The following is a 256,940-nucleotide window of genomic DNA, read 5'->3' on the forward strand; positions in this document are numbered from 1 at the left end:
CGGGTTAGTGGCTGATTCTAAAAATGACGAAAATGTCATTGAATATAATTTCTGGCCGGGCGCGGTGGCTCAAGCCTGTAATCCCAGCACTTTGGGAGGCCGAGACGGGCGGATCACGAGGTCAGGAGATCGAGACCATCCTGGCTAACATGGTGAAACCCCATCTCTACTAAAAATACGAAAAACTAGCCAGGGGAAGTGGCGGGCGCCTGTAGTCCCAGCTACTCCGGAGGCTGAGGCAGGAGAATGGCGTAAACCCGGGAGGCGGAACTTGCAGTGAGCTGAGATCCGGCCACTGCACTCCAGCCCGGGAGACAGAGCGAGACTCCATCTCAAAAAAAAAAAAAAGAATATAATTTCTGATTCATGATCAAGGTCTTTATGTTAAAGGAAAGGAGCTTTCTTAGAAGAACTGGATCTAATCAATATATGTTTGATCTTCAAATATTTGACTTCCAAACAAAATTTTTACGGCCAAAATAAAATGAAAGAAATGATACTGACAAGGTCCCTTGCCATGCCCTTGTGAAAGCACCCACAGAAAGAATAAGTACAAAAGGTAACCAAGGCCCTCTCCTCTATCCAAAGAAATGTATCCATGGGGTTCTGACAGCCAAGCTTCCCTCCCCTGTCCAAACCTCAACATCATCAGGTCGGAGGAGCCCCGTGGCAGTCGGAAGCCCTGTCCCGCTGTTCCTCAGAAGCGGCCTGCTTTTTTGCGTCCCCGTCCATGTCTGCGATGAATAATCCATGGAGATCCATGTGCATATCGACATCAACGGAGGCACGGGCCAATTCTGTAAAGCTTTTGGCATCCAGAATGAGCAGAAAAGGTGGCTTCTGGGGATCCGTAGAGACAATGGCTGATAGGATTACTCCTTTGGGGAAACAGAAAGAAACACTTTGTAAAAGTGCAGCCTTTAGTCGGAGGGATGAATTTCTCAGCATGTCTCTCCGCCCTCTTTAGACATATGTATCTAACCAAAACAGTAGGGAAGTGAATTTGAGACACTGTAACAGAAGGGAAAGGCCTGGGAACTAGGAATCAGAAAATCTGGCTGTAGGCCGGGCGCGATGGCTCACGCCTGTAATCCCAGCACTTTGGGAGCAGAGATGGGCAGATCACTTCCGATTAGGAGTTCGAGACCAGCCTGGCCAACATGGTAAAACCCCATCTCTACTAAAAATACAAAAATTAGCTGGGTGTGGTGGTGGGTGCTTGTAATCTCAGCTACTCAGGAGACTGAAGCAAGAGAATCACTTGAACCTGGGAGTGGAGTTTGCAGTGAGCCGAGATCGCACCATTGCACTCCAGCCTGGGTGACGGAGTGAAACACCATCTCAAAACAAACAAACAAAGAAACCAGAAAACCTGGTTCTAGCCCTGGCTGGGCCAGTCCCTTGACCTCTCAGAGCCTCAGTCTCTTCATTAGTAGAGATGGGATAATCTCACCTACACTCATAGGGTTGCTGAGAGTATCTCCTGCATGATGGATTTTGAAAGCACACTGTAAATTATTGCAGGCATTGAAGAATGGCATTCGGTTTTTTGTTTGTTTTGCTTTTTTGAGATGGGTTCTTACTCTGTTGCCCAGACTAGAGTGCAGTGGCGTGATCACAGCTCACGGCAATCTCGATCTCTTGGGCTCAAGCTATCCTCCCACCTCAGCCCTCTAAGTAGCTGGGACTACAGGCACATTACATGACATCTGGCTTATTTTTGTGCTTTTTGTCAGATGTGGTGTCCCTATATTGCCCATGCTGGTCTTGAACTCCTGGGCTCAAGCGATCTGCCCACCTTGACCTCCCAAGTGCTGGGATTACAGGCAGGAACCACCACACCTGGCTCGAAGAATGGCATTTCAATGGGCCTAATTCATCTCTTGTACACGTAGCAATGCTAGTAAACTCATCCTTCCCCTCTGTAACATGGAAACACTCTCAATACTCACTCTCAAGGGGTAGAGAGTTAAACGAAATAATGCATATCAACTTCCTGCAAATACTCTCAATACCCCCAGAGGGTCCCAGGTTAAAGAGCAGTTGAGCATCGTTGAAGTCAGATTGGCCTGGATTTAAATCTCACCTCTGAATGTATGGGGTGTGTGACCTTGGGCAACAAGGTCATTCTCTGAGCATCCCATTGGTAAAATGAAGACAATGATACTCCCTCCTCACAGAGAATGTAAAGAAAGTGTCCACACTGCTGAGTGGGAGAACGGCCTGAGCAGGAGGCAATGCCAGTGGTCCCCTGCCTCGGAGATGACAGTGACACAGGGTTGCTGGCCTGACGTGCCATGCCATGATCAGTAGGAAGACAAGACCCAGGTGGAAAACCACTCCCTTGTCACCTGAGGGAAGAAGCTGGCAGGCTCAAGTGGGGCAGCTTGCCCTCCTTGCAGGTGTGGCAGCCCCATTGCCAGCGTGGCCAGGTGACATCCCCACCTATGGTTCTAGTTACCCTCCTTAGCCTCCTCAGGGCTGTGGGCAGGGCATTTCTGAAGCATTTCTGAGAATGAAAGAGGGGAAGGATCATTCAGTCAAGTGGAAACCTAGAAAATAGAGGTGGGCCACAAATACACATTTCCAGGGGCGCCGTGAAACATTTACGTGCTTATGCATTGTTAAAATTTTGGATCCAGGCCAGGTGCAGTGGCTGACACCTGTAATCCCAGCACTTTGGGAGGCCAACATGGGAGGATCGCTTGAGCCCAGGAGATAGAGACCAGCCTGGGAAACACAGTGAGACCCTTTCTCTACAACAAATGCAAAGAATGAGCTAGGTATGGTGGCATGCCCATGTAGCTCCAGCTACTTGGTAGGCTGAGGCAGGAGGATCACTTGAACCCAGGAGTTTGAGGCTGTAGTGAGCTACAATCATGCCACTACACTCCAGCCTGGGCAACAGAGCAAGACTTCTTTTCTTAAAAACATTTCTTTTGGATCCAGCCACTGTAATCAATTTTAAAACCAAGATTCTGCATTCTGAGAGAGCTTAGTGTCACTGACTGGAAAGGAGATGGACTTTGTGCAGTAAAAAACTTAAACTTGTCTAAAGAGGAGGCTGGCTTTTGTCTTCAGTTTCTGGGAGGTCACCTCTATACCGGTGGAATGTCCTGCTTGATACAAGTATCTTTGTATACGTGGGGGCCTTGGGCCACACCAGGCAGTCTACCCTTACAGTGGAATTTATGGTGGGGCCTTGGGCCACGTGGTATGAGCTTGATCTCCAGGAGGACTGAAGACTAAATAAAGGTCAGACACACAGGCGGGCAACCATGTTTACATGACTGAGCCCCAGTATAAACTCTCCATACCGAGTCTCAGGGGAGCTTCCTGGCTGGCAACAGTATTCTGTGAGCATTGTCACACAGCATTGTCAGGAGAAGTCAGTGCTATCTGTGACTCTTCTGGGAGAGTGCAGCTGGAAGCTCCTGCGGGTCCCTGCTGGGCTCTGTCTTGTGCACCTCTTCCCTTTGCTAATTTTAGTCTGTATCTGTTCACTGCTGCAAACCAGAACTGTGAGCATAAGCGCTTGCAGTGAGGTTGGTGATTCTAATGAATTATTGAAACCGAAGGGTATCTTGGGGACCCTCAAACTTTGCAGTTGGTATAAGAAGTAAAGGTAGCCTTGGGGACTCCCTAACCTTTTAGCTTTGACCCAGACAGATGTAGACTTCAAAGCACCAGTCCACCCCCTTTATGAGCTGGGGGGTCAGCTGCCCCTAGATGGTGTCTCTGTGGGAGGGGGATCATCAGCAGCATGCAGCAACTAGGCTTGGCTTCTTAGAGTCTTACCGTCATCCTCATCCTTGGCACCTGGTGCGGGCACAAACAGAGGTTCCGCTGGCCAGCAGTCGTCCTCTCTCCATTTCAAGGATGACTTTGTGAGAATGTCATATTTTATTATCTGTACGTCCAACGAGGAGAAACACAGAAATGAAGCCCATCGGATATAGACTTTTGACATAATCCCCCAATGACAGCTGCCTCTGGTGAGCACAGCCAAGAAAGGACAGGAGCTAACTGTCCTCCCCGAGGTTTTTGTTGTTGTTGTTGTTGTTGTTGTTGTTGTTGTTTTGATGGAGTTTCACTCTTGTCACCCAGGCTGGAGTGCAATGGTGTGATCTTGTCTCACTGCAAGCTCCACCTCCTGGGTTCACGCAATTCTCCTGCCTCAGCCTCTCGAGTACCTGGGATTACAGGCATGTACCACCACGCCTGGCAAATTTTTTGTATTTTTAGTAGAGATGGGGTTTCACCATGGCCAGGTTGGTCTTGAACTCCTGACCTCAGGTGATCTGCCTACCTCGGCCTCCCAGAATGCTGGGATTACAGGCATGAGCCACTGCACCCAGCCTCCTCCCCCAGTTTTAAACATGGGTCCTCTGGCCACCATGTAGCTGATACTGCACAAGGAATTCTTTTAAAAATTAAAATATTTTAAAATTTATTATTATTTTTTAATATAGAGACAGGGTCTTGCTATTGTTGACCAAGCTGGTCTCGAACTCCTGGCCTCAAGCAATCCTCAGCCTCCCAAAGTGCTAGGATTACAGGTGTGAGGCACCACACCCCTTCTGAAAATTAAAATATTGGCTATATCTTATATTTGGCATTGTACTGCAATTTTATATGAGTTAAATAAATGAATACCTTCAATGCAAACATTTAAAGTATAATACAACCCCTTTGTTGCTTTAAGAGTGCAATTCCCTGAATCTCTCTTAATCTCCCAACAGACCTATTTCCCTCTAGGTTTGGTATTAGTGGAGAGTGACTTGGGGTATGGAGGGGTGGAGGCTTAATATTTGGCTGTGGACATTTCTGCTCTGTTTGTAATAAAAAAAAGATTTTCCATTTTATTATGAAAAATGAAGATGTTTAAAAAAAGTGATCCCTGCACAGCACTTAGCACAGTGACCAGCACACAGTAAGTGTTTCACAAATGGTAGCTTAAGAAGCACAATGGGGCCGGGCGCGGTGGCTCAAGCCTGTAATCCCAGCACTTTGGGAGGCCGAGATGGGTGGATCACAAGGTCAGGAGATCAAGACCATCCTAGCTAACACGGTGAAACCCCGTCTCTACTAAAAAATACAAAACACTAGCCGGGCGACATGGCGGGCGCCTGTAGTTCCAGCTACTCGGGAGGCTGAGGCAGGAGAATGGCGTAAACTCGGGAGGCGGAGCTTGCAGTGAGCTGAGATCCGGCCACTGCACTCCAGCCTGGGTGGCAGAGTGAGACTCCGTCTCAAAAAAAAAAAAAAAAAAGAAGCCCAATGGGCCAAGCATCATGGCTCATGGCTGTAATCCAGCACTTTTGGTGGCTGAGGCAGGAGGATCCCTCAAACCTAGGAGCTCAAGACCAGCGTGGACAACACAATGAGACCCTGTCTCTTTCTGTATATTTTTTTAAACAGAAAAAACAAATCAAAACCAAAAAAGAAGCAAAATAAATCCTCTAAGTTTCAGCTACACCCTCTCTGCTGGAGAGGGTGAGTTCCTTAGGTCAGGGATTGGGCATCCCCCTGCTGACTTCCTTACCCTCAGTGCCTACCACATTGTAGCCCATAGTTGGTGCTCAATAAATATGTATTGAATAAAGAAATCAGTGAATAAACTCCAGCCATAACCTCTTACCTGAACCTTAGCCCATAACTCCCTCTCCCAGCTGTCCATCCTTACTTCAAATTAATTTTATCCTATACTTACCTCCTTCTGACCTCCTCTTTTCTAATCAATGTCTCAGAACCTTAGAATTCAGCTTTGCATATAGACACAATCACTGTAGGAAAAGCCTGTGAATACACAGAGACCAGTACCTTGGTTGGGATTGGACTCCATTGAACTCCTGCAGCAAAGACATATCGGTATTGCTTTCCATTGTGAGCATAATTGACCCGTGGAAGCTCTAAGCCTACAAGGAAATTAGAAGGCGGATGAAGCCCCCATCACTGGGGGCTGGGAGCATCCACCCTTCCTGTCAGACTGGGTAGCCTTTCCTCAGAATTCGTTCCCACACCAAGATCCCTGAGCTTGATTTAGAGCCTGGATTGGATCAAAGGTGGTCAAAGGCAGGGGACGGAGCCTCTGATAATTACCCCAGCTCTATCAGAAAGGCCTGGAGCAACGTACCACAGACCTAGGTTTTAAGTGTATAAACATCTTTAATTATCCAAGATAGAAATCAAAGAGAATTGCATGATTAAAATCAGAGGCTACTGCAATTTCTTAAAGCTCTTTTCAAAAAAGTGCTGATGTGTGTATGTGTGCATGCATGTGCATATGTGTGATGAGAAATGGGAAGCTGGCTGGGCGCAGTGGCTCATGCCTATAATCGCAGCACTTTGGGAGGCTGAGGCGGGCAGATCATTTGAGGTCAGGAGTTTGAGACCAGCCTGGCCAACATGGCAAAACCCTGCGTCTACTAAAAGTACAAAGAAAATTAGCCAGGCATGGTGATGCATGCCTGTAATTCCAGCAACTCGGGAGGCTGAGGCAGGAGAATCACGTGAACCCAGGAGGCAGAGGTTGCAGTGAGCCGAAATCACGCCACTACACTCCAGCCTGGGCCACAGAGTGAGACTCTGTCCAAAAAAAAAAAACAAAAACAGAAAGAAAGAAAAAAGAAAAGAAAGAAAAAGAAAGAAAGAAAAAGAAAAAAAAAGAGAAATAGGAAGCTGTGCCAGGCATGGTGGCTCGTGCCTGTAATTCCAGCTCTTTGGGAAGCTGAGATGGGAGGATCACTTGACGCCAGGAGTTCAAGACCAACCTGCTCAACATGGCAAGAACCCTATCTCTAAAATTAAAAACTAAAAACTAAAACAGAACGGGAAGCTGTGGAAAAGGGTGTCAATGGAGAATAGTTAATTAAATCTGGTGAATTATATAATAACATTATGGAAAAATAACGTTTAATAATGATTTTAATAACATGGGCAAGTGTCCATACCATAAGGTTAAGTAAAAGCTGATTATAGAATTACTATATCTCCACTAGGTTACAAATGAAGAGAAAAAGTTTGGAAGCATTGCTGGGGTTGTAACTGCCTTATAGTTTACATTTTCTATGATAGAATCTAAGTTTCTCATTATGTGAAATTTTCATCATGTTGTTTTTACATAATCAAAAATCTTATTTTTTTCTCTGTGTGTGTGTATGTATGTGTGTGTGTATATATATATATATATATATATATGGTTTTTTTTGTCGTTGTTTTTTGAGATGGAGTCTTGCTCTGTCGCCTGGACTGGAGTGCAGTGGCGCCATCTCAGCTCACTGCAACCGCCGCCTCCTGGGTTCAAGCGATTCTCCTACCTCAGCCTCCTGAGTAGCTAGGACTACAGGTGCCCACCACCACATCCGGCAAATTTTTTTTTTTTTTTTTTTTTGTATTTTTAGTAGAGACAGGGTTTCACTGTGTGAGCCAGGATGGTCTCGATCTCCTGACCTCATGATCCGCCTGCCTCGGCCTCCCAAAGTGCTGGGATTATAGACGTGAACCACCGCGCTTGGCCATAAATGTGTATATATGTATATATGCCTATTGCATCAAATTGAATTTCTAAGTCTGAATACTGAAATGCATGTTCAACTCTTAGGAAATATTCCTGGTGGTTGCCACCAGCTGCTGGTGAAGATATAATGTCCAAGAGAAGAGGAAGCAGAGATACATCCATGGATAAATGCTGATTAGGTTCAGTGGGGCAGGAAGGGGAATGAATTATTGAGGTGGGAAGGACATGTCCAATCCCACATATGAGAAAGCGTGAAACTTCCAAGGGGACAGGCCCAGATGAAGGTGAGGCAGACGGAACACTCCCATACTTAAATAAGAAGAAGTTGTCTGCCCTTGACCTCAAAGTAGGCCTGAGATTTCCAAGATGTTCCTGGGCCCCTCTCAAACCAGCGATTCTCCTGCCTCAGCCTCCCAAGTAGCTAGGACTACAGGTGTGCCCCACTACCCCCAGCTAATTTTTGTATTTTTTTAAAAATAGAGATGGGGTTTTGCCATGTTATCCAGGCTGGTCTCAAACTCCTGACCTCAGGTGCTCCACCCGCCTCAGCTTCCCAAAGTGCTGGGATTACAGGAATGAGTAATGCCTGTAATTGCCATTGCACCTGGCCAGTAGTTACATGAAATTAAGGCTCGGCCTCCCAAAGTGCTGGGATTATAGGCGTGAGCCACCGTGCCCGGTCCTTAACAGCCATGTCCTTTGAAGAATCTTCACGATGTGGGAAAATACTCAGGTTACATTCATTAAGTGCAAGAGGCAGCTTCAGAACATTCTACATGATATGGAATGTATTTTGCAAAAGTACAAATACAGAGGCAATGGGCTTTGGGATAAGAAAAGGCTGGGGTCACAACCTGGCTCTGCTGCCTGCCTTTTGGCAAATTTTGCGTTTGTCTGAACCTGCTTCTTAGGGCTGTTCTAATATTGCTGCCATTGGCCGGACTCTCCCTATAGGCCAGACCCCACACTAAGGCCTTGATGTGCATGAACAAATCTAATGTCAACAATAACAGAATGACACTGCTGGGATGAAATGAGAGCAGTCTGAGAACTCGCCAGAAGGGAACCAGCCTATGTCACATAATCCACGCATGATGGGAGGACTGGATGCGTATCCCAAAGGGCTGTCACAGGTGCAGGGATTATGGGTAGTTTATTTATTGTTACACTTTTTAGTGTGCACAGTATTGCAACAATAAATAAGCATGGGCTTCTCAGGAAAGAAAAAAAATGTGATGTGGTGGGTGAGCAGGGATGGGGGTTGATGCCTTCAGACCTGGCATCACCTATTAATTCATTTCTAAAGACTCCAAGGGTATGAGTTCCCTCACAGAACTCATTATGGGATGTATGGGATGCCTTTTACAGAAGTGGATTATTAGGTCAAATCCAAGGGTCATCCTAAAAGAGTCCCCAAGTCTATGTGCTCTTCCGGATACTCAAACTTCCTGGCATGGGGCAGCTGATGGAACAAGGCTCCCAGTCTTTTTTTTTTTTTTTTAGGCAAAGTCTCTGTTGCCCAGGCTGGAGTGCAGTGGCGAAATCTCAGCTTACTGCTCTGCCTTCAGGGTTCAAGCAATTCTCCTGCCTCAGCCTCCCGAGTAGCTGGGATTATGGATTACAGGCATGCACCACCATGCCAGCTAATTTTTGTATTTTCGGTAGAGATGTGGTTTCGCCAACTTGGCCAGGCTGGTCTCAAACTCCTGGCCTCAAGTGATCTGGCCACCTTGGCCTCCCAAAGTGCTGGGATTACAGGCGCGAGCTACCGCACCCAGCCAATGCGCTCAGTTTAAATGCACACCGCGCCACTCTCTAGCTGAGTCTCCTTGGACAAGTCCATTCATTCTGTACTTTGACGTATTGAACACAGACCTCTGTATGCCAGCCTTTGTGTCATGTGCTGCTGATACCCTGTGAGCACAGCAACACAATCCTCACCTCATGGGTTTATATTCTGGGGCAGTGGTTCTCCATCATGGCAATGGTGCCCCCATGGGATGCTGCAATGTCTGGAGACATGTTTGGCTGCTCCAATTCAGGATAGGGGTCTTCCGGGCTTCCAGTGGGTGGAAGTCAGGAATGTTGCTAAACATCTTACAATTCCCTGGACAGCACCCACTGCAGAGAATGACTCAGCCCCAGATGGCGACGGTGCCCAGACTGAGGAGCCCTGCTCCATGGGTGTGACTCCTATTCTAGAGGGTCTGCGTTCTGGGTGTAGCTCAAGGTCTCTCAGGCGTAGTTTTCTCCTTCATATTATGGAGCTGATAACAGCTATTTTGCAGGATATTGTGGATGTTGAGAGGTAGAAATGGAAAGGTATTATGCCTGTTCAATAAGCCTGTGTTCAGTAAGGGACAGCGTTTGCAGAAGTTATCTGGCCCAAGAACCACCCACTGCCTTCCTATTTTTATTTTTATTTTTTTGAGACAGTGTCTTGCTCTGCTGCCCAGGCTGGAGTGCAATAGCACAATCTCAGCTTACTGCAATCTCTGCCTCCTGAACTCAAGCGATTCTCATGCCTCAGCCTCTTGAGTAGCTGGGACCACAGGCATGTGCCACCATACCCAGCTCATTTTTGTATTTTTAGTAGAGATGGGGTTTCACCATGTTGCTCAGGCTGGTCTCGAACTCCTGGCCTCAAGTGATCTGCCTGCCTCAGCTTCCCAAAGTGCTGAGACTACAGGTATGAGCCACCATGGCTGGCCTTACCCATTGCCTTCCTAGGAAGCATTGAAGATAAAGGAAAGAGAAATGTCCCCAGATGCTTCTCATCGGGGCATTCCAAGAGCCTTTCCTTTTTGGCCCTTGTACGTGCACAGGAGGGAAGTATTATGTAAAGAGGCCTCTGGGGTCCCCATGAAAATCTGCCCCTTTCCTAATCTCAGGACAAGAGGATGCATTTTACCTTCATAAAGAAATTCCGGCTGGCAGTAGACTTGGCCATCTTCTTCCTTCAGGGCCGTGGCTGTTGTAGATGCCACTTTGATTAAATTTGAGCCCACTTCTGCATTCTGAAAAAATTCAGTTTTGAAAGAATAAAATAAAAACGTGTAATCCAGAGCAAACATTTGCTTTAGTGTATATATTTTAAAAAATGCTTGAATATATGTCATCTTGGTTTAGCCTCACATTAATCATAGGAAGCAGCTCTTTTCCTGTTGTTATTCTTAGTCTCGGTTTAAAAAATGAGGATTGGCCATTTAAGGTGACTCCTCCAAGGTCACATACCTAGTAGGTGATGGGACTCTTTTCTCTTACTCTGAGCCTGCCTTATCCCTCACAGGGAAAATTAATGTGCTTCTAAGAGTAAGTTCTCACTGTTAAAGTACTAGATGATTCACCTATATAAAGCTGCAGCAGTCATTAAAAGGATGCTTCTAAAGACTTTACAACAACATGGGAAAGCTTATCACACAACACTGAGTAAAAGCAGCATCAGGACAAATTGCATATGCAGTCTGAGCTCAACCGCATTAAAAAAGTTACATTGAGAAGAGGCAGAGAAATAAGTATGTGTGTGTGTGTCTGTGTGTGTGTGAGTATAATATTTTTTTTTGAGATGGAGTCTTGCTCTGTTGCCCAGACTGGAGTCTGGAGTGCAGTGGTATGATCTCGGCTCACTGCAACCTCTGCCTCCTGGGTTCAAGCAATTCGCCTGCCTCAGCCTCCCAAGTAGCTGGGATTACAGGCGCATGCCACCATGCCTGGCTAATTTTTTGTATTTTTTAGTGGAGATGGGGTTTCATCATGTTGGCCAGGCTGGTCTCAAACTCCTGACCTCCAGTGATCCACCCCCCCTCAGCCTCCCAAAGTGCTGGGATTTCAGGCGTGAGCCACCATGCCTGGCCTGAAATATACCAAATATTAAAAATACAACAGATGATGGGATTATGGGGGACTTCAGTTCCTTTTTTGTATGCCTCTCTGTATTTTCAGTATTTTCTCCTAGGAAAAGTTACCACTGCAGAAATGAAAACAAACATGCAATAAAAATTATTCGGTGGGAAAACAGCCTTCAAGGACATTTCTTGGTCTCAATTTATAGTCAGATGTTGCTGTGTTCAGTATCTTGCTGTCATCAGTATAAGCGAGGAGAGGGATTTAGCATGATTAAATATTTATCGAGCATGTACTACTCCCTGTTTCCCTCATGTACTAACCGTGGACCTTGAGCAAGTCACGTGGCCTCTCTATAGTTCTGTTTCCTTATGTGTATATTAATAGCATATGCATCTTTTGAGTTATTGTGCAGATTAAATGACATCATCTGTACCAATGATTCACAAGAGTGCCTGCTTAACAGTAAGTGCTAGGTAAATGTCAGCTGCTTCTGTCGATGACATTGTTGTTGTTATAGTGTTATTACTGTCATTACCATACTACTACTACTATCACTTATTATATTGCTGCCACCACTACTGGAGGTGAGTACAGGTTAGGCTCTAGAAGATATTGAGGAACGAGACAACGGAAGATTATTGTTATGGCTGACTTCTCATTTAAACTTTTCTCTACTTTCTGCATTTTCCAAGATCTCTTCTATTTTATTTTGGGACAGGGTCTTGCTCTGTCACCCAGGCTGAGTACAGTAGTGTGATTATAGCTCACTGTAGCCTTAAACTCCCAGGCTCAAGTGATCCTTCCATCTCAGCCTCCTGAGTAGCTGGGGGACTACAGGCATGTGTCACCATCCTTGGTTAATTGTTGTGTTTTTTATAGAGACAGGGTCTCACTATGTTGCCCAACTTGGTCTGGAACTCCTAGGCTCAAGTGATCCTCCTCTCTTGATCTCCCAAAGTGCTGGGATGACAGGCATGAGCCAGTACACCTGGCTCAAAATGGCTTTTATAATTAAAACCAACCTATTTTAGGGATAGCAGCATTTGTGTTGGAGAGCATGAGAAGTTTACTGCAACTTAGCAGCTGAACCGCAAGGGTCCTCAGAAATTAGTTTAATTCAGTCTCGATTTGTAGAAGTAACTGAGGCCTGGAGAAGGAAAGGGACTGGTCCAAAGTCACAGGGAGAGAAGCAGAGCCTATGCCTGGGGCCTTTGCATTGATTCTTTGGCCCAGAAGCAAGAGCATTGCTGGTAGAGGGTGAAGGTAGTGCAAAGGCCCTGAGGCTGGCTCTTCCCCATCCCCGAAGGTCTAGGAAGAAACACCCCTTCCCTAACAACTCCATTGGAATCTGCAGTGTCTCCAAGGCACTGGCCCTAAGCTGTAATTATCTCCTTTATGAAACTCTTTTCCTTCTTTTAGCTTGTCTGCCCCATGAAGCCAGGGACCAGATTTTGCTCAGTGCCTGGCACCTAGTGCCCAGAAAGTAATTGCTGAATTAATGAGTGAATGCACAACTCAGTCAGCTTTTCTTTGGGCTGTCAAGGGGCAAGACGTGTTTTGCAGGGTGACTGTAAGCATCAAATGAGAAGAAATGCAGAGACAAAGGAGCCCAGCACCTGGCCCATTGGTGGCATCTTAGAAACATTTGGCTGAGCGCAGTGGCTCATGCCTGTAATCCTAGCACTTTGGGAGGCTGAGGTGGGTGGATCACCTGAGGTCAGGAGTTCGAGACCACCCTGGCTAACATGGTGAAACCCCGTCTCTACTAAAAATATAAAAATTTTCTGGGCGTGGTGGCACGTGCCTGTAGTCCCACCTACTCGGGAGACTGAGGCAGGAGAATCACTTGAACTTGGGAGGCCAAGGTTGCAGTGAGCCAAGATCGCGTCACTGCACTCCAGCCTGGGCGAGAGAGCGAGACTCTGTCTCAAAAAAAAAAAAAAAAAAAAAAAAAAAAAAAAAATTCAGTGCCTCTACCTGCATGGCTCTGCAAGCTGGTGGGAGGCCCTTTCTGGTACCTTGCTAAGCCTGTGACGGCAACAGGCCTCTGGGCACGTTCCAGCCTTGATTCTTAGGGAGTTGGTCTGCACAGACATCTTATAACTCCAGCCCCAAACTGGTCGGACTGGTTAAGGAATAAACCGTGAATTTTTCCATCCACAGCAATAACAAACATGACTTGGCTGCTTTCGGTGGCCAGCATGCTCGGTTTTAGGAAGACATCACTTTCCAGCCAGAATTCAGCACCATCTTGCAAGCTTGCACTGAGATCCCTACACTTAAGGGAAATCCCACGAGAAGCAGTCATCACCATCATCCCCTAGAATGCTGTCTGCCCTATGAAATTCAACGCTGTGGTTTTCCATGCAGATTCGAGCAGACCTCTTTTCCTCAGAGCCAGCTTCCTCATCTGTGTAAAATCGGGGTAGTGGTTCATATTTTAGAGTGGTGCTGGGTATAAGTGAGGTGGCTTCCACCTGCATCTGAGCATGATGTTAGGATTAAATTAAATAATGGTTGTGAAAAACAGGCTGGTTCAGGGCCAGACACGTCGTGCAGCCAGAAGGACATACATTCCAGTTGCAGCTCAAATCCCAGGGACAATTCTACAAAGTTGGGCGAGTTACTTTCTCATCTGTAGATGTGGGGGATCATAAATAACTTAGAACGTTGTGATGCAGATTAGCAAAGCATTTAACAGCCCCTAAATTTCGCAGGAGCCAGGAGGAGCGTACAAGTGGAGGCCCGCCAACCTTCTGTCTAAATACACCAAGCAAATTAAGTCAAACACCATCTCTCTCCTTGTCTTGACACACAGCCCTTCATGATGGTGTGGAGCTGGCTGTCCCAAATGGCAACCACTAGCCATATGTAGCGATTTAAATTTAATTTAATTTTACTTTTTTTTTCTGAGACTGAGTCTCGCTCTGTCGTCCAGGCTGGAGTACGGTGGCACGATCTCGGCTCACTGCAACCTCTGCCTCCTGGGTTCAAGCAATTCCCCTGCCTCAGCCTCCTGAGTAGCTGCGATTACAGGCATGCACTATAATGCCTGGCTAATTTTTGTATTTTTAGTAGAGATAGGGTTTCATCATGTTGGCCAAGCTGGTCTTGAACTCCTGACCTTAAGTGATCCACCACCTGGCTTAGCCTCCCAAAGTGCTGGGATTACAGGCATGAACCACTGCACCAAGCCTTAAATTTAATTTTAAAATAAGCTTAAGTAAAATTAAAAATTCAATTCCTTAGCTGCGCCAGCCACATTTCAAGTGTACAATAACAACTCGTGGTTAGTAGCTACTGTGCTGGACAGATAGAATGTTCCAGCAATGCACCGTGCTGGTCTGAAAGGATGACTGTGAATTGAGAACCCAGGACTCCTTAGAGTTCTGAGCTGGAATGAGGCAGTCTCTGGCCCCTGGCTCCTTCCTGCCTTATCCCAGGCTCCATCCCTCACTGCATGGGTACCCTAGCCAGCACAACCAAGGCAACAGTCAGCCCTGGCCACCTCGTGGGCCTGCGGCAGGAACAGCAGAGTGGCACAGTCTGCCCTTCGGAAGACGGGTATTGGAAGCAAGGCTAGGACCTTCAGGGGCTTCTGGCATCCCAGGTGTCCAGAGTATGGTTGGGGTGGGGGTGGAGGCACCCCTCTGGGTAGGCAGAATGGTTTGGCCCTGTGAACTCACCCTGTGGAGTAGGGGTCCTGCTGGAGAAAGAAAGGCTGGCCCACAGACCTCCTAAGTGCCAAACCCAGAGCAGGGGCCCCTCTTGCCAGGATCTAGGAGCAGAAAAGGCATTGAACACAGAGCCTGGCACCTAGTGAGTCCTCCATGAATGGTAGCTTCTCTTATTTGAGTGTCTGCATTTGTGCATTTGGAGACAGAAATCAAACCCACTGATCCAGTCGTCAAAGCTACCCCTTCCAGGTCCAAAGTGTTTCCTCCTGTGAATACCCCTTAGGCGTGGGTGCACACGAACCTAGGGCCTCACACAGTGCTCTTCAGGACCAGGGCAGGGCCAAGGTCCAGACGACCCGCCCTGCCCACACCCCTCCCAGCCACTCCCCGTCACTGCTGAGCCCTGCCTCAGGCACCCCCACACCTCCCTGTGTAAACAGGCCCACGGTGCCCACAGGCCCTGCCAGCCCCACCTTCCTTTGACCCCAGCTGGCCCCAAAGCAAGAGAATCTGGGACATTCAAGACCTCCTGGCCTTTTAAATAGAATTTGCTATTGCCTGTTCTATGTGGGAACTACTTTTCACTTGGGACGGGTTCCAAAGGCTAAAGGAAGATGCTGTGCCCTTTTGGAGACCTTGTATGGTTTGGAGACCATGTATTCATCATTCATTCATTCATTTCAAGTATTGAAGAGCATCCTCTGAATGCAGCGGATGAGCTGCTGATGAGACAGAGTCCCTGTCCTCCCAGAACTTAGGCTTGAACAGGAAGAGGGAAATGAACAAGTTACTTACACTTGAGATAAATGTTGACAAAGAGCTACAAGGCGCAGTTAGAGGATACGGACTCACCTGCCGGGTCATGCTGCCGAGCCCTGACCTTGGAGGTTCTCTCCCATGGCTGCATGGCAGAACCGGGGATTTCTGAGACCACACCCGGGCCTGGGCTTCCTTGGTCTGGGCCAAAGCCAAGGCCCAGACATGGGGGTCTCAGGGCTCTCCAGGGGATCTCAATGTGCAGCCAGCCAGGGGGAGAAGGAGTGTCAGCCCAGGAGGACAGAGTTGCAGACAGAGAGGACAGCAATGTCCTGCAAAGACCTCAGGCCCAGAGGGCATCTGCGTAAAGGCAGCACCTTCCTGAAGTTGCTTCTTCAATAAACCTTTGGATGGAATGGAGCCAGAGCCGCTGGATCAGAGCATGTAAGGCTCGGTCCACCTGCTTGACTTTCTGATTTCAATATGCAGGCGGAGCCACTTGAAAGTGCAGTAAGAAGACATATTTAAGGGACAATAAGTAGCAATTAAAAAGCGTGGCAGGAGCTACCCATCCCGGGGCTTGCTTTCCTTTGCTAGTTTCAAAGCAGCAGATGGTTCACACGACAGCTTTTTTTTTTTTTTTTTTTTTTTTTTTTTTTTTTTTTTTTTGAGATGGAGTCTCACTCTGTCACCCTGGCTGGAGTGCAGTGGTGGGATCTCAGCTCAATGCAGCCTCCACCTCCTGGATTCAAGTGATTCTCCTGCCTCAGCCTCCCGAGTAGCTAAGATTATAGGCAGGGGCCACCACCCCTGGCTAATTTTTGCATTTTTAGCAGAGACAGGGTTTCATCTTGTTGGCCAGGCTGGTGTTAAACTCCTGACCTCAGGTGATCACCTGCCTGGGCCTCCCAAAGTGTTGGGATTACAGGCATGAGCCACTGTGCCTGACCACATGATGGCTTTTAAAGATACGCAAGCTAACATTCTTAGCTTGGTTCCAAGGAAGCAAAGCACTCTCGAATGTGATAAAAGGTTATAAAATCTTGCAGGGTGTGGCAGTGGGAGGGAGCGTGTTCCTCTCTGTGTACCATCCCTGGGCTGAGGTCAGCCTTGACACTTACTACCTTTGTGCCTTGTTATCCCTCAGTACTTCCTGGAACCAGGAGACAGTCTGAGGGGCTGCATTGTGGTGCTTCGGGGAGCAAGCGGTGCAGGGGTCCAGGGCTCGTGTGCTGATTTCATGGGACATGGCTGTTCATCCAATAGCCCTGAGTCACATGGGGGAGAAAATCAATGCCATTTTCTCTTCCAGTCATTCTGACTAGGTCAAGGAGAGTCTCAGTGAGGTGCCACGATGTCTTTAATGCCTAATACTTTTAAAACTTTGCTTTTTCACAGAGAGATCAGGTCTTGGCAAGCCACAGCCCTCTGGCTGGAGCTCAAGACCTCTGCTTTATTTCCATTATTTTATTCTCATGCTTGTCTTCTCTGTGCAGCAAGCATTGCCAGCTTTCTACTGGGTAGTGATGTGTTTCTTTTCAAATGAGTTAAGTAGAGAGTGAATTGATTGAAATGAAAAAAAAATGGATTTTTAAATGTTAAGTAGAGGTGATATAAAATATGACAAAAACCATGGCAGAGATACACAAATGGCTATGGGTGGGAAAACGCTGGAGAGATGGGGGAGGACCCCAGCTCTGGAGTCAGACAAACCTACGTTCAAACGCCAGCTCCCCTGCCTGCTGGCTGGGAGGGTGGCTGAATTCCTGCACTGAGAAACTGGGTCGTAAGGGTGGGAGAAGGCTCCCTGGATACTGTAGGACCATCTGCCAGGCCTGCAGAGCCCCAAGTGTGCACCATCTGAGGCTCTTTCCTAGGAGTTAGAGCTACTGGGGAGAATAGCAGAGTTCCTACTCCTTTGTAGTTACAAACAGGGGTTTAGGGCTGGCCACGGTGGCTCATGCCTGTAATCCCAGCACTTTGGAAGACCGAGGTGGGTGGATCACTTGATGTCAGGAGTTCAAGACCAGCCTGGCCAACATGGTGAAACCTCATCTCTACTAAAAATACAAACAAACAAAAAATTAGCTGGGTGTGCTGGCACGTGCCTGTAATCCCAGCTTCTTGGGAAACTGAGACAGGAGAATCACTTGAACCTGGGAGGCAGAGGTTGCGGTGAGCCAAGATTAAACAACTGCACTCCAGCTTGGGTGACAGAGCAAGACTCCATCTCAAAAAAGAAAAGGGGGTTTAGAGACAGGGGGCGGCAGGTTCCAGTCTTGGCTCTGCCACTCTGGGCTGTGTGACCTTGCCCACATTTCTTAACTTCTCTGAGCCTCAGTTTGTCCGTCGCCAAAATGAGGCTTCTACAGGAACGTTTCCCACAGGTTGTTTTGATCATAAGTGAGGTAAGAAAAACAAAATGCTTAGCAAAGTACCTGGCACGTAATGTGTATTTAGTCAATGTAAGCCATCAACATTTAATTGAATTGAATTTGGTTTCATTTAAATTAATTAAGTCGTGAAGTCAGTGAGTTCTGGAGCCAGAAGCCTTTGTAAGTCTGTAAGTCAAGCCCAGAGCCTTGGCCACATCACCCTAATTGGGGATAATGTCTGGCCTGGTGGTCATTCTTAGCACAAGAACGGAGCTTTTCAACATCAGGGAATTGTGTAAGCAAATGGTGATGAATCCCTGCCATGAACAATTAGGCAAATGTTTAGAATGATGTTTCAAAGAATATTTCATGTCATGGAGAGATGTTTACATACATAAATAGATAGAAAAGCAGTCTGGGCCGGGCGCGGTGGCTCACGCCTGTAATCCCAGCACTTTGGGAGGCCGAGGCAGGCGGATCATGAGGTCAGGAGCATCCTGTCTAACACGATGAATTCCCCCATCTCTACTAAAAATACAAAAAATTAGCCAGGCGTGGTGGCGGGTGCCTGTAGTCCCAGCTACTCGGGAGGCTGAGGCCAGAGAATGGCGTGAACTCAGGAGGCAGAGCTTGCAGTGAGCCGAGACTGTGCCACTGCACTCCAGCCTGGGCAACAGAGTGAGACTCCATCTCAAAAAAAAAAAAAAGAAAGAAAGAAAGAAAGAAAGAAAAGCAGTCCGTAAGATAGTATGTACCTATTCAGCAATAAAAAGAAATGAAGTACTAGATGGGCGCAGTGGCTCACACCTGTAATCCCAGCACTTTGGGAGACGGAGGCAGGCAGATTGCCTGAGCTCAGGAATTCAAGACCAGCCTGGGCAACATGGTGAAGCTTTATCTCTACTAAAAATACAAAAACGTAGTCAAGCATGGTGGCAGCCACCTGTAATCCCAGCTACTTGGGAGGCTGAGGCACAAGAATTGCTTGAACCTCGGTGGCAGAGGTTGCAGTGAGCCGAGATTACACCACTGCACTCCAACCTGGGTGGCAGAGTGAGACTCTGTCTCAAAACAAACAAGCAAAAACCACAACAACAACAAAAAGAAATGAAACACTGATATGGACTCCAACACAGGTGAGCCTTGACAACGCTGTGCTATGTGAAAGAAGTCAGACACAAAAGACCATGTATTCTAAGACTCCATTTATACGTGATGTCTAGAAAGGGCAAGTCCGCAGAGACAGAGAGGAGATGACAGGTTGCCTGGGATGGGGAGGGGAGGACTAGGAGGTGATGGCTAACGGGTATGGGGTGTGTTTTGGAGGTGATGAAAATGTTCTAAAATTTATTGTGGTGGTGGATGCACAACTCTGAAAATATACCAAAAGCCGTCAAACAGTTTAAATGGGCAAGTTAGGCCGGGCACGGTGGCTCACGACTGTAATCTTAGCACTTTGGGAGGCCAAGGTGGGTGGATCACCTGAGGTCAGGAGTTCGAACCCAACCTGACCAACATGGTGAAACTCCGTCTCTTCTAAAAATACAAAAATAGCTGGGCGTGGTGGCAGGCACCTATGTAATCCCAGCTACTTGGGAGGCTGAGGCAGGAGAATCGCTTGAACCCCGAAGGTGGAGGTTTCAGTGAGCTTAGATCATGCCAGTGCACTGCAGCCTGGGCTACAGAGTGAGACTCTGTCTCAAAAAAATAAATAAATAAATAAATAAATAAATAAATAAATAAATAAATAAAAGGACAAATAGTATGCTGTGTCAATTACATCTCAATAAAGCTGTTAAAAATTATGTACAATACGATTAAAAGGAAGAGTCATACACACACACACGCACACACAGAGACAGAGAGAGAGAGACTGGGAGACAAACATACATATCCACAATGATCATCTCAGGTAGCGGGTTTACAGGGATTTTTTTTTCCTTTTTACTTATCTATATTTTTTAAAGTTTTTATTATGAATTGGTACTACTTTGGAAAAAACAAGGAAACCTTTTTTTTTTCTTTTTCAAGAACAGTTCATTTTCGATTTCAATGTCAATCAAATAAGGGCCAAAGTAACTTCCCACCTGGGCCCACATCTCTCTAGAAAGAAAAGGGACCTCCTTGGAAGCCATTACCTTGTCCGCGTGGAGGGGCACGGCAAACCTCCTGAGGGTGGGGACCGAGGTGAGCCTGCTGTTCTCCTTAAAGTCCTGGTTCAGGTTGGCCAGGTAGAAGAGCTGGTAGAGGCTGTTGTCCTCGTAGGCAATAACGTCAAACACGATGCAGCCGTCCTCTTCATAGGCGTTGACGTGATGGAAGACCACCATGGCGTCTGTGTAAAACTTGGTCTGCACAGGCTGCCTGGTCCTTTGGTCGATGATGTGGATATAAGTCTGAAAAAGGACGCACACCAAGGGCTCAGCTCACCCTCTCTCAGTCTGGCACTGTGGCACCTGGGGACTGAACAAAACCCAGCTCCACCAGGCGCTAGGCTCAGGACTGTGTCCCCATTCTGCGTTCTGTGTCTACTCCACAACACCAGACAGGCAAAAGTGCCCCCCAAAATGAGAGCTGTTGATTGTATTTCCATGAGTGTATCTTTCACATGGAGAGGAGGGACGCTTTGCTGCCAGAGTCTTTGCAGTCACTAGGAGGACAGTGTTTGGAGAGACTCTCCAGCATGCATGGTCCCCTTGTTCCATTGTGCTGACATCCCAGCTCCCTGGCAATGACCAAGTTGGGGAGAATCTGCCAGGTGCCAGGTCCCATCTAAGACTGGAACCTTGGCAGGGTACAGTGGCTCATGCTGTAATCCCAGCACTTTGGGAGGCTGTGCGGGCAGATCACTTGAGGCCAGGAGTTCGAGACTAGCCTGGCCAACATGGCAAAACCCCATCTCTGCTAAAAACACAAAAAATTAGCCAGGCACGATGGCGCATGCCTGTAATCCCAGCTACTCAGGAGGCGGAGGCAGGAGAATCGCTAGAACCCAGGAAGTGGAGGGTGCAGTGAGCCAAGAATGTGCCATTGCACTCCAGCCTAGGCGACAAGAGCAGAACTCCGTCTCAAAAAAAAAATTCGCCAGACATTGTGGCACGTGCCTATAATCCTAACTACTCAGGAGGCTGAGAGAAGAGAAAAGCTTGAACCAGGAGGCGGAGGTTGCAGTGAACTGATACCGCACCATTGCACTCCAGCCTGGGTGACAGAGTGAGACTCTACCTCAAAAAAAAAAAAAAAAGAAAAAAGAAAAGAAAAACTAAAAGTGCATGTGAAGGCAGAGAAGGTGGAGTAACACTGTGCCAGTAGGTAGTGGTGGCTCCCTTCAGACATGGGGGTGGACGGGAGGCGGGGTAGGGGGAAGTGAGTTAGGGAGTATTTTATACATGGCTTTCTATACTTGTATATTGTTCGAATAGGCAACACAGAACTACTGGATATTTTACAAAAGTGAAGTGACAACAGCAAAAAAAAAAAAAAAAAAAAAAAAGAAAAGAAAAAGAAAAAAAAGAAAAAAGGCCAGGTGCAATGGCTCACACATGTAATCCCAGCACTTTGGGAGGGGAAGGGAGGAGGATCACTTGAGCCCAGAGTTTGAGGCTAACCTGGGCAACATAACAAGACCCCAATCTCTACAAATCAATGAAAAATTAGCCAGGCATAGAGACATGTGCCTCTGGTTCCAGCTACTTGGGGGGGACTGAGGTGGGAGGATTGCTTGAGCCTGGGAGGTTGAGGCTGCAGTGAGCTGTGATCGTACCACTGCACTACAGCCTGGGTGACAGAGCAAGACTCTGTCTCAAAAACAACAACCCCCCCCCTAAAAATACCTAACAAATAAATAAATACTGGTAATACATACATACACACATGCATATATACATATATTCATACACATGCACATACATGCACATATACATGTACACATATACATGCATACGTTGCATATACAAGCATGCAATACATGCATACATACTTTGAGCACTCAGGTGTACCTGAATGGAAGGAGAGGTTTCTATTGAACCGTCTGGTGGAACATACTGTCATTACAATGTCTAAACCTCTGGCAGCTACCACCCTAACGCTACAGTGGGGTGGAGGCTGGGAGGAGCCCAGTTCTCCATCAGGACTCATCACCGCATCAATGACTCATCACCGTGGGGGTACAAAGGCCTGGGGGTCATTCTGAAGGACCATCCAGCTTCAGAACTCGCTGGAAGGTGGGTAGACGCCTCTGGTAGCCTCCTCCCTTTTCCATGCCACTTCCTTCCCTTAACCTTCACCCTTCTGCAGACCGGCCTCCCTCCACGGGCAGCCAGCACCCACTGGGCTAGAGTCCAGCCAGACCTCACCTTCTCCTCCCTGTGGAAAGCCAGGCAGGAGGCCCAGCTCATTCTCCGGATGTATGCGGTTGCCATCTTGAGAATATCCAACCTGAAAGGCTGCTCAAGGAAGATGACATAGTTCTCGGTGACTCCAAAGCTGTGGTAGTAGCTTGGGGAGAGCAGGGAGCGGGACGGGATGGAGCAGAACACCTCCGTGTGCTTCCAGGGACTCTTCCCTTGCTTCTTGCCCTCTAGCAAGACAAAAAGCAAGCCTCAGGAATTGTGCAGGATATGGCTGGCCCCCTAAGACCACACCACCATCACCTACAAACTGACTTGATTGCTGAAAAGAACCTTTACATTAAATAGCAACATGTAGACAGATAGTGAGGTTGTTGCTGCAGCTGCTGCAGAGGACAAGGCTGAGACCTTCCACTCAGCACCCACCCCATATACAATCTGAAAACCACCGAACCAAGAGGGAGCCCTCCAGGTCAGGGGTCTTCAACTATAGCTTGGGGGCTAAATCCTGCCTCCAGCTGTTTGTTTTAGATAGAGTATCCCTCTGTTGCCCAGACTGGAGTGCAGTGGCACAATCTCAGCTCAATTCAATCTCTGCCTCCCAGGTTCAAGTGATTCTCCTGCCTCAGCCTCCCGAATAGCTGGTATTGCAGGCTCACGCCACCACGCTTGGCTAATTTTGCATTTTTAGTAGAGACAGGGTTTCGCCATGTTGGCCAGGCTGGTCTGGAACTCCTGACCTCAGGTGATCTGCCCGCCTTGGGGATTAGTGCTGGGATTACATGTGTGAGCCACTGCGCCCAGCCATGATTAGGGGTTTTATATAAATGCAGATAGTCAAGCTAGGCTGTAGGATGGCCATTTTATAGATGAGAAACTTAGGCTTAGTGGAATGGGCTATCATTATGGTCAGAGTCACAGGGTTAAGCCAAGAAAACACAGCTCCCTTCGCCTTCCTCTTCTTTTATCAGGGATTATGACTCTCATAGAGTGAAGGTAGAGAACAGAATAAAATAAAGCAGTCATCCATGTGCCTCACCCTGCACCCAAACACCGAAGGTGCTCAATACATGTTCAGTTTTCTTATTCCTCTGCAAGCATGAGTCACTCGCTGGTCAAAAGGCCTCCCCACCCAGGCCTGCGGCTGGCTTATAATGAGTTACCTGCAAACTTCCCCACCTCTCTTGTGGCCACCTGTACACCCTGTAAACAGCTGGCTGGTGGGAGGGATGCTGTGGGGTTGTGGGATAGTTATTTTCTTTATAAAACAAATGGAACACAGTGCAAACTGAAACAAAAAGCACTGTGGCCTGGGAGGAGCGGGTTGCGGCATGAGTCCCAGCGCCACCGCCAGCATGGAGCAGGTGCTCAGAGGATCTCTGCTTGCAGGATGTCAGTGGCTCCTGGGAGCTATGTGACTGGGGTGTGTCACCTGATCCCCTGAGCCTCACAGTCCTTCTCTGTAATACAAGGTGGCAAATGCAAATGCCTAGACAATCCCCAGGTATGGCATTCTAGGATTCTGAGCTTGACCCCTGTATCCCTTTACCGGCCTAATTAATGAGAGTTCTATTTAACAAGTACACTCCATGTACCTTTTGACCTCAGAGGCTCACCTCTCCAGGCAGAGCCTGGTAATTTGCTCAGGGGGCTCTACAAGACTATGGGGGATGGGGGAGCAGCAAGGATCACAGGCAGAAACTAGTTTTTCCTAAACTAGAAGGTCAGAGGAAGCACTGTTGTAGTTCTGCACTGTCTCCTGAGTCCTGTCAGCTGTCTTCACAGGCCTAAGTCTCCTGGGTGTGGTTCCCAGGAGGGTCCTGGACAAACATGGGCTAAGAACCTCCGCCTCCTCCCCCTTAGGATCATGCAATCACAGTCAGTCTGGGCTTTGCTCCAAGGTCCCAGCCCCACATGGAAGAGGTCCAGAAGGCCTGGAGAATAGGACAGAGATCTGGAGTGGATCCCAGCAGGGCTGAGCTCCCTAAACAGCCCTGGAACCCTGGCTGCAGGGGCTGGGAATGAAAATAGGTAGCATAACCTTACCATAGAAAGGTTTATCAGGAGACTGAAAAACTGAATGGATGGACGGATGAATCGATAAGTGGGTAGGTGGGTGCATGAATGGGTGGATAGTAGATAGATGGATGGATGGTGGGTGGATGGATAGATGGTGGATGGAAGGATGGTGAGTGAATAGATGGGTAGATGCAGATGGTAGATGGATGTTGGGTGGGTGGATGGATGGATGGTGGATGGATAGATGGATGGATGGTGGGTAGATGGATGAATGATGGATGGATGGGCAGGTGGGTGGCTAAATGGATGGATGGTGGGTAAGTGGATGGGTCGATGGATGGGAGAAAGGGTAGATGGATGAATGGATTCATGGTGGGTGGGTGAATGGGTGGGTAAATGGATGGTGGATGGATAGTGGGTGGATGGATGGATGGGTAGATGGTGTGTGGGTGGATGGATGAATGGATGGATGGTGAATAGGTGGGTGGATGGATGGATGATGGATGGAAGGGTGGGTGGGTGGGTAGCTCAATGGATGGATGGATGATGGGTAAGTAGATGGGATGGATGGGAGAATGGGTAGATGGATAAATGGATTCATGATGGGTGGGCAGTTGGGTGGGTAGATGGATGGTGGATGGATGGTGGGTGGATGGATGGATGGGTGGTGGATAGGTGGATGGATGGTGGGTGGCTGGCTAGATAAGTGGTGGATGGGTGGGGTGGACGGATGGTGGATGCGTGATGGATAGGTGGATGAATGGTGGGTAGATGGGTGGATGGATAGTGAGTAGATGAATGAACGATGGATAGATGGATGGTGAGTAGATGCATGAATGGATGGATGGTAGATGAATGAATGATTAGATGGTAAGTAGACGATGGATGAATGGATGGATGGTAGATGGGTGGATAAACTAATAAAATAATAACCTGGAGCCTAAACAAAAGGAAATTAAAATAGTAAAGGGATTTCTTTCTTCCAAGAGGAATCCCAGCAACTCCTCTTTTCTTCTAAAGGAAAGTACTGAGATCATGGTTATCTGAATAATCCATGGGAGAAAGTACCACACTGAGTCTTGTGTCATCAACGAAAAATGGAACTCTTCAGAAGGAGCCACCCTTGGCTGTTTGTGTTTTATTCGATTCCCCAGAGTGGCCTACCTGGTACTGTGGCAGGGATCTTAAAAATCACATATTTTGTCTTCCCCTTTTCCACAATGGATGTGCCCATGTTGAGAACATTTCCAGCCTCATCATAATGGGGATGTGACGTTGCCAGATTTACCGTCACGTATTTACGATAATCAACCTGCAAGATATGACACCTCCTGTTTTTTTTTTAAGTATTTATGATAATCAATCTGCAAGATATGACACCAACTGGTTTTTCAAAGGAGAAAGGTTGAAATCCTGTGAAAACGTGACTGATTCTAGCTTCAGAGAGATGAGGGATATTTTTGCACATCTGAAAACGATACAGAATTTGCTTTTAAAGACTTTCACTCTCGTGACCTGATACGACTTCACATGGGGATTTGAGGGGCTCAGACAGCTAACAGGTTGCAGGGGAGTTAGGGAGCTGGTATGCTTCTGGGGCTATCATTCCAATCCTGCTGCTTGACCTTGCTGGAATCCTCAACATGGAAACAAGATTCCTCACTGCAGAAAGATCTGAGCAATGACCTGGGCAGAGAGGTAGCCTTCGAGCTAATCTTGGCCACAGCTCTGACATTCTGGCTTAAATTCTGCCGTTTTGCATTGCATAGAAGCATAAATCTCTAGGCCTCTCTTAGAGGATTATTCTGGGAATGGAAAGGTTACAAAAACACTTGGTCAAAGTGAAGCTCGATGAACGAGCTGAATAATCACCTTCACTCTGCAATCCACAGCTGCAGAATGATGGAATGGCTGCAGACCAACCGTCTGCCCTTCCTTCCCTAGAAAAACACAACCTCCAGCCCAGAGTCAGATAACTCCATTCTCTTCCAGCATTTCCTCTCTGTAGCCTTGTGGAAAGTGTCATCAGTTGGAGTGATGCCATCTAGCTTAAAAGCAGCTGGACATAATTTCACAGCTAAGAAAAGCTTCATCTCTTTAACAGATCGTTAAAACGTATTGCGGAGACATCGGACTTTTGAACAGCCAGTTGGAGAAAATTGAAAGTGGGTCTATTGATTTTCACCGAAATGTTGACTTGATTCTTCCCAGGAAACGTATGTGCTTGGGCACTTATTTTTGTGCCCTAGCTTTTTGCCTAATGCCTCCCTCTTCAGGTCAATAGAAGGTAGGATTTCGCTGAGAATCGCAGGTGTTTCAACAGAGTCGTTCATTCAAATTCTCACTGAACTCCCTCAGTACCAAGAATTATGAACACAGTTATGGGTTGAATTGTGTCTTGCAAAAAGACAGCTTGAAGTCCTCACCCCAGGTATCTGCGAATGTGACCTTACTTGGAAATAAGGTCTTTATAGATGTCATTAAGTTAAGATGAGGTCATACTGCAGTGGGGTAGGCCCTAAAGCAATGACTTGCGTCTCTGTAAAAGGCAGAACATGGTTGGGCACGGTGGCTCACACCTGTAATCCCAGCACTTTGGGAGGCCAAGGCGGGCTGATCATGAGGTAAGGAGATCAAGACTATCCTGGCTAACACGGTGAAACCCCGTGTCTACCAAAAATCCAAAAAATTAGCTGACTGTGGTGGTGGGTGCCTGTAGTCCCAGCTACTCAGGAGGCTGAGGCAGGAGAATCACTTGAACCTGGGAGAAGGAGGTTGCAGTGAGCTGAGATCACGCCATTGCACTCCAGCCTGGGCGACAGAGTGAGACACTGTCCCCCCACCAAAAAAAAAAAAAAAAAAAGAAAAGGCAGAACATTTGGACACATAGACCTGTAAGGAGAGGCAGTGTGAAGACTGAGGCAGAGGCTGGAGGGATGCATCTACAAGCTGAGGAACACCAGGGGTTGCTGGCAACCACGAGAAACCAGGAAGGGGCCAGGGAGAATCCTCCTCTACAGCCTTCAGAGAGAGCATGGCCCTGCTGACATCTTGGTTTCAGACTTGTAGCCTTCAGAATTGTGGCACAGCAAATTTCTGTTTTTTTTTTTTTGGTTGTTGTTGTTTGTTTGCTTTTGTTTTTGTTTTGGGACATCTCACTCTGTCATGCAGGCTGGAGTGCAGTGGTGCAATCTGGGCTCACTGCAACCTCTGCCTCCCGAGTTCAAGCGATTCTCCTGCCTCAGCCTCAGAGTAGCTGGGATTGCAGGCACATGCCACCATGCCTGGCTAATTTTTGTATTTTTGGTAGAGATGGAGTTTCACCATGTTGGCCAGGCTGGTCTTGAACTCCTGACCTCAGGTGATCCGCCCATTTTGGCCTCCCAAAGTACTGGGATTACAGGCGTAGGTCACCATGCCCGGCCAATCTCTGTTGTTTAAAGCAAACTTTTTTGTAGGACTTGGTTACAGCAGCCCCAGGGAACTGAAACAGACACAAAGATAAAAACAACACAGTCCCTGCCTAGCATCTAGCACTAAGTGTGGCACTAGGGCATGGGATCCAACGGTGTTAGAGGAGGGACCCGTCTGGTGAGCTCCTTGCAGGCTGAGCAACCTCACCCCGGCAGTCCCCGACCCTCCCTTTCTTGACTCAGGAAGTGATGCTGGGTTACTTATGTGTTGATACCTTCTCCAGGGTTTCCAGAGTCTGTGGGTTGATTTTCCTGATGTAATTGGTCTCTGAGGTCGCATAGAAGTCTTCTCCGCACTTCATGATGTTGATCAGGCAGTTGTCTGTGAAATCGGGGATGGTGTGAGACAAGTAGGTGAAAGCTCTGGGGAGAAAAGCAAATCAAACAGAGTCAGTGGCTGTGTCCACCCAGCCAGAGAAGTCTGTCCTTGATGGCTTTAGTTTTCCTAAAACGTAAAAATGCTTTACTTCAACTAAGAAAGAGAAAGCAACTGGGTTCCAATGGGTCACCTGAGGAATCCTAAGAACTCAGATATCAAGTTCCCCAAAGATACCCCCAGGTTGAGTCAGCTAAGAAGTGAGTCAGCCAGAATGCCATGGTCACCCGCTGATCCCTCTTGGGCTCCCTGAATCCCAAAGGTCTCCGATATCAGAGCCAGCAAGACATACTGTTCCAAAGTATGTCAAGAAGCTCTACGGAAATCATACATGAACCCATAACGGCTCCCAAAGCCTAACAAGGCAGCTGATATTGGCTTTGCCAGGAACGTGAGTCCACCCTGGTTATCTCGAATTTATCCAGGAAATTAGTTTTTAATTTAAAAAGGAAAACAAACTAATTATGAGTTAAGAACACATAGCTCATTTGCTCAGAAGGTACACTCAAAGCAAGAAGAAAGAAAAACCAGAGGGGTTTATTGGTGGTGAAATTGGCAAATCCTGGATCGGTTTACTGGGGAGTGCTCCTCCTACTGGCAAATACTGGAACAACAAGGAGGATTGGTTCTAGGACCTCCAGGTCCTGGTTTTAAATTAGTGATTGTGGTATCTCCCCTACCAGGTAAGTATGGTTGTTTGAAATTCGTTTGCTCCTTCCTCCTCCTTTCCCACTGACTCCTGCCCCACACCTCCTATTTGAAAATGTGAATTCAGTGCTTGCTCTGAGCCAGCCCTAGAGCTGGATACTGGAATGGGAGAGATGGCTTCAGTTCTCTAAAAAGCAGAAGCAATCTTCCATCTCTGGGCCAGTCTACCCTTCAACGCTTTCGTAACTCTTCTATGTCTAGAGAGTTTCAGAAAGAAGATACTGATGGCAGGCCAGATTCGCTCGGGCTGGAGTACAGTGGCTGGATCTCAGCTCACTGCAAGCTCCGCCTCCCGGGTTTACGCCATTCTCCTGCCTCAGCCTCCCAAGTAGCTGGGACTACAGGCCCGCCACCTCGCCCGGCTAGTTTTTTTTTTTTTTGTATTTTTTAGCAGAGACAGGGTTTCACAATGTTAGCCAGGATGGTCTCGATCTCCTGACCTCGTGATCCGCCCGTCTCGGCCTCCCAAAGTGCTGGGATTACAGGCTTGAGCCACACCACGCCTGGCCAAATATGTAACACATTCTTACGGATCCTAACCCAGATTATTTAAAATGTATGCAGTGGCCAGGTACAGTGGCTCATGCCTGTAATCCCAGCACTTTGGGAGGCCAAGGTGGGTGGATCACCTAAGACCAGGAGTTCAAGAGCAGCCTGATCAACATGGTGAAACCCCATCTCTACTGAAAATATAAAAATTAGCTGGGCGTGGTGGTGGGTGCCTATAATCCCAGCTATTTGGAAGGCTGAGGCAGGAGAATCGCTTGAACCTGGGGGGGCGGAGGTGATGGTGAACTGAGATTGCACCATTGCACTCCAGCTTGGACAACAAGAGTGAAACTCCGTCTTAAATAAATAAATAAATGAATAAAATGAAATGAAATAAAATATATACAGCAAAAAATCTCTCCCTCTCCTCATCACCCATCTGCCCCACGTCCCCTACGCATCCTTTTGTAGTTTCTTTATGCATGTACAAGCAAAATTTAATCTAGCTTTCTTCCTGCTTTTTCACACAAAGTACATCTTATAACAGGCTCTTTCTACACCTTCCTTTTTTTTTTTTTTTCACTTAGTCTATCTCAGAAATGTTTCTGCAGAGCACAAAGAGAACATTCCCATTCCTTTTTACTTCTACATGGCATTTTCTTGTACAGTTTTACTGTTATGGATTTAACCACTCCTCTTTTAATGAACATTTGGGTTGTTTTCAGCTACTTGTTATAACAAATGATGCAGCCATAAATGACAAATACCTGCTGCATGTGTCATTTTGTATGCAAGCAATAGATCTCTAGGCTGAAGGGAATGTGCCTTTGTAATTGACAGATGATTACAAATTCCTTTCCCACCAGCCATGTGGGAGGGCTTCTAATAATCTGTCAAATGCTCTTAGCCTCTCTGGCAGTCAGTGATCAACAACTGTGTAGCACCTCTGGTTAAAGGGCAGTCATGTGGAGTTTTCATGCACCCTAACAAGAATTGTTAGAGGAGGAAATGCTGGTTGTTTCAGCCATCAAGGAGAGCAAAAGGCATGAAATTTGCTCAGATTTAAAACAGGCAGTTACTTGGAAAATATGTTTTTGCAGGGGTCCGGATAGGCCATTGTTCCAAATTCAGACACCACAATCCTGTTTGCCTCAATATTGGCATTGTAGGTATCGCTTCTCAGGTATTTGCTCCTGTAATAGATTTCACCTGCAAGAGAAGAACCAGAATATTCTCAGGCTGACAGCTTTACAGGGCTTTGAAATCAATGTCAGTTAGGGGTTTTATTGGGGGAAGGAGGTGGTTATTTCACCAGGACAAGCTCACTTAGTACACAGGGCTGATACAATTAGCATTTGAAATATAATTTTTAAAATTTAATTATTATTATTATTATTTGAGTTTTGCTCTTGTCGTCCAGGCTGGAGTACAATAGTGCAATCTCGGCACACTGCAACCTCCACCTCCCAGGTTCAAGTGATTCTCCTGACTCAGCCTCCCAAGTAGTTGGGATTACAGGCACGTGCCACCACACCCAGTAAATGTTTGTATTTTTAGTAGAGATGGGGTTTCACCATGTTGGCCAGGTTAGTCTCGAACTCGTGACCTCAGGTGATCCGCCCACCTCAGCCTCCCAAAGTGCTGAGATTACAAGCATGAGCCACCGTGCCCGGCCTGGAATATAATTTTAGACACACATTTTCTCACTCCTGACTCAGAACAGTATGGCCAGATAGGTAAATGTTACGGTTTCGATGTTTTGTTCCTTCCAAATCTCATGTTGAAGCCTCTGATGTTGGAGGTGGGCCTAGGAGGAGGTGTTTGGGTGATGGGGTGGGTCCCTCATGAATGGCTTAGTGTTGTCGTGGTGATGAGTGAGTTCTCACTCTATTAGTTCATGGAAGATCTGGTTGTTTAAAAGATCCCTCCCTCCTCTCTCTTTCTCTTTCACCATGTGACTTGCCTGCTCCCCCTTTGCCTTCCACCATGAACCAAAGCTTCTTGAGACCCTTGCCGGAAGCCAAACAGAGGCTGGTGCCTTGCTTCCTGTACAACCTGCAGAACTGCGAGCCAAATAAACCTCTTTCCTTTATAAATTACCCAGTCTCAGGTATTCCTTTATAGCAATGCAAAATGTGCTAATGCAAAATATGCCTGTTCTTAGTTCCATTTTCCATAGGAGAGAACTGAGGCTCGGAAACATTCTATCGCCTTGCCCAGGGTCACCCGTCAGAGAGTGCTGACCAGGAATCATTCATCCCTTCCACCCTGTTTGTGTCCCTCCAGGGAAGGGGCAGAGCTGGAGGACTAATCTAGAAGGCTGCGTATGTGGGGTGGGTTTCCCCAAGGCCCCGTTCAGTCCTGGGAGCCCTGCCTCCAGAAGCCTAGTTTATCACTTCAGTCTGTCTGGAGTAACGTTTGATAGTGAGGGCAACCAGGAGGTGACCTAATGCCCAATCCTGCATACCAGTAGAGGGTCAGACCTGTGTTCACTGTGTAATTTATCCAGATTCTTCCGAGAGTCTAACTCATGGCATAAATCTCTTGACCAGTCCATTGAGACCAATCTGAAAATATACCAGATGGTTCTAGACCTGTGTTAGTTTTCTGTTGCTACCGTAATGACTTACCCCTCACTTGGTGGCTTTAGACAACACATATTCGTTATCTCAGAGTTTGGAAGAAAGTCTGAAATGAGAATTACAGAGCTAAAATCAAGATGTCCACAGGGCTAGTTCCTTCTGGAGGCTCCAGGAGAGGTCTGTTCCACGCTTTTTCTAGCTTTGAGAAGCTGCTGCCTTCCCTGGCTCATGGCTGCATCACTGTGACCCCTGTCCCCTGTCCCAGTATCACATCTCCTCTGAGGCTGACCCTCCTGCTTCTCTCTTGGGATTACATTGGGTCCATCCCTAATGTCAGATCACCTCCCCCATCTCAAGATGCTTCACCTAATCACATCTGCAAAGTATCTCTCTCTCTCTTTTTTTTTTGAGATGGAGTCTCACTTTGTTACCCAGGCTGGAGTGCAATGGTGGAATCTCGGCTCACTGCAAGCTCAGCCTCTCTGATTCAACTGATTCTCCTGCCTCAGCCTCCCCGATTTGCTGGTGTTATAGGCATGTGCCACAATGCCTAGCTAATTCAAAAAATATTTTTAGTAGAGACAGGGTTTTGCCATGTTGGTCAGGCTGGTCTCGAACTCCTGACCTCAGGTGACCCACCTGCCTTGGCCTCCCAAAGTGCTGGGATTACAGGCATTTGCCTGGCCTGCAAAGTTTCTTTTGCTATGTAAAATAACACATCTAGGCCGGGTGCGGTGGCTCACGCCTGTAATCCCACCACTGTAGGAGGCCGAGGCAGGTGGATCACTTGAGGTCAGGGGCTTGAGACCAGCCTGGCCAACATGGTGAAACCCTATCTCTACTATAAATGCAAAAATTAGCTGGCATGGTGGCGCACCCTTGTAATCCCAGCTACTCAGGAGGCTGAGGTGGGAGAATTGCCTGAACCCAAGAGGCAGCGGCTGCAGTGAGCGGAGATCGCACCACTGCACTACAGCCTGGATGACACAGAGAAACCCCATCTCAAAAACAACAACAACAACAAACCCACATCCATGGATTCCTCCTGGGGCAGGGGTGAGACGAGGTCCTTCCCAGCTGGGAATAAGTCAGGAGAAGTTTCAGGGAGGAGGTGGTGCATGAAATAGCTCTTAAAGGATGCGTAGAATTTGACTGCAATATGCTGGGGAGAGAGGGCAGAGCTGTCCGGTTCACCCACTAAGAGGTCCGTAAGCAAAGGCCCAGAGTTGGGAAAATGCAGATTCCTTCTTGCAGGCACTGAGTCCAGCTGGGCTGTAACATTAGAGAGGGATTTGGAGGACAGGAGTGAAATGAAATTGGGAAATGGGTTGGGGGGTCCTACTGGGTTTGCAGGCCTGATAACTTGTTCTTTTTTTCTTTTTTGAGATGAGTCACTCTGTTGCCCAGGCTGGAGTACAGTGGTACGATCTTGGCTCACTGTAACCTCCACCTCTCAGGTTCGAGCGATTCTGCTGCCTGAGCCTCCCGAGTAGCTGGGACTACAGGCACGTGCCACCATGCCCAACTAATTTTTATATTTTTAGTAGAGACGGGGGTTTCACCCTGTTGGCCGGGCTGGTCTCGAACTCCTGAGCTCAGGTGAACTGCCCGCCTCGGCCTCCCAAAGTGCTGGGATTACAGGCATGAACCACCGCACCAGCCCTGAGAACTTTTTTGGTGGGCAATTTGAAACCTCAGGGTGGGGTCCAAAGGAGGCAGTGTTTTATTGTCTTTTGCTGTTAATTAGCAAATGACATTATGATTTTTTTCCTTTTACAGAACACATTTCTTTCTCGTGGTATAATATGTGCTTCCAATGTTGGTACAATTATAACACACGGAAAAGCCAAGCCTGGGACATAGTGACATTGCATTCCAATAAGCAAAAAGTTGACCTCAGAAATGTGCATCATATATTGACTGCCACAGGATGGGTTTAGAGGAAACAACATGTTTCCAAGAAATTCTCGCCCAGTGCCTTTTGTTATTTTAGGAAAAGGAAGCTAGTACTAAGAGCCACCATTGGTCGAACACCGGTATGCTAAACACTGCTGGGCACTTTATGTGTGTTATCCGGTTTCATACTCAACACTGGAAGCAAGTAGAATACTCCAACTAGAAATGCATTTGCTGGGAAAAAAAAAAAAATCGACCATTCGCAGTGCCTCATGCCTGTAATCCTAGCAATTTGGGAGGTAGAGACAGGTGGATCACTTGAAGTCAGGAGTTCAAGACCAGCCTGGCCAACATGGGGAAACTCCATCTCTGCTGAAAATACAAAAAAAATTAGCTAGGGCAGTGGACACCTGTGGTCCCAGCTACTCAGGAGGCTGAGGCAGGACAATGGCTTGAACCTGGGAGACGGAGTTTGCAGTGAGCCAAGATCATGCCACTGAACTCCAGCCTGGGCAACAGGGTGAGACTCAGTCTCAAAGATAAATAAATAAATAAATAAAGGCATGGTGGTTCAGCCTTTACTTATTTATTTAATAAATCCTGTAATCCCAGCACTCTGGGAGTCTGAGGCAGGCAGATCACAAGGTCAGGAGTTCGCGACCAGCCTGGCCCATATGGTGAAACCCTGTCTCTACTAAAAATACAAAAATTAGCCGGGCATGGTGGCGGGCACCTGTAGTCCCAGCTACAAGCTACTTGGGAGGCTGAGGCAGGAGAATCGCTCAAACCCAGGAGGCAGAGGTTGCAATGAGCTGAGATCACGCCACTGCACTCCAGCCTGGGCGACAGTGAGATTCCATCTCAAAAAATAAAAAATAAAAATAAAATTAAATAAATAAATAACATAAAGTCATTTGTTAATTAGCAGCAAAATAAAGCAAGATCTAAACAGTGCTTACAGGTTCCAACTTTTTAACCAAATGAAGTACAAAGGGCTTGGGTACTCACAGCCCTGCAGACTCATTTCCCAGCTAATAAAATTGAGGCACAGAGAGGTTAAGCAGCTTGTCTTAAGCCACACAGCTAGCGAATGGTAATCTGGATTCGAAGGCCAGAAATGAGCGTCTAAAGCTGGCCCTCTTAACCAAGATCCTAACACAGCAAGAACAATCAGTTTGACTATTCTGTCGGCACCTTGCAGTTGAAATCACTCCTACAGAAATGTGCAGCTTGATGAGGTCCAGCCTGCTGCTGTTTCACAAAAGGGACCTACCCACCCAAACTACATCCTGATCAAGAAACAGGACCCAGGGCCAGGTGCAGTGGCTCATGCCTGTAATCCCAGCAGTCTGAGAGGCCCGGGGGGAGGATCACTTGAGCCCAGGAGTTCAAGACTAACTTGGGCAGCATGGCGAGACCCTATCTCTACAAACAATACAAAAATCAGCGGGGCGTGGTAGTCCCAGCTGCTCAGGAGGCTGGGGCGGGAGGATCACTTAGCCTGGGAGGTCAAGGCTACAGTAAGCCAAGATTGCACCACTGTACTTCAGCCTGGGCAACAGGGCAAGACCCTGCCTCAAGAAAAGAAACAGGACCACAGCAGGCCCCTGAGCGCTAGCCTCGTATATCCACCTGGTCACTAACCTCTTCCCTCTGCAGGGTAACTGCTATCTTGGCTTTAAAGAGTTTCAATTTGTTTTATTCTAGGGGTTGTGTTTCCATGTCCGTTGCCAAAGGATTTTTTTTTTTTTTTTTTTGAGGCGGAGTCTCGCTCTGTCGCCCGGACTGGAGTGCAGTGTCCGGATCTCAGCTCACTGCAAGCTCCGCCTCCCGGGTTTACGCCATTCTCCTGCCTCAGCCTCCCGAGTAGCTGGGACTACAGGCGCCCGCCACCTCGCCCGGCTAGTTTTTGTATTTTTAGTAGAGACGGGGTTTCACCATGTTAGCCAGGATGGTCTCGATCTCCTGACCTCGTGATCCGCCCGTCTCGGCCTCCCAAAGTGCTGGGATTACAGGCTTGAGCCACCGCGCCTGGCGCCAAAGGATTTGAGTGTACATTCCAGTGGCAATGACTCCCACCTGTGCACTTGGATGGACACAGTGACAATAATAGTAACACTAATTATAAGAAAGTTGAGGGGAGGCATGGTGGCTCAGGCCTGTTGTCCTGGCACATAAGAAGGTGAGGCTAGGTGTTTGAGACCAGCCTGGGCAATGTAGGAAGCCCTCATCTATTAAAAAAAAAATGCTGGGTGTGGTGGCCCATGCCTGTAATCCCAGCACTTTGGGAGGCCAAGACGGGCGGATTACCTGAGGTCAGGGGTTCAAGACCAGCCTGGTCAACATAGCAAAACCCTGTCTCTACTAAAAATACAAAAACAAGAAAAAATTAGCTGGACGGGGTGGCACACACCTGTAGTCCCAGCTACTTGGGAGGCTGAGACAGGAGAATTGCTTGAACCCTGGAGGCAGTGGTTGTAGTGAGCCAAGATTGCACCACTGCACTACTGCCGGGGTGACAGAGGGAGACTCCATCTCAAAGAAGGAAAAAAAATACAATAAAATAAATTGAGGGACATCATGAAAGACCTGCTAGTTCCTCCTCCAGTCTTCAGGAGGTTATTTGTGTTCCTAAGAGACAGACAATCATCTACCCTTTACGCAGACATCTTTCCAGGGGTGGTTACTGTGTGAATAATTGTTACTGAGATACTTCTTTCTTCTTTCTTTGTGAGACAGGGTCTTGCTCTGTCACCAGGCTAAGTGCAGTGGTGCAATTACAGATAACTGTAGCCTCAATCTCCCAGGCTCGAGTGAGCCTTCCACCTCAGTTTCCCAGGTAACTGGGACTGCAGGCATGTGCTTCCATGCCTGGCTAATTTTTTGTTTTTTGTAGAGATGGGATCTTGCTATATTGCCCAGGCTGGTCTTGAACTCCTGGACTCAAGTGATCCTCCCGCCTTGGCATCCCGAAGTGCTGGGATTACAAGTGTAAGGCACCGTGCCCAGCCTCACTGAGATATTTCTGTAGGGGGAGATTTATTCCTGGGCAGCAGAAAGAAATATGGAGGAACAGTTAGGAGCTTGAGCTTTGTGGCTGACCAAACCCTGAGTTCATGCTTTCAGCCATTACTTATTAAGTGCCCTGATGGGCCAAGAGTGAAAACATAACAATGAGCAGAACGGCCAGGATTCCTGCTGCTGAGGAGGCTCAATCTCCACATGGATATGAATCCTGGCTTCATCATGTACCAACCATGCACTTGACCTTGGTCAGAGTCAAGAATCTGTCCCCTGCACTGTGACATGAGGATTGTGACACATTCCTTGCAGAGTCATGTGACATTTGAGGCTTGCAAAGCACTGTGCACAGGGTAGGTGCTCAAGAAAAGCTGTGTAGAGTATTGAGATGCAGTAGACAGAGTGATCAAGGCTTCGGCTCTACATTTCATCTCATCCAGGTTGGGTGACCTTGGACAGGTCTCTTAATCTCATTGAGCCACAGTCCCCTTGACTGGAAGTTGGGAATCACGTAGTCCTCCCCTTCTAGGTGGGCAGTTTTTCATTTTTATTTTTTATTTTTGAGATGACATCTTGCTCCGTCACCCAGGCTAGAGTGCAGTAGTGCGATCTTGGCTCACTGCAACCTCTACCTCCTGGGTTCAAGCAATTCTCCTGCCTCAGTATCCTGAGTAGCTGGGATTACAGGTGCCTGCTACCATGCCTGCCTAATATTTGTATGTTTAGTAGAGAGGGAGTTCCACCATGTTGGGCAGGAGGGTCTTGAACTCCTGACCTCAAATGGTGAGGTGGGCAGTTTTAAATGAGATGAGGTGATGTAAGGTGTTCTGCGCATTGACTCACAGCATGCACTTGGTAAACAAAGGCTGTTGAAACTGCATTGTCCAAGAAAATCCGGGTGGCAGGCGGACTCACCTGCAGGTGAGCAAGGCCACACATACTCACTGGTCCTCAGCTACGTGCTGCACGGAGACAGAGGCCCACTTAAGGCCACCCTGATCTCCCCCTTGAGCCAGCCTGCCTTTCACTGGTTACTCTTGCTGGGAGTCACCACCCACAAGGCATTGGCTAAGGTGCTTGACCCAAAATGTTGAATTCTGTTCACTTGAAATATTGACTGGGTGCTGTGGCTCATGCCTATAACCCCAGCACTTTGGGAGGCCGAGGCAGGTGAATCACCTAAGGTCAGTTCAAGACCAGACTGACCAACATGGTGAAACCCCGTCTCTACTGAAAATATAAAAATTAGCTAGGCATGGTGGTGAGCGTCTGCAATCCCAGCCACTTGGGAGGCTGAGGCAGGAGAACTGAGCCTGGGAGGTAGAGGATGCAGTGAGCTGAGATCACACCACTGCAATCCAGCCTGGGTGACAGAGTGAGACTTCATCTCAAAAAAAATAGAAAGAAAGAAGGAAGGAAGGAGGGAGGGAAGGAGGGAAGGAAAGAGAAAGAAGAAAGAAGAAAGAAAAGAAAAGAGAACACCCAGGCTGGTTGGTGGACAGGCTGCCCATTTCCTATAAACAGCCAGCCCCAGAGCATGGAGTGCCTGGTGACCACAGGAAAATGTGTGTCTGGAATTACTCAAGGCTGACCCTGGACTTTGAGGTTGAGATTAAAGAAGGAGCCTGCATGCATTCCCTAGCAGCCTGCTTTCGGGAGAGCCCAATTAGCCACATTCCTTCTGAAGGGACATACGCAAACAGACGTGTTCCTGCCTGGGATCTTCTAGAACTAGGTCAAGTTTGATATTTTGGGGAAGAAGGGAAGATATATATATACATACACACACACACACACATGCACACACACGTGTGTGTGTGTGTATATAAAAGCAAACTTTCCAATGTTCCAATCCTGCTGGGACAATTACTTTGCCCATTAATTGTATTGGAAAATTAACAAATATCATAAATGAGGGAGACTTGAAATCACTCTATGCCTGCTTTATAAATCTCTATGCCTGCTTTATAAAAATTTTTTCTTTGAAATAATTTTAGATGTACAGAAAGGAGTGTTCTTGTACCCTTCACCCAGCTTCTCCCTCTGTACTCTGCTTTTTTGGTTCACATCTTTGATATTTTTGAAATGTTTTTATTTTTATTTATTTACTTTTTTTGAGACGGAGTCTCGCTCTGTCACCCAGGCTGGAGTGCTGTGGCCGGATCTCAGCTCACTGCAAGCTCCGCCTCCCGGGTTTATGCCCTTCTCCTGTCTCAGCCTCCCGGGTAGCTGGGACTACAGGTGCCGCCACGTTGCCCGGCTAGTTTTTTGTAGTTTTTAGTAGAGACGGGATTTCACTGTTAGCCAGGCTGGTCTCGAACTCCTGACCTCAGGTGACCCACCTGCCTTGGCTTCCCAAAGTGCTGGGATTACAGGCTTGAGCCACCGTGCCCGGCCGAAATGTTTTTATTTAAAATTTTTTTTTAGATAAGTTCTCACTCTGTCACCCAGGATGGAGTGCAGTGGTGTGATCTCAGCTCACTGCAGCCTCTGCCTCCAAGGCTCAAATGATCCTCCTGCCTCAGACTTCTGAGATGCTGGGACTATAGGTGTGCACCGCCATGCCTGGCCAATTTTTTGATTTTTAGGTAGAGACCAGGTCTCACTATGTTACCCCGGCTTGTCTTGAACTCCTCTGCTCAAGGGATCCTCCCACCTCAGCCTCCCAAAGTGCTGGGATTATAGGCGTGAACCACAACCTCTGGTTCCCTCTTTGTTTGTTTGTTTTTTTTTTTAGAGCATTCACTTCTGGTGGCCTCTGCTGAAGGCCACAAGCTATTTTCTGTCTTTTTGTTTCTTGCTCCAAAGTCTTTTCTCTAAGTTAGATGTTTGGTCTTAAGCACCTAACCCGCATCTACACTGGAATCACCTGGGTGCTTTAAAAAAATTACCAAAGGCTGTTCACTAGCCCATGGTTCTTTTGATTATGAGTATTAATAACATGGTCTCGGTTAGGCCTGGGCAGCCAGGCTGGAGGCCCATTGTAGAGGGATTGTCAAACCTCAGCGGGCTCGGGGTCACCTGGGAAGAGTGTTACAAACACCAACACTGTCTCTATCTTTTAGGACTATGACGCACTCAAGCCCTGTGCAGCTTTCAGGGTTCAAAGCTTTACTGAACGGCCGGGTGCGGTGGTTCACACTTGTCATCCCGGCACTTCCGAAGGCCCAGGCGAGTGGATCACCTGAGGTCAGGAGTTCGAGACCGACCTGGAGAACATGGCAAGACCCTATCTCTACTAAAAACACAAAAATTAGCCAGGCATGGTGGCTCATGCCTGTAATCCCAGCTACTCGGGAGGCTGAGGCATGAGAATCACTTGAACCTAGGAGGCAGAGGCTGCAGTGAGCTGAGATCGTGCCACTGCACTCCAGCCTAGGCAACAGAGTGAGACTCCATCTAAAAAAAAAAAAAAAAAAAAAAAAAAACGAAAGCAAAAACAAAAAGCTTCATTGAGAAAGGAGGCACACAAACCAACTTTTGAGAGTTATTGGCTTTGTGTTTTCAGCATATCAGGGACCCCAACTTCCCCATGTGTTCTCTTCTGAATCCGCTAGAATGGAACTGAACATTTCTGGTGTATCTTCCCACTGTTAGACCATGGGGTGCCACGGACAGTCCTAGAGGAGAGGATAGATGAGGCCAGGCTGTGCCACACCAGCATTGGCAAGCTGGCAGCACTGAGAGGATTGGGCTGGAGAGACGGGGAGGCAGGAGCTGGTGGGAAGGGGGAACAGGGCTGAATTGCACAATGGTTAGGACTTGGGATTCTGAAGCTAGAGAGTATTGCGTTTATATCTGGTCTTTACCAACTCTTAGCTGTGTGCTTCTGGGTAAGTGACTTGGCCTCTCTGGGACTTAGTTCCTCATCTCTAAAATTGTGGTAGTCCCCAGGCTTTGCTCCTCAGGAGTGATAGGGAGGGCTGAGTTGTGGATGGGCATGAAACACTTGCGGCAGGGCCCAGCAAACCCTCTTTGTAGTAAATATTGAAGAGTTTTATTGGGAAAGTATTGCCTCTGTCTGCAAAAACAACGACTGCCTCGCTGTACCATCTCAGCTCCATATACAGTTTCTAAGTGCCCCTCTGGGCCAGGCCCCATGCTAGATGATGAAGATACAACAATTCAGGCAGGCTCCCCAGACTCTGGGCCTTCCCACCCTATGCCAGAGACTGGCAAAATGATGCCTGCCAAGCAGAACGGGGCATGAACCCTCAGACGCCAGCTTAGGTCTAAGAGAAAGGTGGAGGGAAAGCAAATCATTGGACGTAATTCCTGGGTTTCCCAGCTAATTCCAGATTATTAATAAAACTGACTCGGCCTGGTGCAGTGGTGACTCACGCCTGTAATCCCAGCACTTTGGGAGGCCCAGGCTGGTGAATCACCTGAGGTTAGGAGTTCGAGACCAGCCTGGCCAACATGATGAAACCCTGTCTCTAGTGAAAATACAAAAAAACCTAGCCGGGGCCTGATGCAGTGGCTCATGCCTGTAATCCCAGCACTTTGGGAGGCCAAAGCGGGCAGATCACGAGGTCAGGAGATCGAGACGATCCTGGCTAATGCGGTGAAAACCCATCTCTACTAAAAATCAAAAAAACTAGCTGGGTGTGGTGGTGGGTGCCTGTAGTCCCAGCTACTCCGGAGGCTGAGGCAGGAGAATGGCGTGAACCCGGGAGGTGGAGCTTGCAGTGAGCTGAGATTGTGCCACTGCACTCCAGCCTGGGTGACAGAGCAAGACTCTGTCTCAAAAAAAAAAAAAAAGAAAGAAAGAAAGAAAGAAAGAAAGAGACCATGGAGGAGCTGGCAGCCTGGAGAAGCAATGCCTCATGGAAGGAAAGCCACTGGTGCTTTGTTTTTTGAGACGGAGTCTCACTGTGTCACCCAGGCCGGAGTGCAGTGGCATGAACTCAGCTCATCACAGCCTCTGCCTCCCGAGTTCAAACAACTATCCTGTCTCAGCCTCCCGAGCAGCTGGGATTACAGGTGCCTGCCACCACATCTGGCTAATTTATATATTTTAGTAGAGATAAGGTTTCACCATGTTGGCCAGGCTGGTCTTGAACTCCTGACTTCAGGTGATCTGCCCACCTCGGCCTCCCAAAGTGCTGGGATTCCAGGCATGAGCCACCGCGTCCGGGCACCACTGGTGCATTTACCTTCTGTGTTCCTCATCCAGAACAGTATTTATTTCCAAGAATCATTGGGAACTTCTGTTTAGAAAAGAAACGAATCGTTAAGGTTTAGTGCTGTCAGCAAAATATGGAACCACCCATTCTGTAGCTGAGTCACAGTAAAATCTGCAAGGTATTGCAAACTCGGAGCGCGCGCGCCTTTCATCCATGGTGTCTCTATTCATGTGTAAATGTTAGAGCAACTCACTGGCATAGAATACGCATTCAAAAAATAATTGCTGACTAGCTCAAAATAAATTAATAGTTATATAATTTTTTTTTTTTTTTTTTTTTTTTTGAGAGGAAGCCTCACTCTTGTTGCCCAGGCTGGAGTGCAATGGCACGATCTCAGCTCACTGCACCCTCTGCCTCCCAAGTTCAAGTGATTCTCCTGTCTCAGCCTCCTGAGTAGCTGGGATTACAGGCACTCACCACCACACTCAGCTAATTTTTTGTATTTTTAGTAGAGACGGGGTTTCACCATGTTGGCCAGGCTGGTCTCGAACTCCTGACCTCAGGTGATCCACCCGCCTTGGCCTCCCAAAGTGCTGGGAGTACAGGTGTGAGCCATCGTGCCTGGCCAATAGCTATATGAAATTAAGAGCAAATGCTTATTGAGCAGGTACTATGTGGGAGACATAACACAGAGCTCTTTACACATTCATTTAGATCTCATAGCAACTCTATGAGGAATACTACCAATATGTCCATTTTACAGAGGAGGAGACTGAGACACAGACAGGGTCATTACCTTGGCCAAAGTGATACAGTTTAGATGCATGTTAGCTAGGATGGTGGAGCTGGGATTCAAACCCAGAGATGGTGATGGTGGGTTTTATTTTTATGTTTAATTGATTATTCTTTTTTTATAAATTAAAATAGAAATGGGATCGGACGGGTGCAGTGGCTCATGCCTGTAACTCCAGCACTTTGGGAGGCCAAGGTGGGCGGATCACCTGAGGTTGGAAGTTCGAGAACAGCCTGACCAACATGGAGAAACCCTGTCTCTACTAAAAATACAAAATTAGCTGGGTGTGGTCCATTTCCTGTAATCCCAGCTACTTGGGAGGCTTAGGCAGGAGAATTGCTTGAATCCAGGAGGTGGAGGCTGTGGTGAGCAGAGATTGCACCATTGCACACCAGCCTGGGCAACAAGAGCAAAACTCTTGTCTCAAAAACATAAATAAAAATAAAAATAAAAAATAAAATAAAATAGAAATGGGGTCTCACTAAGTTGCACAGATTGGTCTGGAACTCCTGGGGTCAAGCGACACTCCTGCCTCTGCCTCTCAAGGTGTTGGTATTACAGGCATAAGCCACTGTGCCTGGTCAATGGTGGTTTTTAATCTATTAAGCATCTACCAGGTGTCAGGCCCTTGCTAGAACGTCCAGTACTTCCAATGATCCCAACAGTTCTCCGAGGAAGGATGAACAAGCTCATTTTACTGATGAAGAAACTGAGGCTGAGAGACTTAACATGATCACAGTTTGCCCATATTAGAACACAGAAATTAAAGAAAAATTTTGCAAAGTCTGGAGTGTTTGGACACAAATCTGTCCACTGTGTGACCCAGAGCCCTCTAAATCCATCCTGGACCTCTGTAAGAACTCAGTTGATGATTTTATGGCATAAACTGGCTCAGTGGTCAACAGCAAAGAATTTACATTCCACCTCATGAGCCAGACACGTGAACTCAGAATTTGCCGTATGTGATGCCTGTATTTAGCCATTTCCCTTCCCACTCAGGGAGACCCCTCGGCTTGTTGTATAAGTGGTCTGGCTCTCTCTTGCTTAATGGGCAATATATGAAGCTTTGCTCTTTCCAGCTCTGTACTCTTCTTCTTCTTCTTTTTTTTTTTTTTTTTTTTTTGAGACAAAGTCTGACCCTGTCTCCCAGGCTGGAGTGCAGTGGCACAATTTCAGCTCACTGCAACCTCTGCTCGCTAGTAGCTGGGATTACAAGCGATTCTCGTGCCTCAGCCTCCCTAGTAGCTGGGATTACAGATGTGTGCCACTATGACCAGCTAATTTTTGTATTTTTAGTACAGATGGCATTTCGCTATGTTGGCCAGGTTGGTCTCAAACTCCTGACCTTGAGTGATCTGCCTGCCTCAGCCTCCCAAAGTGCTGGAATTATAGGCATGAGCCACCGCGCCGGGCCACCAGCTCTGTCCATTTCCTGTTTCAACTTTAGGCATGTCTGATTCCTGTACTCTTCCACCTGCTCTTGCCTACCTGATTGAGGATGTATATTATTTTGCAAGATTAACTATTTGAAAGAGAACCTTGGCCTCCTTTTTAGGAAAGTCTGTGCTTGTGGTTGGCTGAATAATGTACCCCTCACAAAGATCTCCACATCCAAATCCCTAGAACCAGTTGAATATGTGACTTGATGTAGCAAAATCGACTTTGTAGATGTGATTAAGGATTTTGAGATGGGAGATTATCCAGAGATTATCTGAGTGGATTCAATGTAATCACAAGGGTCCTTATAAGAGGGAGGAAGGAAAGTCAGTCAGAGGAGGAGGTGTGAGGATGGAAAGAGTCAGAGAAATTGCAAGACAAGATGCTCTGCTGCTACTTGAAAGATAGAGATGGAGGCCGGGCGCAGTGGCTCATGCCTGTAATCCCAGAACTTTGGGAGGCCGAGGTGGGCAGATCATCTGATGTCAGGAGTTCAAGACCAGCCTGGCCAACATGGCGAAATCCCGTCTCTACTAAAAATACAAAAATTAGCTGGGTGTGGTGGCACATGCCTGTAATCCCAGCTATTCAGGAGGCTGAGGCAGGAGAATCACTTGAACCCAGGAGACGGAGGTTGCAGTGAGTCGAGATTGTACCATTGCACTTTAGCTTGGGCAGCAAGAGCAAAACACCATCTCAGGAAAAAAAAAAAAAAAAAAAAAAGACAGAGATGGAGCCACAAGCCAAGGAATGCAGCTTCTAGAAGATAGAAAAGGGAAGAACATGGATTTTTTTCCTAGAGCCTCCAGGACTGAATGTGGCCCTGTGAACACCTTGATTTCAGTTCAGTGAGACCCGATTTAGACTTCTGACCTCCAATCCCTAAAAGAATAAATGTGTGCTGTTTTAAGGCACTGTATTTGGGGTCCTTTGCTGCAGCAGTGGCAGCACACTCCTGGGTGTTCTCACCGTCTCTGATGGTGAAGCTGTGAAGCAGGGCAAGGCCGTCGAACCAATGGTTGTATCTGGACTCCCCCACCGTGTGCATCCCAGGCCCGTTGCGGAGCAGGGTTCCCTGCAGCCATGCTGGAATCTTGCCTGTGAAAAGAGAGAATGTTTAGTTTCCTGTTTCCACCTGCAAACCAAAATACTGGAAGAAATGTTCAAGGAAAGGAATTGGAGACTTGTAGTCCCAGTACCACTCCTTGCATCTGTTCGTTTACTCTACAGTCATTTCCAGAAAATGTATAATATGTTGGGCGGATGGAGACAATGTCCCTGTCCTCAAATTGCCCACTGACCATTAAGGAGACAGATGAATAAACAGACACCCAAGATCCACTGTGGTCGAGGCAATGCTGGTTGTGCGTTGGCTCACACCTGTAATCCCTGCACCTTGGGAGGCTGAGATAGGAGTATCACTTGAAGCCAGGAGCTCAAGACTAGCCTGTGCAACAAAGTGAGACACTGTCTCTACAAAAAATAAAAAATATAGCTCAGAGTCGGGTGCGGTGGCTCACGCCTGTAATCCCAGCACTTTGGGAGGCCTAGGTGGGTAGATCACCTGAGGTCAGGAGTTCAAGATCAGCCTGGCTAACATGGTGAAACCCCATTTCTACTAAAACCACAAAAAGTTAGCCAGGTGTGGTGGCAGGCGCCTGTAATCCCAGCTACTCGGCAGGCTGAGGCAGGAGAATCGCTTGAACCCGGGAGGTGGAGGTTGCAGTAAGCTGAGATTGTGCCATTGCACTCCAGCCTGGACAACAAGAGTGAAACTCTGCCTCAAAAAATAATAAAGAATAAATGTGTGCTGTTTTATTTATTTATTTATTTATTATTTTATTATTTTTTTTTTTGAGACGGAGTCTCGCTCTGTCGCCCAGGCTGGAGTGCAGTGGCCGGCTCTCAGCTCACTGCAAGCTCTGCCTCCTGGGTTCACGCCATTCTCCTGTCTCAGCCTCCCGAGTAGCTGGGACTACAGGCGCCCGCCTCGTCGCCCGGCTAGTTTTTTGTATTTTTTAGTAGAGACGGGGTTTCACCGTATTAGCCAGGATGGTCTCGATCTCCTGACCTCATGATCCGCCCGTCTCGGCCTCCCAAAGTGCTGGGATTACAGGCTTGAGCCACCGCACCCGGCCTTGTGTGCTGTTTTAAGGCACACATTTATTTAGGGTAAAAACAGGCTAGGCGCGGTGGCTCACGTGTATAATCCCAGCACTTTGGGAGGCCGAGGTGGGTGGATCACCTGAGGTCAGGAGTTCAAGACCAGCCTGGCCAACATGATGAAATCCCACCTCTACTAAAAATACAAAAAATTAGCTGGGCATCATGGTGGGTGCCTATAATCCTAGCTACTCAGGAGGCTGAAGCAGGAGAATCACTTGAACCCGGGAGGCAGAGGTTGCAGTGAGCTGAGATTGTGCCACTGCACTCCAACCTGGGCAACAAGAGCGAAACTCTATTTTTTTTATTTTTATTTTTATTTATCAAAAAAAAAAAAAAAAAAAGCCCCCCTCCCCACACCAAAAAAAAAAAAACCAAAAAACAAGAAAAACCATAACTCATTGTGGTGGCATATGCCTGTAGTCCCAGCTGCTTGGGAGGTTGAGTGGGAGGATCGCTTGAGCCTGGGAGCTCGAGGCTGCAGTGATCACACCACTCCACTCCAGCCTGGACAACAGAGCAAGACCTTGTGTCCAAAAATTAAAAAAAAAAAAAAAAAAAAAAAAAAAAAAGGGGCAATGCTATAGACATAGCAAAAGGTTCTGTGTGAAACAGAATCCCACCCTGGGGTGGGCTAAGAGCAGGAGGGTGTGGTCGGCTTCCTGGAGGAGGCAACCTGGCTAAGTCTTGAGGAAGAGTAGGTATTTGCCTCACAAAGGCAAAAGGAAAGAACATTCTAGAGCTGTACTGTCCAATATGATATCTATTAGCACTTGAAATGTGGTTGGTCTGAAATGACATGTGCTATAAGAATGAAATATACACCAGATTTCAAAGACTTAGTACGAACAAAAGTGAACCATCTCATTAGCAATTTTTAAAATATTGATTTCATGTTGAACTGATAATATCTTGGATTTGTTGTGTTAAATAAAATATACCATTGAAATAATTTCACCTGTTTCTTTTGACTTTTTCCAATGTTTCTACTAGAAAATTTTAAAGTGCAGGTGTGGCGTAGGTTCTCTTTCTAGGGTACAGCCCTGCTGTAGAGACAGGGTGCTGCAGCTGAAGCTGTTGGTACCTACACCCAAGTCTCCTCAGAGTTCCTCTCTTCCTGCAGGCGGCTTTCTGCAAATGACTGCAGCTCCCTGCCTGAGTTCTTGGTTCTGACTGCGGGTGGGCCAGTCTTTGCCTACAGGCAGGAAGAGCGGGAAGCACCTCGGAGAGGTAATGCCCTGGAAGCTGCTCTCACCCAGTGATGGATGCAGAATTCGGGGACAAATCCCACCGTTGCCTTGCCCTCAGTTGGGAACATGAGAGGCGTGTTTTACACCACGCCCAGGGGATTTAGCGCCAATGGCCTCAGCAGCCAATGGCTCAACAATGCCCCATTTATTGGTTTCCTTCTCTCTTTTTCCCTGAGTTCCTCCTGATGTTTCTTGGGATCACGTGCCAAATAAACCACTTAGTCTTGAATTCTTGCCTCTGGAGGAACCCAGAACAAGAAGATCAAAACTAGGAGGCCGGGCACTGTGAGGCATGCCTGTAATCCCAGTACTTTGGGGGCACTGTGAGGCATGCCTGTAATCCCAGTACTTTGGGAGGTGAGGCTGAGGTCTGGAACCCCGCCTACACCAAAAATACAAAAATTAGCCAGGTGTGATGACAGGTGCCTGTAATCCCAACCACTCTGGAGGCTGAGGCAGGAGAATTGCTGAAACCCGGAAGTGGAAGGTTGCAGTGAGTTGAGATCAAGCCACTGCACTCCAGCCTGGGTGACAGAGCAAACCTCCGTCTCATAAATAAACGAATGAATGGATGAATGATCAAGACCAGGAGACAGGCAAGCTGTTTAGTAAGACTGGACCATCATTTTCAAGCAAGAAAATTGTGAGCAATGAAACTGCAGAAATAACAGGGTCCAGAGGACGAAGGTCAGCAGGATCACGCTAAGGGTCCTGGTCTAATCCTCAGAAGAATGGGGCACATTTGATGGTTATAATAGGGAAGGACAGGACCAGATTTTTTCTGTAATTAAAAAAAATTGAGATAAAACTCATCATTTTAAAGTGTACAGCTCAGGGAGTTCTAGTGAATTCACAATGTTGTGCAACCATCACCTAATTCCAGGACATTCCATCACTCCAAAAAGACATCCCCCTTATGCATTAGCTATACCTCTTCTGCCCTTACCCCCAGCCCCTGGCAGGCACCCATCTATTTCCCTATGGATTTGCCTGTTCTGGATTCCATATAGATCAGCAGTCCCCAGACTTTTTGGCCCCAGGGACTGGTTTTGTGGAAGGTAATTTTTCCATGGACGGTGGGGTTGGGGGGTCAATTCTCATAGGAGCGCACAACCTAGATCCCTCACATGCGCGTTCACAACCGGGTTCACGCTCACAGTAGGGTTATATTTAAAACAACATTTCAAATAAAATACATTGAAAGTAATGGCAAAAACCGTGATTATTTGTGCATCAACCAAATAGTAGAGACAGGGTTTTACCATACCAGGTTGGCCAGGTTGGGGTGCCTGTTTTTTATTTATTTATGTATTTTTTTGAGACAGGGTCTCACTCTGTTGCCAAGACCAGAGTGCTGTGGCACTATCTCAGCTCATTGCAACCTCTGCCTCTGGGGTTCAAGCAATTCTGCCTCAGCCTCCTGAGTAGCTGGGACTACAGGTGCGTGCCACCATGCCTCGCTAATTTGTGTGTTTTTAGTAGAGAGGAGTTTCGCCATATTAGCCAGGCTGGTCTCAAACTCCTGGTTTCAAGTGATCCACCCTCCTTGGCCTCCCAAAGTACTGGGACTACAGGCATGAGCCACTGAGCCTGGCCTTGGGTGTCCTTTTAAAACATATAAAATGTACAGATGAAAGTCAGACTGAGAAAAATAAATTTAACGGTATACATTTGCTTTTGCAAAAAGTATTTACAAATATAGTAAAGTTATTTATCGATTCATCTACCTATGTTTTAAAAAGTTAAAGGAAATATACCCAAATATTAATAGTGTTTAAGAGATTTGGAAATACAACTGATTTTATTTCCTTCCATGTTTTCAATTGCACTCCTATTTATATATAATATACATACAGCTATATATGTATATACAGATTGATAGCTATAGATTGTGCCTTACCTTTGTAAACAGGAAAAAATATACATAAAAGCTGTTTCTTTTCTTTCAAAAGACTCCCAAGGCAATTGCTCAGTTGAAAAGCTTCAATCTGGTGTTCTCACAAAAATCACTCACAGTTGTCCTCTCCTTATGAGCAACTGAAGTCCATCTAGCAGATGAAAATGTCTGCGGGCCTGAGCTGACTCAGCTGTTCTTAAAACTGAGCGAGGCCGGGCGCGGTGGCTCAAGCCTGTAATCCCAGCACTTTGGGAGGCAGAGACGGGCGGATCACGAGGTCAGGAGATCCAGACCATCCTCGCTAACACGGTGAAACCCCATCTCTACTAAAAATTACAAAAAAAACCTAGCCGGGCGAGGTGGCGGGCGCCTGTAGTCTCAGCTACTCAGGAGGCTGAGGCAGGAGAATGGCGTGAACCCGGGAGGCGGAGCTTGCAGTGAGCTGAGATCCGGCCACTGCACTCCAGCCTGGGCGACAGAGCGAGACTCCGTCTCAAAAAAAAAAAAAAAAAAAAAACTGAGCGAGTACCACTCTGGGGACCTGGGAGTCCAGAACCAGGAACTGCCCTTTAGAGAACAAACAAGATGGTTCGAGGAGGAAAAAGCAAGAGATACAAAAGATGAAGTGAGACACAGGCCCTCTAAAGGATAGAAAGTCCTACTCCTATAGGCTCTACAGGTGCTGACACCTGTGAGTTCTGACAGAAAATCACATCAGACTGCAATCCCCTGCAAGTGTGCGTGGTGGATGTGCACGCGTGGGAGCTCATGCACGCCCCTCTAAGCATTTTGAAACTAATTTAGAATGCATACATTTGCACAAATACATCATGCATCTGAGACAGGCAGCAGTTTGCAGATTAATCCCGTTGTATATGCACCCACTGGGGCATTCCAAAGCTTTTTTCCTGGAAACAGTGAGACTGACTCTCCTCCCTTTGGAAACGGAGTTATAATGTGTAAAAGCACACCATTTTCACAGAAAATGTATCCCCTCTCTGTACGGTTTTCTGGACTTTCCAAAAGTAATTTACAATTAGTATTACTTATATAATCAGGAAAAAAAGTGTCCATCTAAACATAAGGAAGAAGCCAGGTGCAGTGGCTCACCCCTGTAATCCTAGCACTTTCGGAGGCGGAGGGAGGCGGATCACTTGAGGTTAGGAGTTCGAGACCAGCCTGGCCAACATGCTGAAACCCCGTCTCTACTAAAAATACACAGATTAGCCGGGCTTCGTGGTGGGCGCTTGTGATCTTAGCTACTTGGGAGGCTGAAGTGGGAGGATGGTTTGAACTCGGGAGGCAGAGGTTGCAGTGGGCCAAGACCACCCCACTGGACTCCAGCCTGGGTGACAGAGCGAGACTCTGCCTCAAAAAAATAATAAATAAAATAAAATAAACAGAAGAAAGAGCCCAGTGTTTATCAGAATGCTCACCTGTCACTTTGGCCCTCACAGGCTCCAGCTGTTCTTTCCTATTCCTGCCAAATATTATATCCATCGTTCAGGGTGCCGAGGGAGACTGATTTTAACAGCAAACAGATCCTCCTCTGTGTTCAAAGGAGCTGCTGCTCCCTCCTCCTGCGTTTCCTTCCTGCTCTCCTGCTCCTTCCCTCCTTCACATCTCTGTCTCTCCTGATGCCATTTCTGCCTTTGTTTTTTCCTTTTTGGCTGGCTGTGACTTCTCCCTCTCCGAGACCCCAGGATCTCTTTACATTCACAGGAGAAGCTGCGCTGGCGTTATTTATAAGATGTTTGGTTAAAGGTTAATTTCCAAGCCATGTGTCATAGCTAATCTTTAATCCTCTTATTGTACCCTCAGCTTTCCCTCTCCAGTTTCGCTTTTGGCTTAACCAAAAAAAAAACGCTTGCTTTGGGCTAGGTTCTAAAAAGCAGAGAGAATTCAGTGCCTCCTGTTATGTTGCCCGACGTAATCCAAGAGCTGGAGATGTTTATGATCACAACAAGAAGAGAGGCAGTCGAGGCCATCAGAGATGCTGGGAATTAGGAGAGCCTTGAGGTGAGCTCCGTGATCATGCGAATGTCTGGTGCACAGCAGGGAACCCCTTCAGCAGGGACAGGTAAGGTTTTATGTTTTGTTTTGTTTTTAGTAAAGGCCCTGATGCTCCCCTCTAATAATCATACATAAAGAGCAACTTAATTATTTTCTTTTTGGAAGAAGGAGACAAAATGTTTCATGTACCCATTTAAAAAATAATGAACGGGAACCAAAAACTTTTCTCAGAAACTATAAAGAATAGTAAAAAAGACGGGCCAGGAGTGGTGGCTCATGCCTGTAATCCCAGCACTTTGGGAGGCCATGGTGGTTGGATCACTTGAGGTCAGGAGTTCGAGACCAGCCTGGCCAACATGGCGAAATCCTGTCTCTACTAAAAATACAAAAATTATCCTGGCACGGTGGTGGACGCCTGCAATCCCAGATGTTCAGGAGGCTGAGGCAGGAGAATCACTTGAACCCATGAGGCAGACATTGCAGTAAGCTGAGATGGCACCACTGCACTCCAGCCGGGCCAGAGTGAGACTCTGTCTCAAAAAATAAATAAGTAAACAGAATCGTAAAAAAGAAACTTCATTTCAACTTCCTGGTCTATCAAGAGGGCAAAACGATGCCTGAATTTGCTCTGAGCTTCCCTATTATTCGTGTATCTTGACGTGTTGCCATTGCCTGAAATTCATATTCAGCTTGCTGTATGCACTGATTGAAGTTAATGAACTCATCTGAACGTATTTTGCTTAAAGAAAGAACCAGTCATTTGCTCTGTGGGTAGAGTAAGAAAAGGCGGTGGCATTGGCCTTTATGCAAGCCAGCTGAGAATAATGATGTCTGGTCTGGGCTGAGACCACATGCCAGCACCTTGAGCCATTCATTCCGGACAGCTGTGTGTTCTGGCTGTGCTTCCGCCCTGGCACACATTGGAATCACCTGGTTGGCAGCACTAACTGTACCGGTGCTGGGCCTTACTCCAGACCCACTGACGCACAATCTCTGAAGGTGGATCTCAGCCATCAGTTTTTTTATATTGGCTGGGCATAGTGACTCACACCTGTAATCCTAGCCCTTTTGGAGGCCAAGGCGGGAGGATCACTTGAGCCCAGGAATTTAAGACCAGCCTAGGCAACATAATGAGGCTCTGTCTCTACCAAAAAAAAAAAAAAAATTAGCTGGGCATGGTGGCGCACGCACGCCTGTAGTCCCAACTACTTGGGAGGCTGAGGTGGAAGGATCACTTGAATCTGGGAGTTTGAGGCTGCAGTGAACTGTGATAGCACTGAACTCCAGCCCGGGCAACAAAGCAAGCCCTTATCTCAAAAATAAAAAATAGGGAGGTCGAGGCGGGTGGATCACGAGGTCAGGAAATCGAGACCATCCTGGCTAACACCGTAAAACCCCGTCTCTACTAAAAATATAAAAAATTAGCCAGGCTTGGTGGCCGGCACCTGTAGTCCCAGCTACTCGGGAGGCTGAGGCGGGAGAATGGCGTGAACCCAGGAGGCAGAGCTTGCAGTGAGCCGAGATCTCGCCACTGCACTCCAGCCTGGGTGACAGAGCGAGACTCCGTCTCAATAAATAAATAAATAAATAAATAAATAAATAATAAAAAGTGCCTACATGTGTGCAGCAGGTGTTGAGAAGACCTGACCCTGAGGAAAGATGCTACATGCCTGAGTTGAAACTAAATTCAAATTACAGCTCATTGGCTGGGCATGGTGGCTCATGCCTGTAATCCCAGCACTTTGGGAGGCCAAGGTGGGCAGATCACCTGAGGTCAGGAGTTCAAGACTAGCCTGGTCAACATGGTGAAACCTCGTTTCTACTAAAAACACAATACAAAAATTAGCCGGGCATGGTGATGAGTACCTGTAATTCCAGCTACTCGGGAGGCTGAAGCAGGAGAATCGCTTGAACCTAGGAGGTGGAGGCTGCAGTGAACCAAGATGGTGCCATTGTACTCCAGCCTGGGTGACAGAGTGAGACTCCATCTCAAAAAACAAAATTACAGCTCATCCTTTTTTCTTTTTTTTTCTTTTTTTTTTTTTTTGAGATGGAGTCTCACTCTTGTCGCCCAGGCTGGAGTGCAGTGGCGTGATCTTGGCTCACTGCAGCCTCTGCCTTCCGGGTTCAAGCGATTCTTCTGCCTTATCCTCCTGAGTAGCTGGGGTTACAGGTGCCCGCCACCACCCCCAGCTAATTTTTGTATTTTTAGTAGAGATGGGGTTTCACCGTATTGGCCAGGCTGGTCTGAAACCCCTGACCTCAAGTGATCTGCCCCGCTTGTCCTCCCAAAGTGCTGGGGTTACAGGCATGAGCCACTGCGCCTGGCCAGCTCGTCCATTTTCTGTGTGCCTGGGCCATTCTATCCTCTTTGAGCCTCTCTTTTTTCAACTGTAAAGTGAGGCATAATGGTATTAGCACCTCAAGCCTACTGTAAAGGGTCTAACGAAAGCACTTTGTCTCAGACAGTTACCAATCAATGCCTTTACCTTTTCCTCCCATTGTCTTACAGGGCATTTCCCTTTGATCCACCTTTCCAGTAAGACCTCCAATAACTTGCCAGTTTATCCTACTGTGTGGTCTAAACATGTGTATCCATGTCAGAGTTCTTTATTCCTAGCTTGTGAAAGCTGCGTTCTTGTGAGGATTACATGGGAATTTCTGGTATACACTAAAGTCTCAGGGAAAAAAACGACACCACCAGGGTGCAAGAAAGTGCTCAGGGCTTAGAGGTCAGAAGACCTGGGTATGGACCTCAGCTCTGAGATTCAGCAACTCTGCAGCTATTGTCACATGACCTCTCTGAACTTCACTTGATTCAGCAAAATGGGGATGGCAGTATTTATGTCACAGGGCTTGTTGGAAGGGTTACAATAAAACCATATGAGTGAAAACTTGCCAGGTGCGGTGGCTCAAGTCTGTAATCCCAGCACTTTGGGAGGCTGAGGCGGGCAGATCACTTGAGGTCAGGAGTTTGAGACCAGCCTGGCAAATGTGGTAAAACCCCCGTCTCTACTAAAAATACAAAAATTAGCCTGGTATGGTGGTGTGCACCTGTAATCCCAGCCACTCGGAGGCTGAGGCAGGAGAATCGCTTGAACCCAGCAGGTGAAGGTTGCAGTGAGCTGAGATCCCACCACTGCACTCCAGCCTGGGCAACAGAGCAAGAATCTGTCTCAAAAAAAAAAAAAAAATTATATGAGTCAAAACGTGACTGTGCTCTCCCTTCTTGTCAATCTTTGCATATTCAGAAAAGCAACTGAGCAGTTTACCTGCACCGGTTCACACTGGCCTTACACAGTCCTATGAGATGTGTGTTCCTACAACAATTCTCAAGGTCAGAGAGCACAGGGAAGATAACTTGCTCGCCCTCAATCTCACAGTGAGGAGCGAGTCAAATTAGGAAGCACAGCCAGGCAGCCCGACTTCAAAGTACTTACCCTGACAATTCTACACAGCTCCAATGCACGATGGCTGTTTGCTGGATTTTTACTGAATGAAGTAATGGGTGGATGTCCCCTGAGAGGGCCAGTCTTGGGTCTTGAGTTGGTGTCACTGCATTCTTATATAAGAGCATGGGAAGCTCTTTCATCCGGGTCCCAACTGCACCCAAGGGACAGATAATGAGATAAGGGTTTTTTAAAATACGAATGGAGTCTGCCCACGGTGGCTTATGACTGTAATCCCAGCACTTTGGGAGGCTGAGGCTGGTGGATCACTTGAGGTCAGAAATCTGAGACCAGCCTGGGCAACATGGCGAGACCTTGCCTCTATAAAAAATAGAAAAATTAGCTGGTCGTGGTGGTGGTGGCAAACACCTGTGGTCCCAGCTATTTGGGAGGCTGAAGTGGGAGGATCACCTGAGTCTGGTGAGTTTGAGCTTGCAGTGAGCCATGATTGCACCACTGCACTCCAGTCTGGACGACAGAGACCCTGTCTCAAAAACAAGCAAAGAAACAAAAAACCACAAAAAAACCTAACGGTGGTAATAAATTAAACATAACAACAGATATCTGTATAAGTTTCCTAGGGCTGCCGTAACAAATGCCACAGACTGGATGACTTAAACAACAGAATTTTTTTTTTCTCACAGTTCTAGGGGCTAGAAGTCTGAGATTAAGGTATCAGGTTTTGATTGGGCATGGTGGCTCACACCGGTAATCCCAGCACTTTGGGAGGCCTAGACAGGCGGATCGCCCGAGGTCAGGAGTTCAAGACCAGCCTGGCCAACATGGTGAAATCCCATCTTTACTAAACATACAAAATTAGCCAGGCATGGTGGCACATGCCAGTAATCTCAGCTACTGGGTAGGCTGAGGCAGGAGAATTACTTGAAGTGGCAAGGCAGAGGTTGCAGTGAGCTGAGATCCCACCACTCCAGCCAGGAGTGTTCGAGACTGCAGTGAGCTATGTGTGACTGCACCACTGCACTCCAGCCTGGGCAATGGAGTAAGAATCTGTCTCAAAACAACAAAAACAAACAAACGGAAAAAAAAAAGGTATCAGGTTCTTTGGAAGATCAAGGTAGCGGGTTTGATTTCTTGCTGTGTCTTCATATAATCTTTCTCTGTGTGCACACATCCTTGCTGTCTCTTGGCGTGTCTAAATTTCCTCTTCTTTTATTTTTAAATTTTATTTATTTATTTAAGAGACAGGGTGTCACTCTGTTCCCCAGGCTGGAGTTCTGTGGTGCAATCATAGCTCACTGCGGTCTAACACTGGGGCTCAAGCGATCCTCCTGCCTCAGCCTCCTGAGTAGCTAGGACTGCAGGCACAAGCCACTGTAACCAATCAAATTTCCTCTTCTTATAAGGAGACCAGTTAAATTGGATCGGGGCCAACCTAATGGCCTCATTTTAATTTAATCATCTTTTTAACGACTCCATTCCCAAATACAGTCACATTCTGCCATATGGAGTGTTAGGGCTTCAACTTATGAATTTTACAGAACACAATTCAGCCCGTAACAATATCATTAAGTCACAATGAGTAAGGGAAGACACTTTGGCTGCAGGTAACAGAACATCTGCTGAAACTCCCTTTTAACGACCCTGTCTCCAAATACAGTCACATTTTGCCATATGGGGTGTTAGGGCTTCAATGCATGAATTTTACAGAACACAATTCAACCCGTAACAATATCATTAAGTCACAATGAGTAAGGGAAGACACTTTGGCTGTAGGTAACAGAACTTCTGCTGAAACTCTAAAGATGCTCATTTATTGCAGACATCAAGCCCTCAAGAGGTGGCGTGCTGGGTGACTCAGAAGCTCGCCTGGTAAGGGCTTCCACACTTCCAGACTCAGAAGGTTAGCTTCTCAACCTTGGCTTGTTCAGTTCTGGTTATGAATGATTGCCATCACCCTGGAAATTATGGCCTCACATAGAGATACGCAAAAGCAGGAAGATAAGGTAGGGACAGAGGAGGCGTTTTCTTTGTAGACCTCTCATTTTATGCTGGAGGGAAACTTTTCCCAGAATCCTCTGAGCAGATTTTCTCTTGTGCCTCATTGGCTGAATCAAACTGTGTCACATGACCACCCCAACCAATCCCCGGCCAAGAGGAACAGGAGCTCATTAATTGCCTTGGACGAAGCTTAATTTAATTTCCTCTGATGAACTTTAATTGCCTCCAATGAACTTTAATTTCCTCTGAGTCACCCCTGGAGTGGCATCATTGCCACCTGCATCTTGTCAAAATTCCATTAGCAAGGAAAAAGGAGGGAATGGCCTGGGGTAGGCAACTGACAGTGTCTGCTGCAGGCAGTGCATGCAACACTTGTTTTTTTGAGACAGGGTCTCACTCTATCACCCACCCAGGCTGGAGTGCAATGATGCAATCTCAACTCACTGCAGCCTCAACCTCCTACGTTCAAGTGATCCTCCTACCTCAGCCTCTTGAGTAACTGGGACAATAGGCCTGTGCCACCACTCTGGACTAATTTTTTTGTATTTTGTAGAGATGGTGTTTTGCCATATTGCCCAGGCAATTGGGCAAATGGTCCCAAACCCCTGAGCTCAAGTGATCCACTTGCCTTGGCCTCCCAAAGTGTTGAGATTACAGGCATGAGCCACTGAGCCTGGCCCATTCAACACATATTGATTGAGCACCTAGTATGTGCTGGAAATGTAGCACTGAGCAAAACAAATCTGTGCCTTTTTGGACCTGACACCTCCCACACGCCAAGCTGTGAGGGAATGGAGGTGATTAATGAGACCTAGTCTCTGCCTTTTTTGGCTCCCATGATGCTCTTTTTGTTTGGAGGCTGAGGCTGGATATATATTTCCCAAAGGGAAAGGGGTTTCATAGTGGTTTGCAGGGCTGCCTCCATGTTGAAAACCCATTGACATGAAGCAGCAGCTGCTCTGCCCCTCAAAAGCTTTGGCATTGCTCTGAATCCATGGAGGCCTGACCCTTGTGTTCTGTTGTTTTCACTAATATGGGGAGAATGGGATGAGGGGTTGGTTCCAGTAGGAGCTGTCTTGTGGCCTGCTCTCCTCCAGCCTCTGATCTGAATGCTTGCATGTGCTAGGTACTGTGCTAAGTGTTCTAGTAGCAGTCTTTCTTTTAATCCCTCCACATCCCTAGAAGGATGTCACTAGCATCTTATTTTTATAGTCTCAAAGATGTGGAGTAACTTGACGTAGGTCAACAGCTGATCAGTACATGTTCTTCCCCACAAAACTGTAATGCTTCCCACCTTTCAGAGCTGCTGGCTGTGGAAGACCTAGGAGAGCAAAGGTGAGTGTTTCATAGACAATTTCTATAATGCATTCACTGCCTTAAAACGTGACTGAAAACTGGCCAGTGCATAAGAGAACAGGGGCAATGGCAATGTAGAGGGAAATGGCACATCTTATTTAAGAGTTTTGGTTATTTATTGCTGTGTAACATCCCACTCCAAAATGTAGTGGCTTAAAACAGCAATCATTCCTACGCTCTCTAAGTTCTGCAGGTTGAGTGGGCTCAGCTGGGCGGTTCTTCTGCTTTCATTGCTCAGGGTTCCTTATATGGTTGCTGGAAGTTGACTAGGATGTTAGAGGGGCTGGGCCTTGGCCTCGCTTTCTCTCTGTGAGATCTTTCCAGCACAGTAACCAAACTTTTTATAATACATAACATCAAAAGTTTCCCAAAGGTGAATGACACAAAAGAGAGGAAGCAGAAGTTGCCAATACCTTTTAAGACTACACCAGAACTGACATAGTTTAGCTTCCACTACCTTCTATTGGTTAGAGCCAATCGCAGGGCCGGCAAAAATTCCATGAGGAGGAACCACTCAAGGCTGTGACTATAGGGTCTGGGCTATGTGGTCCCTTTGAGGCCATCTTTGGAAACTAGCTACCCCGACAATCACATTTGCATTTGGGTTTCAGTTCTTCCATTTACAAATTAAATGTCTGAACCACGTACTTAAATCTCAGACCCTCAGTTTCCTGATCTCTAAAAGGGAAATTATAACATCTGCCTCATTGAGTGGCTACAAAGTTTAAATTAAACAATGTAAAACTGTGTATGTCACAAAGTGCTTAAAATACAGTAGACATTCAGAGCATTCTTTCTCCCTTTCTTGAGAAAGACAGAAAAACTGGAATGGCCTGTCAATATAATACTCAAACATATTAATTTTGAGTTACTTGCATGCAGTTGAAAAGTAGACACCAGTACTTAGGAATGTTGGAATTTAAGTCTCCTTTAGCCTGGCTGTGAAGTCATGTACACACACAGTAAGTAATAATTAGTTGCCTAGACTAGCTGCTCAACAAGAGACACAGATAGGAAGTATCATAGGAGTTCTGAGGAAGGAAAGCTTGGTGATGCTGGGGAGGATTAGGAAAGAAGGCTTCCTGGAGGAGGGGGTACACAGCTGAGCCCTTGAGAGTGGGAAGTATTTGAATGGGGATGGAGGAGGGTGTGGCCTTTCCAGGCAGGAGGACCATTGGCCATTTATTGAGAGCTTTGTATATGATAGACCCTCTTCTAACTCTTTTACACATATGAATCCGTGTCCTTCTCACAATAATCCTGAGTTTAGGTGATTTTGCCCCATTTTAAAAATAAGGAAAGTGAGGCACAGAGAAGCTAAGAAACTTGCTCAGTATCCCTGAGCTGGGCTTTGAATCACGGTAGCCTGGCTCTAGAATCTGTATTTGCAGCCATGTTCATCTCCACTACCTGGAGCTGGTAGGTGGTTTAAGGATTGCACTGTGCAGCATTTCTAAGAATATGACCTTTATACTAGAGGCAATAGCATCCTAGGAGAAGATGTTCAATGAAGCTATTCATGTGACAGTTTAGCTGTGCTGTTCAACACAGTAGCTGCTAAGCAATTAACAATTGCTAAGTTAATTGCAATGAAGTTAAATGAAAAAGTGAGTTCCTCATTCACAGTAGCCACATTTCAAGGGCTCTGTGACCCTGTATGGTTGGTGGCTGTTATATTGGACAGTGCCGTCACAGAACATTTCCATAATCACAGAAAGTTCTTTTGGCAGTGCTGAGTTACCAGAACTGTTAAGATGGCATTTATAGGTGACCAAGGGAGGCCGAGGCAGTTATGGCTGGATGGAAAGCCAGTTGAGAGGGTGCAATGTCAGGGAAGCCCATGGCTGACAATGGTAAAAATGTAAATTAGTCCATGCATCTTCGTTCATCTGTTCTGCAAGTATGGAACACAGCATGCTTGGCAACAGAGGAAGGTATGGGACATCGTACAAGGCTGGAGGAGCATAGTGGAGAGTGGACATCACAGAAAGACTAATGTTTGCTCCAAGACCTGAAGGATTGCTAGGCATTGGCCATGTGGAGAAGACAAGAAGAGCGTTCCTACTAGCAGAAACTGCTTGTGCCCAGACTCAAGATATCACACGGGGTGGCCACTACACAAATTGCTCTGGATTGTGGGAGGGAGAGCTGTGCGTTGTGTAGGGCTATGGTGGGAGAGAAGCAAGACAGGTGAGAGCAGAAGAGAGAGGGAGGGAGGGAATAGGAAAATATCCAACAGATTGGTGGGAGTGGAGGTGCGAGTTGCTGAGAGGAAACTGGGAAGAAAATTGGAGCATAGAGGGAGAAAGTCTGCACTGCACAGAGGCTTTGGGAAGAAACACAGAGCAAGGTCTACATTGCAAGGAGGTCTGCATTGCATGGAGGCCTTTACCAACAGACCCCTCCTGGCATTGGTGTCGGGTTGGAGATCTCCTGGCTTCCTCACAAGGCACACCTGTTTGCACAAGTTGACAGTGCTGCTTCTGTAGCAATCCAGAGATGGCAGAATTGGGTTTGCTTTGGGAGGGTAGAAGGCTGGGTGGTGAATCACACACAGTCAGCCCTTGGGAGGCTCTAAATTACTCTCAGAGGAGGTAGAATGCTTTCACCTCCTCCTTTTGGGGAGAAGAAGAACATGAACTTCGGGGCTGGAGAAGGAAGGGAGTTCACATAGAGTGTGCCCCCTTCTCTGCATTTTGCACCCATCGAATCTTCTAATCCTTGCACAGGCACTGTTTGGCAGGAGCTATTATTATCCCCATCTTATGGATGAAGCAGCAGAAGCTTGGTGAGGTGAGAGATCGTGCGATATGTGGCGAGGGTGGGAGATTTGACCATGGGATCCTCTTCCTTGAGTGATTTTGGGAAGGGGCAGGGAAGAGGTGTCTCTCCTTCCCTGAGGCCACTTGTCCCACCCATAGGATGGGTGGAGCCTATAGAACAGTCATAAGGTTAAGAAATAAAAGCTGAGTTCAAAAAGTTTTCATGCTATTAAAAACACAACAGCCTTATTTTGCAATTATATATCTCCGGTTACAAAATGATTACCTAACATTAGTTAATATTAACCTTTTGGAGATAATAGTATCATATTTAAATTGCTTTGCAATTATTCAATTAAGTTCGCTTCTAAATGGTGCCTCTAATTAGCCAGGGTGATAAGTTGACCAGATAACACTGAGATCTTTGAAATCTTAGGTAGCAGAGTGCAGAGTGACAGCCAAAGTCCCCACAAAGGTGGCAGCTGCTGTCCCCACAAAGGGAAAACAGCATGGGGAACCAGACAGCCTCCGTCAGGCTCCTGGAGGCAAAACTTCATTGGGTGCAGTGGCTCACGCCTGTAATCCCAGCACTTTGGGAGGGTGAGACAGGCAGATCACCTGAGGTCAGGAGTTCGAGACCAGCCTGGAGAACATGGTGAAACCCTGTATCTACTAAAAATACAAAAATTAGCTGGGTGTAGTGGCGGGCACCTGTAATCCCAGCTACTTGGGAGGCTGAGGCAGGATAACTGCTTGAACCTGAGAGGCAGAGGTTGTAGTGAGCCAAGATCTTGCCATTGCACTCCAGCCTGGGCAACAAGAGCAAAACTCCATCTCCAACAACAATAACAACAAACAACAACAACGACAACAACAAAAAACCTTCACCACCTAACAAAAGACCACAAATTATGCCATCAATATTTAAGTAGATTCATTAATTGTGCAATTCTACAGAGCAGTTAAGACTAGTGTCATGTGGAGTATTAGAGACAGAAAACTGGAGAATCGTATCTCCTGACCTCAGTGAGTTCAAAGTCTAACAAGGAAGATGAGAAGGCAAATAACAATTATAAGTGCTATAACTTATATAGCACTAATATCCCATGCGTAGGAGGAAGAATTGATAAGATTGAAATATAGAAGGCATTGCTGATAAATAAATACATAAAAATAAATTATTCTGATGTGTGAGCTGGAAAACCAAATTTCCACCATGTATGTAATTAGGGTTCAATCAAGGATGCTTGACAAAAATTCAATTTAAAAAATAACTATTGAGGCTGGGTGCAGTGACTCACAGCTTTAATCCCAGCACTCTGTGAGGCTGAGGCAAGAGGATTGCTTGAGCCCAGGAGTTCAAGATCAGCCTGAGCAATATAGCAAGATCTCCATTTCTACAAAAACTTTAAAAAAAAAATTGGCTGGGGCTGGCTGGGCGTGGTGGCTCACACCTGTAATCCCAGCACTTTGGGAGGCCGAGGCAGGCAGATCATGAGGTCGGGAGATCAAGAACATCCTGGCTAACATGGTGAAACTCTATCTCTACTAAAACTACAAAAAATTAGCCAGGTGTGGTGGCGGGCACCTGTAGTACCAGCTACTTAGGAGACTGAGGCAGGAGAATGGCATGAACCCAGGAGGTGGAGCTTGCAGTGAGCCGAGCTCTCACCACTGCACCCCAGCCTGGGTGACAGAGTGAGACTCCGTTTCAAAAAAAAAAGAAAAAAAAATTAGCTGGGACTGGTGTGGTGGCTCACGCCTGTAGTACCAGCACTTTGGGAGGCAGAAGTGGATAGATCACTTGAGGCCAGGAGTTTGAGACCAGCCTGGCCAACATGGTGAAACCCCGCCTCTTTAAAAAATGCAAAAATTAACCAGGCATGGTGGTATGCACCTATAGTCCCAGCTACTTGGGAGGCTGAGTCAGAGAATTGCTTGAACCTGAGAGGTGGAGGATGCAGTGAGACAAGATCATGCCATTGCACTCCAGCCTGGGCAACAGAGTGAGATGGTCTCAAAAAAAAAAAAAAAATTAGCTGGGTATGGTGACACATGCCTGTAGTCGCTGCTACTTGGGAGGCGGAGGTGGGAGGATTGTTTGAGCCCAGGAGTTTGAGGCTGCAGTGAGCTATGATCACACCACTGCACTCCACGTTTGCTCTGGGCAACAGAGCAAAACCCTGTCTCAAAACGAAACAAAACAGAAAACCAAACTATCAGGTCCTGATATTTCTACCTCCTAAATAATCTTTCAGATTGGTCCGCTCTCCTCCAGCCACCAGCCACTGTCATTATTTTTAACCTCTGGGAACAGGTCTGTGAGGCCTCCCTACCTCCAGTCCCCTCCAGTCCACCTTTGCTGCTGCTACTAGGTGACCTGGCTAAAATTGGAACCTGATGATGTCATGTTCCTGTTGAAATCCAGATTAGCATAGTGCCTTTCACAGAATAGATGTTTAACAAATATTTATGGAATGAATAAGTGAGCAAAGGCATGGCATGTGGCCTCATTGTGCTGCGCAGGCATGGCATTCGTGTGCTAGGGCTGCCATCACAAAGTACTGCTGGGTCCTGGGTCCTCTGAGGTTTCGAGGGGAGGATCCTTCCTTGCCTCTTCCAGTTTCTTGTGGCTGCCACTCTTGACTTGGAGCCATGTCCCTTGCTTATCACTCCAACCTTTGTCTCCATCTTCACATAACATCCCCCGCTGCCCCCTGTTCTCTGTGTCGATTTCCCTCTTCCTGTAAGGACACCAGACAGTGCCTTAGGGCCCACCCTAATGCACTCATCTTAACTTTGTTGTTTCTGCAAAGACCCTATTTCCAAATGAAGTCACATTCGAAGGTGCCAGGGATTAGGACTTTAATGTGTCTTTTTGAGATTAATGTTAAACCAATTGTCATCAAGCAACATACTTTTAAAATGGGAACAGAAAAGGCTAGAGGTGAATTTATTTTTACAGCCAAGTTCTTATCGTTTCTCTTGTACTCTATATGACTTGCTTTTTTTTTTTTTTTTTTTTTTTGAGGCGGAGTCTCGCTCTGTCGCCGGGGCTGGAGTACTGTAGCCGGATCTCGGCTCACTGCAAGCTCCGCCTCCCGGGTTCACGCCATTCTCCTGCCTCAGCCTCCCGAGTAGCTGGGACTACAGGCGCCTGCCACCTCGCCCGGCTAGTTTTTGCATTTTTTAGTAGAGACGGGGTTTCACCGTGTTCACCAGGATGGTCTCGATCTCCTGACCTCGTGATCCGCCCGTCTCGGCCTCCCAAAGTGCTGGGATTACAGGCTTGAGCCACCGCGCCCGGCCTGACTTGCTTTTTTTTTTTTAAAGCTTGCTGTCACCTTTAAATGGTACTAAAATGGAAGTACATTAAACTGCTATTAGGGCACAGAAGACGTGGTAATTAACTACAGTAGGACACGAGAAACCTTCAGAGAATGGGTTGGGCTGCGGGCGGTGGCTCACGATTGTAATCCCAACACCTTGGGAGGCTGAGGCAGGCGGATCGCTTGAGGTCAGGAGTTCAAGACCAGCCTGGCCAACATGGCAAAAGCTCATCTTTACTACAAATACAAAAATTAGCTGGGTATGGTGTCGCAGGCCTGTAATCCCAGCTACTCCGGAGGCTGAGGCAGGAGAATCACTTGAATCCGAAAGGCGGTGGCTGCAGTGGGCCAAGATTGTGCCGTTGCACTCCAGCCTGGGTGACAGAGCAAGACTGTCTCAAAAAAAAAAAAAAAGAGAGAAGAGACTGACAATTGAGCAATTCTAGAAAAAGGGCGGAAGTGTATAAGCAAGTGTACAAAAGAAAGCACTCCCAATACGGGGAACAGCATGTGTGAGAGTGTGGTGGTGTGACCAGGCACAGAGGGCCGCTCGGTGGAAAATACCTGGGGTGGTTGTAGCTTCTGTTGGTTCTGGGGCACTGAAATAAAGCTTTGGATGGCAGGGTGCGGTGGCTCACACCTGTAATCCCAGCACTTTGGGAGGCCGAGGCAGGCAGATCACTTGAGGCTGGGAGTTTGAGACCAGCCTGGCCAACATGGTGAAACCCCATCTCTATTAAAAATACAAAAATTAGCTGGGCTTCGTGGCCCACACTTGTAATCCTACCTACTCAAGGGGCTGAGGCATGAGAATCACTTGAACCCAGGAGGCGGAGGTTGCAGTGAGCCAAGATCACGCCACTGCACTCCAGCCTGGGCAATAGAGCGAGACTCCGTCTCAAAATATATATGTATATATATATATATATAGGGTTTTGGCATTCTGGACCTCTCCCTGAGACAATCATTCTACCTGCTCTCCCCCAAACTCCAACCTCTACCTCTGCCCCATTCTGTATGGCTAATCCTGCAAGATCCAGGTAACAGCCACCCTGTGAAAGCAAGCAACTAACATACATGAAATAACTTAACTGTACATCTTAAAATAAAAGGGTGTAATTGGATTGTTTCTAATTCACATGATAAATGCTTGGGATGGATACACCATTCTCTGTGATGTGCTTATTTCACATTACATGCCCTATCAAAACATCTCATGTACCCCAGAAATATACACACCTACTATGTACCCACAAAAATTAAAAATTAAAATAAATGAAGAAATATACGTGAGCTAACCTGTAGGGTTCATCTACACACGTTTTGAAAAATCAAAAGAAGGGCCAGGTGTGGTGCCTCACCCCTGGAATCCCAGTGCTGGGAGGATCGCTTGAGCCCAGGAGTTTGAAACCAGCCCAGGCAACACAGTGAGACTCCCGTCTCTAAAAAATAAATTTTTTGAAATTAGCTCTGCGTGGTGGCACATGCCTGTAGTCCCAGCTACTCAGGAGGCTGAGGCAGGAGGGTCACTTGAGTCCAGGAGTTTGAGACTGCAGTGTGCTGTCATCATGCCACTGCCCTCCAGCTTGGGTGTGAGTGTGAGACCCCATCTCTACAAAAATAAAAACAAAATAACGTTTAAAAGTAATAAAAATAAATCAATAAATAATCAAGAGTTCATCATTTCAACGACTGGGGTTGTTATCAGTTGCTCAAAGATGGTCTCCAGGTACAGAATTGAAGCCATCAGGACAGCAGCCAGGACCCCAGGACCCCACTTGGCTGTGCGAGGGTACGTCCTGGGATTTCATCTACCAGTCTTAGTCTTCAGGAGGGATCGGTCACATGAGCAATGTAAAGATAATTACTTTGGTTTAAATAGGACATTGAGTCTACAACAAGAATCATGAAGACATTCACCCCTGTGGTCCAGCTGCCCTCGTCCTGGAAATATGTCCGTCTAGGCCTGGGTTCCCCCAGAAGTAGAATTCAATCACAAGAAGTTTATTCGGGAGGTTGTAATGGTTAATTTTACGTGTCAACTTGACTGGGCTAAGGGATTCTCTGGAGAGCTGGTAAAACAGTATGTCTGGATGTGTCTGTGAGGAAGTTCCAGAAAAGATTGGCTTTTGGATCAGTGGACTGAGAAAGGCAGACCCACCCGCCCCAGTGTGGGTGGGTATCATGGAGGACCTGAGTAGAACAAAAAATGAGCTGGGACATCTGTTTCTCCTGCCTTTGGACATCAGAGCTCCTGGTTCCGGGGCCTTGAGACTTGGAGGGGGAGTTAGATCAGTGGCTTTTTCGGTTCTCCAGGTTGCAGACAGGAGATTGTTGGATCATAATCACGTGAGCCAATTCCCATCAAAAATCTCCTCATCTATCTATCTATCTATCTATCTATCTATCTATCTATCTATCTATCAATCATCTACTTTTTAAATTGCTTTTTGTTGTTTATTGTTTTAATTTTTTCTTTTATTACTATATATCTATCTTTTTTCTTTTGGTTGTTGTTATTATTGTTGTTTTTAATTAATTAATTTTTTGAGACAGAGTCTCATCTGTCACTCAGGCTGGAGTGCAATGGTGCGATCTTGGCTCACTGCAGTGAAGGGATGGGCTGCCCCTCCACACCTGTGGGCGTTTCTTATCTGGTGGAACGAGAGACTTGAGAAAAGAAATGAGACACAGAAACGAAGTATAGAGAAAGAAAAAGTTGGCCCAGGGGACCAGCGCTCAGCATGCAGAGGACCCACGCCCTACCGGTCTCTGAGTTCCCTCAGTATTTATTGATCATTATCTTTACCATCTTAGAAAAAGGGAACTGGCAGGATAATAGGATCATCATAGGGAGAAGGTCAGCAGTAAGACATGTGAGTAAAGATCTCTGTGACATAAGTTTAAGGAAAAGTGCTGTGCCTTGATATGCATATGCAAACATCTCCATAAACCTTTTTAGTGCATAAAGAGAAGCATTGCGCTAGCAAGTCCCACCTTTCGCCCTAAGGCGGTTTTCTTCTTTCTCAGTAAACAGAACATACAATCGGGTTTTACACCAAAACACCGAGATGTTCCATTGCCCAGGGACGGGCAGGAGACAGATGCTTTTCTCTATCTCAACTGCCAAAAGGCCTTCTTTCCTCTTATACTACTCCTCCTCAGCACAGACCCTTCACGGGTGTCAGGCTGCAGGACGATCAGGTCTTTCCCTTCCCACGAGGCCATATTTCAGACTATCACATGGGGAGAAACCTTGGACAATACCTAGCTTTCCTAGGCAGAGGTCCCTCCGACGTTTGGCAGTGTACCTGTCCCTGGGTGCTTGAGATTAAGGGAATGGTGATGACTTTTCACAAGCATACTGCCTTCAGGCACTTGTTTAACAAAGCACACCCTGCACAGCCCAAAATCTGTTAAACCTTGAGTCACCCACAGCACATGTCTCTTGCAAGGACAAGGTTGGGAGTAGGGTCACAGATTAACAGTGAAAGAGATCAAATGAAAAAAACTAAAAGGCAGAAATGAAGTCCACAGGCAAACAGCCCAGGCGGCACCCTGAGCCTAGTTAAAGATCGACCCCGGACCTAACCGATTAGGTTATCTATAGACTCCAGACATTGTAAGGACAAACGTTGTGAAAGTCTCTGTCCTGCTCTAATTACCGGTGTCTGCCACATATCTTAGTCCTGGGCCCAGTACAAACACAATCCTCTATTTTGCCCCAACTTCCTGAGCCCAACACAAACACATCCCCCCCCCCACACACATCTCAGAAACACCACCTAGAGAGTCCCTGATAAGGTCACAACCATTTGTAGTTTTACTAAATGCGTGGGAACAAATAGAAAACTGTTAATTGTATAACTTAAAATATTAACCAATTACCAGTTGTGATGCTGCAACCAAAAGAATTCCTTTGTACTTCTGTAACCTTACATATCCTGTATGCATCGGGCTATAAAAAGCGGGCACATGCATCATTCGGGGCCCTCTTGTATGTTGTAGAACGGAGGGACCAAGTTCGAACTTGCATTAAAGATCCTTGCCGCTTGGCTTTGACTCTGGACTCTGGTGGTCTTCTTCGGGGAACAAACGGTCTGGGCATAACACTGGGATTACAGGGGCGCACAGCCACACCCAACTAATTTTTTTATTTTTAGTAGAGAAAGGATTTCGCTCTGTAGACCAGGATGGTCTTGAACTCCTGGTCTCAAGTGATCCACCTGACTCGGCCTCCCAAAGTACTGGGGTTACAGGTGTGAGCCACTGTGCCTGGCCCGGTTATTTTTTTTTTCTCCCTCCCCTCCCCTCGCCTCCCCTCTCCTCCCCTCCCCTCCCTTCCCTTCCCTTCCCTTCCCTTCCCTTCCCTTCCCTTCCCTTCCCTTCCTTTCCTATTATAGTATCCATCTATCTGTTCATCTATGTGTCTGTCTGCGTATCTATGCATCTATCTATCTAGCTGTGTCTATTGATCTATCTGTCTCCTGTTGATCCTGTCTCTCTGGAGAAACCTAAGATTTGAACCTAGGAAATAATAGCAGGAGAATGGAGACGTAAGACAAGGGAGGAGAGAAGATGTTAACAATACATTCTCAAGCCTATCACCATCATGAGCAACTGAAACTCAGTCTGGCTGGGGGTCTCCTGGAGCCGGTGGGAACACACTTCAGAGTTATCTTCAGGAGTCGGGGTATTGATTCACCAATTCTGCTCAGTCAAGGTTGAGAGTTTCTCCTGAGAGGTGCTAAATTCCAGGCACTTCCATCCTGTCCCACATATGCAGAGGGAGGCAGAGCCACAGGTGCCTGCATGGCAGGTTTGTGGGTTAGGCAGGTTTGTGGGTTAGGGTGAGCACTGACAGTGTCTGCTACAGTCCTCAAAAGATGCCTCAGCCCAGGCTAAAGCATGCGTGCAAGAAGATGTTCAAAGTTGTGTTGACTAGAATAGCAAAACCAAACAAATGAGAAACAGATGACTAAAACCCACACGTGTCCAGCAAGATGGGAATGATTTAGCAATGTCCAGTCAGTAAAAGGAGGCTCTGCCACCACCGTGTCAATTTCAAAGCCCATTAGCAACATGGAAAAGCCTTCCTGTCTAATGCTAAGCAGGAAATGCTTATGAACTAATCACAGACACTACAGTTGTGCCTGGGAAAACACCTGTCTTCAAGGGAACAAGGTGTACGAAGGAACCCTGAAGAAATAAAAATGTGTTGGGGTAATGGAACCATGAGAATTCTTCTGTGATGTCCTCTTTATGATCTAAGGGAGAACCAAGATTAAATATGATTGATAAGGCTGCCAATTCCTACAGAGAAATATACTCCCCTTCTCCTGCCAGGGCTTCCCGGATTCCCTCCCAGATAGACTCCTTGAGGCCGTGCATGATGGCTCACACCTGTAATCCCAGCACTTTGGGAGATGGAGGCGGGCAGATCATTTGAGGCCGGGAGTTCAAGACCGGCCTAGTTAACGTGGTGAAACTCCATCTCTACTAAAAATACGAAAATTAGCCGGACGTGGTGGCGTGTGCCTATAATCCCAGCTACTCAGGAGGTTAAGGCAGGATAATTGCTTGAACCCAGGAGACGGAGGCTGTAATGAGCCAAGTCGGTGACACTGCAATCCAGCCTGGGTGACAGAGTGAGACTCTGTCTCAAAAAGAAAGAAACAAAACCCCAAAACATATACATAACATAACATATACATAATACATATACATATACATATACATATACATACACATATACATAACATATACATACACATAACATATACATATACATAAACATAATACATATACATATACATAACATATACATATACATAAACATAAACATTACATATACATATACATAACATACACATAAACATAATGCATATACATAACATATACATATACATAAACATAACACATATACATATACATAAACATAACATATACATATACATATATATAATACATATACATATACATAACATATACATATACATAATACATATACATAACATATACATATACATATACATATACATAACACAAACATATACATATACATATACATATACATATACATAACACAAACATACATATACATATACATAACACAAACATATACATATACATATACATAACACAAACATATACATAAACATAATACATATACATATACATAACATATACATATACATAATACATATACATAACATATACATATACATATACATATACATATACATATACATAACACAAACATATACATATACATATACATAACACAAACATACATATACATAACACAAACATATACATAAACATAATACATATACATATACATAACATATACATATACATAAACACAATACATATACATATACATAACATATACATATACATATACCTATACATGTACATATACATAAACAACACATATACATATACATATCATATACATATACATAAACATAATACATATACATATACATAACATATACATATACATAAACATAACACATATACATATACATATACATAACATACACATAAACATAATGCATATACATAACATATACATATACATAAACATAACACATATACATATACATATACATATACATAACACAAACATACATATACATATACATAACACAAACATATACATATACATATACATAACACAAACATATACATAAACATAATACATATACATATACATAACATATACATATACATAATACATAACATATACATATACATATACATATACATACATATACATATACATAACACAAACATATACATATACATATACATAACACAAACATACATATACATAACACAAACATATACATATACATATACATAACACAAACATACATATACATAACACAAACATATACATAAACATAATACATATACATATACATAACATATACATATACATAAACACAATACATATACATATACATAACATATACATATACATATACCTATACATGTACATATACATAAACAACACATATACATATACATAACACAAACATATACATAAACATAATACATATACATATACATAACATATACATATACATAAACATAATACATATACATATACATAACATATACATAAACATAAGACATATACATAATACCTATACATATACATATACATAAACATAATACATATACATATACATAAACATAATACATATACATATACATATACATAATACATATACATATACATAAACATAATACATATACATATACATAATACATATAAATAAACATTACATATACATATACATAAACATATACATAAACATAATAACATATACATATACATAACATAAACATATACATAAACATATGCTTGCTCTTAATCTTGCTCTCAGTTGGCTTCTGAGGGACCCAAAGTAAGATGGGACTCTTCCCCAGATGGGAATGTCTGGGCCGCAAGGCATAACTATCTTTATGGTTCTTTTTATGGACTCAATGCCTTATTTTTATTTTTTTATTTTTTGACCCGGAGTTTCGCTCTTGTTGCCCAGGCTGGAGTGCAATGGTACGATTTTGGCTTACTGCAACCTCCGCCTCCCAGTTCAAGCAATTCTCCTGCCTCAGCCTTCCGAGTAGCTGGGATTACAGGCGTCCGCCACCATGCCTGGCTAATTTTGTGTTTTTAGTAGAGATGGGGTTTCTCCACCTTGGTCAGGCTGAGTCTCAAACTCCTCACCTCAGGTGATCCGCCCGCCTCGGCCTCCCAAAGTGCTGGGATTACAGGCATAAGCCACCGTGCCCGGCCTCAATGCCTTATTTAAACCAAACTTGCTGTCTTTCTGTTTTCATGTTGTTGATCCCACTTGGAGGCTCAGGCAGCTGGATCAGATCATTGGAAATATGCTCACAGGGTCCAGCCATGTCCTGACTACTTTCAGTGGAGCTTCATGCACACAGAGGTTAAGGGACATTGGGAGCTGACATCAACAAGAACACTTGCCCGGGAGCCTGCAGTTTATCAGAATGTAAAGAATGTGAACATGGAATTTAGCCTGCAGATTTGCATTTGTTATCAAATGTCCCCAAGCAAGTTCCATTAGGAACATAAATTAAGCCTTTACCCTTTACATTATCACTGCGTGTGACTTTCCACATAGTTTTCGAAGGAAAGTTATTAGAAGGTTGACCTCTAGAGATAACAGGCCTGTTCTGCTCAGCCTGTGTTCCAGCCTGACTCAGCAACGATCCTGCATCCTATCCCGGGCTCTAGCCCTTCCCCATTATCTGTCTGGCAGATCACTCCAGAAGGATTGCGTGGTTTCTAGGAAAATGACAGAGGCAACAGGGTAATCTCCAGGGACCTGGGAGATAGCGCCAGGTTGGCAAATGTTTCTTGAGTCTTATTATGAGCCAGACGTGGGATAGACAGAGATTAAGAGATGTCCCTTCTCTAAGAAATTCACAGAGTAAAACAACCCAAATGTCTATCAACTGATGATAGATAAAATGTGGTTTATCCATAGGATGGGATATAATTCAGCCATAAAAAGGAGTGAAGTACATGCTACAACGTGGATGAAACTTGAAAACATGATGCTAAGTAGCCAAACACAGAAGTCCACATATTGTATGACTCCATTTAGGTGAAACGTCCAGAATAGGCAAATCCATAGAGTCAGAAAATAGATTAGAGATACAAAAATTAGCCAGGCGTGCTGGCATGCACCTGTAATCTCAGCTACTTGGGAGGCTGAGGCTTGAGAATCACTTGAATCCAGGAAGTGGAGGTTGCAGTGAACCGAGATCGAGCCACTGCACTCCAGCCTGGATGACAGAGCAAGACTCTGCCTCAAAAAAAAAAAAAAAAAAAAGATCAGAGGTTAGAAGTAGTCAGGGGATAGAGGAGGGACAATGGGGAGAAAGAAATAGTGACTTATGTCAGAGCCAGTTAACAACTTAAACCCAAATATTAGACAACTGCGTTCTCTAACGTCTCTGGCTGGAGGAATGCTAGACCTGACACCTTTTCTGAACACTGCAGGGTCTCACCACTTTGCAAGGCTCCCTCTGTAACCTCAGATCACTAATTTCTTATGCAGACCACATCATCCAACTCTGGGCTTTTTTTTTTTTTCTTTTTTCTTTTTTTTGACAGAGTGTCATTCTGTCACCCAGGTTGGAGTTCAGTGGCATTATCTCGGCTCACTGCAACCTCTACCTCCCAGGTTCAAGCGATTCTTCTTCCTCAGCCTTCCTAGTAGCTGGGATCACAGGCACATGCAACCATGCCTAGTTAATTTTTTGTATTTTCAGTAGAGATGGGGTTTCGCCATGTTGGCCAGGCTGGTCTTGAACTCCAGACCTCAGGGTGATCCACCCGCCTTGGCCTCCCAGAGTGTTGGGATTATAGGTGTGACTTATCTCGCCCAGCTCTTGTATGTGTTTTTTGTTTGTTTGTTTGTTTGTGGCTGTTTTTTGTTTTTGTTTTTGTTTTGTTTTTTTGAGATGGAGTTTCACTCTTGTTGCCCAGGCTGGAGTGCAATGGCGTGATCTCAGCTCACTGTAACCTCTGCCTCCCAGGTTCAAACAATTCTCCTGCCTCAGCTGCCCAAGCAGCTGGCATTACAGGTATGCACAACCATGCCCAACTAATTTTTTGTGTTTTGAGTAGAGACCAGTTTTCACCATGTTGGCCAGGCTGGTTTTGAACTCCTGAGCTTAAGTGATCCACCCGCCTGGGCCTCCCAAAGTGCTGGGATCGCAGGTGTGAGCCACTGCGCCCAGCCTCTTGAATGATTTTTATGAGCTACATTATACACATACAAATAAATTTTAGATATGTTTTCATGCAAATGGGATTGAACTATATGCAATATCTCATACTTTGCTTTTAATATTAACAAAAATCTCTCCAGGTGCAGTGGCTCACGCCTGTAATCCTAGCACTTTGGGAGGCCGAGGTGGGTGGATTGCCTTAGTTCAGGAGTTCAAGGCCATCCTGGGCAACTTGGTGAAACCCCATCCCTACTAAAATACAAAAAATTAGCAGGGCGTGGTGGTGCGCATCTGTCGTCCCAGCTACCCGGGAGGCTGAGGCACGAGAATTGCTTGAACCCAGGAGGCAGAGGTTGCAGTGAGCCGAGATGGCGCTATTGTACTCCAGCCCGGGCAACAGAGCAAGATCTCTGTCTCAAAACAAAGAAACAAAAATCTTAGGGGTCCTTCCAAATTTGTAGAGGAAGAATTTGTTCATTTTGAAAGTGGTTATATATGATAGACCATGTTTTGTGAACCCATTTCCTATCAATGGACATCTAGATTGTTTCCAATTTTTCCTTTTTAATAAATTCTGTCAAGAATAACCTTATTCATATGACATTTCACACATGTATGAATTTACCTGTTGGTATAATTCCTAGATGGGCAACTGCTACATTATAGAGTTTGTGCTTTTAAATTTTTTGTAGATATTATCACATTGCCCACAATAGAGATTGTACCAATTTACCATCAGCAAGCGGAGACAAAGCCTGTTTCCCCACATTTGGGGAGATGTGTTTGGAAATACTGTCGGAGGCCAGACCATACTAAGCCTTGTATACAAAGTTAAGAAATTTGAACTTGATCCATGGAAACCCACGGGAGGGTGTAAGTAGTGGCTAAGGATGGTCAGTTCTGAGCTTTGAGTGAAAGCTGATTTTCGTGATGACATCCAATAAATTTTTAGGGGATTTTTATTCTCTGGAAGGCATGCATGATGAATAGTGTAATGAATCAGGGAGGGGACCAGATATCCATTAGGGTTTCAGCCATGCTGGGGAGAGAATGGGGATCATTTGGGCACAGCTGCCAGTCGGCACAATGGGCTTGAATATAAAAGCAACTTGGTTTCTTTACCATCTTCCTGCCTTCCTGCCATTCTCTAACCTTCCTGCCATTTTTCTTTTATCACACGCTTCCCACATGCTGATGGCTTTGCACGAAACATACAGCTTTCAGGGTAATGACATAAAACCAACAGCAAGGACTTTTTATCCACCGCTAACAGTTGACTGAAAGATAAGCAGACAGGTGATATAGCAACTTTATCTTTCCCGAGAAGACCATTTGACAAATTAATAGGCATTGGAGCAGGCATTGAACAAAGAGCTGGGTGACGCAAAAATGCAGACACTGTCAAGCTGAGCCTTTTGTTTCTTCAACAAAAGGTAGCTGCCATTATTTGATGCACAGACAGAAGGGAAGATGGATGATGGGTGGATGTGAGGGCACCCGCATATGAAAGTCCCAAGAGTGAGCTCCATCCAGAGGCCCCAGCAGTGGTTCAAGCATGAGTGCAGTGGGCTTGGTACTCCTGGTGCTTGCTTGGAGGCTTAGGGCCACCACTGCTAAGCTGGAGGAGGGCAGCTTTTGCTCTAAGAGCCAGGTGGCCTTCAGAGATGCTTGCTATGAATTTGTGCCAATTGAACGCACCTTCCGTGATGCCCAGAGCTGGTGCGAGGGGCAAGGAGGCCATTTGGTCTTCATTCAGGATGAAGACACCCAGCGGTTTCTGCAGAAGCACATCTCCCAGGACAGGGAATGGTGGATTGGACTCATGTGGAACTTGGCACGGAATGGAACCATGGAAGGTAGGTGCCGTGATCGCTGTGTTTTATGAGAAACTTGTGCTTGCAATTCTTGCCATCACTTTTCACCCAAAGCGACATGGAACAAATTAATGTGTCCTAATTCTTATGGTATGGATACCCTTCCCTTTGGTTGTATTGTGGATTAAATAAAACAATTCATGTCTAATGCCACCTAGCACAGAATCTGGCACATCACTGACACTCTAGAAATGCTCACTTCTTTGCCTGTTCCTAATAAAAATACTCTGACCGCTTTGGTTCTTGCTAGAGTAGTGCCAGGCACTCTCCTGAGTGCTTCATGGTCACTATCATGTTGAATTCTTACAATAACAATGAGAAAAATGATTATGTCTCCTTTTTTTTTTTTGACAGAGTCTCTCTGTCTCCCAGGGTGGAGTGCAGTGGCGCAATCTCGGCTCACTGCAGCCTCCGCCTCCCAGGTTCAAGTGATTCTTCTGCTTCAGCCTCCCGAGTATCTGGGATTACAGGCACCTGCCACTATGCTTGGCTAATTTTTTGTATTTTTAATGGAGATGGAATTTCACCATGTTATCCAGGATGGTCTTGATCTCCTGAGCTTGTGATCCACCTGCCTCAGCCTCCTAAAGTGCTGAGATTCCAGGTGGGAGCCACTGCGCCTGGCCTTATGTCCCCATTTTACAGATGAGAAAACTGAGTCTCAGAAAATAATGACTAAGCTATTTTTTAGTGTCCCACCTGTCTTTCCTCACTTGCTGTGAGATTAAAGCAGACCAAGTGCTTAGCATAGTTCCATTAACAGTCTAATTTTAATGGTCCTGAAAGTCTTTGTCCTCCTTTATTCTCTGAAGGCTCCTTCCCCCAGCCAGTGCAGTCAGGTTTGTCATTCTCTATGAACGTACGGAGCCCTGTTCACAATTCCAAGGCAGCGCCTTTGGTGTGGCTTAAGCGGCTTAGTTGTCTGTCTCCTTCCTATACTATGAACCCTTCAAGGAAAAACCATACTCTGGACATTTTTGTTTTCCCAGTACCTAGACACAATTGAGAATGGAAAAGGAGGCTGGGCGCAGTGGCTCACGCCTGTAATCCCAGCACTTTGGGAGGCCGAGGCAGGTGTTCACTTGAGGTCAGGAGTTCGAGACCAGACTGGCCAACATGGTGAAACCTCATCTCTACTAAACATACAAAAATTAGCTGGGCGTGGTAGCACACACTTGTGATCCCAGCTACTCAGGAGGCTGAGGCAGGAGAATCTCTTGAACCCAGGAGACAGAGGTTCCAGTGAGCCAAGATTGTGCCATTGCACTCCAGCCTGGAAAACACAGTGAGACATTGTCTCAAAAAAAAAAAAAAAGAAAGAAAGAAAGAGAGAGAATGGACAAGAAAACATTTGCATTCAAGCCTTACATGCTCACATGGACCCCACGAGGTAAGTGTAGCTACTCTCCTTTCACGGAGGAGGAAAATGAAGTCTAGAGAGAAAAGACGTGCTCAATATGACACAGCTGGTGGTGCACCGTGGGGTGTCTACCAGTCAGAGCAATGCTAAGCCTGACTTTCCTACTGGGCACCTTGCTACCCAGAGGTTCTCTTTGCCCCATATAAGCTACTAGGTTTGAGAAATGAGACATGGCACGTGCCGAACAGCCACAGAACAACACCAGAGTGGATGGAAGTGTTTTAATAAATGAGCCACTGGGAAGCTCATTTAAGAAAACCCACAGCCAAGGGGATTTGAATTCTTAAGATGCCCCTGCAGGCAGTGTCTCCTGAGTGGTTTCTTGAGGTGTAGATGCAACAGTTGCCGAGTTCTGTGTACTGAACTTCCATTCACATCCAGCTAGAGGAGCTGTGCCTGTTAAAACCTCTCCAGGGATACTGCGTGGTTATTGCAGAAAATGAGGTAGTTGTAACTAGGCTGATAGGTAACAACCTCCAATATTTAATGTCGTTTAAGAAACAAGGGCCAGACACTGTGTGCAATCAGATGGCATTTGTGTAAATAGATTTCAGGCACTCGTAAATGCTGATGTGTGAATACAATTCAATTCAGTCTGGAACCATTTATGAGAAACATAACAATGATGGAGAAGCCCATAGGTTGGAGAGGGAAGATACTTTCGTTTTATACCGTTTGTACCATTTAGATTTTTAAAAACCATTTCATTTGCATGAATTTCTTTCAATAAATTAATAATTATATTTTTGAGTACCCATAATAAATTTTTGTTTTTTGAGACAGAGTCTCACTCTGTTTCCCAGGCTGGAGTGCAGTGGCACCATCTTGGCTCACTGCATCCTCTGCCTCCTAGGTTCAAGCGATTCCCCTGTCTCAGCCTCCCTAGTAGCTGGAATTATGGCTAATTTTTGTACTTTTAATAGAGATAGGGTTTCACCATGTTGGCCAGGCTGGTCTTGAACTGCTGGCTTCAAGTGATCCATCCACCTTGGCCTCCCAAAGTGCTGGGATTCCAGGCATGAGCCACCACGCCCAATCCATAGTAAATTTTTATATTTAGTGTTTTCTAGCTCTCTAGTGTCCTCAACGTGGTTCTGTTTTACACACACACACACACACACACACATACACACACTCCTTTTCAAGAGTTACATCAGGCTGGGCACGGTGGCTCAAGCCTGTAATCCCAGCACTTTGGGAGGCCGAGACGGGCGGATCACGAGGTCAGGAGATCGAGACCATCCTGGCTAACACGGTGAAACCCTGTCTCTACTAAAAAATACAAAAAACTAGCCAGGCGAGGTGGCGGGCGCCTGTAGTCCCAGCTACTCGGGAGGCTGAGGCAGGAGAATGGTGTAAACCCGGGAGGCAGAGCTTGTAGTGAGCTGAGATCCGGCCACTGCACTCCAGCCTGGGCCACAGAGTGAGATTCCGTCTCAAAAAATAAAATAAAATAAAAAAAGAGTTACATCAGTATTTTCAAGGATCTGAAGAGGCCCAAAGTAACAATAACTGCTTATGTTTTAACTCAGCACTGCCCAGGTGTACTTGGCTTATGAAGAAGACGATATGTTAAAACATCCCATGGCCCACTTCTGGACTGTATTATTATTATTATTTTGAGACAGGGTCTTGGTCTGTCTCCCAGGCTGGAGTATAGGGGCATGATCATGGTTCACTGTAGCCCCAACCTCAGCTCATGCAATCCTCCCAACTCAGCCTCCCGAGTAGCTACGACCACAGGCACCATGTGTGACTAAAATTTTTTTTTTTTAGAGACAAGTTCTCTCTAGGTTGCCCAGGCTGGTCTTAAACTCCTAGGTGCAAGTGATCCTCCCACCTCTAGGATGTTGGGATCATAGGCGTGAGCCACTGGGCCTGGCCCCTGGCTCTTCCTTAGACAGTGGTCAGGGCCAGGTACGGTGGCTCATGCCTGTAATCCCAGAACTTTGGGAGGCCGAGGCGGGTGGAGTTTGAGCTCAGGAGCTGGAGGCCAGCCTGGGAAACATGGCAAAATCCCTGTCTCTACCAGAAATACAAAAAAATCAGCCAGTCATAGTGGCTTGCACCTGTGGTCTCAGCTACTCAGGAGGCTAAGTTGGGAGGATCACTTGAGCCTGGGAGGCGGAGGTTGCAGTGAGCTGAAATGCACCACTGTGCTCCAACCTGGGTGACAGAGCAAGACCCCATCTCAAAATAAATAAATTATCAATTATGGTTAGACGGAGCTGGCAGCCTCATTTATTTAATCAAAACACCTTCTGCAAGCTCTTCAACTTGGTGTTCCAGTTCTTCTATTGAGTGTTTGAAGATGACAGTGAGGAAGAGACCTTTACTGCTCCTGGAGAGAGATCTCCAGCCCATCAACGTTAATTGCTGACCTGCTGCACACTACCAGCAGAGCAGGGGTGACCCCTACATTTGTATAAATGGAATTTGAAGACAGGTGCTGAGTCCTGGTGGTCGTGTTGTCCTTCCAGGGCCGGGGACTTGGTTGGACACCTCCAATGTGACCTACAGCAACTGGCGCGGAGGGCAAGCCACCGCTGCCCCTGACACCTGCGGCCACATCGGGAGAGGCCCTTCCTCCAAGTGGGTGGCCTCGGACTGCGCCCAGACCTTCGCCTTCGTGTGCGAGTTCCGTGAGTGGCCCCTGCCCCGGAGTCCCCATCTCCCACCCTGTCTCCCCGCCTGCCTGCGGGCCTCTCTCCAGGCTCCCCTATCCCTCCTGTTTCTGCTTCCATCTCTCTGACCCTCTCTTTCTCTTGCCCCCTCCTCTGTCTCAGTTTTCTCTGGGTCTTTCTTCCCCTTCTCTTTTTCTCCTACTCTTTCTGTTTCTCTCCCTTGGTCTCTGACTTTCTTCCTGCCTCTGTGTTCTCTCCGTCTCCCTCTGCCTCTTCAGGGCCTGCCGGTGTCTGTCTCTGTCTCCCTACTGAAGTGCTTACCTGTATGTGTTTTTCTGAGCTCACCTCTGTCTGCGGCTCTCTCCCGGTCTCTATGCATCTCTCTCTGCCCACGGGATGCTCCGTCGCTCATCCCTACACTCTCCCCATCCACCTGCCTGCCTTCCTGCCTGCCCACCTGTCACGTCTCTGTTTCTGTCTTTCCCGCTCTCTCTCTTTTTTTTTTTTTTTTTTTGAGATGGAGTCTTGCTCTGTCACCCAGGCTGGAGTGCAGTGGTGTGATCTTGGCTCACTGCAACCTCCGCTTCCTGTGTTCAAGTGATTCTCCTGCCTCAACCTCCCGAGTAGCTGGGATTACAATGCGAGCCACCACCCCCGGATAATTTTAGTATTATTTTAGTGAAGAGGGGGTTTCACCATGTTGGCCAGGCTGGTCTCAAACTCCTGACCTCAAGTGATCCACCTGTCTTGCCCTCCTAAAATGCCGAGATTACAGGGGTGAGCCACGGAGCCTGGCCTGCATGAGGTTTAGTATTACAGTGGGGGCACAGAGAAGCTAACTAACTTGCTGAAGGTCACACAGCAGTGTGTGGCTGGGCTGGATCTGATCCCAGGGAACCTAGCTCAGCACAATGCTGCCAACAACCATATTCTGTTTCTTACCCCTGCCAAGCAGCTCCTGAGTTCTTGCATCTCAGCCTAACCCCTGGGACCCTCCTATTCCCATGAACCGGCACTTGCCTGTCTGTAACCGTGAGCCCCCCTAATGTCTTGCCTTCCCTTTGCCACAGGAGTTGGCCAGAGCCTGGCCTGCAAGGGACTCCATGCCACCATGCACTGCGGCTCGGGGCAGGTCATCCAGGTCCAGGATGCCATCTATGGGCGCCAGAACCCCAATTTCTGCACGCAGGATGCCGGGCGTCCCTCAGATCTGGAGCAGGGATGCAGCTGGGCCAATGTCAAGGATGAGGTGGCAGGTAGGGCCCAAGGGCTCTGCAGCTCTGGTTGCCAGCAGAGGGCAGTTGCTGGTATTCTGTGCTCAGCAAAGGGTTCCAGAAGCCTCTGATAATCTTCATCTCTGACCGTGGGCCTCCAACATGTGAGAAATTTGGCCAGTTCCTGCCCATGGCACGGAGCAGGGAAGCAGAGGGCTGTGGTCCACCCACCCCGACTTCAAACCGTGTCATGTATCTGGTGGGTGCAGGAAACACCACTTTTTTATTTTATTTTATTTTATTTTTATTTTTATTTTTTTTGGGGGGGACAGAGTCTAGCTCTGTCGCCCAGGCTGGAGTGCAGTGGCGCGATCTCGGCTCACTGCAAGCTCCGCCTCCCGGGTTCACGCCATTCTCCTGCCTCAGCCTCCCGAGTAGCTGGGACTACAGGCGCCCGCCACCGCGCCTGGCTAATTTTTTGTATTTTTAGTAGAGACGGGGTTTCCCTGTGGTCTCGATCTCCTGACCTTGTGATCTGCCCGCCTCGGCCTCCCAAAGTGCTGGGATTACAGGCGTGAGCCACTGCTCCCGGCAACACCACTTTTTTAACTTAATTTTTGAATTTTTGAAATACTCCAAACATATAGACAAGAATAGAAAATACTGTAATGAACTCCCACAAATCTGCTGCCCACCTTTATCGGATCTGAACACCATGCCACATTTGCTTAAGATTCCCTCATTAGAAAAATGAATACAGCTGGGCATGGTGGCTCATGCCTGTAATCTCAGCACTGTGGGAGGCCGAGGTGGGTGGATCACCTGAGGTCAGGAGTTCAAGACCAGCCTGGCCAACATGGTGAAACCCCATCTCTACTAAATATACAAAAATTAGCCAGGCTGGTGGCACACACCTGTAATCCCAGGTATTTGGGAGACTGAGGCAGGAGAATCATTTGAGTCCCGGAGGCGGAAGTTTCAGTGAGCCGAGATCAGGCCATCATACTCCAGCCTGGGTGATGGAGCCAGACTCTGTCTCAAAAAAAAAAAAAAAAAAAAAAAAAAAAGGAAAAGAAAAATGAAGACAACACTAGGAGACTTCTGTGGATCCCTCCACAGTCCTGTTCCTGTTACGAATTCAGTGTTTCTTAATCACGTGCATGCTTCGTGCTTCTCTATTTTCTTTCTTTTTTTGAGACAGAGTCTCTCTCTCTCTTGCCCAGGCTGGAGCGCTGTGGTCCAATCTTAGCTCACTGCAATCTCCGCTTCCTGGGTTCAAGCGATTCTCCTGCCTCAGCCTCCCGAGTAGCTGGGATTACAGGCGTGTGCCACCACTCCCGGCTAATTTTTGTATTCTTAATAGAGATGGGGTTTCACTGTGTTGACCAGGCTGATTTCAAACTCCTGAGCTTAGGCAATCTGCCTGCCCTGGCCTCCCAAAATGCTGGGATTACGGGCGTAAGCCACCACGCCTACTTTGTTTTCATTTTCTTTGCACGTATTCCTACACACTACAGAGTGTTGCTTTTGCAGGGCTTTTTTTTTTTAAATTAATTAATTAATTAATTAATTTAGAGACAGAATCTCGCTTTGTCACCCAGGCTGGTATGCAGTGGCACAATTTCTTCTCACTGCCACCTCTGCCTCCTGGGTTCAAGCGATTCTTGTGCCTCAGCCTCCTGAGTAGCTGGGACTACAGGCGTGCGCCACCACACCCGGTTAATTTTTTATATTTTTAGTAGAGACGGTGTTTCACCACGTTTGCCAGGCTGGTCTCGAACCCCTGACCTCAGGTGATCCACCCACCTCAGCCTCCCTGGGATTACAAGTGTGAGCCGCTGTGCCCAACCACTTTGCAGGGTTTTAATGTTTATATAAATGGTACCATATTTGCAGGGTCTTAATGTTTATGTAAATGACATCATATTGTGTGTCATTCTACAGAATGCGTTTTTCTTTTCGTTTTGGTTCTTGTGTTTTGCTCAACATCATGTTTTGAGATGTATTATCCATCTTGATACATGTCGTGCCGCTTTATTTGTTTCATCGGTTGTGTAACTGTGCTGTCATTTGTCTCTTCTCCTGCTGAGAAAGGTTGGTTCTTAATCTTTGTGACTGTGAATGGCGCTGAAGCCGAGCTCCTGATGGATGGTATCCCTCGTTCATATGGGAGAGTCACTCTCGGGCTTTGTTTTTCTAAATTGGATTAAATCTCCTTCTGAGCTGCACTCACCCAGTGACCAGGATTCAATTTCCGGGATTATGGGGGTTTCTTGTACCCTGCTGGGAGGTGAAAACTCCTCAGAGACCTCCCTGGTCCAGGATATCTGGGAACCCTCTTCTTTCTGCTGCAGTCACCACTCTCCCCGCTGGAGGGTCCAGGAAGGCAGGTGGTCTGCTGCTTCTTGGCTAAGTGAGGACACAGCCCCCTGCGGCCAGGCTGCGAGCCCTGGGTCCTGGGAGTCAGCCTTCCCAGTTGTGCCTCTTGGCACTCTCCTCTGAACCTCTGCTTCTGCCCAAAGACCCTTGAAGATTCAGGGAGGGACGCCAGTACTTCCCAGAACTTCCTCCTGCCTGGGGGAAATGAGAATGGCTCCTCTGTCCTCATGCCTTTTGCAGCAGGCATGGGGAAATGAAATGCTAAAAATCAGCTGGCTGGTTTTCACTGACTCTTCTTACTCCAGCGTTCCTGAGGCTGTGGCCCCTGCAAGGAGAAAGGGCCCCGGACAGGAGAATGGATGTACCTCCCTCACCAAGGCACTGCTGGGGCTTGGTGGGCTTTTCCTCAAAGGTTCAGCTGTAAGTTCCTGAAATGTGGCACCCACAGCTCAGAGAGCATGTTAGAGGGAAGCCCTGCACCCTGTTGCGGGAGTCGGAGGTGGAGCGCAGGGAGGATCCCATAGGGTCTGTATCTAAGCACCCTGGTCCCTCATTCATTCAGTTAGCCAATAAACACTTGTTTTTTCCTTTTTGAGACAGAGTCTTGCTCTGTTGTCCAGGCTGGAGGGCAGTGGCACAATCTTGGCTCACTGCAACCTCCCCCTCCCAGGTTCAAGCGATTCTCCTGCCTCAGCCTCCCGAGTAGCTGGAATTATAGGTGAGCACCACCACACCCAGCTAATTTTTGTATTTTTTGTAGAGACAGGGTTTCACCATGTTGCCCAGGCTTGTTTCTAACTCCTGGCCTCCAGTGATCCACCCACCTTGGGCCCCCGAAGTGTTGGGAATACAGGCATGAGCCACTGCGCCTGGTCCAAACTCTGTTTTTCAAAGAGCTCGCAGCGCAGTGGGGAGACAGTAATACACAGGCAAGTAGCTAATGCTGTGGTAAATGCTGCAACCCAGAAGAGCAAACACTATCTATTTAGTCATGCAAAACTTATTTTGTACCTACTATGTGCCAGGTACTGTTCTATGTGCGCTGGAGATGTAACAGTGAGCCAAAAATTTTTAAAAACCTCCCACTTAATTTCAAACTCGCTCCCAAGTGCTGCTACTTAGGATCCCAAGTGACTTTGGGCCGCATTCTGAGCCGCAAGGCATCTGGGGACCTGAAGGGGTTTTAAAGTTTGTCTGCAAGGCGTGTTAAATCCTGGAATTAGATCAGATTTGTTGACTTTTTTTTTTTTTTTTAAGTGAATTATATGTGGCTACGAAGAGTCAGAAAAAACTCTGTCCTCAGGTTCTGGAATTTGACTTCTCTTTGAGTCTATTTAATCTGAGAACAGAGATGTGGTGGTGGCTTGTATTCCCATTTGATCACAGGGGTTCCCTGGATCATGGGGTGGAGGTGGGGCTCAGGAAAGCTTTACGGGGGCAGTGTCAGGAGCCTGGCTGTGAAGGAAGTGCAGAATCCAGCCAGGAGAAAGGCTGGGGGACAAGGTGGTGAGGACACGAGGTGGCAGGCTCAGGTGTGGACTGCAGTATGAACGATGATGGTGGAGAGAGAGCCCAGGATGGTCTCTCTGGATAACAACACTGTTAGAAAAAAACCTCAGCAGGGATGTGGCCTCTGTGTCTTAAGGCAGTTTACCCATTCCAAGGGGATTTTGAATATTTTGTGAGCTGGAAGGTGAGCCCTGCTGCAGACTGCTTAGACCAAGCCCAAGGATGGGGCAGAACCCCCTGGGATGTGGGCAGCAGGGTACATGGCAAGAGGGTGGCAAGTTGGGGTTCAAATCCCAGCTCAGCCCCTGCTGCCTGGGTGATCTAGGCAAGTTGCAGAATCTAAGTTTCATGGGACTCCTGTGAGGGTCACGAGAACCTGGGGGAAGAGTGTAGCACCTTGTACGCACTCTGCAAGTGGAGTGGACATTCCTGTATGCCCTGCTCCAGCTGGCTCTGGGCCAGCAATAGCGGCATCAGCATCCCCTGGGAGCTTGTTAGACAAGCACACTGTCCAGCTGCACCCGATACCTACTGAATCAGAATCCTGGGGGGCGGGGTCTGAATCTAGTTAAATGCTGACAGCTGCCTGTTAATTGGAGCTTCCATTGGGGGAACTGCTGGGGCAGGGGAGAAGAGATGCTTAAAAAAAACAAAGGCTGGGCACGGTGGCTCACGCCTGTGATCCCGGCGTTTTGGGAGGCCAAGGTGGGCGGATCACGTGAGGTCAGGTATTCGAGACCAGCCTGGCCAACATGGTGAAACTCCGTCTCTACCAAAAATACAAAAATTAGCCAGGTGTGGTGGCATGGGCCTGTAATCCCTGCTACTTGGGAGGCTGAGGCAGGATAATCGCTTGAACCCAGAGGCAGAGGTTGCAGTGAGCCAAGATCATGTCACTGCACTCCAGCCTGGGCAATACAGCTAGACTCTGTCTCAAAAAACAAAAAACAAACAAAACAAGAAGAAAATAAACCCTCACATTCTTTTGGAGATTATAGTTTAGTGCTGTGGATGCACATAATGGGAGTAACTCAAATTGAGGGGAGCATCCAACTAGGTCTTTCAATAGAAGGAATTTAATGCAGGGAATTGGTTTCCCAAGTCATGAACGTGCTAAGGAGCCAAACAAAGGATGCTGCTGCAGACCTGAGATTGGCAGCCATGGAAAGCTGCTGCCACCCCTAAAGGCTGGCAGGATAACTGGAAGGGATGTTTTTACCAAAATCAGAAGTCAGGATCATCCAGTAGATACTAGAGCCATGGCAGAGCTTGCCGGTAGGAGATAGGACCATGTGCAGAGGGCCCGTCCAGAGGGACTTGGAGCTACAGGGGAGCTACTGTGAGAGGCAGGATGAGAAATACCCTGGCTTCCAATCTCTTTCTGTCTGGCATAGGCAAAATTATGGCCCTCATGATTTCTCATCCTAATCCGTGGAGCTGTGGGTATGATGAGACACCATGCCTGCGGCTATGTTAACGTCTGTGACAAAAGATACTTTGCAGATATAATTATGGTTGCTAATCAGTTGGTTTTAGGGTAGAAAGAGTATGCTAGAATATGCAATTGTGCACAGTCTAAACACATGAGCCCTTAAAAGCAGAGAACTTTCTCTGGCTAGAAGCAGAAGATAGATATGGGAAAAGGAGAAGTCAGAGAGATTCCAAGTGTTTGACAGGTTTGATGCCCTGTTGCTGGCTCTGAGATGCAGTGGTCGCATGGAAGGACAGAAGAAAGCCCTCTAGGAATTAAGGGCTGAATTTCTGCCAACAAGAATGAGATTGGCAGCAGATCCTTCCCTAGAGTCTCCAGAAAGAAACACAGCTGGGCATGGTGGCTCACACCTGTAATCCCAGCACTTTGGGAGACTGAGGTGGGTGGATCACCTGAGGTCAGAAGTTCCAAACCAGCCTGGCCAACATGGCGAAACTCCATCTCTACTAAAAATACAAAAAATTAGCTGAGTGTGGTGGTGTGCACCTGTAGTCCCAGCTACTTGGGAGGCTGAGGTAGAAGAATCACTTGAATCCGAGAGGAAGAGGTTGCAGTGAGCCAAGATTTCACGACCGTACTCCAGCCTGGGTGACATGGTGAGACTCTGTCTCAAAAAAAAAAAAAAAAAAAAAAAAAAAAGGCCAGGAGCAGTGGCTCACACCTGTGATCTCAGCACTTTGGGAGGCTGAGACAGGTGGATCACCTGAGGTCAGGAGTTCAAGACCAGGCTGACCAACATGCAGAAACCCCATCTCCACTAAAAATACAAAATTAGCCAGATGTGGTGGCATATGCGTTTAATCCCAGCTACTCAGTAGGCTGAGGCAGAAGAATTCAAGAATTCTTGAATTACTTGAATTACAAGAATTCAAGAATTACTTGAACCTGGTAGGCAGAGATTGCAGTGAGCCGAAATCGCACCACTACACTCCAGCCTGGGAAACAAGAGTGAAACTCCATCAAAAAAAAAAAAAAAAGGAAGGAAGGAAGGAAAGAGAAAGAAAGAAAGAAAGAGAGAGAGAGAAAGAAAGAGAGAGAAAGAAAGAGAGAGAGAGAAAGAAAAGAGAAGCGAAGAGAAGAAAAGAGAAGAGAAGAGAAGAGAGAGAAACCAGCCCTGACACCTTGGTGTCAGCCCTGCAATATGAGCAGAGACCAGCTGAGCCCACCCAGACTTCTGACCTCCACACAGAATTGTGAGATGTAAAAAATCTGTGCTGTTTTATTTATTTTTATTTATTTTATTTTTGAGACAAAGTCTCACTCTGGTGCCCAGGCTGTAGTGCAGTGGTGCAATCTCAGCTTACTGCAACCTCCACCTCCCTAATTCAAGTGATTCTCCTGCCTCAGCCTCCTAAGTAGCTGGGACTACAGGCGCCCCCCACCACACCCGGCTAATTTTTGTTATTTTTGGTAGAGAAGGAGTTTCCTCATTTTGGTCAGGCTGGCCTCGAACTTCTGACCTCAAGTGATCCACCTGACTCAACCTCCCAAAGTTCTGGGATTACAGGCATGAGCCACCACACCTGGCCAAAAATCTTTGTTTTTTGTTTTATTTTGTTTTGAGACAGAGTCTCGTTCTGTAGCCCAGGATGGGGTGCGATGGCGTGATCTCTGCTCACTGCAACCTTCACCTCCCAGGCTCAGGCTATTCTCCTGCCTCAGCCTCCTGAGTAGCTGGGATTACAGGCATGTGCCACCACGCCCACCTGATTTTTGTATTTTTAGTAGAGACAGGGTTTTGCCATGTTGGCCAGGCTGGTCTCAAACTCCTGACCTCAGGTAATCCACCCACCTTGGCCTCCCAAAGTGCTAGGATTATAGGTGTGAGCCACCACTCCCAGCCAAATCTATGTTGTTTTAAGTCGTTAAGTCAGTGGTAAGTTGTTACACCACCCTCCAATCTTTCACTAGTACCGGCCATTGGCCAAGCTTCCCTGGGAGCCAGTGGCCAAGGGAGTTTGGAAAGTGTAGGTCCCTGTGACACAAGCAGGGCAGGGTGAGAGGGTGGCTCTGTGGGCCCAGGGCCAACTGCCCGGAAGAAGTGGGACCTAGCAGGTAACTGGGAAATGCACAGGTGGGTGTTCTGGACCTGTTTCTTTCTCCCAGGCTTCCCTGCGGGCATCTGACACATCTCACTAGGCAGGAGGGAGAGGTGCTGGACGACCCTGAAGTTTCTAGAATGGGCTGTCCCTGCTCCTCCTTCTGTGGGCACGTGGCACCCTGATGGGCACAGGTTTCCTAATCTCACCCCCTCTGCTGGTTCTCTGGGTGTAGATTTCTATTTGGGGCCATCTGACTAGATGCTACTGGACCAGTGGTTCTCCACATGGGGTCCCTGGGCTAGCAGTGTCAGGATCAGCATCCCATAGGAGCTGGTTAGAAATGCATATTCTGCAGCTATACTCCGTACCAACTGAATCAGAATCGCTGAGGGTAAGGTCTGGAATGAGGTGTCTTCACAGGACCCACAGGGATCTGGCGCAAGCTGAAGTTTGAGACCAGGATGCTAGACCCTGAACTACTTGAGGACAGAAATCCTACTTCTCTGTCCCCTGAGTACCTAGCCCAGTGCCTGGTCTTCAGGAGATATCAAAAGCTATTTGTTGGGCGGATGGTGGGTAAACGGATGAGTGGATGAGAGGCCATGCATCTCTGTGCAGCTCTGTTGAGTGTGTCCTCCTTTGTCTTGCACTCCATTCCTGCTTCCGCTGGGATGTGGGTGCTTCCCAGGCCAGTGCCAGGGGCTACAGGCTTGCCAGGTGGCAGCAGATGAGACCTACTTTGGAAACCTGTGTCCGACTCAGGGCAGCTACCTGTGGGTGCAGTACCAGTGCCGGGAAGGTGAGTCCCCAGCTTGCTTGAGCATAGAAATTTCCCTCTATTTCACGGCATGTCCAGCTTCCCCTGAAAACAGAGATAGCAGCCACCCACATGGGCTCATCTCTGTGTTCTAAGAGACTCCCTCATTCAAAATTGCTCCCCTTGGCTTGGTGCGGTGGCTTACACCTGTAATCCCAGCACTTTGGGAGGCAGGAGGATAGTCTGAGCCCAGGAGTTGGAGACTAACCTGGGCAACATGGAGAAACCCCGTCTCCACAAAAATTATAAAAATTAGACTGGGTGTGGTGGCCCACGCCTGTAATCCCAGCACTTTGGGAGGCTGAGGGGGGTGGATCCCTTGAAGTCAGCAGTTCGAGACCAGTGGCCGACATGGTGAAACCCTGTCTCTACCAAAAAAATACAAAAAATACAAAACTAGCCAGCCGTAGTGGCATGCACCTGTAGTCCCAGCTACTTGGGAGGCTAAGGTGGGAGAAATGCTTGAACCTACGAGGCAGAGGTTGCAGTGAGCAGAGATCACGCTACTGCCCTCCAGCCTGGGTGACAGAGGGAAACCCTGTCTCAAAAAATAAAAATAAAAATTAGCGGGTGTAGTAGTACACGCCTGTAGTCCCAGCTACTCAGTCTCTCCTGAGGTGGGAGGATCACCTGAGCCTGGGGAGATCGAGGCTGCAGTGAGCCATGACTGCACCACTGCCCTCCAGCCTGGGTGAAAGAGCGAGACCCTGTGAGGGGAAAAAAAAAAAGACCCACATAAAAATACTGGACAGGAAGCCAGAAGAGAGTCAGTGATAAACAGAAATGTGCAATTGTGCTCCACAAGCGCATGCAGCATTTTGTGTTTTAATCCACAGCCCTGCAGCTGATGGTCTCCAGTGAGAGTTTCATCTTTGACAATGTTACCATCTCCCTGACGTGGCTCCTCTCACCCTACATAGGAAACCTGTCCTGTATAATTAGTACAGGAGATGGCCACATTTTTGATCCCTACAACCCACCGAGGTAAGAGAAATCTTTGAGCCTTGAGCCAGATTGTATGTATCATCATTTTTTTTGTCTCATAACAAACCACCCCAAAACTTGGTGGCTTAAAACAATAGTTACCATTTCTTATGGTTCTTTGGAAAGCTGGGTGGCTTTTCTTGTCTGAGTGGAGTCGGCTGGGGTGGGTTGTCTACGAAGACCTCACTCACTCACATGCCTAGTGGTCAGCTGGATGTCAGCTAGAAGCATGTGCTGTTCATCACCCAACAGGTTAGCCTGGGCTCATTCACACGGTGGCAAAGCGTTCCCAGCAGCAGAGCCTGATGCGCAAACATTTTTTCAAATCTCTGCTTGTGTTACATTTTCTAAGATACCGTTGGCCAAAGCAAGTTCCATGGCCAAGACCAGATTCAAGAGGTGGAGGAGTAGACCCCACCTGATAGAAGGAGCGTGGAGCCACCCTGCAAGGTGCTGTCATACAGGGATGGGAGGAATTGTTGCTGCTCCTTTTGCAAACACTCTATCTCACAGGTTTTCTTTCTTTTCTTTTTATTTTTTTGAGACAGGGTCTTGCTCCATCACCCAGGCTGGAGTGCAGTGGCTCAATATTGGCTCACTGCAACCTCCACCTCCCGGGTTCAAGCGATTCTCCTGCCTCAGCCTCCCAAGAAGCTAGAACTACAAGCACGTGCCACCATGCCTGGCTAATATTTGTATTTTCAGTAGGGACAGGGTTTTCACCATGTTGTCTAGGCTGGTCTCGAACCTCTAACCACAGGTGATCTACCTGCCTTGGCCTCCCAAAGTGCTGGTAGTACAGGTGTGAGCCACCGCACCCAGCCCCCTGTCACATTTATGTTCGTGGCTGCCTTGAATGTTTCATAGTGTCAAATGAGAAACCATGTGCAGTGATGCTTTGGGGGCAAATGTCTGGGTGATACAAATCCCTATGCTATTGTTCTGTGGGTTTCTTCCTGATTGCTATGAGTTTATAAAGAAAACAACAGATTGTAAGTTACACAGTCTTTCAGTCCCTAAATCTTGTACAACTTGAATTTGGCATAAGTCAAAATTGCCTACATGTAGCCCCACTATGACCCGCAGCTACATAGGACTTTTCAGTGATAAATAGTGGCTTAGAATAGAAGCAAATGGGACCAAATGTTAAAGTTCGTTAAGTCTGGATGGAGAATCCATGGATGGTTGTTGTATTACTCTCTGGAAGTTTTTGTGCGATTAAAATCTAAGACACAATGAGCACTGTTTTACATTTGCAATCTCTCTGGGCATTAACTCAAAGCAAGAATCACTGGCATTTTTTTTCTCTTTCAAAGGAAATAGATGGTGGCACCCCCTCCACCATTGCCCCACCAAAATAGTCCATTTTCCTTTACATTAAAGATTAATTGGACCTTGAAACTACCCACCCACTTTTTTGGGGGGGGAGGTGGGCAGAGTCTCGCTCTGTCACCCAGGCTGGAGTGCAGTGGCATGATCTCGGCTCACTGCAACCTCCGCTTCCCAGGTTCAAGCGATTCTCCTGCCTCAGCCTCCCAAGTAGCTGGGACAAGAGGCCCATACCACCACGCCCAGCTAATTTTTGTGTTTTTAGTAGAGACGGGATTTTGCCATGTTGTCCAGGCTGATCTTGAACTCCTGACTTCAGGTGATCTGCCCACCTTGGCTTTTCAAAGTGCTGGGATTACAGGCATGACCCACTGCGCCTGGTCATCACCCACCTTTTAAAAATCATTTTTATAAACACTGGGAAAGGCCTGTCTGACACCTTCTTATCAATACTAGCAGCCACAGAACTCAGTTTATGATATGGAAAATAGCACGCATTTTGATTTTTGAATATACAGAAGCCTCATTTTTTTGTGTAAATATCACTGTGCTTTTCTCTTATGTGTTAGTACAGCCTCCTACTTTTTCTTAACTCCTCAGTAGTCTAAGAGGTGAGATTTTAAAATCAAACCGTTCGTATCCATTGTAGATAAATAATAAGAGCTTCTGGGAAGAATTGCATTGTATAGAAGTCAGAAGACGTCTCTGTTAGAAGCTTCTTTTCACCTTGCCTTATATTCGTTTGCATGGAGGGCTTTTTTGTTTCTCTGTTTGTCATGGAAAATTTTCCACATTTCTGAAACTGTATTATAGGCCTTACAGAACAATTTGCATGTGGTGAAATATATGCGAATCCAGCGTTGTTTAGCTAAGCGCCACCTACTGGCAAATCTAGGGATTGACATTGTTCTTCCATTATTAATCAGATGCTTCTGCACACAGCTGATGTTGAGAGTGCAGAGATTTGTCGGAAACTAATAATCCACAAAACAACACAAGCCTTAGAGTGACCTAGAGCTAAAGTCCTCTCTGGGGGAACCAGAATGATAAGGCAGGAGCAGTGGATCTACAGAAGAGAGAGTAGCCCGGACCCGAAAGCGTGTGGCGTATTCAAATAACTGCAAATAATTCAAATCGCCATGCCTGGAGTTCAGGGCTCTGTGGAAAAATGAAAGATGCTGAAAAACTTAGCAGGAGCCTGGTCCTGAAGAGCTGTTGATGCTAGACAGTCTAACGTAGGTGAGGTCTGTCAACTAAAGAAAACTAAAGAAAAATCAAGCTTTTAAAATAAAGTTAGTTTTATTCAGAAGTCTTACTGAGGACCATAGACTGAGGACGACAGCTCAGGAGGAGTCTTTCAAAGAGGTTCTGCCAGACTGCTCCAAAACAGTGTTTCAGTTCACGACTTCCATATGGGTTGTGGAGGTTCAGTCCACATAAAATCACATAAAAGTTTGGGTGCAAGAGTACATCTGCCTCTAGATGACTAAAGTGTATCTTGTTGGCCGGCTTCAGTGGCTCATGCCTGTAATCCCAGCTCTTTGGGAGGCCAAGGTGAGTGGATCACTTGGGGTCAGGAGTTCAAGACCAGCCCGGTCAACATGGTGAAACCCCATTTCTACTAAAAAAAAAAAAAAAAAATTAGCTGGACGTGGTGGTGCATGCCTGTATTCCCAGCTACGCAGGAGGGTGATGGAGGAGAATCGCTCGAGCCTGGGAGGCGGCAGTGGCAGTGAGCCGAGATCGTGCCACTGTTCTCCAGCCTAGGCAACAGAGAAAGACTCTGTCAAAAAAAAAAAAAAAAAAGAAAGAAAGAAAGAAAGAAAAACAAACTTGTCGTAGATTGCAGAAGCATAATCACTAGCTATCTCAGACATTACCTTTTTTTTTAAATTTTGTTTTTGTTTTGAGACGGAGTTTCACTCTGTCACCCAGGCTGGAGTGCAGTGGCACGATCTTGGCTCACTGCAAGCTCCGCCTCCCAGGTTCACGCCATTCTCCTGCCACAGCTTCCCGAGTAGCTGGAACTACAGGCACCTGCCACCATGCTCAGCTAATTTTTACTTTATTTTATTTTGGATTTTTAGTAGAGATGGGGTTTCACCGTGTTAGCCAGGATGGTCTCGATCTCCTGACCTCGTGATCCTCCCGCCTCAGCCTCCCAAAGTGCTGGGATTACAGGCGTGAGCCACTCCGCCCGGCCAGACAATATCTTATATGTAAGAAAAGGACCAGTCATTTATCTTTTTAGGGATATAGTGACTCAGGCTAGAGACATGGAAGCAGAGCACTCTGTTCTGTTTTGTCCTGAAAGTGTTCTGGAGGGCTGCCTGTCGCTGCAAAGTCAGGAGCTTCCTGTGATGATGCTGGCAAACAGAAATGAGCACAGGTGTCTCCTTGAGTTTGCTACTTTGTCTCACAGGAACCAGGGAATAGACTCTGATGTGGAGCACAGGAAGGGAGTAGTAAGATGGGCAAGAGGAGAGTTGAACTGGGATGCAGGGGCCACAGAGGCCTTGCCGATCCTCCGGAAACCTCTGAGCTGGCATGGCCCTCAAAGTTGTTTCCAATTGAGGCCAGAGAGCCAGACCATTATAATCCGGCATTGAGTACTCATTGGGTGCGGGATGTCCGTGGGATGGGAGGTAGGCTTGAGTGAGGCAGCTCCCTTTGGCTAAAAGGGACTCCTGTACATGGATTCAGCTGTGAGCCCTCAGCCACAGCTCACAGGTGTACTGGGGGATGCATGCCTCAGGCTTGAAGGGTGGAATCTGGAGGATTCCCTACAGCACTCACTACAGAGGATAATAGGGTTTTCAGGTCAGGAACTACGTGGTCTAAGTTGTTACCATTACTGCTAGTACTCACTGGATTTTTTTTTTTCTTTTTGAGACAGGATCTTACTCTGTTGCCCAGGCTGGAATGCAGTGGTGCGATCTCAGCTCACTGCAACCTCCACCTTCTGGGTTCAAGCGATCCTCCTGCCTCAGCCTCCCTAGTACTTGGGATTACAGGTGTGCACCACCACGCCTTGTGTTTTTAGTAGAGATGGGGTTTCGCCATGTTGGCCAGGCTGGTCTGAAGCTGCTGACCTCAAGCGATCTACCCTCCTCAGCCTCCTGAAGTGCTGGGATTACAGGCATGAGCCACCACGCCCGGTCGGCCATGCACTTTTAAACAACCAGATCTTGTGAGAACCCACTCACTACCAAGAGAGCAGCACCAGGGGGATGGTGCCAAGCCATTCATGAGAAAACGCCCCTATGAGCCAATCACCTTCCACCAGGCTCCACCTCCAACACCGGGGATTACAATTCAACATGAGATTTGGGCAGGAGCACAGATCCAAACCCTGTTAGTGCATGTGTAAATGCGTGTCTTTGTGTTTCCCCAACGCTGGTCACGTCCCTGACTGTGGCCGGCAGTGTGTGCAGCAACGTGACCCACCAGTTCACATCTCCTGGGGAATTCACCGTGTTTGCTGAATGCACAACCAGTGAGTGGCATGTGACAGCCCAGAGGCAAGTGACCGTGCGAGACAAGATGGAGAGGCTCAGTGTGACTGCGTGCTCCGGCCTGTCCCAGTCCGGAGCCGGCCCCCTCTGCCAGGCTGTCTTTGGGGATCCTCTGTGGATTCAGGTGGAGATTGATGGAGGTGAGTCTGCAGAACTGGGCACATCAAGGCACATTATAAAATCACTGATTTCCTCCAAATCTGTCCAACTCCCAGGCTTTAATAAGTAGTAGGCCAGGTTCAGTGGCTCAAGCCTGTAATTTCAACACTTTGGGAGGCTGAGGCGGGCGAATTGCTTGAGCCCAGAAGTTCAGAACCAGCCTGGGCAACAGGGTGAGATCCCATTTCTATAAAAAGTACAAAAATTAGTCAGGTTTGGTCGCACACGACTGTAGTCCCAGCTACTTGGGTGGCTGAAGTGGGTGGATGGCTTGAATCTGGGAGGTTGAGGCTGCAGTGAGCTGACATCATGCCACTGCACTCCAGCCAGGACATCAGAGTGAGACCCTGTTTAAAAAAAATTAAATAAAGAGTAACAAGGATCACCTACTGAGTTCTTTTTTTTGAGGAGTTTTGCTCTTATTGCCCTGGTGGAGTGCAATGGCGCAATCTCAGCTCACTGCAACCTCCACCTCCTGGGTTCAAGTGATTCCTCTGCCTCAGCCTCCCAAGTAGCTGGGATTACAAGCATGTGCCACCACACCTGGCTAATTTTTGTATTTACTAGAGATGGGGTTTCACCATGTTGGCTAGGCTGATCTCAAACTCCTGACCTCAGATGATCCACCTGCCTTGGCCTCCCAAGGTGCTGGGATTATAGGCGTGAACCACCATGCCTGACCGAGTTCATTTTTAAACTATCATTTATTCATTTATTTAGCACCTAGTGTGTGCCAGGCACTGTTCTAAGTGCTTTGCATAAACTTGCATACTCATCACATACTAGTATTATCTTCATTTTACAGATGAAGAAATGAAGACACAGAAAGGTTAAAACATTTGCCCAGAGTCAGAAGGCTAGTAAGCTAGTGAGCGCTCCCAGCCTTCCAAAGGCCCTTCTTTGCATCCCTGTAGAACCGAACTTCCAAGTCACTTCCTGTTGGGAATTTGATTAGGATGAGGTGGCACTGGGACTGCTACCAAATGGGCCTGAGCCCGTCTCAGTGCAGCCAGCATCGACTAGCTTGGCACACAATCAAGTTGCCCTTGGCCAAGGCCAGTATTCAGCTGCACTCACTGGTATAGCCATGCCAGCTGTTATGGCTGGGGTCCATTCTGACTGGTCACGGTGTGTTTTTTTGATTGGTCACAGAGACTGCTCTAATGGATTGTCATGCCCATTCTGATTGGTCACAGTGTCTATTCTTTTTTCTGTTTTTGAGATGGAGTCTTGCTCTGTCATCCAGGCTGGAGTGCAGTGGTGGGATCTCGGCTCACTGCAAATTCCACCACCCAGGTTCAAGTGACTCAGCCACCTGGGTAGCTGGGACTACAGGTGTGTGCCACCATGCCTGGTTATTATTTTTTTTTTTTTGTATTTTTTTTTGTATTTTAGTAGAGATGGGATTTCGCCATATTGGCCAGGCTGGTCTTGAACTCCTGACCTCAGTTAAGTTGCCCACATCTGTCTCCCAAAATGTTGGGATTACAGGCGTGAGCCACTGCGCCTGGCCACAGTGGTGGTGATGGTGGTTGTTGTTGTTTGGTTTTTGTTTTGTTTTGTTTGTTTGTTTTTTGTTTTGAGATGGAGTCTCGCTGTGTCCCAGGCTGGAGTGCAGTGGCATGATCTTAGCTCAATGCAACCTCTGCCTCCCGGATTCAAGCAATTCTCCTGCCTCAGTCTCCCTAGTAGCTGGGATTACAGGCGCCCACCACCACACCCAGTTAATTTTTGTATTTTTAGTAGAGACAGGGTTTCACCATATTGGCCAGGCTGGTCTGGAACTCCTGACCTCATGATCCACCTGCCTTGGCCTCCCAAAGTGGTGGGATTACAGGCATGAGCCACGGTGCCCGGCCTGTGTTTTCTGATTGGTTACAGGGACTGCTCTGATTGGTTGTCATGTCTATTTTGATTGGTCAGGGTGTCCATTCTGATTGGTCACAGTGTCTATTCTGATTGGTCATGGCATCTGTTTGTTGGTTGCAGTGTCTATTCTGATTTATCACAGCATCCATTCTAATTGGTTGGCGCCCATGCAGTGTTGGTTGTTAAATATTTTAAATTATCACCCCTTCTCTCAATAGAGACCCTCTTGGCTAAGACTCATCCTCACCCATGGCAGCATTTTTCCTGAAGCCCGGGCCCAATTTGAGATCAGAATAGAGGCCTGTTGATGTAAACAGGGCAGCACAGAGCTAGTGCAGTGAGCACGTGGCTCGGTTTGACCTCACATCCCACCTGGAGCCCTCTCATAGCAATAGCTATGGAAGCCAAATGGGGCTTTAACACAGCGCTCAGCAAACCCCTTCAGTTCTTGTGTGCTTGTTGGATGAAGAGGGCTCATATGTGCACCTGAGGAAACAAAATAGTCTTCCATTTATTTACTCATCCTACTAATATAATTGAGTGCCTACTCTGCCGGGTGTGGGGGAGGCAGCAGTAAATATGAAAGTCAGGGTTCCCATTCTCATAGGGCTTACGTTGTAGTCGTCATCATCATCATCATCATCCAGACAAGAACTATGCTAGCTTGGTTTTTACTGGAAAGAATCCTCATTTGTTGATTTAAGTCAGGTTTTAAGAGTCAACCACAATATTTAGCATCCAGTAAGAACAACCATCTGCAAACTGCAAGGGAGCCCCCATCTTGCCGTGAATGGGCTGAGTTCTCATGTTGGTGTGCAGGGTTCTGGGCAGTCACCAGTGTAGGCTGAAGGAATGGCTTCACTTGCTCCTGCTTAAAACAAGACCCAAAGCTAATTCTTATGCATAAAAATTAGCCCCCACCCTTAAGAGATGCTCCCTTTTAGTCCTCCTCCTCCCCCGACCAGGACATCTCTGGCAACTAAATGTGGTAATTTTTAAATTACAAATATTTAGGTTCTCAGGTAAGACATGCGTAGTATAAATAAGTTAGAATATGCAGATGAACAGAGAGGACCCCCAAATGACAAAATCATGGCCGGGCGCGGTGGCTCACGCCTGTAATCCTGGTACTTTGGGAGGCTGAGGTGGGCAAATCACGAGGTCAGGAGTTTGAGACCATCCTGGCAACATGGTGAAATCCCATCTCTACTAAATATGCAAAAAATTAGCTGGATGTGGTGGCAGGTACCTGTAATCCTAGCTACTCAAGAAGCTGAGGCAGGAGAATCGCTTGAACCCAGGAGGCAGAGGTTGCAGTGAGCCAAGATCGCACCACTGCACTTCAGCCCAGGCAATGGTGCCAGACTCTGTCTCAAAAAAAAAAAAAAAGACAAAATCAGTTATTAACCTAATACTTAGCGATAATCACCATTAATATTTGAAGAAAGGGGCACATCCTTACATATTGCTTTGTATCTGTATCTGTATCCATGTCTATATCCAGAATCAGGCTTCAGAGACTGAGTCTGAGCTGCCATAGTATTATCAACCGCATGGTTGTTACCAACGTTCTTAAATTTTTCTTACCCCACCTAGGAACAGGAGTGACTTACACTGTGCTTTTGGGTGACATAACCCTGGCCAAGTCCACCACCCAAAGGGGCTCGCTACCATACAATCTGACCCTGGACACAGAAACCCAGAAACTGATGGGCCCTGGGAGGCACCGCCTGGAGATCCAAGCCACCAGCAACACCACCACCTCCGCACTCTCCAGGAACGTCACAGTCCACTTGGTGGAGCTGCTGTCAGGGCTGCGGGCCTCCTGGGCTTCTGACCATTTGGAACTTGGACAGGACCTATTGATCAACATCTCAGTGGCTCAGGGCACCCCAGAGGAGCTGACCTTTGAGGTGGCAGGACTCAATGCAACCTTCTTCCACGAGCAAGTGAGCTTTGGAGAGCCATTTGGGATTCACCGCTTGGCTGTTCCAGTTGAAGGTACATAGGGTTAGTGGCTCCCCTTCTGATGCCCCTCCTCTTCCCTTTCTGACTTGGTGCCCAGGGTCCTGCCAGCCAGTTTTCCAGTGTGTCCTGGACATAGATGTGGTTCACAGCACCCTGCCTGGGTCACAAGATAAGGAACAGCCAGATGTAATCTGCCATCATTGAGTTATTGGTTCTCAACTTTGGCACTTCTAACATTTCGGGCTGGATCATTCCTTGTTACAGTTGGGGGCTGGTACTGAAGGAGTTTTAGCAGCATCCCTGGCTTTTGTTCACTAGATGCTAGTAGCACCAGCACCCCAAGTCATGAAGATAAAAATGTCAGACATTGCCAAATGTCCCTTGGGGGGCAAAATCACCCCCATTTAGGGCCCCTGTAAGAGACCAGGCATATTCAGATTTCCTCAAACATCTCTAGAGAAGAGTGTGGTTTGAAGAACTGCAGGTGATACCCTAGGGGGAAAGAGGTAAAAACCAAGAATGGCAGACACGGAGATGGAGAGAGGAAGTGTTGCCAACCGCAGGGTCTTAGGCTCTGATGTACTGAAACTCTTACAGGCGAGTCTATGTTCAAACACAAAGGAGAGCGCACTGGAGTGGAGGTTCAGGGGCTGACTTCGCAGAGAATCGGGAAGGCGTTCTTTTTTTTTTTTTTTTTTTTTTTAGACAGAGTCTTGCTCTGTCTCCCGAGCTGGAGAGTAGTCAGTGGCGCAATCTTGACTCGCTGCAACCTCCGCCTCCTGGGTTCAAGCAATTCTCGTGCCTCAGCCTCCCAAGCAACTGGGATTACAGACATGTACCACCATGCCCAGATAATTTTTTTTGTATTTTTAGTCGAGAGGGGTTTCACCATGTTGGCCAGGCTGGTCTCGAACTCCCAACCTCAGGTGATCCACCCACCTTGGCCTCCCAAAGTGCTGGGATTACAGGCGTGAGCCCTTGTGCCCAGTCTGTCTTTTTTTTTTTTTTTTTTTGAAATGGAGTCTCTCTCTCTCACCTAGGCGGGAGTGCAGTGGCATGATCTCAGCTCACTGCAACCTTCACCTCCCAGGTTCAAGAGATTCTCCTGCCTCAGCCTCCCCAGTAGCTGAGACTACAGGCATGTACCACCATGCCTGACTAATTATTTTATTTTTAGTGGATATGGGGTTTAACCAAGTTGGCCAGGCTGGTCTCGAACTCCCAACCTCAGGTGATCCACCCACCTTGGCCTCCCAAAGTGCTGGGATTACAGGCGTGAGCCCTTGTGCCCAGTCTGTCTTTTTTTTTTTTTTTTTTTTGAAATGGAGTCTCTCTCTCTCACCTAGGCGGGAGTGCAGTGGCATGATCTCAGCTCACTGCAACCTTCACCTCCCAGGTTCAAGAGATTCTCCTGCCTCAGCCTCCCCAGTAGCTGAGACTACAGGCATGTACCACCATGCCTGACTAATTATTTTATTTTTAGTGGATATGGGGTTTAACCAAGTTGGCCAGGCTGGTCTTGAACTCCTGACCTCACATGATCTGCCTGCCTCAACCTCCCAAAGTGCTGGGATTACAAGCATGAGCAACCGCGCCTGGCATTCTTAAAGGAGGTGGGGTGGGAAAAGGGTGACATTTAAGCATGTGGAGGTGGGGAATGTTCAGCGCCTGTGCAGTCTGGTCACATGCTTCTTGATGTGTGGTATATCTCATTAGCATGTTAAAGCCCCACCCCGGGCATGATTTTTAGTATTATAAGGAGGCAAAGGGTAAAGATTGGTCATTTTTCTAGTCTTCTGTGCATGCAGGCTATAGGGTTAACTCCCTTGAGTAAGATTTAAGGTGGGAGCTGTTTATTTTTGTTTCCTCAAGGTCTGCAATCAGTGGGCAAGGTACCTTGAGCAAGATTTATGGTGCAACATCTGGATGATCTGACTGGGGTCTGTGCCTGCCGTGGGCCACTCTCCCCAACCAGCTTGAAGTAGAGTCCTCGATGAGGCAGGGCAGGGGTCCAAGTCCCATCTCTGGTCTATCTCAGAAGTACTTGCAATGATGCTGATGGGAGGACAGACTGGCTGGCACCAGCCAGGGGAGGTGGCCACAGCACCCATTTGCATTTAATCTGTAAGGAACAGAGAGTCCTTGAGGGCCCTGAGGAGATCAGCAGGCAGAAATGTGATGAGAATGGCAGTCTCCAGCCCATCCAGGACCTGCCCACAGCTCCCCCTGGATCTCAGAGGTGTGCTAGAAAACAGGTGATACTGTGCAGGTGTGGGGTTACAACGCCCTCCGCAAGCAACTTCACAAACCAGATAGCAGAAGGGACGATAGGTTTGAGAAGAAAACCACCAGGGCTTTGCCAGATACCAAGGGTCCAGCTTGGATGAGGGAAAATCTGGAGGCTGCTGCAGCTGGAAAATCACACCATGCATGGGTTATAAGCCAGATGCAGATTTTGCTTTGTCACCTATAAAAATTACTCCTCCCCTGAAAGTCACTGCCGTAAAGGTCGCTTGGCAGGGGAAGTTGATCTCTGTCTGATAAAATCTCCACATGCCTTATGACTTTTGCTCTCTGTTAGATGATGAACAGACTTCTCCTGCCCCTAAGGCCAACAGATTTGGACAACTCCAGGGGTGGCGGGGGGTGGAAGGATGGAGGGGGAACAGGACAGGGCAGGGACATTTGCACTTGGTGGTGCCTGCCTGGTTCTTGAGGTCTAGCAAATGTTGGAAGCCGCCTTTTTCTTGTAGGAGCTTCTCTGGGTTCTTGGGGACCCCAGCTGGGCCTTATAGGCCTTTGCTCCTCGGGTGGGGGGATGCCTCCCCGTTGGCTAGCCACATGCCCTGGCTGCTTCTCCCTGGCCACCTCCCCTCTCTGCTGGACTCTCCTCGTTCTCCCTGCCCTCGTCAGCACTGCTCTCCCCAAGGCACACATCTGGTCCACAGAACATTCTGACCCATTTCTTAGCTGACTCCCAGCCAGATGCAGTTATTTCCCAGATGCAGAGATGCGGCCCCTTCCTCCTGACCCCTTCCACCCCATGCGTGCTGGCATGAGCCCGTAATCCCAGCTACTCGGGAGGCTGAGGCGGGAGAATTGCTTGAGCCTGGGAGGTGGAGGTTGTGGTGAGCTGAGATCGTGCCGCTGCACTCTAGTCTGGATGACAGAGTAAGATCCTGTCTCAAAAAAATAAAATAAAATAAAATAAAATAAAATAAAATAAGATGAGATGAGATGAGATGAGATGAGATGAGATGAGATAAAATAAAATAAAATAAAATAAAATTCCTTCTCCACTCTCTCCACCCTTCTCACAATACTGCTATATCTCTCCCTCTTGGGAATCCCCAGTATTATCTATTGAAAACCTACTTCTCCTTTGGAATTTAGCTCCAGCCCTGGCTCCATCCTGTGAACCATTTCTTTCTCTCCTGAGGTTGAAGCGGCCCCACCCAATGTCCACAGTGCCCCATGGCGATTCCTCCCATGGTTTGGCGTTCACTGTCCTATGTGTCTACTACATCATAAGGCCCTTGAGGACAAGAACCAAGCTCCTTCATCTCTGTGTCCCCAGAGGCTTACACCGTGCCTTACATACAGCAGGGATTCATTAAATGCTCAGAGGTGAAATATTTCGTTAGAGGCATCAGTGGACTAGAGAAGCAAGCTGGGAGAGTTTTCTTGGTCAAATTCATGACAACGGCTGTGACTCTGGGTTCTTTGCATTGCAGGTACCTTTCTGGTCACCATGCTGGTGAAGAATGCCTTCTCCAACCTGAGTTTGGAAATTGGGAACATCACTATCACAGGCAAGGTGTTTCTGCAAGGGGGCATAAAACCTTTTACCAGGAGTCCAGGGCATTGCACCTGCTTAGGCTCCAGTGAGGGGCCTTTCCAAACACGGCTCTGAATATGTATCTTGTTCTACAGATGGTTAGAATCCTCCAGTTATTCTAAGGAGGCAGTGATGTTTACAGTAAAACATTTAACCACTGATACAGAATTCTAAAACAAGAGTTTGCATTCATTATGATGCTTTAAGCTGCAAGTAACAGAAAGTCCAAACTAAGTAGCTTCAGATTCAGGGCTTTCTTGTCTCACATAAGAAGTTAGGAGGTAAGCACTTCCAGGGTTGGTTCCGTGGCTCAGCGATGTCAGCAAGAAACCAGGCTCAGTCTCTCTTTCTCCTCTGCCATCCTTAGAGCTTGGGGCTGCCTTAGGCTTGCTGCTCAGGGAATCAAAGTGACTGCTGCAGTTCCAGATATTGCATGTCAACCCAGCGTTATCCAGCAGCGGGAGAAGGGGTTTCCTCGTGTGCACCTCTTTTTATTAGGGAAAAAATCTTTCCCACTCTACACAATCATCACCTCAGATACCATGACCAAAGTAGGGTCATGTCTGCAGCTATAAAGTGCACTGGAAAAGCAGATACCCAGCATTTTCAGGTTCTGTGGGAGAAGGTGGATTCTGGCTGCCAGGAGGAAGGCTGGGGTAATGGCTATTGGGGAACTAGCTGACAGTAGCCATCACAGAGGTAGAGATCACTTGAATGTGTTTGCTAGGACAATTCAAGTAGCAAGGGACAGAAAAGAAGCTCAAACTGGCTTGAGTCAAAAGGAAATCTTATCAGCTCAGAAAATGAAAAGCTGGCTGGGTACCGTGGCTCATGCCTACAATCCCAGCACTTTGGGAGGCCGAGGTGGTGGATCACTTGAGGTCAGAAGTTCGAGACCAGCCTGGCCAACATGACGAAAACCTGTCTCTACTAAAAATACGAAAATTAGCTGGGCGTGGTGTCACACACCTGTAGTCCCAGCTACTGGGGAGGCTGAGGCAAGGAGAATCGTTTGAGCCTAGGAGGCAGAGGTTGCAGTGAGCCAAGATCATGCCACTGCACTCCAGCCTGGGTGACAAAGTGAGATGGTGTCCCCCCCCGAAAAGGAAAAAGAAAATGAAAATGAAAAGCCCAGGGAGTGGACCTGTTCTTAAACACAGCTGGATGCATTGCTCAGACAATGTCTTCAGAAACCTGCCTCTCTCCCCCTCTGGTTCTGCCTTGGCTTCTTACTACTGCTCTTTCTGGCAGTAGTAAGATGGCCCCAGGCTTTGATCCTTAACCCCAGAGGAGAAAGAGCACCTCTTGATGGATATTTCTAGTAGAAGTCCTGAGGCTGCCTCTTGCTGGCTGAAGCTCAGTACGTGGCTTCTCCTGGACCAGCTGCTGAGACCAGGGGAAGTGGCAGTCAGTTTGGCAGGTCACGGTCTCATGCCCACACTGGAGTACAATGCAGGGTCAGCTTCACCCAAACCAAGTCCTGAGAGTTAGGGAGGGATGGTTCTTAGGGAAAATATCGCCCAAGATGCTGCTACCAAGGGAGGGGGGCATAGATGCCTGGAAATTCGACAGCCAGATATGGGATTTGAGGCCCAGAAAGTTTAATTGACTTTGCAGAAGTCACATGGCTGATTCATGGCAGGATCAAAGGCAGCAAATATTTCTCCTAATTTTTTCATTCGGGGTGATTGGACTGCCTTCCTTCTTAAGGTTAAGAAAGTCCCCTTTGTCTGGCATCTTAGCCGTGATTTGTATAGTTTTACATGCCTGTGGAATTATAGTTGTGTGAATGAGAATTCAATGGGAGAGAGTTTTTTAAAGATCAGTGCTACTAGGACCTTAATATATCCAGGGCCTTAGTGAATCACACGAAATAACTGTAAGTTCCTATCTTAATCACTACACTTTAATTAGACATTAATCATTAATATTTCAATATTTTCAGTAGGCCGGGCACAGTGGCTCACGCTTGTAATCCCAACACTTTGGGAGGTCGAAGCGGGTGGATCACTGGAGGTCAGAGGTTCAAGATCAACCTGGCCAACATGGTGAAACCCTGTCTCTACTAAAAATACAAAAATTAGCTGGGTATAGTGGTGCACACCTATAATCCCAGCCACTCAGCAGGCTGAGGCAGGAGAATCGCTTGAACCCGGGAGGTGCAGGTTGCAGTGAACCAAGATCATGCCACTGCACTACAGCCTGGGCAGCAGAGCTAGACTCCATCTCAAAAATATATATTTTTTCAGAGACATCAATTGATTGTACCTTTTCCCATTGTTTAAACTTGACACACTAGCATTCTTTCTAGATGTATAGTTTACAAAGTAATTCTATAAACAGCACCACATTCAGTCTTCCTGGAGCCCTGAGAAAAAGGGATGGCCTCCAGGCATTTTTACAAATGAGGAAACCAAGACTCAGAGAGGATGACTCACCTGCCCAGTTCACATAGCCAATAGAAGGCCAGTAAGAGAATCTGACAGCAGCATAGTGTGTGGTGCCGACTCCACCCACTTGCCAGAGGTGAGCGTGCCCATCTCTCCTCACTCCATATTCAGTAGCATCAGGTTTATAGCTTGGTGGGAATATTTATACCATGGAAATTGACAAACGCTACAAATCAGGGCTCCTCACTCCCACCTCCTTTACTGGTAGTTAAACATGAGCAGTGCAGGCTGGGCGCAGTGGCTCATGCCTCTAATCCCAGCATTTTGGGAGGTCGAGATGAGCGGATCACCTGAGGTCAGGAGTTTAAGCCCAGCCTGGCCAACAAGGTGAAATGCTGTCTTTACTAAAAATACAAAAAATTAGCTGGGTGTGGTGGTGGGCACCTGTAATCCCAGCTACTCGGGAGGCTGAGGCAGGAGAATCGCTTGAACCCGGGAGATAGAGGTTGCAGTGAGCCAAGATCATGCCACTGTACTCCAGCCTGAGAGAGAGAGCGAGACTGTGTCTTGAAAACAGCAACAACAACAACAACAACAACAACAACAACAACAACAACAATAACAACACCACATTAGCAGTGCATAACTGCATCTGTCTGACTCTAAATCTTGTGTTTTATCTGCCCTGGCAGCTGCCTCTTTCTCAACTACCAAAGAAGTGTCTTTGGTCCAGCGGTGGACATGATGGCTCACTTTTAATCCATTTCCCTATGACCTGAACATTTGCTATGTTCCCTTAAACCATTTTCAAAGACAGGCTGATGCTCCTGGTGGCATTTTCCACATGACTCTCTGACTATCTTTTGGCAACCTTTTATAAGGTTTCCAACCAAAGCTTGATACCCCTTCCCACTGTGTTCACAGCCCCTTCCAGTCTCCAAGAACCATCTGGGATGAATGCTGAAGGAAAGAATGTGAGTATTGTCTTCAAAAAACATTTAACCTGGCCGGGCACGGTGGCTCACGCCTGTAATCCCAGCACTTTGGGAGGCCTAGGCGGGCAGATCAGGAGGTCAGGAGATCGAGACCATCCTGGCTAACACAGTGAAACCCCATCTCTACTAAAAATACAAAAAATTAGCCGGGCAAGGTGGTGGGCGCCTGTAGTCCCAGCTAGTCAGGAAGCTGAGGCAGGAGAATGGCATGAACCCGGGAGGAGGAGCTTGCAGTGACCTGAGATCACACCACTGCATTCCAGCCTGGGCAACACAGCGAGACTCGGTCTCAGAAAAAAAAGAAAAAAAGGAAAAAAAAAGTTTAACCTCACAAGGAAAAGATGTCCAAGCGCTCTGTTTTAGTTTTGAGTTTTGGTTTGTTGGTACCAATAGCCAGAGCACTAGGAGTGCCTGAGGCTTCTTCCATTTGAAAAGAGGCCTAAAATGACTGAATTCAAACAAAGCAAGTTGTCTAATCACAACAGAGTTATGTTGTAAATCGATAATAAGCTATCTAGGATATGTAGATATCTGTTCAATATCTTGGCAATTAAACAGCACACTTGTAAAAAAATCAATAGCTCAAGAAGAAATCACAAGGGAAATTAGAAAGTGTATCTAACTACATGATAATGACAGCACAACCTATACAAATTTGTGGAATGCAGCTAAAGCAGTGCTCAGAGGGAAATTTATCACTTTTAATGCTTATATTAGAAAGCAGGACAAAAAAGAAAACTGGCCCAAGCTCTTTAGTTTTTATAACAAAGATTGAGTTCAACTCCTTGCTGTTGACATTGTTCAGGCATGCATTTATTCTATAATGAAGATTTATTGTGCATCTACAGCGTTCAAGGCTAGGTATTAGGGGCTGGAAATGCAATAGTGAATAAGCACATGTAGCCCCTGCCTTCATGAAGCTTACTGAGTAATACTAATGAACATATTGGCCAGGTACGGTGGCTCATGCCTGTAATCCCAGCACTTTGGGAGGCCCAGGTGGGAGGATCACTTGAGCCCAGGAATTCGAGTAACAAAGTGAGACCCTCATCTCTCAAAAAAACAAACAAACAAAAAAAAAAATTAAAAATTAGCCAGTCATTAAGGTGCATGCCTGTGGTCCTAGCTACTTGGGAGGCTGAGGTGGGAGGATGGTTTGGGCCTGAGAGGTTGAGGCTGCAGTGAGTCATGGCTGTGCCACTGCCTGGGTAACAGAGTAAGACCTTGTCTCAAAAAAAAAAAAAAAAAAAAAACTCCAACAAACAAATTATCATAGAATTAGGAATTGTGATAAGTATCTAATAAGAACCAATAGGGTGCAGTGATAGCAATGTACAGTGTGGTCTGGCTGATGTGGTCAGACACGGCCTCTCCAGAGGTGACGTGTAAGTGGACACATGAAGATAAGCCAGCCAGCCATGCTGGAAAGCAGAACAAGAGCTTTCTGAGTGGGCAGATCTCAGAGGCAGGCAATGGCCTGAAGCCAGCGTGGCTGGAGCCTGGTGGAGGAGAGGGATGTAGGAGATTATGGACACAGAGGCCAGATCACGCGGAGCCTTAGGTGCCAAGGCAAGAAGCTTGGATTTTATTCTCAGGCCATGGGAGGCCACTCGGGGTTGAGTTCTACTGTAGCCCTGTGTTATTTCAGGTCAGGACTTCGGGGCTTGAGCAAGAAGCTCTACAGCCCGAGCTGTTTAACAAGCCCCACCAGAACTTACTCCAGGAACACCCCGTGTGCCCTGAGCCCACACTCAGAATCACGTTACTTACCCAGGGATCCTGAGCAACCGATTCCACGCCCCATGAGGGGAAGGAAGCCAAGGGGATTGGCCAGGGTCTGTCTCCACTCCACGCCTTACACTGAGGCTGCTCTTGGTGCAGACTGCTCTGGGGTGAGAGGGGGATGCCAACAGCACCCCACAGTGAGCCTGAGCTAACTGTAGTGGGAGTCTCACCCGCTGGCTGCTTTTTTTGCAGAAAGATAAAGGTGATGTGGAGGTGTATATCCAACCTGGTCCATACGTGGATCCTTTCACGACAGTGACCCTGGACTGGCCGGACAACGACAAGGAATTACGCTTCCAATGGTCATGTGGTAGGTGACGATAGAGTTCTGGTTTTTTTTTTGAGGCAGAGTTTCGCTGCCCAGCCTGGAGTGCAATGGCGTGATCTCGGCTCACTGCAACCTCCGCCTCCTGGGTTCAAGCCATTCTCTTGCCTCAGCCTCCTGAGTAGCTGGGATTATAGGTGCCCACCACCACACCCAGCTAATTTTTGTATTTTTAGTAGAGATGGGGTTTCACTATGTTGGCCAGGCTGGTCTCGAACTCCTGACCTCAGGCGATCCACCTGCCTCGGCCTCCCGAAGTGCTGGGATTACAGACATAAGCTACCGCGCACTGCCGACGATAGAGTTCTTGAATTGTCCTGTTTCGTTAAGAAGTGGTGAGCAGTGGTCAGACTTTGCTGTTCTTTTTCTTAGTCTTCACACCAGCTTTTCCTATGGCCGACATTTTGTGTAACTTGTACATGCCAGACCTTGCAAATTCCATGGAAATAGCAGGTGGGGCCGAGCCTGGTGGCTCGTGCCTGTATCCCAGCACTTTGGGAGGCCGAGGCAGGTGGATCACTGGAGGTCAGGAGTTCAAGACCAGCCTGGTCAACTTGGTGAAACCCCGTCTCTACTAAAAATAGAAAAATTAGCCAGGTGTGGTGTTGCATGCCTGTAATCCTAGCTACTCTGGAGGCTGAGGCAGGAGAATCATTTGAACCCAGGAGGCAGAGGTTGCAGTGAGCCAAGATCGTGCCATTGCACTCCAGTCTCGGCAACAAGGGTGAAACACCATCTCAAATAAATAAATAAATAATAAAAGTGACGTTAAAAAAATTAAAATGTTTATTTAGAGCTGATGTTATTATTCATGACCCCTTTCAAAACCAGAAGGTAGCAGTCTGTGCCACGTTCAGGGCTCCTGATGAATAACAGTGTCTGTCCATTTCTCTCAGGGCGTTGCTGGGCTCAGTGGAGTGGCTGTGTTGAGAGGCAGCTGCTGCACACAGACCAGAGGGAGCTGGTGGTTCCAGCATCCTGCCTGCCGCCGCCTGACTCTGCTGTCACCCTGCGCCTGGCTGTTCTGAGAGGTCAGGAGCTGGAGAATAGGGCAGAGCGGTGCCTCTACGTGTCTGCGCCCTGGGAACTCAGGCCTCGAGTCAGGTAGGGCACGTGGGCAGTTCCTCCAGGGTCCTGATTCATTCGTTCAGCCAACACTTACTGAGGACTCGCTAAGGCTAGGGCTGCCCTGGGGCAGGGCTGGCTGTGGTGGTCTCTGTTCTCGTAGGGGTTATCTACCACCTGGTGATCAGCACTGCTGGGCATGAATGAAGAAGGCAGAGAGCGCACTTCTGTGAAAACTGCCCTGACTGGGGATCAGAGAGGCTCCCCTCAGGAACTGAAGCTCAGCAGAGATGTTCAGGAGAAATTCACAGGGCAGGGAAGGGGCAGCTGGAGCAGGAACAGAGCGGGCAAAGGGAGGGAGCAGAGAATCTTCAGGGAGTGAAAGAGGCCGGTGTTCTGAGGATGGAGAAGAGAAGGGTGGGAAGGAGCTGGTAGTGTAGGCAGGGCCTGGCTCAAGTGGGGCCTTGCTGGTCATATCAAAAGATTTTACCCTTTTTCCTAAGAATGATACAGAGAAGCCACCCGAGAGTTCTTTATTTCTATTTTTATTTGTGTTTTTATTTTTTTGAAGTGGAGTCTCGCTCTGTCACCCAGGCTGGAGTGCAGTGGCGCCACTGCAGCTCACTGCAGCCTCCGCCTCCTGGGGTCAAGCGTTTCTCCTGCCTCAGACTCCCAAGTAGCTGGGATTACAGGCACGCACGCTACCGTGCCCAGCTAATTTTTATGTTTTTTGTAGAGGCGGGGTTTCACCATGTTGGATAGGCTGGTCTTGAACTCCTGACCTTAGGTGATCCACCTGCCTCGGCCTCCCAAATTGCTGGGATTATAGGAAGTGAGCCACCGTGCCCAGCCAAGCTTCCAAGAGTTCTAAGCATGTTACTTCAATATCCTCTGGTGGCTCGGTGGAGAATGACTTGGAAGAGGGCAAGGGAAGACTCAGGGAGATTGCCCAGGCTCTTGCAGGAGTCAAAGTAGGAGGTGAAGGTTACTTGGCCTATCAGCCAGTCCCTGCAGGAAGCAGATGGCTCAGCCAAACCAGGAATAAATGGAAGACAGCTGGATGAAGGGACTGTTTGCAGGTGAGGGCAGGGATAAGGGAATGAACTAGGGGCAACAAGGCAAGAATACAACCAAGGGAAGCCATTATCACCCCCAGGAATGCAGAGGTAAAATAACGGGATGACATTACTAGAAGTCCTGGGAGCTGTCGCTGCGGGAGAGGGACCTTCCAATGGGAGCTGTGGCCTTGGTTGGAGACGCACAGCCTCTCCCACCTGCAGCCCATCGGGGAAAAGAGCAGGGAAAGCCGTGAATAAATTCCCCAAACTCTCTCCTCTTACCCTCCAGTCCTCTGTCAATGCTTCCCATTGGCTGGACCCAGTCAGAAGCTGGAGGATGTGGCAGCTTGGGTGATGCAGTCACCCAAGCCTAGAAAGCTCAGTCTCCCAGGTCAGAGCCGCAAGTGGGAGGAGACTGGAACAGAGAGGCAGATAGAGAATGTCCCGCACACTTGGACTAGGACAGACATGAGGAAAGAAGCAGGAAGATTCAAGAGCTATCGTCAAGTTCAGACCAAAGGGGAAGCTGGGGGACCGTCCTGTGGAGGGCAGGTCTATGCAAACCTTCCCCCAAAGTCTGAGGAAGCAGGGAGGCCGAAGAAAGAAGCTGACATGTTTAGTTTCTCAGAAAGGAACATTTAATTGAGACTTGTGAACAGAAACCATGATGTGCAGGGTGGCTGCAAGACAAGATGGTGAATACTGGCACCATTACCCCCCAGAACCAGGGCTTACATACCACAGGGAAGGAATGTGTAGGACAATTGTAGGGAAAGGCAAGAATACTATGTGAATCTCTTTAAGGGCAGTACTCACAGTAAGTACATGCTCTTACACAAAGAACTGTAGAGAGAATAAAAATCTTAGAGGGATTCCTGGAATTGGAATTAATCAGTAGTCAACATGGCAGATTAGCATCCAAGATGGAGTTGCTTTGGCCTTCATAGAGACTTTATAGAGAAGGCCAAGAGTTTGGATCCAGACACAATGGTTCAGGTTCTATCTGCCCACTTAGAAGTTACATCACACAAGCTTTCGGGGCCTGGTTTGCTCATCTGTGATGTGGGGATGCTAATATGTCACTCATAGGGCTATTGTGAGCATTGGACAAGCTAGAGACAATGGAAGTAACGTGTGCATGGCAGGCACGCTGTCAAACCACAGCATTGGTTTACCATTATCAGAACTAAAAAGAATCACAGAAATTATCTAGGCTATCCCCTCATTTTTCAGGTGAGGAAACTAAGGCTTAGAGAGTTTAAGTGATTTGGCCAGGCATGGTGGCTCATACCTGTAATCCCTGCACTTTGGGAGGCCAAGGAGGGTGGATCACCTGAGGTCAGGAGTTTGAGACCAGCCTGGCCAACATGGTGAAACCCCATCTCTACTAAAAAAATACAAACATTAGCTGGGTGTGTTGGTGAGCGCCTGTAATCCCAGCTACTTGGGAGTCTGAGGCAGGAGAATTACTTGAACAGGGAGGCAGAGGTTGCAGTGAGCTGAGATTGCGCCACCGCACTCCAGCCTGGGCAACAGAGTCTCAGTCTCCAGTCTCAAAAAAAAAAAAAAAAAAAGAGTTTAAGTGATGCACACAAGGTGACCATTCATAAGCGACAAGGACGGGATTAGAACCCAGGTCCTGTCTCAGCCTCATTCACCTTCCATATCATTACGCCGTGCAGTGAATGAAATGGGAATTCAGTCAGGCCATGACTTAGTCCATCTTCACAACCAAGGCTATGTCCCGGCGTTGGTTGGGGCAGGGGCGGCTTTTATTCCGTCTTTAATTTGAAAAAGGGTCATTTCCTACCCTCTCAAAGGACTTGAGAAGAACTGGACAAAAAACCAGGCCAGTGGTCACAATGCCTGTCTGAGTCCATTTTGCACTGTTATAAAGGAATATCTGAGGCTAGGTAATTTATAAAGAAAAAAGGTTGGCCGGGCACAGTGGCTCATGCCTGTAATCCCAGCACTTTGGGAGGCTGAGGCGGGTGGATCACTTGAGGCCAAGAGTCTGAGACCAGCCAGGCCAACATAGCAAAATGTTGTCTCTACTGAAAATACAAATGAGCTGAGTGTGGTGGTGCACGCCTGTGATCCCAGCTACTGGGGAGGCTGAGACAGGAGAATTGCTTGAATCTGGGAGGCAGAGGTTGCAGTGAGCCAAGATCATGCCACTGCACTCCAGCCTGGGTGACAGAGCCAGACTCTGTCTCAAAAAAAAAAAAAAAAGAAAGAAAGGAAGAAAGAAAGGAAAAAGAAAAGAAAGAAGAAAAAAGGTTCATTTGGCTCATGATTCTTACGGTTGGAAAATCCAAGACTGGACATCTGTATCTGATGAGGGCCTCAGGCTACTTCCACTTGCTGTGGAAGATGAAGGGGACCTGGTGTGTGCAGAGAAGGGAGGGAAGTGCCAGGCTCTTTTTTTTTTTTTTTTTTTTGGAGATGGAGTGTCACTCTGTCACCCAGGTTGGAGTGCAGTGGTGTGATCTTGGCTCACTGCAACCTCCACCTCCCTGGTTCAAGTGATTCTCCTGCCTCAGACTCCCGAGTAGCTGGGACTACAGGTGCCCACCACCATGCCCGGCTAATTTTTGTATTTTTAGTAGAGATGGGGTTTCACCATGTTGGCCAGGCTGGTCTCAAACTCCTGACCTCAGATGATCCGCCCGCCTTGGCCTCTCAAAGTGCTGGGATTACAGGTGTGAGCCACCACGCCTGGCCGTCTTTTTAACAACCAGATCTGGGGGTGACTAATAGAGCGAGAACTCACTCCCGAGGGAGGGCATTCATCCATTCATGAGGAATCTGCCCCCATGACCCAAACACCTCCCATTAAGCCCCACCTCCAACATTGGGGATCACATTTCAACAGGAGGTTTCGGGGGACAAACATCCAGATGATAGCAGTGCCTGGGGGAGCTTCCTCACTCTGTCCTCTGTCTGCCTTTCAGCTGTGAGAGGAACTGCAGGCCAGTTAATGCCAGTGAAGACATTCTGCTCAGGGTCACCATGGGGGAGGACTCCCCAGTGGCTGTGTTCAGCTGGTATTTGGACAACACCCCAGCAGAGCAGGTGAGCGCAGTGACAATCACTCAAGAATGGAAATCTCCCTTGTGCTTTCAGCACACCCGTGTCACATGGCCAGTGCTGGGCCACGGTTGGGTCAACTCCATTCAGAGCCTGTAGTGTGGGACTCAGGGCATTGGGCTGGGGAGAAAATCAGAGAACTGACAGCAGGGCAAATGGGCACAAGGGAGCAAAAGCTCTGGAGAAACTTTGCAGCAGTGCTCTTGGCATCTCAGCAAAGTCCTGTTTCCCAGACGGACAATCCTAACTCCAGCTTTCGTGGACTGGCCATTGGCCAACAATTGATGGATGGAGAGTGTAATAGACCAGCCTGTCTGTCCCCAGGTAGGGTGATTTCAGTGGTGCAACTTACACTTCAGGGCTCTCCGTGAGACCAGGCTGAGGCTGGATGCCTCCAGTAACTGTTTTTTGCCTTGTTTTGTTCTCTGCTGTTTCTCTCTCTCCACTGCTTTTCCCTGGGAATGCTCCTTCAATAAATAACCTGCACACAAGGCTGGGTATGGTGGCTCATGCCTGTAATCCCAGCACTTTGGGAGGCCAAGCCAGGCAGATTGCCTGAGGTCAGCGGTTTGAGACCAGCCTGGCCAACATGGTGAAACTCTGTCTCTACTAAAAATACAAAAACATTAGCGGAGTTTGGTGATGCGCGCCTGTAATTCTACCTACTCGGGAGACTGAGGCAGGAGAATCACTTGAACCTTGGAGGCAGAGGTTGCAGTGAGCTGAGATCATCCACTCCACTCTAGCCTGGTCAGCAGAGTGAGACTCCATCTCAAAAGTATTTCTTTTTCTTTATCTTTTTTTTTTTTTTTTTTGAGATAGTCTCACTCTGTCACCCAGGCTGGAGTACAGCGGCATGATCTCGGCTCACTGCAACCTCTGCCTCCTGGGTATAAGCGATTCTCCTGCCTCACCCTCACAAGTAGCTGGGATTACAGGCGCATACCACCATGCCCAGCTAATTTTTGTATTTTTAGTAGAGACACAGTTTCATTAAACTACAGAGTTTAGTAGAAACAGAGTTTGGCCAGGCTGGTCTCGAACCCCTGAGCTCAGGTAATCCTCCCACTTCGGCCTCGCAAAGTGCTGGGATTACAGGTGTGAGCCACTGTGCCTGGCTCAAAATTAAATAAATAAATAATAAATAAATAACCTGCACACACATCCCCATCTGAGGCTCTGCTTCTGGGGAGTCCAACCTAAGACAAACACCCCAATGAGGCTGCAAAGTGGATATTCCAGGTGACTTCTTGGGGAGCTAGGGCTGCCTGTTCTCCATTCATCAGTAATAAATCTGAAAGGCTGTCTAGCACCCAGAAGCCACTGTCCTGCTGTAGCCCAGTGGCCTGGCTATAGCGTCAGGAGCCCTGGATGGTCCTCTCTTTCAGGCCGAGCCCCTCCCGGATGCCTGCGGACTCAGAGGATTTTGGCCAAGTTCCTTAACCCTCCTCCAAAGCAACACCTCCACGTTGTTGCTGAACAGCTCCTTTCTGCAGTCCTGGGGCGAGGTCATCCGAATCAGAGTCACAGGTGTGAAGCCTCCCTTTTATCTCATCTCAGGGAACCCAGATAAACCCAGAAACACTCAGATATTGGGCATGAGTTTATTTTTCTTTTCTCTTTTAAACATGGAAATAGAGAGATGGGATCTCACTATCTTGCCCAGGCTGGTCTTGAGCTCCTGGAGTCAAACGATCCTCCTGCCTCAGTCTCCTAAAGTGCTGGGATGGCAGGTGTGAATCACCACACCCAGCCAGGGCATCAGCTTAGCGCAGAGGCCACAGCACAGGCTCTGGTGTGAATCGCACCACTGCCACTTTCTACGTGGGAAACTCTAGGCAGAGGATTTCACCTCTCTGTGCCTCAGTTTCCTCACATGTAAACTGGGATAATCGAAATGCCTGCCTCAGAATGGTTATTTTGCAGGATGAATGAGATAACCCCAGTGTTACAAGCAGGTCATTCTGGAGTCATGCAGCCTACATGCCCTGCTGGGATTGTTCAGGGCTTTTTGTTTAAAACAAGCCCAGTGTGGGAAACAGATTCTCAAACACACAAACAATGGAGGTGATGATTCTTTCTAGGATCGCTTTGCTTCCATATTTCCTGAAGTGTCCACAGACCGTGCATATCAGGAGAAACTAGAGTATTAGTTAAAAATGCATGCTTTTGGGTCCACCCCAAACTTTCTGAATTGGGTCTAGGCCAAAGAATGAGTTTTTATGGGTTAAAATTCTCTTTACGCCTAGCTCTTCCAGGCATGCACTCTCTGAAAACCTAGGTGGCTACTCCAGGTGATGTGGGATGTGACTGCAGGTCCACTCGTGGCTCTTTACAGTGATCTGGGGGCCTGGGAAGAGTGTGAGCTTTGGGGTGGGCTCAGCCTGTTTCTGGATCCTGGTTCTGGTTTTTCCTGGCTCTGTGATCATGAGCATTTTCCCAGCATATTCCCACCTCATGAGGTCTCTGTGGGGAAGCCGTCATCATCAGCCCCACTCTACAGATGAGGAACTGACTCTTGAAAAGGTCAAGTTCTTAGCCCGAGTCTGGTGGCTTATGCCTGTAATCCCAGCACTTTGGGAGGCTGAGGCGGGAGGATCCCTTGAGGCCAGGAGTTCAAGACCAGCCCTGGCAACAGAGCGAGACCCTGTCTCTACAAAAATTAGAAAATTAGTCAGCCATGATGGTGCACTCTTGTGGCTCTAGCTGACTTAAGAGGCTAAGGCAGTAGAATCACTTAAGCCTAGGAGTTCAAGGCTACAGTAAGCTATGATTGCACCACTGGACTCTAGCCTAGGCGACACAGCCAGACCCTCTTGCTAAAAAGGAAAAAAATTAGGAAAACAAAATTGGAAAAGAAAAGGTCAAGTCCAAGATCACTTGGTTAGCAAATGGCAGAACTAAAATTCAAGCTCAGGTCTGTCTGATTATCTTCCCCTATCTCTGCTCAGTTTCTCAAAGTGAGGCCCTGGGATCTCTTGCATCAGGGAGGGTTGTTTGGGGGTTTAATTGTTGAGTTGTTAGATATGTACGTTTCTGGGCTGTCCCTAGAATCTCCCGAGGCATCTGAGGTTCTGGGTTTGAAGTAGGGCCTGGGAATCTTTGTGTTAATGAGCTCACAGGGCGATCTAACGGCAGGATAGAGTTTGTGGGCCCCATATGGCTGCCTGAGCATGATGTGCCTTCACTCTCAGCACTGACCAGGCAGGCCTATGGGGAGGACACCTATGTGATCAGCACTCTGCCTCCTGCCGAGGTGCCTGCCTGCACTGTTGCCCCGGAGGAGGGTACTGTCCTGACGAGCTTCGCCATCTTCTGCAACGCCTCCACAGCCCTGGGACCCTTGGAGTTCTGCTTCTGTCTGGAATCAGGTACCGGCTGAGGACTCTGCTCTTCCTTCAGCTCCTGAGTTCATCTTCTTGCAGAATGGGGGCCTGTTCTCTATGGGAGCTGCAAAGAATGTGTTCTGTGTGTGAAAGAGGTTGCCAGGATGAGGGCTTCCCTAAAGCTTAACCCCTAGCCCCAAAACACTGACCCAGCCATCATTCCACAGAGACAGTGAGAAGAAGGTCTCCTCCACAACTAGAAGCCAAAATCCGTTGTCCTCGCATGGGGGACATTGATGGAGTGAAATGAACAGGAATACCCAAAACTATGACCATGTAGGGTGGCCACCAAGACACCATCCCCGAACTCCCGCTCACCACACACAGACACACACACACACACACACACACACATGCATACACACATTCGGAGTAGCTGAGACTCCAAGAAGCCTGGAGCTATTCAAGAAGACAGAGATGGGTCTGGTTAACAGAATCTTCAACAATTCCATTGACGCTGCTTTGCAGGCAGCCCCAGGGAGTGGGTGATACTGCAGGACGAGCTGAGCTGAAAGAACATTTTTGCAAAAGTATGCAGGTGACAAACATGGAAGACCCATCCACAAGGCATAAAACCCTGCACAGTCTCCCTGCTGTCACCCTAACCACCCACATCCAGGGACAGCACCAGGGCATTAGTAGGAGAGATGGGGGAGCCACTCGCATTGCATTTATTCTTCCATTTGGGGAGTGATTGTTCCTTGGAGGGTTCATCTGAGCCCTTATCTCCACCTGGTAGGCTTTGGCTTCTTTTATTTGTTTGTCTTTTTTTTTTTTGGAGACAGAGTTTTGCTCTTGTTGCCCAGGCTGGAGTGCAGTGGCACAATCTTGGCTCACTGCAATCTCTGCCTCCCGGGTTCAAGGGATTCAATTGCCTCATCCTCCCGAGCAGCTGAGATTACAGGCGCCCGCCACCACACCCAGCTAATTTTTGTATTTTTGGTAGAGATGGGGTTTCACTATGTTGGCCAGGCTAGTCTCAAACTCCTGACCTCAGGTGATCCATCCGCCTCAGCCTCCCAAAGTGCTGGGATTATAGATGTAAGCCACGTGCCCAGGAGGGCTTTGGCATTTTGTGCTCTGAAAATGCTCTAGTCAGCTTGTAATTTTCCTCCAAAGTCAGGTACCAGGAGTGTTGCCAGGATGCTCCCCCAAACCCAGCATCAAACATCACAATGGCGTAAACATTGCACCTGATTAGGGAAAGTGCACATCAGCTACTGTAACACCCAAGGGAGTGCAGTTTCCACAGTGCTCTGTCTAACAGATGTGGAAACTCACCGCTGTTAAGAGGGCTGTGAATGGGGCCGAGTCTGAAAGGAAAAAGTCCAAGCAAGGTCAGTGGATTTTATTTCAGACCTGCCTCCCGCCAGAGGGAAAGGCCAGGACAGCTGCTCTAGTTCCAATAGGCTGTTCTGCTTTAGTACCTCTCCCGCCTCATCCAAGTGAGCACGGAGGCAGGAAAGTGTGGCTGCAGAAAAGTGAGTCCCAGGCCAGGCGTCGTGGCTCATGCCCATAATCCCAGCGCTTCGGGAGGCCGAGGTGGCTGGATCACCTGAGGGCAGGAGTTCGAGACCTAATTTTTACATTTTTTTTGTAGAAACAAGGTCTTCTTAAGTTGCCCAGGCTGGTCTTGAACTCCTCGTCCCTGAGCTAATTTTTACGTTGTCATTGTTGCTCCTCCTCCCCCTCCTCCTTCTTTTTCTTCCTCTTATAATTTGGTTTACCACCTTGACTTAAAACAACAACAACAACAACAACAACAACAAACTGTATTTTGGTAGATGGGATATTTTTCCTGCAATTTTTTATGGATTTTAGTAAAATTACTCCAAAGTCACAACAACCTGCAGTTGCTTAGAGAAGACAGTAAATCAGCATATGTGACTGTCTCTTACATGAAAGTGTGGAATCCTGGCCGGGTGCAGTGGCTCAAGCCTGTAATCCCAGCACTTTGGGAGGCCGAGATGGGCGGATCACGAGGTCAGGAGATCGAGACCATCCTGGCTAACACGGTGAAACCCCGTCTCTACTAAAAAATACAAAAATCTAGCTGGGCGAGGTGGCAGGCGCCTGTAGTCCCAGCTACTCGGGAGGCTGAGGCAGGAGAATGGCGGGAATCCAGGAGGCGGAGCTTGCAGTGAGCTGAGATCGCACCACTGCACTCCAGCCTGGGCAACAGAGCGAGACTCCGTCTCAAAAAAAAAAAAAAAAAAAGAAAGTGTGGAATCCCAAGAACCTACTATGCCTTCAAGAGCTGTGACTTTTGTGTCCCTGTGATCAGGCTCTCCCTGAGTGGGTTGCAGTCTACCTGGGGCTTAGAGATGCCCCCTCATTGGTCAATTTCTGGTCTTGCCAGGTTCCTGCCTACACTGTGGCCCTGAACCTGTCCTGCCATCGGTGTATCTGCCACTTGGAAAGGAGAACAATGACTTTGTGCTGACAGTAGTTATTTCGGCCACCAATCGTGCAGGGGACACACAGCAGACCCAGGCTGTGGCTAAGGTGGGTGGTGGCAGTGACCACTGTTTCTTTACTGAGAAAAATTCTCCACCCTTATGAACCTCACCAAAAGGGTGGCTGGATGGAAGATAGCCAGGGGCATAGCCAGATGCGTCACTGATTCATCCATTCCTTCCACAAATATTTACAGAGCATCTACCATGGGCCATGTCCTGGGGGTATAGCCAGGGTCACAACAGACATGGTCTCTACGTTTGTAGATCCTATGATTTAGTGGCCAGAATTGGGGGAGGGTCCTGGGAGCTGGTGGGTGAGGGGGGTTGGAGAATGACTCTGGCATGAGTTAGGCCAGCACCTTCAAAGGGCTCAGAGGAAGTAGGACCAAAATTAGCCAACAAGAACTCAAGGAAGAGCCTAGATAAGATCTCAAGATTTCAAGCATCAGAGGCCGGGTGGAGGTGGAAGAGGTTGAGACCAAGAGGAGGAGGGTAGCCAGTGGTAGAGCAATGACTTGCGCCAGCCTGGAGCTGACCAAGGCTTGGTTTGGGTGGCTGTCAGCTGCCTGGTGTGAGCAGGTCTGGGTGCCCTCTAGCCTCAGGAAGTGCCCAAGAACTCCCAGGTGAGGCCAAAGGCGTCCAAGCCTGCTGTGGCCCCATGTGACTTCAGAGGCCAGGTTCTTCTCAGCAGGTTCTGAGCACAGTTCTGATTTCCCAACAGGTGGCACTCGGAGACACATGGGTTGAGGATGTAGCATTCCAGGCTGCAGTGTCAGAGAAAATCTCCACATCCCTGCAAGGCGAGGGTGGCCCCAAGCAGCTCCTCCAGCTGGCCAAGGCTGTGTCCTCCGTGCTGAACCAAGAGCACAAAAGCCAGGGCTCAGGACAGCCACTGAGCATGGACGTCAGACAGAAGGTGCCCGTGGGAAGAGGGGGTGCTCCTTTCATTCCCTTCCTCTGGGGCCCCAGGGTCTGCGTGTGGCCATTTGGGCTGTGCATCAAGGTTCATGGATCGGGGAGAAGCCTGTGGTGTCTCCCAAGAGGCTGACACCACCTCCCTCTCTGGTCTTTTGGGTGAGTGACATAAAGTGAAGAAAATGCCTTCTTCCTTGGTAACCTGCTTTCTTGGCTGGCCCTCGTGGAGGCACAGGCCTCTGGGATGGGGGGAGTTTAGAACCCATCACCCTCTCCCCTTCATGTTTCAGATGACAAGGCAGAGCCCCAGAGGAGAAAGGGGACTGCCCTCAGTCCCATGGGTAATGGTTTGAGGTTGGACCTCAGATGGTGTCCCAGCTTTGTCACTTACCATTTGCATTGTCACAGGCCAGGGACAGGTTCAGTTTATAAGCCTCAGTTTCCCCATATGGAAAAGAGGAATAAGAATACTAGTCTCCTCATACAATTGTGGTAAGAGTTAAATAAGAATTACAGTCACTGCAACTAAAAAACTAGATAAGATCGCCAACGTTCAACCAGTTTTAATCCACAAAAATGACTGGTCCATGTTACAACCTAGTATGATAAACTATTGCAGAACATACTATTGTGTCCACTCCCAGCATGTGCCACCTGAGTTTGCATGTGTGTGTGCATGCAAACACACACACACACACCCCCCTGTGGGCATGGAGAAGACAAGAAAGACTTCTTTTGGCCCCCTGAAATGTTTACAGGAAAGTACTGAGTGTGGTGCTGGAGGCCCAGTAGGTACTTAATACAGGAAGCAGGATTGTCATTGTGATCGCTTACACAGAGAAACTAACGTGTATCAAGCACCTGCTATGAGCTGCCAGGCCCTGAATGAGGGCTTCATGGATCTGTAATCCCCACTACAACCTTGGGAGGTAAATGGTGAGGCCTCCATCTATGTTACAGCTGAGGAAACAGAGGGTAGGAGAATCAGAGGTGCCTCCCTGGGTCCGTATGTCTGGTAAGTGGTGAAGCCAGGGTTCAAACCCAGGTTAGAGGATCCCCCTCCACCTCCAGCCCTCTTACCCCAGACCTTTGTTCCACATTCCCTACCCCATCCCCTCTGCCACATACATACACGTTAACTCTCACACATACTCACATACACACACTTTCACACACACTTTTATGCACACACACATACATGCACTCACGTATGCTCGCACACACTCACACACACATGTATTCACACTCCCACTCACACACACCCACACACATGCTCACACACTCATACACACATACATGCACTCATATTGACACAGGCTCACACTCACAAACTCATACACACACTGACAGGGGCTCACACACAGTCACGCTCACACACACACATACACAAGCACATACGAACTCACACACATGCTCACACACATACACTGACACACTCTCACACATTCATACACACACATACTTACACCTACACACATTTATGCTCTCACACACACATACACACACTCACACACACTTTCACACACTGCACAGCTCTCATTCCTGGTCGCATTCACTCTGAGAAGTACCAATGGCAAACTTCCCCTGGACATCCTGTGGTCCCCAATCACACAGACCACACAGCCTAACCCACGGTCTCTCCATGCAATGCCCGGGGCCTGGCACAAGACAGATGTCAAACTCTCACTGGGCAGCTGAGAAGATGTTAACAAGGGCTCTGTTGAGAGAGGTGTGCGCAGGGCTTAGGGAACAAACTAAACAGCATGGAGGACCCCAGGGGCCCGGCCTGCCATGAGCAGGATCCCCTGGGCCAAAATTAAGGTGTCGGCAGAGCTACAAACCTGGAGGCTCCAGGGCAGAAGGCATTCCTTGCCTTTTCCGGATTCTAGAGGCCACCTGCACTCCTTGACTCCTACCTTCAAAGCCAGCCACGCAGCATCTCCAAAGCCCTCTCCTTTCCCTCTCTCTCTCCCCACCTTTCCCTCATCCTCTTTCCCTCTCTTTCTCTTCCAGCTACCCCTACCTCCATCACCCATCTCCTTTTCTGTTTAACACTCCTGTCTCCCTCTTAGAAGGATCGTGTGATGATGTTGGTCCCACCTGTTTATCTGGGATAATCTCTCCATCTCAGAATCCTTAACTTAATTGCATCTCCAAAATGACCTAGCCAAAGTGCCTTTTGCCACATGCAGTAACATATTCACAGGTTTCAGGGATGTGAATGTGGGCATCTTGAGGGGGCTGTTATCTGCCTAATCACACATCATACAAGGCAGACAGAGGTCTGCAGAGCTTTAGAACCCCCCAGTGAGGCCAGGTGTGGTGATTTACGCCTGTAATCCCTGCCCTTTGGGAGGCTGAGGCAGGCGGATCACTTGAGGTCAGAAGTTCAAGACCAGCCTGGGCAACATGGCAAAATCCTGTCTCTACTAAAAACACAAAAAATTAGCTGGGCTTGGTGGTGTGCACCTGTAATCTCAACTACTTAGGAGGCTGAGGTCCGAGAATCGCTTGAACCCAGGAGGTGGAGGTTGCAGTGAGTCAAGATCATGCCACTGTACTCCAGCCTGGGTGACACAGCGAGACTCTGACTCAAAAAAGAAAAAAAAAAAAAAAAAAAAAGAAGAAGAAGAAAAGAAAAGAAAAAGAACCCCCTAATAAGCCTGGTCACTCCTGACCTTGCATCTTCCTGACACTACTTCATGGAGCCATGGAATTACATTTCCTCTTCCTGCCTTTCTCCCCCATGCCAAGGTCAGGGAGCATGTGCTGGGGTCGCTGTCTGCAGTCACGGCCAGCTTGGAGGACGTGCAGACGGTGCAGGAGCTGGCCGAGGTGCTGAGAGAGGTGACCTGCCGGAGTAGGGAACTCACACCCTCGGCCCAGGTGAGTAGCTTCCATCTACCGAGGCTACCGTGGGACACGCTCCTGCATGGCAGGTGGGTGATCAGCATAGGTTGAAGGGGTCCCTTGGTCACAGGGCTCTCCTGGGGCTGCCAAGACCTCTGCCATCTTCTTTCCAGGGGTCCTGCATGGTTGATTCATGGGAAGGTGCCCCTCCTGCAGCCCATGTATCTCATGCTGGGTGAGAGGGCCTGTTTGCCCAGACTCTCACTCCCCCATCTGATGGTGAGCAACTTGAGGGAGTAACTGAATCTCATTAATATTTGGGTGGCCAAGTGTGAGTCCAGACACTGCTACTGACTGCTCATGTTCTCAACTTCAGTGCATGCCAGCCTGACATCTGGCTGCCAGCTCCTGGCCTTCCTTACCCTTCTGGGGGTCTTCTCTGACCCTCAGAGCCTAGTCTACCTGCCCATATGGCTGCAAATTCATGCAGTGTTCAGCGACTAATGGAGCTGGTATATAAATACCCCACCTCCCTCACCCCTCTTGATGGATAATCCCAAGCAGGAGCGAATCCCAGGTAATGGGCTTGATCACACTCCTGTGCTGGCTTCCACCCTTCCCTGTCTCACACCCCCTACTCCCCACAAGTGTTTCTTGGGATTATCTCCAAATAAATGACTTGCTCTCAAATCCTTGCTCCTGGATCTGCTTCTTGGAGAACTCAAATTAAAACACCATGTTCCCAGGGTTCTGACAGCCAAGGGTTAAAAAGGAAGCCATAGGCCAGGTGTGGTGGCTGATGCCTGTAATCCCAGCGTTTTGGGAGGCAGAGGCAGGAGGATCGCTTGAGGCCAGGAGTTTGAGACCAGCCTGGGCAACATAGTGAGACCTCATCCCTTCAAAAACAAAACAAAGGCCAGGCACGGTGGCTCATGCCTGTAATCCCAGCACTTTGGGAGGCTGAGGCAGGTGGATTGCCTGAGGTCAGGAGTTTGAGACCAGCCTGGCCAACATGGTGAAACCCCATTTCTATTAAAAATACAAAAATTAGCTGGGCATGGTGGTGTGCGCCTATAGTCCCAGCTACTCGGGAGGCTGAGGCAGGAGAATCGCTTCAACCTGGGAGGTGGAGGTTGCAGTGAGCTGAGATCGTGCCACTGCACTCCAGCCTGGGTGATAGAGACTCAGTCTCAAAAAGCAAACCAACAAACAAAAACAAAGCAAAACAAAATTGGTTGGACATCATGGTACACACGTGTATTCCTAGCTACTCGGGAGGTTGAGGTGGGAGGATCCATTGAGCCCAGAAGGTCAAGGCTGCAGTGAGCCGTGATTGTGCCACTGCACTCCAGCATGGGTGACAAAGCAAAACTCTATGAAAAAAATAACAATAAAAAGAAGCCCTAAAAACAGGGAGAGTGGGCCAGCACAGTGGCTCATGCCTGTAATCCCAGCACTTTGGGAGCCTGAGGCAGTAGGATCACTTGATCCCTAGAGTTCAAGCCCAGTCTGTGCAACATAGGGAAACTACATCTCTACCAAACAAACAAACAAACAAACAAAAAATCCCTAAATACTGGCATATACCTGTAGTCCCAGCTACTCAGGAGGCTGAGGCATAAGGATCACTTGAGCCCAGGAGTTCGAGGTTACAGTGAGCCATGCTTGTGCTACTGCACTCCAGCCTGGGCAACAGAGTAAGATTCTGTCTCAAAAACAAACAAACAAACAAACAACAGAAGAGGAGAGAACTGTCCTGGCTTTGATCCACCCACTCTGGTGGGAGGTTGTGCCCCTAAAATCTTCCAGCCTGAAGCTAACAAGGCTGGTCTTGATTCTGGGGCTTATTCATGATATGACACTTTCCATTTACACATCCATTTGCTAATCCATCTACTTACATGCATATACACTGTATACACATGTACTTGTACACATCCTCCACTCTATCCTTCTATCCATTCATGCATGCATTAATTTCATCATTCATTTAACAAATGCTTCCTGAATGTCAAGTATGTGCCAGGTAGTGTGCAACTCGTTGAGAATTCAGCAGCAAATCATGTAGACATGGCATCTGCCATTATGGTCCTTTCAGACTACTGAGACAGCCGAACATTAGACAAATAATTTCACAAATACATATAAAACTACAAAATTTGAATATGTACTGCATCCATCCACCCACCCACCCACACAACCATCCACCTATTCATTCATCTGCCATCCACCCATCTATTCATCCATCATTCATCCATCCTCCATCCATTTATCTTCCACCCATTCATCCATCCACCTATCATCCATCCATCTATCCACCCACCCACTTATCCATCCTCCATTCTCCATCCATCCATCCACCCACCATTCATCCATCCACCCACCATCCACCCATCCATCCATCCATCTACCATCCATGCACCCACCCATCCATCCGTCCATTCATCACCCATTCACCCTCCATCCACCAATTCATTCATCCTCCATCCATCCATTTTCCACCCATCCACCTATCATCCATACATCCATTTATCCAACTGCCTATCCATCCTTCATTTATCTATCCATCCATCCCCTAGTCATGGAATGTTCCTGAAGACTTACTATGTGCTGGGCACTGTGCAGGGCACTCTGGGAAGGATTCAGAGGCAGACCAGGCTACTCTCTTGAAGGATCTTAGAGGACTGTAAGGTGGGAGGACCTGGTCTCAAACCAGAGATACAGGGAGCTTGTGTGCCAGGTCTAGCCCAGGTCTTTCCTGGCTTGTTCCCCTCCTTGCTTCCCTTGTCCCTTGAATGACACAGGAATGGTCTATCTTGAGCGGGGGCTCATACTGCTTTTCCTTATTTGGGTGAACCCAGTGGGAGGCCAGCTGGGCTCTACAGCATGCCAGTGAGGCCCTGTTGACAGTGAGTGCCAAGGCCCGCCCCGAGGACCAGAGGCGCCAGGCAGCCACCAGGGACCTGTTTCAGGCTGTGGGCAGTGTGCTGGAAGCTTCCCTGAGCAACAGACCAGAAGAACTTGTGGAGGCCAGCGGCAGCCAGGTGGGTGTCCAGGCCAGATGCAGACCTCATACACACTGAATACTTAGCTCACATCAGCTTTTCTAGGTGGAGCTTTTCCCCCCATCTGGCAGATGAGGAAACTGAGGCACAGAGGTTAAGGTGTTGCCCTGAGAGCTGTAAGAAAATTTCCAGAGAGCAGGGCTTCCGGGAGGCAGTGTGGAGTGGTGGGCAAATCACAGGCTCTGGAATGAGACAGCCTGAGTTTGAGTCCTGCCTCTGTCACTTAGGAGGCTCGTGACCTGAGCAAGATACAGAGTTTACTTAAGCCTCTTTTCCTCATGTGTAAAGCAAGGCACTCTGCTTCACCCCAAATAAGCTGCCAAATGGAGAGATCATATGGACCCCCTAGCAGGTCTGGGTAAACCCCTGGCTCATTTTACCAAGAACGCAGAAGAGAGGCAGCTGCCCAGAGTAAGAATAGGTTGTAGGCCAGGCGCGGTGGCTCAAGCCTGTAATCCCAGCACTTTGGGAGGCCGAGACGGGCGGATCACAAGGTCAGGAGATCGAGAATAGGTTGTAGCACTGTCTCACGTGGCCCCAGCATCCTGGTGGGGACGTAGCCTCCTAGATGGCATAATGACAGAGCCACAAAACCCATTTCTTGCTGTTGCACAGTTCTTTGTCACATGGGGCCATCACCTCTATTCAGGAAGAAGTGAAAGACACACAACACACAAAGATGCTTGGATGCACACACACACATACTCAGACACACTCAATCTCCACAAACACACTCACACACAAAAACACGGGGCACGCTCACACTCACGTGCAAGCTCACACACACACTGAGAGGCCTCACACTCTTACACGGCCTCAAGCACGCACTTTTGCACACAGTTAGGTGCACATTTACACACACACATCTTCACACGGGCCATGCAGTCACATGCACTCACATACTCACAGACTGTCACATATGGTTGCACACTCCATAATCATGCAATCACCTATGCACACTCAAACACTGTACGCACATACATGCTCAGGACCACGCTCACATTCACGCACACATACACATGCTCAAACACTGCCATTCACATGCAGTGACATCACCTTCACACGTGTGTGTTCACATGCATGCACACATGCACACACACACACACACACACACACATGATTTGTGCCCCAACAGGAATTCTGTGCAAACATCCAGCCCTTTCCTGTGTCCCCGCACCAGCCGTGGTGTCAGGATGCATCTCATTTGGGAGTTGGGATGGGTGGGGAGCAGATTTGAAGCCCAGGAGACCTGGTGAAATGGCCTCGCTCTCAGCTGTCCATTTCCCCTGGAACAAGCCATAGGGTGCTGGCAGATGTCAGCAGCCCAGACAGCCACATTGCCTGATGGCTCAGCACACAGGCCCTGTAGCCATATGCTTTGCCGTGAGTCCCGGCTCTTCCCCTTATCAGTGTGTGACCTCCCACAGTCTCCTGTCCTCTCTGTGCCTCCATCCTCCTTCTGTCCAATGGAGCTAGTGAAGCCCCCGCCACACCAAGTTACTGTGAGGATGGAATGGGCTCACAGAAGCCCGTCTAGAAACTTTATGAGTGCTGCTTTTGGGCCACCTCCGAGGCAGTCTTTCTCCCTCTTCTCTGTCCTCTCCCAATCCCTCCTGAAGGTCCCACATTGGCCTGGTGACAGTAACCAAAGATGGCGATATAGCATAGCCATCTCATAGCATAGCAATATCCATAACCATAGTCCATAGCAATATCCTCCTGCCTTCTTTTCCAGAGTGCCATAGTGCTGCGGCTGCTTGGAGTCGTGGAGCATGTGCAGACCGTCCTTCTGCTGGGAAAACTGCCGTGGGGCCTTCCAGCCGTGCTGGCCACCCCCTCCATCTCTGTGTACACAAACAGGTACAAACCAGCTACACCATGGGTCCCCAAGAAAGCTCATCCCCTAACCTGGCTCATTCCACACCCGCACTCCAAAACCTTGTGCTAGGCAGAGCTCAGGAGACCAGACTTGGAGCTGGAGAAGTGATGGGACCTAGAGCTGGGAAGGGCTTTCCACCAAGAGAAGGTCCCCTTGTCACCATGTTGAGTGTTTGCACAGCACAGGAAGGGAGGCATGGAGTTGCCTCCATGCCTGGGGCCAAGCCCAGTGTTAGATCCACCTGAAGGAGTCCTGAGAGATGCTCACATGGCAGCTGTGCAGGCAAGGGGACTGAAGGAATAGGACCAGCCTTCCGTTAACCCTGCCCTGCCTGTGTCTGGCCAGCCGCTGCTCCTTGGGCCTGTAGGAATTCAAGATCCACTTACCTTGGGCTCGTACACACACACACACACACACACACACACACACACACACACACACACAGGGCTCATCGAGCACTGACGCCATACCTGGGATGCTCCACACCATCCATTCCTCCACCTGACAAGCAGGAGCTGGACAATGCTGCTGGCAACACTGGGACCCCATGCCCCAAGCCTTGGTTCTTCCTGCCAGGGTTTCCCTCTTAGATCTCAGACAGTTTCCCAAAGCAGTATCCTGATTAGAGGAACGATCTGAAATGGGGTCCCCAACATGATCAGAAAGGGGCAAAGTCAAAGACCAGAAAAGATGGGGCTGGGTCAAGACATGGCATCAGAGGTCAAGGTAGGAAGGGAAGATAACCCTGCAGAAAAATCTGCGTCCAAGCTCGTTTATTCATTCAATGAAAATATTGATGGACTACCTGTTATATGCAAGGCGCTGCTGTAGACATCGGAGGTATAGCAGTAAACAAGGCTGGCAAAGCCCCACCCTCATGGAACCTCCAGTCTAGCTGCCTCTTGTGCTGCTTCTGCTGAAACAAACATGGTGAACCACCTATAGGGATCAAAACACACCCCCACTCTGATGGTGAAGCTGGGCTCCCAGTAGTGCAGAAGGTGTGGGGTCTTCCTCGACACTGACTTTCTCCTCCCTCCCCTGCCACCTCTGTTCTCACCTTGTGGCCAGAATACAACCCTGGAGTTGGCAAGGCTCCTCCCTGCACACGGATGCTGCAGACTCTGCAACCTTCATGCTGCCCACTGCCTCCTCACTCGGCTCTCTGGAGGATGGCCAGGAGCCTGTGGATATAAAGGTAATGACAGTAGTAGCATCCTTGGGGACAGCCTTTACAGTTTGCAGAGCACTTTCACGGGCATTTGCTCGTTTGTGTTGAGTATGATGGTGCCCGCTGTGCCAGTGAGCTTCAATCATTTTCGCAAAACCACAAGTAAGTGGCTCTGCCGGGCTTCAGACCCAGACCTCTGGGCTCCCAGATTCACCCTCTTTGCATTGTGCTGCAAAATTTCCCCAACAGCCTTGATTCAGGTAGTCACTGGAAATAAAGCTCTTCCAGCTTAGTGCCATAACTTGGAAATGGCCAACCCAGGCTCTTTTCCATCCTCAAATTAAAGTATATCTGACTGTGTACTCCCTGAGCCCTAATGAAAGCAAATGTCTTTCTCTTAAAGACTTACTGGCTCTTGGGGAAGAAAGACTGGGAAGGGGAGACTGAGGAGGGCGGATCACCTGAGGTCAGGAGTTCGAGACCAGCCTGGTCAACATGATGAAACCCCATCTCTACTAAAAATACAAAATTAGCCGGGTGTGGTGGTTCTCACCTGTAATCCCAGCTAGTCAGGAGGCTGAGGCAGGGGAATTGCTTGAACCCGGAAGGCGGAGGTTGCAGTGAGCAGAGATTGTGCCATTACACTCCAGCCGGGGTGACAGAGCGAGACTCTGTGTAAAAAAAAAAAAAAAAAAAAAAAAGACTTGGATGGTTTTACAGTCCAGTCATTGCTCAGCCAAAGCAAGTCTGATCTGGGTCCTCTAGGGCAGGCTCTCTGCGGCCTCAGCCCTGACACTGGAAACATGCCAGGGGAAGCAGCGGCAGCAGAAGGTAGGCCCCACCTGCCCCACATACCAGGGCTACTGCTCCTTGAGTCCGAGGACCTTGCCTTTCACCCTCCAGCTTCTCAGGTGCCTTGGCCAACACTCCTTGCTCTCGGTTTCAGATGATGAGTTTCCCAAAGAGCCCCTTTCCAGCTCGAAGCCACTTCGATGTCAGCGGGACTGTTGGTGGCCTCCGTGTGACCAGCCCTAGTGGTCAGCTCATACCTATGAAGAATCTGTCGGAGAATATTGAGGTAGAAATTTGGGATGTCGTCAGAAGTCAGGTGGGCCCAGGCTGGAGTTCAGTGGCATGATCTCAGCTCACTGCAACCTCTGCCTCCAGGGCATAAATGATCCTCCCATCTTAGCTTCCCAAGTAGCTGGGACAACAGGTGCAAGCCACCACACCCAGCTGATTTTTTTTTTTAAAGTTTTGGTAGCGACAAGTTCTCACTATATTGCCCAGGCTGGTCTTCAACTCTTGGGCTCAAGCAATCCTCCCTCCTTGGCTTCCCAAAGTGCCAGGATTACAGGCGTGAGCCACTGTGCCTGGCCACATTTCTGTCGTCTTCTTCCTTTTTTTTTTTTTTTTTTTTGAGACGGAGTTTTGCTCTCATTGCCCAGATTAGAGTGCAATGGCGAGATCTCAGCTCACTGCAACCTCCGCCTCCTGGGTTCAAGTGATTCTCCTGCCTCAGCCTCCCGAGTAGCTGGATTACAGGTACCCGCCACGATGCCAGGCTAATTTTTTGTATTTTTAGTAGGACGGGGCTTCACCATGTTGGTCAGGCTGGTCTTGAACTCCTGACCTCAGGTGATCCACCTGCCTCAGCCTCCCAGAGTGCTGGAATTACAGGCGTGAGCCACCATGCCTGGCCTCTGTCTTCTTTTTCAACTTGGTTGAAATTGAAAGTTGGCCAATTATTTTTTTAAAAAATGGTTAAAGAAGAGAATCATTCAAAATGATCCTTACCAGCTAGTCATGGTAGTTCACACCTGTAATCCCAGCACTTTGAGAGGTCAAGGTGGGAGAATCACGAGAGTCCAGGAGTTCAAGACCAGCCTCAGCAACAATGTGAGATACCATCTGTACAAAAAATACAAAAATTAGTCAGGTGTGGTGGCATGCACCTGTGGTCCCAGCTACTCAGGAGGATGAGGCAGAAGGATTGCTTATGCCCAGGAGGTTGAGGCTGCAGTGAACCAAGATTGGTTTAAAAAATAACAGCAACAGGCCGGGTGCGGTGGGTCACGCCTGTAATCCCAGCACTTTGGGAGGCTGAGGTGGGTGGATCACGAGGTCAGGAGAGCAAGACCGTCCTGACCAATGTGGTGAAATGCCGTCTCTACTAAAAAAAAATACAAAAATTAGCTGAGTGTGGTGGCATGTGCCTGTAATCCCAGCTACTCGGGAGGCTGAGGCAGGAGAATAGCTTGAACCCGGGAGGCAGAGATTGCAGTGAGCCAAGATCATGCCACTGCACTCCAGTCTGCCAGCCTGGCGACAGAACAAGACACCATCTCAAAAACAAACAAAACAACAAACAAAACAAAACAAAATAAAAAAAAAATAATAAAGGTCCTTACCCTAGCTTAATCATTGTACTTAAAACTATAAATGTATGTTCATTCACCAATCCTTGGATAACCAGAGTTTTCCTGGTTATATATACCTGTTGTTTGGAATTTTGGTTATCTTCATTCCAGAAACCACTCCCATTACATAGCCTCTAAAATGTCTAGTTAGGCTGGGCACGAGGGCTCACACCTGCAATGCCAACACTTTGGGAAGCCAAGGCGAGTGGATCACCTGAGATCAGGAGTTTGAGACCAGCCTGGCCAATAGTAAAACAGTTTGCAGAGCACTTTCACATGGATTAGCTCATTTCTGTTTAGTAAAACTCCGTCTCTACTAAAAATACAAAAAGCTGGGCGTGCTGGCGGGTGCCTGTAGTCCCAGCTACTCAGGAGGCTGAGGCTGGAGAATCGCTTGAACTTGGGAGGCAGAGGTTGCAGTGAGCCAAGACTGCACCACTGCACTCCAGCCTGGGCAACAGAGCAAGACTCCCATCTCAAAAAAATAAAAAAATAAAATAAAATAAAATGTCCAGTTAGATTTTCTTACAGTTAAACAAAAACATAAACATGCCGTGGTGCAATATAAGTTCATGTTTTTCAAAATTTTAATGATTTTATTCTAGTCTTCTACAATTTTCTCATCAATGCCTAATTCAATAACAATTTTTAATGATGTCCTGTGTTATCATCCCTGGAATCTGTGGATATGTCACCTTAAAGGCAAAAGGAAGGTCAGGTGTGGTAGCTCACACCTGTAATCCCAGGGCTTTGGGAGGCTGAAGTGGGAGGATCACTTGAGCCCAGGAGTTCAAGGTTATAGTGAGCTGTGGTCATGCCATTGCCCTCCAGCCTGGGCAACAGAGCCAGGCCCTGTCTAAAAACAAAAACAAAACAAAACTGCAAAAGGGATTTTGCAGATGTGCTTGAGTCTTGCCCATCCTCAGATGGGGAGATTATCCTGGGTTATCCGGTGGGTTCTGTGTCATCCCAAGGGTCCTTATAAAAGGGAGACAGAAAGGGAGGTGTCTCCAGGAGACAAAAAAGTGACTTGATGACAGAAGCAAGAGGCTGGAGGGATGCGAGGAAGGGGCTATGAGCTAAGGAATGCAGGTAGCCACCAGAAGCCGTAAAAGGCAGGGAAGCAGGTTCTCCTCTAGCCCTGGGAAACTGATTTTGCACTCCAGCCTTTAGAACTCTAAGATAACAACTGTGTATTGTCTTAAGCTTCCCACGGTGGTCATTTGTGATAGCAGCCATAGGAAACTAATACAATGAGCAAAGCCCGGCCTGGATTTTGGTTCCTGGGTGCTCAGGCCACACAGCTCTGCACAGCAGCCCTGATGCCCATGGGCTGGCATTGCCTTCCTGGCATCCCTTTAATAGGATTGTTTCTGAGCACAGATCCTGCTGCCCCGGCATTCACAAGGACACAGTCAGCCGACCGTGTTGAACCTGACCAGTCCTGAAGCTTTGTGGGTGAACGTGACTCCAGGGGAGGCAACCTTGGGGATCCAGCTGCACTGGAGACCGGACATTGCACTCACGCTCAGACTAGGCTACGGCTACCATCCCAACAAGAGCAGCTACGATGCCCAAACTTACCTTGTACCGACGGCGGCTTCAGGTAGGCCTGTGACCATTTCCTGAGCTGCTGTGTGGGGTATGATCAGCTTCACTTGGGAATCAGAAGCCATAGGAAGAAAAGCAAAGAAAAAAACCACCCCACACATTCAGTGGCTTATTTTTTGTTGCTGTTACTATTTGCCAACATTAGGTGAGCACTTACTATATGCCCCGAGGAAGTTTACAAGCTCATATGGAACTGACCTCATTGCAATCCTCATGACAACCCTTGGGAGGGGGAACTATCGAAATTTCCACTTTTCAGCAAGGTGTGGTGGCTCACGCCTATAATCCTAGCACTTTGGGAGGCTGAGCCGGACAGATCACTTGCGGTCAGGAGTTCAGGACCAGCCTGGCCAAAATGGCGAAACCCCGTATCTACTGCAAATACAAAAAGTAGCTGGGTGAGGTGGTGTACACCTGTAATCCCAGGTATTTGGGAGGCTGAGGCACAAGAATAGCTTGAACCTAGGAAGCAAAGTTTACAGTGAGCTGAGATCACACCACTGCACTCCAGCCTGGATGACAAAGCAAGACTCTGTCTGAAAACAAAACAAAACAAAACAAAACAAAACAAAACAAAACAAAACAAAACAAAACAAAAACCTCTACTTCCAGATAAAAACAAAGAGGTTAAGGAAAAGGAACTGGTCTGAGATCATACAGCCAATAAGGAGCAGAATCTGTGTTTGAGCCCTTGTCTGTCTGACTCAACCACGCTCCCTGACTGGGGAGTGCCCCTTCTTCTGTGCTCCTGGTCTCAGGAGGAGAGAGTGCTCCTAGGACATCAGGGGTGGGGGAAAACCAGCAGGGTCTGCTTTCCTGCCAAGTGGCCTTAGTCACCCTCTCCCATGATCTTAACACCCATCTCAAGGAGGCCTTCAGGCTGACCTGGAACCCCCTTTCCTACAGATGAGCTGCCCACGTGGATCCTGAGCCCACAGGACCTGCGTTTTGGAGAAGGGGTCTACTATTTGACTGTGGTCCCTGAGTCTGACCTGGAGCCAGTCCCCAGCAGGGATCTCACAGTTGGCATCACCACCTTCCTGTCTCACTGTGTGTTCTGGGATGAGGTCCAGGAGACTTGGGACGACTCAGGGTGCCAGGTAAGGAGAGAGAAGTGAAGGAAGTAAGGCAGCTTGGTGGGCTGTGCCCAGCTCATGTAGGGTCCTCTTTTGCTGCCTCTGGCGCAGCATCTTGTGCCTCTCCATGGGGCCTTTGCTGTTCCTGGTGCCTGGGATACCTGCCTCATCCCTGCTTCAGCCTAAGCATTGCTTCCTGGAGAAAACTGTTCTTAACTCCCTAAGTCTGATTTCCTATTGTGAACCCCAGAGCACACACATCCATAGCATCTAACCCCAGTGCTCTTCATCCATAGCACTTAACAGAGAGGTCATTTCACCTCTACGCATGAGATCATTTAAATGACGTCTGTCTCCCTCCGTCCACTGGGAGCTCCCAATACGACAGAAACAATGTGCTTTGTTCACCACTGAGAACAAATGGTCATTGACCCAGGCGGTACATGACTCAAGAATCCCTGCTGCCTCTAGGTTGTTAAGGGAGGCCAGGGTGTCATTTCCGAGGGAATGAACTCAGAGCTGAGCCCTCAGTTCTGTGCCAGGTGCAGGGCTCCATGCTTTGCTTGCATCGGCTCATCAAATCTGCACAATCATCTGCAAGATAGTTGTGACTCTCATTTTACAGGGGACAAAACAAAGGCTCGGGAAACTCAATTGACTAGTCCCAAATCTTACATCTAGGGCCAGGTGCAGTGGCTCAAGCCTGTAATCCCAGTACTTTGGGGGGCTGAGGCAGGCAGATCACCTGAGGTCAGGAGTTTAAGAGCAGCCTGGCCAACATGGTGAAACCCCATTTCTACTAAAGATACAGAAGTTAGCCGGGTGTGTTGGTGGGCACCTGTAGTCCCAGCTACTCAGGAGGCTGAGGCAGGAGAATCGCTTGAACCCAGGAGGCAGAGGTTGCAGTGAGCCTAGATAATGCCACTGCACTCCAGCCTGGGCGACAGAGCAAGACTCTGTCACAAACAAACAAACAAAACATCTTCTTTACCCACCAGATGCCCCTAGGGGGTGATTGCAAGCTCCCGGGGGATTGGGGGTGGCCATGTGGGTGTGAAGCACGGGCACAGATGGCAGCCCCTGCCCTGGTTCACTCCGGGCCTCTTCCTGCCTGGCCATGTTGTCTGGCACCACCTGCCCAAGTGTCATCACACCTTCCTGGTGCCAAGATGCCAGCTTAGGACGCAAACCTGTGTCCTTCTCTTTTTCTTCCTGTGGTTCCCGCAGGTTATTTTGCTTTTCAGCATAAGCTGACCAACTGTCCCAGCTTGCCCAGGACTGAAGGAGCTCCTGGGACTCAGGACTTTCCATTTGAAAAACAGGAAAGGCCCTGGCAAACTGGATGAGTTAGTCACACCAGTGTCCTCTCAGCACCTAGCCTGTTGCTGGACGTAGAATTAGCACCCCACAAGTATCTGTCCTGTGAGTGAGCATCAGGTAGACCACAGGGCTGAATGCCAAATTTGTGAACATGGTTGCCTATAGGGGACGAGGGACAAAGGGGATCTCACATTTACTTGCAATATGTATGTATTTTTTTGAGACAGGGTCTCACTCTGTCGCCCAGGCTGGAGTGCAGTGGTGTGATCTCAGCTCATTGCAGCCTTTGCCTCTGGGGTTCAAGCAATTCTTGTGCTTCAGCCTCCCAAGAAGCTCATATTGCAGATGTGAACCACACTGTGGTGCAAGCCTGCAATCCCAGCACTTTGGGAGGCGGAGGCAGGAAGATCACTTGAGATCAGGAGATTGAGACCATCCTGACCAACATGGCGAAACCCCATCTCTACTAAAAATACCAAAATTCACCAGGTGTGGTGGTGCATGCCTGCAATCTCAGCTTTTTGGGAGGCTGAGGCATGAGAATTGCTTGAAGCCAGGAGGCAGAGGTTGCAGCAGTGAGCCGAGATTCTGTCACTACACTCCAGCCTGGGCGACAGAGTGAGATACTGTCTCAGAAGAAGAAGAAAAAAAAGACAAAGCAGACTGGCAGCATATGCACAGTTGTCCACTGAGAATGACGGATACAAAAATATTATAAATAATATTATTTGCATATTTTAACTAAACAAAAAAGATTGGCCAGGCGGGGTGGCTCACTCCTGTAATCCCAGCACTTTAGGAGGCTGAGGCGGGCAGATCACGAGATCAGGAGATTGAGACCATCCTGGCTAACATGGTGAAACCCCATCTCTACTAAAAATACAACAAAAATTAGCTGGGTGTGGTGGTGCGTGCCTGTAATCCCAGCTACTTGGGAGGCTAAGGCAGGAGAATTGCTGGAACCCAGGAGGCAGAAATTGCAGTGAGCCAAGATCTCTCCACTACACTCCAGCCTGCCGACAGAGCGAGACTCTGTCTCAAAAAAAAAAAAAAAAAGATCAAAAGGGGCTTTTGAAGCTGGTCTCTCAGCGGTCTTCCCACTCCGTGCACCCTTCAAAGGGAATACCGTTCTCCCTTGAGCTCGAGCGAGCCGGGGTTGACCTTCCCAGGTGTCTCCACGGATGGCCCCTTTATGGGTTGCAGGTGGGGCCTTGGACCAGCTCCTATCAGACACACTGCCTCTGCAACCACCTCACCTTCTTCGGAAGCACGTTCCTGGTGATGCCCAATGCCATCGACATCCACCAGACTGCTGAGCTCTTTGCCACCTTCGAGGACAACCCTGTGGTCGTGACCACTGTGGGCTGCCTGTGCGTGGTCTACGTGCTGGTGGTGATGTGGGCGAGGAGGAAGGACGCTCAGGATCAGGCCAAGGTGAGGCTGAGAACCATTGGTGCCGTGTACACCATCCTGGGGAAAACTCTATTGTTTTCAAGTAATATTAGGCGTCACGGGAAGAGGGTATTTGTCTACTTAAGATTTTTTCCAGTCAGGCGTGGTGGCTTACACCTGTAATCCCAGCACTTTGGGAGGCCAAGGCAGGCGGATCACCTGCGGTCAGGAGTTCAAGACCAGCCTAGCCAACATGGCGAAACCCCATCTCTACTAAAAATACAAAAATTAGTCAGGTGTGGTAGTGGGCACCTGTAGTCCCAGCTACTCAGGAGGCTGAGGCAGGAGAATCGCTTGAAACCAGGAGGTGGAGGTTGCAGTGAGCCGAGATTATGCTACTGCACTCCAGTCTGGACAACAGAACAAGACTTCGTCTCAAAAAAAAAATTTTTTTTCCAATATATTCAGTATGCCTGACACATACATAGTAGGACTTCAGCCAATATTTATGGCTATCTGAAGAAGAGGTAATGAATGAATGCAAGGTTGCATTGTCACCGAGCTCTGAAAGTCTCTCCGTTCCTACCCCTTCCCGCGAAGCAACATCACTCAGAATTTCATGTGGGTTAAATTTAATAAGATAATATTTTCAGCATTGATACTGCTGTCTTTGATTCACCCAAGGGATTAAGCATTAATACTTGAAGAGCCTCTGCTGTAGGTTGGTTCCCGGGAAGCAGACTCCGAGGCAAAGTTGAGCATGCAGAGTGTGCAGGGTGTGTATTAAGGGGGCCTGGGACTTGCACCTGGGAAGGGAGGGAATGAGGCAGCATGGGCAGAGAAAGAAGCTGAGCTGTGATGCAGCCTAGTGACAGCGTGGCCCAGCTCCTGGGGAGCACCGGAGCTGTCCCAAGTCGAGTTGAGATGCCCAGGTCTTGACCACACCCAGACACTCTGCCAATTGGTCATTGGGTGCTGGCTGCCCCAAGGGGGCACAATCTCAACAGAGGTAGCTGTTGCATTTTTGACCCCATCAACTGAGGCAATGAGCCCTCCGTGGGAGGGGGATCTGGACAGCGAATCTTGGAGTTGACTATAGCCTCTGGCCAACTCTGGCTAATTTCTTTTTATTTTCTTTTTGCCAAATTCTTTTTTTTTTTTTTTTTGAGACGGAGTCTCGCTCTGTGCCCCGGGCTGGAGTGCAGTGGCATGATCTCGGCTCACTATAAGCTCCGCCTCCCGGGTTCACACCATTCTCCTGCTTCAGCCTCCGGAGTAGCTGAGACTACAGGCGCCTGCCACCACCCCCAGCTAATTTTCTTGTATTTTTAGTAGAGACGGGGTTTCACCATGTTAGCCAGAATGGTCTCGATCTCCTGACCTCGTGATCCGCCCGCCTCGGCCTCCCAAAGTGCTGGGATTACAGGCTTGAGCCACCGCGCCTGGCCTGCCAAATTCTTAAAAAAATTTTTTAATTCTTATGGGTACATGGTAGGCATATATATATGTATGAGGTGTATGGGACATTTTAATACAGGTATGCAGTGTGTCATAATCACATTGGGGCAATTGGGGTATCCATGTCCTCGAGCATTTATCCTTTGTGTTACAAACAACCCAATTATACTCTTTTAGTTATTTTTAAATGTACAATTATTATTGACTGCAGTCACCCTATTGTGCTATCAAATACTAGATCTTATTCATCTTATTCATCCTTTTTTTTTTTTTTCTGAGAGGGAGTCTTGCTCTGTCACCCAGGCTAGAGTGCAGTGGTGTGATCTCTGCTCACTGCAACTTCTGCCTCCTGGATTCAAGCAATTTCCTGCCTCAGCCTCCCGAGTAGCTGGGACTACAGGCACCAGCCACCACGTCCAGCTAATTTTTGTGATTTTAGTAGAGACAGGGTTTCACCACATTGGTCAGGCTGGTCTCTAACTCCTAACCTCAAGTGATCCACCTGCCTCGGCCTCCCAAAGTGCTGGGATTACAAGCATAAGCCACCGCACCTGGCCGTACATCTTATTCATTCTTTCTAATTTTTGTACCCATGAACCACCTCGTTTTCCCCCTGATTCCAGCCCCCGCTACCTTTCCCAGCCGCTGGTGACCATCATTCTACTCTCTATCTCCATGAGTTCATTTGTTGCTAAACTATCTTAACGTTTCATTTCTTTAAAATTCCCTCAGAAACACCACCTGGTTACAAATGTTATGAGAAATCATACATGTACAGAGTTTGTACGGTTCACCAGCTCAAACATTCAATGTTCTCAGCTTATCAAGTTCATTTCCAATTTAACTACATGGGGGTCATATCTCATAAAGAATGTACTTTGGGGCCAGACGTGGTGGCTCATGCCTGTAATCCCAGCACTTTGGGAGGCTTAGGCAGGCGGATCACTTGAGGTCAGAAGTTTTAGACCAGCCTGGCCAACATGGTGAAACCCGTCTCTAACTAACAATATAAAAATTAGCCAGGCATGGTGGCGCACGCCTGTAGTCCCAGCTACTCTGGAGGCTGAGGCAGGAGAATCACTTGAACCCGGGAGCCAGAGGTTGCAGAGACTAAGATCATGCCACTGTACTCCAGCCTGGGCAACAGAGCGAGATCCTGTCTCAAAACAAAACAGGAGGAAGAAAAGAATGTACTTCACGTTTTTATTTTCGCAGTGTTTTGCACTTGAAACCCTGCTTTTATGAAGAACAGTTCTCACCCAAGGGGATGAATAAATGGCACATATAATTTTGCTTTGCCCAACTCATGATTGTCATGAATCGTCAGCTCCTTCTTGGCTGGTGGGTGATGCAGGAACCCACTGAGCAAGGCCTTCCTAATGCTGCCCTTCTCTTCAGGTGAAGGTCACAGTGCTGGAAGACAATGATCCCTTTGCTCAGTACCACTACCTGGTGACAGTCTACACAGGACACCGACGAGGGGCAGCCACGTCCTCAAAGGTACCTGCCCATGCAAGATCCACTGATTGATCAGCACGTCCCACCCAGCCCTGCTATGCCACTGTGGAGTTGCCCACTCCTGGTCTCTGGATTTCAGGTGACTGTCACCCTGTATGGCCTGGATGGAGAGAGTGAACCCCACCACCTGTCTGATCCCGACACTCCAGTTTTTGAGCGAGGAGCAGTGGATGCCTTCCTTCTCTCCACCCTGTTCCCCCTGGGGGAACTGCGGAGCCTCCGGCTGTGGCATGACAACTCAGGGGACCGGCCATCCTGGTGAGTGGGGGGCAGACAAACCATGAGAACCTATGCAGTGCCAGGCCCAGGGCTGGGCACTGGACATTTGCCTCCTTCCTGATCTTCACAAGCCCCTGCAAGACACATAGAATGATCTCTGTTTCACAGACGAGGAAACCCAGGGTCAGAAAAGCCCACTGGTTCATGGTCCACACAACTGGATCAGTAGCTAGGAGAAGGACTGGAAGCTACAGCTAGCCCCACCTTCGGTGCTAGCCCCACCCTTGTCCCTTTTGCAGCATCAACCTGTGACTTGCCCAGGGTCACACAGCTGGCAAGTTTGGAGCAAGGTTCTCCCCATCCTGAGGCCAAAATGAGAGACCCAGATGAGTGGTGTCCAGTCTGACCACCCGTCGGTAGCTGGCGGCTTTAGAAAAACAATAACACTTGAATTCACCTACGGGACTAAGCATTAATATCTTAAGTGCGGCCGCTGTAGGTTGCTCCCGGGAAGCAGGCTCTGAGATGGAGTTGCACACGCAGGGTATTCATTACAGGGCCCTGGGACCAGCACCTGGGAAAGGAGGGAAGGAGGCAGAATGGCAGAAAAGTCGAGCTGTGATGCAGCCCAACAACAGTGCGGTCAGCCACTGGGCAGCTCTGGAGCTGTCCCATGTTGGGTTGAAACATCCAGGTCTTCATCTCTGTAGGCACTGCATCACTGGATGCCAGCTGCCCCAGAAGAGCCTGTGACCTTGACAGTGGTGGCTTTTGCATTCTTACAGGGCTGCTCTTCCTGAAATGAGAAAATGCATGGCAAGAGCATCTTAGCATAGCCCTCACTGTAGAGTAAATGCTCAGTGAAGAGTGGCTGTTGCTATCATTACGGTTTTTTTGTTTTGTTTTGTTTTGAGTCAGAGTCTCATTCTGTCACCCAGGCTGGTAGTACAGTGGCACAATCTCCACTCACCACAGCCTCTGCTTCCTGGGTTCAAGTGATTCTCCTGCCTTTGCCTCCCGAGTAGCTGGGATTACAGGCATGCACCACCATGCCCAGCTAATTTTTATTTTTATTTTTTTGTATTTTTAGTAGAGACGAGGTTTCCCCATGTTGGCCAGGCTGGTTTCGAACTCATGACCTCAAGTAATCCGCCCGCCTTGGCCTCCCAGAGTGCTGGGATTACAGACGTGAGTCACTACCCCCAGCCATCATTGCTGTTCTTGTTGGCTATATAGCAACAGGGAAAACTGCTGCTCGATCTGACATCACAGGATAGGCAAGATAATTTCAATTCTTCCCCATACCTCAAAGACCTAAATCAGGTTAGATGATACCCACAAAGTCCTCAGCCCAAGACAGATGGTGGTTCTTTGGTTAGAAATGCAAGAGAGGAGGCTGGGCACGGTGGCTCACGCCTGTAATCCCAGCACTTTGGGAGGCTGAGGTGAGTGGATCACCTGAGGTCAGGAGTTTGACACCAGCATGACCAACATGGAGAAACCCCATCTCTACTAAAAATACAAAATTAGCTGGGTGTGGTGGTGTATAACTGCAATCCCAGCTATCCGGGAGGCTGAGGCAGGAGAATCACTTGAACCTGGGAGGTGGAAGTTATGGTGAGCCGAGATCACTGCATTGTACTCCAGCCTGGGTGACAGAGCCAGCTTCTGTCTAAAATTTAAAAAAAGAAAGAAAGAAATGCCAGAGAGGACCGTGTTCTGCGCACTCCAGCCTGCACCTGCCTGAACACATACATACACTTTAGACAATTTGGCTTTACTTGCTCATGCCTGGATACTGGCCCTGAGCTTGGTGCCATGTGTACAGGTTAATGGTCTCCAAATGCACCCTTTTGCAGCATCTTTGTGGAAACATGGCAGCTTCCCAGAGTTGGCTCTCTACAGTAGCTGAACTCCTCATGCGAGGCCAATTTTGATTAAGGCACCAAGAACAAAGAAAAATATGGTTTCTTTTTTTGAGGAGCTCTTGTTCTTTAGGGTTCATGTTTGCAAAGCTGTTACCTTGGTGATGTCCAAGGAAGCCTCCTCCCCTGCTCCACTTTATCCTAAAAACCATGGGTCCCTTATCCAGGTATGTGAGCCGGGTGCTGGTCTATGACCTGGTGATGGACCGGAAGTGGTATTTCCTCTGCAACTCCTGGCTGTCCATCAATGTTGGAGATTGTGTCCTCGACAAGGTGTTTCCTGTGGCCACGGAGCAGGACAGAAAACAATTCAGGTACTTTTTTTTCTTTATTTTTACTTTCTTTATTTTTAAGATAAGGTCTCGTTCCACCACCCAGGCTGGAGTGCAGTGGCACGATCACAGCTCACTGCAACCTCAACCCCACTGGATCAAGCGATCCTCTCACCTCAGTCTCTCGAGCAGCTGGGACTACAGGCATGCACCACGGTGCCTCGCTTTTTTTTTTTTTTTTTTTTTTTAAGTAGAGACGAGTCCTTGCTATGTTGCCTACGCTGGTCTCGGCCTTCTGGGCTCAAGAGATCCCCCCACCTCAGCCTCCTGAGTAGCTGGAACGATAGAAACACACCACCGTGCCTAACTGTTTTTGTGGAGATGGGGTTTCACCATATTTCCCAGACTGGTCTCAAACTCCTGGGCTCAAGGGATCCTCCTGTATCAGCCTCCCAAAGTTTTGGGGTTACAGTCGTGAGCCACTGTGCTTGGCTGTGCCTGCGATTTTTTTTTTTTTTTTTAACAGAGTCTTACTCTGTCACCCAGGCTGGAGTACAGTGGCACAATATTGGCTCACTGTGACCTCTGCCTCCTGAGTTCAAGCAATTCTCCTGCTTCGGCCACTCAAGTAGCTGAGATTACAGGCACATGCCACCACGCCTGGCTAATTTTTGTACTTTTATTAGAGATGATTTCACCACATTGGCCAGGCTATTCTCAAACTCCTGACCACAAACAACCCTCTCTCCTTGCCCTGCTAAAGTCCTGGGATTACAGACATAAGCCACTGCACTCCGTCATGCCTGGGATTTTTAACCACTGTACTCCCATTGGTCTAACTGTAACAAAACTAATAGTATTTTAGCTATATTATTATGTTAACATTATAGCAAAAATAACAATGCTAACACTGATTGAATGCTTTACAAAATCATCACTTTTAATCCTTTCAACAATCCAGTGAGGTAGCTTCTGTTATTACTTGCCCTAATTTATAGACAAGTCATCTAAGGTAGAAAGAACAAAGTAACTTGCCCGAGGTCACACAGCTGGGAAGAGGGCTGTCTGGGATTCTAATCTAGCTTCCAGAGCCTTCCTTGTTAACTCTAAGTGATGCTGCTATGATGCTGTGTTTCTTCTATTAAAAAAAAACCAGGGGGCCAGGCTCAGTGGCACATGCCTGTAATACCAGGACTTTGGGAGGCCGAGGCAGGCGGATCATGAGGTCAAGAGATCAAGACCATCCTGGCCAACATAGTAGTAGATACCCTGTCTCTACTAAAAATACAAAAAAAAAAAAAAAATAATAATAATAAATTAGCTGGGTATGGTGGCACACGCCTGTAGTCCCAGATACTCGGGAGGATGAGGCAGGAGAATCGCTTGAACCCCAGAGGCAGAGGTTGCAGTGAGCCAAGACCATGCCACTGCACTCCTGCCTGGCAACAGAGCAAGACTCCATCTAAAAAAAATGTGGCCAGGCGTGGTGGCTCACATCTGTAATCCCAGCACTTTGGGAGGCCAAGGCAGGCAGATCACTTGAGGTCAGGAGTGTGAGACCAGTCTGACCAATATGGAGAAATCCCGTCTCTACTAAAAATCAAAAAAATTAGCCAGGCGTGGTGGTGGGCACCTGTAATCCCAGCTACCTGGGAGGCTGAGGCAGGAGAATCGCTTTAATCTGGGAGGCAGAGGTTGCAGTGAGCCGAGACCGTGCCATTGCACTCCAGCCTGGGTAACAGAGCAAGATAGCATCTCAAAAAAAAAAAAAAAAAAAGTGTGAATAATCTTAGAAACAAATCTCTGCCTCTCTTCCTCCTTCTCATCCCAAGAATGATCCACAGAGACCAGTTTCCCCCATTCCTGTCTCCTTAAATGCCTGTCCCTCTCTCCCTACCTGCCTGCCTGCAGCCACCTGTTTTTCATGAAGACTTCCGCGGGCTTCCAGGATGGACACATCTGGTATTCCATCTTCAGCCGCTGTGCTCGCAGCAGCTTCACCCGCGTCCAGAGGGTGTCCTGCTGCTTCTCCCTGCTGCTGTGCACCATGCTGACCAGCATCATGTTCTGGGGGGTCCCCAAGGACCCGGCTGAGCAAAAGATGGACTTGGGTAATTCCCAGTGTCATGGAGGTCAGGGCTAGTGGCTGGTGGACCTGAGCCTTCACTGCTCCAGCAATGCCACTGCCATTCCAGAGTCCCCAAGACCACCCTCCAGTTCAGCGATCCACTATTACAGAACCCATTGTCCTTATAGTTATGGTTTACTGGATAGGCAGCGAAAGGATACAGCTGGGTGCAGTAGCTCTCGCCTATAATCCCAGTACTCTGGGAGGCCAAGGCAGGTGAATCAACTGAGGTCAGGAGTTTGAGACCAGCCTGACCAACATGGTGAAACCCCGTCTCCACTAAAAATACAAAATTAGCCAGGTGTGGTGGCGCACACCTGTGGTTCCAGCTATTCAGGAGGCTGAGGCAGGAAAATCACTTAAACCTGGGAGGCAGAGATTGCAGTGAGCTGAGATCTCGCCATTGCACTCCAGCCTGGGCAAAAAATGCAAAACTCTATCTCAAAAACAAAACAAAACAAACAAACAAACAAACAAAAAAAACCACAGAAAGGATACGGATTAAAACCAGCAAAGGGAAGAGACACATGGAGCGGGGGACAGGAGAGACCAGGCACAGAGCTTCCAGCATCCTCTCCCAGTGGAGTTATGGATGGTGCTGACTTCTCCTGACGATGTGTGACAGTGCACATGGAGTATTGCCAACCAGGGGGACTCACTCCAGCCTTGCGATTCAGAATTTTTTTTTTTTTGAGACAGAGTTTTGCTCTTGTCATCCAAGCTGGAATGCAGTGGTACAATCTCGGCTCACTGCAACCTCCGCCTCCCGAGTTCAAGTAATTCTCCTGCCTCAGCCTCCCGAGTAGCTGGGATTACAGGAGCTCACCACCATGCCCAGCTAATTTTTGTATTTTTAATAGAGACGGGGTTTCACCATGTTGGCCAGGCTGGTCTCAAACTCCTGCCCTCACTTAATCCACCCACCCCGGACTCCCAAAGTGCTGGGATTACAGGCATGAGCCGCCATGCCCAGCCACTATTCCGATCTTTTACTGGGGCTCCAACATATAGGCATGACTGACACCCACATGGCTGGCCTTCACCTCCAGCCCCTCTAGAGGTCAAGCTGACACCATATGGTCTAGGCCCCCACCATAAATCTCATCATTAGCACAAACCATCCGGTGTGGCCCAAGACCCCAGGGAAACAAAGACATTCTTAGCAGTCAGGACCTTCCGAAGGCTGAGCGGTGACCTCCCTGGCGTTGGGCAGGGTTAACCCTTCACTGCACAGCCACCTTCCACAAAGGGCAGACGGGACTGGGCTCTGGGCGGTGGCCTCTCCCTTTGACCCCTTCCTTCTCTTTCCCCAGGTAAAATTGAATTCACCTGGCAGGAGGTGATGATTGGCCTGGAGAGCTCTATCCTCATGTTCCCCATCAACCTCCTGATTGTTCAGATCTTTCGGAACGCCCGTCCCCGGGTGGCTAAGGAACAGAACACTGAGAAACGGGACCAGGGGTCCCCTAACCTGACTCCCTCCCCACAGCCCATGGAGGATGGCCTTCTGACACCTGAGGCAGTGACCAAGGCAGGTCCTCAACCTCAGCTAGTGTGGGGGGTGCTCTAGCCTCAGCGGAAGTCGGGGAGAGCCCTGGGGCTTGAGGCCCAGCAGCCCTGTGTTGCCTGGCAGCATGAGATGCCAAAATTCATCAACTGAAAACACACATACACATGCAACATGCATGCACCCATGCATCTGTACACACATGCACACACAAACACACAGGTGCACATATGCATACATGCACACACATACACACAGAGACACACAGACACGTACATACACATGTGCACACACGCATACACACACACACTTTTTGAGTATCTACTATGTGCAAAGAATTATGCCTTCATGGTAGACTCCCAGGCTGGAAGCCCATGGACAAGACTCCCCACTCTGCATTCATGCATTCATGCATTCAGTAAGCTTTCATTGAGCACCTACTGTCTGCCCCACTTTGGAGTACAGCCTGGAATGAGTTCAAACCGTAGAAGAGGGATTTAAGAGCTGACAAATGGAAGCTCAGGGAGGTCACTCTCACATCTCAGTGGGCAGAGCAGGGCTCCCTACACAGGTTGCCAGGCCCAGGGCCTGTGCTCTTGACTCCTGTGCTGCACCCCTCAGCTTGGCTCGTGGCCCCTTTCCCCACCAGGATGTGTCAAGGATTGTCAGCTCCCTCTTCAAAGCCCTCAAGCTGCCATCCCCCTCCTTGAGGTGGGACTCAGTGAACTTGATGGACATCAACAGTCTCCTGGCCTTGGTGGAAGATGTCATTTGTCCACAGAACACATCAGGGCAGGTGTTCTGGGAGGAAGCTGAAATGCGAGAGGACCCCGTAACACTCACCTTGGGGTCATCACAAATGAAAGGTAAGCCCTGGACATGTCTGTGCCAAGAGAAGCTGCATTTTAGAGCTGGGTAGAGACACAGCAAAGGGGCCACTAGCCGGTTGTGTGGCCATGGACAGGTGACCTCTGTTCTTAATGCCTCAGTGCCTTCTTCTGTAGAGTGCTGGGGTGCAAAGCTGAAGTAGATCTGTGCCTGAATGTGTGGGGCAGGACACAAGACCACGGTCGGGGCAGCAAAAACCATTAAAGAACATGCAATTGCAGACTGGAAAAGTTATTTCTTTCTCTATTCGTTTTCAATCCTCCTAATTAAGTCAAGGGCTGGGAGCACTGGCTCATGCCTCTAATCCCAGCACTATAGGAGGCTGAGGCGGGCAGATTGCTTGAGGCCAGGAATTTGAGACCAGCCTTGGCAACATAGGGAGACGTGTCTCTACAAAAAGTTTAAAAATTAACCAGGTGTTAGCCAAGCACGGTGGCTCACGCCTGTATTCCCAGCACTTTGGGAGACCAAGGTGGGCAGATCACTTGAGGTCAAGAGTTCGAGACCAGAATGCCCAACATGGTGAAACCTCATCTCTACTAAAAATACAAAAATTAGCTGGGCATGATGGTGCACGTTTGTAATCCCAGCTACTTGGGAGGTTGAGGCAGAAGAATCACTTGAACCCAGGAGGTAGAGGTTGCAGTGAGCCAAGATTGCAGCATTGCACTCCAGCCTGGGCAACAGAGCAAGACTCCATCTCAATGGGCACCTGTAGTCCCACCTATTTGGAAGGCTGAGGTGGGAGGATCCCTTGATCCCAGGAGTTGGAGGTTACAGCGAGCTGGTTTGAGGTTACAAGTGTCACTGCACCCCAGCTTGGGTGACAGAGCAAGACCCTAGCTCTAAAAAAAAGGAAGAAAGTCTGTTTGGTGCGACTGTGTCTTTAATGCCTCTCTAACACTCCCTAATCTGTTTGGCAGAGATAACAGATCTCAAAATCAGGGCTTTTGGCAACAATATCCAGCTACAACCCAGTAACATTGTTTTGTTTTCACTAAACAAATGTATGCATGGCATATTATTCCAGTTTCAACTAGTCTCCTTGTTCCCTTCCTGCCTCTTTCCTGTCCATCCTCCCATTTAGAGCAGTGCCATATAATAGAACTTTCTACACTGATGGAAATGTTCTCTGGAACATGGCGGATAGTTGTGCGGGTTTAGAATGCTACCATTTTTAATACATAAGGGTGGCCACTATCTAAACCTTGTTTAGAACACAAAAGTGTGGCTTATAGAATAAGCAATTTGAATTCATAATTCTTGGCTCCACCCCTGATAGAGTGACATGCACCTGTAGTCCCAGCTGCTCGAGAGGCTGAGGCAGAGAATCGCTTGAACCTGGGAGATGTAGGCAACAGTGAGCTGAGATCGCATCACTGCACCCCAGCCTGGGTGACAGAGCAAGACTCTATCTCAAATAAAAAAAAAAAAAAAAAGAATTTGCCCCAGAGAGCTGGGTTTGGGCTGCTTATGGAGGTCATCTCTGCAGGACTCTACTTCCACTAGATGCTTGACCTTGAGTTTGGGGGTTTTGGCATTCACAGCTGGACACACTGGACCTTAAGAACGTGAACTTTGGAGTCGGCCAGAACCTTGGGATCTCCCAGCTGCAGTAGCAGTGGTGCAACTTTAAACAAGTTGCTCAACCCCTCTGAGACTTCATTTCTTCCCTTAGAAAATAGAAGTGTTGGCCAGGTGCGGTGGCTCATGACTGTAATCCCAGCACTTTGGGAGGCCGAGGTGAGCGGATCACCTGAGGTCAGGAGTTCAAGACCAGCCTGGTCAACATGACAAAACCCCATCTCTACTAAAAATACAAAAATTAGCTGGGTGTGGTGGCACATGCTGGTAGTCCCAGCTACTCAGGAGGCTGAGGCAGGAGAATTACTTGAACCTGGGAGGTGGAGGTTACAGTGATCTGAGATTGCACCACTGCACTCCAGCCTGGGTGACAGAGCAAGACTCCTGTCTCAAAAAAAAAAAAAAAAAAAATTAAAAAGAAAAGGGGGGAGTGCAGCCGGGCGCGGTGGCTCAAGCCTGTGATCCCAGCACTTTGGGAGGCCGAGACAGGTGGATCACGAGGTCAGGAGATCGAGACCATCCTGGCTAACACGGTGAAACCCCGTCTCTACTAAAAAATACAAAAAACTAGCTGGGCGAGGTGGCGGGCGCCTGTAGTCCCAGCTACTCGGGAGGCTGAGGCAGGAGAATGGCGTGAACCTGGGAGGTGGAGCTTGTAGTGAGCTAAGATCCGGCCACTGCACTCCAGCCTGGGCGACAGAGCGAGACTCCGTCTCAAAAAAAAAAAAAAAAGGCGGGGGGAGTGTTAAAAATTAGCTGGGCGTGGTGGCACATGCCTGTAATTCTAGCTACTTGGGAGGCTGAGATGGGAGGATCACCTGAGCCTGGGAGGCTCAGAGTTGCAGTGAGCCAGTGTCGCACCACTGCATTCCAGCCTGGGTAGACAGAGTGAGACCGTGTCTCAAAGTAAAAAAAAATAAAAAATAAAATAGGGGTATTGATCCACCTAGCTCATTGGCTTATTGTGAGGGGTGAGTAAGATCATAAGACATGTAAACTGTTTAGATCCCAGCCTGACACAAAGCAGGTATTCAGTAAGTGCTGTTATGACTGGCAGTGATGTTGTCTTTGAGAAACATTAGCAGAAGCCTTGCAAAATAAAGTGTTGACTTGGAATCTTCAGCTGAGGCTTCAGTGAGGGAGCCCCAGGTCAGAAGGGTGAGGGAGGAGGCTGTGAGTCAGAGGAAGGTAGGAGTTGACCTCACCATAGCCATTTACCCAACACCCCAACCTAATCTGAGTCAGTGCTGGAGATGCATATACCTGACTGTAACCAAAATGCAGTTTTAGCTGCTTGCCACTTGCAGAGTCCAATTAATCAGAGTGAGATCTGGTATTTTAAAAGTGACTTTTTTAGCTGGGTGTGGTGGCGGGTGCCTGTAATCCCAGTTACTGGAGAGGCCGAGTCAGGAGAATCACTGGAACCTAGGAGGCGGAGGTTGCAGTGAGCTGAGATTGTGCCACTGCACTCCAGCCTGGGCGACAAGAGCAAAACTCCATCTCAACAACAACAACAACAACAACAACAACAGCAACAACAACAAAAGGACAGGATTACACTGTATTTGGCACTAGACAAAACAGGGTTTAAATTCAAGTCTTACCATATTAAAGTATTTGCTTTAAAATGCTCTGGGCCCGGGGGGTGGGGGAGTGGAGGGGTGAGGGCGGGCACTGTGGATCACGCCTGTAATCCCAGCACTTTGGGAGGCCGGGGCGGGCGGATCACCTGAGGTCAGGAATTTAGAACCAACCTGGGAAATGTGGTGAAACCCCATCTCTACTAAAAATACAAAAATTAGCAAGGTGTGGTGGCGGGCGCCTGTAGTCCCAGCTACTCAGGAGGCTGAGGCAAGAGAATTGCCTCTTGAACCCAGGAAGTGGAGGTTGCAGTGAGCTGAGATAACACTACTGCACTCCAGCTGGGGAGACATAGTGAGACTTCATTGCAAAAAAAAAAAAAAAAAAAAAACAACCCCGGGGAAGAAAAGAGATGAACAAGATTGGCCAAATGTTGGTCATTGTTGTAGCTGGAGTGATGAGTATGGGATTCTCCTCTGTTCTCTTGATGTGTAGGGAAATTTTAAGAATGTCTCTGATAAAAAAATCTAAAAGAGAAACATCATATCCTAACTGGCTGTGTGACCCTAAAACCTTACTCTGTCTCTTTGAACCTCAGATTTCTCAGGGCTTGGCACATAGCAAGTATTGTATACTCAGAAGCTGGTACTATTACTGTTGTGTTTTGTGGCGGGAGGTTTCTTTGTTTTGTTGAGAGACAGGGTCTGGCTTTGTTGCACAGGCTGGAGTGAAGTGGTGCCATCATAGCTCACTTTTTTTTTTACTACCATTTTTAATACACAGCCTCGACCTCCTGGGCTCCAGCGATCCTCCTGACTCAGCCTCCTGAGTAGCCGGACCCACCTGCACATGCTGCCACACCTAGCTGTTGTTTGTACTGCATCTGGTTTGCTCTTGACTCAGCACGAGCTGATTGCTTTCTCCTTTGTCCTCCAGAGAAAACGCAGTGTCCCAAGCCCAAAGTGGCATGGAGTGGCCCCTGGAAGGACAGCGCCTACAGGCAGTGTCTGTACCTTCAGCTGGAACACGTGGAACAAGGGCTGCGGCTGGTGGGGTCCCGAGGTTTCCCCCAGCACCACAGCCATGCCCGGGCCCTCAGGCAGCTGCAGACCCTGAAGGGCTGCCTGGGGGTACAGCCGGGCACCTGGGCCCCTGCACATGCCAGGTAATCCACTTCCCTGGGTGCTGAGTGGGTGCCTGCCTGCCTCAGTCTGGGGCCCTCTGGAAAGGGCATTCGGAACAACCTTGGTAGGACGTCCACCCAGACGTCCCCAGGCAGAAACAATGCAGGATTCCTGCACACATTCAGGGAGGCCGGGTTTGAACAGGGCTATTTGCTGGAAGGCACTCAGGGCCCTTTGTACCACACTTTACAGTTACAACAGTGTTCATATGGGCTATTTCCTATCTGTGCACTTCGCTCTTGGACCAGGTCCTCAACTTCTCAGACTTAGTTTCCTCATCTGCAAAATGGGAATGATAATGCCTATCTCTTGATTCAAACTTAGAATGCATTTTTTAAAGATAACCAGTGAACTTTGAATACAGACAGGTTACTAGATGACATTTAAAAATTACTGTTAATTTTGTTGTGTGAAAACAGCATCATAATTCAGTAAGAAAATGGCTTTTTTTTTGTTTTTTTTTTTGGAGACAAAGTCTTGCTCTGTCACCCAGGCTGGAATACAATGGCGTGATCTCGGCTCACTGTAACCTCTGCCCCCTGGCTTCAAGCGATTCTCCTGCCTCAGCCTCCCTGAGTACCTGGGATTACAGGCACACACCACCATGCCCAACTAAAGTTTGTACTTTTAGTAGAGATGGGGTTTCACCACGTTGGCCAGGCTGGTCTCGAACTCCTGACCTCAAGTGATCCACCTGCCTCAGCCTCCCAAAGTGCTGGGATTACAGGCGTGAGCCACCACGCCTGGCAAAAATGGCCACTTTTGAGATGCATTCTGAAGTGATTAGGAATTATTTTGTATTATGTCTGGAATTTATGTTGAAATTTTCCAGCCAAAAACAAAAACAAAACAGGGCTGGGGGGCAGATGAAATAAGTATGACAAGGGGTGATGGTGGTTGCCAGCTAGTAAGCACCTGGATGTTCACTGTGCTCACTAATTTTTGAATGATGAGAAATTTTTTTTTTCTTTCTTTCTTTTTTTTTTTTTTTTGAGACAGAGTCTTGTTCTTGTCACCCAGGCTGGATTGCAATGGCACGATCTCAGCTCACTGCAACCTCTGCCTCCCGGGTTCAAGCAATTCTCCTGCCTCAGCCTCCCAAGTAGCTGGGATTGCAGGTGCCCACTACCACGCCCAGCTAATTTTTGTATTTTTAGTAGAGACGGGGTTTTGCCATGTTGGCCAGGCTGGTCTTGAACTCCTGACCTTGTGATCTGCCCTACTTGGCCTCCCAAAGTGCTGGGATTACAAACATGAGCCACTGTCTCGCTTTGTCGCCCAGGCTGGAGTGCAGTGGCCGGATCTCAGCTCACTGCAAGCTCTGACTCCCGGGTTTACGCCATTCTCCTGCCTCAGCCTCCGGAGTAGCTGGGACTACAGGTGCCCGCCACCTCGCCCGGCTAGTTTTTTGTGTTTTTTTAGTAGAGACGGGGTTTTACCACGTTAGTCAGGATGGTCTCGAACTCCTGACCTCATGATCCGCCCGTCTCAGCCTCCCAAAGTGCTGGGATTACAGGCTTGAGCCACCGTGCCCGGCCTGAGAAATTTTCTTAAGAAAAACTTAAAATTATATGGTTAAGCTTGCCCTGAGCAATAACAGAGCAAATCTGTGTACAGCCTCTAGTGCGGGGACTTGCCCCTACTAAGCACTGAATAAATGTAACTGCTTTTACTCCATAGACTGGCATAGCCCTTTGAGATAGGTACAGATTAGAGAAGGAAACAGAGGGTCTGAGAGGTCCAGGAACTTGGCCAAGGTCATGCTGATGGGGGTGGTGTGGGGTGTGACCTTGAGCTTGCCTGGGGGTGTGGCCACCCTAACTATGTACGTCCACCTCCTTTGCAGCGCTCTACGGGTTAGCAAACCCCCTCAAGGCCTGCCCTGGTGGTGCATCCTGGTGGGCTGGCTCCTGGTGGCGGCCACCAGTGGCGTGGCAGCCTTCTTCACCGTGCTGTACGGCCTGCACTACGGGAGGGCCAGCTCCCTCAGGTGGCTCATCTCCATAGCCGTCTCCTTCGTGGAGAGCATGTTCGTCACCCAGCCCCTGAAGGTCAGGACCCTGCCCCAGGCACCTGCCCTCCTCCTCTTCACCCATCCTTTCCCTCTCACCAGCAGTCTTGTCCCTGGGCTTCCATTCCTGTATTTATATATTCGACAAATGAACCTGGAGCACCCCCTCTGTGCAGGCCCAGGGCAGGAAAAATAACCCTATCATATGACCCTAGGTTACCATTGCCCTAGACCACAGGTATACACATAAATAAGACCCTATTGCCTCAGTGTTAAGATCCATTTGATCTTGAGACAAGAGAACAACAATTTATGTAGTTAGTTATTCATTTTTTTCTCTTTCTTTTTCTGAGTCTGCTTGCAAGGAAAAGACGGCAATTTAAAGGAACTTTCCCTTTGGAAAAACACCAAGTCATTATATATGTGCCTCAGTTAGAAGCTGCACTCCTATTCCTGAGATGTAAAATTACACAAAAGAACATGTTAGAGTTGAAGAAATTCTGGCTCGGCATGGTGGCTCAACACCTGTAATCCTAGTACTTTGGGAGGCTGAGGTGGTAGGATCGCTTGAGACCAGGAGTTTCAGGCTGCAGTGAGCTGTGATTGCGCCACTGAACTCCAGCGTGGGCGACAGAGCAAGATCCTGTTTCAAAAAAAAAAAAGAAAAAAGAAAAAAAAATCCTTGGTCAGGCAGCTCCCATGAGACCAGCTCCTGGAGCTCTGTTAGCCTGGTATGGTGGAAAGAAAAAAGAAAGAAAGAAAGAAATCCTAAATCCAGGCATGGAGCAGAGGAGGCCAGGGGCAAGGTTTCCCCTGGAAGCAGTTAGGCAGTGGGCAATCCCTGGGGAACCCCTAGGGGGAAAAGATACTGGGTTGGGGTGTAGGGGAAGCCACAGAAAGGAGGAGATACTTAAAACGAATCTTGGTCGGACGCGGTGGCTCACGCCTGTAATCCCAGCACTTTGGGAGGCCGAGGTGAGTGGATCACCCAAGGTCAGGAGTTCAAGACCAACCTGACCAACATGGAGAAACCCTGTCTGTATAAAAATACAAAGTTAGCCAGGTGTGGTGGTGTATGCCTGTAATCCCAGCTACTCGGGAGGCTGAGGCAGGAGAATCACTTGAACCTGGGAGGCAGAGGTTGCAGTGAGCTGAGATCTCACCATTGCACTCCAGCCTGGGCAACAAGAGCGAAACTCCATCTCAAAAAAAAAAAAAAAAAGAAAGAAAGAAATTACAAAATTAGTCAAGCATGGTGGTGGGTGCCTGTAATCCCAGCCACTAGGGAGGCTGAGGCAGGAGAATCGCTTAAACCCAGGAGGCGGAGGTTGCAGTGAGCCTAGATCGTGCCATTGCACTCCAGCTGGGGCAGCAGAGCAACACTCCATCTCAAAAAAAAAAAAAAAAAACAAAGTTAATCTTTACCCCTTTGGGACGTTGCCAAATCCCCACTGGTCCCCATTCTTCCCTGAACAACCTTTATCATAAGACTCAAAAAACGTCCGACACCTACCCTCAACACTAGGTTCGCAGGCTGCTAAAAACAGGGGTGCATCCTGAGGCTTTCTGTTCCCCAACCGAACCACAGGATCCTCCTGTGTTTGTGCAGAGCAGATGCAGCAATCACGTGGCTGAGGCCTTGCAGCTGAGACCATGCACCTGAGCACATTACTTAACACTGGAGGAAAGGGAAGGAGCAGGTGAAGCCCAGGGGGACAGCAATTCTCCTTGCAGAGAGATCAGAGACCCCTCAGGCAGGTGAGCAGCAGCAGGTGGGAAGGCTCAGGGGAGTTCTAGGACTGACCAGTCCCCCGTCTGGTCTGGGAGCCAAGGCCTTGTGCTCCAGCTTCATGATCACCTCCCTTCTCTGCAGAAGGGAGCTGCATTCCCCCAAAGTGCAGGGCCCTCCCCAACACACAAACACGGCCCCAAGCCCTGCACCCTTGCAGATGAGGGGTTGAGAGTTACCAGTGTGGGCTTGAGGATCTCCCTGGGTATTTTTCAGGTGCTGGGATTTGCTGCTTTCTTTGCACTGGTCTTGAAGAGAGTGGATGACGAGGAGGATACTGTGGCCCCGCTGCCAGGACATCTGTTGGGCCCAGGTAACGTACCTCAGTGGCTGGAGGCAGGGTCTGGCCAGCTGTGGCCCTGATGAGGCTCAGCGAGTCCTGCAGATTGCAGCCTGTCGGGGGTCCTGGGCCTTCGGCCAGCTCGCCAGACCTTTGTTCCCCATCAGCCTTTCACCCCCAGTTGGTGAGTCATCCCCAAAAGAGCCAGGAAAAAAGGGACTCCATTGTCTCCTGAGTATCTTTGTTTCTTCCTTCCCTGGCATTTCTCCCTGACACCCAAGTATGACCTGCCACCTAGAAGACGTGCCTCAGGGACAAAGCTGGACACATGGGCGGTCCTTCTCTGTGTAATTCCAAGCAAGCAGCTTTCTTCTCCGAGACTCAGGGCCCTGGGCCTTAGAACAAAAACTAAAACAAGAATCGGTTTACAGATGGGCTGCAAAAAGTAGCCGTAAATTAATTTTAGGACGAAACTCTGCAAACTGCAGCCAGGGGGGCATATCTTGCCTGCTGCCTGTTTTTGTAAATAGAGGTTTGTTGGAATACAGACACACTGACCCGTGCTCTAGGAGGCCCCTGGCCAGTCCCCAACCTCCCAGCCTGAATTCTCACTTCTGAACCAAATTTCCCAAGGGTGGTGACAATAATTACAAAACAAACATGCAAATAAAACTGAATCAATGTGGAATCATTGAGGCAGTGGTCTTGACTTTCAGGGAGAATAAAATAGAAACAAACCAAATGCCATGCAGGTGCCTCACAGCACAGCGCGCCTGCCTCTTCAGGGCCAATAGTGTTCCATTCTAGGACAGCGTTTTAGATTTGCAGGTCCAAGAGGTCCATTAAAATCTTCTCAATTCTCCACAGAGATGCCAGGCTCCAGACCATTAAATATTCATTCAGTCACCCCTTTGGCAAGTCCTCAGGGAGCACTGGCTGCTGGCCAGGCCTTGTGATGGCTTGGGAATATAATTTACATAAAATTCACCCATTGTAAGTGCACAATTTGTTGATTTCAGTAAATGTATAGAGTTATGTAACCATCACTGCAATTCACATTTAGAACAGCTTTGTCACCCCAAAAGGTTCTTTCTTGCCCGTTTAAAGTCAATCCCCACTTCCAACCCCAGTCCCTGCCAACACAGCACGGATTGCAGGGGACAGGTTGCTGCCTTTGGAATGAACAGGCCATTTGGGGAGATGGCATCAACCAAGTAAATGCACAAGTAGACATATAAGTGTGAATTATGGGGAGACATAGGGCTGGGGAAGATCAAGAGAGGGCGGGCCTCTCTGCTGCAGTGGTGGCTAGCCTCTCTGCTGAGAATGGGGGAGGGGAAGGACTGCACACTGAGCACGTGCGAAGGCCCTGAGGTGGGACAGTAGTGTCACTTTATTGCAATCATTTTATAACAACCATTGACAGTGTGTCTGGAGCATGTTGAGTTGGGGGTGGGGGAGAATGGTTAGAGATGAGGGTAGAGGAGGTTGGCAGCAGGTTGACAGGGCCTTATAGGAGCTGGGGCAAGGCTGGGATGTGGGAGGGATTTACATAGGAGAATGATCTGTTTTATGGTGTGTGTGTATGTGTGTGTGTGTGTGTGTAATGGAGTCTCGCTCTGTTGCCCAGGCTGGAGTGCAGTGACGTGATCTCAGCTCACTACAACCTCCACTTCCCAGGTTCAAGTGATTTTCCTGCCTCAGCCTCCCGAGTAGCTGGGATTACAGGCACACCCCACCATGCCCGGCTATTTTTTGTATTTTTAGTAAAGACGGGGTTTTGCCATGTTGGCCAGGCTGGTCTCAAACTTCTGACCTCAAGTGATCCTCCCGCCTCGGCCTCCCAAAGTGCTAAGATTACAGGCATGAGCCACTGTGCCCAGCCTGTTTCGAAAGAACAGGGGGCAAGGCCCAGGGACTCATGCCTGTAATCCCAGCACTTTGGGAGACTGACGTGGGCAGATTACTCGAATTCAGGAGTTTGAGACTAGCCTGGGCAACATAAGGAAACCCCTTCTCTACAAAAAATACAAAAACATAGCCGGACATGGTGGTGCATGCATGCAATCCCAGCTACTTGAGAGGCTGATGTGGGAGGACTGCCTGAGCCCGAGGAGGTCAAGGCTGCAGTGAGCTGTGATTGCACCACTGTACTCCAGCCTGGGCAAAACAGCAAGACCCTGTCTCTACAAAAAAAGTAAAATGAAAAACATTTTATTTTTATTTTTTTAATTTACTTTATTTTATTTTTTGAGACAGAGTCTCGCTCTGTCACCTAGGCTGGAGTGCAGTGGTGTGGTCTCAGCTCCCTGCAACCTCCACCTCCTGGGTTAAAGTGATTCTCCTGTCTCAGCCTCCTGGGTAGCTGGGATTACAGGTGTGCAGCCACCACATCTGGCTAATTTTTGTATTTTTAGGAGAGATGGGGTTTCACCATGTTGGTCAGGCTGGTCTCAAACTCCTGACCTCAGGTGATCCACCTGCCTTAACCTCCCAAAATGCTGGGATTACAGGCTTGAATTGCCATGCCTGGCCTTAAAATGAAAAATAAATAAAAATTTAAAAATTTAATTCAAATTGATGAGGCTGGACACGGTGGCAGATGCCTGTAATCACAGCACTTTGGGAGGCTGAGGCAGGCAGATCACTCGAGATCAGGAGTTCGAGACCAGACTGGCAAACATTCCGAAACCCCATCTCTACTAAAAATACAAAAATTAGCCATGCATGATGGCACGTACCTGTAATCCCAGCTACTCGGCAGGCTGGGGCAGGAGAATTGTTTGAACCTGGGAGGTGGAGGTTGCAGTGAGCCGAGATCGTGCCACTGCACTCCAGCCTGGGCAACAGAGTGAAAACGTGTCTCAAAAAAAAAAAATTAAAATTAAAATTAAATTTTAAAAAATGAAGATACTAGGTAACAGACATGGCAGGACTTCGAGATATTTGTCACCCTCATCCTCGAATCCATCAATTTTGGAGTGTCACGGAAGGCAGTGCAGGGGCCAGAAAGATTTCAGGGAGGGGAAGACGCCTCTGTGCTTTCCCTGTGGAGAATCCTCCAGATGGAGGAGGCGTGGGACTCTAGGCCCTGGGGAAGCATGGATGGAGGTGTGGAGGGTAGGTGGGGAAACGACTCCCAAGGAAGAAGAACGCGGAGCCCATTGCAGTGGGTGAGAGAGAGGCCTTATGGTTGCAAACGCAGAGCCTGTTCTCTGCCCACCTGGGGGCTGTCCTGGTGTGCTTCCCTCCACAGACCCCTATGCCTTGTTCCGAGCACGAAGAAACAGCAGCAGGGACGTCTACCAGCCACCTCTCACCGCTGCCATTGAGAAGATGAAAACCACCCACCTCAAGGAACAGAAAGCATTTGCCCTCATCAGAGAAATCCTGGGTAGGCAACCTTCCAACTCGCTGGTTCTCAGCACAGCCGGAAACAGACAGACACCCTTACGGTGCTATTTAATAAGTCCCACTCGTCTTTTGGGCCTCCGTTTCCCTGGATATCAGCACCCACTCCAGCTTCTCCCCTACTCTTAAAATCCTTCAGTGGCCCCTCATGACCCTTAAGACAAAACCCAAACCCCCTCCTGTGGCTCTACCCACTTCAAGTGCCTGCTGCCGGCTCCAGCGCCCCACGTTGTCCTCACATTGGCTTCTATAGCACCTGGGACCTGCACCCTGTCCTCGCCCCAGTCTTCTGCCTAGGCAGTTCCATCTCATCGGCGTGGAGTCTGCTCACTCCTCCTCCCCAGCTTTTCTCCTGGCTTTTATTCTTCTTATTTATTTATGTATTGGAGACACAGTTTCACTCTGTCACCTAGGCTGGAGGGCAGTGGCACAATCTCGGCTCACTGCAACCTCTGCCTCCGGGGGTCAAGCCATTCTCTCACTTCAGCCTCCTGAGCAGCTGGGATTGCAAGTGTGCGCCACCACACCCAGCTAAATTTTGTGGTTTTAATGGAGACAGGGTTTTACCATGTTGGCCAGGCCGGTCTCGAACTCCTGACCTCAGGTGATCTGCCCGCCTTGACCTCCCAAAATGCTGGGATTACAGGCATGAGCCACCATGCTCAGCCTTTTTAAAGATTTTTAAATTTTGTTTTGTTTTGTTTTGTTTGTTTTGAGACGGAGTTTCTCTCTTGTTGCCTGGGCTGGAGTGCAATGGCGTGATCTCAGCTCACCACAACCTCCACCTCCTGGGTTCAGGCAATTCTCCTGCCTCAGCCTCCCAAGTAGCTGGGAGTACAGGCATGCGCCACCATGCCCAGCTAATTCTGTATTTTTTTTAGTAGAGACAGGGTTTCTCCGTGTTGGTCAGGCCAGTTTCAAACTCCCGATCTCAGGTGATCCACTCACCTCGCCCCCCCAAAGTGTTGGAATTACAGGCGTGAGCCACTGCACCCAGCCTAAGATTTTTAAATTTTTTATTTAATTTTTAATTTTATTTTTTGAGATACAGTTTTACTCTGTCATTCAGACTTGAGTGCAGTGGCACAATCCTGGCTCACTGTAACCTCCGCCTCCCAGGTTCAAGCAATTCTCCTGCCTCAGCCTCCTGAGCAGCTGGGACCACAAACGCACACCACCATGCCCGGATAATTTTTGTTTTTTTGGTAGAGATGGGGTTTTGCCGTGATGGTCGGGCTGATCTTGAACTCCTGACCTCAAGTGATCTGCCCTCCTTGGCCTCCCAAAATGCTGGGATTACATGTGTGAGCCACCGCGCCTGGCCTAATTCCTCGTATTCTTTAAATCTCAGCCTAAACACTGTGTCTGCAGCGTGGCTTCCCCGGCCCCTCTGGTCAAAAGCCTACACACCTCAGGGAGCCTCTGAGTCTGGATTTCCCAGAGCAGATTTGGGTGCAAGTAGCTGATTTGGGAGGTGGTCCTGGAAAGCACTGGTTGGAGGAGAGAGGGCAGTGGAGAGGGAAGGAAGCCGACAGAGGGTGCCTGACAGGTGGGTTTGGTTTTAGGTGGGCCGCTGGGATTCAGTCCCACTGTGGACCTTGGAGAGAGCATGTAGTGCATGCCCCCACAGTGTCCTACTCACTGGTGTCCATTGAAGTCTTCTGAGACAGTTGGGGGAGAGGGGGAGGGTCTTGGAATGCAGATTCCCAGGCCTGGGAACCAGAGGTTCTGGTTCACTAGGAACTTGTCCAGCCTCCCACGCTAAATATTTACACCTAAAAGATCCTCTACGTCACACTCACCTGTCTCCATCAAGACAGGTGAGCACCATGAGGGGCAGGAACGTGTTTGTCTTCACCATCATACCCTCAGCCATGCAAAGTGGCAAGTGCCCCATTTTAAAAAATGCTATTTAAGAAATAATGTAGCAAACACTGTTTTTTTGTTTTTTGTTTTTTGTGGTTTTTTTGAGATGGAGTCTTGCTCTGTCACCCAGGCTGGAGTGCAATGGTGCAATCTCAGCTCACTGCAACCTCTGCCTCCTGGGTTCGAGCAATTCTCCTGACTCAGCCTCCCAGGTAGCTGGGACTACAGGCACGGGCCACCATACCCGGCTAATTTTTGCATTTTTAGTAGAGAGGGGGTTTCACCATGTTGGCCAGGCTGGTCACGAACTTCTGACCTCAGGTGATCTACCGGTCTCGGCCTCCCAAAGTGCTGGGATTACAGGCATGAGCTACCGTGCCCGTCCTGCAGACACAGCTTTATGTGCCTTCTATTTTTTTTTTCTTTTTTTTGAGATGGAGTCTTGTTCTGTCACCTAGGCTGGAGTGCCGTGGCGTGATCTCAGCTCACTGCAACAACTGCCTCCCAGGTTCAAGCGATTCTTCTGCCTCAGCCTCCTGAGTAGCTGGCATTACAGGCATGCGCCACAATGCCCAGCTCATTTTTGTATTTTTAGTAGAAACAGAGTTTCACCATGTTGGCCAGGCTGGTCTTGAACTCCTGGCCTCAAGTGATCCACCCGCCTGGGCCTCCCAAAGTGCTGGGATTACAGGCACAAGCGACCACACCAGCCAGTGCTTTCTAATATTAACTGATCCCCTCATCACAGAATTGTTATTCCCATTTCATAGATGGGGAGAGCGAAGCATGGAGGGATAGAGTCACTTGTGAAGGGTGCCTGGATGAGATGTGGCAGAGCTGGGATTTGGACCCAGGCAGGAGATCCCATGGTCTGTGACTTTACTCCTCTCTGCTGCCTCTATAAAGATTGGTTCCTTTGTCACCACAGGGGAAAGGGGCTGGTCTAGGAAGCCTTTCCATTTCCTGACCTGGACTGGGTGGGAGTCATGGATCCTGCCTGACCAGGGGCTGTGCCTCCCTCCCCAGCATACCTGGGCTTCCTGTGGATGCTACTGCTCGTGGCCTATGGGCAGAGGGACCCCAGCGCCTACCACCTCAACAGACACCTCGAGCACAGCTTCACCAGGGGCTTCTCAGGTGTGCTGGGCTTCCGAGAGTTCTTCGAGTGGGCCAACGCCACCCTTGTGAGCAGCCTCTATGGTCACCCCCCAGGTAAGTCCTGCAGCCCTGGGGCTGTGTCAGCCTCCTTGTGCCTTCTCCCGGCTAGGAACAGACATAGAGCACTGTCAGCGTCAGCGTCATAAGAAAACCAGGCCAAGTGTGGTGGCTCACACCTGTAATCCCAGCCCTTTGGGAGGCTGAGGCGGGAGGATTGCTTGAGGCCAGGAATTCGAGACCAGCCTGGCAACATGGCGAGACCCTGCCTCTATGAAAAATACAAAAATGAGCCGCGTGTGATGCCTCATGCCTATAATCCCAGCAACTCAGGAGGTTGAAGTGGAAGGATTGCTTAAGCCCAGGAGGCAGAGCCTGCAGTGAGCCAAAATTGTGCCACTGCACTCCAAAAGACTCTGTCTTTTTTTTAAGACTCTGTCTTAAAAAAAAAAAAAAAGCCTTTTTTCCTTTTTCCGGCGTTCAAGATGTCGAAGCAAGGACGTGGTGGGTCCTCTGGTGCGAAATTCCGGATTTCCTTGGGTCTTCCGGTAGGAGCTGTGATCAATTGTGCTGACAACACAGGAGCCAAAAACCTGTATATCATCTCCGTGAAGGGGATCAAGGGACGGCTGAACAGACTTCCCGCTGCTGGTGTGGGTGACATGGTGATGGCCACAGTCAAGAAAGGCAAACCAGAGCTCAGAAAAAAGGTACATCCAGCAGTGGTCATTCGACAACGAAAGTCATACCGTAGAAAAGATGGCGTGTTTCTTTATTTTGAAGATAATGCAGGGGTCATAGTGAACAATAAAGGCGAGATGAAAGGTTCTGCCATTACAGGACCAGTAGCAAAGGAGTGTGCAGACTTGTGGCCCCGGATTGCATCCAATGCTGGCAGCATTGCATGATTCTCCAGTATATTTGTAAAAATAAAAATTTTAAACCCAAAAAAAAAAAAAAACAACAACAACAAAAAAAAAAAAAACAGAGAGAGAGAGAGGCCAGCCACAGTGGCTCACGCCTGTAATCCCAGCATTTGGGAGGCCGAGGTGGGCAGATCACTTGAGGTCGGGGGTTTGAGACCGGCCTGGCCAACCTGGTGAAACCCCGTCTCTACTAAAAATACAAAAATTAGCTGGGTGTGTTGTCACGTGTCTATAATCTCAGCTACTTGAGTGGCTGGGGCAGGAAAATTGCTTGAACCTGGGAGGCAGAGGTTGCAGTGAGCTGAGATCATGATATTGCACTCCAGCCTGGGTGAAGAAGTGAGACTCCATCTCAAAAAAAACAAAAACAAAACAAAACAAAACAAAAAACAGAAAGGAAGGAAGGAAGGAGAAAAGAAAAGAAAACCTAAACACCCCAGGCGGAGTGGCTCACAGCTGTAATCCCAGCACTTTGGGAAGCCGAGACAGGTGGATCATTTGAGGTCAAGAGTTTCAGACCAGCCTGACTAACATGGTGAAACCCTATCTCGACTAAAAATACAAAATTAGCTGGGTGTGTTTGTGCAAGCCTGTAGTCCCAGCTACTCAGGAGGCTGAGGCAGGAGAATCGCTTGAACCTGGGAAGCAGAGATTTTAGTGAGTTGAGATTGAGCCCTTGCATTCCAGCCTGGGTGACAAGAGTGAAACTCTGTCAAGAAAGAGAGACAGAGAGAGAGAGAGAGAGAGAGAGAGAAACAAGAAGGAAGGAAGGGAGGAGGGAGGGAGGGAAGGAAGGAAGAAGAAAGAAAAAGAAAGAAAGAAGGAAAGAAAGAAAGAGAGAGAAAGAAAGAAAAAGAAAGAGAGAAAGACAGAAAAAGAAAAGGAAGGAAGGAAAAGCAGAAGGAGGAGGAGGAGAAGAAGAAGGAGGAAGAGAAGAAGAAGAAAAGGATGGAAGGAAAGAAGGAAGGAAGGAAGGAAGGAAGGAAGGAAGGAAGGAAGGAAGGAAGGAAGGAAACCAATCAATAACCACAGTATCAGATGCTATGAAGGAGAGACTCTCAGAAGGCTGGGTGTACACAAGCAGGGACTCTCCACCTCTCTTCCTCCAATGCAGAGTGGAGAACCTCCTAAGTAAGTGATGACAGAGCTTGAACCAGCTAGGCAAAAACAGTGTGCCAGGCAGAATGAACAACATGAGAAAAGCCCAGCCTCTCACGCCATGGGATACATGTTCTTGGAACCGCAGCGTGCTGAGTATGACTCTCATGTAGGGTGTGAGTTAAGGATCAGTAAGAAGCAAACCAGGAGAGATGAACAGGCCACATCGTGAAGGATCTCAGGAGTGAGTATCTCATCCTCGAGGAAATGAGGCGCCATTGAATTTCTACATGAAGCTGTGGCATAAATCTGTGGTATAGAAGGATCACTCTGGAAGCACCTGGAAGTTGGAATAAAGGGTGGGCAAGTTGGCTGGGCACAGTGGCTCACACCTGTAATCCCGGCACTTTGGGAGGCCGAGGTGGGTGAATCACCTGAGGTCAGGAGTTTGAGACCAGCCTGGTCGACATGGAGAAACCTCATCTCTACTAAAAATAAAAAAAATTAGCCAGGTGTGGTGGCATGTGCCTGTAATCCCAGCTACTTGGAAGGTGGAGGCAGGAGAGTCGCTTGAACCCAGAAGGCAAAGGTTGCAGTGAGCTAAGATCGCGCCATTGCACTCTAGCCTGGGCAACAAGAGCGAAACTCTGTCTCAAAAAAAAAAAAGGTGGGGGGAGGGGTGGGCAAGTTAAGATGCTGAGAACACAGTATGAGGGCTGGTGCAAGGACTAGGGACAGTGGTGATGGAGAGAAAGGGATGGGTACATAAGACATGGAAACAGTAGGATGGATAGGATGTAGTAACCACGGGATAGAGGATTGAGGAGAAAGGGCACAGGCATGTCCAGACTGATGACGGGGTGGTGGGGTTCCATTCCCTAAGAGAAGTTGCGCAGGACGCACAGTAGTTTCCAGTTGGAGAGACGGTGAGGTTATTTGGATAAATGTAGTCTACAGTTGGCCATAAACTTCTCTCAGCTGTCTCTATAATGGGTATGCTGAAGTTCACATCAGCCACAGGCCAGGAAGCTTGGAATGTGTTAAGATTATTTTGATTGCTAGATTTACCCACCTGGTGTTTCTTTTTAGGCTTTGTCACTGATGGGAACTCCAAGTTGGTTGGCAGTGCCCAGATTCGTCAAGTGAGGGTCCGGGAAAGCTCTTGCCCTCTTGCCCAGCAGCTGCAGGCATCTCTCAATGGATGCCATGCGCCATATTCCCTGGATGCTGAAGACCTGGCAGATTACGGGGAAGGCTGGAATGCCACCGCCCTCAGTAATGGCAGTAGCTTTCCCTATGCTTGGCAGTACCAGAGCCAGGACCAACGTCGAGGGTATCCCATCTGGGGCAAACTCACTGTGTACCGTGGAGGAGGCTACGTGGTCCCCTTGGGGACTGATCGCCAAAGCACGTCAAGGTAAGGTTGACTTGATTCATTTGTAGCTGAGTAAAGTCTTCTGCTGGAGTCCACATCTGCTTGGGGAATGTAGTCTTCAAAACAGGGCTGAGCCAAGTTCGTTCAGGTCCTTGTGGGAGGGCCTGAAGGATTCAGAATCATGCAGGTTGTATTTTCAGGTACCTGGGAACTGAGCCATCTCAGAATTGGAAGGAAAGTCTCTCTCTAGCATTCACAGCCTAGTTGCCTCTGCTAGAGCCAGTCCAGAGATGGGGAGCTCACTACCACTCAAAGCAGTCCACCCTTAGGCAAGAGGGAAGTAGTTAAGGATCTGTCAAGAATTCTGCAAAGTCTGAGGTTTTACCCTAGTTGTAAGCCAACAAGCTAACCTGTTAACTGTTTCATGGATGCTGGCAGAAGACACAAGATTCCTGGGTCGGAGACAAAGGATTTTGTTACAGCAAAAGTCATAGCAGAACATTACATTGGTTTGAGTCAGTTCGCAACAAAGGGCCATGAAAGATGCCTGCTTGTGCCTGCAATACTGAGCCTGGGGCATTTGATGCTTTTACAGCAGCAGAAAGAAGCCTGCTCTTTGTCCAAAGGAAGGCATCACCTCATCCCACAAGGTTGCACACTGCAAATACAGCCCTAAGAAGTGACTTGGCTAAAGCACAAGTACGGTCCTGCATTCCGAGAATACCCAGTAAGAATGTGCAGGGATGCTCAGGGTCCATGCAGTCTGACTCAACATGCCCTTGAGACAAGAGACCTAGATTTGAAACCCTGGCACTGCTCCTTTTAGCTGTGCAGTCCAAGCAAATTAGCAGACCCGTGTGAACCTCAGTTTCCTCCATTGTATGATGATTGCACCAAGATGGTTTGTGATGGTGCAGCCTATACTCTATCTACAGACAGGGTCTCCTGGGGTTAAGGAAAGGGCAGGAATAGTCTTTTTCAGAACAAGAGGCGTTTTTCCTGCTAATTGAAATGAATGCAGATGTTCTCTCTCTGGTGGCTGGGTGAGGTGATCACGCCTGTAATCCCAGCACTCTGAGAGGCCAAGGCGGAAGGATCACCTGAGGTCAGGAGTTTGAGACTAGTCTGGCCAACATAGCGAAACCCCATCTCTACTAAAAATACAAAAAATTAGTGGCGGGTGCCTGTAATCTCAGCTACTCAGGAGGCTGAGGCAGGAGAATCGCTTGAACACGGAAGGCGGAGGTTGCAGTGAACCGAGATTGTGCCATTGCACTCCAGCCTGGGTAACAAGAGCAAAACTCTGTCTCAAAAAAAAAAAAAAAGAAAGATATTCTCTCTCTGTCTGCTGCTGTGTACCAAGCAGGATGCAGACCCACTGGGGACACAGCATATTACAGGCCCATCATTATTATTGGAAGTAATAACAGCTATCACTACTGCACACACACAGCACACACACACACACATACACACACATCCCTCCATGTTCTCTAAATGATCTGAACGCACTGGTGTTAACATCATTGTAGGGCCGGGCACAGTGGCTCACACCTGTAATTCCAGCACTTTGGGAGGCTGACACAGGGGAATTGCTTGAGCCCAGGAATTCGAGACCAGCCTGGACAACATACTGAGACTGTGCCTCTAAAAAAGATAAAAAATTATCTGGGCATGGTGGTACACACCTGTAGTCCCAGCAACTTGGGAGGCTGAGGTGGGAGGATCACTTGAGCCCAGGAGGTGGAGGCTGCAATGAGTGATAATTGCCATTGCACTGCATTCTGGGCAACAGAGGAATACCCTGTCTCATAAACACAAAAAACCAACAAAAAAACCACACCATGGCAGATGAGGAAACCGAGGCCTGAAGAAGTTATTAGCTTGTCCAGGAGGCAGCCAGGATTTGAACCCAGGTCCCTCTAGCATGTGCTCTTTCCACCACATCAGGCTGACAGATCTCCAGGAGCTCATGGGAGCTGCTTGCCTAAGCCCCTGATGTTTTATATGATTCTTTTTTGATTGATTGATTGATTGATTGATTGATTTTTTGAGACAGAGTCTTGCTCTTGTCGCCCAGGCTGGAGTGCAATGGCGTGATCTCAGCTCACTGCCACCTCCACTTTTGGGCTTAAGTGATTCTCCTGCCTCAGCCTCCTGAGTAGCTGGAATTACAGGCACATGCCACCACACCCAGCTGATTTTTGTATTTTTAGTAGAGGTGGAGTTTCACCATGTTGGCCAGGCTGGTCTTGAACTCCTGACCTTAGGTGATCTGTCCACCTCAACCTCCCAAAGTGCTGGGATTACAAGCGTGAGCCATCGTGCCCAGCCTTCTTTTTTTTTCTTGTTTTTTTTTTTTTTTTGGAGACAAGAGTTTTGCTCTGTTGCCTGGGCTGAGTGCATTGGCGTGATCTCGGCTTATTGCAACCCCCACCTCTCAGGTTCAAGCAATTCTCCTGCCCCAGCCTCCTGAATAACTGAGAATACAGGCACGTGCCACCATGGCTGGCTAAATTTTTTGTATTTTTAGTAGAGACAGGGTTTTACCAAGTTGGCCAGGCTGGTCTCAAACTCCTGACCTCAGGTGATCTACCTGCCTCGGCCTCCCAAAGTGATGAGATTATAGGCATGAGCCACCATGCCTGGCCCTTTTTTTCTTTTTTTGAGATAGTCTCACACTGTCACCCAGGCTGGAGTGCAGTGGCATGATCTTGACACACTGCAACCTCTGCCTCCTGGGTTCAAGTGGTTCTCCTGTCTCAGCCTCAGGCAATTTTCATGCCTCAGCCTTCCAAGTAGCTGGGATTACAGGCATGCACCACTACAGAGAATATTTTCTTTTTCTTTTCTTTTTTTTTTTGAGACGGAGCCTCGCTCTGTCACCCAGGTTGAGGTGTAGTGGCGCAATCTCGGCTCACTGTAACCTCTGCCTCCCTGATTCAAGCAATTCCCGTCTCAGCCTCCTGAGAAGCTGGAATTACCGGCACACGCCACCATGCCCGGCGAATTTTTGTATTTTTAGTAGAGATGGGGTTTCACCATGTTGGTCAGGCTGGTCTCGAACTCCTGACCTCAGATAATCCACCCACCTCGGCCTCCCAAAGTGCTGAGATTACAGGCGTGAGCCACCGCACCTGGCCACGCCTGGCTAATTTTTGTATTTTTGTGTCTTTAGCGGAGACGAGGTTTCACTATGTTGGCCAGGCTGGTTTCAAACTCCTGACCTCAGGGGATCCACCCACCTCGGCCTCCCAAAGTGCTGGGATTACAGACATGAGCCACTGCACCCGAACTATGATTCTTCTAACACCATGGCTCTCAAACCGTAAAAAGCATCCGAATCCTAGCGGGCTCATCAAAACATGCATTCTGGGCTCCTCTGAGAGTTTCTGACTCAGCAGGTCTAGGGCGGGCCTGAGAATCTGTATTTCCAGCAAGTTCCCAAGTGATGCTGATGCTGTTGGTGTGGGGACCACACTTTGAGAATCTCTGCTCTCATGGACAGGAGATGAGGGGTGCCACCATATCACAGCGTGGGCTACAAAATGCGACCACTCCCAGGAGCAGCCCTGGTGGCCTGGTGGCCCAGGGAGCAAAGCAGAAGCAGAGGGAGAAGTTGAGACAGGAAGCTCTGGCCTCGGTCAAGGGGCTGCGGGAACATGGAGCCCCTGCAGGGTAGAAATGCCCCAATGCCACTCTTTTCCGCAGAATTCTCCGATATCTCTTTGACAACACCTGGCTGGACGCCCTGACCAGAGCTGTGTTTGTGGAGTTCACTGTCTACAACGCCAACGTCAACCTGTTCTGCATTGTCACACTGACGCTAGAGACCAGCGCCCTGGGTGGGCAGCCTCGCCTGGGAACCCTCTGCAGGGCTCCAGAAGACAGACACTCCTTCCCCTGGGCTGGGGTTCCTGACCTACCTGGGTGCAGCCACCCCAGGGCCAGAGCTCCAGAGCAAATAGTTGTTTAGTGAATCTAGGTGTGGGTCTTGGTTATCCCTGCAGCCGTGAGTCCCTGGGTCCCCGAAGGCAAAGCATTAGGGTCCTCCACCCTAATTCTCCCCATCTTTCTGGCCTGTCGCCCAAGTTATGCTAAAAGAGCTTATTGAGAGTCCAAAGGCAGCTTATCCATTATCTAATCCCGAGCTTCCCAGTCTGCTGGGGTTGGCGGTGGCGAGCTGGCAGCAACAGGTGAGGGAGAATGTGACCTGGTAACAGATCATATCAACTAATATAATATTTCACCATACATCAGCGCACAGCACAAAGTACGTTTTACATCATAATCCAGCACACATGCAACCAAGATGAAATGTTCACAAATAACATGTACTTTAACTCCATGAGGCCAGGCGTGGTGGCTCGCACCCATGATCCCAGCACTTTGGGAGGTCAAGGTGGGAGGACTCCTTGAGCCCAGGAGTCCAAAACCAGCCTGGGCAACATGGTGAGACCTGGTCTGTACAAAATTTAAAAAACAAAAAACTACATGTGATGGGCTCTCAAATTTTGTGTTCTATTCTATTCATTCTTCTTCACGCCTCCTTTCCCCCTTTAAACTGCTGATCACAATCTACTAAAAACCAATTTACAGTCTGTTCAGCTAATGGTCAATTTACCTAACAGCCAACCTCCTCTCCATTGAATACCAAACTTTAAGAAAATATTGGATTACACTTTTAATTATAAAAGTAATATAGGCCGGGAGTGGTGGCTCATGCCTGTAATCCCAGCACTTTGGGAGGCCATTGCCGGTGGAGGGAAAGGGGCAGATCACCAGGTCAGGAGTCCAAGATCAGCCTGGCCAACAAGGCGAAACCCCGTCTCTACTAAAAATACAAAAATTAGCTGGGCGTGCTGGTGGGCACCCGTAATCCCAGCTACTCAGGAGGCTGAGGCAGGAGAATTATGTGAACCCAGGAGGTGGAGGTTGCAGTGAGCCGAGATCATGCCATTGCACTGCAGCCTGGGTGACAAGAGCAAGACTCCATCTCAAAAAAAAAAAAAAAAAAAGGAATATATATTTGTGTGTGTGTGTGTGTGTGTGTGTGTGTGTTTTAATTCAGAACTGTGAAAAGTGAAGGGCATTCAATTTCTGTTGTCATTCCCTATTGCTAACAGTTTCTTCCAAATCCCTTTTGGGTTTGTGTATCTTTTTAAAAATTTTATTATTATTATCTTTTTTTTATTTTTATTTTTATTTTTTTTTGAGACACAGTCCTTCTCTGTCACCTAGGCTAGAGTGCAATGGCACGATCTGAACTCACTGCAGCCTCCACCTCCTGGGTTCAAGAGATTCTATTGCCTCAGCTTCCTGAGTAGCTGGGATTACACGGATGCACTACCACGCCCGGCTAAGTTTTATATTTTTAGTAGAGACGGGGTTTCTCCATGTTGGTCAGGCTGGTCTCAAACTGCTAACCTCAGGTTATCTGGCTGCTTTGGCCTCCCAAAGTGCTGGCATTACAGGCGTGAGCCACCATGCCTGGCTTTTTTTTTTTTTTTAATATGGTGTCTCGCTCTGTCACCCAGGCTGGAGTGCAGTGGCACAATCTCAGCTCACTGCAACCTCCGCCTCCTGGGTTCAAGCGATTCTCCTGCCTCAGCCTCCCGAGTAGCTGGGACTACAGGTGCCTGCCACCACGCCCGGCTAATTTTTTGTATTTTTAGTAGAGACGGGGTTTCACCACATTAGCCAGGATGGTCTCAGTCTGTGGACCTCATGATATGCCCACCTCGGCCTCCCAAAGTGCTGGGATTACAGGCATGAGCCACTGGGCCCGGCCCAAAATGGCTTTAAATGAGCCAAGTGGGAGTCAGTTGTCATTATATGGGTGGATGTGCTTTATCTGGAGGTGTCTGTGCCCAAAGGCCAACACCAAATGCCGAGGGGAGGGGAGGACCTTCCACTGCAGCCCCTCCGCCCCTTCTGGTGCATCCGCTGCCTTCAGTGTCTACCACGTGTCCATGTTCAGTCCTTTGGGTCTGAAATAACGTTGGTTTTTCCTTGGCCCCAGCCAGCCCTCAAGGGGTTGAGCTTGAGTCATCTGACCTGATGGCTCCTGGTCAGAAGCCACGGCTCTGAGCAAGCAGGTGGCCCTGAGTGAGCAGAACGCACTTTGCTCCCCAGGCACCTTCTTTACGCACGCGGCCCTGCAGAGCCTCCGCCTGTACCCCTTCACCGATGGCTGGCACCCCTTCGTAGTGGTGGCAGAGATCATCTACTTCCTCTTCCTCCTCTACTACATGGTGGTTCAGGTAAGGAGCATGCTCATAGCTCATGAGCAGGGTTTGGGGTGCAGGGATGTCTGGTGCCTCATCAACACCTCTCCCCTTCCTTGCAGGTGGGATGGGAAAGGGATTTTTTTCCTCCTTTTTTTTTTTTTTGAGACGGAGTCTAACTCTGTCACCAGGCTGGAATGCAATGGTGCAATCTTGGCTCACTTCAGCCTCCACCTCCTGGGTTCAAATTATGCTCCTGCCTCAGCGTCTTGAGTAGCTAGGACTACAAGCATGCACCACTATGCCCTGCTAATTTTTGTGTTTTTAGTAGAGATGGGGTTTCATCATGTTGGCCAGGATTGTCTCGAACTCCTAACCTCGTGAACCACCTGCCTCGCCTCGCAAAGTGCTGGGATTACAGGTGTGAGCCACCACGCCAGGCTGGGAAAGGGCTTTGCCTTAGGTGTTTGCTGGGAACAACCTTTGGTCCTTCCATTGGTCCTAGGGCTGATCTAGGCTGCTAGATCAGGGCATGGGAAGGACCCAAGGATGGTACTCCTCAGGAATTGAGAACTCAAAAAGGGGTCCTTCGTGGGTGGGAAAGGGAGAGGAGCATGGGTCCTGTTTCTACTGGACTGAGACCTTCCAAAGAGCCAGGGTAGGGGGATGGTATGAGGAAGTGACCCTACCGCTGGGTGTGGAAGTACTCTGAACTTAGATTGTGGGGCTTCTTAGCATCTTTTGTTCCCACCCATGGTCACTGGGAGTTAGACAACATCCCCTTTGCCACCTTTATCACCATGTTGCATCCGAAAGTGCAGAGGTTGATGATGCTAAAAGCTGGATGATGCTGAGAACTCACCAGAAGCTGCACCCCTCCTCCTGCCAAAAATGCAAACCAGATTGCCAAAAGGGGGCATCTTGGCCCTTCATCCTCTTCTCCAACAGCCTCTTTAAAGCAAGGATGATATTTTTGAGTGCTTACTGCATAGCAGGCATTGTGCTAAGAAAGTATGTGTTTTCTCCTTCAACAACAGGAGAAAGGTCCTGTGGGCTCCAATTTAGAGTAGGCAACGAAAGTCCAGAGACTTTAAGTCATTTAGCCAAGGTCAGAATTTAAACACAAGGAGTCTGATCCCTGAACATCACACTCAACCCCTATCCACAGCATCAGCCTTATAAAGCAGTGCACTCACCTGGTCTTGAGCATCACCAGTTCAAGACCAATGGCCAACAGTCATCAGACAGTAACTTCAGTCTGTGCACCCGTCCAAGACCTCAGAGTAGATCTGTTCACCACCCACCTCCATGGTTCGCTGCCCTCCTCCAACCGCCTCCACACTCTGCCTGCAGCTGCTTCAGAAAGCTGCTCTCCAAAACCTATAAATCTCTCTCAAAATGCTGCTTGGGCAGTTTTAAAAATCTCCCCACTTTTCATCCCTTTATTATAAAAGTGAACTTAGCCTGCCACCAGCCAAATGGAAGTCCTTCCTCCTTAAGAGTGAGTAGGAGGGGCACAGTGGTGCAAGCCTGTAATCCCAGCATTTTGGGAGGCCCAGGCGGGCAGATCACTTCAGGTCAGGAGTTTGAGACCAGCCTGGCCAACATTGCAAAACCTCATCTCTACTAAAAATACAAAAATTAGCCGGGCACGGTGGCAGGTGCCTATAGTCCCAGCTACTAAGGAGGCCGATGCAGTAGAATTGCTTGAACCTGGGAGGCGGAGGTTGCAGTGAGCTGAGATTCTGCCACAGCACTCCAGCCTGGGTGACAGAGCAAGACTCCATCTCAAAAAAAAAAAAAAAATGCCAGGTGCAGTGGCTTATGCCTGTAATCCCAGCACTTTGGGAGGCTGTGGCAGGCAGATCATGAGATCAGGAATTCGAGACCAGCCTGACCAACATGGTGAAACCCCGTCTCTACTAAAAATACAAAATTAGCCGGGCGTGGTGGCACATGCCTGTAATCCCAGCTACTCGGGAGGCTGAGGCAGGAGAATTGCTTCAACTGGGGAGGCAGAGGTTGCAGTGAGCCAAGATTGCACCATTGCACTCCAGGCCCAGGCAACAAGAGCGAAACTCTGTCCCCCGCACAAAAAAAAAAAAAAAAAAAAAAAAAAAAAAAGAGTGGGTAGGAGGGTGAACTGGAACAAAAATAGAAGATTCTCTTGAGTGAAAGGGAAAAGATGGGGAGGAAAATGGAGAACACGTGCAGGATCGTTCTTTTGAACTTGTGACACCTGTTGGGGAAGTATAATTAAAACTAAGTCTACTGCCCATCCAGAAAACCTCTCCATAAGGGTGGAAAAGAAAGAAAACTAGCTCTCTATCTATGTATCTAGCTCTCTATCTAGAGAGAAGGTCTGGCTCTGTTGTCCAGGCTAGAGTGCAGTAGTACAGTCCTGGATTACTGCAGCCTTGACCTCCCCAGGGTCAAGTGATCCTCATATCTCAGCCTCTCGAGTAGCTGAGACTATAGGCACGTGCCACCACATCTGGCTAATTTTGTACTTTTTGTAGAGATGAGGCTTTGTCTTTTTTTTTTTTTTTTTTTTTGGCAGAGTCTTGCTCTGTTGCCCATTCTAGAGTGCAGTGGCGCATTGTCAGCTCACTGCAACCTCTGCCTCCTGGGTTCAAGCGATTTCCGGCTAATTTTTGTATTTGTAGTAGAGACAGGGTTTCACCATGTTGGCCAGGCTGGTCTCAAACTCCTGACCTCAAGTGATCTGTCTGCCTTGGTCTCCCAAAGTACTGAGATTACAGGCGTGAGCCACTGTGCCCGGCCTGTTTTCGTGATTTTGCCCAGGCTGTTCTCGAACTCCTGGGGTCAAGTGATTGTCACTCCTCAGCCTCCTGAAGTGTTGTAGAGTTGTGAGCCACCATGCTCAGCAATTTTTAAAATTATTTATATATTATTATTATTATTATTATCATTATTATTTTGACACAGAGTCTTGCTCTGTCACCAGGTTGGAGTGCAGTAGTACGATCTCGGCTCACTGCAACCTCCGCCTCCCGGGTTCATGCCATTCTCCTGCCTCAGCCTCCTGAGTAGCTGGGACTACAGGCACCCGCCACCACTGATTTTTATATTTTTAGTAGAGACGAGGTTTCGCCATGTTGGCCAGGATGGTCTGGATCTCTTGACTTTGTGATCCTCCAGCCGCAGCCTCCCAAGTGCTGGGATTACAGGCGTGAGCCACTGTGCCCAGCCTAAATTATTTATTTTTAATTGTGGGAAATATACATAACATAAAATTTACCATTTTAACCACTGTCAAGTGTTTAGTGGCATTAGGTCCACTCACATCATTGTGCAACTGTCACTACCGTCCATCTCTAGAAGGATGAACTCTTTTCATGTTGCAAAACTGCAGCCAGCCTGGTGCGGTGGCTCACGCTTGTAATCCCAGCACTTTGGGAAGCAGAGGCGGGCAGATCACCTGAGGTCAGGAGTTCGAGACCAGCGTGGCCAACAAAGTGAAACCCCATCTCTGCTGAAAATACAAAAATTAACTGGATGTGGTGGCATACGTCTGTAATCCCAGCTACTCAGGGGGCTGAAGCAGGAGAATCGCTTGAACCCAGGAGGCGGAGGTTGCATTGAGCCGAGATGGGGCCCACTGCACTCCAGCCTGGGCAACAGAGTGAGACTCTATCTCAAAAAAAAAAAAAAAAAAAAGAATTTCCTGGGGTTTAAATACCTTCTAGAGGTTTCCATTGGTTAGTCGGTGTGTGTCCTGTGTAAATGAAGAGATTAAAGTGAAGTTACAAAGTCATTTACTCAGGGTACACCGTATGTAAATGAAGAGGATATTTCCTGTCACAGCTGAAGTGTTTCCATTTGATTTTGTTCTTATGTTCCCTGCCTCCAGGCCCTATTATCCCACCTCAATGGGTCTGTGCACAAGGTTGGGGAGAGGCCTGGGCACTCTGTGCATGGGGGCCAGAGCTGGGGGAGCCTGCTGCCAGAGGGCCCTGCGGGGTGGGGAGGGAGCAGCCCTGGGGGTGGGGCCAGTCATGGCCACAACCTCACGCTCCTTTTCCAGGGCAAGCACATGAGAAAGCAGACATGGAGCTATTTCCGCAGCAAGTGGAACCTTCTGGAGCTGGCCATCATCCTGGCCAGCTGGAGTGCCCTGGCGGTGTTTGTGAAGAGGGCTGTCCTGGCCGAAAGGGATCTCCAGCGCTACCGGAACCACAGGGAAGAGTAAGTGGCTGTCTCCTCAGCCACCCAGCTCCCCATACTGGCCCCTCTTCCTACAGCTCCGTTTGAGGCCCAGGAGTCAGAAGGTGGTTTTGGGATGCTGTGGACGCTCAGGGGATAAAGGGGCACTCCTAGCAGACATAACTCTAGCTGCCACCTAGATTCAGGTTGGGGGCCAGCTGCAAGTGAGTACGACTAGAGATGACTCAGACAAAATAGAACATCTTGTGCAAATCTTCCCAAAACATAGGGCCATGTGGCATCCTGCTTAGGCTCCTCTTGGCCTTTGGGGGAGGCCCTTTGCAAGTATTAGGGCCCCAGTAAGCTCACCTGTGCTACCGTACACTAAGTGTCCACTATGTGGTAGGCAGGATGTATGCACCTAGGGAAACATCATCAGAATTGATGAAGGTCGATGTTATCATCGCCTCATTTAACAAAGACATTGAGGGCAGGGTGTGGTGGCTCATGCCTATAATCCCAGAACTTCGGGGGGCCGAGGTGGGCAGATCACTTGAGGTTAGGAGATTGAGACCAGCCTGGCCAACACGGTGAGACCCCAACTCTACTAAAAGTGGAAAACTGCTGGGCATGGTGGCTCACGCCTGTAATCCCAGCACTTTGGGAGGCCAAGGCAGGTGTATCATTTGAGGTCAGGAGTTTCAGACCAGCCTGGCTAATATGGTGAAGCCTCATCTCTACTAAAAATACAAAAATTAGCTGAGCGAGATGGCATGCGCCTAAAGTCCCAGCTACTCAGGAGACAGGAGAATCGCCCGAACCTGCTAAGCAGAAGTTGCAGTGAGCTGAGATTGCGCCACTGCACTCCAGCCTGGGTGACAGAGGGAGACTGGGGCTCAAAATAAAAAGACAAAGACGTTGAGGCTCAGAGAGGTCATGTGACTTCCCCAAGGCCACACAGCTAAAATGTGGCAGAGAAGTAATTTAAGCTTAGCTTACGTGGCTCCAGGCTGCCCTCCCTTGCTTGGAATCACTGGGTTTCTTGACTCACTCATTCATTTTATAGATATAGCTAACATGTATTGAGTTATTGCTAAACGTCATACACTTTCATAAAAACACCACATTACAAGCACTATCTCATCTCACCTACTTGAATCTTCCTGAGACCTCTAAGAGATGATATTAGCATCATCCTTTTTTTTTTTTTTTGAGACAGACTCTTGCATGATCTCAGCTCACTGCAACCTCTGCCTCCTTGGTTCAAGTCATTCTGCCTCAGCCTCCCCAGGAGCTGGGATTACAGGTGCACACCACCACACCCAGCTAATTTTTGTATTTTTTGTAGAGACGAGGTTTCACTATGTTGGCCAGGCTGGTCTCGAACTCCTGACCTTGTGATCCGCCCGCCTCTGCCTCCCAAAGTGCTGGAATTACAGGCGTGAGCCACCGCGCCCAGCCTCATCATCTTTTTTTTTTTTTTTTTTTTTTTTTTTTTGCAAATGAGGAAATCACATGTAATGAGTCTTGGAGAGGTTAAGCTGCATGAAAGGAAAATAAAATCTTGGGACCCCAATGCACTCTGCCAAAAGGAAAAGAAAAAATAAAGTTAGGCTGAAAGTTGAGTCATGCAAGAATCTGTCTTTCATTTTGTTCGTAAAGAGAGAGCTACAGCTAGAAGGTTAGTCTCCACAGGCAGCAGCTCCGTGTTCACCTTATCTTATATAAAGTGCCCACTTACTGAGCATAAGACAAATACGTCATTGACCATTCCCCTACCTGCTCCTTTTCTCTGGCAACATGTGGATTCAATAATGTCACCAGACCCTCCCTCTTTCCTCTCCAGCCCGCTTTTCCCTGCTTTTCCCTTTTAAGTATTGAAGGCTTCTGGCTGGGCACAGTGGCTCACACCTAATAAAAGAAGCCATAAGCCCTCTTTTATTATTTATGTTTTGAGACGGGGTCTTGCTCTGTCACCCAGGCTGGAGTGCAGTGGTGTGATCATAGCTCAGCTGCTCAGGTAATTTTTTTTTTTTTTTGAGACGGAGTCTGGCTCTGTTGCCCAGGCTGGAGTGCAGTGGCCGGATCTCAGCTCACTGCAAGCTCTGCCTCCCGGGTTTACGTCATTCTCCTGCCTCAGCCTCCCGAGTAGCTGGGACTACAAGCGCCCGCCACCTCGCCCAGCTAGTTTTTTGTATTTTTTAGTAGCGACGAGGTTTCACCGTTTTAACCAGGATGGTTTCAATCTCCTGACCTAGTGATCCGCCCGTCTCGGCCTCCCAAAGTGCTGGGATTACCGGCTTGAGCCACCTCGCCCGGCCTCAGGTAATTTTTAAATTATTTGTAGAAATGAGGTCTTGCTCTGTTGCCCAAGCTGGTCTTGAACTCCTGTGCTCAAGCGTTCCTTCTGCCTTGGCTTCCCAAAGTGTTGAGATTACAGGCATGAGCCTCCATACCCAGCCAGTCCTCCTTTATGAAGGCAGTTAGTTGTATTAAAGCATGGTTCTCAACCTTGGCTATATATGAGAATATGAGAATAACCCCAAGGAGACGTTAAAAATACTGAAGCCAGGCTGGGTGCGGTGGCTCATGCCTGTAATCCCGGCACTTTGGGAGGCTGAGGTGGGCGGATCACAAGGTCAGGAGTTCAAGACCAGCCTAACCAACACGATGAAACCTCGTCTCTGCTAAAAATACAAAAATTAGCCGGGCATGGTGACGCGCACCTATAGTCCCAGCGACTGTGGAGTCTGAGGCAGGAGAATCACTTGTACCTGGGAGGAGGAGGTTGCAGTGAGCCAAGATTGCGCCCCTGCACTCCAGCCTGGGAGACAGAGCCAGACTCCATCTCAAAAATGAAATAAAATAAAAACAAAAGAGGGCTTATGTATTGTGATTGTTTCCACCTATATAAGCAATTAAATGGCATGAGACAGCATTAGGTCTTCTTTTTTTTTTTCTTTTTGAGACGGAGTTTTGCTCTTGTTGCCCAGGCTGGAGTATAATGGCGTGATCTTAGCTCACTGCAACCTCTGCCTCCTGGGTTCACGCCATTCTCCTGCCTCAGCCTCCCAAGTAACTGGGACTACAGGCGCCTGCCACAACGTTCAGCCAATTTTTCATGTTTTTAGTAGAGATGGGGTTTCACCATGTTGACCAGGCTGGTTGTGAACTCCAGAACTCAGGCGATCCACTGGCCTCGGCCTCTGAAAGTGCTGGGATTACAGGTGCGAGCCACCGTGCCCAGCCAGCGTTAGGTCTTTTAAGAGAGATAGGAGAAAGGAACTGCTGGAGTCAAAGGCAGAAGCAATTGTTTGCACCAGAAACTCCAGTCTGCTCACGGGGAAGGAAGATTCTGGAAGGCAGGAGATTTGGGTAAAAGGATGGTTCTCACTGAAACCTGGCCTGTACCCAAGGTGGCAAACCCAGTCTGTGCTTCGCGTCCCTCTGTGTGGCCCTGTAGAGAGCTGCCCTGAGTGGGTCCAACCTTGGAGGAGAGTATGGGGAAAGCTCTCCAGACCACAGAGCTTCGGGAAGGTAGTGTCACCTTGAGCCTGTTCGAAAAGGCTTCTTTTGTAGAATGGCCAGAAGGCAGGCCTCACAAGTTTTTCTTTTTTCTCTTTTAAGTAATTTCTATTTTTATTATTTTTTTATTTTTTTATAGAGATAGGAGTCTCACATTGTTCCCCAGGCTGATCTCGAACTCCTGGCCTCAAGTGATCCTCCTGCCTCAGCCTCCCAATGTGCTGAGATTGTAGGCATGAGCCATAGTGCCTGGCCTCAAATTTTATTTGGGTTCAGGGGGTACATGTGCAGATTTGTTACATGGGTATATTGTGTGATGCTGAGGTTTCGGATGTGAATGACCTCGATGCCCAAGTAGTGAGCACAATAGCCAGTAGTCAGTTTTTCAACCCTTGCCTGCCTCCCTCCCAGTCTTGCAGTCCCCAGTGTGTATTGTTTCCATCTTTATGTCCATGACCTAATGTTTAGCTCCCACTTACAAGTGAGAACATGCAATATTTGGTTTTCTGTTCCTGTGTTAATTTGTTTCGGATAATGGCCTCCAGCTGCGTCCATGTAACTGCAAAGGACATGGTTTTGTTCTTTTTTGTGGCTGCAAAGTTTTTCAGTTAACAGGAAATACCTTGTGGCTTCATAAAACTTTTATTTATTTTTATTTATTTTTTATTCTTCAGACAGAGTTTTGCTCTTGTCACCTAGGCTAGAGTGCAGTGTCATGATCTCACCTTACTGCAACCTCTGCCTCCTGGGTTCAAGCGATTCTCTTGCCTCAGCCTCCTAAGTAGCTGGGATTACAGGCATGTGCCACCACACCTGGCTAATTTTCATATTTTTGCTAAAGACAGGGTTTCGCCATGTTGGCCAGGGCTGGTCCCGAACTCCTGACCTCAAGTGATCTGCATGCCTCAGCCTCCCAAAGTGCTGGCATTACAGGTGTGAGCCACCATACCTGGCCCATAAAACTTTTAAAAACAGATCAGAAAAAAAAAATGTCTTGAGTCCAACATCCTAGAGAAAATGACTTGTTGATTGGTCTGTTGCCATCTCACTGATAATGATCATAGCTCACTACAGCTTCAAACCCCTGAATGCAAGTGATCCTCCTGCCTCAGCCTCTTGAGTAGCTAGGATTACCAGTGCACATCATGAACCCCAACTACCATTATCATCTTTGTCACCATCACCATCATCTTCACCATCATCACCATCATCATCACTGTCATTGTCATTATCACTCTCACACCGTAATTCCCAGCATCCTCCTCCTCCTCCTTATCATCATCATCACCCCCCTGGGGGAGCTGGGACGCCTCTCTTTCCCAGACCTGTTTCTGGACCTGATAGCCTATGAGATAATGATAAAACTAATCCCACATCCTGAAATGCCGATCAGTCTAATCTTGCATCCAGATGAGTTCCGGCGGAACTGCTCAAGGTCTCTGAGACCCAGCCTTCCCATTTTGATCCCACAGAGGCATCAGCTTCAGTGAGACAGCAGCAGCCGATGCCGCCCTTGGCTACATCATTGCCTTCCTGGTACTCCTGTCCACAGTGAAGCTTTGGCATCTGCTCAGGTTGAATCCCAAAATGAACATGATCACGGCAGCCCTACGCCGTGCCTGGGGCGACATTTCAGGCTTTATCATTGTCATCCTTACCATGCTCCTGGCTTACTCCATCGCGGTAAGTATCTGCTTTGGGACAAGCTTGGGGCTGGTGTCTGCAGAAGCCAAGGCTAATTGGTAGTGGGAAGTGGACAATTAGGGTTAGGGAGACCTTGGGAACCCAAGGAAGGTGGTGGCTCTTCTGAGTACCGGGTCTCTTTACTGTGAGCTCATGCACCAGTCATCTCAAATGGCAAAGGCTGGAGAGCTCAGATGGGTAGGGTGAGGAGGCATGGGCTCTACTGCTGAAATGGTCCAGGTTCAGGAAGCATTCCTTTCTACCTCTAGACCCCTCCTGGATATGCCAATTCTCCTGGCTTCCCAACTAGTTAGAAGGCGCAGGGCTAACTCCTAGATACACACAGAGCACTGCTGCCATGCTGGGGGATGGATGGGGCCACCATGTCCTTGAGTTGGGGACGTGAAGGTAGATACAGCCACAAGCCATGCCAGTGCTTGTTGTCCAAGACATGACTCATGAACTTGGGAGGGCAGATGCCACTTCACTCAGCACTGTAACAGTGAGAGCACATTGACAAGCATGGCCCTGTGTGACTAGAAAAACATAAATGAAAACATTAAATTGTTTTGTTTTGTTTTGTTTCATTTTGTTTTTTTGAGACGGAGTCTTGTTCTGCTGCCCAGGTTGGAGTGCAGTGGCACGATCTAGGCTCACTGTAACCTCCACCTCCCAGGTTCAAGCGATTCTCTTGCCTCAGCCTCCTGAGTAGCTGGGATTACAGGTGTGCACCACCACACCTGGCTAATTTTGTATTTTTAGTAGGGGCAGGGTTTCACCAAGTTGGTAAGGCTGGTCTTGAACTCCTGACTTCAGGTGATCCACCCATCTTGGCCTCCCAAAGTGCTGGGATTACAGGCATGAGCGACCGTGCCTGGCATTTTTTTTTTTTTTTTTTTTTTTTTGAGACAAAGTCTCACTCTGTTGCCCAGGCTGGAGTACAGTGTCATGATCTCGGCTCACTGCAACCTCTGCCTCCCAGGTTCAAGTGGTTCTCCTGCTTCAGCCTCCCGAGTAGCTGGGGCTACAGGCATGTGCCACGACACCCGGCCAATTTTTGTATTTTTGGTAGAAACAGTGTTTTACCATGTTGGCCAAGCTGGTCTCAAACTCCTGACCTCAGGTAATCTGCCCACCTCAGCCACCCAAAGTGCTGGGATTACAGGCATGAGCCACCGTGCCCAGCCAAAAACATTAAATTTTCAATTCCTCTTTATGATAATGTGAGAAACAAAGGCCCTCTTACATCCTGGCCTCCACCATATCCTGATGTCTTTCTAAATACGCCCCGTACTGCCCACCGTGTTCCCATGCGAGCCCTGGCCTTCCCCTCATCTCTGGCCTTTAGCACAATCCTGACCCACACCCTACTCCAGGGCCTTCCCCATTCTCACCCTGGCTCCATCCCGTCTGTTGCCTTCCACTCCTTCCCAATCATCCCATCCACCAGCCCATCACATCCTAGTCCCCACTCCACCCCAGCCCTCACCTACCTCTGCCTCTCTGTCACCTCAGCCCTGACCACCTTCCATCCCTGGCCCCGCCCCATCCTCCTCTCCCACCCTCGGAAACAGGTGGGGTGCACTGAGGGAGTGATGGGGGTGTGTTCTGGAAAGTTGGAGTCTGTGATTTTGGTGAAAGCTCCTGTATAAACCCTAATGTGGATTTCTTTAGCCCTCCATGCAGTGTCTGGGCTGCAGGGACATTGCAGTGTCCCATGGGACCAAAAGTCACCAACTCAGAGCCAGAGCCAAGGGCTGCTGGGCCTTCCTCTGACACCGCAGCCCTGGGAAAGTCTTGGGAGTGGGGAGTTGTGGTGAGGGAAAGTGCGGTGAGGGGAGGGCCTCCCCCAGGCAGAAGCCCATCATCCGTTCAACCCAGTTCCCCAGAGCAAAGAATTTGGAGCCGCAGAGTGCCCAGTTTCATTGCCAGGTATTTGGGCCACATCTGGGGAACACAGCCAGGCGGCTTAGCAGGTGGCTGCGTGAGTCCCAGAGGCACCCTGGGCACTCCCTCATCCTGATGCACACAAAGATGGGCATCATCAACAGGCTGTGGACACAACAAAGGTCCTGGACAAGGTCATCCAGGCAGCACTTCCAGAAACATGACACAAACATGCACACACATGCACATGGATGCACACACATGCACACATACACACACATACACTCATGCACACGTATACACATACACATGAACGTGCAAGGCATGCACATATATACACGCATGCACACATGCACACGTATACACATACACATGCATGTGCACAGACATGCACATATATACACACATGCACACGTGCACACGTATACACATACACACATACAAATATACACACATACATATGCACACACATAAACACTACACATGGATACACACATACACATATATACACATACATACACACAAGTGCATATGTGTAGATATTGATGGCCACAGGCATACGCATGTACACTCTCAGACACGCGTGTGGCCTTGCACGCACAGACCCACAGAGAGAAACACATGCATGCCATATAGAACCAGTTGTGGACCAGGTGCGGTGGCTCACGCCCATAATCCTAGCACTTTGGGAGGCCAAGGCGGGTGGATCACCTGAGGTCCTGAGTTCGAGGCCAGCCTGACCAACGTGGAGAAACCCTGTCTCTATGAAAAATATAAATTTTAGCCAGACGTGGTGGTGCGTGCCTGTAGTCCCAGCTACTTGTGAGGCTGAGGCAGGAGAATTGCTTGAACCCAGGAGGCGGAGGCTGCAGTGAGCTGAGATCAAACCATTTTACTCCAGCCTGGGTGACAGAGCGAGACTCCGTCTCACAAACAAAAACCAGTTGAGTACGCACACCCACTTGCACACCCCTTTAGGTACAGTAGCTTGACCAGCGCTGCCAGGGCAGTGGCTGACACAGACCACCCACCCCACTGTGAAACAGCAGGTTTTGTGCTCCTTGGCAGCCTCCTTCCCTGTTCATGAGAATTCTTTCCATGACAGTCGAACTTAATATTTGGTTGGAAACTCCGTTCCTACAAAACCCTCTTTGATGCGGCAGAGACGATGATCAGCCTTCAGCTGGGAATCTTCAACTACGAGGAGGTAATGGAGTGAGGGCACAGGTGCTGCTATCTACACTGAGCCTCTATGAAGATAAGAAAAACCACTGCCTGCCCACCCCGCCCCATGCCATCCCTTGGGCCCATGACCTGGCAAGCATTGGGCAAGTTTGGACAAATAGAAATATTCCCCCTCCCCTAGGTGGACTCCCCTGCTAGAGCCCTCAGCTTGCCCTTGGGACCCCTGCTCACAGAGGAACATCGGACACTGGCTACTCAGGGGAGGGCTGTACAGGGGTCTCCCAAAGGAAACACCCCCTGCCCTGGGCAGAAAGGACAGCCGTCTTTGGAGGTGGCAGCCGTGGAAAGTGAAGGGCTGCCCATTCCCTCCTGGCCCACCTCTCTCAGCCCCAGGCAGAGGGGACCTTCCTGGCTCCAGGCTCTGCCTAGCTCTGAGGACCGTTTTCCCTCTGAGGGTTTTCCAGTAGGGGAAGTGGCTGCTGAGACCCAGGACACTCGATGACCCTGGCTTTCTTTCTGACAGGTCCTGGACTATAGCCCAGTGCTTGGCTCCTTCCTTATTGGGTCCTGCATCGTTTTTATGACATTTGTGGTGCTGAACCTGTTTGTCTCTGTCATCCTGGTGGCCTTCGGTGAGGAGCAAAAATACTATCAGGTGAGTTGCTTTGTCCTATTCCTGATCAGTCATTGATGCTGAACTATGAAGAGGCTGGAGCGGCGTTAGACTTTAGAGGACTTGAGAGATCATTGTAGCTCAGAGCCCTCATTTCACAGGAGGGGAAGCTGAGGCATAGACAGAGGACATTAATTCCCCAAAATCACAAGCAAGTGAGGGCGGGGGCTGGTGTCAGAGCCAGGCCTCCTGATTCCCAGTTTGGGACTCTGTTCACAACACCAGTGACCTCCACCCTGAGTGCACCTTAGAATCACCTGGGGCCTTTTGAAAACAACAGCTGCCCCACCAGAGACCAACACCAACAGAGACCAACACCAACAGAGACCAACACCAACCAAGACTAATACCAACAGAGACCAACACCAACAGAGACCGACACCACCCAAGACTAATACCAACCGAGACCAACACCAACAGAGACCAACACCAACAGAGGAGACCAATACCAACCAAGACTAATACCAACAGATACCAACACCAGCAGAGACCAACACCAGCAGAGACCAACACCAGCAGAGACCAACACCAACCGAGACCAACACCAACAGAGACCAACACCAACAGAGACCGACACCAACAGAGACCAATACCAACAGAATCTCTGGGGGAATGAGCCAGCCCTTGGTATGTTTAAAGTCTCTTTGGGAAATTTTTTTTTTTTTTGAGATGGAGTTTTTGCTCTTGTTGCCCAGACTGGAGTGCAATGGCACAATCTTGGCTCACTGCAACCTCCACCTCCTGGGTTCAAGCAATTCTCCTGCCTCAGCCTCCCAAGTAGCTGGGATTACAGGCACCCGCCACCACACTCAGCTAATTTTTTTGTATTTAGTAGAGACAGGGTTTTACCACGTTGGTCAGGCTGGTCTTGAACCCCTGACCTCAGGTGATCCACCAACCTCGGCTTCCCTAAGTGCTGGAATAACAGGCGTGAGCCACCACACCCAGCCCTCTCTTTGGGTAATTTTAATGTTAATGAACAGTCAAGGTCGAGAATGCATACTACGCTCCAAAACCTCAACCCATGTCTTCATGGCTCAGAGGGCAGCAAGCTGGGCACTCACAGTCAACCTCACACCCATTTTTTTTTTCACAGAAAAAAAAAATACAAATTTTTATTTCTACTAAACTCTCACTTAACACAGAACACTTTCTGACCAAATATGTGGAGATTTTCTCCACACACCAAGCAATTCTCCAGTCGGCCTGCTGGACTCCCTGCAGGAAGAGGGATATGAGCACATAGACTGCAGATTAATAACAGCCACCAGCACCACCCACAGAGCACTCTCTTCACAATGGAAGTTGTGCTGAAGGCTTCGTACATTTTATTTAATCCTCAAAACAGCTCGGTGAAGTAGGTATAATTATTCACAACTTACAGAGAAGGAAGCCAAGGCTCACAGAGTTGAAATCATTTACCTAGAACCACAGAGCTAGAAAGCAGGAAAGGTGGAATTTCAACCTGGGTCTGTCTGACTCGGATGTATGGTTTTGTTTTGTTTTTTTTCCTGACCTTCTGGAGGTATAGCTGTGTGAAGGGTGACATATTATGCAGCTCACCCTTCCTATCCCAATTAAAAGGTTCTTTCAATCTGTATGCCTAAGCCAGGTGTGGTGGCACACACCTGCAGTCCTAGCTACACAGGAGGCTGAGGTGGGAGGATCACCTGAGCCCAGGAGGTGGAGGCTGCAGTGAGCTGTGATCATGCCACTGCACTCCAGTCTGGGTGACACAACAAGATCCTGTCTCAAAAGAAAAAAAAAGGAAAAATCTGCATGTCTAACAAAGAAACCCTTAAGACACTCTTCTTTGAATTTTTCCATTTCTATACAAGAGCAACAATTTGGTATTGTTGTTTTTCTAAATTGCAAAAGATTTCTTAAAGGTGACATACTCCATCATGTTAAAGGATCATTTTAAAGAGTTATTTTTCCTGGAAACCAGGAAATTATTGCCCACAGGATTCAAGAATGCTAAGAATGCTGCCCCTCCTCTGTTGCTAAATGGTCTCTGGTACACTTGTAACGTGTGTCCCGGATCTGTGTTTGAAAAGGAAACACAGATTTTTACTTCTACTAAACTCTCACTAAGCACAGAACACTTCTGTGACCAAATGTGTGGAGATTTTCCCCACACACCAAGCAATTCTCCAGCAGACACCAACTGGGTATCTTATACCGACTGGGCATCCCTAATCCAAAAATCAGAAATCCAGAATGCTCCAAAATCCAAAATTGTATGCATGCTCACATGAGGTGACACATGGAAAATTCCGCACATAACTACTTAATACAAACTTTATTTCATGCACAAAATTATTGAAAATACTGAGCCAGTGTTCACTTCAGCAGCACATATGCTAAAATCAGAATGCTACAGAGAAGATCAGCATGACCCCTGTGCAAGGAGGTCATGCAAATTTATGAAGTGTTTCATATTTTAAATTTTAAAATACAAAAATATATACTGGGCTGGGTCCGGTGGCTCACGCCTGCAATCCCAGCACTTTGGGAAGCTGAGACAGGAGAATCATTTGAGGCCAGGAGTTCAAGACCAGCCTGGGCAATATAGCAAGATCCTATCTGTACGAAAAATACAAAAATTTGCTGGGCCTGGTGGCATGTGCCTCTTGTTCTAGCTACTGCGGAGGACAGCTTGAGCCCAGGATGCAGTAAGCCATGATCACACCACTGCTCTCCAGTGGGTATGACAGAGCAAGACCCTACCTCTAAAAAATAAATAAATAAAAATTAGAAATACATGTTGTATAAAATGACCTCCAGGCTATGTGTATAAGGTGTATATAAACATAAATACATTTCCTGTTTAGTCTTAGGTCCCATTCCCAAGATACCTCATTATGTAAATTCCAAAATCTGAAAAAAGTCTGAAACACAAAACACTTGTCATCCCAAGCATTTCAGATGAGGGATACTCAACCTGTATAACAACTATTTACATAGCATTTACATCGTGTTAAGTATTATAAGTACTTAATGGTACTTATAGATGATGACTTAAAGTATACAAGAGAATGTGTGTGGGTTATATGTAAATATTATGGCTTTTTTTTTTTAATCAGAGACTTGACCATCTGAGAATTTTCTAGTGACCTGCCCCATCCTGAAGCTATCTAGGGGCCTGCCCTAAGTCACTCATTAGCAAAAACTCAGGTGTCATGAAAGAGGGCTCGTTATGAATAGCAAAATACACTCCTGTTAGTAAATTCTAAGGATTTCAGGAGCTCTGTGACAGGAACCAAGGTCAAAGACCAAATATGGTTCATATTATACCACAATGCCTTTGTCCTGCAAAAAGGTTTGATATATTAAAAACAATTTTGTGGTGTTGGGGAAATATTTTCATTTTAGCAAGGAAGCAGAGGGTATTGCTAGGTCAGATGCCCAGGTACTCCAACTGTACCTTAATTTGGAGATGTAATTAGGTAGCCACCTTTAATTAAAGTTACTTTATCAGAGTGGGTTCCTTCTACCAGAAGACTGAACTTGTCCATTGTAAATAAATTATATTTTTAACAATGAAGATATATTTCACATGCCATAAAATTAACCACTTTAAATCATACAATTAAGTGTTTTTTAGTATATTCACAGAGTTGTGCAAACATCATCACTAATTCCAGAATATTTTCTTTCTTTTTTTTTTTTTTTTTGAGACAGAGTCTTGCTCTGTCACCCAGGCTGGAGTGCAGTCGTGTGATCTTGGCTCACTGCAACCTCTGCCTCCCCAGTTCAGGTGTTTCTTCTACCTCAGCCTCCCGAGTAGCTGGGATTATAGGTGCCCACCACCACACCCAGCTAATTTTTTGTATTTTTAGTAGAGACGGGTCTTACCATGTTGGCCAAGGTGGTCTCGAACTCCTCATCTCAGGCGATCTGCTAACCTCGGCCTCCCAAAGTGCTGGGATTACAAGTGTGAGCCACCGCAGCTGGGCCCAGAACATTTTCAATACCACAAAGAAGCCCCCTACCTATTAATAATCACCTCCCATATCCATGCCTCCAGCCCCTGGCAACGACTCATCTACTTTCTATTTCTTTGGATTTACCTATTCTGGAAATTCATATTCATATAAATGGGCTCGTACAATACGTGGCCTTTTGTGTCTGGCTTATTTCATTTAGCATCATGTTTTCAAGATTCATCCATGCCGTAGCATGCATCCACATGTCATTCGTTTTTACGGCTGAGTCATATTCCTTTGCGTGGGTATAACAACAATGTGCTTATCCGTTCCTCAGCTGACGGGTATTTGGGTAGTTTCTGTATTTTGGCTTTTATAAACAATGCTGCTATGAACATTTGTGGTCAGGATTTCATATGGACATATGTTTCTACTTCTCTTGGGCATATACCTGGAAGGGAAATTTTTGGGTTACACAGTAACTCTTTGTGTGAAGACCTGCCACACTGTTTTCTGAAGCAGCTGTACCATGTTAGATTCCCAGCAGCAATGCGCAGGACCTTTGTACATAAATTCTTCTGTTTGTTTGTTTGCTCGCTTGCTTTTGAGAAAGGGGCTTGCTCTGTCACCCAGGCTGGAGTGCAGTGGTGCAATCTCGGCCCACTGGAATGTCGGCCTCTCGGGCTCAAGTCATCCTCCCACCTCAGCCTTCCCAGTAGCTGGGACTGCACCACGCCTGTTTTGTGTTTTTTTTTTTTTTTTTTTTTTTTTTTTTTTTTTTTTTTTTTTGGTAGAGATGGGGTTTCCCCCGTGTTGGCTGGCCTGGTCTCAAATTCCTGGGCACAAGCGACCCGCCTGCCTCAGCCTCCCACAGTGCTGGAATTACAGGTGTGAATCATCACACTGGCCTGATTTTTAAACTTTTTTTTTTTTTTTTTTGAGTTGGAGTTTTGCTCTTGTTGCCAGCCTGGAGTGCAGTGGCACAGTCTCGGCTCACTGCAATGTCTGCCTCCTAGAGTCAAGCAATTCTTCTGCCTCAGCCTCCCAAGTAGCTGGGATTACAGGCATGTGCCCAGCACGCCCAGCTAATTTTGCATTTTTGGTAGAGACGGTGTTTCACCATGTTGGTCAGGTTGGTCTTGAATTCCTGACCTCAGGTGATCCACCCACCTCAGCCTCCCAAAATGCTAGGATTACAGGTGTGGGCCATCATGCCTGGCCGTGATTTTAAAAATTATTTGTAGAGGTGGGGTCTCACTATATTGCCCAGGATGGCCTCAGATTCCTAGAATCACGTAATCTTCTCATCTTGGCCTCCCAAAATCCTGGGATTACAGACATAAGCCCCCGTGCTCAGCCTGTACATAAATTCCACCCCAGCCTCTGTTGGTGTGGTAAAGGGCATTTTCTGACCAGTTTACTGAACATGCCTGTTTGGTACCTACATCCCTTATGTGACATCTGCCATTCCTGTTTCCTAAAAGTTGTTCTTTCTTTGCTTTAAGTCACTCTTAAATATGTATATATGGTTGAGAAGTGTCCGGAGAGAAACACCTATTGAGTTTTTCATTCCCAGAACTTCCTCCCATACCAGGCCAGGCCAGAGGATAAACACAGCAAGCAGAAGGAATAATAATAAAGAACTAAAGGGCCGGGCGTGGTGGCTCGCGCCTATAATCCTAGCACTTTGGGAGGCCGAGGTGGGTGAATCACCTGAGGTCAGGAGTTTAAGACCAGCTCCATCAACATGGTGAAACCCTGTCTCTACTAAAAATACAAAAATTAGCTGGGCATGGTGGTGGGTGCCTGTAATCCCACCTACTCAGGAGGCTGAGGCAGGAGAATCGCTGGAATCCGGGAGGCAGAGGCTGCAGTGAGCCGAGATTGAACCACTGCACTCCAGCCTGGGTGACAGAGCCAGACACTGTATCAAAAAAAAAAAAAAAAAAAAAAAAAAAAAAATAGAACGAAAGGAGCCACCACCAACACTCTGACCTACAGGAAAAGGGGAGACGCTCATCTCAGAAGGGGGCCCACGTGCTGTTTAACTTCAGGGTCATCCGCCCAGCCGAGGCTTACTCTGTGCTGGCTTGGGAATTTGAAATGTTGCAGTGAAAACCCAGTCATCCTCAACAGAGAGGAGAGGGACCCCCTGAGGATAAAGGATGGAGCACACACCCTTGGGATTCCTAGAGGGAGGCCTTCCCACCCTAAAAAAGCTCTGAACAGTGAAGGGACCTAGGTTGGGACCAAAGTGGACAAGAAAACTGATTTCGGCTGGGCACGATGCAATGGCTCAAGCCTGTCATCATCCCAGCACTTTGGGAGGCCAAGGCAGGCGGATCACTTGATGTCAGGAGTTTGAGACCTGCCTGGCCAACATGGTAAAACTCTCTCTCTACTAAAAATACAAAAATTAGCCTGGCTTGGTGGCAGGCGCCTGTATTCCCAGCTACTCAGGAGGCTGAAGTAGGAGAATCGCTTGAATCCGGGAGACAGAGGTTGCAGTGAGCCGAGATTGCGCTACTGCACTCCAGCCTGGATGACAGAGCGAGACTCCATCTCAAAAAAAAAAAATAAATAAATAAATAAAAACTGTGATTTCCCCTTAGAAAGAAAAACCCCCAAAGAAGATGGTTCTGTGTACATTGCTTGGTTCTTTCTCTCTTGCAGCTGTCGGAGGAAGGGGAGATCGTAGATTTGCTGCTGATGAAAATATTCAGTTTTCTGGGCATTAAGTGTAAGAGAGAGGAGCCTGAAAGCAGCAGGGAGCAGCCTGGGTCCCTGTCCCAGACTCGCCGCTCTCAACCAGCACAAGCTTTGCCCAAGGTCTAAGGTGTTCGTTCACACGCCACCATCTATGAGTGGGGACGCCCAGGGCCTCGGACCTGCGCTTACCAGCAACTCTGTAGTCTCTCTAGGTCATAGCTTTTGTGTCCATTGAAGAATTACCAAGCCCAGCAAGTAAAAAAAATTAGAATAACAGAGACATGTATAAAATTGCCAATACTATGAGAACTTCTTTGTTCAAATGTATTTCCTCTTATTAGAAATAAAACAAATATTACCTGGAGTTTGGAAAAACAATTTCCTCCACAGACTAATTATTTCGTCTTTTTGGTCCATTGGGGATTGCTTTTGAATGACTCTAGTTCAGGGCTTCTCAAACTGTCTGAGAGATGCTAATGGATGCTGTATTAGTTTTCCCAGAACAAAGTATCACAAACTGAGTAGCTTAAAACAACAGAAATGTATTCTGTCCCGGCTCTGGAGCCTGGAAGTCTGCAATCAAGATGTTAGCAGTGGCCGGGCACGGTGGCTCACGCCTTTAATCCCAGCACTTTGGGAGGCTGAGGCGTGCAGATCACTTGAGGCCAAGAGTTCGAGAGCAGCCTGGCCAACATGGTGAAATCCTGTCTCTACTAAAAATACAAAAATTAGCCAGGTGTGATGGTAGACACCTGTAGTCCCAGCTACTCAGGAGGCTGAGGCAGGAGAATCGCTTGAACCTGGGAGGCGGAGGTGGCAGTGAGTCTAGGTAGCACCGCTGTACTCCAGCCTGGGTGACAGAGCAAGACTCTGTCTCACAAAAAAAAAAAAAAAAAAAAAAAAAGAAAAAAAAGAAAAGAAAAGAAAAGAAGGAAAAAAGATGTTAGCAATGCCATGCTCCCTCTGAGGGCTGTAGGGAAAAATCCTTCTTGCCTCTTCCAGCTTTTGGTGTTGGCCAGCAAGCCTGGGTATCCCCCAGCTTCTAGATGCATCACTCCCAGATGGGAAGAAGCTTGCTGACAGCCTGTGTTCCTTCTCCTCTTCTCAGGACAACAGCCATATTGGATTAGGGGCCCACCCTAGTCAAGGGTGACCTCATCTGAACTAAGTATAATACATCTGCAGGGATCCTGTTCTCCAATATGGTCACATCTGAAGAACTGGGACTTAGGACTTTGGCATATCTCTTTAGGAGCCACAATTCAATCCAGAACAGGTGTCATTCCTCCAAAAATATTTCTGGGTCAAATAAATATGGGGAATACTGGGTTATAAAAGTTTTCTGTTTTTGTTTGTTTGTTCAAGATAGGGTCTCACTCTGTTGCCCAGGCTGAAATGCAGTGGCATGATTTCAGCTCACTGCAACCTCTGCCTCCCGGGATCAAGTGATTCTTGTGCCTCAGCCTTCCCAGCATCTGGGACTATAGGCACACAAAACCATGGCTGAGTAATTTTTGCATTTTTTTGTAGAGATGGGGTTTCACCATGTTAACCAGGCTGGTCTTGAACTCCTGGCCTCAACTGATCTGCCCACCTAGGCCTCCCACAGTGCTGGGATTACAGGTGTGAGCAATTGTACCCAGTCTATTGTACTATTATAAGAGGAAAAGATGTCTATCAGCTCAAAGAGATGAATGAGCCCCTCTCAAAACACCTGGAAGAATAAACCACCTGCAATTTTCCGGTGCTTATACTAAATGGCCAATGAGATGACCTTTAAGTCTCAAACCAGGAGGTTACAAAGATGATTAGGTTGAAACAGAAAAAAAATTTTGACTGTCTTCAATGCTTTTTACCCAAAAAAAGCACACCTTGTATTTTTTGGTGGAAGGGCCTGTTTGTAGCCCATATGTTGATGTTGATGTGTGATCTTTTTCTTTCCATCGTGAGTTAGTGGAGCTGAGAGTAAATATGTTAGGGTGTAAGTGGCTTGATGCTGCACTGGCTTGTAATGAAACAACAATAGAAAACAAAATCTTGACATTAGAGAAGATAGCCAAGATCTGTAGGGCAGCGTAGACCAGTGTGATCCAGTCAATGAAGGCAAGTGGAGCAGAGCTTAAGAGCAGTTGCTGGCTGGGCACAGTGGCTCATGCCTGTAATCCCCGCACTTTGGGAGGCCAAGGGGGCAGATCGCTTGAATACAGGAGTTCAAGACCACACTGGGCAAAATAGCAAGACCCTGTCTCTACAAATTAAAAAAAAAAAAAAACTAGCTGAGCATGGTGCTGCACTCCTGTAGTCCCAGCTACTCAGGAAGCTAATGTGGGAGGATCATCTGAGCCTGAGATGTAGAGGCTGCAGTGAGCCGTGATTGTGTCACTGCCCTCCAACCTGGGCAACAGAATGAGACCTCATCTCAAAAAAAAAAAAAAAAAAAAAAAGGCCAGGCGCAGTGGGTCACGCCCGTAATCCCAGCACTTTTGGGAGGCCGAGGCAGGCGGTTCATGAGGTCAGGAGTTTGAGAACAGCCAGGCCAACATAGTGAAACCCTGTCTCTACTAAAAATACAAAAATTAGACGGGCGTGGTGGCGCGTGCCTGTAGTCCCAGCCACTCAGGAGGCTGAGGCAGGAGAATCGCTTGAACCTGGGAGGCAGAGGTTGCAGTGAGCCAAGATCACGCCACTGCATTCCAGCTTGGGCGACAGAGCTAGACTTTGTCTCAAAAAAACAAAAAAGAGAACAGTTGCTTTCTAATCAGCATAGAGGCCAAGGTCTACTACTGCTACCTAGGAGCTACTTAAGCCACAAAACGCCTCCCTGATCCCACTGCTGGGAAGTGCCTTAACCTCTGAGTCTCATCTATGAAATCAGCGTAACATCTGCCAGAAAGAGGTTTGGAGAGGATTAAAAAGATGTTTGCATAGTGCCAAGCACATAGCAAAGGCTCAATAGATGGGAATGATTTGCTCAAAGAAAAGTGGGCATGACGGCCCTTGCAAGCCACACTGCACAGATGTGGTGGCAACCCTAAGTTCATAGCAGGGCAGAAGCTCAGTGCAATAACATATGGGCTCCCCAAACACACACACACACACACTCCACGGTGTGCACCCTGTGGTCCTGTTTGAGGGGTTTGAACAAGAACAACTCCATCTTGAATATGGGCTGGGCAAAATGAGGCTGAGACCTGGTGGGCTGCATTCCCAAGAGGTTAGGCATTGTTTTTCTTTTTCTTTTTTTTCTGAAGCAGAGTCTCGCTCTGTCACCCAGGCTGGAGTGTAGTGGTGTCATCTCGGCTCACTGCAACCTCTGCCTCCCAGGCTCAAGTGATTCTTGTGCCTCAGCCTCCTGAGTAGCTGGGATTACAGGCACCTGCCACCACGCCTGGCTAAATTTTGGATTTGTAGTAGAGACGGGGTTTCTTCATGTTGGCCAGGTTGGTCTCAAACTCCTGATCTCAAGTGATTCACCTGCCTCGCTTAGTCACAGGATGAGCTAGGGTTGGCACAAGATACAGGTCATAAAGGCCCTGTGGATAAAATAGGATGCGGTAAAGAAGTCGGCCAAAACTCACCGAAACCAAGATGGCGACCTCTGGTAGGCCTCACTGCTCAGTATACGCTAATTATAATACATTAGCATGTTAAAACAACACTCCCACCGGCGTCATGACAGTTTACAAACGCCATGGCAACGTCCAGAAGTTACCCTATAGTCTAAAAAGTGGAGGAACCCTTAGTTCTAGGAAATCCCTGCCCCTTTTCTGGAGAATTCTTGAATAATCCACCCCTTGTTTAGCATAAAATCAAGAAATAACTATTAAGTATACTCAGTTGAGCAGCCATACTGCTGCTTTGTCTACGGAGAAGCCATTCTTTTTTTCCCTTACTTCTCTAATAAACGTGCTTTCACTTTATAGACTCGTCCCAAATTCTTTCTTGCATGAGGTCCAAGAGCCCTCTCTTGGGGTCTGGGTTGGGAGCCCTTTCTGGTAACAGTACTAAAGGTGTGTGTGGAGCTTAAGGTGTTTTTCACAATAGTATTTATTTGCTGACTCATGGCCACTCTATAAAATCTGTGTTAAAAGTGAGGTCTTTCCCAGAACCTAATTTTTTTCTGACTTCTTGGATTGGGATGATGACTTCGGTTTTTCTCGGAAGGCTTTGGTCACACGGCTGGCTGATGAAACAAGGAGCTGTGCACACTGGGTCTCAGCTTTCTGCGTTTTGAATATTTCTGCATTAGTGACTGGCTTGGGTCCAGTCTCTACCAAGAAGCCACTTCTGACCCTTGGACAAGCCTTTATTCCTCTTTAAGTAAGCTTCTGGATTCTGCCGGTCCTGTTTGGGGTCCCTGGGACTCTTTGAGACAAGAACGATACAGAGTGGTTGCAGGAGAATAGAAACTTCCAGGCTGCAGTTCTACCTAACAAAAGGAAACTGTTGAGATAGCTACACAAGCTATGGGCTGATAAGACCCTGAAAAACCAGGGTGTGGGCTAAGTTGGCTAAAACCAACTGGACCCAACCTGGCGCTGGCTTTGACCTAGGCTTCACCTGGTACTCATTAACATACTAAGTCACACACCCACTGGCACCATGACAATTCCGGGAACACCCATATTTGGTGTAAAAATGGTGGCATCACAGTTCTGAGAAGTCTCCACCTTATTCCAGAAACCTTCGTGCATATCCATTTCTTAAAGAAACCCATAAAGATGGAAACCCCAAGCCCCGTTGTGTGGCCCTCTCTTGAGTCCGCCCTTTCTTGAGTGTGTACTTTGCAGTAAATCTCTGTACTTTCACGATTTTCCGACTTGTTCTTGAATTCCTTCGTGTGGTGGTGAAACTACCTTTGCAAAATTATGCCTGAGACAGTGAAACAGATCCACATGTGGAAAGGAAACCACGCCTGGTGCTAGGCCACGCCCCCTCCTCCGGGGAGCCCAATCATACGTGGGCCCGCCGCGCTAGTCCCCGCCCCTCAGGGCTGCCTCTTCCGGGCCTCAGGTTATTCCCCCATGTCCACGCCCCTCTTGCGCTACGCCGTATCCGAGGTCGCGCCAGGCCCTGGAGTCTTCGGCCTGCGCGCGCTAGCCAATCAGACCCTGCCTCGCCCCCTCGCCTGGGAGTCTCCGCCCTCCGCGCTCTGCCCAATCAGACTCTGTCCCGCCTCCGCGGCACCGCCTCCGCGCCTCTGTCCAGCCGGCTTGCTCCGGCCGCGAACTGCCCCTCCCCGCCCCGCCTCCCGGCGCGGGTGGCCGAGGCGTAGCGCTGCGACCCCCGTCCCTGCGAACATGGCGCTGCGAGTGGTGCGGAGCGTGCGGGACCTGCTCTGCACTCTGCGCGCGGTCCCGTCCCCCGCCGCGCCCTGCCCGCTGAGGCCCTGGCAGTTGGGGACGGGCGCCGTCCGGACACTGCGCACGCGACCCGCTCTGCTTTCGGGTAAGTGCGGCGGACAAGTGGGCGGCTGCTCCGTCCCCGCCTGGGCTGCTTGCCCCGGGCCCAGCTGGACTCGGAGGACGCCTGGGCCCCGCTCCTGAGCCACCGGTGCGGAGCGAGCACGGACCCTGCCCTTTTCTTACTTCTGTTGGGATCCCCGGCTCTGCGGCCGCTTCTCCCTTTTAAGTAGCGGGAGGTCCCGCGAGCAGCCTTTGCCGTAGGGGTTGCCTGCAGCCGGGAGGGGAGGCCTGCGGGACGCCGAAGCTGGGGGGGCCTGGCCGGTCCCGCGGGCAGGTCGGCCGCTTGCTGCAGAAGCCAGGCACGTGTCGCTTAAGCGTCTCAGTGGCCTTAGTTTGTCTCCCATCTGCGTGCATCGTTGAGACCCCAAATGGGGAGGCCTTTAGTTTACTAAATGGACCGTTACTGAGAACTCCGAAGTAAAATTAAAGCAGAAGCGCTTATTAAAAATTAAAGCACCGGGCCGGGCGCGATGCCTCACGCCTGTAATCCCAGCACTTTGGGAGACCGAGGCGGCGGATCACGAGGTTAGGAGATCGAGACCATCCTGGCTCACAGGGTGAAACCCCATCTCTACTAAAAATACAAAAAATTAGCCGGGCGTGGTGGCATGTGCTTGTAATCCCAGCTACTTGGGAGGATGAGGCCGAATCACTTGAACCGGGGAGGCGGAGGTTGCAGTGAGCCCAGCGCCACTGCACTCCAGCCTGGGCGACAGAGTGAGACTCTGTCTCAAAAAAAGAAAGTAATTATTTACCTAATCTATCCACTTCTTTCTGTCAGGCCAAGGGTTAAAGGAGAAGTGTACTAATCATTATCTTTAGCCTAAACAGCTTATTAAAATAAAGACTTAGGACTTTGAATCACTGCAACTTCTGCCTCCCAGATTCAAGTGATTCTCCTGCTTCAGCCTCCCGAGTAGCTGGGATTACAGGTGCCCGCCACCATACTTGGCCAATTTTTGTATTTTTAGTAGAAACGGGGTTTCACCATGTTGGCCAGGTTGCTCTTGAACACCTGATCTCAGGTGATCTGCCCGCCTCGGCCTCCCAAAGTGCTGGGATTACAGGCGAGAGCCACTGCGCCTGGCCAGGACTGAGGGGTATTGAGCTTAGTAATGTTGCTGTCTCCGTCTAAACTTGGGGTTGCTCGGTTGCTAAAATGAGTGTCACAGCAGCCTTAATCCTAAAATTATCTTCGCAGGTAGGCAAGATGGCAAGGTCAAAGACGGTAGTCTCAGGTGATATTTATAGTGGTCTGGCACTTACTTTGAAAAAGGTGTATTAGCTTCAGACTGCTCATAATTGGCATGTAACTGGCGAGTTCTAGCCTTGTAACAGAGTGAGAGAATTAAGTGTTATAGACAACTGTATACCATCTGTTTTGCTCAGAATCCTCTTAATAAACTTTAAAAGATCATTTTATTCTGCAGCATGATTTTTTTTTTTTTTTGAGACGAAGTTTGGCTCATCGCCCAGGCTGGAGTGCAGTGGTGCAATCTCGGCTCACTGCAACCTTCGCCTCCCAGGTTCAAGTGATTCTCCTGCCTCAGCCTCCCAAGTAGCTGGGATTATAGGCATGCACCACTACACCCAGCTAATTTTTGTATTTTTAGCAGAGACGTGGTTTCACCATGCTGGCCAGGCTGGTCTCGAACTCCTGACCTCAGGTGATCTGCCTGCCTTGGCCTCCCAAAGTGCTGGGATTACAGGCATGAGCCACTGTGCCTGACCTGCACCATGATAATTTAAGGGGAAAAAAAATTATTTTTCTTCCAAAGTGTTGGCATTACAGGCGTGAGCTACCATGCCCAGCGGTTTTTTTTTTTTTGAGACTGAGTCTTGCTCTGTTGCTCAGGCTGGAGTGCAGTGGCATGATCTCGGCTGCAACCTCTGCCTCCTGGGTTCAAGCAATTCTCGTGCCTCAGCCTCCCAAGTAGCTGGGATTACAGGCATGTGCCACCACACCTGGCTAATTTTTGTATTTTTTTAGTAGAGACGGGGTTTCATCATGCTGTCCAGGCTGGGCTCAAACTCCTGACCTCAGGTGATCTGCCCGCCTCGGCCTCCCAAAGTGCTGGGATTACACGTATGAGTCACTGTGCCTGGTCTGCAACATGATAATTTAAGGGAAAAAAAATTATTTCATTCCCTCAACTTTTGAGTGCTTACTATGTGGCAAGCACTGTATTTAGAATTGGAAAAACAAATGAAAATAGGATAAACCCTGCTGTTTCTTGCTCGGTACACAGTCTGCTGCCTGGGGAGACTGACAGATGAACTCTCTAGCATGTTCAGCACTGTGAGTGTGGTGGGGAATAGTGGTGTAAGGTATCGTGAGAACGAGCTGACTGGCCCAGGAACCCAGGCTTGGTTAGACACGACTTTGGGCAGGAACGGGCTTCTAAATCTAGACCTGAAGTAGTTAGTAAAGGCGGTAGGGAAGAGTCTTTCAGTCAGAACACAGTGTACACGTCTTAAACTTTCTTACCTGAACGTCAGATTGACCTGAAATATTCAGTTCTTTGAAGTGGAATGAAGCAAAGTAAATTTCTTAGTGACACATTTTTTGACTTCTTCCACTGAAGGGTATGAACTTTAAAAAGTTTCATAATTGGGGGAAAAGAAAGCAATATTAAATTACATACTTGGCCAGGTGCGGTGGCTCACACACTTTGAGAAGTTGAGGTGGGAGGATCACTTAGCCCAGTATTTGAGACTGGTCTGGACATTATAGTGAGACACCTCCCCCATCTCTACAAAAATAAAAAAATAAAAATAATAATTATACACTCTACTTACGTTGTGCTGCATATCAGAGCTGTAACCAAAGCAACTGAATGCTGTTTTGAGTACAACTATCTTTTGGGTAAGGGGTAAAATGAGCCAGTGAGGCCTCTTTAAAACAGTATTTGAGTTAACCATTTTCCTATGAACTCATGTCACATTGTTTTTGGAAAAATACTTGGTGTCAGAATATGAAATATATTTAATATAGCATATGGTTTTTAAAAAATATCCTCTAAGGCAAGTACTTTTAACTTTATATCCTAAATAACTTTTTACATCTCTTGAACATTAGGCAGCCTTTCTTTTTTTTATTTTTTTTTATTTTTGAGACAGAGTCTCACACTGTCACCCGGGCTGGAGTGCAGTGGTGCAATCTTGGCTCACTGCAACCTCCGCCGCCCAGGTTCAAGCGATTCTCCTGCCTCAGTCTCCCAAGTAGCTGGGATTACAGGTGCCGACGACCACCAGGCCCAGCTAATTTTTTTTGTATTTTTAGTAGAGACGGGTTTTCACCATGTTGGCCAGGCTGGTCTGGAACTCCTGACCTTGTAATTCGCCTGCCTCAGCCTCCCAAAGTGCTGGGATTACAGGTGTGAGCCACCACGCCCGGCCTGGGCGGCCTTTCTTTCAGGAATCCCTGAATTGTCTGACCGTATCTTTAGAGAAGTGCTCAGTAAGTCAAGGGCTGAACCTGTCCAGTGAATGATGAGCAGAGCTTGACTTTCCACCAACTCACGGCTTAGCTCTGAGGAGACTGTTGAGTTCTGATCTTAGTTTTCTTCTTTAAGTGACGGTAGTACCGTCTTCAGGGTCAGGCTTGAATTTGATTAAAGTAGAATTTTAAGAACTTAGTCAAATTATAGTTGTTTTAGGAGGTCAGTTTCATTCCTATAAAATTTTACTTTATAACCCAAGCTGCAGTGAAGCCCTCTTAGGTCAACTTTGCCTAAAGAGGCACCTTCTTATTGTTATTATTTCTTAGGTTAGTTTCTTATATGAGCCATCTTTATGCTGTCTCCCTAAACCTCATCATCCCAAATCTGTCTTCAGAGGGACAGATTTTTTTTTTTCTGAAAGACAGACCAGTAATAGTTAAGTATACATTTGAAATATGCTCCAAAATTTTCTTTTGTGATTTAGGCTAAGTAATGTTAAAGCAAATAATCCAGTCTCCAAAAGATGCACACAGCGTTCAGATCAAATCTTTGCTTAATTGGTACTGCTGTTTCAATGCGTCATCTCTATACATGATCTTCGTTCCTTCCTGGGCCATGTACTATTTAAAGGTAGTGTCAACAGGTCAGACACAAAATCTGGGAAAGTCTTTTGAAAGGAATGATAATGAAAAGTGCTTCTTAAGAAGTAATGCTGCTGCTTTTCTGAAATACTGGTCTTCTGTTTTAGTGCGCAAATTCACAGAGAAACATGAGTGGATAACAACAGAAAATGGCATTGGAACAGTGGGGATCAGCAATTTTGCACAGGTATTGGATTTTATTGAACTATTTGTGACAGTGTGCTCTTGCATAATTTGCTTTATCTCTGCGTTTAAAAAAGTGTTTAGGCCGCGTGAGGTGGCTCATGCCTGTAATCCTAACACTTTGGGAGGCTCAGGCAGGAGGACTGCTTGAGGCCAGGAGTGCAAGACCAGCCTGGTCAACATAGTGAGACCCTGTCTCTACCAAAAGTTAAAAAAAAATTAGCCTGGCATGGTGGCTTATGCCCGTGGTCCCAGCTACTCAGGAGGCTAAGGCAGGAGGATTGCTGGAGCCCAGGAGGTTGAGGCTGCAGTGAACCATGATCATGTCACTGCAAATTACAAAAATTAGCTGGTCCTGGTGGTGCACACCTGTAATCCCAGCCACTCAGGAGGCTGAGACAGGAGAATCACTTGAACCTGGGAGGCAGAAGTTGCAGTGAGCCGAGATCACACCACTGCACTCTAGCCCAGGTGACAGAGTGAGACTCCATCTCAAAAAAAAGAAAGAAGAAAGAAAGAAAGAAAGAGAGAGAGAGAGAAAGAAAGAAAGAGAGAGAGAGAGAAAGAGAGAGAGAAAGAAAGAAAAGAAAGAGAGAGAGAGAGAGAGAAAGAAAGAAAGAAAGAAAGAGAAAGAAAAAGAAAAGAAAGAAAAGAAAGAAAACCAACCAGAGTTGAATTAAGTAAAACGTAGTTAGGGCATTATGTGGTATTTTAAGAGATGTTGCAAGCTTAACACTAAAAGTAGGAAACATATCTTATTCAAGAAGGAAATGTGTGTGTTTTGTGCTGGGCATTTAAGGAAAGAAGAAAAAGAAGAGCAGGGTGTTACCAGCATTTTGTGGGTCCAGTGATACACACATGACCAGCGGGATGGGAAGAAAGAAAACCTCAGTAGGCACAGATTACACAAAGGGAAGGCTTTTATTTAGCCCATCTTTTCTCTGTAAATTCCCCTCAATTCCATATGGCGATAATGTTTAAGAGAAAATGAGAAGCCAAATACTAGCGTGGTCAGTGATTTTCAACTGGATGTATGTATTGGGTGAGGCGGGGAAGGGGGATGTTAACTGATGGGAATATAGTCGTGTGTCACTTAATAATGGAGCTATGTTCTGAGAAATGCCTCCTAGGAGATTTCGTCCTTGTGTGAGCCTCCTGGGTGCCCTTACACACACCTAGATGGTACAGCCTATTTACACACCTTGGCTGTATGGTACAGCCTTTGCTCCTGGGCTACAAACCTGTACAACATGTTACTGTACTGAATACCGTAGTTAATCGTAACACAATTGTCTATCAAAACATAGAAAAGGTACAGTAAAAATATGGTACAGGTTGAGCATCTTTAATCCCTGAAATAATCCAAAAATCTGAAACTTTTTGAGCACCAACATGACTCTTAAAGAAAATGCTCATTGGAGCATTCTGGAATCCAGAATCTTGGATGAGGAGTGCTCATCTGTTAAGTATAATGCAAGGATTCCAAAATCTGAAATCCAAAACACTTCTGGTCCCAAGCATTTTGGATAAGTGATACTAACTATATTATAATTTCATGGGACCACTGTCGTGTATGTGGTCTGTTGTTGACCAAAACGCCATTAGGCAGCATGTGACTGTACAAAATTCCTCAGACATGTAAGATTCTTCTGTGTTGAGAATCACTGACAATTGTATCTTCCTTGGCATCTCTGTATACCTACTATGAAGCTCCGTACTGGGTATTTTTTGAGATGTTGTGTAAGATGTCGTCCTTACCTCCTAGAGGTAAGGGGAATTACCTCCATGGGAATGACTTGCAAACATTACACGATGGCATCGGAACAGTGGGGTTGTAATTTACTTACCTGATGGAGAGACCACTTCTTTCTGGAGTCAAGGACTTCAGGGAGTACAAGGCGTGAGGACTATGATTTGTAGAATCAGTGAGCAGGATTTCAGCAAATGCATTGGGGGCAATGGTGTACATAAAACTGCAGAGGTGGAAGAACACCAAATATGTTCATGCACAGAAGAGCTAGTAGTATTTGCCGGGGGCAGTGGCTCACACCTGTAATCCTAGCACTTTGGAAGTCTGAGGTAAGTGGATCATCTGAGTCAGAAGTTCAAGACCAGCCTGGCCAACATGGTGAAACTGCGTCTCTAGCAAAAAATTTTAAAAAATTAGTTGGGCATGGTGGGGGGCACCTGTAATCCCAGCTACTTGGGAGACTGAGGCAGGAGAATCACTTGAACCTGGGAGACAGGTTGCAGTGAGCTGAGATCAGGCCACTGCACTCCAGCCTGGGCAAAAAGAGAGAAACTCTGTCTCAAAACCAAACAAAACAAAGAGCTAGCAGTGTTGTCTGGGGCATGTGGCTTTTGTCAGGTTGCTAAAGCCTGTGAGCCAAATCGGGCTGGTGGCTGGTCTCTTGCAGCTCCTGAGTTGAGAATAGTTTTTTAAAATCATTTTATTCTACTTATTTTTGGAAAACAGAGTCTTGCTATATTGCCCAGGCAGGTCTCGAACTCCTGGGCTCAAGCTATCCTCCCACCTCTGCCTCCCTAAGAGCTGGGATTACAGGCATGAGCCACCGCACCCAGCCATTTATTTTTATATTTGAGATGGAGTCTTGTTCTGTCGCCAAGGCTGGAGTACAGAGGCGCAGTCTCAACTCACTGCAACCTGTCTCCCAGGTTTAAGTGATTCTCCTGCCTCAGCCTCCTGAGTAGCTGGGATTACATGTGCCTACCACCACGCCGGGCTAATTTTTGTATTTTTACTGGAGACTGGGTTTCACCATGTCAACCGGGCTGGTCTCATACTTCTGACCTCAAGTGATACACCCACCTTGGGCCTCTCAAAGTGCTGGGATTACAGGCGTGAACTACCACGCCTGACCGAGTAGTTTTTACATGTTTAAAGGATTTTAAGGAAAACCCAAGAATGTAGCCCCTCAAGTATAAAATATGTACTAAATCTTAATTATAGGGGATTCAGTGTTTTGCTTGTTCTATTTACTGGAGGGTTTAGTTTTAATTTCTTAGAGATTTTTGGTTTTGTCTTGTTTTATTTAGGAAGCACTGGGAGATGTTGTTTACTGTAGTCTACCTGAAGTTGGGACAAAATTGAACAAACAAGGTGAGTGTTGTTAGGGTCTTGGAATGATCCATACCATGAATTTTCTTTACCTCATCTTTACATTGAATAGTAAATTGTTTGTACGCTGGATTAATTAGAGGGTTTTTGTTTGTTTGTTTGTTTGTTTGAGATGGTCTCGCTTTGTTACCCAGGCTGGAGTGCGGTGGCACCATCTCGGCCCACTGCAACCTCTGCCTCCTGGGTACGAGCGATTCTTGTGTCTCAGGCATGTGCCACCACTCCCAGCTAATTTTTGTATTTGTAGTAGAGACGGGGTTTCCCCATGTTGGCCAGGCTGGTCTCGAACTCCTGACCTCTAGTGATCACCTGCCTCGGCCTCCCAAAGTGCTGAGATTACAAGTATGAGCCACCGTGCCCAGCCAATTAGAGTGCTTTTGACCCAAGTAGTAGGGTGGTGCAAAAGTAATTGCTACTTAGGAGGATGAGACAGGAGAATTGCTGGAACCTGGGAGGCGGAGGTTGCAGTGAGCCGAGATCCCATCACTGCACTCCAGCATGGGCGACAGAGCAAGACTCTGCTTCGAAAAAAAGTCTATTAATATCAATATGTTAGATAATATCCTTAAACTAATGAGTACCCTTTTAAGACATTCTGCTAAAGGCAGTTTTTTAATTTGATGTAAAATCTACATACAGTGAAATGCATGGACCAGAAATGTACAATTCAGTGAGTTTTAACAAATGTATACACTTGAATAAACCTTCCCAATCAAATAGATGACATCTTCTCTTGTTTCTACACCATAGATGAATTTTGCCTATTTAACTGTATTTGAAAGGAATCACACAGTGTGTGTTACGTTTGACCGCTTTTGGGGTTTACTGAGCTTCTTGAATCTGTAGATGGAATTTTTTTTTTCCATTAAATTTGGAGACTTCTTTTTTTAGTCATGATTTCTTTCTCTTCTCACTTCATTCCTTTTTTCTTCTCTGATTTGAGACATGTTCGTCAGATCACTTGATACTGTCCTATAGGTCCCTACGACTGTTAACTTTTCAGCCTTTTTTTAAACTGTTTTTTTCCTTCTTCTTTTTTTGAGACAGAGACTTGCTCTGTTGCCTAGGCTGGAATGCAGTAGTGCAATACTGGCTCACTGCAACCTCTGCCTCCCAGGTTCAAGCAATTCTCCTTTTTCAGCCTCCCTTGTAGCCGGGACTACAGGCACACACCACCACACCAGGCTACTTTTTTTTTTTTTTTTTTTTGAGTTTTTGGTAGAGACAGGGTTTCACCGTGTTGGCCAGGCTGGTCTTGAACTCCTGACCTCAAGTGATCTACCTGCCTTGGCTTCCCAAAGTGCTGGGATTATAAGCCACCGGCCAGGCACGGTGGCTTACTCCAGTAATCATATTTTATGTTTTCATATATGTTTATATTTTATGTTTTCAAGTCGCTGACTTTTAACATTTATAATAGTGTTTTTTGTTTTTGAGATGGAGTCTCACGCTGTCACCCAGGCTGGAGTGCAATGGCATGGTCTTGGCTCACTGCAACCTCTGCCTTCTGGGTTCAAGCGATTCCCCTGCCTCAGTCTCCCAAGTAGCTGGGATTACAGGCGTCCACCACCATGTCCAGCTGATTTTTTTGTATTTTAGTAGAGACCATGTTGGCTAGGCTGGTTTCAAACTACTGACCTAATGTGATCTGCCTGCCTAGGGCTCCCAAAGTGCTGGAATTACAGGCATGAGCCACCATGCCTGGCGCAGAGCTTATAATTGTTATTGTACCACGCCCGGCCCAGAGCTTGTAATTGTTATCTGCAGGAAGTTGGTCTGATACAAGGTACTTCACTGTCACTGGAACATTCTAAAGTTTTCATTTTGTTTTTTTCTGAGCCACAGCTAAGTTGCAAGAACATTGAGTTTTACTGAAGCTACACACGTCTGGCATTCAGGCACATCACCATTTGTTATTCACTGTGTCCGGGACACACAGATAGGTCCACTTTGTTGAGACAATACATACCCTTCTCGTCGGTTATTACAACCTGACAAAACGTATGATTTTATTTTTAATTAAAGAAATTTAGGCCAGACGTGTTGGCTCACGGTTGTAATCCCAGCCCTTTGGGAGACTGAGGTGGGTAGATCACAAGGTCAGGAGTTCAAGACCAGCCTGGCCAACACAGTGAAACCCTGTCTACTAAAAATACAAAAATTAGCTGGGCATGGTGGTGTGGGCCTGTAATCCCAGCTACTCGAGAGGCTGAGGCAGGAGAATCGCTTGAACCTGGGAGGCGGAGGTGGCAGTGAGCCGAGATTGCGCCATTGCACTGTAGCCTGGCGACAGAGCGAGACTCCGTCTCAAAAAAAAAAAAAAAAAAAAAGAAATTTGGAATTCTAAAATCATAGCTATATGACAGGAATCTACTTTTTCATATTTTATGTTTTCAGGTCACTGACTTTTAACATTTCAAGTTTATTTTTTTTTTCCATTTAGATGAGTTTGGTGCTTTGGAAAGTGTGAAAGCTGCTAGTGAACTCTATTCTCCTTTATCAGGAGAAGTAACTGAAATTAATGAAGCTCTTGCAGAAAATCCAGGACTTGTAAACAAATCTTGTTATGAAGATGGTAAGCTTTTGCTAGAAATTTCTCAAGGAATTACTACCACAGTTAATATTTTATCTAGAATTTAAAGCAAGCTTAGCTGATTGTGACTTCATCTTTTTCTACTTCTTGGTACTAAATAGAGATGTTCTGCTTTAAAAGGAAAACAGAGGTTAGTTGAATACATAAAGTTATGTTTAAGATTTCTGGCTAGGCGCAGTGGCTCACGCCTGTGCTCCCAGCACTTTGGGAGGCCAAGGTGGGTGGATTGCTTTAGTCCAGGAGTTGGAGACCAGCTGGGCACCATGGTGAGACTCTGTCTCTATAGAGAGACAAAAATTAGCTGGTTGTGGTGGAATGTGCCTGTAGTCTCAGTTGCTAGGGAGGCTGAAGTGGGAGAATTGCTTGAGCCTGGGAGGTCAAGGCTGCAGTCTGTAGTGAGCCAAGATCACACCACTCCACTCCAGCCTGAATGACAGAGCGAGACTGTCTCAAAAAAGAAAAAAAAAAATCTCTGGTGATAAAAGCATTACCTTATTTTGCAGGGTTCTTGATGTCAGTTGTAGATTCTTTGGTTTTGGTGTAAACACCTGCAAAGTACTTTTTCAGACATAAAGCAGCCACTCATATTGTGTGACATGGGAGGTAACAAAATAATAATATATTCTACATTAATTTTTTGTTATCTCACATTTTCATCCTTACAATCTAATGAGGTAAGCTAACAGCAATTTTCTCTATTTTGTAGATGAATAGAGGCTCCAAAGGATTTATCTGTCAGGATCACATGGCTGATAAATGACAAAGTTAGGATTAGATTGTAGTTCTCTTTTGCCTGTCACCTAGTCCTTCTAATTACTACTGCTTTCTAATCCCATTAACCTCAGTAGTTAGTGTTCGATTTGTTAAAGATATACCTGGCCTTGTATATTTGGATCATATATTTAAGGACTTATTTTTTTGAGACAGAGTCTCCCTCTGTCGCCTAGGCTGGAGTGCAGTGGCATGACCTCGGTGCACTGAAACCTCCCCTTCCCGGGTTCAAGCACTTCTCCTGCCTCAGCTTCCCAGTAGCTGGGATTGCAGGCAACTGCCACCATGCCTAGCTAATTTTTCTGTTCTTGGTAGAGATGGAGTTTCACTGTGTTGGCCAGGCTGGTCCAGAGCTTCTAGCCTCAAGTGATTTGCCTGCCTTGGCTTCCCAAAGTACTGGGATTACAGGCGTGAGCCACCGTGCCTAGCCCCTAAAGATTTAAATGTCATTGTCTGATACTTATTACAACCTAAGAGTTCTTGATTTATTATGGTGGAATCTATTCTAGCTATAATTATTTTCATTTGTTATATACAAGTATTTTAATTCTTAAGGCTAAAATTTAAAGTTCCATGAACAAATATGTATAGTTTTTGTAAAGAATACGAGATTGAGGCACTCAAATTTATTTTACATTTTGGATGAATCTGACTTTTAAAAAAGTTAATGTGGAATATAAGGTTGTTTTTTGGTTGCAGGTTGGCTGATCAAGATGACACTGAGTAACCCTTCAGAACTAGATGAACTTATGAGTGAAGAAGCATATGAGAAATACATCAAATCTATTGAGGAGTGAAAATGGAACCCCTAAATAAACTAGTATGAAATACTGCAACCCAGCAGATTGTCTTAAATTAGTGGTGGATAGAAGACTTAGAATAGCAACTTTTAGCATTACCGATGGAGAAGAAAAAAACTACTGTTAACGCTGCTAATGAAGGAAAATGCCCTTTAACTTTCTAATGATTATAGATTTTAGACTAGGCTCTAGTGTTCAGAATTCATTAAATTATCCATGGTAAAAACTAGTTTTAAAAATTACATAATTCAAAGATAACGTTGTTATTCTTAAGCCTTATATAATATTGTAACTTGCATATATCCATACCTGGATTTGGGATGAAATACTTAATGATCTTTCCATTGGAAATAACTGGGAGTGAAGGGGTTTTTGTTGCTTGTACAGTGTCAGATGACACACCACTATCTTGATTTTGCAATACACTGCATTTGCTGGTGCTGTTTTTATATGGTGAAGCAACAGCTTTGCAGCAAAATAATAAAATACTTCTTCGTTAATCATGTTTTTTTGTTTTGATGTTAATATTTCATTTAGTGACTCTGCTAGTATTTGTGAAAGTGCTAACTTTAACTTAGGGAAAGTTACCTTTTTTTTTTAAAAGGAAATTTAAGCCAGACAATGAAAACCTCCAAGAAAATGTTTCCTTTAGTCACGAATCTGGTTTTTCTTAAGCCAGGATCACCTTTAACATAATAAAAAATAAATCACCGACTTTGATTTTCTATCATGTGAGGTCCGAAGAAAGAAGAGGAAAGACAAAGGAAGGTGGAAGTTTTGATCAGTATAGCACATGGTATTTTTAAGAAGTTAAACCACATTCAGGTTTCCACTTAAGTCATGGGAATAAAAGTGGACACAGATTGAAGCTTTATGAGCTCAGATAATGGACTTTGATAGTGAGTATTCTTTGCAACTTAAGCATATTTAGAGTGCCAAAAGGTATTTCCAAGTAGCTAATATGTAGCATACTCTAACCAACTGTAATATGCTGACAGTATTGGGGTGGGGGGGGGTCTGTATGCACATGCACATATATATATACACATACACACAGAGCGAGAGGAGATAAACTCCTGTATCATTTTCTCAGTTACTAGAGGAAAAGAGAAGTACTCATATAATACCACCTTCTGGTGGTGAACAAACAGCAAACAGAAGGACCTAGCGAAAGTAGGTAGGTAAATAATATACAAATCTTTCCTGCTCCTCAGATGAAGAAACTGTTCGTTCCAAGACTCTTGCCAGTAGCCATATCACTGCTTAACTATATCTTTGTACCCTTATCCAGAAAGTATTGGCCAGGCGTGGTGGCTCACGCGTGTAATCCTACCACTTTGGGAGGCCAAGTTCGGTGGATCTCTTGAGCCCAGGAGTTTGAGACCAGCCTGGGCAACATGGTGAAACCCCATCTCTACAAAAATACAAAAATTAGCCTGGAATGGTGGCATGTACCTGTGATGCCAGGTATTTGGGAGGCAGGTAGGATCAGTCTGGGAGGTCAAGGCTGCAGTGATCACACCACTGTACTCCAGCCTGGGTGACAGTGAGAACGTGTCTCAAACTATCCAAGGTATCCTGGATGATTGTCTATATTGTATAATTATCAGGTTAATTGACCTGTCTGCTTAGAAAATAGATGGGGATGGCTGGGGACAGTCCCAACACTTTCGAAAGTTTGAGGCGGGTGCATCACTTGAGGTTGGGAGTTCGAGACCACTGTGATCAACATGGAGAAACCCTGTCTCTACTAAAAGCACAAAATTAGCTGGGTGTGGTGACCTGTAATCCCAGCTGCTCAGGAGGCTGAGGCAGGAGAATTGCTTGAACCCAGGAGTCAGAGTTTGCAGTGAGCTGGAGATCGCGCCATTGCACTCCAGCCTGGGCAACAAGAGCGAAACTCTGTCTCAAAAAAAGAAAACAGGCCGGGCGCGGTGGCTCACGCCTGTAATCCCAGCACTTTGGGGCCGAGGCGGGCAGATCACAAGGTCAGGAGATCGAGACCATCCTGGCTAACACAATGAAACCCTATCTCTACTAAAAATACAAAAAAGTAGTCAGGCATGGTGGCATGCACCTGTAGTGCCAGCTATTTGGGAGGCTGAGGCAGGAGAATTGCTTGAACCCAGGAGGCGGAGGTTGCAGTGAGCTGAGATCACGCCACTGCACTCCAGCCTGGGCGACAGAGCGAGACTCCGCCTCAAAAAAAAAAAAAAAAAAAAAATACATGGGGATGAGTAATTACATAGATTTACCCTTTTGTTTTGAAAGTTCTCTAGACACATTGATTATTAACATCATTTCACAAGTATGAAAGGTGATAGGATAAGAAATTTTTTGTTAAATAGTTGGGTGGTCGTAGTAATGATTTTCACATTTCCTGGTCTACTCTTAGTCCCTTAGCAAATTTTACTATAAAAATATTTAAATGGGGCCGGGCGCAGTGGCTCACGCCTGTAATTCCAGCACTTTGGGAGGCCGAGGCAGGCAGATCACAGGGTCAGGAGATCAAGACCATCCTGGCTAACATGGTTTCACACGGTTTCAAAATAGCCAGGCATGGTGGCGGTTGCCTATAGTCCCAGCTACTCGGGAGGCTGAGGCAGAAGAATGGCATGAGCCCAGGAGGCGGAGCTTGCAGACCACAACCATGCCCGGCTAATTTTTGCATTTTTAGTGGAGATGGGGTTTCTCCATGTTGGCCGGGCTGGTCTTGAACTGGTGACCTCAGATGATCCACCCGCCTCGGCCTCCCAAAATGCTGGGATTACAGGTGTGAGTCATTGCACCCGGCCAGCTTTAGGTTTTAATAAACCACTAGGGAGTTCTGCATGGCCATACTACTATGAAAATGAGGCTGGTCGTTCAGATCAGTTCCTCAGCAAATCAGAATTTCTGAATTTTTCCAATTTCTGTAGTTTTTCTGGGGCTACTAAAAAGAGAACAATTTAAAGAATTATGCTAACTACAAGTGTGTTTTTTTTACAGTAGTCTTTCATACCAAATCACACCTTCCTTCCCATCCTTAGAGAGGTGCCTTTCTTTACACCAGGATTAAATTCGTCTTTCTTCCCTGCAATAGGCCTTTCATGCCACCCAGGCTGGAGTGCAATGGCGCGATCTCAGCTCACTGCAACCTCCACCTCCCAGGTTCAGGTGATTCTCCCACCTCAGCCTCCTGAGTAGCTGGGAGGGATTACAGGCGTCCATTACCACGCCTGGCTAAATTTTCTATTTTTAGTAGAAATGGGGCTTTGCCATGTTGGCCAGGCTGGTCTTGAACTTCTGACCTCAAGTGATCCACCCACCTCATCCACCCAAAGTGCTACGATTACAGGTGTGAGCCACCGCACCCAGCCATCCCCCTTTAATTAAAAAAAAAAAACAGATATGGGGTCTTGTGACACTTCCCAGGCTGGTCTCAAGTGATTCTCCTGCCTTAGCCTCCCGAGTAACTGGCACTACAGGCGCAAGCCACCACTCCCGGCTTTTTTTCTTTAAAATACATTTTATGTGTTAGAGGAAGTTTACATTCACAGCAAAATTGAGCAGAAGGTACAGTTCCGTATGCTTCCTTTCTCTGTTTTTGCAAATTGGGATCTTACTACAGTAGAGTTTCTGGTATCTTGACTCAATCTCTGTTGACTTTTTATAAACATAACTAGCCTAACCCTTGTCCCTTTGTGTTTCCACTCAATCATGCTATTGGGCTTTTACCTGCTAAATGCAGGAGTCGTTGGTGTGAAGGAAGTCAGTTTCTAGATCCTCCAACTTCCCCCATGTACTTGCTGTTAGGTTGTTGAATTCATTTATTCATTTAGCAAATCTGAAGTTAAGACTTTTGGTATACTTTCCAGAAACTTTTTTAATTTACAAGGTCTTGTACTGTTTCCCAGGCTGGAGTGCAGTGACACAATCATAGCTTACTGCAACCTTCAATTCCTGGGCTCGAGGGAGCCTCCTGCCTCAGCTGGGATTCCAGGTGTGAGCCACGGTGCCCAGCTGTTTTCAATAGATCCGAAGGAAGACCAAAACAAATCGTCAACTGATAAAACATTTAAATGTTTTTGGTTAATACTTACTAGCTTGAGATACTACTATAATAAAACCCTTTTAGTTGCAACTTCTATTTATGTGGCCAGTTTTTTTCATACGTGGTTATAGTCTCTGAAAAAGGTGGGCAGTTTATTTTCCTTTTTTCCTCCCAAAGACACATACTTGCTCTGTAACAACCCCTTTTTTCAAAGAGTAGAACATATGGCAACTTGCTCTTCCACTATTTAGAACACAGAGCCAAATCCACTGTCATGTCGCAGTGCTGCCAAAAATACAGGCTTTGAATGGCCCTCCAAATTGACTGAATCCAGGGAATTTAATTTTCATGACCTCATATTCCTTTTGAATGGTTTTGGCATTAATAGAGCAGATTAATAAAATTTTGAAGAAAGCTTTCTAGTAACTAAAATGAGAAACTGAATAGGTTACCCAGGAAGTGTTTAATTTTTTTTCTGGTATCACCTCCCAGGTGGTTTAGTTGTTAACTTTAGGTTTTGGTTTGTTTGTTTGTTTTTTTTTTTGAGACAGTCTCACTCTTTTGCCCAGGCCAGAGTGCAGTGACACGATATTGGCTCATTGCAACCTCCACCTCCCAGGTTCAGGCAATTCTCCTGCCTCAGCCTCCAGGATAGCTGGGAATACAGGCACCCAGACCACGTATGAAAAAAACTGGAATAGAATTATAGCTGAATCCGTCTCATTGGAGCAGTCACAGTGCTAGAGAACTTAGATACCGATTTTTTTTTTTTTTTTTTTTTTTGAGACTGAGTTTTGCTCTCCAGGCTGGAGTGCAGTGGTGTGCCCTCAGCTCACTGCAACCTCCGCCGCCCGGGTTCAAGCCATTCTCCTGCCTCAGTCTCCCAAGTAGCTGGGATTACAGGTGCTCGCCACCACACCCGGCTAATTTTCGTATTTTTAGTAGAGACAGGGTTTCGCCATGTTGTCCAGGCTGGTCTCGAACTCCTGACCTCAGGTGATACACCCGCCTCGGACTCCCAAAGTGCTGGGATTTCAGGTATGAGCCACCGCGCCCGGCCTAGATACCGGTTTTCTACAGCAGAAATAGTCACACTTTCTAAGGCGGAGGGCTTTGGAGTCAGACCCGAGCTGGAGTGAAGGAATGCCTTGCGATCTCTCTTCAGCAAGCTGTTGTTTTAAGGACGTGGGGCCACTTTCCTTTATTTGTATAACACTTCAGAGCTGTGCTGCTCCGGGCCAGAAGTTCAGCGAGTGTCCGTCGGCCCGGTGCCGTAGGTGACGTAAGTGGGCTCTTCGAGGTTCACAACGCGTCCTCCCGTGACGTTCTCGGCCTGTGAAGTTTGTGTCCATGGGAAACGTGCACGGCGGTTCCTCAGGGAGCCGGGGGAGAAAAGTGGGGATGTTTCTGGCCGCCCGCCATCTACTAAACATCCTAGCAGGCAAAAGGGCGCTCCTACGGAACTCGCCGGCCCGAGGGCCCGGGTAAGCCTGCACCTCCACCATCTCAGACCCTCCTACGTTGGCCTTTCCGGCGGCAGCTTCCGGAGCGGGTAGGAGGTGCCACGAGCCGCCCCGCCTGTGCTTAGCTTTGTTGGGCTACGTCACTTCCGCTGCGGTCCCGGCCCCCCCCCCCCCCCCCCCCCCCCCCCCCAGCGTGGCCGTAACCCACGGCAACGGCCCAGCACGCAGCGACCTGAGTCGCCCTCGCCCACGGGCCAGGGCTAGCTGTCGCGAGGCCTTCCATCCGCTCGGCCCCACAGGTGGGTGTGAGCGGCCATTTCTCCACCCCTGGGGCAAGGCCCCGGACCACTCCAAAGGCGACAGAGCGAGAGGCCCTGCCTCCTTCGAAAGGAAGCGACCCTCTGACGCGGGGAAGCGAAAGGCAGACGCACTAAAGGTAGGGCCTGCCCCAGAGCGGGCGGGGTCTGGGGAGGGGGCGGGACCTGGGGCGGTGGGCGGGGCCTGAGGAGGAGCCGTTGGGGGCGGAACCCCTTAAGGGCGGGTCCCTTTAAGGGCGGGTAGACGGAGGACGGGGAGGAGTTCGAAAGGATAATCGAGAACGTTTTTTGAATGGGATAGCTTGAAAGAAGGGCTGGCGTCTTTGTGGCACGGTAGGAACTGGCAGAGGAAGGGGAAGAGCTGGATGAGGAAAAAAGACTCATGGAATGAGGGGAGGAGCCTGATAGGGAAAGGGGTGGGGCCTGCAGGAAGGGGCGGGGCTAGATGAAGAGGTGGAGCCGAGCGTGATGCGCCTGGGTTTTACAGGTGGCAGGTGGAGCGCGGGTTTGCTGACTTGTGCTTTGCTGTGGGCTGTAAACTGTGTGAGAGCAGAGAAGACGGGTGCTGCTTTAATTTTTTATTCTCAGTGCTAGGTACTTAGTGAATTCATTAATGGGAGTTGAAAAAGGGGAAGTATTTGAGACTGGGATTGGAATAGATGTGGTCTGATCCGGAGGGATGGTGTAGAAACTGCGCTCCTTGGCATCATTCTGTGAAATACTTGAGGTTCCTGAATAAGCAGAAGGCACATATAATTAACAAGGAGGATAAAATTTATGGTCTTGAAAATATGAACAAATTGTGCAAATTGGGTGGCGCGGGTGCTTAACTTTGAGACAAAGTTTCGGTTTCTTCCAGTGTGTTTCTAAATGCGACTCCCACCTCCTTTTCCTGTAGAAACTATGTTACTCATGATCAGGATTCTCAGGTCAGTCTTCAGGACCTATTTAACTGGTTCATATAAGTGAAAATTGGTCTTGTATTAAGAAACTTAACTTCCACCATGGCTAACAGTATTTCTAATGATTATTCCTTCACTCAGCATAGGTCGTTAAAGACCCGACCCACAGGAACGTTCATTCAAACTCCAAATGAGGCTGCCAGAAACTCATCTTTCTCTGGTTGGAATTTAGGATTCCTTTAAATCTATAGCTTCTAGGAAGATGAGGGTGTGTGGCACAGTGCAGAGCCAATGAGAAGCTGGGGCAAGGTGATAAGGAGTTTTGAAAGATTTCCATCTATCTGCTTTTGACATAAACAGCCTGCATTTGACTTAATACCCTGGGCCTTGGTTTCTTCTGGTCCATCAACATTTCCCCGCCCTTAATGAATTAGGAATCTGTCAACCAGGTATAGGAATCTACAGTAAGATATTTGTAATCTGACTGTATACACAGACTGGCAAACATGTGACACTCTTTATTTTCTGGCAGACTTACTTAACCCCAGAAATTTTTCCTGCTGTAGTCAGGTCATAAGATCCTTCTCAATACAACGCTGTAGGTAGCCACTACTCGTTTGGAGTTGACAATTCAGAATTTTTTTTTTTTTTTTTTTTTTTTTTGAGACAGTCTCACCCTGTTACCCAAGCTGGAGTGTAGTGGTGCGATCTCAGCTCACTGCAACCTCCGCCTCTCACGTTCAAGCGATTCTTCTGCCTCTGCCTCCAGAGTAGCTGGGACTACAGGGATGAGCCACCATTCCTGGCTAATTTTTGTATTTTCGGTAGAGATGGGGTTTCATCATACTAGCCAGGCTGGTCTTGAACTCCTGACATCAAGTGATGCACTGGCCTCGGCCTCCCAAAGTACTGGTGTGAGCCACCGCACTCTGCCAGAATGTATTCTTTATCCCTGATCTAGATAATAGGTGTTTTAAAGAGAGAGAGGGAGAGAGATCAACTTCTATAACTCTTGGTAAGTTCCTCTAAAAAAAAAAAAAAACTATCTAAATGGATGGATCTGGAATCCTGTAGAAAAGATTTAGAAACATAGGCCAGATCATTGCATAGGCAGTAAGGTGAAGGTGAATTTGCAGCACTTGAATAATTAGCAAATGTCCAAGTGAAAGGGATATCCAGAGGGCAGTATCCTTTACCCATCCTTCTCAACGTCTTTATCCGTGATGTAGATGGAGATACAGAAGGTATCCTCGTCAAATTAATGTCGTCATCAAGCAAGAAGGAATGGTCAAACTGTGGGAAGTCAGAGTTAGGTTGTGAACTATCTGAGCGGGTTTAATGATGGTCCAAAAACAAAAGGGGAAATTTTACAAGGATCTGATGCATTTGGAGTCTACATCTAACTAACACAAAAAGAATAAAGAAAAAAAGAAAAGAAAATCAACAGCATGGTTACGGAGTAAAGTAAGACAGGACTTTTTAGCCATTCATGTGAAGAAAAAAAAAATCTAGGCCGGGCGCTGTGGCTCAAGCCTGTAATTCCAGCACTTTGGGAGGCCGAGACGGGCGGATCATGAGGTCAGGAGATCGAGACCATCCTGGCTAATACGGTGAAACCCCGTCTCTACTAAAAAATACAAAAAACTAGCCGGGCGATGAGGCGGGCTCCTGTAGTCCCAGCTACTCGGGAGGCTGAGACAGGAGAATGGCGTGAACCCTGGAGGCGGAGCTTGCAGTGAGCTGAGATCCGGCCACTGCACTCCAGCCTGGGTGGCAGAGCAAGACTCCGTCTCAAAAAAAAAAAAAAAAAAAAATCTAGAAGTTGTAGTTCACCTCGAGTTCAGTGTTAATTAAGATTGGGTTATAGGGTTGGGTGTGGTGGCTCATGCCTGTAATCCCAGCACTTTGGGAGGCTGAGGCAGGCAGATCACCTGAGGTCAGGAGTTTGAGACCAGCCTGGTCAACATGGCAAAACCCTGTCTCTACTGAGAATACAAAAATTAGCCAGGCATGGTAGCGGGCGCCTGTAATCGCAGCTACTTGGGAAGCTGAGGCAGGAGAACCGCTTGAACCCAGGAGGTTGCAGTGAGCAGAGATTGTGTCACCCCACTCCAGCCTGGGTGACAGAGCCAAGACTGTCAAAAAAAAAAAAAAAAAAAAAAAAAAAAAAAAAGGCCAAGCACAGTGGCTCATGCCCATAATCCCAACGCTTTGGGAGGCTGAGGCGGGCGGATCACAAGGTCAAGAGATCGAGACCATCCTGGCCAACATGATGAAGCCCTGTCTCTACTAAAAATACAAGAATTAGCTGGGTGTGATGGCGTGCATCTGTAGTCCCAGCTACTCAGGAGGCTGAGGCAGGAGAATCGCATGAACCCAAGAGGCAGAGGTTGCAGGGAGTCGAGATCATACCATTGCATTCCAGCCTGGTGACAGAGCGAGACTCTCAAAAAAAGAAAAAAAAAAAAAAGGAAATAAAAAAAAAGATTGGGATATACTTTTTAAAAAATATAATAACTTTGTTTAATAGATGTAGATTTCAGATCAAAAGGAGTCAGATTTCAAAGTAGACACTTCTAGTCAGACCACTTTTGAGGTATTGCTTTCAGTTCCGGGCACCACATTTTAAGAGACAGGTAATTTTGCATTCTTGAGATAAGGAGGAACTTAAGATTTGTATCTGACAAAATAATAGCTGCCTTCAGATGTTTTCAGATTTGTGTTTGAGAAGAATACCCAGAATTGAGGAACAAAATGTGCACATTTGCAGATGACTTAATTTGAGATCATTCAAATCTTTAGAGCTTCCAATGGAAAGAAAGAAATTCTTGTTAAGTTATGAGCACTCAGTCATTGAAAGTACTTAAGCAGAAGTATTTAAGCTGAATTATTATTGTATTAGTTTTCTGTTGTTGTTGTGTTATCTGTTTAGGATCTCCTAAGTCATCCAGTCTGGACTCTTATTGGACGAACCCACTTCCAAGATCATTCAGACTGGTGGCCGAATTCAGTTTCTTGAAGTTGTGCAACTGAGATCCACGTTTCATTCCTCATTGTAAACCAGGGTCTTCTCTCAGCTCCTAAATGCCATCCACATTCCTTGGGATGTGACCCCCCACTTCCTCAAAGCCAGAAACAATGCATTGAATTCCTCTTGTGCTTTGTATCTCTGACTTCTGCTGCTGCTAGCTAAGACAAGTTTGTTTTAGAAGACTATGTAATTTGATTAGGCTTACCCGGATTATCCAAAATAATCTCCTATCTTCATGTCAACTGGTTAATAATCATAATTACATCTGCAAAGTCCCTTTTACCATGTAATATAAAATATTTGTGGATGTTGTATTTCATCCTGTTCACCCGGGGATTAGGGTGGGAAATCTTGAGGGGAGAGAATTTGTAGATTCTGCCTACCACGTTATCTTTCAGGAACATTCTAGAAGAGCTTATTGCAACAGGTATTTTTACCCATTTTTCTCTCCATGATCATAAATTAACCTTATATAGTATTAATTCTGCCTCTAATCAGAGTTGTATCTTTGAATTAAGCATATTTTTAGTCTTCCAAAGACATGGAGCTTGTATTCCTGAGACTTTCAATCTCTAATAGTCACCTTTTAGCCTGAATTCATGGTACATACCAATCTGGCTTTACACAGCGTAATAACTACGGACATCTGTTCCCTTCTATAGTGGTAAAATACTTTATGTTTTATATTTTCCTATTGTGAAACAGCAGCTATATTTTCCTTTTTTACCTGAAACTAGTCCTTTTCTGCTAGCATCATGTGACTTCTTATATGGTAGCTATAATTTAGAGGACTAAATAATCTATTTACTAGTTCCCTTTAGTATGTAACTCTTCAGTTATTTTTTAAAGTATGTTATAATTGGCTGGGCACTTTGGGAGGCTGAGGCGGATGGATCACTTGACGTCAGGAGTTCGAGATCGGCCTGGCCAACATGCCAAAACCCCGTTTCTACAAAAATATACAAAAATTAGCCAGGCGTGGTGGCACACGCCTGTAATCCCAGCTACTCAGGAGACTGAGGCATGAGAGTTGCTTGAACCTGGGAGTCAGAGGTTGCAGTGAGCCGAGATCACACCATTGCACTCCAGCCTGGGCAAGAGAGTGAGACTCTGTCTCAAAAACATAAAAAAAAAAAAAAAAAAAAAAGAAGTAGGATGGGCGCGGCGGCTCATTCCTGTAATCCCAGCACTTTTGGAGGCTGAGACAGGTAGATCACCTGAGGTCAGGAGTTCGAAACCAGCCTGACCAACATGAAGAAACCCTATCTGTACTAAAAATACAAAATTAGCCTGCCATGATGGCACATGTGTGTAATCCCAGCTGCTTGGGAGGGTGAGGCAGGAGAATCACTTGAACCCAGAGGCAGAGGTTGCAGTGAGCCAAGATCGCACAGTTGCTCTCCAGCCTGGGCAACAAGAGTAAAACTCCATCTCAATAAAAATAAAAAAAATAGTAAATAAAAAGTATGTTATAGCTAGTTTCTTTTCTTTTTTCTTTCTTTTTTTTTTTTTTTGCATCAGATATAATCATGACATGAACAACCCCTCACAGTCAGAGTCCCACTTGGCCTTGTAATCTCAGCTCTGACACAATCTCAGTATCTTTACTTACCTGTATAGGACAGACTGTGGTATAGCAACAAGCAGTTCCTCAAATCTCATGGCTAGAGTCATTAAGCTTTTTCTCATCCGTGCACAGTCTGATGAGGGTTTATGGGTGGCATTTCTCAAACCTGTGACTCAAAATCTAGGCTTCTTCCATTCTGTGGTGCTGCTAACTCAACACGTGACCCCCAGGGTCATCGTGGGAAGAGAAGAGAGAACTGAAGGAGGATGTTACCTATTCACTGCCTCATCCAGGAAGTGACACACATCAGTTCCACTCACAGTCTGTTGACCAGGCTAGTCACAAGGCTCTGTGAAGTCACCAAAATCTGGCTTCTTACTCCTCCTGGAGATGTAGAAGGAAGTAATAGGCTCGCTTCTCCTTAAAGTTAGGCAATGTCCGTGATTTGCTCCAGGCTAATGACATGTGAACTGAAGTCAAATGAGTGACTTCCAGGAGGAAACATCTAAGAGCCATGTTTGCCATCACACTCTGCATCACAGTGGGCTGTGGTTTCCGATGGCGCAGCCTCCGTCAGTTCACATTCAGGAGGGAGGACAATGTGGAACAGAGTCCAGACATCATACAATGAATCTACAGCATGAGTTAGAAAGAAGCCTATTTTTTTTAACCACTGGAAAAGAAATAGGGCTGCTTGTTGTTGCAGTCCATCCTTGCCTGTCTTGACTAATGCTAGGAAGTCAAGACTGATGGACAGTACTCCTCCTAACTCAAAGTGTACCCACTGCAGCCTTCTTCAAAAAGAGCCTGGCAGCTTAAGTCCTATCTGGGGCAAAAAAGACATAAATCAAAAACAAGCAAACACAAAATCAGAGTTCTATTTTTTTAATAAATCCATTTCTAACCTTATTTTCATTAAAATAATAAAGTAGCCACGTTATTACCTTCTTTATCAAAACAATATGAAGGGCCAGGCACGGTGGCTTATGTTTATAATCCCAGCACTTTGGGAGGCCGAGGCGGGTGATCACCTGTGGTCAGGAGTTCATGACCAGCCTGGCCAACCTGGTGAATCCCCATCTCTACTGAAAATACAAAAAATTAGCCAGGTGTGGTGGCAGGCGCCTGTAGTCCCAGCTACTCGGGAGGCTGAGGCAGGAGAATGGCGTGAACCCGGGAGGCGGAGCTTGCAGTGAGCCAAGATTGCACCACTGCACTCCAGCCTGAGCGACAGAGCGAGACTCTGTCTCAAAAAAAAAAAAGAAAAAAAAATTAGCTGGGCATGGTGGCATGTGCCTGGAATCCCAGCTACTTGGGAGGCCGAGGCATGAGAATCACTTGAACCCAGGGGGCAGAGGTTGCAGTGAGGCAGAATCATGCCATTGCCCTCCAGCCTGGGCGACAGAGCGAGACTTGGTCTATTTAAAAAAAAAAAAAAGTAGGCCGGGCGCGGTGGCTCAAGCCTGTAATCCCAGCACTTTGGGAGGCCGAGACGGGCGGATCACGAGGTCAGGAGATTGAGACCGTCCTGGCTAACACGGTGAAACCCCGTCTCTACTAAAAATACAAAAACTAGCCGGGCGAGGTGGCGGGCGCCTATAGTCCCAGCTACTAGGGAGGCTGAGGCAGGAGAATGGCGTAAACCCAGGAGGCAGAGCTTGCAGTGAGCTGAGATCCGGCCACTGCACTCCAGTCCGGGCGACAGAGCCAGACTCCGCCTCAAAAAAAAAAAAAAAAAAAAAAAAAGTATATATATATGTGTGTGTGTGTGTGTGTATGTGTGTGTGTGTGTGTATATATACATAAGCAAAGAAAGGCTAGGCTCACACCTGTAATCTCAGCACTTTGGGAAGCCAAAATGAGAGGATCGCTTGAGGCCAGGAGTTTGAGACCAGCCGGGTCAATATAGTGAGACCCCATCTCAAAAAAATATATATAAAGAAATACAAAGGCCCTTTCTGTACTATATGGCATGGTCATTTCTTCTGCTATCCCTTCACTTTTCAGCTTCCAGGCCTTTGGAAATTTCTTTATGTTCTTGGTCGGGTGGTCTCTTTCCACACAGGTTTTTCTTTGGGCAGTGTTACTTATTTGTAAATAGGAGATATGTTCATTGTTGTCAGTTTACATTGATTTCTCCCTGTCTTTTCCAACTTTAACTTTTATACAACACACGACAGAAAACATGTCCTTTTGCTGTATTCAACTGGTATGCCTCTACTGTTGACTGTGGTAGCTTAATGGTTGTCTTTGTTCATTTCAGGAGTAAGTACTCTGAATTATAGATTGGTTAGGGTGTTAAAGCTACATTAACTTTGCCAGATGTATAACAAAGGAGCATTTGATAGTCTGTGTACTTCTCAGTTCATTAACAAATTACAGGATCTCAACATGGTGTCACAGATCCAAATAGTAATGTCTATTCTTTTCTGCATTTACACCTGTTCCTCTGGCCGTTCAGTAGATTCAGTGAGAAGGCCTTGTGTACTGTGACTTAAGAATAATTGGACAAATATTCCTGGAGTTCCTCTGAATCACTTTTATAAATCCTATTATCTGATGGTATATCTTTTTTGTACATCTGTTTTTTTTTTTTTTTTTCAATAAGTCCTTGTTCAAGGTCTTTACTCCAACTTAAAATTACACAAACCATGTTATCTGTTCATTGATACATTTATTTCTTTGGGAGGCTGAGGTGGGTGGATCACCTGAGGTCAGGAGTTCAAGACCAGCCTGGCCAACATGGTGAAACTCCATTTCTACTAAAAATACAGTAATTAGCCCTGCATGGTGACACATGCCTGTAATCCCAGCTACTCGGGAGGCTGAGACAGGAGAATCGCTTGAACCCAGGAGGCGGAGGTTGCAGTAATCTGAGATTGCACTAGCGCACTCCAACCTGGGCAGCAGAGCAAGTGTCTCAAAACAAAACAAAACAAACAAACAAAAAACCACATTTACTTCAGTTTGCTTAAGGTCAAAATTCATTGTACCCTGGCTTCTATCATTATTCCACATTTCATTTCTTGAAGCTCTCCAATAACATCATGGCTTTGAAAGTTTTATTATGGGAAATTTCATGCTTACATACAAATATAATAGTGGATTAATCTCCATGTCCTCATACCCATCTACAACAAACAGAACTTAAGGGCACTTTGGTTTCACTATTCCCTCCCCAACCTCAACCTCACATTATTTTGAAGCAAATCATATTATTGGTAAAAGAAAATAAACTACTTTACAGTTCTTTGGCTGATCATTTCCTTTTAGTGTCTGTCTTTAAATGCTACTAGAAAAGATATTTTCTGGATTATGGTAAATTTCCATAGGCTATATTTTTTAGGCTCTCATTTATTTCATTTCCAAATATCTTAAGTTCTTTCATCAATTTTTCTTTGGGTTTATTCTTGTTTATCCAAACATGCACTTCGGGGGCTTGGATCTGAGTCAACTATTTCTTTTGTACATGTTGGTTCTAATCACTTTAATAGCTTGTGTAACAGAGTTTAATACCTTCTGGCCTACATCTCTGAGCTTTCCTGCTTTGTACTCTAAATCCAATTTTAGAGTTGTATCAGCAAATGCGTCTCCATGGCAACATGTTCATTGTGATCTTTGTGTTTTCTTGATGTGGTGGAAAACGTTAGTATGGACTTTGATGTATGCTTTATCCTGGTGATTCTCAAACTGAATCAGGTTGTAAAGTTCAGTGAAAGCCAAGAAGTGGGACGGCATGAGCTCTTGATTTACGTCAAATCTGTAAGTCAGGCATAATTTTACTACCAGAAAATATTATATGAATATAGATGTCTGCATTCCAACATAAAAGTAAAACTGCATACAAATTGCAAGGAATCACACATCCACTCTTTTCTTTGATCTTCTATTGATTCTTGTACATTTCTGTGTGTCATCTGCTAACATGAGCTGGAAGACAAGAATGGGTAATAAAACTTGACAGTTACAAAAAAATTAGCCAGGCGTGATGGCAGGCGCCTGTAGTCTTAGCTACCTGGGAGGTTGAGGCAGGAGAATTGCTTGAACCCGGGAGGTGGAGGTTGCAGTGAGTTGAGATCACACCACTGCACTCCAGCCTGGGCAACCGGAGGGAGACAAACAACAACTTGGTAGTATGTTTCGAGAAGGGAAACTTAAAATACAACTTTTCTATCCACTAACTGAATTTCTTTTTAATTAGGAAAAGACCACCAACATTCTCTTTTAGTAGCGGAGCGTCTTGATTCTGCCTGGAGTATACCAGGGTTCTGAAGGTGCATCTGTGCATCTGGTGATCTGGTATGCAGTAATCTGACCTTTTGACTAATAATACTGTGTTAATTGACTCAGGGATGATTCTTAGCTTTGAGTCACAAGGAATCAATATAGTTCCTTATGAACCATCATTACATAAGTAAAGTGCTTATAAAAATGTAGTGTTGGCCAGGGACGGTGACTCACACCTGTAATTCCAGCTAGTCAGGAGGCTGAGGCAGGAGAATTGCTTGAACCTGAGAGGCGGAGGTACAACTTCCAACCTAAAATTGTACAAAATTTACTCCTGTACATTTTGTCAGTGAGCTAAAATCGCACCACTGCACTCCAGCATGGGAAACAGAGTGAGACTCTGTCTCAGAAACAAAACAAAACAAAACAAAAAACCAAAAAAACTACTGTAAGCCTATGTGAAAAAGTCAAAATGGTAATTAAACAGATGTGTTATAAGAAGTACTGATCTCTTCCTAAACAGAAAATGAAAAAAACTAGTTTTCTGGCATGGGTCATGTTTGGCTGAGAGAAAGCAAGGAGTGGGTGTCCCCTGTGGCTTCTCTCTCAGCACAAGCAAGGAACTTCTTGAGAAGACACTGGGCGCTTCTCAGCACTCACAGAGCGTTGGTGGTCACTGCTCACGTATTCCAGTTAATTTCTGCAGCCTGTGGGGTCCACAGGAGGAGCCCCTATCTGTAGGAAGGTATTATGCTTTTGCCCTTTTTTTTTTTTTTTTTTGAGGTGGATTCTTACTTTGTCGCCCAGGCTGGAGTGCAGTGGCACAATCTCGGCTCACTGCAACCTCTGCTTCCCAAGTTCAAGCATTTCTCCTGCCGCAGCCTCCTGAGTAGCCGGGGCTACAGGTGTGCACCACCACACCTGGCTAACTTTTTTGTATTTTTAGTAGAGACAGGGTTTCACCATGTTGGTCAGGCTGGTCTCAAACACCTAACCTCAAATGATCCGCCCAGCTCGGCCTCCCAAAGTGCTGGGATTACAGGCATGCGCCACTGCACGCAGCCACTTTTGCCCTTTTTATAGATGAGCAAACAGACCCAGAAAAGTAAGTCATTGCTTCAGAGACACAGCCAGTAAATAGGCCTGGAACTGTTCAGCTCTTTGGCTCTGATCAGGTTTACAACTTTGCAGACCCTTTGTCTAGATTCTAAATGCCAAGTGCATTTTCCAGAAAAACATCCATTAATGGTAGATAGGGTTATCACCATCATTATCACCATCACCTACTATTTTACTTTGCTAGGGGCATCATGACAATGTACTACAGACTGAGTGGCTTAAGCAACAGAAATGTATTACCTCATTGGTCTGGATTCTCAAAGTCCAAAATCAAAGTGTTGGCAGGGTTTGTTCCTTCTGAGGGCTGTGAGAGGAGGCTGTGTTCCAGGCTGCTGTCTTTGGCTTATAGAAGGCCATCTTCTCCCTGTCTCTTCATATCTTCTTCTTTTTTTTTTTTTTTTTTTGAGACAGAGTCTTGCTCTGTTGCCCAGGCTGGAGTGCAATAGCGCGATCTCGGCTCACTGCAACCTCCGCCTCCCGGATTCAAGTGATTCTCCTGCCTCAGCCCCCTGAGTAGCTGGGATTACAGGTTCGCACCACCACACCCAGCTAATTTTGTATTTTTAGTAGGGATGGGGTTTCGCCATGTTGGCCAGGCTGTCCTCGAACTCCTGACCTCAGGTGATCCAACCAGCCTCAGCCTTCCAAAGTGCTGAGAATACAAGTGTGAGCCATTGCTCCTGGCTGCCTTATCTTTCATAGTGCCAGTGGTTGGCAGTGGATGGTTTTGTAATATTTGTTCTCAGTCTCTTCCTGAACCTACCTTCCTTCTTTCTTTCTTTCTTTCTTCCCTTCCTTCCTTCCTTCCTTTTTTTTTTTTAACGGAATCTCACTGTCTAACCCAGGCTGGAGTGCGGTGGCCCGATCTCAGCTCGCTGCAACCTCTGCCTCCTGGATTCAAGTGATTCTCCTGCCTCAGCCTCCCTAGTAGCTGGGATTACAGGCGCCCACCATAGTTTTAGTAGAGATGGGGTTTCACCATGTTGGCCAGACTGGTCACAAACTCCTGACCTCAAGTGATCTGCCTGCCTTGGCCTCCCAAAGTAATTCCTGGAATTACAGGCGTGAGCCACCACGGCTGGCCATATTCCTGAATGTGTCTTGAAGATACTGCACCTGAGTATTGAATTGCTTTTTTTAAAAAAAATTAATATTAAAAATGAAGTTCCATTCATGTTTTCAAACAGCAAGAAGATGTTAAAAACCTTAAGCAACCATCGCAGTGATGGATCTCTGTCAGAAAAATGAGACTGACTTAGAAAATGGTGAAAATAATGAAATTCAAGGCACAGAAGAAACAGAACCAACCTGTACTTGTCCAGATGGAAGAAGTGAAAAGAATCATGTTTATTGTCTTCTCGATATCAGTGACATTACGCTTGAACAAGATGAAAAAGCCGAAGAGTTTATTATTGGAACGGGATGGGAAGAGGCAGTGAGTATCTTTCTGAGTCACAGCTTTTCTATCTCTTGCACATCAGTGTTTTGATGCAAGCCTCTTTTTTCCAAAAACAGTTAATATTACCAAAACATGTGGAATCAATGACATGTAGAAACCCTGGAATCGAGGTAAAATATTACTGATGATAATAGCAGCACCTACTGTGTGTATTTATGACCACTTAGTATGTGGACAGGACAGTACTAAGTGCTTTGGATACATTAATTCATCTAACCTCTCAATAGCCATATGAGGCAAGTATTATTCCCAGCCTTGCTTTGTGGATAAGTATACTGAGTCACCTGGAAGACAAAGTAACATGCTCGAGATCACCCAGCCAGTAAGTGGCCAAGGCAGGGCTTGAATCTAGTTCTTCTGGACTCTAGAACCCTGAGCTTCTTAACGGCTACGCTGAACTCCTGAGAGAACTGAGGGTTCTATCCTAATGGTTCTACTTAGAACTCTGCAGGCTTTTTTCCCCCCGATGAGATGGAGTTTCACTGTTGTCCAGGCTAGAGTGCAGTGGCGCGATCTTGGCTCACTGCAAGCTCCACCTCCTGAGTTCAAGTGATTCTCCTGCTTCAGCCCCCTGAGTAGCTGGGATTTTAGGTGCCCACCATGCCCAGCTAATTTTTGTATTTTTAGTAGAGACGGAATTTCACCATATCGGCCAGGCTAGTGTTGAACTCTTGACCTTAGGTGATCTGCCCACCTGAGCCTCCCAAAGTGCAGGGATTACAGGCCTGAGCCACTGCACCTGGTCTGCAGGCTTACTCTTAAACCATTCTTAGAATCGATAATAGAATCGTATGTTTAAAACTATAAGAAAACTAAAAAAAAAAAAAAAAAAAAAAAAAGGCATAAAACTATAAGAAAACTTGGTCTAATCCAGTGATTAAACGTAGGATTACTAGATAACACCTACTTTATCAGTATAAGTATGTCCAAAATGTGATCCTGTGTTTTTATCTGGCAACCCTATTTTCACCGTGATCTCTGTGGCAAGATCAGCCAGAGGACTCTGGGCGTGGATGGGGAGTAGGTGTCCCTGGGTATGCAGGGCTCCTCTGCATTCCAGGACTTGCCTCTGCTCCTGGGTCTCCCTCCAGCCTATCCAAGCAACAGTGTTCCCCAGGTATGGGAAGCAGAGACTGGTGGTGCTCGAAATCCTTGTTGGTGGGCCAAGTATGAACGGTTTTCGTTTTATTTTAATAGCTTCGAATTTAAATGTGCGTTTGAAAAGAAATATAGTCAGTACCTCAAAGTGGCCATTTACAAATACTATTGCTTAGTGTTTTAGTATTAACAAATGCCATTGCTAGTATTTAGGATTAACAAATCCTATTACAAATACTGTTATTACTTTGTAGGGGTGAAAGTAGATATTTTTCTACTTTTTTTTCATGCTTTGAAACTTTGAAGAATTTTTTTTTTTAAGTGAATGAATTTTAAGAAAATTATCGGTGGGGGAAGGGGTAGTAAAAAATAAATAAGAATATTGTTTCACATAAGACTGCCAAAATGGGAATGTGGCCAAAATTGGAGCAAGGACAGTTTGGGCCCCTCGGCTGGAGGAGTAACATGCTGCTTTATTTGCAGGTCCAAGGGTGGGGAAGGATTTCTCCAGCTGCCTGCATCTGGCCGAGGAAGTTACCAAAAAAGGCGAGGGTAGGGGAAGGTGCCTGCAGCGACTGCTTGGTGTGTGTTAACCTGTCCCACAGGAGCCTCGAGGCCAAGCCTCCTACGGAGGGGGGCCCAGAGAAGGATCAGAACAGCCCCTCCCAGACTCAGGCAGCCCCCCAGGGCCCCAGCACTGCTTCCAGGGCGATTAGCAACATCTGCTTTCCCACCTACTTTCGAACAGAGAAAAAAAGTCTGCAAATCAAGGAGTTTATTTGGTGCACCGAAGACTGGGCCATCCCGGACACTAGTAGGGGCAAGGCTCTTCGGAACCCCAGTGGAGGGGTCCACAGAGGGCTGTCCATCCCAGGCCCCCTGACTTCCAGGGCCCTCCTAGTTCTGCCACCCCTGAAGGCTTCGCTTTCAAATGCCTTGGATGTTCTGGGTAAGAAGAGTAAGAACTCTTTCTTGCAGTCAGAAGAGAAGGTGCTGAGTGTGGAAAAGGATGGGTGTCTGGCTTGTGCTTATGGCTTGAAAACAGCACATGGGAAAGGTGAAAAGAGACCCAGTGAGCTGGCCAAACACACTGTGGTCAACGACACGCCATCCTCCCCTTCCCCAGCGGCCCGGACATCCCTGCTGGCCGATCCGGAGCAGTGCTGCCTGCATTGGTCCCTCCTGTCTGAGAAAAACCTGGCGTGCCCTTCAGACTCCAGTAACGTTCGCTATCTTGCTGCCTTGCAGCTTCTGCAGAAACGGGGAGTGCAAAACTACAAATCCAAATTCCAAGCCAAGGATTCAAGACCTCCTGTGATCACCCAAAAGGCCAAGCAGGAAAACAGGCCCCAGATGCTGGAGACCAAAGTGTTCCCAAGACCTCTCTTGCCGTCCCTCACAGTGAGCAGAGTTGTCATTCCGGTCTCTACCCACAGGATCCTCTGAGTGGTCATGGGAGAACCCCTGGGAATAAGCACTGCTTGAGATGCAGCCATCCTTTCTCTTTCTTCTCTCTCATTTCTCACCCACCCCTGACTCCTTCTTTCTCTCCTCTCCGTCAAACCGGTTTTCCTCTTCTTTTCCTCCTTTTTTTTTTATAGTACAACCGAAGAAAACTGAACCTCTGTGAATGGGTTGGGATTTATTCTCTAAAACACCATATTCACGTGTTACCTGCTTCTGCTACTTAGCCATTCACAAAATGCCAATTGGTCATGCCAGCCCTGGCCTCTGCCTGCCTCAAGTCCACACCCAGCAGAAGCCACGCAGAAGGTGGGGAATCCAAAGGGCCTCCTTCCCTCCATGCTGGCCCCAGGCCAGCCCAGAGCCGTCTGGCAGGTGCCCTTTCTGCCCCACCCCGGCCGGGCGCGGTGGCTCACACCTGTAATCCCAGCGCTTTGGGAGGCCAAGGCGGGTGGATCACCTGAGGTTGGGAGTTCGAGACCAGTCTGACCAACGTGAAGAAACCCCGTCTCTACTAAAATAATACAAAATTAGCCGGGCGTGGTGGCGCATGCCTGTAATCCCAGCTACTCAGGAGGCTGAAGCAGGAGAATCGCTTGAACCCGGGAGGCAGAGGTTTGCAGTGAGCCGAGATTGTGCCATTGTACTCCATGGGCAATAAGAGCGAAACTCCACCTCCAAAAAAGGAAAAGGAAACTCCAGCTTGTGTCCAGGACGTGCAAGGCATCAGAGACCCTGTGTGTCCAGGGTGTCACGCCCTCAGACTGTTTCCATGCATATACGCTGTCTGCCGTCTCCTGCATGTTCAGGTTGCTATATCCTCAGATTGCACCCTCATATTAATCTCTGGGTCTGGAAATTTTAGCCACAGTGCTACAAAATCCAGCCTGGGCAGCAGGTTAAGAATAATTACTTTTTGGGGCCGGGCGGGGTGGGTCATGCCTATAATCCCAGCCCTTTGGGAGGCCGAGGTGGGCGGATCACGAGGTCAGGAGATGGAGACCATCCTGGCTAACATGGTGAAACCCCGTTTCTACTAAAAATACAAAAAATTAGCCGGGCGTGGTGGCGGGTGCCTGTAGTCCCACTTACTCGTGAGGCTGAGGCAGGAGAATGGTGTGAACCCGGGAGGTGGAGCTTGCAGTGAGCCGAAATCGTACCACTACACTCCAGCCTGGGTGACAGAGGGAGACTCCGTCTCAGAAAAAAAAAAAAATTACTTTTTGGGAAAAAAATAAAAAGATCACTGTGATTATCACCTCAGATGCGTCCTCTGGCCTTTGCATCTAATATTTGGAAACCCTCAACCCCAGACACTTTTGGAAAGGGGCTGTTACTTTCTCCCTCTGTCCTTCCTCTACCCTCATTTTACCCCAACTCGTATTCCCACAGTTGTATCTAAATTAAATGACATTTGTAAATGAGTTATATTTTAAATGCCAACTGATGTTGCTATGTAGACAACATATCCTGATGAACCATTCTGTGATATGAGTAATCATTAAGCTGCCTTGTAATGACATAGTTTGAATTTGCTTAAGGTAGGTTGGACTTGAGCTCTGGATTTCCTGTCTCCTAAACGATGGAGTAGACAGAATATATGACTGTATTTGTAAATATCTGCTTCCATAGTGGTCTTTGTAATGTCTTGTCTGTTTGCCTAGGGGTTTTTTGTTTGTTTGTTTGTTCCATTTTTTTGAGACAGAGTCTCACTCTGTCACCCAGGCTGTAATGCGGTGGCATGATCTTGGCTCACTGTTACCTCTGCCTCCTGGGTTCAAGTGATTCTCATGCCCCAGCCTCCCAAGTAGCTGGTATTACAGGTGCCCACCACCACACCCAGCTCATTTTTGTATTATTAGTAGAGACCAGGTTTCCGGAGGTTGCAGTGAGCTGAAATTATGCCATTGCACTCCAGCCTGGGCAACAAAACAAGACTCTGTCTAAAAGAAATAAATAAATAAAATAAGAATCCAAGGCCTCTTCCCAGACATTCTCTTTTAATCCTGCATATATGCATGGGGATCAGGGATCATTTTCCTCCTCTAACCCAAGAAGAAATTGTTCAACAGAGGGTTGGTTTTGTTCAGGACAGCATTAAGCTTTGTAGCCTGGGTTTCTGAAGGCTCAAACTATATTTCACAGGTTGGGGACGTTTGAAGTACTGGGTGGTAAATATCGTGTGATATTTGCAGGAAGGAGGGCTCAAGAATGTCATTTTTTCCTGTAAGATGGGGACAATTTTCAGACACAGGATGTGGTGAAGATGACCAAGTAATGTATGTTGAACTCCAATAGAGATCTGTGTTTTTCCTGAATGTACTGAGCGGATCAAATATAACAAGCCAGATAATTTCCCTCTAATGAATGACTGACTATTCAAAATTGTATGGAAGTCCTTTGGCCTGCGAGCTGGCATTTGGATATTTGATGATGGGTCTTTACTCTTGAATGGGTTCTCAGAACTTACCTTTGCAACTTGTCAACTAAGGTGCTTCTTGTTTGGGTCCAGTCCATCTTAATTCTCTTGCCTTTTTCCTCATCCGGTTTTGCCTGTATTTCCACTGTACCAGTCTAAACACCATCACTCTGCAGATTAAGGCTTGACTCTAGTACTAAATTTGTGCATACGAGGTGTTCCGGGAAAAAACTTTTCAAGTTCAATCTCCTAGATCAAAAAGCATCTGTATATTTTCTTGGACACAGTCTCAGGATAAATCCAGTATTGACTGCAATAAGTAAAAATGAGAACCATCTTCCTTTTTCCTAGGAGCTGAGAACCATTAGGATGTATATTTTTTAATACCCCAACTTTGCCACTGAGCATTTCTGCCTTTGCCTATAAAATGAGGGAGTAATGTCTGAAATTTTTAATAGTTCTGTCATTTTAATGCATTTAACTTGCCTGCAAACATTGTTATTATAGAGACTCAACATGGTGAACAGTTGTTTCTGTTTTAGGTTTTGATCAGTCTTGCTCTGGATCCTGGATTTCCTAATGTGAAAATTAAAAAAAAAAAAACACTAAATGAATTTCAGTTTATACATTTCAAAAGATGATGATAGTAAAAACCCTAAAGAAATTTTAGTTTTTTTTAACCTAAGACTATGGGGACTTACCTTCTCTACCAACACATACTTTTTTTGTTTGTTTGTTTGTTTGAGACAGGGTCTTGCTCTGTGGCCCAGGCTGGCACGATCTCAACTCACTGCAACCTCTGCCTCCCAGGTTCAAGCAATTCTCCTGCCTCAGCCTCCCAAGTAGCTGGGATTACAGGTGTGCACCACCACGCCCGGCTAATTTTCATATTTTTAGTAGAGACAGGGTTTCACCATGTAGGCCAGGCTGGTCTCGAACTCCTGACCTCAAATTATCCACCCACCTTGGCCTCCCAAAGTGCTGGGATTACAAGAGTGAGCCACCTCGCCCAGCCCCAATACATTCTAAACAATATACATAACTTCTTAGAGGATTGAATGGGAGGACTGAATGGCCCAGCTGTGTGCTGTATTTACAGCAATGCTGAAAGCCACCCCATCACCTGGCCTAACTTTAGGACAGGGCTTTTCAACCTTGGCCCTATTTGGGGCTGAATCATTGTGGTGGGGCCTGTATGTGCACTGTGGGATGTGTAGCAGCATCCCTGGCCTTGACATATTAGATGCCAATACCACCCCCAGTCACAACAACCAAAAACGTGTCCAGACTTTCCCACATGCCCCTTCAGGGCAAAATACCCTAGCTGAGAACCACTGCTTTAGGGAATTAGGAATCTGGAGCCCACCGCCTTTGCTGCAGCTTCTCTGACAGCTTTACTTACAGATCAAGCAGGTGCCTTGGTACAAGTGTGAAGGGAGCTGGGAGAACGCCCAGCTTGCCGCATCCCAGAAGGCACATGTGCTTTCCATTTTGTGCTGGTCCTCTAGGGTCTCCTGGTGGCACATGCCTAGGTCCCTTCTAGAAAGAAGCTAAGAAGCAACCATAAGTCTGCTTTTTTTTTTTTTTTTTTTTTTGAGACAGAGTCTCCCTCTGTCACCCAGGCTGGAGTGCTGTGGCATGATCTCAACTCACTGCAACCTCCCCTTCCCGGGTTCAAATGATATCAAGTGATTCTCCTGCCTCAGCCTCCTGAGTAGCTGGCATTACAGGTGCCCACCACCATGCCCAGCTAATTTTTGTATTTTTAGTAGAGACGGGGTTTTACCAGGTTGGCTAGGCTGGTCTTGAACCATCCTGACCTTTAGCGATCCACCCGCCTCGGCCTCCCAAAGTGCTGGGATTACAGGTGTGAGCCACCGCACCCTGCCAAGTCTGCTTTTCTGTGAGAAGAGTCAGAGTAACAGGAGGGTCCATTCAGCCAGGACCCTGAGTGACAGGAAGAGTTGTGGGCGTTCTCTTTTCCTGTCTTCAGGAGAATGTGCATTATTGGTTTGGCAAGGTTTTCAAGATAAGTCGAAGATGTTAAATTAATGTATTTACATTTAATGCCAATATTCAGAGTTCTTTAATGTTTAACAATTCACTTTTCCACACTCACTGCTTGGGCTGAACGGGTGTAAATATGAAGAGGCAGCCAATACTATGTGGGATACAACTTAGCAAGCACTGGCAATCTGTGCTTCATATGTATATATCAAAGTGGCTTTTCTCTCTTGTTTAGCTTAAACTACAAATCTTCCTCCCCTGTGTTTCTTTTAAAATGAAACAGTTGGCCGGGCATGATGGCTCATGCCTACAGTCCCAGCACTTTGGGAGGCTGAGGTGGGTGGATCACTTGAGGTCAGGAGTTCAAGACCAGCCTGGCCAACATGGCAAAACCCTGTCTCTACTAAAAATACAAAAATTAGCCAGGCGTGGTGGCACATGCCTGTAATCCCAGCTACTTGTGGGGATGAGGCAGGAAAGTTGCTTGAACCCTGGGAGGCAGAGGTTGCAGTGAGCTGAGATCCCAACACTGCACTCCAGCTTGGGCGAGAGTCCGTCTCAAAACAATAAAAAAGAAAAAAGAAAAAAGAAACAGTTTCTGTACTTATTTTATGAGACAGCGTCTCACTCTGTTACCTAGGCTGGAGTGCAGTGGCACCATCACAGCTCACTGCAGCCTTATCCTCCAGGGTTCAAGCAATCCTCCTCCCATAGCCTCCTGAGCTGGGACTACAGGCACACACCACCAGGCCCAGCTAATTTTTTTTTTTTTTTTTTTTTTTTTTGAAGAGACGGGTTTTGCCACATTGTCCAGGTTGCTCTCAAACTCCTGGACTCAAGTGATCCACCTGCCTTGGCCTCCCAAAGTGCTGGGATGACAGGCATGAGCCCCCATGCCCAACCAGTTTCATCACTTACTAAAACTTGAGGAGAGCTAGCTTGAAAACATAATATAGTTTCTTATTTTCAGCACCACACAAGGTTTCTGACGATTCACTAAGCCTCTATTTTTTTTTCCTTTGTATCTGCCCGAGAATAACCATGATCACTAAACCTCTAAACATGAAAGAACTGTTAGTGATTTCATTTGTTCCAATCTGCATGTCCTCTGAAGGTAAAAAGAAATCCGATATTGAATTTGGAATAAATACTACTGGGCTTACTACTGTTCATGACTCTATTTTAATTTCTTTGGCTGTTCAACAAAATCCTCATGACTGACTGCCCTAAATTTCAGGAAAGTAGGATGTCTGAGAAATACTTGGTATTTTGGTAGTTGGAGAACTTTAACTCTGAAGAGTTCTTACTAGTTAAGCACATACCTTGTAACAGAATAGTGATTTAAATGCTTTTAAAATATACCACATCTTGGCTGTGAGTTTCTTTAAAAATAAATGGCATTGGCCGGGCGCAGTGGCTCATGCCTGTAATCCCAACACATTGGGAGCCCAAGGCGGGTGGATCACTTGAGGTCAGGAGTTCAAGACCAGCCTGGCCAACATGGCAAAACCCTGTCTGTACTAAAAATAGAAAAATTAGCTGGGCATGGTGGTGCGTACCTGTAATCCCAGCTACTCGGGTGGCTGAGGCACAAGAATGGCTTGAACCCAGGAGGTGGAATTTGCTGTGAGCCGAGATCATGCCACTGTACTTCAGCCTGGGCGGCAGAGCGAGACTCTGTCTCAAAAAATAAAAAAATAAAATATATCGCATGTGGCCAGGTGCAGTGGCTCACACCTGTAATCCCAGCACTTTGGGATGCCAAGGTGGGTGGATTGCTTGAGGTCAGGAGTTCAAGTTCAGCCTGGCCAACATGTATATAGATATATATATATATCTCATGTTACCAAAAAAGAAGGTACAAAAAAATTGATACCAGCTTGCAGTTCTTTAATAGTATTGACTCTAAAATATAACAAAACTAAAATTTCCATGAGTTGAAATAAGACAATATAGAGTAAAAAATTCCTAAAGCATAGTTTGCCGAAGTGATGACTTCCCAAAATTAAAATCTTAATTTTGGTGGGCTCACTTTTTAAAAAGAAAAAGTTTTTTATTTTTGTTTTTTTTTTGTTTGTTTGTTTGCTTGTTGGTTTTTAGAGACTAGTTTCGTCTACCAAGGAAAAAGTTATTGAGGGGAGTCTTACTGGTTCATTATTGTTTTGTCATAATTCAGATTCATTGACTTCTGCCACATTTTTATTGCAGCATGGGCTCTACATTTTCTGAAGTCACTAAATTTCTCGTTACAGCACAGGAAAAAGAAGACAAAGTAGGAGAGGGGTCAGTTTCGCATTCAGTCCTAAGCAGCAACATGGTTGAGATGTAATCATAAAAGCGAATGTTTCACCCACGACATGGAAAAGCGGTGGATCACCAGAAAGCAAAAGAGTCAAACGCTGCAAGCAGCAGTAAGAAGACGCCAAGCTTGGAGCAAGGTCTTACTTAAACCTGCCATAGTCATCAGCTCGCTCTGTTAGGTCTCCCCAGCCCGCCCCTCAAAAAAAGGTTATATGCAGAGGTAATATAATATATGTACTTTTGAGAATAACAAAGTCACCGTGGAGATAATTTCAAAACAAATTTTTTTTTTCATTTTCAGATATATTGGACTATTTCACTGATGCTAAAAGAGTATCACTTGTTTAAATTTTTTGTGGTTTCTTTTTTGCAGCCTAATGTTCTGTAATAGTAACTTGTTTCCAAGTAAAGTACCAAAAGCTAGTGGCGGGGCCATGGCTGTGGTCTCTCATAGGTCAAACTTCACTATTTTGGAATGTGTGGAGTTGGAACACAGTTTTTATTTTGTTATTTATTAGTAAAGCAATAAATAAAATTATCTTACTGATATTCATTAGTTTTTGTTATTTATTAGTAAGGCAATAAAACATTTAGGTTTTTTCTGGAGTTTGTTGAAGAAACTGAATATTGTTAGTGTTCCAGCTCAAGTATGGCATAGACAGTGCGGCTTTTACTTATTCGCATAGTTTGGGCCTTGCTCCTTGCAAGCAAGCTGATTTTTAAACGCAGTGCCCCTGTGAACGTCAAGAACACTGACAACCTGAGAGCCATCTCTGTTTGTTTTTTTAGCCTGCCTCTCTGAATATGTAAACTAAAATATCAGTGTATCTACTAATAAATACCGTTCCAACAACTGAGAGAATCCTTTGGATTTAAACACTGAAAACAATGTAGTTATCTTCTTGGCCTTAAGAACATTTTACTGGCTAACACTTTGCTGAAGATACTAGATTAAAATTCATGGCTAGGTGTGGTGGCTCACACTTGTAATCCCAGCACTTTGGGAGGCCGATCACCCAGCACTTTGGGAGGTGGGTGGATCACCTGAGGCCAGGAGTTCAAGACCAGCCTGGCCAACATGGTAAAACCCTGTCTCTACTAAAAATACAGAAAATTAGCTGGGCGTAGTGGCACATGCCTGTAGTCCCAGCTACTCGGGAGGCTGAGGCAGGAGAATTGCTTGAACCCGAGAGGCAGAAGTTGCAGTGAGCTGAGATTGTGCCACTGTACTCCAGCCCGGGCAACAGAGCGAGACTCTATCTCAAAAATAAATACATACATGCATGCATACATACGTACGTACATAAAATTCGTGTCATTTAACAAATCAGAGCCATTTAGAAGTTGAGAGTATGAAGGCATATATGTTGCCCCTCCTAGTTGTCGAATCTAATTAATGCCACTTAAACACGCTTCAGAGGACAACACACATGGATATATTGTGAGAGACAAGGAAAATAAAACTGCATAGTACTTCAAAGGCTGCCTCCCTAAACCCCCCAGAGTGATATTGTTATAGTGGGGGTCCTTGATTCCAGAGCTCCCAAGATGGTGGCCGGAGGCTTCCAAAATGGTGGTGGGCCGTTTCCAAGATGGTGGCAAACCTCCAGTTCTCTGACCTGGGGTTCTCCGCCTCATGGATTCCAAGGAATGGAACCTTGGGCCATGCGGTGAGTGTTATAGCTCTATTAGAAGCCTGGGTCACGGAAGAGAACCGTGGAACCCAGTGACTAGTGTTCAGGTCGATTAGGATGAACCTGGGCACTTAGCTGCGTGGGAACAATAGTAAGCCTTTAGCCTGATCGGAAGCGTGTTTCATGTGTTATTGAGGAAAAATGTGTATTCTGCTGTGTTTTGGAGGAATATTCTGTCAATGTCTGTTAGGTCCATTTGGTCTATTTTGCAGTTTAATGTTGATTTTCTGGATGATTGGTCCATTGCCACAAGTGGAGTGCTGAAATCCCCTATTATTGTTGTATGGCAGTCTATTTCTCCCTATAGATCTAATAATATTTGCTTTATATATTTGGGTGTTCTGGTGTTGGTTGCATATATATTTAAAATTGTTATATTAATTGTTATATAATGACTTTCTTTTTGCAGTCTTGACTTAAAGTCTGTGTTATCTAAGTATAACTCCTCGTGTTCTCCTTTGGTTTCCATTTGCATGGGATAACTTTTTCCGTCCCTCCACATTAGTTTTTGTGTGACCTTGCATGTTAAGTGAGTTTCTTGCAGGCACCATGGAGTTGGATGGTGTTGCAGGTTTTATTTTCTAAATCCATTCAGCCACTCTATATCTTTAACTGGAGAATTTAATCTATTTACATTCAAGGTTGTTATTATTATTATTATTATTAGAGAAAGAGTCTCGCTCTGTTGCCAGGCTGGAGTGCAGTGGCGCAATCCCAGCTCACTGCAACCTCCACCTCCCGGGCTCTAGTGAGTCTCCTGCCTCAGCCTCCCGAGTAGCTGGGATTACAGGCATGTGCCACCACGCCCAGCTAATTTTTGTATTTTTAGTAGAGACGGGGTTTCACCATGTTGGCCAGGATGGTCTCGATCTCTTGACCTTGTGATCCATGCCCCCTTGGCCTCCCAAAGTGCTGGGATTACAGGTATGAGCCACCACACCTAGCCCAAGGTTATTATTGATAGGCAAAGACTTACTCCTGCTATTTTAAAAATTATTTTCTGATTTATATATCCTTTGTTCTTTTCTTCCTCTTTTGTTGTTTTGGTGGTTTTCTGCAGTGCTAAACTTTGATTCCTTTCTCATTTGTGTATTTGAGGTAATTTTTGTTTCTGTGGTTACTAAGGTACTCACATGAAAAATCTTATACATGTAATAGACATTTTAAAGCTGATTAACAACTTTGGTCCTGTACAGATACTCACACAAAATTTTTTTTTTTTTTTTTTGAGACGGAGTCTCGCTCTGTCACCCAGCCTGGAGTGCAGTGGCCGGATCTCAGCTCACTGCAAGCTCCGCCTCCCGGGTTTACGCCATTCTCCTGCCTCAGCCTCCGGAGTAGCTGGGACTACAGGTGCTCGCCACCTTGCCTGGCTAGTTTTTTTTTTTGTATTTTTTAGTAGAGACGGGGTTTCACCGTGTTAGCCAGGATGGTCTTGATCTCCTGACCTCGTGATCCACCCGTCTCGGCCTCCCAAAGTGCTGGGATTACAGGCTTGAGCCACCGCGCCCGGCCCACACACAAAATATTTTTGCCCTTCCTCCACAATTTAAAATTTTGTCTTAATTTACATCTTTTTATATTGTGTTTTCCTTAACAGTGTATTATAGCTGTAGTTATTCATACTAGAGATCTGAAAGACATATGCCACCATTAGAGTAATGGTGTATTCTGAATTTGATTATGAATTTACCTCTACCAGTGAGTTTTTATACTGTCATATGTTTTCTTATGACACACAAAATGATGAAAGTAATTACCATCCTTTTGCTTTTGGTTGAAGTACTTCCATACCATTTCTTGTAAGGCCAGTCTAGTGGTGATGAATTCCTTCAGCTTTTGCTTGTCTGAAATATACTTTATTTCATTTTCATTTCTAAATGACAGGGTATAGCATTCTTGGGTGGCAGTTTTTTTTTTTTTTTTTTTCTTTCAGAACATTGACTATATCATCCCATTCTTTCCTGGGCTTCAAGGTTTCTGCTGAGAAATCTGTTGATAGTATAATGGAGATTCCCTTATATATGATTTGATGCTTTTCTCTTACTGCTTTTAAAACTCTGTGTCTTTGAATTTTTACAGTTTGATTACAATGTGCCTCTGAGAGGACTTCTTTGGGTTGAATCTATTTGGGATTCTTTGAGTGCCATGGATCTGGATGTCCATATATCTCTTCCAGGACTTGGGAAGTTTTCAGCTATTATTTCATTAAATAAGCTTTCTGTGCCTTTCTCTATCTCCCTCTGAAAATCTCATAGTGTGAGTATCTGTTAGTGATGTCCCCATAAGTCCTGTCAACTTTCTTCACTCTTTTTCATTCTCTATTTCCTTTGAATGCATTATTTCAAAAGTGCTGTCTTCAAGTTAACAAATTCTTTTTATTTTTTGACTGGGTGTGGTGGCTCACACCTGTAATCCCAGCACTTTGGGAGGCTGAGGCAGGCAGATCACCAGAGGTCAGGAGTTCAGGACCAGACTAGCCAACATGATGAAACCTCCTCTCTACTAAAAATACAAAAGTTATCCAGGTGTGGTGGTAAACACCTGTAATCCAAGATATTAAGGAGGCTGAGGCATGAGAACCACTTGAACCCAGGAGGTGGAAGTTGCAGTGCACTGAGATGGCACCACTGCACTGCAGCCTCAGTGACAGAGGCAGACTCCATCTCAAAAAAAAGAAAAAAAAAAAAAAGAAGAAAGAAAGAAATTCCTTTTTTTTCTGCTTGATCTAGGCTGCTCTTGAAGCTCTCAATTGTATTTTTTATTTCATTCATTAAATTCTTCAAAGATTTCTGTTTAGTTCTTTTTAAAATATATCTATCTCTCTTGAATTTCTCACTCAGATCAAGAATTATTTTGCTTATCTGTATTCTCTTATGTCTTGCTGAGCTTCCTCAAGATCATTATTTTGAATTCCTTTTCAAGAAATTCATACATTTCTCTCTAACTTTGGGGTTAGTTATTGGAGAATTATTGTGTTTCTTTGTTGGTGTCATATTTGTTTGCTTTTTCATGCTTCTTGTGTTCCTATGTTGATTCCTTTGCAGCTGATGGATCAGCTGCCTTTTCCAGTTCTATAGAGTGGCTTTCATAGGGAAAGGCTTTAATGTGCAGATGGGGCCTAAGTATCAGTTGAGTAAGGCACATTGGCTTTGGTTCTGCATGGGTACAGTAGTAGTGTGGTCTTCATGCAGGTTCTTCAGCTGTAATCAATGTCAGCAATGCCTGCGAGTGCCTCAATGGCCTAGGCTGCAGGAGACTGTGTGGCTGGCATACCGGGTTGAGTGTGGCTCCTTTGTGGATGGAGTATCAGGCTTTTTGCATGCTGAGGGATGCTGGGCTGGTCCACTGGCTTGAGCTTGGCTTCCCCGCTGAGCAAGACTTCCTATTCCTTTGGAGGCAGGGCACTGCATGGGCTTGGGTGCTAGGGTCATGGCTGTTCTGCTAGGCCTAGGTTCTGAGTAGTTGAGTTCAGGACTGTGCTGCCTCTAGGACGGGTAAGATGGAGCACCTCTTGGGCAGCTTGTTCCCAAGGAGTAGGGAGCTGTGGTACCTCAGCTGGGGGATGCTGCACTACTGTGTGTGAGATGGTATAGTGACAGCAGAGCCTCAGGGATGGAGAGATACAGTGGTTACTGTCCCCTAGAGCAGTGGGTCCAGTTTGAAAATGATGCTATGCTGTAGCAGCTTGGGTCACAATGTGGGCTTCTTCTCTGCAGTAACACAGCCATGTAAATTTGAGGCAGCTTTCTAAACTGGGCTCAGGGCCTGAGAGAACTGCAGGATTCCCCAGCAGAAAAGACTACAGGTGTCTGTGGTGGTAATGGGACCTGTTGGCGATCTTCTGCCTTTTTTTCCCCAGACAGAAATCCATCTTGGTTCTGAGCTGATCCTGACTGGGGAGATGGGGTGGCAGAGCGGGGTGTTTCACTTCCTTCTCTCTGTGGCCATCCCGAGTCTGTGTGTGCCACAGGTTCTCCACCACTCCCCTGACATACTCCAGCATTTTCTTTTCTTTTTTTTTGATGGAGTCTCGCTCTGTTGCCCAGACTGGAGTCCAGTGGCATGATCTCGGCTCACTGCAAGCTCCACCTCCCAGGTTCATGTCATTCTCCTGCCTCAGCCTCCTGAGTAGCTGGGACTACAGGTGCCCGCCACCACGCCCGGCTTTTTTTTTATTTTTAGTAGAGACGGGGTTTCACTGTGTTAGCCAGGATGGTCTCGATCTCCTGACCTCGTGATCGGCCCACCTCAGCCTCCCAAAGTGTTGGGATTACTGGCGTGAGCCACCATGCCTGGCCTACTCCAGCATTTTTTTTTTTTTGAGACAGAGTCTCACTCTGCCACCCAGGATGGAGTACAGTGGTGCAGTCTTGGCTCACTGCAACCTCTGCCTCCCAAGTTCAAGTGATTCTCCTCCCTCAGCCTCCTGAGTAGCTGGGATTACAGGCGCACACCACCACGCCTGGCTAATTATTGTATTTTTAGTAGAGATGGGGTTTCACCATGTTGGCCAGGCCGGTCTCGAACTCCTGTTCTCAGGTGATCCATCCACCTCAGCCTCCTAAAGTGCTGGGATTACAGGCGTGAGTCATCGTGCCAGGCCTCATTTTCTTTTAGATATTGTAGTCAAAATGTATTTTATTCATTCTTTTGGTCCTTTTCTGTGGATGCAACAAGCATTAGGGACCTATAGTCAGCCATCCGGCTCGTATTACCTGGAGTGTCTTTTCTAGGAAAATTGTTAGCATATTTTCATGAACAAAAGAAAAGCAATAATGAAAATAACTGGGTATGATGAAATAAAATCATTTTATCATATGGCTTTCAGAAGACAATGAGTGTGAAAACTTAAGGCAATAAAATTAGTCATATTTATGGGTAGGTTCAAGAATTCACAAAAAAGGTACAATTCTGGCTTCTCTTTAATCACTAAATTTCAGTTTTTACAAATAATTCAGGTTCAGGTTTTGAGGGGAAACAGTCCTTGTATTATTACATGCTCAATTTTTTCTGTAAATAACTCTATTGGCTAGATTTACAAACATTGTCACAGAAACAAAAAATTTTTTAAGCCATAGATCACTCCATTTATATTTACAAAAAAGCCATAAACATGCATTTCTCCTTTATTAGGAGGACTTAAATAGAAGCTTGAATATTAAGGCAGTGATGAATCTAAAACATAATGAAATTCTAAGTTAAGGCTTTTTGTTTGGAAACCCACACTCATAGGCAACTGTGACCCACCAAAGCAAAATCTCACCTACTAGGTTGAGTTCATCTGCCCAAGGTATGTTATTTATCCATTACCAACACTTCTTTTGTATCAAATGTATGGGATAGGAATTAGTAGCAAAACCATCAATTTACTTTAATGAATCATTTGTCCCCTTACTAGGTTTTGAGGATTTAGCTTTCAGTAACACAAGCATATGCCACAGAAAGGAGCATTTGTGTGTGTGTGTGTGTGTGTGTGAATGTGGCGAACTTACAGGCTGCACTGATTCCTACTTGACTGGAACTTGGCCAACAATTAAGAATCCAAGATCTCCTAAATACAGAAAATCCCCAAAGTATACTTGATCATGCTCCCACCTCAAAACACAGGAAGCGTTCTTGATTATTGAAGCAACAGGTCTTCACCTTCTTTGTTTTCTTTGAAGACTGTTTGGTATTATTCTCTTAAAAAAATGCAGAATACCGTATTTTAGATGCATCTATCCTATGATTGCTAGCCTCAAGGCACAAGTAATATCCTTGCTAGATATGTTTTCTTATTCAAGGAAAAGATACAGAATGGTGGATGGAAGGAAATTCACTTTAAAATAATTGTAGATTGCCCTGCTGCCCTATCAAGCTTAGTAGAAGTGTAAAGTATTGAAACCTAATGGGGGATGCCCCTTTCCCACTTTTCTTCTTGCTTTTGAGTGACAAAACTCAGATCCAGTCTGTGGGTGCACTTTGGGCAACAGCTCCAAAGCCTCCAGCTCTGGCCTACTGTGGAGAGCAGAAAGGATCTTCACAGGGCACACACCAAGATGAGGTCATAGGCATGTTTCCCTAACTCCCTGTTCCCATGGTTTGGATAACCTACCCTTATTTAGCAGGAACACTACACTAGGTGCTTTGTTTGTTAAATTTTGAGACAGAGTCTTGCCCTGTTACCCAGGTTGGAGTACAGTGCCATGATCATGGCTCATGGCAGCCCCAGCCTCCTCAAGTGATCCTCTCACCTCAGCCTCCCAAGTAGCTGGGATCACAGGCGCATGCCACTATGCATGGCGAATTAAAAAAAAAAAAAAAATTTCCAGAGACACGGTCTCCCTATGTTGCCCACGCTGATGTTGAACGCCTGGGCTCAAGTGATCCTTCTGCTTTGGCCTCCCAAAGTGCTGGGATTATAGGGGTAAGCCACCATGCCTGGTCTGCTGCTGTTTCCCTAACTGAAAATTTTACATCAATAAACCTCTTGTGTGTAAAGTGCTATACACTTGTATGCGGTTATCAATAGTTCATGTAGGGAAGAGGTGGCACTGATTACATGAAAACTGCTTCAAAGCTAAAGAGAGTTGTAGTTTTCCTTGGTGTCTTTAAATCAGAAAAGAGGCGTCAAAGCTGACGAAGGTGCAGGCAGCAGAAGTCTAAGAGTACGGAAGCACCACTGCTTAAATCCTATGGTGGCAGCATCCCGTTTCTTTAGCGATTAGTAACAGGAACCAGGAATTTCTAACAAGCACTGCCAAAGATATTTTAGGTGCAATTTAAGTATATCGCACTTTGACTAAAATGTTTTGTAGATTTGAGAAGTCTGTACCCTTGAACCTGGTAAGCTGGGCTTCAGCTAAATGGCTATAGGTTTTAAAGGTATGAAATACATTTTTTTAACATGGATAGACTAGCTGTGAAAAGGCAAATGTAGGCAACACAAAAACAATTTAGATCAACATCTCAAACTTTATAATACACTCACATTTATAGACAAATTTTTGTTTACAAGTTCAAAAGGCAAAGAATCGCAAAGAAGCTAAGCAACTGCATCAACTACATTCAATCGAATTAATACTGTTGTCCCCAGTCCATAGTTTTTATCCAGAGGAAATGGTAGATGCTGTCTCACACACGGACTCCACTGTTAGTTTTAGAAGTTGGAGACTGTGTGTGGTTCCGCAGAAGTCTGGGTTTCTACAGAGCTGAATTGAGACTCCATGGTGTTCCAGGCCAGATCAGCCAAAAGAAAATCGTCCATTGCTGTTTGAGTTTCGTTGCTGGTGAAGAACAAGCTCCCCAGGGTTTCAAACCCAGAACTCATGGTCTGTGTTTCTGTACTATTCAACTGAACTTTGCTTTCTAGAGCAGGTATATTTTTAGCAGTAGAGATTCCTTCAGTTTGGGTCTCTGTGTCAGATGAATCGGTACTCATGGAAAAGCTGGAGTGTTTCAGAATACTTCCTAGAGGCAGATGAGGGCTACTGTCTAAGAAAAAGTTTAAGTCTGTCTGTGTCTGTGTGTCAAACATCTCAAGGCCTAAGAAGTTAGAATTTCCCCTACACCCATAGGACTGAGCAGAGGTATCTGTGAGTAAGAAGTCCGTTTGAGTCTCTATGTCCAGTGACTCCAAAACTGGCTCGGTGTTCATGGTGCTAAGTTCACTCTCTTCAGTTTGAGTCTGGATATTTGAGGCTGAAAAGAACTCTTCAATATCAAAATCGATTCCAGGGTTCTGGGCTGGGCCAGATGGGAGCTGGGTGTCAGGTCCAGGATTTGTGTCAGACAAAAGACTACGATGATCCAATGTCTGAGCAGGTAGATTACTTGACAAGATGTTTTCCAAATCACTTAATAAATCTATGGTTTGGGTCTGATTATCTGTCATGTTCTGTGAAGGAAGCATACTGTTCTGTGCACTGAAGTTTATAATTGGTGCAGATTTCTCAATATCTTGATTTAAACTCTTAGGCTCATTCTGAGGTAACAAACTATGAGTTACTGTCTCTGCTACTAAATTGTTACTTATAATGTTACCCGTAGCAACATTATATGACGAATGAACACTCTCAAAAATGTCTCCGCACATTCCAGCTTGGTCCATCTGTACATGGTCATCTGTTGGACTTTGTATCCCACTGGTTTGAGTTTCTCTGGAGACCCCACCTGACTGGAAACAGGTGTCCACAAATGCATCAGTCTGAGCAGCTATAGATGAAGTTACCTTAGAGCTGGGCAAAAATGTCTGAGTGTGAACACTAATGGGAAGAGACACTTGAGAATCAAACGACAAATCAGTTTGAGAACAAGATGACACAGAGGAATCAGTGGTGGCCCACTGTGCAGAAGGTATAAAGTTTTGTGAGGCATAAGACAGATCTGTCTGCACGTTGATTGAAGAAATGCTGTTCTTTTGACATGTGTTCCCCAGTTCTTGTAAAGGATTAGATGGACTTTTACCCAAGTTCACTTGAACACCAGTACTTATTGGCTCAACAGCGACAGGATTAGCAATTTTGAAAAGAGGTAGGCTCTCCTTAAGAGAGCAAGCCTCTGAATCTAGGCCAAGGATCAGGGTTCCTACTGACAAGGGTAGTAAGTGCACAGCTCCTGTGGCAGAGCCCTGATCAACACCTAACACCACAGGCTGGGCTGAGGAGTCGGCTGTAGGCACAAAGACAGGCATGAGAGAAAACTGCATCACGGGTAGTTTAACCAAAGCCACTTTGGGCTTTGGTAAAAGCAACTTCTGAGGATATCTCGGTGGTGTTGTAAGAGTCTGCTTGTCAGTGTTAGAGCCACAAGAGTCTTCAAAAGATGGTTCTAGTTTTATTTCTGAAGCTTCTAGTTCTTGAGTGTCTGGTCTAGGGATTGGTTGGTTGTTCAATGATTCAATGGTTTTGTTGGATAACTTCTGGTTTTGCACACAGTTTTCCATTTTCCTTTTCTTACTAGGTGGGTCCCTGAAAACAATGACAGAGCAAAAACAAAACCTTAAAATACAACTTTCTTTGACCATGACACTCTATCCTCACTGACAAATGTCATTTCCTCCCTCTATAGCAGAGGTCATATTCAACCCAGACAAGATAAATCCCTTCTTTCGCAACTCTGGGAGTTGGTCCTATTATGGCAGGTGAACTTTCAGAAACATGCAAACAGAAAAGGAGGGAGCACACCTTTTTTTTTTTTTTTTTTGTTAAGATCTAAGTACTAGAACACAGCTCAGATCTTTAAGCCAAAAGAAGCTAAAAGACTTACATAATGCAAGTTTTATCATTTCTAAGGCAGGAAGCTATCACACTAAATGAAAATTTGACCTTTAAATGAAGTAGTTTCATGATAAAATTTATTCGTTGGCAGTTTGGTTCCCTCTAATAGAAAATTCTAGAAGCTGAGATTTTCAAATGGAAGTAACAACAGACTCTCAAAGAGGGTTAGCAGAAAAAACGGGGGAAAAAACTGAGTCAAGATTTCAGGCCCAGACATGGGTCATTTGCAAGACCTGCTTTCATTTTCAAAAGCTTCCTTCTTCGACATCACACATTTTCTAAGCCTTTTTTCTTCCCACACCCCTGGCTCTCCAGGATGTTTCATGTGAAATGCTTCGCGTAGCTACTAACTTTTGTGCCATCATTTCTTTCCCTTCACCTGTGTTCTGCAGGGATCTCGTGGCCCGTTCGGTAGATGTGAGACTGCAATGCCGTTCTACTGGCGTAGGGGCAGCCGCATGTGCACCGAAAGGTCTTGCCACAGTCCTCTGTGTGTCTTTTCAGGTCCCATTCTGTACCATATGAATTGCTGCACTTACTACATTTGTGCTTCTTCTCAGCATGTATTTTCATAAAGTGCTAGGAAGAACACAGAAGGGATTCAGATGAAAAACAGCAACTGGTCAAAACATTTCAGAAACCCTCATCCACCCAAATTAATAATGATTTTACACTGTTAATATAAATAACATATAAAATACAGCAGTCCAAGTCAAAAGAATGTAAAAGCAGGCACATTGCAGTTAAAATTATATATATGCCTCTTCCTGTTGCTTGGCTTTGTGAAAAGTGAGGGGATTGTTCTGGAAACAACTATGGTCCCCAGCATTTACACTCTGATCTGTAAGTGCTGTGGGCGGGGAAAAAAATGTCTTTCCAATGCTCTTCTCGGACACCACCAGCAGACCCTCGGGGGAACATTTCAGATGCCAATCTCTTCCAGTTCTGAATCACCTCTTGTCCCAGTCACTGGGGCCCTCCCTCCTAAGATTGCGGCTTCCAAAACTATTCTTTTCCTGGATTCTGCAGGTTCTTATTCCCCTGGGAAGAACAGTTCCTTTGTGCCTTTGCTCTCGGCCCTCGGAGGTATGCAGACTCACAGAGGAAATCTGTGGGCAAACATGTTCTCATTCTTTGCTGAACTGGTTTACTCTCTCTATTTTAACTCACTTCTAGACATATTCCCTCCAGACCAAGCCGCTTTTCCTTCCACTTGTGTGACAGCATACTCAGGTTTATACCAACTGGGAGACATGCAGGCATCTCCTCTCACAAGCAGCTGTCTACTCGATTCTGTAGTTATGTCTGCTAAGTAATCAGAATCACAATAGCTTTATAGCCTCTGTATCTCATCCTCAGAGAAGTATATAGTACCTGTTTTACGAGAGAAAACTGAGAAAATGGTCTGTCAGGGCCTCTGGGGCAGCCTTCGATTGGACAACAGTAGAATTTCGGTACAGTTTTCAAATCTTTTCTTATTGTTGGATTGACTATGCCATCCTGCAAAACGAAAATTACTTTAAATAATTATTTCAAAAAACCAACACAACAGGCTGGAGTGGAAACAGAATGACTGAAAACGAGCACATTTTGTGAAATACTTTTAATTAACTTATAGTTTTTCCATCTAGTGTTAGCGGTAAGAGAAAAAGACTATGAGTAGATTAAATGAAATGTGGTGAGAATACTAAGCAAGACTCTAAAATCCTGCATTCATTTGACCGTAATTGAACTCCTCTTAGTCAATTTATATTCCAGGGAGATGTCCCCTTTGTATGTTCCTAGGCTGTGAAATGCTCCATAAAACCACGGATTAGGATCACTACAAGATTCCTGCTCATTTTGAAGACACTGTCAGTGATGCTCGGTAATCCTTTCATGATCCCTTCCAACCTCCCTCATGCTCCCCCGTAGTGTGTGCTCTCATCGTTGAATGCCTTTTACTATCTCCTGTCCTCTTCTTTTTCAGTGCCCCTTTGTTCAAGTCCTCCTATTTATGTGGATTTTGTCATTAGCCTCTTAATCTAATTACTAGACCTTCAGCCTCTTTTTCACTCATACTTTATCAGATTCACCTTTCTCAAGTATAGCTTCGATCATGCCATTACCTCCCTGAAACGTTTTCAGCAGCACCCCCGTACTGTTCAAGTTCCAACTTCTTGAGCCTGGGATACTCGAAGTCCCTTACTCCATAGCTTCAAACTACTTTGTCTTCTCTCATTACTTCATGACACCTAAGAGAATGCGTTCTAATGCCCCACACCTTTTCATGGGCAGGGATTTATGTGTATCTTCTGTTGCCTTTGGGAATGTTTTGAACAGAATAAATGTTCAATAAAAACTGGTAGCATTATACTGAATCTCTTTAGGTGGCCATCTAAGCCAAAACTATCATGCGGGGGGAAGAGACCACTAAAGACAGTCAAAGTGGATGTTAATAACCTCACTGTCATGGCAACAAGCTGACACTGTCCATGCCCCTGCTTTCCGAAAGCCAACACCCCACCACTCGCCAGCACAGCAGCCTCCTCCCACCCCCACCGGCTGCTTTTGGGGCCTTCTTCCCATTTCTGTCCTCAGAGAATAAGCTCAAGGGTAGGATGGCTGAGATGAGAAATGGCAATGGCACGATAAAATGGAAGTTCAGTGAGAAAGTGGTGTTTTTATTCTGAAGTTCTATATACTTTCAAGACTAAAATGCACTAGACTTTTTGTACTGTATCTTTTGTGCACATAACTGAATAAAGAACCTATGAGAGGAAACAATCCAGTAACAAGACAGAAAGAAAATATACAAGAGGAAAAGGAACACACGGTTGAAGAGTAGAGGGTGAAAAGAAAGGATTGTAAGAACTATAGCAAAAACTAGGAAAAACCGTCTTTCTAGCTACTCTAGTACCACCTGACTGCCTTCCGAGAAAGCATCCAAGAAGGAAACGGTTTGCTTTGTCATCTTATTCTACATTTAAAATTAGAAATCTTTGCACAATATAGTCTATAGAGCAACTTGGAACCTTTCCTTTCCTTAAAAAATTTCTGGCAAAACATTAAAAGCAAACCTCTGGACTAAAAAAAACACAAAATCCTCTAAGCCATGTTTTACAAATATAAATGTTGCTTGATAAGAGGTTAAGTGCCTGCCTGTCCCCTCCACTGCTTTCATACACAAGGAACAAAAGAATCTCTAGCAATAAAAAAATGTGCATTTACTTCTATTCTTCCTGCCCCTGAATCCTCAGAGCTTTCACTTCTCCATGAATCCCACCGTACACAAGGCTGGGCTAGATTTCTGGATTTCCTTACAGACATGGAATATGGCCATATACCTTAGGCACCCACATCAAACCAGAAGGCAGCACATACTCTACAGCTTGCAGTCCAATTCCTCATTCTCACCCATCCTCGTTCTGAAGGGATTGCTCATCATTTATGTTAAGAAGGGAAGATTTGGTTGCGGGTGGGGTGTTTTGGGAAGAAGGATTAGAATAAAATAAGAACCATACAGCAACTAGTGGGGAGAGGAAGAAAATATAATCTAGAAAATATATAAACAATGAAAGAAATTATGCAAGCAGCTGTAACCAAGACCGAAAATTTCCACTGCCTATAAGAAAACCTGCCAATGAGATACTCAGGGCAGAATGTAGGTGGAGTCTCTGGTCAACACAGCTCTTAAAACCTAAGATAGCTTCCCAGCCAGCCTTCCTCCCGGTTCCTTGTCCTTACCTCTCCCTCCTTCCAGTACTTTGAAAACAGGTATCAACAATAATGTTTGAGGCCTGGAACAGCGGCTCACTCCTGTAATCCCAGTACTTTGGGAGGCTGAAGCAGGCGGGTCACGAGGTCAGAAGTTCAAGACCAGCCTGAGCAACATGGCGAAACCCTGTCTCTACTAATAAAACAAAAATTAGTCAGGCGTGGTGGTGCATGCCTGTAGTCCCAACTACTCAGGAGGCTGAGGCAAGAGAATTGCTTGAACCCGAGAGGCAGAAGTTGCAGTGAGCCAAGATCATGCCACTGCACTCCAGTCTGGGTGACAGAGTGAGACTGTCTCAAACAAAAGAAAAAGAAAAATGTTTGAGGCAGGGTATGGTGGCAGAGCCTATAGTCTCAGCTACTGGGGAGGCTAAAGCAGGAGGATCACTTGAGCTCAAGAGTCTGACAGCAACCTGGGTAACAGAGCAAGACCCGCAAGAGCCTTCTATGTAGTAACCAGACTGAGGGTACGGATCACCATACTGGGCACCATCACATAGATGGCTATTGTGTCACACAGCCCACCTTCATTAAAGGAAGGCACCAAGACAGCAGCTGCTCAGGGGCCCCTGGGCACTGTGGTTAGAAAGCCAGGACAAGACAGGAAAGTCAGTCTGTTTGTCAAGAAAAAAAGTGATGGATCTGGTGAGGTATAATTCCTGCTAAAAAAAAAAAAGTTTTCCCTGGCTGGGCGCAGTGGCTCACACCTGTAATCCCAGCCCTTTGGGAGGCTGACGTGGGGGGATCATTTGCGGTCAGGAGTTCAAGACCAGCCTGGCCAACATGGTGAAACCCCATCTCTACTGAAAATACAAAAATTAGCTGGGCGTCGTGGTATGCACCTGTAATCTCAGCTACTAGGCAGGCTGAGGCAGGAGCCTCGCTTGAACCTGGGAGACGGAGGTTGCAGTGATCCAAGATCGCGCCACTGCACTCCAGCCTGGGCGACAGAGTGAGACTGTCTCAAACAAAACAAAACAAAAAACCCAACATAATTAGAAACAAACCTACGGTATACTAACCAATCCTGAAAAGTAAATGGTATCTTTATGTTCAACAGATGTTTACCAGGGTTTTTAAACAGCTAGATCTCCTAACAGCAAGTCCACAGAAAGGAACAACAGAAACTATTAAGAAATAGTTCATTCTAAGTTATGATTAAATAAAGGATTTAGGTTGGGCACGGTGGCTCACACCTGGAATCCCAGCACTTTGAGAGGCCGAAGTGGGTGGATCACCTGAGGGTCAGGAGTTCTATACCAGGCTGGCTATCGTGGTGAAACCTGTCTCTACTAAAAATACAAAACAAAATTAGGGTGTGGTGGCAGGTGCCTGTAATCCCAGCTACTAGGGAGGCCGAGGCAGGAGAATTGCTTGTACCCGGGAGGTGGAGGTTACAGTGAGCTGAGGTGGCGCCATTGCACTCCAGCCTGGGTGATGGAGTGAGACTCTGTCTCAAAAACAAACAAAAAACCACAAAAACAATAGGGAAAAAAAGGATTTAGTTACAATTTAGTATGAAAACAAAACAATAGGTTGAAAGCCATTCCCAGAGTTACACTTGTGTGCTGAAAGAAACCTAGAGCTTTTCAGTCCAACAATTCAGCCCTACCTGCAGGGTCTTCCTCAGCATACCTCAAATACATTTCCTGACTGGCTCCCTGATCTTCATTTGAGAACGTTGTTGTACCTCGGTTTAGATGCTGGTAAGAGCAGATCACCCTTCACTGGCGACACATCTGTCCTACTAGAGACTACAACCTCAGAGTTTTCTGCTGTGAAATTCTTTGATATCAGAAGCCTGACTATGGGCAGACAGAACATGCAATACTCTGGGTACTCTGAATTTACTCCTGATCATCAAAAGCTACATATTCGCAGAACTGCTTTCAATGACTTGCGCTTTTGAATTATGTCATTGCTGGCCTAGAGTGGTGGAAGGAAACCTGCCATTGTAATGACTGAGAGATTATGACTTAATAGGTCTGGGGTGGGGTTGGACATCTGGATTTTTAATAAGCTTGTCACAGATGTGTCCTAGGGTTGAAAATGACTGCACCGTTTTGCATAACATGGAGGGTTGTTCAGACTATTGTCATGGTGTATTTACTGTGTCCCCCTCTTAAAGAAGAGCCACAGGGCAATTTCCCTTAGGTCTCAATCCTGAGCTGATCTTACCAACACCGTGAAACTGACTGATGGTGTTTAGAGGCAAACCTACCGCCCCTTTGAAACATTTTTTTATTCTTATTTGACACACTAATTCTTCCTACTGATGGGGTGCAGTGTGCAGCATGGATGCACATATACATTGCATAGTGATCAAGTCAGAGTATTTAACGTGTCCTTGACCTCAAACGTATCGTCTCTTGGTGGTGAGAACATTTAAAACCCTGTCTTCTAGTTATTTGGGCACACAGTCCACTGGGCAGGACCTAAGGGCGGAATTGTGGGTGTGGTGGCAAGCACAGGGCTTCAGAACCAGAGGCCCCGGTTTAAAGCCCCGCATCACCTAGGTTGTTGCATAATCTGTTTCTCATTAATATAATGGAGACGATGCGTCCGTCGCCAAACTGCCGTGAGAAGTCACGGGCAAAAACGTGTAAAATGCCTGGGCCGAAGCCCGGCACAACACTCGGGGCCAGGGAACCAGGGAACCGGCGCGTGTGGCAGACCCAGGGCTCCCGGCTCCTCCTCCCCGCCAGAGGCCGCACCTGCGGGGCCCGTCGCGAGGGTTCGGAAGCCGCCTCCGGCCGAGGCGGGCAGAGGCCGGCAGGGCAGCGGCGGCGCGCAGGGCGCTCGTCCCCCAGAGGCCGGGTTCGCGCGCCGGCGCCGGGCGCTTTGTTGAAGCCAGGCCCAGCCGCCCGGGCCGCCGGCCGCGTCGGGCTCACCTGCAGGCGGTGGCTCTTGACCAGGTGCATGTTGAGCGCGGGGCTGTTGGGCAGGATCTTGCCGCAGCCGCGCACGGTGCACAGGATGTTGGTCCGCACGGCCCGGGACAGCTCACTCACCGACGGCTGGATCAGCTCCCCAGCCGGCGGCGCGGGGGCCGCGGGCTGCTGCGTCGCCCCCGCGGGCCGCGGCCGGCTGCCCCTCAGTCGGGGTCCCGGGGGCACCCACGGGCCCGAGGCGGCGGCGGCGGCTCCTCTCGTGGCCACCGGGACGGCCCGGGCACCCGCCGCTAGAGCCGCTGACCCCGCCGCCGCCGCCTCCGAGGCCGCCATGGTTCCCGCACGGCCGCGGGGCCCAGCTCGCAGGCCCCGCCCCCGCCGCAGCCACTTCCGGCAGAGGGCGGGGCCGCCAGGCTCATTAGCATCCGGCGGGCCCAGGAGGCCGCGGCGCCCCCTGCCGGCTGCGGAGGGCGCGCCTTGGATGGAGAGGACTTTAGGTGAGACCGCCAGGGGGCGAAATTTCACCTGCCAGCAGGTAAAAGGTATTGCCCCGCCCCTCTAATCGAGCCATTCTTCCTAGGAACGTGACTTCAGGCAGTAGTCAGATAAAAGAAAAATCAATACGTTGAGCAATGCGTTTACTTCCCAAAGATTAGAAACAACCCAAATGTCTAGTGGCAGGTGAGGCAGAAGTACAGTAATTTCCGCCGTTGTTACCTAGGCCTTACCGGGTACCAGGGAGGTCTGGTGGATACACTTCTCATGGTGTGTCTCATTTTGTCTTCAAAACGACTGTAGCGGGTATGTACTGTAACTTGCCCCACCGTGTGCAGAGAATGACATTTAGGCTTATATAAATTAAGTAACTTGACCTAGACCACACTGTACAGATGAAAGGATTGTTATAATTGATAGGGTTAATCATTTTAGGAAGGCTGGATTTGCTTGCCTCTATTTTAGCTGCTGAAATTAGGATTACTGTTTGGGAGGCACTGTAGTTCAGTATATGATTCCGAAACTTAAATACTTAGACTGGGTAGGTCATGTAAATGGACATAGGAGGCTGGGGTAGACAAAAGGGAGGGGTGAGGACTGCAGTGAAATTGGAAACACATCCTTTATTAAAAGGGGGCAGCTGCTACTCATCTTTGGCATGGCTAGAGTTTTATGTGAAAACTTCCAGCTTTTACATACTAGCAGCTATATTCGTTTTCTCTTGCTATTAACAAATTACCATAAACTTACTGCCTTAACACAAATTTATTATCTTCCAGCTCTGGAGGTCAGAAGAAATGAGTCCACTGGGCTAAGATCTAGGTGTCAACAGGGCTGTATTTCTTTTGGAGGCTCCAGGGGAGAATCTGTTCACTTGCCCTTCCCAGCTTCTAGAGCTTGCCTACATTCCTTGGCTTATGGCCCCTTCCTCCATCTCCAGAATCAGTAATGGTGAGTTGAGTCTTCGTCACATCACATCACTCTGATTTCTTCAGTAGTGATCCCTCTGACTCTTCTATTCTTGAGGCCCCTTGTGATGACATTGGGCCCATTCAAATAATCCAGGATAATTTCTCCAACTACCAAGTGCCTTTGCCTTGCAAGATAACTGTGATAATGTGAAGTATATATTTAGTCTTTGTCCTGGCATGCAACTCCTAAAATCCTTGGAATCAGCAAACTGATAAGTGTCTTTTTTATGCTAATTAGTTGACTGATGACTTGCAGTCCCTAGGTAGCTTTAGGATGGGACTGGTCACTGGAAAGACCAAGGTAGGATTAGAGGCTTGAGACTTTCAGCCCTCCCCCTCATCCTTTGGGGAGGAGACAGGGGCTGAAGCTTAAGCTGATCCATCATTCCTAGGTAATGAAGCCTCCATAAAATCCCAAAAGAACTGGGTTTGGAGAGCTTCCAGATAGCTGAACGCATGGAGTTTCCTGGAGGGAGGCACACTCAAAGAGAGCATGCATGGAAGCTCCATGTCCCTTCTTGCAAGCCTTGCCCTACGCATCTTTTCATCTGAATCCTTTGTAACATCCCTTTATGAAGTCAGACTATGTGTTTTCCTGAGTTCTGTGAGCTGCTCTAGCAAATTAATTGAACACGAAGAGAGGGTTGTGGGAAATGCAGTTTATAGCTGGTTACTCAGAAGTACAGGTGAAACAACTTGGGGCTGGCAACTGGCCTCAGAAGTGGGTGGCAGTTTTGTGGGACTGAGCCCTTAACCTATGGGGCCTGATGATATCTCCAGGTAGTTAGTGTTGGAATTGAACTGGAGTATACCCATCTGGTATCTGCTATAGAACTGATTGCTTATGTCAACCAAGAAGAGGTGAAAGGGCCAGGTGTGGTGGCTCACACCTGTCATCCCAGCACTTTGGGAGGCCGAGGCAGGCGGATCACAAGGTCAAGAGATAGAGACCATCCTGGCCAACGTGGTGAAACCCTATCTCTACTAAAAATACAAAAATTAGCCAGGTGTGGTGCGCATACCTGTAATCCCAGCTACTCAGGAGGCTGAGGTAGGAGAATTGCTTGAACCCGGGAGATGGAGGTTGTAGTGAGCCAAGATCGTGCCACGGTACTCCAGCTTGGTGACAGAGCAAGACTCCGTCTCAAAAAAAAAAAAAAAAAAAAAAAAAAAGAAGAGGCGAAAGACCACACTGCAAAGCAATAAGACAAGGTATTTAAAAAAAAAAAAAAGAGACAGGGTCTTGCCATGTTGGCCAGCTTGGGGTCAAGTGATCTACCTGCCTTGGCCTCTGAAAGTGCTGGGATTATAGGCACAAGCTACCACATCCAGCCAAACAAGACATTTGTATTGGGGTCTTAGAAATTAAAATTTGGGGCCAGGCGCAGTGGCTCACGCCTGTAATCCTAGCACTTTGGGAGGCCGAGGCGGGCGGATCACGAGGTCAGGAGATCGAGACCATCCGGGCTAACATGGTGAAACCCCGTCTCTACTAAAAATACAAAAAATTAGCCAGGCCTGGTGGCGGGCGCCTGTAGTCCCAACTACTCAGGAGGCTGAGGCAGGAGAATGGCGTGAACCCAGGA

General features: G+C 47.2%; 6 protein-coding genes and 1 non-coding gene across 11 annotated transcripts; 5 read left to right on the plus strand and 2 right to left on the minus strand.

Annotated features, from left to right (window-relative positions):
• Positions 1 to 465: 465 nt before the first annotated feature.
• On the minus strand, positions 466 to 51,472 carry BCO1 (beta-carotene oxygenase 1). Of its 2 annotated transcripts, XM_010375150.2 has the most exons (11): positions 51,189 to 51,372; positions 45,412 to 45,540; positions 30,667 to 30,796; positions 28,230 to 28,377; positions 25,706 to 25,853; positions 22,529 to 22,752; positions 20,312 to 20,569; positions 10,431 to 10,536; positions 5,824 to 5,918; positions 3,799 to 3,910; positions 466 to 878 (listed from the first exon to the last, which is right to left on the minus strand). In XM_010375150.2, the coding sequence occupies exons 1-11, from the start codon at positions 51,250 to 51,252 to the stop codon at positions 649 to 651; spliced, it is 1,644 nt and encodes a 547-aa protein (XP_010373452.2). In that variant the 5' UTR covers positions 51,253 to 51,372; the 3' UTR covers positions 466 to 648. The 2 variants fall into 2 exon arrangements, with proteins under 2 accessions (XP_010373452.2, XP_010373453.2); XM_010375151.2 differs by lacking the exon at positions 30,667 to 30,796 and having other exon boundaries at positions 51,189 to 51,472.
• Positions 51,473 to 75,937: 24,465 nt separating this feature from the next.
• Positions 75,938 to 192,209, plus strand: PKD1L2 (polycystin 1 like 2). Of its 2 annotated transcripts, XM_010375154.2 has the most exons (43): positions 75,938 to 76,256; positions 80,175 to 80,336; positions 81,389 to 81,574; positions 89,643 to 89,753; positions 90,608 to 90,755; positions 95,510 to 95,739; positions 99,224 to 99,628; positions 103,330 to 103,407; positions 106,748 to 106,797; positions 108,796 to 108,913; positions 109,825 to 110,032; positions 114,006 to 114,126; positions 115,530 to 115,671; positions 117,336 to 117,512; positions 119,887 to 120,032; positions 120,708 to 120,902; positions 123,656 to 123,787; positions 126,613 to 126,795; positions 128,552 to 128,676; positions 129,767 to 129,893; positions 130,813 to 130,944; positions 133,670 to 133,892; positions 134,804 to 134,997; positions 137,497 to 137,727; positions 140,542 to 140,643; positions 140,741 to 140,919; positions 142,973 to 143,119; positions 144,989 to 145,188; positions 146,519 to 146,736; positions 147,362 to 147,578; positions 151,702 to 151,930; positions 153,796 to 154,000; positions 155,966 to 156,062; positions 159,286 to 159,423; positions 162,333 to 162,518; positions 165,575 to 165,902; positions 169,572 to 169,705; positions 171,996 to 172,123; positions 176,136 to 176,296; positions 181,252 to 181,462; positions 184,455 to 184,556; positions 185,058 to 185,189; positions 191,810 to 192,209. In XM_010375154.2, the coding sequence occupies exons 1-43, from the start codon at positions 75,956 to 75,958 to the stop codon at positions 191,969 to 191,971; spliced, it is 7,401 nt and encodes a 2,466-aa protein (XP_010373456.2). In that variant the 5' UTR covers positions 75,938 to 75,955; the 3' UTR covers positions 191,972 to 192,209. The 2 variants fall into 2 exon arrangements, with proteins under 2 accessions (XP_010373456.2, XP_010373457.1); XM_010375155.2 differs by lacking the exons at positions 126,613 to 126,795; positions 128,552 to 128,676; positions 129,767 to 129,893; ... (21 more) ...; positions 185,058 to 185,189; positions 191,810 to 192,209 and adding an exon at positions 123,925 to 124,441.
• On the plus strand, positions 162,918 to 163,408 carry LOC104671630 (60S ribosomal protein L23-like). The gene has a single exon (XM_010375152.1). The coding sequence runs from the start codon at positions 162,947 to 162,949 to the stop codon at positions 163,367 to 163,369; it is 423 nt and encodes a 140-aa protein (XP_010373454.1). The 5' UTR covers positions 162,918 to 162,946; the 3' UTR covers positions 163,370 to 163,408.
• Positions 187,547 to 187,653, plus strand: LOC115895400. Its single transcript, XR_004055595.1, has one exon. It is a non-coding gene; the product is annotated as a U6 spliceosomal RNA (small nuclear RNA).
• Positions 192,210 to 197,014: 4,805 nt separating the features above from the next.
• GCSH (glycine cleavage system protein H) lies at positions 197,015 to 209,762 on the plus strand. The gene is made up of 5 exons (XM_030924297.1): positions 197,015 to 197,293; positions 201,502 to 201,581; positions 204,635 to 204,698; positions 207,160 to 207,291; positions 208,780 to 209,762. The coding sequence occupies exons 1-5, from the start codon at positions 197,146 to 197,148 to the stop codon at positions 208,875 to 208,877; spliced, it is 522 nt and encodes a 173-aa protein (XP_030780157.1). The 5' UTR covers positions 197,015 to 197,145; the 3' UTR covers positions 208,878 to 209,762.
• Positions 209,763 to 214,561: 4,799 nt separating this feature from the next.
• On the plus strand, positions 214,562 to 236,836 carry C20H16orf46 (chromosome 20 C16orf46 homolog). Of its 2 annotated transcripts, none has more exons than XM_010375157.2 (4): positions 214,562 to 214,675; positions 226,727 to 226,974; positions 228,580 to 229,497; positions 236,239 to 236,836. In XM_010375157.2, the coding sequence occupies exons 2-4, from the start codon at positions 226,765 to 226,767 to the stop codon at positions 236,260 to 236,262; spliced, it is 1,152 nt and encodes a 383-aa protein (XP_010373459.1). In that variant the 5' UTR covers positions 214,562 to 214,675; positions 226,727 to 226,764; the 3' UTR covers positions 236,263 to 236,836. The 2 variants fall into 2 exon arrangements, with proteins under 2 accessions (XP_010373459.1, XP_010373458.1); XM_010375156.2 differs by lacking the exon at positions 236,239 to 236,836 and adding an exon at positions 224,395 to 224,492 and having other exon boundaries at positions 228,580 to 229,721.
• A 6,052-nt stretch (positions 236,837 to 242,888) lies between these two features.
• On the minus strand, positions 242,889 to 254,244 carry ATMIN (ATM interactor). Of its 2 annotated transcripts, none has more exons than XM_010375158.2 (4): positions 253,889 to 254,244; positions 248,616 to 248,741; positions 247,621 to 247,820; positions 242,889 to 246,932 (listed from the first exon to the last, which is right to left on the minus strand). In XM_010375158.2, exons 1-4 carry the CDS (start codon positions 254,219 to 254,221, stop codon positions 245,123 to 245,125), a joined length of 2,469 nt encoding a protein of 822 aa, XP_010373460.2. In that variant the 5' UTR covers positions 254,222 to 254,244; the 3' UTR covers positions 242,889 to 245,122. The 2 variants fall into 2 exon arrangements, with proteins under 2 accessions (XP_010373460.2, XP_030780955.1); XM_030925095.1 differs by lacking the exon at positions 253,889 to 254,244 and adding an exon at positions 250,968 to 251,101 and having other exon boundaries at positions 242,958 to 246,932.
• Positions 254,245 to 256,940: the final 2,696 nt, after the last annotated feature.

The sequence above is a fragment of the Rhinopithecus roxellana genome, chromosome 20, assembly GCF_007565055.1.
Source record: "Rhinopithecus roxellana isolate Shanxi Qingling chromosome 20, ASM756505v1, whole genome shotgun sequence".
Classification (NCBI taxonomy): domain Eukaryota; kingdom Metazoa; phylum Chordata; class Mammalia; order Primates; family Cercopithecidae; genus Rhinopithecus; species Rhinopithecus roxellana.

Bases quoted from the DNA above. Each gene is read 5' to 3' on its own strand.
- BCO1 (XM_010375150.2), bottom strand. From the start codon at position 51,252: ATGGATATAATATTTGGCAGGAATAGGAAAGAACAGCTGGAGCCTGTG. The intron at 22,753-25,705 runs GTAGGCCACTCT...TTGTCTTGCTAG, and splicing joins GATCCCTGCCACAGTACCAG to AGGGCAAGAAGCAAGGGAAG. The intron at 879-3,798 runs GTAAGACTCTAA...GTTTCCCCAAAG, and splicing joins TGCCAAGGATGAGGATGACG to GAGTAATCCTATCAGCCATT.
- PKD1L2 (XM_010375154.2), top strand. From the start codon at position 75,956: ATGAGTGCAGTGGGCTTGGTACTCCTGGTGCTTGCTTGGAGGCTTAGG. The intron at 147,579-151,701 runs GTAAGCCCTGGA...TTTGTCCTCCAG, and splicing joins GGGGTCATCACAAATGAAAG to AGAAAACGCAGTGTCCCAAG. The intron at 165,903-169,571 runs GTAAGGTTGACT...TCTTTTCCGCAG, and splicing joins GATCGCCAAAGCACGTCAAG to AATTCTCCGATATCTCTTTG.
- LOC104671630 (XM_010375152.1), top strand. From the start codon at position 162,947: ATGTCGAAGCAAGGACGTGGTGGGTCCTCTGGTGCGAAATTCCGGATT.
- GCSH (XM_030924297.1), top strand. From the start codon at position 197,146: ATGGCGCTGCGAGTGGTGCGGAGCGTGCGGGACCTGCTCTGCACTCTG. The intron at 197,294-201,501 runs GTAAGTGCGGCG...CTTCTGTTTTAG, and splicing joins GCGACCCGCTCTGCTTTCGG to TGCGCAAATTCACAGAGAAA. The intron at 201,582-204,634 runs GTATTGGATTTT...TGTTTTATTTAG, and splicing joins GGATCAGCAATTTTGCACAG to GAAGCACTGGGAGATGTTGT.
- C20H16orf46 (XM_010375156.2), top strand. From the start codon at position 226,765: ATGGATCTCTGTCAGAAAAATGAGACTGACTTAGAAAATGGTGAAAAT. The intron at 226,975-228,579 runs GTGAGTATCTTT...CTTTATTTGCAG, and splicing joins GAACGGGATGGGAAGAGGCA to GTCCAAGGGTGGGGAAGGAT.
- ATMIN (XM_010375158.2), bottom strand. From the start codon at position 254,221: ATGGCGGCCTCGGAGGCGGCGGCGGCGGGGTCAGCGGCTCTAGCGGCG. The intron at 247,821-248,615 runs GTACTATATACT...TGTTCTTCCTAG, and splicing joins AGTTTTCTCTCGTAAAACAG to CACTTTATGAAAATACATGC. The intron at 246,933-247,620 runs GTGAAGGGAAAG...CATTGTTTTCAG, and splicing joins GAGATCCCTGCAGAACACAG to GGACCCACCTAGTAAGAAAA.